Source organism: Dendropsophus ebraccatus, chromosome 3, assembly GCF_027789765.1.
Source record: "Dendropsophus ebraccatus isolate aDenEbr1 chromosome 3, aDenEbr1.pat, whole genome shotgun sequence".
Classification (NCBI taxonomy): Eukaryota; Metazoa; Chordata; class Amphibia; order Anura; family Hylidae; genus Dendropsophus; species Dendropsophus ebraccatus.
Window position 1 is genome coordinate 7,239,891 of NC_091456.1, and position 263,387 is coordinate 7,503,277.

General features: G+C 43.6%; 1 protein-coding gene across 3 annotated transcripts; it reads right to left on the bottom strand.

The window, feature by feature from the left end:
- Positions 1-31,504: 31,504 nt before the first annotated feature.
- RPH3A (rabphilin 3A) lies at positions 31,505-183,414 on the bottom strand. 3 transcript variants are annotated; one of them, XM_069963974.1, is made up of 20 exons: positions 183,385-183,414; positions 124,385-124,474; positions 105,098-105,241; positions 87,392-87,521; positions 85,953-86,036; positions 84,256-84,403; positions 82,033-82,074; positions 73,012-73,182; positions 65,456-65,539; positions 63,278-63,343; positions 62,573-62,803; positions 61,124-61,203; positions 58,488-58,562; positions 57,268-57,377; positions 51,071-51,197; positions 49,359-49,415; positions 39,263-39,414; positions 37,312-37,393; positions 35,551-35,647; positions 31,505-32,592 (listed from the first exon to the last, which is right to left on the bottom strand). In XM_069963974.1, exons 2-20 carry the CDS (start codon positions 124,459-124,461, stop codon positions 32,462-32,464), a joined length of 2,088 nt encoding a protein of 695 aa, XP_069820075.1. In that variant the 5' UTR covers positions 124,462-124,474; positions 183,385-183,414; the 3' UTR covers positions 31,505-32,461. The 3 variants fall into 3 exon arrangements, with proteins under 3 accessions (XP_069820075.1, XP_069820074.1, XP_069820076.1); XM_069963973.1 differs by lacking the exon at positions 183,385-183,414 and adding an exon at positions 175,186-175,267; XM_069963975.1 differs by lacking the exons at positions 105,098-105,241; positions 124,385-124,474; positions 183,385-183,414 and adding an exon at positions 101,630-101,717 and having other exon boundaries at positions 31,508-32,592.
- Between the last annotated feature and the right edge of the window lie 79,973 nt (positions 183,415-263,387).

Genomic DNA, 263,387 nt, shown 5'->3' on the forward strand with positions numbered 1-263,387 from the left:
AGATTAGATAACATCCATCACTATGAGAGTGCCATAGTTCTTGAATCTTTGGCTGTATTCTGTTGAGTTTTTTATTTGCAGAAGGCGGTGTACCGTGAAACTACATGCTCTTAGAATCAAACTCCCCGGTGGTAAGATCCATAGGGGTTAATAGACTAAAGTGTAATTTTCTGTTTCCTTACTTGTTTTTTTCCATAGTCCGTTGAGTCTGATATTCCCATATGACGCCAGTCTCAAGGATATTGGACCGTCTGAAGTTTACCATTCCTTCATCCACTGTGAATATAAACCTATTTTAGCCAAGTAAAGCTATTCTGCCTCCTTTCTCCAATTAGGCCACTTTGTTTCTGTTTTGTAGGTATTTGACAGCGCATCTTGTCGCGGAACATACTGAGGCGTTGTAATTCACTTGAAAGAACACAAAGCAAACTTCACCTGAAGTATTCCACTCTTCTCGGTAATCACAGAAGCAAGAGGCTAATCTGTCTGCACAAGTGGAACATCTAAAGCTGGATTTGGGCTCTGGCTTGAACAATCTTTCCCACATGCTAACTTAAACAAAAATCACCATTGTCTACGGTAGATAAGATTGAAGAAGTTTCCCTTCTCCTGTGAAGGAGTTTATCAGTTTGGAAAATTGGATTCTTTTTTTTTACTTTTATGTTTACACTGTTAAAGGGGTTGTCCAGCGATTGATATTTTTTTTTATATATTGTTGCTGGTGCATATAAAACAATAAACATCCTATACTTACCTGTCCATGCTCCCCTGGTGTTGGTGGTGTCCCCCACTGACTGCAGAGCTTCCACTCCTGAGACAAAGTCGTCTCAGGAGTGACATCCTGCTAAGCCAATGACTGACTGAGACGGGACAGCCCCACGGCGAGTTATTGGGGTGTCACCTCTGAGATGAATTTGTCTCAGGAGTGGAAGCTCTGCAGTCAGCGGGGGACACCATCGACACCAGGGGAGCATGGACAGGTAAGTATAGGATCCTTATTGCTTTATATGAACTGGCAGCAATATATTAAAAAATACCACCAATACCAATACCAATAGTTTTCGTGTGGTACATTCCAGGGAGGGGGGTGTAAAAGCGAGTCTGGCAAGTGTGCTGGGTGCTGCTACAGCACATTTGCATAGCATAACAGGTGTTTTTTCAGGTGATTGTTTCCCTTTAAACTGCATACATTACCTATCCATGGTCCAGTGCTCCTCTTGCGGTCCGTTTCTCTGCGGGTCCCACAAAAGATTAACAGCATTTCGGATTAAAACCTATATAAATGTTTTAAAGGGATGGAGTACCGGATATATCTCGACATTAGCCTATCCGGCCGATTATCTTTCCTTGTAATAAACACAAAGATCAGCCAATGACAACGATCATCGGCTGATGGATGTTTATTGGCCGCTTCAGAGTGGAATTCTTAGCTGACGGGCTGCTAAGCCAATCACTGGCTGCGGTGGTCCCGGCCTGTGATTGGCTGAGCAGCCTGTCAGCTAAGACCCAGGGAGAATCCGAGCACAAGAGGAGCCCTGGACCATGGATAGGTAATGTGTGCACTTTGTAAATCATCAGCCGCCGGCTGCGTACCGCTATTACACCTGGCGATGCGCAGTCGGTGCCCGACAATTATAGGTCCAAACCTATATCTACAATCAGCCGATGATCGTTGTCATCGGCTGATCATTGTGTTTGCTACATGGAACGATAATCGGCTGGATAGGCTAATGTCGAGATATATTCGGTACTCCATTCCCTTAAAACATTTATATAGGTTATAATCTGAAATACTGTTAATCCTCTGCAGCAGAGGTAAGTCCTGGTTTCACTGTCCTTAGGTGGTCTTCATGGGTTCCATCATTAGTGCCACCTCTCTTTGCCTAAAGTTAAAGTATAGAAGTCAATCCAAGCCAGAGGTGATTGTATGGGCGTCAGTGCTGGACTGGTACATGGAAGGCTTCAGAATAGGGCGCCCTCACACATCCTTTTTGTGTGGCGTTTTTCAGGCCTCCCCAGGGGAAAAAAAAAAAAAAACGCTAGAAAAACTGCCAATGCATTTTTTTCCCCATGCATTTACGTTTTTTTTTCTGGTGGTTTTGACTTTTTGTGTGAATTATCTTTTTTTTATGGTTGAGGTGTTTTTGTGTGCTGAGCTGACCTTTTTTTTTTCCTCTGCCTCCAGACGTGTGTGAGTTGAAAAATTTCTCGTACTCAGGTTTAGATAAATCTTGGTTATCTGACTGCCTTCTGCCTTTCAGTTTCAGTGACCGTCCTCATAGATTGTACAAGTCCCAGGCCTCTGTCTCAGGGCCGCTTTAACCAGAGGGCACATGGTGCACGTGCACCGGGCCCACTGGTTAAAGGGGCCCCCCCCAGCAGGCCGGCCGTTGCTATGTGCGACCAGTGCGGTCGCACAGGGCTGCGGCCACCAGCCTGTCAGGGGGGAGCGCCATGGATGGGTAATCTACTTACCCCTCCATGGCGCCCCCTGCAGGCCCCCCCCCGTCCGCCGCTGCTTCAGCGCTTCAGCGCTTCAGCGGCAGCGTTACTGACAGAGAGAGAGCCATTGGCTCCCTCCCTGTCAGTCACTCACTCTTGTGGCTGCACTTCCTGCGGTCACAAGAGGCCGCACTCTCCCTCTAGCGCCCGACGTCACTGGAGCGTCGGCGCGAGGGTAAGGGGAGTGCAGCCTCTTGTGACCGGAGGAAGTGCGGCCACAGGAGGGAAGAGAAGAGGAACGCGTGGACCTAGGTGAGTAACAGTGTTTGTTTTTTCAATGTTATATGGGAGGGGGAGCACATATACTATGGGGGAGCACAGGGGGCTATATACTATGGGGGGCACAGGGGGCTATATACTATGGGGAGCACAGGGGGCTATATACTATGGGGGAGCACAGGGGAGCTATATACTATGGGGGAGCACAGGGGGCTATATACTATGGGGGAGCACAGGGGAGCTATATACTATGGGGGAGCACAGGGGGCTATATACTATGGGGGAGCACAGGGGGCTATATACTATGGGGGAGCACAGGGGAGCTATATACTATGGGGGAGCACAGGGGAGCCTTATACTACTGGGGAGCACAGGGGAGCTATATACTATGGGGGAGCACAGGGGGCTATATTCTACTGGGGAGCACAGGGGGCTATATACTATGGGGGAGCACAGGGGGCTATATACTATGGGGGAGCACAGGGGGCTATATACTATGGGGGAGCACAGGGGAGCTATATACTATGGGGGAGCACAGGGGGCTATATACTATGGGGGAGCACAGGGGGCTATATACTATGGGGAAGCACAGGGAGCTATATACTATGGGGGAGCACAGGGGGCTATATACTATGGGGGAGCACAGGGGAGCTATATACTATGGGGGAGCACAGGGGAGCCTTATACTACTGGGGAGCACAGGGGAGCTATATACTATGGGGGAGCACAGGGGGCTATATACTATGGGGGAGCACAGGGGGCTATATTCTACTGGGGAGCACAGGGGGCTATATACTATGGGGGAGCACAGGGGAGCTATATACTATGGGGGAGCACAGGGGAGCTATATACTATGGGGGAGCACAGGGGGCTATATTCTACTGGGGAGCACAGGGGGCTATATACTATGGGGGAGCTATATACTATGGGGAGCACAGGGGGCTATATACTATGGGGGAGCACAGGGGGCTATATACTATGGGGGAGTACAGGGGGCTATATACTATGGGGGAGCACAGGGGGCTATATACTATGGGGGAGCACAGGGGGCTATATACTATGGGGGAGCACAGGGGGCTATATACTATGTAGGAGCACAGGGGGCTATACACTATGGGGGAGTACAGGGGGCTATATACTATGGGGGAGCACAGGGGGCTATATACTATGGGGGAGCACAGGGGGCTATATACTATGGGGGAGCAGAGGGGGCTATATACTATGGGGGAGCACAGGGGGCTATATACTATTTGGGGGAGAGCACAGGGGGGCTATATAATATTGGGGGGAGAGCACAGGGGGGGCTATATACTATTGTGGGAGAGCACAGGGGGGGCTATATACTATTGTGGGAGAGCACGGGGGGCTATATACTAATGGGAGAGCGCACAGGGGGGCTATATACTATTTGGGAGCACAGGGGTCTATATACTATGGGGGAGAGCACAGGGGGGCTATATATTGGGGAGAGCACAGGGGGGCTATATACTATTGGGGAGAGCACAGGGGGGCTATATACTATTGGGGGGAGAGCACAGGGGGGCTATATACTATTGGGGGAGAGCACAGGGGGCTATATACTATTGGGGGAGAGCACAGGGGGGCTATATACTATTGTGGGAGAGCACAGGGGGGCTATATACTACTGGGGAGAGTGCACAGGGGGGCTATATACTAATGGGGAAGCGCACAGGAGGGCTGTATATAACTGGAGGAGCACATGAGGGTCTATATACTACAGGGACACCTTAAAACTATGGAGGCACAGAGGGGTGTAACTATGTAGGGGTACAGAGGGGTGTAACTACTGTATAGGGGTACAAGGGACCTAACTACTGTATGTGTTGGAGCCTTAAATATTTGTCTGGCAGATTCTGGAGAGAAGATTCACAGCCAGGAGAAGACTTCAAGGTGGCCCAGGCTGGATGGAGAGAAAAAGAAAAGGTGACAGACTCTGATCAGAGAAGACGCCCCCGGTGAGTCACTGGATGTAACTGCACTCTGTTATAGGGTTGTAGTCTTAGGGGTCATGATGTGGCGGTATCATGTAATGGTATCATTGGTGATATCTTTCTGTTTTGTTTAGTGCAGTTTTTATGTAATATGTAATCACTGTATGGTGGAAATAGTGTTATAAGGTAACTACTGTATGTATTGGGGCTCTTGATACAGTGTGGGGGCAAATTCAGTACATTATACAATGTGCCAAAAGGGAAGGGGGGGGGCCCACTCTTGAGGGCTGTGCACTGGGCCCACCAATGTATTAAAACGGCCCTGCTCTGTCTCTAGGTGAAGCTAACTAGTAGAAGTGTTCCCACAAAGTCAAGTGTAATCTGTAGAGAGTGGCTAACTTGTATCTGTGCTCTACTGCGGATCAGTCCTACTGCTTTTCTCTCTAGGGGGTGACTGTCCTAAAGTGAAGATCTACAGTGAAGGCAAGGGGTTACTGCTGTAACTCAGGTTACCCCAGGGGTAAGGTTCAGCAGTGCATCACTGCTGTTATCTCTCTCTTTAGCTAAACCATTATCAAAATCAGCTACACAGGAACTGTCTGTGAGAGAGTGTGTAACAGGCAAAACCTTCCTTCCTAAACTGCAGCTGTGCACAGGGGGACACCTAGTGGCTGGAGTAGGGTACAGCAGCCAACTGCACTAACTGTGGCACCTGACAGAACTGGTTTTACTTGGGTGTGTAAAGATAGAAGTATCGCCTGTAGTGGGATACTACCTATGTCCAGCAGGAAGTGTTATATTCTTTCCAGTCTGACACAGTGCTCTCTGCTGCCACCTCTGTCCATGTCAGGAACTGTCCAGAGCAGGAGAGGATTTCTATTGGGATTTGCTGCTGCTCTGGACAGTTTCTGGCATTGACAGAGATGGCAGCAGAGATCATTGGGTCAGACTGGAAAGAATACACCACTTCCTGCAGGGCATACAGCAGCTGATAAGTACTGAAAGACTGGAGATTTTTAAATAGAATTAAATTAAAAATCTATATAACTTTCTGTCCAATTTCAGCTCTACATGGAGTCCTGTATAATGTCTTTGCTGAAGTCCAGATAGACGATATCCCCGACACCTTCATCCAACACATTTTACGGCTACAGAGGTCAAGGTGCCTGACCTGTAATGTGTAGCCTTCATTTACCACCGTTCTTGTGGATAGGCCGTTGTCCTTTCTATCATCATCAGGATCAGCATTGATTTACAACCCTACAACTACATCTTGTACTGTATGTATGTGCCCATCATGTGTCACTACTGGAACAAAGGTCCCTGAAACCACAATTAGAATTTGTTCCTGAAGAATCATTGTTGTAAATCATATGAAACATAATCATAAGAATAATAAGTCTAAAACAATGTAACTTTAGATCATAATTCTATGAGTAAATGGTTACAAAGCCTCAGAGAAGTCACCCACAAAAGAAAGAAAAAAAAACAGTGAAGAGAAAGAAAAAAATTATATATTCAACTCAAGTTGTGACATGTACATTCAGTACAAGCCGCAGATATCTTGGAAACATCATTCTCTACTGAATATAGAAACCTTCTCAAGGTCATGTACATTATATAATCTACATGTTAAAGGAGAAGTCCGGCAAACATTTTTATTAAAGTATTGTAGTGCCCCCCAAAAGTTATACAAATCCCCAATATACACTTATTACGGAAAGGCTTATAAAGTGCTTTTTTCCCTGCACTTACTACTGCATCAAGGCTTCACTTCCTGGATAACATGGTGATGTCACTTCCTGGATAACATGGTGATGTCACTTCCTGGATAACATGGTGATGTCACTTCTTGGATAACATGGTGATGTCACTTCCTGGATAAAAAGGCCTAAGTTTAAGGGAGGCCTTGATCCTTTTCTTGAACCATATAATATTACAAGTTATGGACATTAGATTTCTTGTGATACGTTGATCCAGGGATTGTTCTGGTTTTCCTAGGATGAACCTGATGGACTCTTGTCTTCTTTCAACCTTATTTACTATGTTACTTCCTGGATAACATGGTGATGTCACTTCCTGGATAACATGATGATGTCACTTCCTAGATAACATGGTGATGTCACTTCCTGGATAACATGGTGATGTCACTTCCTGGATAACATGGTGATGTCTCGGCCCGACTCCCAGAGCTGTGCGGGCTATGGCTGCTGGAGAGGATGATGGCAGGGGGATGCTCAGTGTCCCTCCAGTGAACTGTGTCCCTCAGTGTCCCCCTGCTATCATTCTCTCCAGCAGCCACAGCCCGCACAGCTCTGGGAGTCAGGTCGAGACATCACCATGTTATCAGGGAAGTGACATCACCATGTTATCCAGGAAGTGACATCACCATGTTATCCAGGAAGTGACATCACCATGTTATCCAGGAAGTGACATCACCATGTTATCCAGGAAGTGACATCCCCATGTTATCCAGGAAGTGACATCACCATGTTATCCAGGAAGTGACATCACCATGTTATCCAGGAGGTGAAGCCTTGATGCAGTAGTCAGTGCAGGGAAAAAAGCACTTTATAAGCATTTCCCATAATAAGTGTATATTGGTGATTTGTATAACTTTTGGGGGCCATACAATACTTTAATAAAAACGTTTGCTGGACTTCTCCTTTAAAGGGGTTGTTCATCAAAAAATGTTTGTTTTCAAATCAACTGCAAGAAACTTATACAGTATAGATTTGTAATTTACTTCTATTAAAAAATCTACAGTTTTGCAGTATTTATCAGCTGCTGTATGTCCTGCAGCAAGTTGTGTATTCTCTCCAGTATGACACAGCGCTCTCTGCTGCCACCTCTGTCCATATCAGGAACTGTCCAGAGCAGCAGTAAATCCCCATAGAAAACCTCTCCTGCTCTCTGCACAGTTCTCTGCACATGGACAGAGGTGGCAGCAGAGAGCACTGTGTCAGACTGGAGAGAATACACCACTTCCTGCAGGACATTCAGCAGCTGATAAGTAATGGAAGACTGGAGATTTTCATTATAAGTAAATTACAACTCTCTTGCACTTTCTTGCACCAGTTGATCTGAAAGAAAATACTTTTTGGTGAACAACCCCTTTAAATATAAAATGTAGATGTCCTGATTTGGCATCTTAAGGGAGAGCTCACCAAGGAAGAGAGCGGTGTGATGCAGTCATCCAGGTAGACAGAAGCGCAGTGCATGAGCCCAGGCAGAAAGCAGTACATGGGGTAGGGCAGTACATGCAATACAGCAGACATGACAAACTCAGGCCCGCCACAATATTCCATTCTTATATTATTTCTGTCCCGCCGACATTGCAAATTATAATATGGTAGGTCCGAACGGCCGCTCAGGCCTCCCATACTATAATCTTGTAGGCCGCAGACAGTTTTTAGTTTGCGGCCTAGCAGTATGTAAGGATTGTCCAGGCGCCGGAAACGCCATGACGTCGTTGTGCGACCGGTGGCGGGCACCTCCCACTCCGGATAGGGCTGCAGGAAGGGTGAGTCTATGGGGGAGGGCTGGCTACTATATAAGAGACTATGGGGGGGGGGGGGCTGGCTACTACATAAGAGGCTGTGGGGGAGGGCGGGCTACTATATAACAGGCTATTGGAGAGGGCTGGCCTCTATATAAGACTATTCGGGAGAGCTTGCCTCTATAAAAGACACTATTAGGGAGGGCTGGCTTCTATATAAGAGACTATTGGAGGCTGGCTACTATATAGGGCACTACTGGGAGGGCTGGCTAATATATGGGACATTTGTGGGTGGTGACTATTATATGGGTCACCATTGGGAGTGCTGGCTACTATATGGCTACTATGAGGGGCCCCAATAGTAGGGCTAGCTACTATGTGGGGCAATATTGGGAGGGCTGGTTACTATGTGGGACACTATTGGAGGGGTTGGCTACTGCATAGGGCACAGTTATAAGATTACCTACTGCTTGGTGGAAATAATGGGTAACCTTTGGGGTTGGGGTTTAACCATATGATAGCAATTTATCTTATCATTTATAATAGTGCACATCACTGACAGTGCCAGGAACAGTACACACTAATCTGACAGTGCCAGGAACACTACACACTAATCTGACAGTGCCAGGAACACTACACACTAATCTGTCAGTGCCAGGAGCACTACACACTAATCTGTCAGTGCCAGGAGCACCGCATGCCCTCTTCAATAAATATCAAGGTTGGCCCGCGACTTTGTCTATTTTTTTACTTTTGGCCCACCGTGTATTTGAGTTTGACCCCCTGCAATACAGGGAGATAGTAGCACAAAACATATTATACAGGTAAAGAACAATGTGATGGTTGTAGTAAAGGTTTCATAGTTAGAGATTAGTGAAGTAGATACAGATGCAACGGTACTGGTGGGCACTATGCACGGTCCTTGGTGGGCACTATGCACGGTCCTTGGTGGGCACTATGCACGGTCCTTGGTGGGCACTATGCACGGTCCTTGGTGGGCACTATGCACGGTCCTTGGTGGGCACTATGCACGGTCCTTGGTGGGCACTATGCACGGTCCTTGGTGGGCACTATGCACGGTCCTTGGTGGGCAAGACTGTTGGTGGATTGGTCTACAGAATGTAAAGTGTTGAGCCGCTCTTTACAAAATGCACTTTGCTGCTTTCTACCTGTACTGCCTGCATGGTACTGCTCTCTACTTGTGCTACATTACATTCTACTGCTCTCTACTAGTGCTACATTGTATACTACTGCTCTCTACTAGTGCTACATTGTATACTACTGCTCTCTACTTGTGCTACATTATATTCTACTGCTCTCTACTTGTGCTACATTATATTCTACTTCTCTCTACTTGTGCTACATTGTATACTACTGCTCTCTACTTGTGCTACATTATATTCTACTGCTCTCTACTTGTGCTACATTATATTCTACTTCTCTCTACTTGTGCTACATTATATTCTACTGCTCTCTGTTTGTGCTACATTATATTCTACTGCTCTCTACTTGTGCTACATTATATTCTACTTCTCTCTACTTGTGCTACACTGTATTCTACTGCTCTCTACTTGTGCTACATTATATTCTACTGCTCTCTACTTGTGCTACATTATATTCTACTGCTCTCTACTAGTGCTACATTGTATTCTACTGCTCTCTACTTGTGTTACACTGTATTCTACTGCTCTCTACTTGTGCTACATTGTATTCTACTGCTCTCTACTTGTGCTACATTATATTCTACTGCTCTCTACTAGTGCTACATTGTATACTACTGCTCTCTACTTGTGCTACATTGTATTCTACTGCTCTCTACTTGTGCTACATTATATTCTACTGCTCTCTACTTGTAGACCAAAAACACAAAAATGCCCCAAATATATAGTCCCTTAACGCACAACAAGATACAAATCAAGCAAAAAAGGATCCACAAAGGGATACAAAGGGATACAAAGAATGCAGGACAATCAAAAATAAATATTATTGTAATATTTATTTAAATAATTAATACCTAATAAAATTCATTAAAACAATGAAAAAAGATGAAACAGAACCATACAATAAAGAAATTGGTGAGGGGACATACATATATACTTTATGGAATAATATATTGCACATGCATAGAGAATGCTCATAGAAATAAGTATAGATGTTGTAATGCAGGCAGCCTCCACTAGATGGCGAACAAATACAAATGCAGGAAGAAAGATATAGAATGGCAAGAGAAAAATAGTTTTTTCTTCAAACAGGCAAAAACCTATAAAGTGCCAAGGGTACTGGATAGGTACCACACAACAGGTGAAGTCACCCAATCATGTTACGTGTATACTAACCCAGGAGGATGCGTGTATTCAGCCAAGTCCCTCTCACCCACTCACCCTACGTACGTTTCGCTTAGCTTTATCAAGGGACTTTGGCACTTTATAGGTTTTTGCCTGTTTGAAGAAAAAACTATTTTTCTCTTGCCATTCTATGTCTTTCTTCCTGCATTTGTATTTGTTCGCCATCTAGTGGAGGCTGCCTGCATTACAACATCTATACTTTTTCCTATAAGCATTCTCTATGCATGTGCAATATATTCTTCTATAAAGTATATATGTATGTCCCCTCACCAATTTCTTTATTGTATGGTTCTGTTTCATCTTTTTTCACTGTTTTAATGAATTTTATTAAGTATTAATTATTTAAATAAAGATTACAATAATATTTATTTTTGATTGTCCTGCATTCTTTGTATCCCTTTGTGGATCCTTTTTTGTTTGATTTGCTCACTACTTGTGTTACACTGTATTCTACTGCTCTTTACTTGTGTTACACTGTATTCTACTGCTCTTTTCTTGTGTTACATTGTATTCTACTGCTCTCTACTTGTGTAACATTATATTCTACTGCTCTCTACTTGTGCTATATTGTATTCTTCTGCTCTCTACTTGTGCTACATTGTATACTACTGCTCTCTACTTGTGCTACATTGTATTCTACTGCTCTCTACTTGTGCTACATTGTATTCTACTGCTCTCTACTTGTGTAACATTATATTCTACTGCTCTCTACTTGTGCTATATTGTATTCTTCTGCTCTCTACCTGTACTACATATCCTGTTCTGATCTGTAACATACTGCATCAACTGTATTGCTCTCTACCTGTACAACATTGCTATTTGGCTACATAACGTTCAATTGGTGTCTCCTATCAATGGCTATTTGCTTAGCTCCCTGTCTCACCGCATTTCCCCTTTCATTACAGGAGTCTCCATTGTAAGACCTCAGGAGATCAAGTGTGTGCTTAGCAGCTATAGACATACCCTGCTTTTACAATGTAAACTACTTTACATAAAGATTGTTCCTTAAGACTCCATTCACACGTACAGGATCTGAAGCAGATTTAATGCTCCAAATTTACAGTAATTCTGTCTTACATTTATTCATTTAGCTTCAAATCTGGTGACTGAATGCAGTCCTGTATGTACAGTACCGGTCCCTATATCAGAGCCAGCACCAGCACAGGGCTTACCCGGGCAAGTGCCAGGGACCACAGCCCCTCTAGGGGCCCAGAGAGGGAGAGGGGCCCGGTGCTCTAATGCTCAGCCCAATCACTGTACTGCAGGGTGAGGGGCTGAACATCTGAAGACACAGGAGCAGGACCTGCACAGAGAGAGAAAAGGACCTGATCACATGACCTAAAGGTCCTCAACCTTACAGTGTGGGAAGCAGCTTGACAGAGAGAAAGAGGGAGAAGACTGAGCTGTAAGTGCTGTGTGTCAGTGTCAGTCAGTGTGTGGGTGTGTCAGTGTCAGTCGGTGTTCTTAATATCTATATAGTCTGATGCACAGCTCCCTCGCAGCATTCCTATATGCATGGCCATACATAGTCCGTGCTCCTAGATAACCACATAAAAGCAATGCTTCCCTCCGAAAGAGCAAGATCTGTGACAGCAGAGAACTCCAGTCCTATCCACTAAGCTGAGAGCGCCATCTGCTGTATACAAGAGGGAAGTACAAATGGTGAAGTACAATGTGCGCGGCTTAGCTGGTTACACAGCGTTCAATGTCATTATCAGGTGAGCGCTGTAACTGTAATTCACTCGCTCACTTGTTCTTTTCAGCGGCTTTACAATCCCTTCCTATGAAGTTATTGGACTTTTGAAAATGTAAGAAGTATGAAACAGAGATACTTTCGTGGATTTAGATAGAAGCAGTAATTTCCTAGTACATACTGCCCCCCAGTGGCGGATAGAGAGAACTACTATGCTTAGTGTGGGGTTCCAGGTTCTCTCCTCTTTTATCATAGTCCCTAATGAACAACCTGCAACTTTATGGTTTATTACCATCTGATAGTAATTATATGCGTCTTCCTGCGACATTACTACTTCCCTTCTACAAGACACAGGTGCTGTATGTAACACCATGGGGGACATTTACTACTGAAAAACGTGAGATTTCTCTACAGAGTATTTGTCTGTTTTTTACCCAGCTGGATAGGATTTAACAAGTATTTCATAAATTTGTGAATAGAATATTTTCAGAATATTCGCAAAAAAAAAAAAGTGCAAACAAATCCACCTGGTACTGACCAGACGCATGGCTGCACCAGTTTCTTCGATTTTTTTAATTTGGCACAAATCCCGGATTATGCACGATATTTTTTGGTGATTATACAAAACAGGCAGATTTAAAAAAAAAAAAGTTGCAAACAAAAAATATTCACCCATCGAATACTGGTTCATAGATAGAACTTAGACCAAAAATGGGCAAAAAATCCCATTATTCACCTAAAAATAGGTGCAAAGCCCTTGATAAATGTCCCCCATGTCTTCCTTCTATTTGAAACTCTTTTAGAAACTGAACTTTTTGGGGCATTTTGAGACATTTACCAAGGTCTTTGCGCCTATTTTAGGTGAATAATTGGATTTTTTACCCATTTTTGGTCTAAGTTCTATTTTTTGAACCAGTATTCGACGGGTGAATATTTTTTTGATGCAACTTTTTTTTTATTCTGTCAAACACATGCAGATAGCCATGGGCACTCCCTTCTATGAGCATGGGACATCAGGGTGATCGATATAGCGTCCTTCAGACACAATGGTACCAGTGGTGCTCTCAAAATAAAAGACAGCGTCATCCACACTTTTCCATTCAGAAGATAGATAGCAGAGGCGCTCACTGGTTGTGCTACAATCGATGAGTGCCTCTGCTATCTATGTTCTGAATGGAAAAGTTTTTTTTCTAATCTGCCTGTTTTTAGTATTTACCCAAAAATTCACATAATCTGGGATTTGCACCAAATGTATAATTTGCAACTTTTTTAAAAAAGTTGCACAAACGGCGGCCTACGTCTGGTCAGTACCAGGTGAATTTGTTTGCGGAATTTTTATATTCTGAGGATGTTCTATTTACAAATTTATAAACAATTTGTTACACAAAAAACAGACAAACACTGTAGAAAGATCACACTTTTGCCATAATTTCTGGCCAGGATGTGCATTGTCTTTGGGGTATTGTTAGACTCAGATCTTTCCTTCACTTTCTATATTCAATAATCCATCCTTCTCTTACCCTGGAAATAGCTACAATAACCCGGATACTTTCTAATATTGATTTATAATTACCATATCTCCCAACCATCCCGGATCCGGCAGGACAGTCCCAATTTTGGGGTGATGTCCAGCCATCCTGGGCCGGACCCCATTTGTCCCGCTCCCCCGGCTCCGGGTGCTTCAAGTGGCTTTTTTTTTACTCTGAGCACTTCAGTAAATGCAGCTCTGATATTGACTGATATTGTAATTCCGCTAATTTTGGGGGGCTTCCATGTTTACATAATGCACTTTACGGTAAAACTGAAATTTTTCTTTATCCTATAGGTCGGTCTGAATACAGCCATGTGCAGGTTTACAAGGTTTTCTAACGTTTTACTATTTTTATTAGCTGTAAAACTTTTTTTTTGCAAATAGGTGTATATAAAATGGCCCTATTGTGCCCTATAGCGCTTTTATTTTTTCACGCACGGGGTCGTGTGGTGCATCATTTTTCGCGCCGTGATCTTTAGTTTTTATTAGTTTATTTTTTTCTAGATCAGATGTATTGATCACTTTTTAATTTTTTTTACATAAAATGTTATTTAAAAAAAGCAATCCCTACGATTTTTGACCGCTTTCTGTTCATGCCGTTTACTGTGCAAAAACAATATAGTTTTATTTTAATAGATCGGACGATTACGCACGCTACGGTATATTATATGTTAATTAACTTTATTATTTGTATGTGTTTTATGTATAAAATTGGAAGAAGGGTGATTTTTAACTTTTATTGGGGGGAGCGGCTTTGGGAAAAAAATTTTAACTTTTATTGATTTTTTTTTTACACTTAGGGGACTTTTACATTAATACATTAGATTTCATACACCGATCACTGCTTTGCCATAGCATAGCAGGGATCAGTGTTATCTGTGATCCTCTGATAGAGCCTGCCTGTGGCCTGTGACAGACTCTATCAGAAGATTGCAGACCTGACTCCATGGAGAAAGTCCGACAGTCAGGCCAAGCGATCAGGACCCCCGCAGACACTTTGCAGGGTGTCCCGATTAGTAAGTGACAGAAGATGCTCCTGTCAGTTACACTTAAACACCTCCTGAGCCCGCTCCAAAGCCTGGGAGCCGGGCAGGGCATACCATTACGTCCTCCTGCGCCAAGGCCGAGGCTGGGGGGGGGGGGGGGGGCGCGTAAATGTACGCTCGTGGACGTTAGGGGTTAAACAATAGGGGAGATGCCTACATGGAGGGACAGTTAATAACAGAGAGAATCCTACATAGGGGGGACGGGGTGTAAACAAAAGTTGAGATGCCTACACAAGGGGGCTGAACTACCAGGGGAAATGCCTACAAGCGTAAAGGGGGCTTAGAACCATATGGAGGCTTAACTACTATATGAAGACAGGTAGCTATGAACCATAAAGGGTCACAAAAGGGTCTTTTCTGTTATCTGAAGGCATATATGGGGCCTTTGTACTATGAAATTGCATAAGTACTGTTTGAGGGTCCAAATTAGGCCTAAATACTACATGGAGGCACAAAGTGAGCACTGGAACATTGGAGCAATACAGATGGGTACTTTGTATAGAGATGAGGATGGGGCTGGAGCAAAGAGCCTAAAATGGAGAAGAAGTCTTCCTGATGGCCAAGCCAGATGGAGAAGGAAAGCAAAAGACCCCCCCCCCCTGTGGAAAAGACCCCCCCCACGGGATGTTACTGTACTGTTATCACTTAAATGTTGCGCAGAATCTTTGTACCCTTGGTATCTACTAGAGATGGAAACATGAGCATACTCATCTCTAGTATCGGGACTGGCGCAGGAATTGTGCAGCACTATTGATATCCCCGTGCCAGTGCCGATCTGTTAAGGTAAGAAAATAACAAAGCAATATTACTTAAAGGGGTACTCCGGCCCAGCCGTATTTTTCAGATATGGCCGGGGAGGGGGTGGTTATGGATGGTGGAGGTCACTTACCTCCCCGGTTCCAGCGCCGGTGCCTGGATCGCGGGGCCCCGTACCCCCGTCCCGCGGCCGCTTCCTGGTCTGAGCTGCCGCACGAGGCGTTGCGTCTCAAGGCATCTCAGCCATTCAGCGGCCGAGGCGGGACCCCACTACGGCCGCCGAATGGCTGAGCTGCCTTGAGACGCCACGTCTTGTGCGGCAGCTCAGACCAGGAAGCGGCCGCGCGACGGGGGTACGGGGCGCCGCGATCCGGGCACCGGCGCTGGAACCGGGGAGGTAAGTGACCTCCACCATCCATAACCACCTTCTCCCTGGCCATATCTGAAAAATACGGCCGGGCCGGAGTACCACAAGGTCCATTCGCTTTGATGTCTAAAATTTTACTTGTTACTTGTTCATGTTCCCCGGTTGTTTTTAATTTGGAGTTAAAATTTTCTGTATGTTGTGTAATTTGTGATACTTTTTGATGGATTTCAGCCTCTACTTCATGACATTTGTGACCGACTTTCAGTCTTCAGAAATGATCTGGAAAATATTGTAAGTGATTTGAGCTCATTTAAATTTACAATAAACTTGGATCTACAGAAGCCGAACATCGATAAAACTGATAGGACACACAATAGACGGAGCATCTCTCCTCGATTAGCCGGGATTTCGGCAGATCTGCGCTGTGCGCCCGAGAGCTGTCATAATGAAAATGCAAATCGCTGACTGTTTCTGCATATGGACGTCCTGCCGCTTTAGCTGACATAACAGATGGCGTTTGACGTATTTCAAGCCAAAGGATTGGAGGTGACAGAAGCGGTAACTTTGTGGCAATCATAAACTATCAGATTAATCAAGGACGCCGGCAACTTCACCCCGGTGGGACAGGATCTAATGTCTGGAATTTATTTTTACTGCTTCTCGATGTCAGAGAGTCCCTGCCAGACAGAACATATTATACCGCATATCAAATGTGGATTTAAAGGATATAGGGTTCAAAGAGGACGTGTGCATAATACCGTGTTTTATATTGTCTTATATCAATTTTTTCTTCCAAAGATGCGCTAGATCTTATTCTCAGGGGACTTCTTATTTTTCCATGAAGAAGAATTCACATGTCACATGCACAGTACAGTATGGCAGCTTCCAGCCACCAGGGGGAGCTCACCACAGCACACTTGTACAGCACAGCAGGGACAGCGTACAGTATGACTTCTTCCAGCCACCAGGGGGAGTTCACCACAGCACACTTGTACAGCACAGCAGGGACAGCGTACAGTATGACTTCTTCCAGCCACCAGGGGGAGTTCACCACAGCACACTTGTACAGCAAAGCAGGGACAGCGTACAATATGGCAGTCTTCAGCCCCCAGGGGAAGCTCACCACAGCACACTCATACAGCACAGCAGGAACAGCATACAGTATGGTGGCTTCCACCCACCAGGGGGAGCTCAACACTGCACACTCGTACAGCACAGCAGGGACAGCGTACGGTATGGCAGCAGGCGACGAGATAAGGGCAAACAGTGTGCAGCGCTACATCTGGTGGTAGAGGACAACAGACGGTGAGGCAGTGGCGTAGCTATAGGGGTCGCCGGGGTCGCCATGGCGACCGGGCCCCTACGCTAGGGGGGCCCGCACGGCCCCCCTTGCCACTTGTTTTTGAGCATCCAGAGAAGCTGCGGCCGCGCAGCTTCTCAGGATGCACAGATCGCTTTGATGTTCCGCCCGCACAGTGAGCGGGCGGAACATCAAAGCGATCAGAATACAGGAGCAGGACCTGTCAGCGTCCTCCTCCTGTATTCTCTCCCATAGGCTGCCGGCACTTCATGCCAGCAGCCTATGGGAGGCCGGGCCGTGACCTCTCCGGCAGGCGTGATGATGTGACGTCATCACGTCTGCCGGAAGTCCCGTCCCTGCGGCTCGCAAGATGGAGCCAGAAGAGGAGGAGGAAGAGTTGCTGCCTGCAGCCACAGTGCGGATTAGGTGAGTAGGATGTTTGTTTTTTTTAGGGGCACCTCTGGGGGCATTATTAGTTCTTGGGGGCACCTCTGGGGGCATTATTATTGTATGGGGGCACCTCTGGGGGCATTATTATTGTATGGGGGCACCTCTGGGGGCATAATTAGCTCATGAGGGCACCTCTGGGGGCATTATTAGTTCTTGGAGGCACCTCTGGGGGCATTATTAGTTCTTGGGGGCACCTCTGGGGGCATTATTATTGTATGGGGGCACCTCTGGGGGCATTATTATTGTATGGGGGCACCTCTGGGGGCATTATTATTGTATGGGGGCACCTCTGGGGGCATTATTAGTTCTTGGAGGCACCTCTGGGGGCATTATTAGTTCTTGGGGGCACCTCTGGGGGCATTATTATTGTATGGGGGCACCTCTGGGGCTATTATTAGCTCATGGGGGCACAGCAGGGAATCCTACATACAGGGGGCATCCCACATTCCTACTCACTTTACTGCACATTACACCAAACAGTGCAGTTACTATGGGAGCCTACAAGAGGGAGGAAGGGAAGGAAGTTGTTAGAAATGTGCGGAGCCTAAATTGTTTGTCTCGCAGGTTCTAAGGGGATGAAACATATCTGGAAGGAATCATCATGGAGGTCTGGGCCGGATGGAGAGGAAAAGGTAAAGTGACGCCTCAGATCAAAGAAGACATCACCGGTGAGTCACTGTATGACGGTTTTTTTATTTTGTAGAACATCATTTAGTAGGGGCGCCCCGAGGTGGAAAAGGTTGGGAAGCACTGCGCTAATCTGTCCCGCTGCGCCCGCTGGCACATGCTGTCATCTGATTGGGCCTCTTACCTAATCAGATGACAGCAAGTACCAGCGCCCCCTCCTCCAGACATCTGCCTTGGCGGCCCAAGCTATGTCCTATGGCCGTATCTTTACCGCGTTGAGCTCCAGCTTGTGCTGCATCTACATTATCTGTACTCAGAGATATCACTGTGTTATCTGTGGTGTTACATAGGACTGCAGGGGACATCTACTACATGATCTGTACTCAGAGATATCACTGTGTTATCTGTGGTGTTACATAGGACTGCAGGGGACATCTACTACATTATCTGTACTCAGAGATATCACTGCGTTATCTGTGGTGTTACATAGGACTGCAGATGACTACTACATTATCTGTACTCAGAGGGATATCACTGTTATCTGTGGTGTTACATAGGACTGCAGGTGATATCAGGTGACTTCTGCAGGTTGCAGAAGTTCAAACTTCATCATGCCCTGCTGACAGTTTATAATGGGAGTTGTAGTTTTGCAGCATGTGGCTCTTCAGGTTGCAGCACTACAACCCCCATCGTTTCCAACTGGCAGTTCATGATGAGAGTTGTAGTTTTTCAGCTGTAGAGTCAAAGATTGGAATACAATGATTAGACAATGACACAGTACAGTCCATTAATTATAGGGGGCAGTAGTGCAGTACATGAGGTGGAGGCAGTGACAGGGCATTAGAACATGGTGGCACATTAGAGTAATTGGATATAACGTTAGATAGGACTTTGCCTGATCGGGAGGAGATGGGGGGGCCCAAGCTAAAATTTTGCACCAGGGCCCATCAGCCTTTAGCTACGCCCCTGCGGTGAGGCTAGGGGACAACGATGGCCGGCTAAAAAGAATCCTAGCTGCCTGCCCTATTGTTCTGTTCGGAGGGCATGCTTCCAAACAAAAATTTTGCTAGGTCTTTTGAGGGAAACAGGGTATGTCTATAAGTAGAAATAACCTCATGTAATGGTGGTTTACACCAACAGATTTATCTGACAGATTTTTGAAGCCAAAGCCAGGAACAGACTATAAACAGAGAACAGATCATAAAGGAAAGACTGAGATTTCTCCTCTTTTTAAATCCATTCCTGGCTTTGGCTTAAAAAATCTGTCAGATAAATCTTTCTGTGTAAACGCACCATTAGAGGAGCTAATTTACCGACTTTCAGCATCTCAACCTTTCAGGTGTTTATTGTTTTTCTATTTAGAAGGTTTGACCATTTTTTCATTCAAAATGTTTTTTTTTGTTTAATGTCTTTTTTCCCCATACGTTTTTCAGCCATGTTTTTGACAAATGCGAAAATGCAATGTATAAAGCCGACATTTTTAAGCCATAAACAGCCAAAAAAAAGTTCCAAACACTTAGAGGAACATTTATCATTCTGTCATTATTTGGGCCAATTTGGTGTTTTTGCGCACAGCGTAAATGTTTAGGCCACATTCATGAAGGTGCTATTTTTGTACTTGTACATTACTGGACCTGATATACGGGACGTAATAGAAGGCCATGTTTTTGTTCATATTCGCCAACTCTTGCGAGGTTTTTGTGTCACTTGTTTTTTGTTTGTTTTTTTTTACCAGCTTGCATGCTGGATTGTTTTTTTTTTCTTTCATTCTAAAATTCAACTAAAAAGTAGAAAAAAAAATTGGAAGGCAATCAAATGTGGAAAAGTTTGCATTTTTTGGAGTCCAAAAATATTGGGGGAGATTTATTAAACTGGTTTAAAGTAGAATTGTCTTAGTTGCCCCTAGCAACCAATCAGATTCCACCTTTCATTTTCCAAAGAATATGGGAGAAATGGAAAGTGGAATCTGATTGGTTGCTAGGGGCGACTGAGCCAGCTCTATTTTACACCAGTTGTTAAATCCCCCCCCCCCCCCCAATGTGTGTGAACATAGCCTAAGCGGAGTGTATGTCATGGAGGCAACTCTTTACTTTTTATGAAACTTTCGGTATCATGATTTAATATGATGCCAGGAACTCTGAAACTGTTAAAACTTCATGCTGCTATATAGGCACAGCCATGTCAGTTCTGCGGCAAAGTAGTTTAGCTTTTTCGGAGCTCTCGGCATCATAATAAATCTTGTCACCTTAGGCCTATGTATGTTCACACACAGTATTTTAGGACTGATTTATAAACATAAAATATATATTTTAAAAGAAAAACTGCAGTTTTTTTTTTACATTTGATTGCATTGCAGTTTTCTTTTTTTTTTTTTACTGTTTTGTTGAATTTAGGCATGAAAGAAGAAAAACAATCCAGTATGCAAGCCGGAAAAAAACCTTTGCAAGAGTTGGCAGATATGAACAAGGTCGGTGTGCCTGCCGCCTTAGGCTTCCCTCACCCACACTGTTTTAAATACAGATAGGGGTCAGCAAGTGAATTGCGTCTCTATTCATTCTCTATGGAACTGCTGGAGAGAGCAAAGTACAGCACAGAGGGTAACTGTGAGCTGTGGGTGCGGAGGAACCAGGACAGGTAAGTATTACCATCCCCTGACATCCCTGTTTTTTTTGGACCAAATTTATTGTTTGCCCTCCCTGTTTCTGGGTTTGTCCGAATTACCCCTTTAAAATGATGACCGGTTCCCTTTAGAGGGAGTGCACCACCTTTTTTTCTTAGAAATAAGAATTGAAACCAGATAGTAATAAAAGTTAGGGTTTTTTTTTACTTTCAGATTGTAAAGTTTCTTTATTCCATTTTATGTACATCGCAGTTTTCTTTAAAAATTAGTTTTCACAGTAACTGCCTGGAAAGATTTGTGATTTACTTCTATTTAAAAATCTCCTGTCTTCCAGTACTCATCAGCTGCTGTATGTCCTGAATGAAGTGGGGTTTTTTTATCCAGTTTGACATACTGCTCTCTGCTGCCACCTCTGTCCATGTCAGGAACTGTATAATATGTACTGTGCTACTATCTACCTGTATTGAATTTACTGCCATACCACATGTACTGCTTTCTGCCTGGGCTCATGCACTGCGCTTCTGTCTACCTGGATGACTGCATCACACCGCTCTCTTCCTTGGTGAGCTCTCCCTTTAGATGCCAAATCATGACATCTCCATTTTATATTTAAAGGGGTTGTTAACCAAAAATAGTTTTCTTTCGAATAAACTTGTGCCAGAAATTGCAAGAGAGTTGTAATTGACTTCTATTAAAAAATCTCAAGTCATCAACTACTTATCACCTGCTGTATGTCCTGCAGGAAGTGTTGTATTCTTTCCAGTCTGACACAGTGCTCTCTGCTGCCACCTCTGTCCATGTCAGGAACTGTCCAGAGCAGGAGAGGTTTTCTGTTTCAATATATTTATTGGATTTTTTAACATATTTTTAATGACAGTTGTACACCATTAAGCAGTGCAACATAGATATCCAACAAAGAACAGGAAAATGTTACAATAAACAATAGACACAGTAAAGCAGAGAATATCGCAGGTACACACTACAGAGACATGTTATATGTATATAATTGCAAGGTAGAAATAGCAGGTTTCAGTAGGAATTATGCTATATAGGTAGCTAATAATAAGCAGGTAGGTAACTGACCACCACGGTCAGTCGTTTTAAATGACATAACTAAATTTCGTTGTGCGTGTAACAAGGACACAGATAAGTATAAGATTATAAGTAGAAATGTAAGGTGTGATAATGCAAGCAGACGATCATTAAGGTGTGGTAAGGTGTATAACAAGTGAGAGCTATTACTCCAGTATGATGCTGTTATGGCTGCTTAAGAAATATGGCCTCAAAAAGCTGGGTGTAATTAAACATAGAGCAGACCAAAGAAAAAGCATATGCATGGCTGCTTATATACAACTATAGATATTGTGAGATGATAGCGTTCTGTCTCTTATCACAAAAATAAGCTTCTATATGAGCTATGCAGAAATAGGTAACTACACACACGATTCGAATATATACATAGAAGAAAGAACAGCGTGTTGTACTAACAAATATTAGTCACGCAGAATGGGTGGGGCATATAGTCCGGCCAATGCCAGAGTTCATTAAGGAGGTATAGAACACCAAGGTGTAGAAGGCAACCTCCCGTCCGATAATGCCTAATATTGACCGTTGTTAGATTGCCAGGAGTTCCATAGTTGCATCCCTTCCTCCGGGCTTGAGATCCTGTAGGCAACGTCCCCTTTAAATACGATGAGATGAGTGGGAGATCGCCACTTGTATAAGACATGGTTGTCTCTTAGTATTTTTGTGAGAGCGGAAAAGGACTTGCGCCACTGTAAAGTTCCTGGAGATAAATCTGAGAACACTGATATCCGCTGGTATTCGTCTGGTAAACTCTCTGCCTTTCTAGTAGCGTCCAAGAATGCCGATTTAACATGAAGAAAATGAACGCGTACGATTACGTCTCTTGGAGTGTCCATAGGTAGATGTCTGGGTCTGGGGACCCTTCGGGCCCAATCCACAATCATTTCTTTATTGGCACATTTGGGTAAGACTGTTTTGATAAACTTTTGAATATAGGAAGGTAAGTCCGCTGATGGAATAGACTCCGGAATTCCTCTTATTTTCAAATTGTTGCGTCTAAGCTGGTCCTCCAAGATCATGGTTCTGTTTTTCAACTGGTGCATCTCCTCCTCCAGTCTCCTGCATGTATCTGATAACAAGTTATTCGAAGAGACCAGCTCTCCCATTTTTGTTTCTGTAAGTAGGACTCTGTCCTCCACCGCTCTGATAGATAAGCTGAAAGACTGAAAAATCTGGTCTATGCTGCAAAGGAGAGAGTCTCTGAAGGATAATAGTATGTTCCTGAGTGAGGAGCTGGTCAGTGGTGAATCAGGAGTCTGTAGCATGTCAAACTCCATAGGAACGCACTTAGACATGAACGCTGCTGCTATAGTTGGTAGATTAGGTGCAGGGTTCAAAGATGATGCAGACCAGATATTTTGCCAGGTAGCAGCAGCAGGTGGAAGGTGATCCTGTGTATTAGAATGGGGCAGTGAGCATGGACTGCCAGAGCTGAGCTGTTCAGCATTGCTTATGAACACAGGAGCTGCAGGGGAGAGAGTGGTAGCTTTAGCAATAGTGTCTGGCACTAAGACAGGGGGTCCAGCATTAGCATTTGGATGATAAGCAGAGGCAGGGGGATCTGCAGGAGAGTCCTTTGGTAGTTGAGCAGACTCAGCAGTTTTAGTTGGCTTGTTGCCAGAGATGTCATGAGTCAGTGTAAGGAGAGGGTCCCGTGTGGGCAGGACAGGCTGTGAGGCAGGAGCTGGCTTCATGCCAGAAGTAGGAAGGATACAGTCCGTCCCTGTGTGTGGGGTGCTGCATGAGGGAGCCTCTGTCTCTGATGCCAGGAGTTCAGAGAGAAGTCGTGAGGGCAGGCTCTTACCAGTGTCAGGTAGCGCTCGTTTAGGACGGATATCAGGAAGAACTCTGTCAGTCTCTGCAGGCAGCTTCTTCCTGTCTGGGCCGGCGCCATCTTGTTTCCTCACATGGGGATGCCATATTACTTTCTGTATCCTCTGTGGTTGTGATAATCGGCGATGCATGGTGCCAGGACCTGCTCTAGGTGGTCACCGATGTAAAATGCCCGGAGAGATAAGCCAGAGATATAGAAAGAGGGTCTTAGTTGCTGTTATAAGCAGGGTCAGACAGGAGCTCAAGCAGAATGTGTCTGTCTCCTCTGGCTGCAGGCCACTCCCCGCAGGAGAGGTTTTCTATGGGGATTTGCTGCTGCTCTGGACAGTTCCTGACATGGACAGAGGTGGCAGCAGAGAGCGCTGTGTCAGACTAGAGAGAACACACCACTTCCTGCAGGACACACAGCAGCTGATAAGTACTGGAAGACGGGATTTATAAATAGAAATAAGTTACAAATTTATATAACTTTCTGACACCAGGTGATTTTAAAGAAGAAGAAAAAAGTTCCCCTTTAAAGAATTTATCCAGATTTAGCCTCAGATTCACCAGATTTATTACAAGGTATGGTGGATCTTCCAATACAGGCAGTTAAAAGGATTTAGTTAAAGGGATTATCCAAGCCTAGAAAAACACGACCGCTTTCTTCCAGAAACAGCCCCACTCTTGTCTTCAGGTTAGGTGTGGTATTGAAACTCAGTTCCACCTAAGTGAATGGGATTGAGCTGCACCCAAACTGAGCACAGGGGTGGCACTGTTTTTGAAAGAAAATAACTACTTTTTTCTTATCCTGGATAACCCCTTTAAGACCAGCGTAAAGATACATCCTCCACTGTTTTTGGTTGCTACCAGCAAAGAGAAGCCTTGAAGAGAATAACGAACTACTACAGAAACTTTGGTATATAAGAATCTTCTGAACTTCTGATATTGTTAGCAAAGTTCAGTAATGTTATGGCTTCCTATGTGCACAATATCAGAAGCCAGAGACTCTACAATATACTAGAAATAACAACCACCGCGCATGTTCTTACGTTTTTCTTTATTGGACACATCACATAAGGAAATCAGTATGTTCTATCTGCATGCAAAGGAAGAAAAGTTTATTTCTAAATTCTCGGTAACATAAGGTTAGTTCTGTTACTTTTTCTGGTAAATTCACATCATGCTCTTTGAAATGCAAACATCAGCATATAAGTCTCTGCGCCATTTCAGTCCATATGTGCATGCGTTATTTACAGAGAAGAAAGTAACTTCTGCTCAGCCGATGGGTCGGAAAATGGCGCATCCAATCCGGTGAGGAAATACGGACGTGAATACAGAGAAATTATCCTAAACGTGAATCATCAGAAAACACAAATATTATCCGGTAAATGACTGTGTGAGTAATGCTGATTGTCTGGGGAAAGATGTATGTTCAGTACAGCACTGTGTATGAGATATACATGGTCAGGGGTTAGGTCTGGTTGCAGTATTGTTTACACATGGGATCAACTCTCATACAGTCACAATGTATTAACACTTATAAATCCTGCAGATCAATACATGTAGTATCAAGGCCACAGTTCTCCAAAGCCGTAATGTCACATTATTTGGTGCCATTACTATTACTAGTGCATCGCTTTTTTTTTTTTTTTTCCTTTACATAAATAGATTGGCACCGGTCTATTCGTGTAAAAAATAAACATACAAAAAATAAAAACGATGCACTAGTGGTAAATTTGCTTTAAAAGGGTTGTAAATGGGCAAAAAAACATGGCAGCTTTGTTCCAAAAACAGTGCTACAACTGTCCACATGTTTAGTATTGTATCTCTGTCTTATCCACTTTAAGGCTATGTTCACACTACGTAAGTTACGTAATAATCGCGGCCGTTGTTGCCAATTTGCAACAACGGCAGTGATTACTACGTAGCTTATGTAGTGCTGCCTTCTATGGAATCCGGGCCGCAGTGTATACCCATAATACATATATACATACACATAGTATACACTGTGGCCATGATCCCTAGTGGAGGGGGTGGCTCTGGCCGCACGCTCCATTGTGAGCAGAGGGGAATTTGGATGTGGGCTCACACTGATGCACCTACATCCAAATTCAGCAGCAGTGAAGATCATTTGGCCGGTAGTGCAGTACCGGCTGGGACGATCTTCTCTGACACCAGCCACGGAACAGCTGGTCACGGAACGGCCGATGTCTTCCGCCATGTGAACATGGCCTAAGGCCGTTAATAATTATCATGATTAGAGATGAACGAACCGAGATTGGTGCCAGGTTCAGTACCAAACCAAACTTTTTGCAAAGTTCGGAACAAGTAAGGCGGCAACACATCTAAAAAAGATGGCGGCCGCACATCTTACCGGTCTGCTCTCCCCCAGTGTCCTCCTCCATGTCTCCAGTGTCTTTGGCTGAGGAGGCTGGGTACAGCTAATCACTGACTAAGACAGGACATGGCTGCAGTCAGTGATTGGCTGAGCAGGCTGTCACTAGAGTCTTAGTCAGTGAGAGGCTGAACAGGATTTTGGTGGCTTTACATTAAAGTTTGGCAAACCTGAAGAACTAAACTTTTGAAAAGTTCTAATCTTATTAATAACGGCCGCTGTTTTGAAATTGTGGATGTTATGGGAATATAGCCTGATGTTGGCTTCACATATGCTGTTTCGATGCAGTTTTTTAAACAATGTTTATGAAGTGGGTTTTAAAGAAAAAGGGTGAATGGAAACACCGTGGTGTGCCGCTAAGGTGGCCATGGCTGGCGCGGTCTGTGATGATGTCACCTAATGCAGATAGCATGTCGTAGACTCAGATGTCAGACGTAAATTCCCCCATTGTATGTGATTGTTCTGAATTACATCAATAGTCACTTTACATTGGTTACAATGACTCGGGTTCTATTCCATTATTACACCAGCATCAGATCGGTAAATTCAGTAAATTTTTTATATCAAGTTTTACAAATCCCGACTACTAATTGATTCTAGGAGGGCTACAATGATTCAACTGCTTAGGTACTCTACGAGACGTAGTTACATAGGACAGTCTTAAAAAACGTTGGACCTCATTTACGACAAATTTACATAGCAACCAAAAATGTCCCGTAGCTACCAACCAACCAGTGCTCAATGTTCATGTCTGAATCTAATGTCGTAAAATTAGCTCTGCGACAGACCGGTAGGGCTACAAGGCCATATGGGTTTGGTAAATAAGGCCCAATGAATTCTGTAAAGCTTTGATCTGGGAAACATAAAACATATATATATATATCTCTGGAGAACATTCTTCTTTCTATTATCATTGTGTTTGATTAGAAATATAATATAGTCCCAGAGTTAAGACCAACATGAGCTTTTTGATACTATTAATGGGTACCTATTCCTTAATAGCCGCATGTCAGAAGTTTGTATTGCTGGAGGTCTGGGTTCTGAAATCCCTGCCGATTGCTAGAACGCAGGGGAAGAAGCGCTCAACAGTGCATGATCTTCCTCTCCGTCTCCACTCACTGCTTAGGTAGCAACAGACGGAATTTTAATGGAGCCTATGGAACTTCTGGTAGACCCGATTACCGGACGTTCTATAGGCTTCAATAGGCTCCATTATAATTCCGTCCACTGACAGTTTAGCAGTGAGAGTGGAGATGAAGGGGCAGAGTGCACTCTGCAAAGTGCTTCTGCCTCTTGTTCTAGCAATCGGCGGGGGTCTCAGCACCCGGACCCCCACCAATATAAACTTCTGCCACGTGGCTTTGACATGTCAGAAGTTTGTTTAAAGGAGAATTCCGGTGTATTTTAAAATTTTGTAGCCAGCAGGGGATGGGGGGAAACTGATTACAGGTACTGACTTACCTCTTCCTATGCCTGCGGTGAGCAGCGGGATAGGCCGTGGGACCCGCACCGGATGGCATTTTCCCCGAGTTGTGATGATGTTACGACTCAGGGGGTGGGGGAAAGGCCTGTCCCGGCTGAAGGACTGGCCGCTCAGCCAATCAGTGACTGGAGTGTCGTCCTGCCCCAGTAACTGACTGGCTGAGCGGCCAGTCCATCAGCTGGGGCATGACGGGTCCCGCGGCCGGCCCTGCCGCCTACAGGGGAGAGGTAAGTTAGTACTTGTAATTTCCACTCTGCCGGTTGCAGAATTTTATAATGCGCCGGACTTCTCCTTTAAATGATAGGTACCCTTTAGGTTCCAAAACAATACAAAGATGACACTTTACAGAACAGGACATTAGATATTCATCAGATATACTGGTAAACTTTTACATACCCTGTGAACTCAATAAGAAACATGATATCATATGGAAAAATACTATAATATTTACAGATACATTGATATAGCACGATAAGCATCTAAACCATGCAAATGGCGCCAATGCTTTATCACTGAAGTTCTACGGAGTATAAAGCTTGTGTAACAACTACCAAGCGGAGGGTTCCAGGCTTAATAAGAAAAGCAGAAAACGAGAAACTGGAGCAAGTGTAGAAAAAGTCCTAGAAAGTTCAAGATGTAAGGTCTTCATGCAGAGTGGAGAATCAGAGGCCATGTACAGATCTCTGCGCTATAGCACTCAACGGGTTCCTATCTAGGTGAATAGATTATATTACAGCTTAATCCATTGTCAACGTGTCAATGCTGCAGATACTACGAGTGGGGTTAGAAAGGAACTTAGGAATTTGTTAGGGTCTTCGGGACGTGTCCATTATACAGTACCATGTGAGAGCTACAGTATTCAATGAGGTCTTATGACAGTGTACTTGTTCGTAATGAGACATTGAGGTGTTGATTTACAGACAGTAAACTGAAAAACAAAAATGGCCGGTTTGGATCTCACTATTGAGAATAATAGACTTATAATGGAGCCTTCGGGACAGAGAGGGAATGAAATGCTATTGCGCATGTATCCTGGCCCGTTCTCTTGATGGTGGGGGTGAGGCTCCGACCAGTCTCTATGACACGTCAAACAATATCTATAATAACAGTGCTCATTTAAAGGTGATTAAGGTCAAGGTGACTCCATGGATCAGTCTAGTACCTGTTGCCAGACAAGGACTGACTGACTGACTACTCAAAAGGAGTAAAGAAAAGCTGGAATAGAAAGTGGACCTGATAATTTCATAGTCACAAATATGAGATCCTCAATACTTCCTCTTTCATTATTTCTATCTCTTCTTTACTCGAGCGTCATACATCTTCTAAGTAACTAACGGAGACATCTGTGAAGCCATTTTGATCAAATCTATGGTTTAAACAAAATACAAAACTAAGTGCAACCTCCTTCCGAACACCCAAAACAGCGAACAATGGTCTTCTAGAAGGGCGGAGGAACGCCATAATACAGTACATAGGATATAAGAAAACTGAATCCGTTATAGGTCGACCTTCGAGATTCCACTGTATAAAAAAATCTGACTCACTCTGCGTCTCCATTAAACTAGACTAGTTATTAAGACGGGTTACTAGAATCTACCGTTACAGGAGATACGGGAGATGATTTTCCATATATAAAAATCAGCAGAAAATTCTGCTTTGTCAAAGGATATATAATAGTATCCCACCCATGTGCCGCCACCATGTACAGTGTATCACTACATACTATGTTAATAGACTCTTCTGTACTATGACAAATGATGTGAACTACACATGTGTATGTATATTAGTGCTTTAGGTATCTCCAATAAGAACTAACTCTAATATTCAGTCTTTTGCAAAAATGTAAAAAAGCTGTGCTATTACTGTGATTATTTGCCCAAAAACGTGTGAAGAAATAAAAATACAAAACATGAATTTAAATTAGAGGATTAAAAATAAAAAAAATATATATATATATATATTTTTTTTTTTTTATCCATTTGTAAACCCTGTGAATTTAAAAAAATGTACCACCTTAATTTTTTTATTGTATCAATACTGCTAATTGATATATGGAATGACAGTAGGGGAGGGTTTTTGTTGTGGTTTTGTTTTTTTAGCAGAAATACACTTTTCAGTATGTGCATTCAAAACCCTTTAAGTGGCGTTAGTCTGGAAGTACTGAAATTACTATCCAAAAAAAAGAGCTCTTAAACATTTGCTTAAATACTTAGACCCTTTAATTAAAGGGTCTGTCCCACAATTAAATGCTATATTAATTGTATAGATCATAAAAAATGAACAATGTTTGCCATTTACAAGCAGTAAAAAAATCTAGTAAAGGGTTATGAATTTTAAAGGCGTACTTACATACAGTAGTATGAGGCCATCCAACATCAAAAACATTTAGCTCTCTGCATGTCCACCTAATGAGTCGAGTGACGGTGGACGCACATGCTCAGTAACTCTCCCCACAGCCCGGTTTCTGCAAAGTGATCATAGCCAAGAGAGATAGATTCTGCCCAGTTTGCTAGGGTACCCTCTGCAGTAGCATGGCATATCTGCTGAAGAGGCAACTATAATCATCTACTAGAGGGGAGAGGAGATTGCTTATGTCCTGAGTTTGCCCTCAGCAGCACTAACTAGCAATGAAAGCGGAAAAAAAGATGAAAAACACTATTTTTTTAGACTATTGAATTTTACTGATTTGTTGCAGCAATATATGTGAACTGTCCCATTCATCTAAATGGGTCTTACTAAAATTCATGTGCTTGCCATGAGAAACCACACTATCCTCTTCCTAGTCATAAATGTAGTGTGTGCGAGCCGTGACTACAGGACAACCAAGCAGCATTGGCTACAGTCACCCGGCCATGACCATTGGAAATACTACAACTACAAACTTCCTCAGATAACCTCTGACACGGCGTCATTCAGGTAAGTACAAGTTACACTGTGGCTAAATGTAATAATAGAATTTAAAGTGAAATGTAAAACTGTAAAAAAGTTCAAATGGAACGCTGGACAACTACTTAAAGGAAAAGTCTAGGCACAGACTTATTTTTATTTTTTTCCCACAAAAACTGCCAGGGAGGAGGTGGGTGAACAAAACAACATGCACTTACCCTTTCCTGCTCCTGCGCTGGGGTCTTCTGTCCTCTGCTCCGGCCTATGGTCGCTTCCCAGTCTTGAGAGGGGATTTGGGATGTGACGTTCCAAGCCCACTCAGCCAGTCAGTGTCGGTAGTGGGGTTCCGCCTGGCTGAGCAGTAAAGATGAGCCAACCGTCGGACTTTTGGTCCGATGGCATCTTCACTCAATTGCGATGGCTGCGATCCCGGGTGCATAGTTGCGCTCCCGGGAATCTGCGGGCAGGATCTTCCAGGGAATTCAAGATACATTCCCTGGATTTCCAGGGAATGTATCTTGAATTCCCTGGAAGATCCCGGCCGCAGATTCCCGGGAGCGCAACTATGCACCCAGGATCGCAGCCATCGCACTGGAGTGAGCGGCTTTCGGACCAAAAGTCCAAAAGTTCCGCTCATCCTTACTGAGCAGTCCTAACACATCACAATCCAGATCCCTCTCAGACGTAGAAGTAACCGGGGACCAGAATAGAGGACAGTGGTCCCCAGCGCTGGAGTCGGGGAGGGTAAGTGCATGTTGCTTTGTTCACCTCCTCCCTAGCAGTTTTTTTTTTTTTAAGTCCATGCCCGGACTTCTCCTTTGAAATAAATCTTGGAGAATAGTACTAGCAGCCAAGTGTCAGTATTGTTTTACATATTTACCAATGGGAAACACATATTATATTTAGATTGATTTCAATATGCAAACTTATATATTCCCCTCTGAAAAAAAATAATAAAGCTTGTAGGTTATGTGTTACTTTTCCTCTAGTTGCATTCCAATGGAGCGTTTGAGAAAATACGGTAAAACCCCGGACTTTAGCGGTGTTCAGTAGGGTCTGGCCAATTATCAGGATGAATATGTATCAATGGCCAAGTGCAAAGTGAAGGAGATCTGCCCCCTTACCCATCATGTCAGCTAATAATGCATTGGATATGGGTCTTTAGCATCATCTAATTTTTGTTCCATATTTAGCCCCTCAGCGTAAACCATTCAGTCCTATATTATAGTGTAAAATCAAGAAATCTGAAAATTTTGGAATCACGCTGTGGGAGTGCTAAAAGAGAGAAATGTTATTGGCCCCAAACTATTCTGTGCAAACATTTGGTCAGAGAATATATGATTATATTAGTATCTGTAGAACTTGTATCAGAATATTGCTGTTTTGTGCTCTGAAATATCATCTTGGCATTATGTTACATAGCGGGGGGCACAGGAGCTCTGTACCCTTCAGATAAGCAATCGCCGGTTCTACTACAAGACAGAAAGTGCACTGTTCTATATGTAAGATCCGTTTGTACAAAGACATTGTGCCTTAATAAAGATTTGAATAAAAATAAAGTTCCATTTTATACAGTATAGGTTTCTTTATGGACATAAAGGTGTGGCGTATAGATAATGGAGCACTGGGCGGGACCATGGGCAGAGGTCGGCAAGAGGGAAGGCTTAACAACAAACACGCGTATCATTTCCGTCAGCATTTGTCCCGAGGACGTTACACAAATGCGTATTTTTGTTTTTTTTTAATTGAATAAAGAATATACTAAATAGCAACTATATTATTTCTATCGCTAAAAGCTAAAAGTGTGAATGCTTTGGAAGACAAGACATAAAAAGTTTACAGTGACTTGGTACAGAGCATAAATGCTTGTGAAACACTGCGGCCGCCTCTTAATCGCTCGCTACGTGGTTTTCGTTCTGTAGGACGTGCCAGCGCTCGATCTTCTTGTCTTTGTTCTTCAGGCACTCGTACCAGTGTTTCAAGCGTTCTCCTTTGGCATTGATGCCCAGCTGACAGCCACCTGGAGGGAGACGGTCAAGAACAAAACTTTTTTTTATATTTAATTTTATATTTAGATGTAAGGTTCACATACAAAAGAATGGGTTCCCCCAACTCTTTTAGGGGGCATTTCCTACGATACAGAGGACGTACACTGTAAACTGATAAAGTAGTCGGCCTCATATAGCTCACAACGCAGCCTGGGGGGACAGATATACTTCATTTTACTTTATTTTTGAAAAATGTGAATTGATACTTTTTTTTTTATTCTAAATTTCTTTCCCCTGTCTAACTTCTTTTTCCAATCCTGCACAACATCCTGTTTAACCCATGCTATGCCCAGTGTAGTTTCCTTACAGGAGCCGCCCCTTGGCTGGGTCCTTCCCGGAGGGATATCTGGCTAGTCCTGTGTTTTGAGACTCTTAAATGAGGCTCCACGGGTTCTTCTTTTGCATATTCATGTTTCCCAGGGGGCAATGCACCTAGGACTTCACTGCATTGAGCGCTTTAACCAGCAGCCAGCAGTGTTGTCGTTTGGCTGGTCTCCCTGAGTTCAGCAATCTGTTTCTCTTATGGTTCTACTAGGCATTGCTCCCACCTAGCCAGAATCCTGCTCCACACTGATGAGGGGCAACACCCCGAAACAGCTGTCTGTGCATTGATACCTGGCCTTGGTTTTTCCCTTGTCATTACATTGACTTATAGGGCCACTTAATATGGTGGTTTTGGTGGTTTCCTTACAGGAGCTACCCCTTGGCTGGGCCCTTCCCGGAGGGATATCTGGCTAGTCCTGTGTTTCGAGACTCTTTCATGAGGCTCCACAGGCTCTTCTTTTGCAGTGCCACTCCGGGGGACCCGAGCACATTTCTACACCTGAATTGATTAAATATTAAATTAAGATCAATGTAAATGACACGTTAATTGCAATAGGTCTGTCTACAAATTCAAAGTCCCAATGGGATTTCTCTATTTCTCTATCTGCCCAAATAACCATGCCAAAGCGGATCTGGGGTGGAACATTCTGTGTGTGAATTCCACCATGTGAACAACAGAGCGGAAATCCCATTGAACACAATGGGACATTGCTTGTACATATTTTACGTGCGGAATTTCAAGCGGAATATGAGTAAAATTAAGCACGGATTCAGTTTGAAAGTCTTTGTCTATTTCTCAGTGTGAACATACCCTTACATGAAAAATAATAAAGAGCCTATGCTTACCTCTCCTCCCTCCCCCACTGTCCTGCGGTGGCATCTCCATTGTCCCCCCTGACTGCAGCCCTGTCACTTCCGAGATGAACGCTCAGCAGTGACAACCTGCTCAGCCCATCACCGGTCACGGCGCTGTCCTATCTCTGTCACTGAACAGGTCGTCACTTGGAAGTGGCGAAGCTGCAGTCAGTGGGGACACACAGAGGGACCATGAAAAGATAGACATAGGCTGTTTATTATTTTCTATATAAATGCAGCTATAAAGCAAAACTTTTCTCAGGCCAGACAACCATTTTTATTAGTTAAAGAGACTCTGTCAGCAGGTTTATGGCGTCCTATCTCAGAGTAGCATAAACTAGTGACAGGGAAGCTGAACAGAATGATGTATCACTTACATTGTTCTGTGCAGCTGATCCAGAGATCTCCTCCTGAATAACATGGACAATAAGTAGTCCTCTCCATTATGTGCATGAGCTCAGTAGTCCTGGATATTTATGGGAAGCAGCAAACTCGGCCCACCAGCTGCTGATTGGCAGTTATCTATCCATGCTGTGTATAGGCAGTCACCTGTCAATCAGCAGCTGGAGGGCGGGGTGTGGCAAGAATTCTATTCTCCTGCATATTAGGAGAACGGCTGAACTGAATGATGTAAGTAATACACTGATCTGTTCAGCATTTCTGTCACTAGCAGCTCTCTTTTAAGGCAGAATATACCTAGTGACAGATTCCCTTTAACCAGCACATAATTTAGACCAGAATTTTACAATGTCTTAAAAGATAGAGATTCAATTTAAATACAATATATCTTTAATGGTGCATTCACACAGAGAGATTTATCCGACAGATTTTTGAAGCCAAAGCCAGGAACAGACTATAAACTCAGAGAACAGGTCATAAAGGAAAGACTGAGATTTCTCCTCTTTTCAAATCCACTCCTGGTTTTGGCTTCCAAAATCTGTCAGATAAATCTGTCTGTGTAAACGCACCATTAAAACCTTAGTCTCTAGTAATAAGATGCATCAATAAAGATGATTGTACAATCCGAGCATCACTGGTAACAATCTCCATGAACCTGTTCTCTTCTCCCTCCCCCACACGGAGCAGCTGTAACATCTCCAGCCCCCTCTATCATTAGACAAGGGAAACTTGTTCAACTTAAAAACTTTACCTAACATTTATGTTGCCCTGTAAATTAGTACATGCCCAAAGAGCAAACATCCGAGCCCTTGGTGCTGCGGGATAGCTGGGAGAAGTCCTCTGCAAAAGGTCCTAAAAACTATGACCGGTGTCCTATCATGGAAACCCCAGGTCTAAACCGAATCCACTGGTGATGATTCGATCACTGTGGGTGCAGCCTGAAGAGGAAAGGTGGCCAGATGAAAAAAGTATAACTATTTATGTCAATGTCACAATTGTATTTTTAATGTGCCCCCACTGGGAGGGGGGCAGGTTTATAAACACAAAAAAAAATTGTAAGGCCGAGTTCACACTACGTTTTCTTCATCCATTTTTGCACACAAATACGTCCGTTTTTAAAAATAAAAAAAAAGCAGATGGAAAAACGGATGCAAATAAATAGATGAGAAAACCGTAGTGTGAACCCGAGCCCAATCAAGGCACTAGACACTACAGACCAATAGCTTCCTTCTTTCATCCTGGCCACTGGTAATCTTTCAGTCCCGGTTGGGCATTGTTGGCTTCCATTATTTTATGCTGATAGAGTGGACGGCCACATTCATTTCATAATGATAACTTATCCAACATCTTACCTATATAATCATTGGACTTCCCAATATCATAATCCCAGACTGATACATCTAGTTGTTTCTTGGCCAGGTCACTGTGCTTTATATCAAAGAAGAATTCCTATAGAAAGATTAAAAAAAATAGTTGAATTGCGTAAGAGAAAAATGCAATGACTTAGCTGTCTGTGTGATCAGTATAGTGGACAGGTTTAAAGTGAATGGACCATCGGGTACATTGCTGCTTATTTTTTACCTTAAAAGGAGAAGTTTGGCGAAAATTTTCATTAAAGAATTGTATTGCCACCCAAAAGTTATACAAATCCCCAATATACACTTATTACGGGAAATGCTTATAAAGTGCTTTTTTCCCTGCACTTACTACTGTATCAAGGCTTCACTTCCTGGATAACATGGTGATGTCACTTCCTGGATAACACGGTGATGTCACTTCCTGGATAACATGGTGATGTCACTTCCTGGATAAAATGGTGATGTCATTTCCTGGATAACATGGCCATGTCACTTCCTGGATAAAATGGTGATGTCACTTCCTGGGTAACATGGTGAGGTCACTTCCTGAATAACATGGCGATATCACGACCGGACTCCCAGAGCTGTGCGGGCTGTGGCTGCTGGAGAGGATGCTGGCAGGGGGACACTGAGGGACACAGGATACTGGAGGGACACTGAGCATCCCCCTGCCATCATCCTCTCCAGCAGCCACAGCCCACACAGCTCTGGGAGTCCGGTCGTGATATCGCCATGTTATTCAGGAAGTGACCTCACCATGTTACCCAGGAAGAGACATCGCCATGTTATCCAGGAAGTGACATCACCATGTTATCCAGAAAGTGACATCACCATGTCATCCAGGAAGTGACATCCCCATGTCATCCAGGAAGTGACATCCCCATGTCATCCAGGAAGTGACATCACCATGTTGTCTAGGAAGTGACATCACCATGTCCAGGAAGTGACATCACCATGTTGTCCAGGAAGTGACATCACCATGTTATCCAGGAAGTGACATCCCCATGTTATCCAGGAAGTGACATCACCATGTTATCTAGGAAGTGACATCACCATGTTTATCCAGGAAGTGACATCACCATGTTATCCAGGAAGTGACATCACCATGTTATCCAGGAAGTGAAGCCTTGATGCAGTAGTGAGTGCAGGGAAAAAAAACACTTTATAAGCATTTCCTGTAATAAGTGTATATTGGTGATTTGTATAACTTTTGGGGGGAATACAATACTTTAATAAAAATTTTCACTGGATTTTTCCTTTAATCGATCTGCGCCAGTGCAGGGATGCCATTGGCATTTCCCTTTTTTTAAATGCCTCCCGGCTCCTGCGTTCGGTGCCGGTCTTTTATTGAGCATTGGCCCAGCCCAGAGCACTGGAGACAGGCCCAACACCCCCCAGTGTAGCGATATCCCCTCCCCTCTGTGACGCGGCTCTATTAAATCTGATGGCCCAGTCAAAGTCCAGACCCAAAATTTTGGGTGAACAGCCCCTTTGTGAGTTTAGTGGGAAAAAATGCTCAATTGTTCAAGAAATATAAGTTTTCAAGGCGCTATAAGTGTCTGTGTTTATTCTAGGGTCTGTTCTGGGGTCTGACATCTTTCTTCTGCATTTTCTATATTGCAAATAGTGTTTGTGCTACGGATGAGCCGGCAGATTCCATCACTTATCAGGTTAGGCTCAGAGTTTTTGCAGAGGTTATGTTTTTTTCTTTCCTCCCTTTATAATATGGACACTACTGTATTATTCCTTTCTCACCTCATTGAATTCTGGGTTGAGAGTCTTTTTTTTAATCTGAGTCTTTTGCTTGGCCTTTTTGCCTCCTTCAGGTTTCAGCCAACTACAATACAAAAGCACAAACATATCCGATAAATGCAGAACATGCAAATCTACATAGATAAACATATACATCATCATACACAAAGACACCTGTGTATAGTATTACATCCCCAGGGGTTCATTGTAAAGTTACTCCAATCTGTGACATATAAGGCTCTGTTCACACAATGTCAAAAAAAACAGAAGAGAAAAGGTGTCCGCTTTTATTAGTTATTGTCGCAATTTAATTGACTTCAGTGCAATGCATTGAAATCAATGGAATGACGGACGTCCAATGCACACAGTGTATAAAATAACGGACGTTGTCTGCACAGATGTCAAAATAATGATCATGACAATTATTTTTGGACGTTTTTTGCAAACACCGGACGTTATTTTTTAGTTGGTCACACACAGTCATTCTTTTTTCACTGTCCTTTTTCCTTTTTTTCTATTAAATTCAATGGACTTTTCTATTAAAGATAAAGGGTGATCAGTCCACCTGACCTAGAATAATGGACCAATGGCCGTCACTGCACTGACGGGCGGCCAAACAGCCAAATGACGGACGTTATTTTTTCTTTTCAAAAACAGAGGAAAAAACGTTGTGTAAACATCACCGTACATGTACAGAGGGAAACATCGGTCGAGTTGCACATTATTATTTACAGTATATTATGACATGTAGGAATCTATCACTCACAGAATAATAGCCCAAGCTTACGGCCTTAGCGGATATGTATGGACCTTGGCTTAACACATCTTTTTCATGGAATTATTTTGAATCTGTCCAGATGTTTGGAGTCATGAAACTCTCGAAAAAAGAAACTCTCAATTTAAATCTGCTGCTTATTCAGAATTGATGCCCTTATTGTCCCGCTTCCTGGGTTGTTTACATGATAGGAGAGATGAGAAAACCCCAACTGCAAAGTCTGGATCCATGCCCAAATCCGTGTTTTTATTGCAGGTGTCCGTGTTTGAGTCTGGCATTCGGCTACTAAATAAAGCTTATTGAAAAGCAGCTGAGCCGCCAATCAACAAGCTTTAGGGCTGCAGGCATTTCTGGCTATGAATGTTAAGGCGGGACCCGGGAGACCACTGTGTAAGAGCTGAAGCATCGGTCCTGCCACACTTTTTTACCTTTTTGGGCCCACAAATTCAGGTGCCTATTGACTTTAATAGTGTTCAGGTTAAAAACACGAACACAAAACATTCACAGTCTACTCTTCACTATTCACAAATAATTTGATTTTTACTCTAAATGACTACCTAAGGGTATATTCAGACTGAGGATTCTGAGCGGAGAAGTTATGGTGAATTCCGTCACTTGCCATCGCTCACGGCCACGCGTATCTCGGCCAGTGCCATAGACTCCATTCTATAGTCAGGCAATTTCGCTGTCCGTCCAAACAATGAACCTGTTTGTTCTTTGGACGGACGGTGGAATCCACCCGACCATAGGATGGAGTCTATGACACGGGTGGAGATGCGCAGTGGCCAGAACTTCTTCACGTGGATTCCTCAGTCTGAACATACCCTTATCTTGACATTTTTTTTTTTACTGTGAGTGATGGGTGACGGGATGAACTGTTTAATGAATGGCAAACTTTACGGCTAATTTGGCCAGGTCATGGTGGTATTATTGGACTACTGGACTGCTGTTATGGTATTAGCTATTGGTTGGTGTTAGTTATGAGGAATATTCTGTCCCTGTTTGACAGAATGGGAAATGGAGGGGAAAACATTACACATCGCTATCTCAACCTATATGGTTCTGGTCACAATGATGAGTGTATTACTACTGCTAATAAGTATAATGATTCTGTTATAACAAGTCGGTTTATTACTCGTTATTGAGAACTATTTAATGTTCTTCTATGCGGTTACTTACAGTTTGACAAATGGGTCAGAGTAGCCATTAGCGTCCATCGCTGCCAAGTGCACACAGCGTACGACCCCAACAATCAGTCCTCCTTGCTGAGTACTATACATAAGAGACACCAGAATCTTTCCTCTGTCTTCTACGTCTGCTCCACGATCTGTCTATGAAATCAGACATTGGTGAGATGCTTTTCAAATACACGCCAGGGTAAAAAAGAATTTAAAAAAATAAATACTTTAAGGCTATGTTCACACAACGTATAAATAAAGGGCAAAATACAGGCGTATTTGGATAAATGTGACCTGAAATAAAGATCATGTTATTTATGTCAGGCTGTATTTAACCAAATACGGCTGTATTTTGCCCTTATTTTTACACTGTGTGAACATACCCTAAGGCTGGATTCACACTGTGTTTTTGCAATCCTTTTTTTTTCATCCGTTTATGCCAAAAAAAACTATGAAAAACAGATGACTTCCATTATATAAAAGCGGATCAAAAATGGATCAAAATACGTCCTTTTTTTAAGCACACACAAAAACGTGGTTGACTACATTTTTGTGTACGCTAAAAAAAAGGAGGAGGTGTTTTGATCCAATTTTTGATCCACTTTTATATAGTGGAAGTAAATGGGGGAAAAAAACAGATTAAAATGGATACACACAAATGCATCAGTTTTTTCATCTGTTTTTTTGTCCTTTTTTGCATTAAAAAAACTGATTGCAAAAACACATTGTGAACCCAGCCTTACCTTACAATAGTATAGTTCCTACAAAACTGCGTAAAACTAAAACTGGTGTAAACTACATATAGCAGCCAATGACGGCTCAGCTCTCAGCTCTGGTAAAATGTAAGCTCAGCTGTGATTGGTTGCTGTGGGAAGTTTACACCTCTTTCTATTTTACACAGTTTAATAAATCTGATTATAAAATTAAGATGCGCACACCTCTGAGGTCATGCTTACCACCGTCAGAAGGACGGCAATTTTTATTGGATGGCCATCATTTAATGACAAATAATGACAACCACCCATTAAAAAAATGGCCGTCATTTTGAAGGTGTGTGAACGCAGCCTAAATGTTAAAGGAGGACTCCAGGACCAGCAGAGGTGTGTGGAACATAATAAAAAAAATTATACTCACCCTTCCCTGTGCCCCTGCAGCACAACGTCATCAGCCCACTCTCCTCCACTGGTCTCCTGAAGCTCCCAATCATGCAATGTCACATGCTCAGAAATGCCCTCTTATCAGTCAGTGACTGCAGCGGGACACTGCTGCAGTCACTGACTGGCTGAAGCGCAGACTTCCTGCAGGGATGTGATTATGCAGGAAGCCAGGAGAGCACAGAGATGCGGTGAAGCTGCGATGCGGAGGCACAGAGATAGGTAAGTATAGATTTCTTATTATGTGTGGGCAACAATTTTTGTACAGGTTCATGATATTTTACTTCCTGCTCAGAGGGATCTATGTTTTCCCAGTGAATATACTAACAATAAATGTTCATTTCTGGTGCAATTTTTGGGACAACCTACACAAATAGAAATCAGATCATAAATGACTAAGCGTGAGGCACATGGACAGGGTGAGGGTACAATAAATTCCTCCCAATAAATGATCGGTCTGCAGAATAGATAAAATACAGCAAAGAGCGCTGGTCAGATTGGGAGGATTTCTGAGCAGCTGTGTAGAGGTCATCGGGAAGTAATTCGGGAGCTGTGGCTTTAAGGCACCTGCAGGCAGGGTTATAAGAGGTCAAGCTAACAGGGTCATCAGCTCTCAGTCATGTGATGTGACTGTGACCTTCTTCTAACTTATTTAGAACAGGGACGTCCAATGATCCATGAAACTAATAGACATTGCCCAAAATACACTGAATTGGGCTTGGAAGTGATGGCCCTCCAGACTCTAACACTTCTCATCATTACAGTGTTCCCCATTGATCATCACAGTGACTGCTGGCAGACATGATGAGCAATCACTCCTCTGTGTAGAAAGGAATGTTAAACTGTGGCAATATTTCTGGTTTTCTGTCCTTAAAGGGATACTCCGATAATAAATATATATATATATTTATTTGTACACTACCGTTCAAAAGTTTGGGGTCACCCAAACAATTTTGTGTTTTCCACACTTCTTTACCACCATACGTTGTGAAATGAATAGAAAATAGAGACAAGACATTGACAAGGTTAGAAATAATGATTTGTAGGTGAAATAACATTGTTCTTCCATCACACTTTGCTTCCGTCCCAGAATCCTCCTTTTGCAGCAATTCCAGCATTGCACACCTTTGGCATTCTAGCTATTAATCTGTTGGGGTAAGCTGGAGAAATTGCCCCCCACGCTTCTAGAAGCAGCTCCCACAAGTTGGATTGGTTGGATGGGCACTTCTGGCGTACCATACGGTCCAGCTGCTCCCACAATGGGGTGGTGATCTGGTGACTGCGCTGGCCACTCCATTACCTATGATAGAATACCAGCTGCTGCTTCTGCTGTATATAGTTCTTGCACAATTTGAAGGTGTTTAGGGTCATTGTCCTGTTGTAGGATGAAATTGGCTCCAACCAAGCGCTGCCCACTGGGTATGGCATGGCGGTGCAGAGTGATAGCCTTCCTTATTCACAATCCCTTTTACCCTGTACAAATCTCCCACCTTACCAGCACTAACCCCAGACCATCACATGACCTCCACCATGTATAACAGATGGCGTCAGGCATTCTTCCAGCATCTTCTCATTTCTTCTGCGTCTCACAAACCTTCTTCTTTGTCATCCAAACACCTCAAACTTGGATTCATCCGTCCACAACACTTTTTTCCAGTCTTCCTCTGTCCAATCTCTGTGTTCTTTTGCCCATCTTAATCTTTTTCTTTTATTGGCCAGTCTCAGATATGGCTTTTTCTTTGCCACTCTGCCCTGAAGCCCAAAATCTGGCAGCCGCCTCTTCCCTGTAGATGGTGACCCTGGTGTTTTGCGGGTACTATTTAATGAAGATGCCAGTTGGGGACCTGTGAGGCGTCTGTTTCTCATACTAGAGACTCTAATGTGCTTATCTTCTTGCTTAGTTGTGCAACGCAGCCTCCCACTTCTTTTTCTACTCTGGTTAGAGCCTGTTTGTGCTGTCCTCTGAAGGGAGTAGTACACACCGTTGTAGGAAATCAAATTCAATTTCTTAGCAATTTCTCGCATGGAATAGCCTTCATTTCTAAGAACAAGAATAGACTGTCGAGTTTCAGATGAAAGTTCTCTTTTTCTGGCCATTTTGAGCATTTAATTGACCCCACAAATGTGATGCTCCACAAACACAATCTGCTCAAAGGAAGGTCAGTTTTGTAGCTTTTGTAACGAGCTAGACTGTTTTCAGATGTGTGAACATGATTGCACAAGGGTTTTCTAATCATCAATTAGCCTTCTGAGCCAATGAGCAAACACATTGTACCATTAGAACACTGGAGTGATAGTTGCTGGAAATGGGCCTCTATACACCTATGTAGATATTGCACCAAAAACCAGACATTTGCAGCTAGAATAGTCATTTACCACATTAGCAATTGTGGGGATCTTTAGTAGGGGGTAGCGAGAATAATGCAGTCCTTATGCCAATTTAACATAAAAAGTCCAACTTCGTTTTATTGTGGCATAAAAATATACATAGCAGCACTGTGCAAAAGCAGGATACAAAATAAACACCTGCCCGGCTGGGCTCTAACTAAACAGAGGTCTCACCTGACTCAACCAAACAGGAACAAACAGCAGCAGTATCTGACACAGGACAGTGGCTTCCAGGCTCCCAGCAACATTCAGCCCTCTGAGCTGCCTTTTATGAGCTGGAGCGATTAGCACCTGCTTACACCTGTGTGCAAGGTGTGGACTGGAGTGGGGAGGGAATGGCAGGTCCCACTACCAAACCTACCCGCCATTCCAGTAAAATCCAGGCCCGGAAATAATAAACAACAGTTCAGCAGAATATCTCTGCTGAACCACATCTTTCCCGGAGTTTACCATCTCATCCCAGCAAGCAGTCTGGGTGAGATGTACACCCCCTCCAGTATCTTACCATTCACCCTTCTACATATCCCCCCCCTCTTCTCCAGACCGGAGGGCTGGGCATTTTCAGACCACAGGCAATGAACCCTTGACAGTGCGTCCGCATTTCCCTGTAATTTCCCTGGTCTGTGTTCCACAGAGAAATTAAAATTTTGGAGGGACAGGAACCACCTGGTCACCCTGGCATTTCTCTCCTTGTTTTGCTTCATCCAGGTGAGAGGGGCATGGTCTGTCACTAGCCTAAATTTTCTGCCAAGCAGGTAATATTTTAGGGATTCTAGTGCCCACTTGACTGCTAGACACTCCCGTTCTACAATGGCGTAGTTTTTCTCAGCCGGAGTTAACTTTCTACTCAAATACATGACAGGATGTTCCTCCCCATTTACTATTTGTGACAACACAGCCCCTAACCCTGAATCAGAAGCGTCTGTCTGTACCAGAAACTCTCTTTTAAAATTAGGGGTAACCAATACAGGCTGTTGGCACAGAGCTGACTTAAGGCTTTGGAACGCCTTTTCTGCCTCTGGGGTCCATGTTACCATTACCGACTTCCCCCCTTTTGTTAAGTCGGATAAAGGAGCAGCTATTGAGGCAAAGTTAGGCACAAATCTACGATAGTACCCTGTAATACCAAGAAAGGCTCTTACCTGCTTCTTTGTTAGGGGTCTAGGCCAATTCTGTATTGCCTCAATTTTATTCACTTGAGGCTTGATTAACCCTCTGCCAATTATGTAGCCAAGGTATTTGGCCTCCTCTAACCCCAACGCACATTTCTCTGCGTTTATGGTGAGACCCGCATCACTGATGGCATCCAAGACAGCCTGGACCTTACAGAGGTGACTTTCCCAATCTGCGCTAAAGATGACCACGTCATCAAGGTAGGCGGCTGCGTAGTCACGATGTGGCCGCAGAATTAGGTCCATCAACCTCTGGAAAGTCGCAGGAGCCCCATGCAACCCAAATGGCATGACTACATACTGAAATAACCCCTCTGGGGTTGAGAAGGCAGTTTTCGCTTTGGCTTTCTCAGTTAGTGGTATCTGCCAGTAACCCTTTGTAAGATCAAGGGTAGTTATGTACCGGGCATTACCCAACCTCTCAATTAGTTCGTCTACTCTGGGCATAGGGTACGCATCAAACTTGGAGACCTCATTCAGTTTTCTGAAGTCGTTACAAAATCTCCAAGTACCGTTGGGCTTTGGGATTAGAACTATTGGGCTGGACCACTCACTCTGGGACAATTCAATTACCCCTAGATCGAGCATCCTTTTTACCTCAGCTGACACCGCCTCCCTCCTGGCCTCTGGTATCCTGTATGGCTTGAGGTTTACTTTACTTTTGGGCTCAGTCTCTATGTGGTGTTTGATGAGGTGTGTGCGCCCTGGTAGGTCAGAAAACTTACTTCTGTTTACCTGCAAGAACTCTTTGGCCTCCTGTTTCTGCGACCCTGAAAGAGTTTCCCCTATTTTTACTGGAGGAACTGGTTGAGGAAAATCTTTATTTCTTCTTGTAGATGCTATTAGGGACTCCCTGTCTTTCCAGGGCTTTATCAAATTTATGTGATAAATCTGAAAAGGTTTCCTCCTACCGGGCTGGTGTACCTTATAGTTTACGTCCCCCACTTTTTCCACAATCTCATAAGGGCCCTGCCATTTTGCCAAGAATTTACTCTCTACTGTTGGGACTAAAATAAGGACTCTATCACCTGGGTTGAAATTTCTAACCCTGGCAGAACGATTATAAATTCTACTCTGAGCCTCTTGCGCCCTCTGTAGGTGTTCTTTCACTACAGGCATTACCATGGCTATACGGTCCTGCATTTGCGCCACATGCTCGATCACACTCTTATATGGGGTTGACTCTGTTTCCCATGTTTCCTTGGCAATATCTAATAAGCCCCGAGGGTGGCGGCCATACACCAACTCAAAGGGTGAAAACCCGGTGGAAGCTTGGGGAACCTCCCGAATGGAAAACATAAGGTATGGTAACAAGTGATCCCAATCCCGGCCATCCTTTTCCACTACCTTTTTTAGCATGTGTTTCAGGGTCTTGTTAAATCTTTCCACTAACCCGTCAGTTTGGGGATGGTACACAGATGTACGTATATGGGTGATCTGGAATAGTTTACAGAGCTCTTTCATTACCTTGGACATAAAAGGGGTGCCCTGGTCAGTGAGGATTTCTTTGGGAATTCCCGTCCTGGAGAACATATGAAATAACTCTCTTGCTATGGTTTTGGATGCTGTATTTCTTAGAGGCACAGCCTCAGGGTATCGTGTTGCGTAATCCAAAACCACTAGAATGTACTGATGTCCCCTGGCAGACTTTACAATGGGTCCCACTAAGTCCATGGCAATCCTCTCAAAGGGCACCTCTAAGATGGGAAGTGAGACTAAAGGACTGCGGAAGTGAGACACTGGTGCACTAAGCTGGCATGTGGGGCAGGACTCACAGTAGTTTTTGACCTCCCGATATACCCCTGGCCAGTAAAACCGCTGGAGGATTCTCTCTTGTGTCTTGTTAGTCCCCAAGTGTCCCCCAAGTACATGATTATGTGCCATATCAAGCACCATACGTCTGTACGGCTTAGGAACCAGAAGTTGCTCTACCACTTCACCATTAATTTTAGTGACTCGATAGAAGAGATCACTATGCATTGAAAAATGTGGAAACTGTTTGTCAGCCTCTGGTTTCTGCGGTACACCGTTTAACACAGTAACACTTTCTCTAGCACCTATGAGAGTCTGGTCCTGCAACTGTGCAGTCCCAAAGTTGTCTCGGGACACTGCAAGGTCAGGCACATTATGATCGGCAGAAGACTCCTCCTCCTCTCCAGCCAGGACCTGCAAAGGAAAGTTATCAACACCATGCACATATGTTAACTCATTGTTATTATTCCCAGGGGGTGACTGGTTGTCACCAAAGGGTTCCTCACATGTTTTTGAGGACTTTTGTTTTTCCCACAAGTTCCAAAACAGAGGAAAGTCACGCCCCACAATAACACTGTGCATTAGGTTTTTCACTACACCAACCTCATAGTTCACAGTTCCTAACACAGTCTCAAATTTAACAAGTGCCACTGGGTAGATTTTGGTATCTCCATGGATACACACTACACTCATGTTTTTACCCGGCACAAAGTCCCCACCCACAAGGCTGGCATGCACCAAGGTGACCAGGCTACCCGAGTCCAGCAAGGCCTTGATAGGATAGTCATTTAATTTAAGGCTGCAGACCTGAGGTTCAGTCTCTAGTCCAGGTGCCGCAACACACACAGGTTCTGCAAACAGCGACTGGCGCCGGCTAGCGTCACACTCCATGGGCTCAGAGGTGAGAGGGCAATAGGCAGCCATGTGTCCCAGTTCGTGGCATCTCCAGCACTGGATTGGCCCTGGTCTCCTTGGCAAGGAGTCCTTTTTGGGGCTAGTTAACCACTTGGGACCATCGCCAGTAGGTTGCCTGCCAGAGACCTCAGGAGCCCTTTTCCCTTTTTCTGCACTCCTCCACACTCCCCCAACAGATGGAAGTCTCTTACCAGCTGATGGCGCAGGTCTGGCACTCCGGGGAGGGGAAGACACAGCAGGGACATCATGGAGGTAGCCCTCAGTCGCTTGGAACCTTTCCACGAGGCTGATGAGGTGGTTGGCATCTCTGGGGTCGCCTTGCCCGACCCAGCGCTGCAAGTCTGGAGGAAGAGCCCTGATGTAGCGATCCACAACAACCTTCTCCAGGATCTGAGCAGGAGTAGAGGTGTCTGGCTCCAGCCATTTTCTTGCCAGGTGAATGAGGTCATACATTTGGGACCTGGCTGGCTTGTCCGGACTGTAGCTCCAGTTGTGGACCCTCCGGGCCCTAACAGCAGCTGTGACTCCCAACCGAGCAAGGATCTCCGCTTTCAGCTGTGTATAGTCCCTGACCTCTTGTGCACTGAGGTCATAGTAGGCCTTTTGAGGTTCGCCAGTCAGATACGGAGCAATGACCTCTGCCCACTCAGCAGCTGGTAGCCTCTCTCGCTCAGCCACCCGCTCAAAGACAGTTAGGAATGCCTCCACATCATCATCAGGAGTCATCTTTTGTAAGGTCTCTCTCACTGTCTTCCGCACACTGCCACTGGCAGCTTGGCTTGGCAAGATTACAGTCTCTTTAGCTGTGACAGTCTCTGTCAATGCCGCAATCTGCTTCATAAGGAGTTGATTTGTCTCCTGCTGGGCCTGCATGGCCTCCTGGTGCGCTTTCTGCTGCTGCACAGTAGCTTGCTGTTGCTGCAGGTTTGTTTGAACCAATTGCTTTATCAGCTCCTCCATGCTTGGAGAATCTGCTTGCAACTCTGATGCGGCTTTTACCCAGGACATCAGCAAACCAGTCAACTTTTCTTCCACCGTTGCCCCTAGCAACCACTGTTGCCCGCATCCGAAACACCAATTGTGGGGATCTTTAGTAGGGGGTAGCGAGAATAATGCAGTCCTTATGCCAATTTAACATAAAAAGTCCAACTTTGTTTTATTGTGGCATAAAAATAAACATAGCAGCACTGTGCAAAAGCAGGATACAAAATAAACACCTGCCCGGCTGGGCTCTAACTAAACAGAGGTCTCACCTGACTCAACCAAACAGGAGCAAACAGCAGTAGTATCTGACACAGGTCAGTGGCTTCCAGGCTCCCAGCAACATTCAGCCCTCTGAGCTGCCTTTTATGAGCTGGAGCGATTAGCACCTGCTTACACCTGTGTGCAAGGTGTGGACTGGAGTGGGGAGGGAATGGCAGGTCCCACTACCAAACCTACCCGCCATTCCAGTAAAATCCAGGCCCGGAAATAATAAACAACAGTTCAGCAGAATATCTCTGCTGAACCACATCTTTCCCGGAGTTTACCATCTCATCCCAGCAAGCAGTCTGGGTGAGATGTACACCCCCTCCAGTATCTTACCATTCACCTTTCTACACAATGTAGAACATTTCAATGTGACCCCAAACTTTTGAACAGTAGTGTATATATATTTTTTTTAATCAACTGGTGTCAGTAAGTTATATAGACTTGTAATTCATTTCTATTTCAAAATCTCGAGCCTTCCTGTACTTATCAGCTGATGTATGTCCTGCAGGAAGTGGTGTATTCTCTCCAGTCTGACACAGTGCTCTCTGCTGCCACCTCTATCCATGTCAGGAACTGTCCACAGCAGCAGCAAATCCCGATAGAAAACCTCTCCTGCTCTGGACAGTTCCTGACATGGACAGAGGTGGCAGCAGAGAACAATGTCAGACTGGAAAGAATACAACACTTCCTGCGGGACATACAGCAGCTGATAAGTAGTGGAAGAATGGATATTTTTAAATAGAAATAAAAGTACAAATTTTTATAACTTTCTGAAACAAGTGGATTTGAAAGAATTTTTTTTCTCAGGAGTTCCCCTTTAAGTAATTTCCCACCAGCATATGGACACACTGCATTTATATACTGTATTTTCCGGCATATAAGGTAACTGGGCGTATAAAACGAAACCCAGGGTTTTCGGAAAATGTTAACCCCTGCCTGACCGCAGCCCTGCTTTAGTCAGGCAGGGGTTAACTGCAGCTAAATGTCACACTGCCTGCTCCGGGAACAGGCCCCAGGTGAGTTAACTGTTTTTGTTTTTTTTATAGTGGTCGACCCATACGGTGGGGATGCGGCCATTTTTTAGCTCCCCCCCACTGTATGGGGTGACCATACCCGGCGTATAAAACGACCCCTGACTTCTAAGAAGATTTTTCAGGGTTAAAACGTACGCAGGAAAATACTGTAGGGGCACATGCCTCCACATAAAACCAGGAGTGTGTGAGGCTACCTGTGCATCCTCACCTAAATATATGCCGCCCCCGATCCGTTCAGTGTACGCTTGCTGGCAGACACAAATTGTAGTTTTTGCGTGGGGATGAGGCCATACTGGGCTAGGATATGCATCTCTATGTATCTGAACATGGCATGGAAGCCGGAAGAGGCATGTATATATATATATATATATATATATATATATATATCCTATTCAAAAAGCTTTTAAGGAATCCATCAAGATGGGACTTACCTCATCTTCATAAAGTGCCATGCCTCTAACCGAGCCCGTAGTTCCCGCACGTTTCATCTGTAATAAAAAGCCAAAAGAAAAAGATTTATTAATTAAACACCATAAGAAGTAATCACCAAATGATATTATTCGTAGATCATTATCAGGACCATACTAGAGCAGGTTAGGCTGGGTTCCCACTGGGGTTTTTTTTTTTTTTGCAGTTTTTTTTTCATTTTTTTTTTCAGTATTTTGTGTGTATCCATTTTGATTTGTTTTTCCATTGACTTCAATTATAAAAGAAAAAAGATTAAAAAACAAATGTGGTCCGTTTTTGTGTAGGTAAAAAAAAATGAGGCATTTTGATCCTTTTTTTTTTATAAAAGAAGTCAATGAAAAAACGGATCAAAATACAGGCATCAGTTTTTTGCGAAAGAAAAAGAAAAGGGTAAAAAAAACAGACTGTAAAAAATGCATTAGCAAGAAGAGAAGTCTTCATAGAATTGCAGGCACTGAGTTGTAGGAAGTAACAGCATATTCCATGGTAAGGCACTCAGTGACTACTGACAGCATGATGTATAGAGTCCCATTCTAGGATAGCACAGTAGATTACAGGCCAATAACATCCATTATACAGATTGCTCCAATTGTTTTTCTAGTTTCCCCTGACCGCCATGTGCGGCCCCATAAATCAGACTGTCACCAGAGCGCCTGCTGTATACTCATGGGCGGGTTACATGCACCCACTATCTAAGGCGTTAACACCAAGTGTAAAATATTCTCTTTGGAAAGAAATTTGCAGGTGTTTGTTGCAGATTTCCTAAAATCCCCTGAAGATGTTTTAGCAGTTTTCTATCCAGGTTTCCTAAAGCGAATGAACCATCAGATACATTGGCTTTAACATTAGGGGGTGGCGAGGTCCGTTTTTTGAACCACGGCCCTTTTGCTGTATATGGCCGGGGGTGAAGCACGGGAGGCAGGCCAGCCCGCCCCCAGTAGGAGGAAACCCCTCCCCTCTATGATGCGGCTCTATTGGAATCAATGGGAGAGTCAAGCAATTTACCAGATGCCGCTACTCAAGAGCGTAGAGTGCTGAATAACATAGGGAATTTTAACTCCGGACGACTGACTTTGGTTGCGGATAGGGTTGAATGAACATGCTCTATTGCTGTTCGAATAACTGAAGGCCAAACTGTTGTTTGGCCGTCAGTTATAGCTCTGTAATATGCTTTATGCAAAACACAACATGGAAAACACTTGTAATGGCCGGCACTCCCCCCCTCACTTGTATGTGTTTTGCATTAAGTTATTGAAGGAAGAAAATATACAAAAAAAACAGATTTTTTATTATTATTTTTTTTTAGGAGCTATATCTGACGTCATTTATTTGAGCAGCATCCAAACATTCTTGTTCAACATTATCCACGTCCAAAACCCAAAATACTCTTAATGCACAGTCACACAGCAGGATTTCAGTTACTATTTTATTCTCAGTATTTCTAACCCTGAAGTGGGCGCAAAACAGAAAAGATGGGAAGAGATTTCCATTATATTTTTCTCCATTTACGTCCCTCCCCTAACCAATGGAAAATCCTGACCAAAATACTTCCAAGTAAAATGGACGGATAACATACTGCACAGAGGTAAAAAAATATATATATATATATACATATATACATATATATATATATATATATATATATATATATCAGCAAACAATGAAAGAATTTTACCGGAATAACTCGCTCCAGGCAAACATTGAAATTCTTTTTCTGATTTGGTTTTAGCTTCTTCAAGGAAAATCTTGTCTCGCCAATAAATTCATTGTGACCAAATTTGTCCTCATCACAAACAGAAATTCTGAAAGTAAAGTAGCAATGTGCAAAATATATAAAAATAAATAAATAAATAAACAATAATAATAAATTAAGCATTTAAAAAACTGATAAAAACACAAATTCAGTTGATCTGCTTAAAGAAGTAGTTCACCCCTAAAAAAAATTCTTTCAAATCAACTGGTGCCAGGAAGTGCCAAAGATTTGTAATTTACGTATATTAAAAAAAATCTCAAGTCTTCCAATACTTATCAGCTGCTGAATGTTCTCCAGGAAGTAGTGTATTCTTTCCAATCTGGAGAGCAGGAAAAGTTTTTTATGGGGATTTGCTGCTGCTCTGGACAGTTCCTGACATGGACAGAGGTGGCAGCGGAGAGCATTGTGTCAGACTGGAGAGAATACACCACTTCCTGCAGGACATACAGCAGCTGGTAAGTACTGGAAGACTTGAGATTTTTTTTTTTTTTTTTTAGTAAATTAAAAATGTGATTTGAAAGAATTTTTTTGTGAACTGCCCCCCTAAGAATATAATATGTTACTGTCATCTCCCATGCAGTTATTATACATAAGTTGTAGCCAATAGGCAGTGTAAAGCCTGTAATAACCATTGTATTTGCTGTTACAGCTCCCACAGGCGCAGTCACTAAACTGTTCTGGACACTTTAAGAACCATTGTTCCATTAGGACAATCCTTACACCCTGGCGTGGCCCCTTCTATTAGCCATAGAACCAGTGCAATGAGCTTCTCCTGCTCCGGAGGAGTTAGTGGAACCATATTGTCTCATTGTTATAACTATACTACAGAACTATATACTATATTATTTGCATCTTCTGCTTAGCAATTGTGAAGAACTCTAATAGGGAGGAGAGAGTTGAGGCCCACAGAGCGCTTTATTTTAGAGTTTTCAAGGGCCTCAACTCTCTCCTCCCTTGAAAACTCTAAAATAAAGCGCTCTGTGACCGCGCCATCTAGCCGCCCAGCGTGAGCTACAGGACATTACACATATATGACAGGATCTTCTCTACACTCATCCAGTAGTGATCAATGACGGATCTCCCCATGGGACAAACTCATCAATGACAAATCTCTATTATAGAGCGAGAATGGCAACCGGCCAAACAGCAAAGATCCTTCTTAACAGTTAACTAAAAAAAGCTCAAATTAAAGGGTTACTCCAATCCAAACTAGCATAGTTATACTTCTAAGGCTCATCAAATGAAATACTTTGCAAATTTGTCTCCTTCCCCTGATATGCTGCTCTATTGCTGACAGCTCAGATAGATAATAGATAGATAGATAGATAGATAGATAGATAGATAGATAGATAGAAGATAGATAGATAGATAGATAGATAGATAGATAGATAGGAGATAGATAGATAGATAGATAGGAGATAGATAGATAGATAGATAATAGATAGATAGATAGATAGATAGATAGATAGATAGATAGATAGATAGATAGATAGGAGATAGATAGATAGATAGATAGATAGATAGATAGATAGATAGGAGATAGATAGATAGATAGATAGATAGATAGATAGATAGATAGATAGATAGGAGATAGATAGATAGGAGATAGATAGATAGATAGGAGATAGATAGATAGAAGATAAATAGATAGATAGGAGATAGATAGATAGATAGATAGGAGATAGATAGATAGATAGATAGATAGATAGATAGATAGATAGATAGATAGATAGATAGATAGATAGGAGATAGATAGGAGATAGATAGATAGATAGATAGATAGATAGATAGATAGATGATAGATAGGAGATAGATAGATAGATAGATAGATAGATAGATAGATAGATAGGAGATAGATAGATAGATAGATAGATAGATAGATAGATAGATAGATAGGAGATAGATAGATAGATAGATAGATAGAAGATAGATAGACATATAGATAGATAGATAGATAGATAGATAGATAGATAGATAGGAGATAGATAGATAGATAGATAGATAGATAGATAGGAGATAGATAGATAGGAGATAGATAGATAGGAGATAGATAGATAGAAGATAAATAGATAGATAGGAGATAGATAGATAGATAGATAGATAGATAGATAGATAGATAGATAGATAGATAGATAGATAGGAGATAGATAGATAGATAGATAGATAGGAGATAGATAGGAGATAGATAGATAGATAGATAGATAGATAGATAGATAGGAGATAGATAGATAGATAGGAGATAGATAGATAGATAGATAGATAGATAGGAGATAGATAGATAGATAGATAGATAGATAGGAGATAGATAGATAGATAGATAGATAGATAGGAGATAGATAGATAGATAGATAGATAGATAGATAGATAGATAGATAGGAGATAGATAGATAGATAGATAGGAGATAGATAGATAGATAGATAGATAGGAGATAGATAGGAGATAGATAGATAGATAGATAGATAGATAGATAGATAGATAGATAGATAGATAGATAGATAGGAGATAGATAGGAGATAGATAGATAGATAGATAGATAGATAGGAGATAGATAGATAGATAGATAGATAGATAGATAGATTCACGGTTTTGTCTAGATGCAATGGCCGTATACCTATAGAATACTCATATTAATGATTCAAGGTCCATTGCAATCGGCCGTTCTACCGCCACTACAGCAAACACGGATTATACCAAAAAAGAGAACAAATGCTGAAATTTCGTAGCAAATACCATATATATCTTTATTGAATAAATATAAAAACCACTAACATAAAAAAGAGAGACAGACCAAACATTAAAAAGAACAGTGACTAACCTGGAGGTGTTTCTAAAGTAACCAAATCATATATGCTGGAATCTCTGACCGACAACAAATGTCACAGAACAGGGGGATGTATTCACATATTAGGACATTATAGTACATGTGATAAATAGTAAAGTGCAAGTGCATTCAATTCATGGACTCAGCCCACAGATAATTCATAAATCTCTGATCCACCCTTCATTAAATATTATTTCCCCATCAAATCAAGGGATCCAGACAGTGATATACCTTTTACAATGATGTGCAATGTTTATCCTCCAGGACGTCCAGGCGTCCTGGAGGATAAACATTGCACATCATTGTAAAAGGTATATCACTGTCTGGATCCCTTGATTTGATGGGGAAATAATATTTAATGAAGGGTGGATCAGAGATTTATGAATTATCTGTGGGCTGAGTCCATGAATTGAATGCACTTGCACTTTACTATTTATCACATGTACTATAATGTCCTAATATGTGAATACATCCCCCTGTTCTGTGACATTTGTTGTCGGTCAGAGATTCCAGCATATATGATTTGGTTACTTTAGAAACACCTCCAGGTTAGTCACTGTTCTTTTTAATGTTTGGTCTGTCTCTCTTTTTTATGTTAGTGGTTTTTATATTTATTCAATAAAGATATATATGGTATTTGCTACGAAATTTCAGCATTTGTTCTCTTTTTTAGATAGATAGATAGATAGATAGAAGATAGATAGATAGATAGATAGATAGATAGGAGATAGATAGATAGATAGGAGATAGATAGATAGATAGGAGATAGATAGATAGATAGATAGATAGATAGGAGATAGATAGATAGATAGATAGATAGATAGATAGATAGATAGATAGATAGGAGATAGATAGATAGATAGGAGATAGATAGGAGATAGATAGATAGATAGATAGATAGATAGATAGATAGATAGATAGATAGATAGATAGATAGGAGATAGATAGATAGATAGATAGGAGATAGATAGATAGATAGATAGATAGATAGATAGATAGATAGGAGATAGATAGATAGATAGATAGATAGATAGATAGATAGATAGGAGATAGATAGATAGGAGATAGATAGATAGGAGATAGATAGATAGGAGATAGATAGATAGGAGATAGATAGATAGGAGATAGATAGATAGATAGATAGGAGATAGATAGATAGATAGGAGATAGATAGATAGATAGATAGATAGGAGATAGATAGATAGATAGATAGATAGATAGGAGATAGATAGATAGGAGATAGATAGATAGGAGATAGATAGATAGATAGGAGATAGATAGATAGGAGATAGATAGATAGATAGATAGATAGATAGATAGATAGATAGGAGATAGATAGATAGATAGGAGATAGATAGATAGATAGATAGATAGATAGATATATAGATAGGAGATAGATAGATAGATAGATAGATAGATAGATAGGAGATAGATAGATAGATAGATAGATAGATAGATAGATAATAGATAGGAGATAGATAGATAGATAGATAGATAGATAGATAGATAGATAGATAGGAGATAGGAGATTCGGGTGTCAGCGGTCCTGGATCCTGACCACAGATCGTTCCCAAATAGCAAATAGATAATCCACGGCACTCACGGGGTTAAACGGTGAAAAAAGTAAGTGATTTATTGCAGCATTCCAAAACAAGACACTAGACAGTGTCTTGTTTTGGAATGCTGCAATAAATCACTTACTTTTTTCACCGTTTAACCCTGTGAGTGCCGTGGATTATCTATTTGCTAGATAGATAGATAGATAGATAGATAGATAGATAGATAGATAGATAGTAGATAGATAGATAGATAGGAGATAGATAGATAGGAGATAGATAGATAGATAGATAGATAGATAGATAGATAGATAGATAGATAGGAGATAGATAGATAGATAGGAGATAGATAGATAGGAGATAGATAGATAGATAGATAGATAGATAGATAGATAGATAGATAGATAGATAGATAGGAGATAGATAGATAGATAGGAAATAGATAGATAGATAGATAGATAGATAGATAGATAGACAGATAGATAGGAGATAGATAGATAGGAGATAGATAGATAGATAGATAGATAGATAGATAGATAGATAGATAGACAGATAGATAGGAGATAGATAGACAGATAGGAGATAGATAGATAGATAGATAGATAGATAGATAGATAGATAGATAGGAGATAGATAGATAGATAGATAGATAGATAGGAGATAGATAGATAGATAGATAGATAGATAGATAGATAGATAGGAGATAGATAGATAGACAGATAGAAAACAAGATGATTTCAGCACTTCGGGATGAAGAAAAATGTGAGTTTTATTTGCCCATGAAACACAAGTGCGACGTTTCATCTCTAACAATAAAAGCTTTTCTCAAGCAGTGAACAAAATCAGCCCCAGAGGGTATATGTACAACTGTGTATACAATCATCATCACAAGATCAATCAGTGCAATTAGTGTGAATCATAGTGGAAATCACAACAAACCTGCATCTATATTATCAAAAAATGCATCCTGCATGTATCAAATACATATAAGAAAATTAAACAATTGATTATATTATAATAAAGTGTCCATTGATGTGAAATTAAAATAATCTGAGTTAATCATGCAATTATATGCATCTGGGGCAACGAGTGAGCGCTCACCGTACCGGGTCCTCTGCTGCGCTATGTAAAAACATGTAGGCACTGTGGGGCATGAAGACGCAAAGTCTGAGCGAGGAGTTGAATGGTGGAGCAACCAAGTGCGCATGAGTAGGCGGTGCGTAAGTCAGGTGCGTCACTGGACCAGGAGGTGCTCTCTGTGGATCCGCCAATCACTCTGATCGTGGGCGGTCAACAGGTATCATATTACGTCAGCCAGTGTAGGTTAGAGAACTAGTGAAATAGCTCATCATGATCAGTACTACATCAGTACATCCTCATACACAATACATGTAGTGGCCAATTCCATGTGAAGCCATTTCCCTCTGAATGTGATTGGGGGGGGGATGTACATGTAAGCCTCGTATCTGCCCCGTACCTGCATTTCACCTATTTATAGAAGAATCCAATTGGAACAACTAAGGGAAAAGCATCGGACTTTGTATAGCCATGTCAGTAATGTCAGACTGCTTCGTAAATCTCTAATTATTCACCAAGTCCCTACTAACTAGAATGAAGAGAGTGCTGACCTCTTTACCAATACGATCAATATCCTGCTAGCCTCCTATCTTAATGAGGATTAATGCTGAGCTTAGCAACCTTGCTCTCAATTTACCAGAGAGAACTCCCGGAGAGAACTTGCCTTAGAGTCTTTCTCAGTAATTCTTCGTCAGTGATTCCGTGATACACCAGGGTCTCATTCCACATTGGATTGCGAGTGTTTCTTAGAGTTTTCGTGCGCAGTTTGTTCGCCTGGAAATAGATACATTTTTTTTTTAAATTCACTTTAAGTAGTTTTATTTATCACCTTAAAAAAATAACATTTTATAGCATTTCATAGCTATTATTGAGGTAGACCACGCAACTGCTACGGGGCCCATGAGACGGGGCCAAAACGTGGTCTGTCAACTCCATGGTGTCTATGACTCACAGTACCCACTGGCAGGGCTCCCTGTCCTACCAGTCTCTCCAGCCACAAGATTCCCCCCGATGCACATACTTACATGACCCGATGGCCGGCACGGTCATTCCGTTCTCCCACCACCAGTGACGTCTGCTGGAGGTCTGGGAGAATGGAATACCGCAGGACTGCGTTGGTTACCGGCTCATGTGAGTATGTGGATGGGGAGGATTCATGGGGTCCCGTACAGTTCCTTGTCCCATGAACAACTCTCAAAACAAAACAACTCTCTGTAGAAACATATGGACAATATAGACCTGCAGCCAAACACTGACGGATCTCAGCTGCATGGTGTGTCTATGCCATAAAGCTCCATCAAAGTAAGACTATGAAAAACAAAGAAAACTAGGACTGTCCAGAACAATTCTACAAATGTCCGGTATAGATGGAGATTAGTTACTGTAAACAATACAGGTAGGCCATCACCGCCTGGAGAATAGAGTTAGAGGATTTTTCTCCTTTATTGAAAAAACTTTCAATATCATAGCTTGATATTAGTGGCGCACACCGTAATTTATCTAAACCTTCTCTCTGGCCAAAATCTAAGCACCTACGTGGTGTACTTGTGGGCCACTTTTGCACCAAAAAAAGGAAAATGGAAAATGTTGGGATTCCGATTTTTTATTCATTTATTTTTGCCACAAATTTTGGGGCAAAGTGACTTTCCAAAAAAGTTGGCACGAAACCCCACAAAATTAAGAGAAAATATTAATGTACCGTATTCCCCCCCCCCCCCCCCCTACTGTGTTTCAGTTCCTTACCACTGCAACATCTGCAGAGTAAGATTCAGGCAATTTTATCTAAACAAAATGAATACAATTTTTTTTTTACTTAAATATGTAAACTGAAGAGGTGTTTGCATACTAAAAAACTTGCATTAAAAAAAAACACACTTGCATTACCTTACTGGCCCCAGGAAGAAGATGCAGCTTCACATACGGGTCAGCTAAGCCATTTGAGTCCATTGGTTTTAGTCCCTGGAACAAAAACAAGTTAAACAAGCATTAAAAACAGTAAAGTAATAACTGTATGTAAAGGGGTTGGTGCAATCTTTCTTTCAGGACTGTATCCTTTTGTGAATGTTTGTCACTTTAAATAGACATTTTGATGGGAAATGTAGTTTCCTGCCCACCGCCATTTTGGTTTTAGATCAGGGTTTGGAAAAACTTGTAACTCAGGAATGGCAGCATTTAGAAAGACCGGAGACGGCTTAAAATACACAGGGGGGCTTGGTGAGTAAGAGCAGCTAGCGTTTTATTTTTCAGCCCTTAGGTGGATAACCCCTTTAAGGGATTAAAAGGAAACTAGACGAAAAACTCTACAAAGTAACTATATGGTGAGAGAACAAAGTTTTCTTACTTCTATAGCACTGGCAGTTTACATTTGTTTGCTAGATTATACTATTAAGTGCATTTTCTTGGACTAAAATACTCATGGTCTAGTTATATGAAAAGGTAACCGATAGCAAATCATTAGGGGGGGGTCTGAGATGATCAGCTAGTTAAGGGGCCGTTGTGGTCCCTTTGATTATTTTATCAGGCACAGCATTGTTCTTTTCATAGTAGCTATGAATAGTATTCTACTCAACCCCATTCACTTGAATGGAGCTGAAATGTAAAGTGCAGTAATACCAAAACTGAGCGAGGTAAATAATGAAGAGTAGGTACAGTAACTTTGGTCAGATCTTCCACTTGCCATCTATATGTGAGAACCTAATTATTGTCCCCGTGCCTGTTTAGCACCGGATCTTCATTCCAGGACCCCCGTCAGGCCCCGGGATCCTTCTCAGCCAACGTCACAACCCAGCTGATTGACAGCCCACTCAGCCAGTCAGTGACTGTGGCTGCCCATTATCCGGCTCAGGCATTTTCCCCCAAGTTACCCCAAAAATGCCTTCCGTCGGGAGTCTGGGAGCTGGGGGGAGGCGCTTCATGGGCGAGGGGGGAGGTAAGTAGCGCTTGGTTATTATGTTCCTCCCTGCCGACTGACTTCCCCTTCATACGTTACTTTTGAGAATTCTCCTTAAAGCTAATAGCATCACAGATCACTGAAATGTGACCAAGTTGTTAAATTTGTGATGGAATTAATTGCCACAATTTGCAGGTAACGCTCGAAGATATTTTTGTCGCAGATAACAGTATGGCGATATTGTGTCGATGGTGGGCGGTCAGAGATGGGTGTGTGAAATGGATACCGCGGCTAATTAAGGCGTCTGCTCTACCTCAGTCGTTAAGACTAAAAATACAATGTGAGAAGTAATAAGATTGGTGTTAACCACTTTAGGGGAGGCCGGTAGATGGGTCTTATACTAAATCCATGGAGGGAATCTGCAGTACAAAGAGAGAGTGCATTTCTAGGAAGAATGTCAATGTGGCATACAAGTATTCATGAGAACGGACACTTAGAAGAACTTAATGCTTCTCCTCAATTGTTTGAGCCAGTGATGGAAGGCCTAAGCACCCAGACCCAAACAACAAAACTTTTTGAAATGATTTTATGGCAAGTTTTTTTCAAATGACAATGACACTTTAAAACCTTTGTGCACGAAGGATAACACTAAGTTCACTGGGTTCACACTGCACTTATGCAATCCGTTTTTTCATCCATTTTTTTTCAAAAAAATTAATGCATTTGTGTGCAATACACTTTGATCCGTTTTTTTTTCCGTTGACTTCCATTATTAAAAAAAGAATTTAAAAAAAGTATTAAAATGCATTTTTTTTTAGCGTACCCAAAAAATGTTTTTGACCACATTTTTGGGTACATTAAAAAAATGGATGCGTTTTGATTCGTTTTGTGAACCCTTTTTTTTATAATGGAAGTCAATGGAAAAAGAAACAAATAAAAATGCAAAGTCCGCTTTGATTTTACCGTTAGGTAAAAAAAAAAAGGACATGTCCTTGTGCGGATTGTGATTGCGGTATGGGTCCCCAATAGTACAAACATCCGTGATGTCCCTAAAAAAAATCTAATCTAAACAAACTAGTACTGTTCACATTTTACTGAAATGGAAATGGATGCAAACACAGATAATTTTCCATGGATCATGCAGGCACCACAGACTCTTTTTTGCATACTTGTTCTTCCCAGGGAGCAATGCACCTAGGATTATACTGCATTGAGCGCTTTCACTAGCAGCCAGCAGTGTCATCTTTAGCTGGTCTCCCTGAGATCAACGATCTGTTTCTCTTATGGCTCTACTAGGCATCGCTCCCATCTATCAAGAATCCTGCTCCACACTGATGAGGGGCAACACCCCGAAACAGCTGTATGTGGATGGATACCTGGCCTTGGTTTTTCCCTTGTCATTACATTGACTTATAGTGCCACTTAATGTGGTGGCATTGGGGGAATAGATAAAACCTGGAATAATCTGATGAGGTCTTTTCTCTTTAAACATTTTTAATATCTTCTTTATTAAAAAATTAAAAATGCTGTAAAAGACTGAAACAACGACTTTTATATTAAAACGTTTATCAAAGCGGCCAGATGTATTTTTGTCACTTCTTATGTTTTTACAATAAAGCGGAGTACTTACCTTGGCTTTTATGATGGTGCACTGAAGAGAGTTATTGGCTTGGTCATATAAGAGACTGAATTCCAAAGCTCCCAATGTAGCTTCACAATAGACGAACAGAAAAAACAATGTGTTACTCGGTACATTGAAAAGCACAAAACTAAAAAAAGAAATTGGCTTTTGTTCTCAAATACTATCGAGGCCTTTATGAATGAGTGGAAAATGAGCCAAATTGTTTCTGGCCCATTACCAACCAGTTTGTCATCTCCAGCACCTGTTCTCAGGAAAAGGAACAAAACTAATGAAGCGTCTCATTCTTAAAGTAGCCGAGAAAACACCGGCTACTACTCTGCAAGCGCGGAGGACGCTGCTGTCTGGATTGTGAAACCGATGTTTACCATATGGGTTTCTTCTCTATTTGTCTAACGTGCAATGGAAACAAATGATTAGAAGTTATTGTTCGTCTGTCCAGTAATTTGGTGATCCTCCCATAATGACACAAACTGATCCAAATAAAGCAAATAATGCAAAAAGTACAGAAAAATATTTGTCCACAAATTTCTAAGGAGGGGAAAAAACGGAATCTAAATTTCTTAAAGGGGAACTATCAGCAGGTTAGATGAATCTAACCTGCTGATATGTTGTTATTGTACAGAAAACACTGAGGAGTAGGGTATATCTCTTGCCTTCATCCTCAGCGTTGTTCCTGTGCAGTTAGTTGTTTGCTCCACACTCCGGTGAGACTGTTAGGAGAACTATCTGCCCCCGTACCACTGATCCAGCCCGGCTGGCCCACTCTATTCCTTATCATTAGAAAGGGGTGGGCCAGCAGGGGGCAGGTCAGTGTTATGGGGGGGGCAGTGCTCCTAACGGCCTCACTGGACTGTGGAGCGCACAACCAACTGAACCGACACGTCGCTGAGGGGGAAGGTAAGGGACGATTATCATGCGAAAAATCATTATATCGTTCGAATTTAAACGATTATCATTCTGTGTAATTGCAGGCAATGATCAAAAAATCGTTCGTATGTCGTTGATTTAGATCGGAACCTAAAATTATATTCCACATTCGTTCGCTCAAGTTCCGCATTTTTCACTAATCGTTCAGTGTAATTGCACATTGTCCATTGTTTTGCTGGGATCAGAAGGAATAAACGATCACAGTAACGATCGCAATAACGATTGTAGTAACGATTGTATCTACCGATTATCGTTCTGTCTAATATGGTGAACGATTTCTGGTTAACGATAAACAATCTCGTTTGCGATCGTTTATCGTTAGTCCTTAAAAATCGTTCCATGTAATAGGACCCTAAGACACATCCCTTCCTCCTCGGCGTCTCCTGTACAATAGGGACATATCAGCAGGTTAGATTCGGCTCACCTTCTGATAGTTCCCCTTTAAAGAGTCTGACACCACTTACTCTTATTTTGGCACATGATTGTGAGAGTAATTTCCGCAGTACTCACTAGCTTCATCAGAGTCATAGCTATTGGCTTCCTCCTCCTCTTCCTCCTGCGGTTGTGACTGGCGGGCAGGAGCGGATGTGACTGTTGATGGCACGGCAGCAGAGTAGGATAAGGTCTGGCGCAGAGGTCTGTCCTCTCTAACACCTTGTGCTGTGAAACCACTGGGTTTATCTTCCCTAGATGCTGCAGGTGTGTAAGGTTGTTCAGGCGGCTGAGAAGCTGGGGGACCTCCTATGGAAACACAAGAGGACCTTGATAATCGACTGTTTTTCAGTTGTTGACAAATAAATATCATAAATAAATATCATAAAATACATATAAAAAAAAATCAAATCAACTGGTGCCAGAAATCTGTAGTTTACTTCTATTAAAAAATCTCCAGTCTTCCAGTACTTATCAGCTGCTGTGTGTCTTGCAGGAAGTGGTGTATTCTTTCCAGTCTGACACAGTGCTCTCTGCTGCCACCTCTCTCCATGTTAGGAACTGTCCAGAGCAGTAACAAATCCCCATAGAAAACCTCTGCTCCCAGACTGAAAAGAATACCACTTCTGGTAGGACATACAGCAGCTGATAAGTACTGGCAGAATGGAGATTTTTAATAGAAGTAAATTACAAATCTCTTGCACTTTCTGTCAAGTTGATTTGAAAGAAGAAAAAAAAATTGGTGAACTAGCCCTTTAATATCTAGAAATATAGAACCAATACCTTGCTCTTCTGTAAACCTGCCGGCTGGAGCTGGCCTTGGTGCTGATCTGCCACTAGTCGGAGGAGCTGCGGAGAAAAATACGTAACCGCTATGAGAGTGTTTTCACTGAACTGTCAGTATTGAATTAATAATATTTACTTTGCAAGTAGCCCACAAGGTCATAGAGAAGCCAAGCAAACCACTATCAAATGTTCTTTGTGGGTTATGTTTCCCTTTACAAGTCACCGTACTCACAACTCAATACCAAATACAGTTAAAGGAGAAGTCTGGGGGGGGGGTGGGGGGTAAGGAAGACGCTAAACTTACCTGTCCTTGTGCCCGCGTTGTGCCACATGACCGGGCTCCCATACCCTGCCAGATGTCATCTTCTTCCGGGATCTGGGTATGTAGCCAGGGGGGAGCTCAGAAGACAGCCGGTTGGGGTCCGGGCATAGGACGTGGCACTATGCAGGCCCCGGGACAGGTGAATATGACCTCTATTTTATGTTTCCCCACCCCCAGCCTGAAATATTTTTTTTGCCCCACACAGGACATTTTTTTTAAAGAAATAGTCATAGTCTGAAATCCCATTCAGGTCAAACGAGATTCCTTGAGCACATGTATAGACGGTACACAGACTGTATGACTGTATGCTTCTTCACATAGAGACTATTCAGTTCTTTATCTCAGGGATGTGTGTGTATATATATATATATACACACACACACACAGTGTGTAAGCTGTACAGGTGTCCAATTCTTTTACAGAGACGTTTCTTGTGATGCCAAAAGAGACTGAGTGTATTGTCAGCCTGTTAAGGAGTCAGTTTGGAGATGTGGATAAAGAGTCTATGGAGCACTATTTAAGCGTCTTCAAAACAGGACTATCCAGATATCCCTCCAGGGAAGGACCCAGCCCAGAAGTGGCTCCTGGAAGGAGACCACCAAAACCAACATGGTAAATAGCCCTTTCTGTCAATATCTAGCTTAATTTACAAGTCTAAGGATGATAAGGGAAATACAAAAGCCAGGTATCCACAGACAGCTGTTTCGGGATGTTGCCTCTCATCAGTGTGGATCAGGAATCTGGCCAGGCTGGTGCAATGCCTAGTAGACCACTATGTTAAAGGATCACTGATCTCAGGGAGACCAGCTAAAGAAGACACTGTTCACTGCTAGTAAAGGTGCTCAGCACAGTGAAATCCTAGGCGCATTGCCCCCTGGGAAATATAAATATGCAAAAAGAGTCTGTGAAGCCTCATTTAAGAGTCTCAGAACACAGGACTAGCCAGATATCCCTCCGGGAAGGACCCAGCCAAGGGGCGGCTAGTCGGGCTAAAGACTGGCAAAGATAGGTTGTTGGGAACTAGGTCCAAACCTATTAAAAACAGGTGACTTGATGGGGTATATATTATCCTGAGGCCTGAGTGTACCTGGAAACGTAACCTCTATATGTGTGGATCAAGCAGAACCAGTTCCTGGGGAAGAGGGAATAGAGAAAGGTAGAGCTGTGTGGTAGTGGCCGTCATTCTGTGTGACTAATGTGAATTGCATTGTTTGCTTCAGTTGAATGAGGTTTGAGGTCTTTCTTGCGTTAAACATTTCTACCATGTTAAGGCTATGTTCACACAACATACATTTTATCACAAGATGGGTATTTGTTTTCAGGAAAAACTACGGCCGTTCTTCTCATAGTGAAATGGGTTAATTTGAAGACAATGTATTGAACAACGGTGGTTGTTTGATACGGCCATTGTTTCAGGGAACATAAATCATATTCTCCTGTCCCGGTGCCGACAGAGAGCCGCGTCCTGCTCCGGGACTCCAGGGTTTTCGGATTATTGTTCAGCCAGTCAGTGACTTGGGGCGAGACACCACTGCAATCACTTATTGGTTGAGTGGGCTTAATCCCACCCACTTGTGACATTCAACCTGAGTCGTGACGTACCTGGAAACTAGGAGAAGGGGACACCTGGCGGGGTATGAGAGCCTGGTGATGGGGCACAGCAAGGGCATGGGGACAGGTGAATAGATTGTCTTTTTAAATTTCCCCCCGCCCATGAGGATTTTCTTGGACTAGGACCAGGTGGTCTTTTTACTGACAATTTTGTTATGTTTCTATACAGGGGGAAATCTATATGATTGTTTCCATTTACATTTTACGCTATGTGAGGAATCGATCCCCAAATGTTATGGTACCTTGCTGGGCAGACTGTAGACTGGGAGCTTGGTTTGCAGGAGCACCAGGTCTTGCATTTGGGCCTACATTGCTACGCCGAGCACCTAGGAAAAGAAATACAGACAGAGTAAAAACATGGTTAATGCCTATTTGGTTGTAAACTTGCCCAATTTAAGGGAAACTAACAGGAGGTTATCAGACTCTGACCCACTGGGGAGGAGACACTGAGAATGGGGGTCATTCTTTGACCTTCATCCTCAGCGCCGTTCTTGGAAATTCCTCACTTTAATTAACATTCAAATTAGGTAGTTTGGTGTTCTGGGGGCGGGATTATCAGTGCACCAATCCAGTTCCCCCTTCTCTTGTATTACAGTGAAGTCGCTGCAGAGCACCACCCTAATATCCATGAGGAGGAGTAGGCTGGCATGGGAGATCAGTGAAATGAGGGTGGTAGTCCCACCCCCAGTGCTCTCTAATTTAGAGACTTTTAACTTGCTGTCATTTTCCCTCCAATACTCCAGCGTTTGTTTGTTTAGGGGGGGGGGGGGGGGGGGGTGCCTACAAATCAACAGATTTTAGAAAGTTATATAAATTTGTAATTTTACGTCTATTTAAAAATCTCCAGTCTTCCAGTACTTATCAGCTGCTGTATGTCATGCAGGAAGTGGCGTATTCTCTCCAGTCTGACACAGTGCTCTCTGCTGCCACCTCTGTCCATGTCAGGAACTGTCCAGAGCAGGAAAGGTTTTCTATGGGGATTTGCTGCTGCTCTGGACAGTTCCTGACATGGACAGAGGTGGCAGCAGAGAGCACTGTGTAAGACTGGAGAGAATACATCACTTCCTGTAGCACATACAGTAGCCGATAAGTACTGGAAGACTAGAGATTTTTAAATAGAAGTAAATTACAAAAATCTATATAACTTTCTGACACTAGTTGATTTGAAATAAACATTTTTTTGCCGGCCCACCCCTTTAAAATATATAATGTTCGAGTTATGAATTTAAAATGGAAATACAGAATAATTTTAAGTTCATAGTACAGAAGTAGTAAATAACATCTCCTACTAAAGGGTTAAAAAAAACATAGTTCTATTCAAAGATACAGTGTAATAGGTCAGCATGAATTGTACGTCTGCTGTATGCATGGTTGTAGATTATGATATAGTGTCACCCACTTATATCCAGGTATCTTCCCATGTATCCCTTCCCCCTCTTCCCCAGGGTGAGTGCCGCTCTGTATGATTGATATCATGTATGTACGATGCCATGTGACAGATATTTTCCCCTAGGTGCAATCCAACCAGAGAGAAGATCTCTAAAAAATGATGTCTAGGTACTCCAATGTGATCATCTGCAGAAGACAAGTAGATTCCATAGTGATCCATACACATTGAATGGACGTTGTTACAACATGATTTATCGATGTTAATCCATGGAATAAGTAATCAGGGCAGAGAGTGAGTTCCTAGAGATACCCAAAGAATCCGGACCTTTCCATGACAATGGGGCTTGGTCGGCAAGGTCTTCCAGGACGAGCAGGAAATGGAGGGAGTAAGGCCTAGATGTTCTCTGTTCCTGTGTTCCACAGAATACACCTGTTTTTTTGTATATCAGCTCTCATCTAGATAACGTGCACTCCATATCCCACTTCACCTTATACTTACAGCCTGTAACTCAGAGCTGCATTCACAATTCTGCTGAATGTCAATGGAAATTGCTAGATAGCTTACTGCTGGACACACCCTTAGGCTATGTTCAAACAACGTACGGACAACGGCCATTGTTGCATTAAAAATTGCATTGAAATTAATGCTCAACGGCTGGAAATATTTGACATGTCAATCATTTCAATGGCTGTATCAAACAACGGCCATTGTTCAATACACTGTGTTAACAACAGCCGTTGTTTGCATAACATGTACGTAGTTAACATAACTTCAAACTTATGGCAAAGGAAGAATGATGGCTGACCTCAGGGAGATCAACCAAAACACAGCAGCGTTCTCAACGTCAGTGAATCTAGGAACATTGGCCCCTGGGGAAAACGCATAAGTAACGCTAATTAAACGCTATATGTGAACATAGCCCAAGCATTGCGGGGGTAAGGAATGGTGTCTCACTTCCTCCATTACGCATTCGTTTGGACCTAGAACTTCAGTCATCATATTTTACTTGCACTGGAATATAGAAAATATTCAGATGGAAATATTATCTTAAATTTTTTGATATAATCAGCTTATAAATAGATGACTGCAGAGGTCGGGAATACTGCAATATGTCAATAAACACTTTAAAAGAATTCGGATTGGGATTTACTGTATCCAGTGTCGTGTAAATAAGTAAATCTGATAACCAAAATTATATTTTTATGTTGTTGTTTTTTTTTCCTCTGCCAGACCTTGTTCTGTGTAGTCAGGCTACAGGGAAACGGGGTAATGATCACTTTAATGTTTGCAAGATGTCAGAGACAATAAACAAACAAATCAATTGGAGGAGAATATACAGCAGGTCATTACGCAGCGCTCCCGTAATCAAGGATTCCATTTCTTTATAGAATTTATTTATTTCTTTATAGAAGATGTGATAGGAATATATAGAAAGGTCTATGGTGTCTCTGTTGTATAAATGTTTACTTGAAATGGACACTTGTAATGCCCGGCTTCCCTGAAAATAAGACCTAGTATAGGTTGTGCTGAATTGCTAAATATAAGCATCATACCATTCGCTGTCCCTGCTGTGCTTTATGAGTGTGCTATGGTGAGCTCCTCCTGGTGGCCGAAAGTTGCCATACTGTATTCTGTCCCTGCTGTGCTATACGCATGTGCTGTGGTGAGTTCCCCCTGATGGCCGGAAGCCATCATACCATACGCTGTCCCTGCTGTGCTGTATGAGTGTGCTGTGGTGAGTTCCCCTGGTAGCCAGAAGCCGCCATACTGTACGCTCTCCCCCTTCTGTGCTGTACGAGTGTGCTGTGGTGAGCTCCCCCTGGTGGCCGGAAGCCATCATACCATACGCTGTCCCTGCTGTGCTGTATGAGTGTGCTTTGGTGAGCTCCCTCTGGTGGCTGGAAGCCGCCATACTGTACTCTCTGTTTCGGCTGTTCTGTAAGAGTGTGCTGTGGTGAGCTCCCCCTGGTGGTCGGAAGGCGCCATACTGTACTCTCTGTCCCTGCTGTAAATGTGGAGGGGTAAGAGGGAGAGCGGCTAAAGAGAGACAGAGAAAAGAGAGGAATCAGTGTGTTACTTTACCCCAGGGTTGCTACACTGCTATTACTGTTATACATTGTTCTCCATGCTGCTGCTGCATCTGAGGGTATGCTATAGAGATGTAGGGGAGAAGATCATCTCATCTGTATGTGTGCAGTGTGTGGCAGACATCATGGCAGCTCGTCTCCACCCACTCTGAGAAGGGAGAACTTGTACATGATTCAAGTACTGGCCAAAAATATTGGTTCACACGGACACATATTAGACATATTCTAAGAACCCTGTCAGTGGTTTTATTGCTGCGGCAGATCAGTGGACATGTATGGCACAATAGACTGATCAGGCAGAAGGGTTTGCATGACTTTAGTGGGGTGGCGGGTGGGGTGGCGGGCGGGTGGGTGGCGGGTGGGGGGTAACTTTAATTATAAGGGAGTAAAACTTTCTATATAGAGAAAAAAATAACAGAAACCAAATGATCTCCTTGATGTTTTTCCTTTCCATAACTTCTTCCTTCATCTTGGCTGCCAGTCTAGCAATTAACCCAGACGACCTCCTGCCGGCCGGGCTGTACAGAACGTCACTCATCCGCTCCCATCACAAGAATGGACTGGAGCTTTCAGGGAACGGGGCTGGTTACAAAACAATAAGGAAATGTGGAGGAATCCGTCCCATTTCTTCTTCTTCTTCTTCTTCTTCTTCTTCTTCGGGTATAATACCTCAGGGATGAGCATCCGACTAATGGCATTTCTATACAGATGTCCTTTCCCCTGGACTAAACAGGAAACAAAGACCTGTGCCTGGCGCTACGCATCCATTATAACATATTAAAAAAAAAATTCAAAATCGACTGGAACTAGAAAGTTATATAAATTTGTAAATTAATTCTGTTTAAAAATCTCCAGTACTTATTAGCTGCTGTATGTGCTGAAGGAAGTGGTGTATTCTCTCCTGACACAGTGCTCTCTGCTGCCATCTCTGTCCATGTCAGGAACTGTACAGAGCAGGAGAGGTTTTCTATGGGGATTTGCTGCTGCTCTGGACAGTTCCTGACATGGACAGAGGTGGCAGCAGAGAGCACTGTGTCAGACTGGAAAGAATACACCACTTCCTGCAGGACATACAGCCGCTGATAAGTACTGGAGCATTTCAGATTTTTAAATAGTAATTTACAAATCTATATATCTTTCTGGTACCAGTTTTGAAAAAAAAAAAATATATATTTTTTTTTCATTGAAGCGCCCCTTTAAAAGTGTCTTGTGAACAGATCAGCATGGCGACCAGGCCAATTGTTGTTTTTGCCATTTTGTTTTTTTCATTTATAAGGCCATAGCGCTTAATTTTTCACCTACAGACCCACATGAGCCCTTATTTTTTGGAATAGCAATTGTACTATTGCTTTAAAAAAAAAAAATTCTCCAGTCTTCCCATACTCATCAGTTGCTGTATGTCCTGCAGGAAGTGGTGTATTCTCTCCAGTCTGACACAGTGCTCTCTGCTGCCACCTCTGTCCATGTCAGGAACTGTCCAGAGCAGCAGCAAATCCCCATAGAAAACATCTCCTGTTCTGGACAGTTCCTGACATGGACAGAGGTGGCAGCAGAGAGCACTGTGTCAGACTGGAGAGAATACCCCACTTCCTGCTGGACATGCAGCAGCTGATAAGTACCGGAAGACTGGAGTATTTTAAAAATAAATAAATCAAAAATCTATATAACTTTCTGAAACCGGACAATCTGTAAGATAAAGATTTTCACTGGAGTACCCCTTTAACAAAGTGTCGCTCACATTTACAATGTGTATCTGGACTTCTTCGGTACTGGACATTGTCCGTCTGCCTAGTACAGAAGCTAAACCATTTATACTACAATTAGTGGCAGAGATTTGATGCTAGAATTACTCATAATCATACAGGGAAATCACATTATGGGTTGGGAGAGATCAATTTAAATGCAATTCTAGAGATAGGACTGCAGCATTCATCCTGCTGATGTAGAAACACTGGGCCTGTATATATATATATATACATATACGTATATATCTGAGGACTGAAAACTGGAACATGAAGAAGGAAGCGCAGGGACGTTTATATGACTGATGCCGGAGCAGAACTACAACGTCCTTCCACCATTAGATATAATATAAAGAGGAATGACTTCACGTCGCAGACAAGGTGATGATGTACGGACGCACCTGGGGATCATATACAGCATGGAGATGCCCTCTAACTAGTGCGACAACTCTTCTGCCAAGCAACTTCAATAGGTAAACACTGCAGTGCAGCAACGTTCTGCAAATTATTTATTGACCTGGGTATCCAGAACCGATTCATGTCCTCCACATCGTGTACAAAGGGAACGTGAAAATCTGCTGCACTGCCAAAATATTGGGTGATATGTAAAGAGGATTGCGGACAATCTGACAAAAGTTGACACTATTACTTAGCTTAAAGGGATACACCAGAGAGAAAAAAAACTAAATATATATATTATTATTATTATTATTATTATTTTTATTTTTTAATCAACTGGTTTAAAAAAAGTTATATAGATTTGTCATTTACTTCTATTTAAAAATCTCCAGTCTTCCAGTATTTATCAGCTGCTGTGTGTCCTGCAGGAAGTGATGTATTCTCAGCTGTCTGACACAGTGCTCTCTGCTGCCACCCCTGTCCATGTCAGGAACTGTCCAGAGCAGGAGATTTGCTGCTGCTCTTGGCAGTTCCTGACATGGCCAGAGGTGGCAGCAGAGAGCACTGTGTCAGACTATAAAGAATCCACCACTTTCTGGGGGACTTACAGGAGCTGATACGTACTGGAAGACTGGAGATTTTTAAATAGAAGTAATTTACAAATATGTGTAGTTTTCTGACACCAGTTGATTTTAATAAAACATCTCTGGAGTGCCCCTTTAAGGTGCTGTTATTGCATAACTTTTACACATTTTAAAGTTTCTGTCAATGATAGCCCTCTATAAGAAACATAGATAGGATGAATCTGAGCTGAGCCCCATTTTGCAGACCCATGGCAGTCATAGGGAACGACTGTATTAGAATTACATTCTCACTGGTTGCTCATTGCAGAGGTCACATGATAATATGTAACATGGTTTTAAAACTTTCATATGCAGATCCTGATATACAAATACACAAAAACACACAAAAACACAATGCCCAATTACTATAAATAAATATAGAATGTAATATAGAAATCCAAACTATAATAAAGGTTGCACCAAGTAGACCATGTTCCCCATAGGTGCCTACACTTTAACCCCTTCTTGACCAAAGATCATTAATTCACAGATGTCAAGGTCACGCTGTTCTCCTCCTGACCTTCTAAGGGAGACCCTGTCTGGAGATATAGTTACTGTGGACACACCTGTACAGGAGTACCTGTAAAGTCCAGCCAAAACAATGAATACAGGGGGTGCAGGAACATAATAAAGAATCTATACTTACCTATCTCTGTGCCCCCACAGAGCCACATCACAGCCTCACTGTCTGCTGCCAGGTGCAAGTGTCATCATGACCCAGCAGGAAGGGCCCGCTCAGCCAGTCAGTGACTGCAGCGGTGTCCTGTAACAGTCATTCACTGGCTGAGCGGGCATTTCTGAGCCGGATTATAATATTGCACAACTGGGAGCTGGAAGAGGCCAGCTGGAGTCCGGAAGCAGCACTGCAGGGACAGGTAAGTATTGATTCTTTATCATGTTCCTGCACCCCATACCTACACTGTATTTTTTGTTTTGGATGAACTTCTCCTTTAAAGAGACTCTGTCAGTAGGTTTATGGCGTCCTATCTCAGGGTGGCATAAACCAGTGACAGAGAAGCTGAGCAGGATGATGGATCACTTACATTGTTCTGTGCAGCTGATCCAGAGATCTCCTCCTGAATAACATGGACAATAAGTAGTCCTCACCATTATGTGCGTGTGCTCAGTAGGCCTGGATATTCATGAGAAGCAAAGAACTCCGCCCACCTGCTGCTGATTGACAGTTATCCATGCTGTGTATAGGCAGTCTCCTGTCAATCAGCAGCTGGAGGGCGGGGGGAGGGGCATGGCAAGAATCTTATTCTCCTGCATATTAGGAGAACGGCTGAACAGAATGATGTAAGTAATACACCGATCTGTTCAGCATTGCTGTCACTAGTTTATGCTACCGTCATTTAAGGCAACATAAACCTACTGACAGATTCCCTTTAAGTATTGATTCCATAATAACTAGTAATAATGTTTTTACAAATTTACAATTTTCCACCCTTGTTTGCACTCCAGTTTATTGAACCTAACCCCAGTTAGAGGGTGCAGATATAATACATACAACTAATTCCTTACATTTTGATGGAAAAAATATAGAAAAGTGCAAACCTGCAGGACTTCTGTTGCTTTCATTGTCTGCAGCGCTGTAAGTGTAGTCCTTTCCATCTTGGTCAGTCGCACCATAGTCCCCACCACTGACTGTCATCCGTGACTCAGGCTGCTTACGAGTTGGGGGAGGGCAATTCCCTCTGCCAGATGGAGCAGTAGTTGAATCATTACCTAAAAGTAGACAAGATTATTTGATCAACAATAATAGAAAGGCAATTTTCAAATACTCTATTACAGGCGTATTACACAGCGTGATAATCGGGGTGAGCGATGATCTGATAGATTACAAAGCCTACTAGACGGCTTGATTATCACGCAGCAAGGGCTATATATATATATATATATATATATATATATATATATATGTGCGTGTGTGTATATATCTACCTAAAATGAAGAGAAAAAAGTTTGCGGGCACTCACCATTTAAATGTGCACCGTCTTTATTCCATGTGTAATATACAAAAGGATCAGCAGATAAAATTTATATCGGGCATGGACGCCAAACACTCGTCAGTGATTTGTAAATGTTTGGCGTCCGTGCCCGATATGAATTTTACCTGCTCATCCTTTTGTATACTACACATGGAATAAAGACACATTTAAATGGTGAGTGCCCGCAAACTTTTTTCTCGTCATTTTAAGTATATACTTTACCAAGTGGTTTTCATATGAGGAGCACCTCCATATAGCATGCATCTACACAACCTCACCCTGCATCCGTACAAGAAGACTGAAAATCGGGTAGTGCCGGTGAACTTGCGCTAAACTGTTTTCTGCTTAGTGTTGCAGCCGCAGTTGCATTAAGCCTCAGCCGCAGTTGCATTAAGTGGGAAATCACCCAGACAAGCCAGGAGGACAAAGGGGGAGCGTGGAGATAAGTAAAATGTCTTTGATTTTTCTCTATACCCATCAGTCACTGACCGCGACGGACGCCAGTGTGTTGAAAACCCCTCCCCTCTGTGACATGGCTCCATTGATTCTAATGGAGTCGCGTCACAGAGGGGAGATCGTCACACTGGGGGCCGGCGGCTCTGCCCCCAGTGCTTAATGCTGAGCCAGTGCTCGGGGGAAGACCGGCACCGCATGCGGGAAATGGGTGTCAGTTTAAAAAAAAAAAAGACTGCGGCATCGGCATCCCTGAGCCAACGCCAGTCTGTCCGTGTAAAAAAACGTAAAGCTAAGTACCTGATAGTACATTCGCTTTAACATTCAGCTGGAGGAGTAAACAGATGTCTGATCCTCTGGAGCAAAAAAAAAAAAATCTAAATAATCACCAATTCAGCAACATTTTACACAAGAGACGCAATGTGATATAATTAGTTTGCGAGGCGATCACCAGATTACAGGGCCTTGGCGTATATCAGGGCCCTTCCCCATGCATGAGGTATAACAACCAATGGTTAACATTCAAAGGTCATTCCAAATCCATCAGAAATTGCAGCTCCCCATTTTAGCATTGCGGGGAGGGAACGCTGAGTTTCTGTAGCAGAAGAAGGACATCTATTGTTATCTAACTGATGTGTCTCTGCTGTGAAGGTGTCTCCTTGTCTTCCTTTTGCTTTAATAAGATCTAATTGCTCAGGGGAAGAAGAAGAAGAAGAAGAAGACAGCTTTACAGCCCACGGAATAGGAGCTTGCTGGAGAATTAATTGAACGCTCATTTGTTCTGCGAGGGAACACAGGCATCAGTAATATGATTGCAAAGTTCTGCCAAGGTCCCTATCCAAAATGGATTATGAAGGTGAATTACAGTACTATGAGGGGGTGGAGGAGAGCCCATTAAATGTGCACATTGATATTCACCTAGACATCCTCTAAATGTCCTGCTTATACATTTTTGAAGCTTCAGAGTCACATGCAATTCTTAACTACTCAACCTTAGGCTATGTTCACACTGCGTATGAATCTGTCCGTAGTGCGAACCGCGAATATACACACGTAGTTTTGAGGTTGATGCGTTCGCTTGAAAGTATACGATGTACGCCTGCACAGTGCACACTACGTATGAGCTTACGGCCGGATCGTATACGGCGCCGTGAAAAATGAACAAGACCATTGTTTGAGGACGGAAATGTTGAAACTCACGGCCGTGGATTTCCATGCGGTCCCGTACGGAGAACTTATTTCAGACAAATTGAACTTGATTTTTCGATCCAAAAGGTTCTGTGTGGTTGACGGGGCTGGGCGAAGATTTCCAAGTAAATGACCTGCCTCAGATCGCTTCGAAACAAGCTAGGGAAGCAGAACTGTACTACGGGCGTATGTTCGCGGTTCGTACACATCCGGCCGCATGTCGATTTTTCCCACGCCTGTAGTTTCAGCCGCACATGTACGGCGGCGTACGAACTACAGACGGAATGATACGCAATGTGAACATAGCCTCAAAGTGTCACTGTCGTTTAATATAAATATATATATATATATATATATATATATAGTGGTACCTTGGTTTAAGAGTAACTTGGTTTAAGAGCGTTTTGGTTTAAGAGCTCACAGTTTTTCAAAATTGTGACTTGGTTTAAGAGCATTGCTTTGGTTTAAGAGCTCCCTTTACTGGGTGGGAGCGCGAGTGGAGGATGGGCATGGTCTGCATAGCGGGGTCTACAGCACTGTACTCTGACCCAGGAAGTCTCCCTCACCTTCCAAATCAAAGCTCCTCTTCAGGCTGGGGCTTACATCAGAGGACAGGACTGTGGAGGTAATCTCTCCATAGCTGTAACCCCTCTCTCCCCGTACAGGAGCGCTGCATGTATGTGCCCACATCTGTCCTGCTCATTCCTTCATGCTCCCTGCAGTCTCTGTCAGCCCTTGTGTTTCCCATCCTCTCCATTTCTGTACAGTAACTTATATATCACATATTCTGCTGTTTCTGAATGTTTGTTTCACCTGTTTTACATGTTATTCAGAATAATGAATCATTATTTTTGGGGTGTGGAACCAATTGTCTGCATTTCTATGATTTCTTATGGGAACATGTGCTTTGGTTTAAGAGCGGATTTGGATTACAAGCATGGCCCTGGAACGAATTATGCTCGTAATCCAAGGCACCACTGTATATATATATTTTTTATTTTTTATTTATTTTTATTTTTTTCAGAAATCAACAGTACGGGCAATTTTAAGAAACTTTGTAATTGGGTTTATTAGCCGAAAAATGCATTTTTATCATGAAAAAGCAGTTTGAATCCCCCCCCCGTCTTCATGGTTCTCTATGGAAAGGGGAGGGGTGGAGGGAGATGAGGCACCAAAACAGGACAACAAAGAGTTAATTTACAGCTACATCACCGGCTATCTCCTCTGAAGTCAGCACTGACCTCTCTGACCTCTGAATACTGGCTTTCACACAGGTCCCGCTGTGTAAACCTTTGTTCTCTGCTGGCGACTAATCTCCCCTCTCCATAGGTTACACAGGGCCCAACTGATGTAAACTAGCCCAGATTTCCTGATAATCAGCAGTGAAGAGGAGAGAGGGGGGACCTGGAAAACGTCTTTTTGAATGCAGATAATGGCAGATTTGCCTAATAAACCAAATTACAAAGTTTCCGGACTATTGATTTCTGCAAAAAAAAACAAAAACGAAACAGTGACACTTCAAAATCAAATGGTGCCAAAAAGGGCCAGAAATTAGCAATTTACTTCTGTTTGAAAATCTCTAGTCTTCCAGTACTTATCAGCTGCTATATGCTGCCACCTCTGTTCATGTCAGGAACTGTCCAGAGCAGAAGAGGTTTTCTACAGGGATTTGCTGCTGCTCTGGACAGTTCCTGACATGGACAGAGGAGGCAGCAGAGAGCACTGTGTCAGACTAGAAAGAATACACTACTTCCTGCAGGACATACAGCAGCTGATAAGTACTTGAAGACTGGAGATTTTTAAATAGAAGATTACAAATCTGTATAACTTTCTGAAACCAGTGGATTTGAAAGAAAAAAGTACCTACTGGATCAGCAGTCCTGGATTTCTGACATTGTCCCAGAAAACAACACATCTGATTTACAAGAGAAATTAGTAACTACGCGGTTGTTCTTTGTTCTTCTATAAATTCCTCTCAGATTGGAAGAAAACATTGTGGGATTATGGAGGAAATAAACACTTTTGTAAGGGTCGGGTGTTAAAGGGGTATTCCAGAAAAAAATTACCTTTTCCCCTACCCACAGGATAGGGGAAAAGTAGGAGATCGCAGGGGTCTGACCCATTGACTCGAGATGAGCCAATCACTCGTAAATTCGTTATATTCCTACGAATTTGCGAAAATTCCCAAATTGCATAAAAACGAATTTAATTAAAAATAGTGGTGAGCGAACATGTTTGTAAATGTTCGTATGTTCGTATGAACATACCACTAATTGTCTGTGTTCGCCGATACAAACAATATGTTCAATGATCGGAATGGTTCTATCAACAATTTTCGAACATGCGAACGTCTATCTTGCAATAATATTCGCAATTGCGTAATGCTCGCAACTGCGTAATGTACATAACTGTGTAAGCTAACATGTGCGTTCACTATTGCGGCTGCCATGTTTAGCAAATTTGCAAAGCGAATCTAATGAATTCGCAAATCGCAATATGGCGAATTAAACAATTTGTCAGATTCGCTTCGCTCATCTCTACCCTGAACGCCCTGGCGATCTCCGCATCGGACCCCACTGGCTCTGTTATGAATACAGTCCCAGGTTGGCACCCGGCCTGCAGCTCTATTCATTCCTATGGAGCGTTGGGTGTTAAAGGGGTATTCCAGGAAAAATTAGGGGTATACCTGTGGATAGCGGAAAAGTAAATTTTTCCCAGAATACACCTTAAAGTCAGTTTATTTGTAGCTTTAACTACTCTAGGTTGTAAGGAAGCTTATATCACTGGACCATTATTCTTCTCTATGAATCTGACCACTTCCTGGTTTCCCCTCTGAACTATGACCCTGCGGTTGCCAGGCAACAGTGAAGACACTTTCCCACATGTGAAGTGAAAACCAACTTCCAGATCAGCAGACTGAGATTAAACTGAGCATGAGTGACCAAAGATGGTGGAAGCCTGGAGGGCCGTAACCAAGGGCAACAGGTTGTTATACAAAGCAGCACATGGGGGAATAGTCACTTAGCCTATATCCCTCATACGATACATTATATAAAATGCTTGTAAATCTGAAATATGTTTCATTTACCATAATGCATCAGTATAGACCTAGTTTTCTATGTGACACCGCCCCTTTAAGTAGCGCAGGTTTTGGAGATATAGTAAGAATTGTGAGGCCTATGCTTCTATGTCTCCTAAATAACAATTACCATTGCCATGGCTTATTATCAGGAAACTAGCTAAGCATCCATGACAGAATGTAGGAAAAACGGAACGGAAGAATTCATCTTATGCCGACTCACAAATAAGCGAATAATAAAAGTAATAACAACAATAATAATAATAATAATAATAATAATAATGCCACTATTGATTATAATAATTCTTTATATTGTGTCCCGGCTCATATGGCGCACTTACACATTTGTTTCCACACTGAACATACAAAACGCAGAATAAGATATCAGGCAGCAGAAACAGCCGGGGGGAGAAATGAAGAGAGAAAGTTCACCCCAGTGGAGGTTGTATCAAAGGCGTTGTGATACCATAATACAGATAAGTATAACAAAAGACTTGTTATCAGTCATCTGTGTTACATTGCTTCCTCGGGCGCTGAATATGTCGCCATTAGTAGCGTCTAATGCGTGACTCAAAATAGAATCAATTCATTATCTAATCTGACTAAATACCACACGGAGGGTTAGAAATGGTTCACTTTAGCACTATATAAACATATATCCTATTATATTATATATCCTATTCTATATAAACATATATCCTATCCTACAGTATATCCTATCATATCGCATATACTATCATATCATACTGTATATATCCTATTCTATATAAACATATATCAAATCTAGTGATGAGCGAGTACTAAAATGCTTGGGTGCTCGTTACTCAAGACGAATATCTCCCGATACTCGGGTGCTCATTTCGAGTAACGAACCCCATTGAAGTCAATGGGAAACTCGAGCATTTTTGCAAAGGACCCAAGCTCGGTAGGGGGAAGGTTGTGTGAAAACCTGTCAACCTCAGAAATTGATGGAAACACAACGGAAATGGACAGGAAACAGCAGGGGCAGCATGTATGCATGCCTCTGAAGCTGCCTTATTGCACCACTACACCAAATTCTGGGCAACAGCATGGCAGTGATCACACAGTGAAGGATTAAAACAGAGGTAGGCATATGAACCACCCCAAAATTTAGCCTGACACAGCATGGCAGTGAGAACACAGGGAACCATTAAGAGAGAGGTAGGCATATGATGAACCACCCAAAAACTTAGCCTGACACAGCATGGCAGTGAGAACACAGGGAACCATTAAAACTGAGATAGCAAGTGAGCCTCCCCAAAATTATGCCCTATATGCTGCTATATGGTGTATGCCACCCTCTTACACAGGACAATCAGCAGTGAGCTTGGATATGGCTGCACTAAGAAATGCTGACTGGCTGCAGATAAAAAAGATACTGGTCCCACTAGTTTTTGGAGGTTGTCGTATAGTCTGTGTGTAAGTGGTGCTATAAAGTGTATGCCACCTGTTACACAGGACAATGAGCAGTGAGGTTCTATGCAGCTGTACTACAAATCACAGCAATACAATGTACAACAGGAGCAGCACCAGCCACAAAATAATAAAATAGTACTGAGCACTTCTTAGGGGTGTGTATGCAACACCTAATGTCCCCTTTCTGCCAGCAGCCGATCACCACAGTGTGCTGGTGAAATCGTGGTAGCTGCACTGCAAGTCCCAGCCAGCAGTCTGTAGTAATACAAAAAAAATAAAGATTTTAAGCCCTTAAAGACCTTGTTGGGTCCTGTATATGGTATCCCTGCCTACTGGAACGCTATATCCTACACTGACACTCTCCCTGACCAGCAGCAGCTCTGTCCCTGATCTCTCACAGCATGCGTCTGAAGTGAGCACTGCCTGCACTGAGTTTTATATGGCAGGGTCATCTGATCTGGCCAACCAATCGCTGCTATCGACATGTATGGGTCCCACGTCATCGCAGGATGTACCAAAGAGTCTCCTGCATGTTGATTGGCTGAGAAATAGCGCCCAAACTTACAGGAAACAGATGATGAGATTTTCTCGAGTATCGCGAGATGCTCGTCCGAGTAATGAGTACCATCAAGTACCCTAATACTCGATCGAGTACCAAGCTCCGACGAGCATGCTCGCTCATCACTAATCCTATCATATATATTATATAAACATATCTCCTATCATATCGCATATAATATCATATCATACTGTATATATCCTATTCTATATAAACATATCTCCTATCATATCGCATATAATATCATATATATCATACTGTATATATCCTATTCTATATAAACATATAATCTATCATATCCTAAAATAATGAGAAAGTAATAACTATAAGTGCAGACTAGATGGACCGGGGGGGGGGGGGGGGTTCTGACGACAATTTTTTATGTTTCTCTATTAAATTCAGGGGCAGATGCATCATCGTGTTTGTGCTATTCTTATGGCTAATACTATGTTTTTCCGCGTGGCATACTGTACAACATTGCACTGTATTTATTAAGGCCTTTGTGCTACTTTTGAGCAGTTTGTGGCGCCTGCACCTTTTTTCCTAATTTTTTATACACAGGCCTTGAAAGTTGATAGAAACGCTGCTGCACCGATAACTGCCCCGTGTAAAAGTGACAACGATCAGCCGGGGACGGGGAAAATGCCTGATCCTGGGCTGATTGTGTCATGAGAATATGCTTCAAAATTTATCGCCATCAGCCACACATCTCTCTGTGTGCGGCGGATAGTGATGAAGGCAAACTGATAGCAGGGATATGCATATATTGGAGTCTGGCATATACATACATCCAGGCTGTCAGTTTCCAGATCACACAGCAGTACATGCTTACCTAATGGGCTGCTGCTGTGATCCAGCATCCTGTTCTCCCGCTCTACCATTCAGCCACTGTGTCTACAGACCACCTCTCCAGGATGATTGACAGCTAGAGGAGGTGGAGCCTGAAGACACAGCAGCTGGACGAGACAGCCAGAGAAGAGGATGCCGGATCACAGCAGCAGCGCACAAGGTAAGTATGTACCGCTGTGTGATCTGGAAACTGACAGTTCAGAAATATGTATATCCATGCTGTCTGCACAAATGATACATGTATTGTTTTTATAGCCCGGATGCTTAATTTCTCATGCCATGTAAAAGCATTGCAGACAAGTGCCAATTTTGACCGTTGTTTACCCAAGAAAGAAAAATCCTTCTGTGTAAAAGGACCCTTACACTTACTGACCCCTCACACTTATCAGACACCCACGTCGTCATAACTAAAATGGCATTACCCTTTAAATCATGTTTTTTCCACTCCTATTTTTCATGTAGAGAATAGTTTTTTTTTGTTTGTTTGTTTTTTTACTGATATATTAAGAACTAGGACATGACATGGATGTTCAAAAAAAATATATTAATAAAATGGATCTCCAAACCAAATCTCCTTCCTCTAACAAGTCACAGCCCTCACTTCCTACTTTGCCTTGCAAATGCCGAGATTGATTACTGAATGTGAATGGGGCCTCTGATTGGCATTGAGATTCCACAAGCTCATTTCCTCAATTGTCTCTCATCACGGACAAATTACGCTCATGAAAACCAAATGTCTCACTATGAATAAGTAGTAGGAAGCCTTCCGTCTTTTTTTTTTTTTTTTTTTTTTTTACAGAAAAAAAGTTTTGCAAAGACGGAAGCGGCATCTTCACAAAGACATGAGATTTGAAGAGCTTCATTTCCAAGTAAAAGGCTAATCCCTTGCTAGACCGCTGCATCTAACCTTGGTTACCATAGCAATAATCACAGCTGGAAGATAATACTGAATTAATTATCTGTCATACAGCGGGTGAGGCGCGTTCCCCATCATGTATCCGTCTTCAGAGCGAGTTTCTTACCGTAGGTTTCGTGGTCTGGTTGAGGAGTAATCTCTGCTTGACCTTAAACACAAAGAAAATATCTATTCAGTGTATTAGCTGGATAGACGAACAACAACGCCATACTAAAAACCTGGAAAAACATTTTTTATTTCAATCTATAAGATGCTCCGAGCCAAGTACAGGGTTAGTCTGAAATCTGTGGATATGATTCACTCGATACTTCAGTCCTCATTTATGAAGACTTGGATACTCATACGCCGGTCTTAAAGTAAAGGTACTATCCGGTACATTGCGTTCCTCTTTTTGAGACACCATCCAGTTCCTGTGCACGGTGCCGGTCTTTTTCCAAGCACCATCCCGGCATGGAACACCCTCTGTGAGGTGGCTCCGTTGGAATAAATGGAGCCGCGTCACAGAGGAGATGGTTTCATTACACCGGGGGCTGGCGGGCTTTCCCCCAGAGCTTCATGTCAGGACGGTGCTTGGCAAAAGACCGGCACCGTGCGCAGGAATCGGGCGGTGGTTCAAGAAAAGGACCACGGCACTGGCACTCCCTCTCCGATGCTTATCTATTCATCTAAATACTGTATCTTGAATATGCAAATCAAATCTGGCCGCGTCAGTAAGAGGAGGGGAAATAGTCACACTGGGGGGCGGCAGGACATCGCCAGTGCATAGCGCCAGGTTGGTGTATGGCCAAAGAACGGGCCGAGCACAGGAAACAGGTGTCGTTTCAAGAAAAAGACCACACCACCAAGAGCCATGTGCAGGTGCCGATCTGCTAATGTAGAAAAAAAATTTAAAAATCAATGTACCTAATGGTACATTCGCGCTCTAACCTAGAAAAGCTATCAGGATGTGGGTAAGTAGTCACGGAAATGCAGTGCCATCTCAATAGCCTTGAGTGATGTATTTTTGTAATGTAGTGATGTAATTCTATACATTCCTATGGAAAAATGTGTCACTTAGGGTTGGTGGGGCGAGAAGGCGGTGGGGTGAGGAGAAGCCACCCCTTCAATGATTGGTTACCCTGGTCCTGGCAGCTTTTCTCTGAAACAACATATACAACATAATATTTTGGACCAGTAGGTAAAATAGCCTCCCCTAGAACATATAGAAAGAAGACTACCACAGTTCCATAGTATGTGATGGAAGCCTGTATATGAAATCAATGACTTAAAGGAAAACTATTTGTTAGACAAATCTATATATGCACCTATAGTGCATGGGGCTCTGAGGATGATGGTGATTTTCTTATTTTCTGAGCCATTTCTGTGAAGTTTGTGGACAGTGCACAGTAGGTGCACAGTGGTTAGGTGCACAGTGGTTGGGCGCACTGTGGTTTGGCACACTGTGGTTAGGTGCACTGTGGTTAGGTGCACTGTGGTTAGGTGCACTATGGTTAGGTGCACAGTGGTTAGGTGCACTTTGGTTGGGTGCACTGTGGTTGGGTGCACTGTGGTTTGGCACACTGTGGTTAGGTGCACTGTGGTTAGGTGCACAGTGGTTAGGTGCACTGTGGTTAGGTGCACTGTGGTTAGGTGCACAGTGGTTAGGTGCACAGTGGTTAGGTGCACAGTGGTTAGGTGCACAGTGGTTAGGTGCACAGTGGTTAGGTGCACAGTGGTTAGGTGCACTGTGGTTAGGTGCACTATGGTTAGGTGCACTGTGGTTAGGTGCACTATGGTTAGGTGCACTATGGTTAGGTGCACAGTGGTTAGGTGCACTTTGGTTAGGTGCACTGTGGTTAGGTGCACTGTGGTTAGGTGCACTATGGTTAGGTGCACTATGGTTAGGTGCACTATGGTTTGGCACACTGTGGTTTGATGCACTGTGGTTTGGTGCAATGATCCGCCCCCGGCCAGCCCACCCTTTCTAATTCATATCAGCGGAGTGGCCGGATTGTTGCACCAAACTGCCTTAATAGCCTCAGGTTTAACCTACAAACTGCACGGAAACAGTACTGAGGATGAAGGGAAGAAACTTTCACCCTCATACCTTTATCCTCAGCGTCCAGAGCACAATAGTGACGGCCAAAGAAGTATAATTTGAGCTTAAAAGATTCTGTGCAACTTCGATCCATGGAACAGTCATGTTTCAAGAAGAACTAATGCAAGACACAGTATTTCATGACATAATAACATGATTCCTTCCGATAAGATGAGGTGTAATCATACAAATGTTATTAACTAATTCAGTTTTCGGCTATTTATACACCAGTATCATCCAGTAGTTTGTTACCTCGGCTGCGGGGATAGCGTTTCTGTTCCGGAGCTTCTGATGAGTCATTTTGAGGATTCTGGGTTTTTTGTTTGCTCACTGGCATTGGTTGTGGGAGAACATGTTTTGGAAAGCCCTTGAAGAACCAAGCTCCAGACCTTTTCCACACCTGAAGATATAAAAAAAAGGTAAATGTAAGATTTTCATATCAGAGAGAGAAAAATATAAAAATTTAAAACACTAACTTTGTAATGTTTTCAGTGGGGCCTTAAGGACGGTGCACTGCGATACTATTGTCCAGGATGTTACATTACACCAAAGACAGCTAATGGCTGCTGCCCAAACCAAAAGCACCTCCGGGGTCTCTGGGAGCTACCCTCTGCCCCCGCATGCCCCATCTATGCATTACCCAAAGCATCAGCTACTCTACATTCACCCTGCTCCTCCTTGGGTCATCACAATCACTAGGCTCCTACCTTTCACAGTCTTAGTTCTGTTTCATCCCACTATATAGTTATGTTTAAAGTGTCACTGTCCTTTAAAAAAAATCTTGCAGAAACCAATAGTTCAGGCGATTTTGATAAACTTTGTAATTGGGTTTACTAGCCGAAAAAATGCATTTTTATCATGAAAAAACAGTTTGAAGCTCTCCCCCCTGTCTTTATGGTTCTCTATGGAGAGAAAAGGGGTGGAGGGAGATAAGGCACCAAAACAGGACAGCAAAAAGTTAATTTACAGTTACTTCACCGGGCTATCTCCTCTGAAGTCAGCACTGACCTCTCTGACCTCTGAATATCGGCTTTCATACAGCTCCCACTGTGTAATCCTTTGATCTCCCTCCTCCCCCCTCCATAGATTACACAGGGCCCGACTGATGTAAAAGAGTCAAGATTTCCTGATAATGAGCAGTGAATGAGAGAGAGGAGGGGGGGAGCAGGGGAAAGTCTTTGTGAATGCAGATAATTGCATGTTTACCTAATAAACCCAATTACAAAGTTTCATAAAATCGCCTGGACTATTGATTTCTGCAAAAAAAAAAAAAAACACTGACATTTTAAAGGTGAGAAATGGGCCCCCTGTTCTTGACATAGGTGCAGGTCCTAGATGGTGAGCCCATACCTATCAGACTTTTACAACAGCAGCAGCACTCTACAAGCACTTGGATTTAAGACTTATTAAATACAGCTCTGACAGGAGGAGATATATGATATTAAATGCAGGAATAAGATAATGCTGCCGCTCAATACTGTCATGTAGGATTAGATTAAAACTGGTGTAAGCCCATACAAGTAGCGTAGACTATGAATAATATATAAATATATCAGCGAGTCAGATATATAAAAGGTCGGACCTGTAATGAATAGAGGTATTAGCACTGTAATCAAACTTTATTAAATTGTTTGGAATATTCATCACTTTCCATTTCATTATTCTATGAAGTTCTGAATTAAAATTGTATATTTATTTATTTTCAATAACTTGGGCATACGGCAGTGTTTTCATACCATACTAGCTAAGGGTATAAAAGCAGAAGATGACTCTGGCTCCCTGGCGATCATTCCCTGTATATAACACCTTCCAGGAGATGAGGAGGCCGCTGTACATCCTGCTATTCCCCATAGCTTGTGAGCGTAGAGGAGCATTAAGCCTGAGCCGCCTTCTGCCCCAGACGCCCCCTTTAATCTGGGCTACGATATGAGCGGGGATGCGCCACTTACCTCCCGCTGTTCACTACATATTTTGCAGAGCCAGATGGTGTGAGGGCGACTGTTCGTCTGTACGCCGCACTTTGTGCAAACATTCTGTTGAAATCAAGAACAATAACAATAACCTAAGATTGAGGTAGAAGTAGTGGTAAAATTACTACTAATATATAGAAATAACCAATACACCAGTATTTCTAATATTATTACTCCTGCGGACGCATATCATACTGGACCCTTCAACTGCTGGTCCATGCTCTTATTATCTCCCGCTTGGACTACTGTAACATCCTCCTCTCCGGCCTCCTAACACCCTCGCTCCCCTGCAGTCTGTACTTACCCACCTTTCCTGTCACTCTGCCTCTCCCCTCTGCCAATCCCTTCTAAACTGATAACTATGACATACAAGGCCATCCACACCCTGTCCCCTCCGTACATCTCGGACCTGATATCCCGCGACCGTCCCTCATCCAACCTCCGATCCGCCAATGACCTCCATTTGTGCTCCCCTTGTTGTACCTCCCACGATTTTGCCCGAGCCTCCCCCATACTCTGGAACTCTCTACCCTGACAAACCTGATTCTCATCCACCATTAAAACCTTCACAAGGCAATGTGAAAACCCATCTCTTTAAAGCAAATGCATCATCAGGTGCATCGTTTTACATCAATGGATCGGCGCCAGCACAGACATACTTTTTTGAACCATGCCGGTCTATTCGTGAGCACCAGCCCAGCATGAAGCACTGGGGGAAGGCCCTACGCCCCCAATGTTATGAAACCCCCTCCCCTCTGGGATGTGGCTCTATTGATTCTAATGGAGCTGTGTCACAGAGGGGAGGGGGGCCGGAAATAGACTTGGGCCTTGTATAGGAACTGGGCAGCAGTGCCACCATTGTCCCCGCATCGGCACCGACCCATTCATTTAAAATGTGATTTGATTTGAAAGAAAAAAATTTGTGAACTACCCCTTTAAATATTTGTGAAATCTGTAGCTAAAATATTATACCAAGAAATAGATCTTTGGGGAATACACTTCTATTCAAATGTGAATAAATACAAGTCTAGCCCGTCAGTCACCACTTGGCAATGATGATGATACATTCACTTTAAACTAGGCTAAAACTTTGACAAGCTCCTCCTTTCCTTCTGTCTCCTCCCCATACCTATCTATACCAATATGTACCAGTCTACCATTTACCTTATTCATATCATGTATTTTGGATTTTTGTAATGTTCTGTATGTTACTTGAATAGCGCTCTGGAATCAAGGACGCTTTATACATAAATAATAATCTCTCTAATTTTTATTGGCGCACTGCATACAACAAACAAAAATAGAAAAACATTTCCTATATACTTTATAACATGACAAAATCCTTGTTACGTAGAAGTTTTAATGACAATATATAAAATGACAAAATACAAAGAATCTATTTTCATTTGAGTATTAACCTTTTTGCAGTCTTCACAAACAACGCACTTTGCCCCTGGGAGGCCGAGTTGCTCCCCACAAAGGATGCAGCGATTTACACCGTCACCAGACACCGTCTTCCTCATGTCCTCTAACCGATCCACTAAACGCCTAAGACAAAAGATAGGAAGTCACGTAACTACACTTTTATCTGTACGGAACGTTGCACTCTATTACGTTATTTATGTACTGTTACTTATACCTTTCATTTTAGAGATAAAGGGCCCTATTACACGACCAATTATCTGCGGAGTCAGGAAGAATCGGGCAGATATCGTCACTTTGTAATAAAGACAACGATCAGCTGAGGAGCCGATCATCGACTGATTGTTATCTTTAAGCAGGTTTAAAAATCATCGGCCACTGATCGTGCATCGCTCTGTGTATGGCTGGTGTATAGTCGGCAGCTGTTGAAACAGTATATAGAAAATAATAATTAATACTTACCTCTCCTGCTCCCAGTGTCCTCCTATCCTGCTAACCACAGCTGCAGCTAAAGCTTCTAAGGCTGTCTCCAAAGTGAGAGGCCACTTAGCCAATCAATATCCTCAATGCTGTCCTGTCTTGGACAGTGATTGGCTGAGCGGTCTGTAACTGCAAAAACATGTTAACAGAAGCTGCAGTGAGTGGGGGGAAGCCTGAATGACACTGGGGAACATAGGCAGGTAAGTATAACTTTATCTTATTTTCTATATACGCAGCAAACGCTGCACAGACATTGGACATTGCAATACTTCACTAGTCATGTGGATGTAACTTATATAACAGAGAAGAAATCTGTGGCAGAGATACATATCCTAATAGGAAAGTAGAGATGAGTGAACCGAATCTGGTGAATCAAGATTCCTGTGAAATTTGCAAAAAAAAAAAAAAAAAAAAACCATGGTAGTTGTACATGTTGTCTGGAGCGTCATTAGGCGGGAGAGAGGGATTAACCATAACCCCTAGTGCCCGTCCAATCAGCTGCCGGCCCCTCTGTGATGTCAGCACCTCCCCCTCTATACATGGAGGGAGAGCAGAGAGAGACAGAATGATATAGGAACAGAGAGGAGAGGAATGGCAGAAATTGGATAATTGACTGGCAATTTATTTTTTATTTTTTTTAATTGTGACTTTTCCCATTTTTGACAATTAAAATTCAACAAATTCGCCCTTCTGTTATAGTCCCAGTATTAGAGCTATTATAGATTTGGCTGTTTTATGGAAATTTATTAAGATTCGATTCGTGAATCTTAACGAGTTTGACCGAAAATTTGCGAAGCTCGCGTCGTGAATTTCCGGCTGCTTCGCTCATCTCAAGTCCTAAATAATAGGTCGGCCAAAAGTAAATATCCCAAGGTGTGAATTGGGCAAAGCCACAATGTGAAATAATGATATAAAAATACATCAAGTCTGAAAATGAGCAAATCGTTTTTTATAGCCATGCTACAACTTATACAAATGTGTATTCACTTCCCCCGTTTTCTAGCTGCTTACCTTTACAATGAGTATTCAAAACCATTCTACTACAAAATGAACTAAATTGAGTATCCCTTGGACACGGCCTTGACGTTGAGGCTGAATGCACAAACCACCATCACTATAAATAGAACAACCATGACTAGATAATTTAGTCACTCAGTAGACAAGCCTCAGGAGATGAAATTAGGAATCCCGGAATCATGGATGCTTCATGCGCTCCACTTGTGTGGTGACCTATATCCAACAAAGCAGCGGAGTACACAGAGGGAAGGAACATAGCCGTTCTCTGGGTGCGTCTGTCCTTTGTGTGTAGGGTTATACCATGTGTTTGATGTATGTTTATTTATCGGACAAATTGGATTTTTGGGATAAGAAGAAAACAAGCGGGAATATGCAAACATTGAAGAATAAGACACGTTAAGGCAAACGACTATTATTGAACAGTAACACAACAGTGAGGATTTTATAGCATCGGATGCACTTTAATTATCACCGAAAAAAACTTAAAGGGGTTGTCCAAGGAGTCCAAAGTTATATAGATTTGTAATTTACTTATTTTTTAAAATCTCCAGTCTTCCAGTACTTATCAGCTGCTGTATGTCCTGCAGGAAGTAGTGTATTCTCTCCAGTCTGACAAAGTGCTCTCTGCTGCCACCTCTGTCCATGTCAGGAACTGTCCAGAGCAGCAGCAAAATCCCATAGAAAACCTCTCCTGCTCTGGACAGTTCCTGACATGGACACATGTGGCAGCAGAGAGGACTGTGTCAGACTGGAGAGAATACACCACTTCCTGCAGGACTTATAGCAGCTGGTAAGTACTGGAAGACTATATATTTTTTAAATAGATGTAAATTACAAATCCATATAAAACTTTCTGACACCAGCAGATTTAAAAAGGATTTTTTTTTCTAGAGTGCCCCTTTAAGAAGTTTTTTGTTTTCTATATGTATTTTCTCTGAAATGCATGGGAAAGCAACAGCAAAACGGAGGAGTTTGGGAGTCATGCCTCCATGGCCAACTTTAACAGCAAATAGCTTTGAGACATTCAGTTTTCCATTCCCCCTTTAACCATTCTCCCTAGAGCAGCCACAATGCAGGTACCTCCATGCTCACATGTGCACAACCAGGCATCCATGTTTAGAAAAATGACGTACTAAAAATATCTGCAGCGTGGATATTGTAGACCAAACAATAGATGAAAAGTAGTGAGGTAGTGGGGGGAGTCTGTTCTGCATGGATATATCCTAGGGAAATATTAACTCTCATTATATCAATCCACAGAGGTATTATGAACAAGTGGTGAATGATGGGGCAGACTTGTATTTATTCACATTTGAATAGAATTGTATTCCCCAAAGAGCTATTTCTTGGAATACCATTTTAGCTACAGATTTCACTAAGATTTAAAGGGGTAGTTCACAAAAAAAAAACTTCCAATCAACTGGTGCCAGAAAGTGCCAGAGATTTGTAATTTACTTCCACTTAAAAAATGTTAAGTCTTCCAGTACATTTTAGCTGCTGTATGTCCTGCAGGAAGTGGTGTATCCTTTCCAATCTGACACACAGCGCTCTCTGCTGCCACCTCTGTCCATGTCAGGAACTGTCCAGAGCAGGAGAGGTTTTCTATGGCCTGGTTTACATATATAAGATGCATCCATTTCCGTTTTTTGTAAAAAACTGACTAAAACTGATATCACAACTGATGGCAAAAAGGTCATCAGTTGTCATCAGGTTTTATATCATTTTTAATGAAAAACCATCAGTTGCCATCAGTTTATATCGGTTGCAATCAGTCTATTCCTTTAGTTGTCATCCGTTTTTTTTAAAATCCAGTATATAGGGGGCCATCTATATAGGGGGCAGCACCAGAACAGGAGATAAAATATCGTGGACAACTTTTACATGGGAGTCCTCTAGAGCAACTCCTGTCCTAAATGGTGCTGCACTGTATAGAGAATCTGGGGGGGGGGCCAGGGGTCACAAGAGTTTAATGTCGGGGCAGGGACAGGGACTTCTCTATGGAGCGCCGGAGGCAAAAGCCAGAGGATGCATAATGCATGCGTCTGCCCACGGCATGCCTCCGGCGCCCCATAGACTTTAGTGGATGTGGTACTGGATAGCCTAGCGGACCGTACGTCAGAACGCTGCATGCTGCGTTCTTCCATACGGCCAGTCCGGCGATCCGGATTTATGTAAACTAGGCCTATGGAGATTTGCTGCTGCTCTGGACAGTTCCTGACATGGACAGAGATGGCAGCAGAGAACACTGTGTCAGACTGGAAAGAATACACCACTTCCTGCAGGACATACAGCAGCTGATAAGTACTGGAAGACTTGAGATTTTTTTTTTTTATAGAAATTACAAATATTTTTTTTTTAAAAAAATAAATAAATAAATCTTTTTTGTGAACCACCACTTCAATCAATTTTTACCCAAAAATACAAAACCTTTACAACCAATGCTGCTACCTGAAGCCACAATGGGCACAGTAGGCATTGAAGAAACCACTAACGCCGTTCCTATAATATCCACAGTATGAATTTAAATTAAGAAAATACATTCAGCACCGTCGTTCCCAGTATGTGCCCATCGTTTTCTGGTCTTTTAAAGGAAAAAAAATTACATTTCACTGGGAATTTTCCTATCTCTGACTGTGCCGGCCTCGAAATGAAGAACTTAGTAAAAAAATATATTCCTTGGCACAAAGCAGAGTTGGCTTCTCACCAAATATTTACGGCTCCAGGCCGGCTGATTATCAGTCCTAGTGGCCGTGTCTTGTATCTTCCCCTAAGAAGGTCCCATTACTATGGAAAGAGCTGCTAGAAACATCTGGACCCCGGGAAGAAATCCAGCTAGTCAGGGAGCGCCATGGAGCAGTTTTGCAGGATTATGATATACTGTCTTAGGCTATGTTTACACAACGTAAAAGTACGGCTGTTGTTGCAATCGGCAACAACAGCCGTACTTTTTACGGAAAGCTATGTTGCATAGTTTTGTATGGAATCCCGGCTGGAGTGTATACACATAGTATACGCTCTGGCCTGGATCTCTCGCGGCGCCGCAAACAACTGACATGTCAGTATTTGTCAGTGGGCGGCCCGGCCGCACGTTCCATAGTGTACAGTGAGGAGTTCTGATGTGGGTGCGTGCTGATGCGCCTGCAACAGAACTCTGCGGCAGGAAAGATCACCCGGCCGGCCGAGATGATCTTTACAGAGACTGGCCGCTCCGTGACCCGACCGGGTCTCTTACGCCATGTGAACATGGCCTTACCCACTAGGGAGCAATGCACAAAATGTCTTCATTCCACCATTGCAGATAAGTTTATGTTCAGTCAGTTTCTTACTCTGACTCCATTTTATTACCGCCCTTCCAGGATTTCTATTGGATTTTTGTAAATGAAAACAACTCATTGTGTAATAGAAGGGTGTATGACTTTTTACCATACTGATTCCAAACTGGTTTAACCTCTTGGGCCACTTTCCCGGCCACAATTCTTGTTCATAATTGCCAGTCCACAATAAGGAGTAAACTAAGGTCCCATTGATTTCTATAGGGCTTGTTCACATGTCCATAAGTTTACGGATCTGTGATTTAAGCCGAAAAAATACTGACATTCCCTAGTCCGGGCCGTAATTAACCGATTACACGGCGTAACTCGCAGCCTTTTGGTTTCATTCAACATCACTTTTTGAGAATCCGCAAAACTACGGATGAATACGGGTGCATTGCTGATATAGTTATAGAGCTCACAAAGAATTGTGCGCGAGTCGGAGAGTTCATGACAAAAGCTCATAAGGGTAATGTTAAGCCCTACAAAGGTTGGTTAAAGGGGTACTCCGAGCTGTGGTTATTTTTAGGGTATGGCCAGGGAAGGGGTGGAAATAGAGGCCGCCGGTCACTTACCTCCCCGGTTTCAGGGCCAGGTCTCGGATCGCACCGCCCCGTTCTCTTGTCCGGCTGCCACTTCCTGGTCTAAGTTGCGGCTTGAGACGTGACGTCTCAAGGCAGCTCAGATATTCAGTGGTTGTAGCGAGTTCCCGCCTCGGCCACTGAACAGCTGAGCTGCCTTGAGACGTCACGTCTCAAGCTGCAACTTAGACCAGGAAGCGGCAGCCGGACAAGAGAACGGGGCGGTGCGATCCGAGACCCGGCCCTGAAACCGGGGAGGTAAGTGACCGGCAGCCTCTATTTCCAGCGTCCCAGAACCAATGTGCCGTTCCTCCTGTATGTAATTTTGAGGGATTAGCTCCATCTGGTCGTGCGACCCCGGGGCACATATTAGATCTGGCACTCTGTGTTCTCTCCAGCATTAGATGGAACATTAGAGCCATGACTATAGATTTTTTCCTCTCTATACAAAAAGTCTCGCAACACGAGTCAAAGTTGTAAGAATCCCCTCAGCAGAGTGCAGTACATGACTGGACAGACCCCCTCCCGGTAGTCCCCCCTAGCCTCAACTACAAGCTACACCTACCTAAGTAACTACAGAGACTTCCGCAACCCTAAAGTACTATCTGTGTCACTAACTTCACTAATTTCCGAGACAAGTTTGTCTCAGAAGTCTAGGCAGCTGCGATTAGCGAGGATCACCTTGTGGGAGGACACCGGGGGAGCATGGAGAGGTAAGTATACGCTTATTTTCTGTTTTCTATATAAGGGTATGTTTACACTGAGCAAATGTGTTCGAATTCTGCAGCGGAGCTCTCTGCCACGGAATCCTGCCTGCCGAGGTGTGACTGTTTCTCTATGGGAGGGCTTGCGCACCTTGGTGCTCAGTGTGAACATGCCCTAACAGCAGCAGTACATTAAAAATTGTCTAACATAGGACGACCCCTTTAAGTAGTCTGGAAAGTTCACCGTTTGTCATCATCTCTTTCAGCTCATCATTATAAAGGTATCAGCTCAGTTGTTTTTCTCGATCTTTCACAAAGGCAATTCCTATATACAGGGCTCCAGATGGCGACCAAAATGGTCGCCAATGCGACTGACATCTTGCAAATGGCGCCCAGATTTATTAATCTGGGCGCCATTTGCGACTGGCCCCGGCGGCGCGCTGTCCCTTTAAGGACTTCCGCCTTCCGCACGCTGCGCCGAATCACGTGGCGCCTCTGCGGCCGTCCGTCCAATGAATGACGGACGTGCTGGATGACGTGTGCGGGGACACGCTTCTCCAGTGACGTCATCCAGCACGTCCGTCATTCATTGGACAGACGGCCGCAGAGGCGCCACACTCCTCCAGCGCCTCTCTCCCGCCTCTCCTCACCCGGCGGTTCTTCAAGTGCACCCCAGCGGCACCAAGCTTAGATAGTGGGTGAGTACAACCGGAGGGACGGCAGAGGTGGCGGCCGGCCACTAATCTGTGTGTGGGGGGACCGCGGCCTGGGCGGGGGATTGGTAGTGTCTGTTGTGATGGTGGCCAGGTGCGGTAGTCAGTGCGTGTGGGGTGCGAGGGGGGGGGATGTATAGACTGCACAGTACCACTTCCCTCAGTGTCTGTATATATAGACTGCACAGTACCACTTCCCTCAGTGTCTGTATATATAGACTGCACAGTACCACTTCCCTCAGTGTCTGTATATATAGACTGCACAGTACCACTTCCCTCAGTGTCTGTATATATAGACTGCACAGTACCACTTCCCTCAGTGTCTGTATATATAGACTGCACAGTACCACTTCCCTCAGTGTGTATGTATAGACTGCACAGTACCACTTCCCTCAGTGCACAGTATGTATAGACTGCACAGTACCACTTCCCTCAGTGTCTGTATGTATAGACTGCACAGTACCACTTCCCTCAGTGTCTGTATGTATAGACTGCACAATACCACTTCCCTCAGTGTCTGTATGTATAGACTGCACAGTACCACTTCCCTCAGTGTGTGTGTATGTATACACTGCACAGTACCACTTCCCTCAGTGTCTGTATGTATAGACTGCACAGTACCACTTCCCTCAGTGTCTGTATGTATAGACTGCACAGTACCACTTCCCTCAGTGTCTGTATGTATAGACTGCACAGTACCACTTCCCTCAGTGTCTGTATATATAGACTGCACAGTACCACTTCCCTCAGTGTCTGTATATATAGACTGCACAGTACCACTTCCCTCAGTGTGTATGTATAGACTGCACAGTACCACTTCCCTCAGTGCACAGTATGTATAGACTGCACAGTACCACTTCCCTCAGTGTCTGTATGTATAGACTGCACAGTACCACTTCCCTCAGTGCACAGTATGTATAGACTGCACAGTACCACTTCCCTCAGTGTCTGTATGTATAGACTGCACAGTACCACTTCCCTCAGTGTCTGTATGTATAGACTGCACAGTACCACTTCCCTCAGTGTCTGTATGTATAGACTGCACAGTACCACTTCCCTCAGTGTGTGTGTATGTATAGACTGCACAGTACAACTTCCCTCAGTGTCTGTATGTATAGACTGCACAGTACCACTTCCCTCAGTGTCTGTATGTATAGACTGCACAGTACCACTTCCCTCAGTGTCTGTATGTATAGACTGCACAGTACCACTTCCCTCAGTGTCTGTATGTATATACACTGCACAGTACCACTTCCCTCAGTGTCTGTATGTATATACACTGCACAGTACCAATTCCCTCAGTGTCTGTATGTATATACACTGCACAGTACCACTTCCCTCAGTGTCTGTATGTATATACACTGCACAGTACCACTTCCCTCAGTGTGTGTGTATGTATACACTGCACAGTACCACTTCCCTCAGTGTCTGTATGTATATACACTGCACAGTACCACTTCCCTCAGTGTGTGTGTATGTATACACTGCACAGTACCACTTCCCTCAGTGTCTGTATGTATATACACTGCACAGTACCACTTCCCTCAGTGTGTGTGTATGTATACACTGCACAGTACCACTTCCCATATACATTGCCACAGGGGCTATATGTCATCGGCTGCCGGGGGCTATATATATATATATATATATATAGTAGATCATTGCCGGTAAGATGGCAGCTGGCTGAGGGAACACACCGACAGCAGGGGGGTATATGGTTGTCAAGTTGCAAGTTTCCATGTTGAACGTTTTCAAACTAAGAAAAGAGAGAATCTAAAGGAGGAGGAGGCTGCCGTGGCCTCTGCACACAGTAAGTCCCATTTAACATAACATTAATTTTACATGTTTTAAAATGTTGGCGACCAAATATTCTATTTGGCGCCTAAATTTTTCAGGTTAGGAGCCAATGGCTCCTAGGTAAATTTTTTAGTCTGGAGCCCTGATATAAACTAAACATGTATAAGAAGTATGAGGCTTCCCAACGCACTATAAATCTCTCCATTATGCACTATGGCTCATCAGACTTTGAGACAATCAGCCCTGGGACATCTATTCTATTACTAATTAATAGGATTTTCCTGTTGAACAATTTACTTTCAATTCAATTTACGCCTTGGAAATGTATGGAAATGAATCTCATTTAGGTTTATTGGTGTAATCAAGTCCATCTCTGATGGTAGAACCGACTTTAATCTAATAAGTACATTCCTGATCCCAATATGTCCTCCTATCGTTATCCTAATGGAATAGAGTGTAATGTAAACCGACTGTAATGTAGTCCTTCCTATAGGGTTTCAGAGATGTAGCTGTCAATATGTTTATACTGAGTCCTTACAGAAGTTGTCTAGCTTAAAAAGTACAAGAAAAACATGTCAGATTAACTGCACCCTTTCCAATCAAAAATAATGTACTTTTATTGGAATAAATGTTTAATTTGAGCCAAAGAAATCTACATATACACACACATCATGCAGACAATGGATAAAATATATATATATATATATATATATATATATATATATATATATATATATATATATATACTCCCAAACAGCAAGATCAGACTCAATACAGCGCAGGACAGTATTCACACAAAGTAAAGGAACTGATCCAGATAGAGCAAAGTTGCTAGAAGTCTATGCACTCTATCTCGCAGCGCAGGGGTCATCAGAGAACTCTGACGACTCCACTCATCCCAGGTATCAAGGTCTGGGGCATGTATCACCAGACAGTGGTGGGCAATAGGCAGTGCCAAGACCAAAGAGTCAAAACACAGGTACAAGTATTCTCTCTCTACTTTCAAGTATTCTACCTCTGAAGTTCCGGCAGAGCACAGTACTACTTGGGTTAGGACTCTCTCGACATCCTCCTCTCTACTCTTCTGATCCTTCTCTAATCTCTACCTCTCAGCACGCAACCCAGTCAGCTCGGCTGTGTCACTCTTTCTACTCTCAATACAGATCTGGTTTCTTAAGTGTAAAGTAACTTATCAAGATGAAAGTATACTGTATTTCCCTGTATCAAGTATCTTAACAGTAAACAAGATTCTATTTATCTTAATGGGACTCTGTGGTTCTTCAGCACAGTAATTACACTCTCCATGGGTCATCTCCCCTTTCTGTGGGTGGCAGTGCCAATAGCCTGGGTGGGTCACTACTCCACTCCGGACCACCATGGTAATTGCCCAAGGGACCCCGCAACAACCCGGTCACTGTCCACAGGGGAAAAAGCTGTAACCAGCCCGCTCGAAATGAAAGCAGGTGTGCCACCATACCTGTGTGCCCAATCGGCACTGGCGTCACGACAAAACACTAACAGGCAGGGTTACCACCACCACCCGACCGCAGTCTGCCACAGTGTCACAGAGGCGGGTCTATGACACTTTGAGCCTGCCCCACCACCACTCTGTCTTAAGGCCACTCCCACCTTCCCCCAACAATGACTGACAACCACCTCACATTAAAAATCCAGCACAGCCGAAGATGAGCCGGCTGTCAATCATTTTGGTGGGAGGAGGTGGAGACAACCTGAAGACAGATCGGTTGCTGGCAAAAACAGTGTCATAGACTCAGCCAGCAATACAGAACTTTTTTCCAAAGAGGTGAGATCACACAGCGAAGTGAAAGGTACCGAGGGGATGCCCACTCAGTAGGTAACTGGAAACCGACAGCAAGTATATAAGTATATGCATACCGCCACTTTCCCATAAGTATATCTCCCATACAGTAACATAAATAAATTCTATTTGTATGTATAGAGTAGTTATCTATGGATATTAGTATGAGTGGAATCTCATATAATTAAAGAGTCCTTAAAGGGAGACGGTCTGCACAAAATCATTTCAGTCTCTAAATTCTGAAGTCAGAAATCATACACACATCTATCCTATGGAGTGAAAGCAATTACAAGCATGTGCACTGGAAGAAAGATTTTCATTAAGCATATTATATGCTGCATCAGTCTGCTGTCAGGTAAGATATGAGCAGCACACCAGATTTTCTGTTTAATTATTTATACAGCTTAGAAGCAGAATGCCTGGAATAGCTAATAAGCTGAAAAAGTCTATGCAATGTAACTAGGTTTACAGTACTAGACAAAATTACAGGGCGCACCAGGGCCAGCACTGGGGAAGGGGGTCAGGGCAAACTGGGCAACTGCACTTGGGACCACCCATTTGGACTGGTTTCCTAGATCCCCAAAGGATCCCTAATTTTAACTTTATCCACACCTTCATGGTGCAGATATAATTGACATCTACCAAAGAGCATGGAGCCATAGCTCCCCGGTCCCCACTTTAGCTAGAAAATGAGGACCAAGATATCAGTACGATGATGCCGCTGCTCTTCACTGCCCTCTAGAGCTGCCGACATCACAGGACAGAAAAGCCCTCAGCTGCTCTAATTATGGACAACTATAAAAATAATCGGCACTCACCAGTCAAGTTTGCTAAAATTGTATTGCAAGTCCAACATGAGGCAATACAGGACACGTTTTAACTTAGCGCCTTTTAAAAAAGGTGTTAAGCTGAAACGCGCCCGGTATTGTTTCATGCCGGACCTACAATAAAATTTTAGCAGACTTCACTAGTGAGTGCCGAGACTTCTGTGACTTGCTGTAATTATGGGATCTGGGATACAGTACATCAGTAAAGGTTTTATTATTTTATGGGTTAAAAGGCTGTTACCGCTTAGGGGACATTATTACATATTAGAGGAACTAAGGTGAGGATTTTAGTAACTGGGGGCAGAAGAGAGTTGTTACTGTTTTGGATCAGAAAATTGGTATTTTTTACATTTTTCTTATTACTCATGCTCTAATTCAATTACCCATAATCAGATGTGCCATATAGGAAAGTGAATGGCAGATTATGGTGAACACAAACATCGGGTCGCACTGTATAATTGCAAGAACACAACTAGTACTAGGAAATGGCTGTTTTTTTGTTTGATTTCTTTTCTATTTTTTTTTTTTTTTTTTTGCTTGCTTGTTTTTTAACAAATGTAAAGTAAATCACACGAATTGCCTAGACCTCTGTTTATTACAGCAAACAAAAAATAGATTAAAAAAAAACAATATTGGTGATGAAAAAACACTTAAAGGCAACCTAGTATGCTGGACACAGAGGGAAAGAGCGCCATATCCTGTAATGAAGATTTTCATACTTACCCTCGTTGTTACAATGATCCCATTTTGGAGAAATCGCTGATTCTTCTTTTCCCACTCAATATTCAAATGAGCAGAGATTAATCCAACGTTCATAGTTAATTGGAGACGAGTGCACAGGTAATCTTCCCCAATCTTCTCCAGCACATGTGCGGTACAGTGGAGAGGCTTCACACTTTATTCATGGACAGCACATGCGCTGAAGACCGTGAACAATACATAGCCGCAGGATTTCAAGGATTCCAGGATTTCAAGGATTTTTCTGCAACAGGAGCGGCTTGCAAAACGTCACCAGGACTAAGAGGGTAAGTATGAAAATATTTATTACAGGGTATGGTGCACTTTCCTTCGGTCCCCAGAATGGCAGATTCCCTTTAAAATTTCGGTATTTAAAAGATATTTTTAATATATATTTATTGTTTATAGTTTATAGTTTGTAAATTAGCAATTGCTAACACAAGCTGACCGCCTACAAGAAGCTATCCTGGCACTACACACTAGGGCACTTGTAGTGCGCCTCTACACCTAACAGGTGACAGCAATTAGGACATGCTAATCATCTATGGCTGGGGTCACTTTCACCTTTCGGTGGTGCTCTACATATAACAGTTCACCTGATGCAACAAGCAGAAAAAAGTTTTTGCCTACCTAATAAAATAATGTTAAAAAAAAAAAAAGATGTGGCACTCACCATCTTCACATAAATGCTATTATTCCACAAAGGCGTGAGCAGTGGATAGAGCTAGGGTGACGGTCCGTTTCCCGCACTTCTTGTGGGGGGAGAGGAAGAGCACAAGCAGTGCGGGAAACGGACCGTCACCCGAGCTCTATCCACACCGCACGCCTTTGTGGAATAAAAGCATTTGTATGAAGATGGTGAGTGCCGCAAGTTTATTTTCTTTTTCTGCTGTGTGGATGAATAGAATAAAGGTTTGTTTTCAACCTTAAGTGGTGAGTGCCACAAATTTATGTAGTAGTAATTGCCATAAACTTAAAACAAAGCACCCCATCCAGTATATTATGATACAGTCCACTGGTTACAGGTCTAGCAGTCAGCCATGATGAAGACAGGACCAACAGCCAATATACATTGTCCTGATTCTTACTGTTGAAGTGAAGAAGTAATATGTGGAAAACATTTTGGACTAATTCAATTGCTCCAAGTCAGTAAGTCGACCTGTCATCAATGACTGGAGAGCAGATAATACTGTCAGGAGCGAGCGCTGTGCAGGTTTATAGCAGACTGTTCTCCTCGCTGGTCTGAGATAAGTGACAGTTATAGATGACAGAACAGAAATAGACGGTATTAATGTCGTCTCTGCAGGTGGTGCGCAAGTGTCTCTCAGAGACCAATTTATAACCGGTGCTCTCCTGTTCCTTTTCCCCGGAGAAGAAGGCTTCCTTGTCTGCAGAACGCCAGGGAATACCTAATACAACATGTCCTAGAAATTAGATTGTTCCAGCAACAGGTATAATACATTGTGCTGCAGATAATATATAGACGGTTTCATTTTAAAGGGGCACTCCAGCAAAAATCTATTTCTTACAAATCAACTGGTTTAAGAAAGTTATATAGATTTGTAATTGACTTCTATTTAAAAAATTCCATTCTTCCAGTACTTATCAGCTGCTGTACATCCTGCAGAAGTGGTGTATTCTCTCCAGTCTGACATGCCCCCTCTGTCCATGTCAGGAATTGTGCAGAGCCGCAGCAAATCCCATAGAAAACCTCTCCTGCTCTGGACAGTTCCTGACATGGACAGAGGTGGCAGCAGAGAGCACTGTGTCAGACTGGAGAGAATACATCACTTCCTGCAGGACATACCGCAGCTGATAAGTACTGCAAGACTAGAGATTTTTTTTACAAATCTTTATAACTTTCTGAAACCAGTTCGAAGGAAAAAAGCTTTCCTCCGGAGTCCCACTTTAATATAGACAGGACAGAATCTATTCAATCATAATATCCATCACAGCGCGAGTATTGTGTACATCGTAGGGGAAAAGTGGAAATCCCGGAAGCGATTGTCCGGTCCTCAGGGGGTTTAATATACAGTCATTTATCAAGCTGTTGATGGATTTGCTGGCGGATTTGCACGCTACGCCTGCCCCAGCATGTCAGGACACATTAGCACCTTCCTTCTTAAAAACGTATGGAAATAATACGATCAGCGCTCAGATTATTAGTAATAAAGATGGATGGATCAGTCACATAGTGAGTCAGATGACAAGGTCCCTTATAATAGTACAGATCGGTTTATAAATAACCTGTGTCTAATGCTGCTGTGACTCCCAGGTATAATAGGAATATAGGGGGAGATTTATCAAACATGGTGTACAGTAGACCTGGCTCAGTCGCCCCTAGCAACCAATCAGATTCCACCTTTCATTCCTCACAGACTCTTCAGAAAATGAAAGGTGGAATCTGATTGGTTGCTAGGGGCGACTGAGCCAGTGTCATTTTACACCATGTTTGATAACTCTCCCCCATTATTTCTTTAGCACCATCAGATTCCGCAACACTAATACTAGAAAACCATCATGCACTTTATGTGCTTTAAACTTAAAATGATGTACAAGCATCCAAGGAGTAATAAAAGTAATATGTGATCAAGCAGGGCAATATAAATTCTGAAAAATGTAAAGCTATAGACTCTAAGGTACCAGAATGCATCTTAAAGGGGAACTCCATAGGGAAAATCAACTGCTGTCAGAACGTTATATAGATTTGTATATTACTTCTATTTAAAATATGGAGCCTCATTTAAGAGTCTTGAAACACAGGAGCAGTCAGATATCCCTCCGTCATTACAATGACTTATAGGGCCACGTAATATTGTGGTTTTGGTGGTTTCCTTACAGGAGCCGCCCCTTGGCTGGGTCCTTCCCGGAGGGATACGTGGTTGGGCCTGTGTTTCGAAACTATTAAATGAGGCTCCACAGGCTCTTTTTTTGCATAATCACTGGCCATGACATTGTCCCATCTCGGCCTGTGATTGGCTGAGCTGTCTGTCATTTCAGAGACGGGTTTGGAAATGGTGGAGACAGCTGTGGTGAGTGGGGAACACAGGAACAAGACTGGAGAACACTGGGGGAGCCTGGGCAGGTCATTTTAACACCGAAGCAGGAGCTAACTATATATATATATATATATATATATATATATATATATATATATATATACACACACACAGCCCTCACTGCACAATAATCGAGCCGTGTATGGGCCCAGCAAGATCAGTGCTCGCTTACAGTGCAATATCGGCCCATGTAAAATGGCCCTTACAGCGAAAGAGACACAGAGAGAGAGTAAGAGACGGGCAGGCAGAGAAAGAGAGGGGCAGGCAGAGAAAGAGAGGGGCAGACAGAGAAAGAGAGGGGCAGGCAGAGAGCATTCAAAACATTACCATTACAAGGTATATATGTTTTTCAAGGTATTTATATATATATATATATATATATATATATATATATATATATATATATATATATATATGTTACAATATTGCCTTCACATAAACAGCTGTAAATTATAATCCAATCTCTTATAACTTATGCGAGCAGGAGGTCATCATTCTTCCCATCATTCATTTCGGGAGTCATTATTTGCCTTAATTGTCTTAAAAGATTTAATCTGTCGGTCTGATTGGAACGCAGAAATCGTTCTAGAATTCTAGGGGTTACAATCCGCCTGTCACTAACCCGGCATCCACAGCCGCCAGACAGACACACAGGATCCAGGGGCAAAGGTCACAGCCGCTAGACAGACACACAGGATCTGGGGGCAGAGGTCACAGCTGCCAGACAGACACACAGGATCCGGGGGCAGAGGTCACAGCTGCCAGACAGACACACAGGATCCGGGGGCAGAGGTCACAGCCGCCAGGCAGACACACAGGATCCGGGGGTAGAGGTCACAGCCGCCAGACAGACACACAGGATCTGGGGGCAGAGGTCACAGCCGCCAGACAGACACACAGGATCCGGGGGCAGAGGTCGCAGCTGCCAGACAGACACACAGGATCCGGGAGGGGGGGGGTGTCTGATGTCTGGAAACACTTATCCCCCCATACAGAGGATAAACAACTTATACTCAGAATACCCCTTTAAGTTTACTAGATTTCTAACTAAGCATGTAGTGTGTTATACCTATAGATAGAGGAGATAAGCAAACTTGTCGAAAATTCAGGTTTATAAAAACCTGAACAATCAGCATTTGCGTTCTGCTGCCTGGAGGAGGGGGATGCAGCCATAGGCCATGTTCACACAACGTAAGTTTAGTATTTATCACGGCCGTTGTTGCCAATTTGCAACAACGGCCGTGATGAATACTAAACTTACATTGTGCTGCAAGTAGAGGGAATCCCGACCAGACCATATTCACATAGTATACGCTCCGGCCGGGATTCCATCCGACCACAGAAAAAACTGACATGTCGGTTTTGTGCGGCAGCTATTCATTGAATAGCCGCCACACAGAACATTTCAGTTCACACAATGAACTTTGCTCATCTCTCCCTATAGATAGAAATACATTACCCTGAAGGACATGAATGAGCCTCCGGCCAACAAACTGCACAACAAACTCCCATGGATGGCAATGGCATATCCATACATAGTAACTACCAGAAGCTGCCAGACACATCATGGACTTCAACGTCCAGAAAACTGGCAGTAACAGTAATTGACACCCTGCTTATATAGAGACACCCACCCACAGATAAATGCTGAAATTCTCTTCATCTAGAGACATGCACCACCTGACACCAAAAGACCCTTTTAGATGGGATAAGATAAGAAGTGTAGATCATGGTGATCGGCGCCTTCACACTTCCCGATAAATCACATATTTGGGCCACACGAACAGCCATCTAATCTATCATTGTCAGCCGCATATTCTCAGTTTACACGGGGGGTTGTGCGGCTGATGATTATGTTATTGGCCGCACAAAAGATGTGATCAGTCCACGAGCAAGCGTTTTCTAGTTCGCTATCGATTATCGGAAGCAAGCATTTCTACGACAATTTGACTGCGTGTTCAGCCAGTCGGCCCATGTAAGATGAGCCAGGACTCATGTCTGATTTCGAATTCTGCTCTGGAGTTAATTCAGGTGTTTGGATTGAGAATTAATTTAGGGGTCGGATTTTGGGTATCAATTCTGGGGACCAAATTAATTGAAGGTCGGGGTCTAATGTCGGAAATTATTTGGGTTTGGCTTAATTCACAGTTTTCATATGAATTAACTTGAATTTAAAAAAAAAAATGAAACTATGATTATTGCAATTTTCTTATAGATTTTAACGTGCCTTCAAAGGGGAACTGTCAGCAGATTAGACAAATCAAACCTGCTGATAGCCCCCTATTGTGATATGTCTTTTAACTTCCTCCTTGGCGCTGTTTCCGTGCTGTTATCAGTGTAATCCTTGGTCCGGAGCACCGTTAGGAGCAATGCCCCACCCACTCTATTAATTATCATTAGAAGGAGTGGGCTGGCTTAGCACTATAGGGGCGGGGCAGTGCTCCTAACGGTGCTCTGGGCCCAGGATTACACTGCTAATAGCACCGGAACGGTACAGAGGAGGAAGGTAAGACACGTACCATCATCCTTAACGTCTCCTGGGCAATAGGGACATATCTGCAGGTTACCTTCGATTAACCTGCTGATAGTTCCCCTTTAAACAAAAAAAAATAAGCATCCCACCCATATGACGTGCACAGATAACGGTGTCTCTTACCCAATTCGTTCCTGCTCCATCTCCTCCATTTTGGCAGCTCTTGCTATAACCCGGTTGATAATTTCTTTCTCTTCATCGGTCAGGTCTTCTTTTCTCTGTCGTTCCCCCTGATTTGTTGGGTGTACGGACCAGCCGGCATCGTGTCTACAAAGATGAGCAGAATATTTACCAATCAGTATATGGTAGTGCCAATGATATCTGGCTGCTGCAGGCACTATGACCCAGAATCCCAAAGCCCCCACTATACTCCATCAGATTATAACGCAGGACGTTGTTTGGTTCTTTCTTATTGATGCAAGCGGCAGTATGTTTCTGCATGACAATGGTCGGTTCTAATGACAGGTGTTTTATATAAGTGTATATTATACACATTAGTCATCTATGAGTCATAGTTTACATGTATTTACAGTATGTGGAGGAAAGCCAATCAGCCCCCCAAATAGTATTAGTGGAAAGTACACAGACAAATTTCCACTTAAGTGGATGGAACGTAGCGTAGGGTTCCATATACCCCATCAGGTGTCATTCCATTAACTCTGCACTTTACATGATCACATTTGAGGACTTTTATGAAGATTGGTGTACGAGTATGTCGGTCTTAAATAAAGCCACGCCCCTTTTCCTGGCTGGATTTACTAAGAGGTGTATGTCCCTTAATAAACCCATCCAACCCCGTGCCCGATTCTTCCAGCAGGTGTAGATTTGTATGAAGATAAATCTGAGCCATGCCTCCTCCCAGCCTTGCTGCGCCCCTAATGGGCAGGCGACGCATAGGGCAGGCATACTGTACCTTCTCCCTGGCGTACGCCCCGGCCTCAGCCTACACTTCATTGTCTTTTCACACAGTACTGTTTACCTCTATACTTGCACTAGCACTTTAAGGCCATGTTCATATTTAGTAAAACACAAGCTGTTCTGTGACCTGGCCGGATCACAGAACGGCCGGTGTTACTTATGATCATCCAGGCCAGTACTGCAGTACCGGCCGGATGATCTTCGCTACTAATGATCTGGTATCCAAATTACCCACTGCACACAATGGAGTGTGCGGCCAGAGCCGCACGCTCCATTGTGTGCACTGACGGGTTCTCTGCGGCCGCTATTCAATGAATATTGGCCGCAGAAAACTGACATGTCAGTTATTTGCGTGACTGCTAGCGATCCCGGCCGGAGTGTATACTATGTGTATGTATATATGTACTATGTGTATACACCCTGGCCAGGATTCCCTCAGCCTGCAGCACAATGTAAGTTCAGTATTAATCCCGGCCGTTGTTGAAAATCGGCAACAACGGCCGTGATTAATACTGAACTTGCGTTGTGTTAACATACTGTAGCCTTATAATGATATACAAGATTACAGGGCCAGTCAGAGTGCAATATCTATTGAGAGGGATTTGACCCACTATACCCAGTGAAGATGAGGTTGAGGTGGCTACAATTACCTAGGTACCCCACTATGAGGGCATTTTAAGTGATTTTGTGGGTTAGGGGTTGTGTATTGTGACTTTCTGTGAACTTTTCACTAATAAAGGATTATCTCACTACTATCCGGGGGGCCAGTTGTCTTTTCTACATTTTTCGGTTTAGGTTACAGTTGACTAGTATGTAGATAGCGCCCAGGCTGGCTTTGGCTGGGTTTACACTGCGTTTTTGCAGTCTAGCGTACATGTTTTATGGGGTGGTTGCAAAAATAAATGCAATCCAGTGCAATCCATTTGGATCAGTTTTTCCATTGATTTCCATTATTTAAAAAAAAAAAAAAAAAAAAAAAAAAAAGGATCAAAATAGATGTTTTTTTCCCCTTATTTTTAGTGTACACAAAAAAAAGCGGTTGGCTGTTTGAAAATGGATCGGTTAAACGGACTGCAAAAACGCAGTGCATGGTCTTATGTCTCTAACCTGTCTGAGTACCCGGTAGGCCCTGGCTTTAACCTGTCTGAGTACCCGGTAGGCCCTGGCTTTAACCTGTCTGAGTACCCGGTAGGCCCTGGCTTTAACCTGTCTGAGTACCCGGTAGGCCCTGGCTTTAACCTGTCTGAGTACCCGGTAGGCCCTGGCTTTAACCTGTCTGAGTACCCGGTAGGCCCTGGCTTTAACCTGTCCGAGTACCCGGTAGGCCCTGGCTTTAACCTGTCTGAGTACCCGGTAGGCCCTGGCTTTAACCTGTCTGAGTACCCGGTAGGCCCTGGCTTTAACCTGTCCGAGTACCCGGTAGGCCCTGGCTTTAACCTGTCTGAGAACCCGGTAGGCCCTGGCTTTAACCTGTCTGAGTACCCGGTAGGCCCTGGCTTTAACCTGTCTGAGTACCCGGTAGGCGCTGGCTTTAACCTGTCTGAGTACCCGGTAGGCCCTGGCTCTGATACAGTAATGGGCTACAATCCAACAGATGATAAACCCATTTAGGGCCAACACTGAATTCAGCCACTTATCACTAGGGTCTATTTTTTTTGGATAATACATAAACCTATTAAACTGTATTGTGCACAATGATAACAATGCCCGATCGGCCCTGTGCAAAAGTATTTACAATGTTCAGATCAATATTATCCAAATCTGCAATGAGGTCCACTCCACACTCCACACTCTTCTAATGTACCCTCTACTGAATTAAGCAATAAGGTTAATAAAGGTATAGCAATATTTTTCAGCCAGACATGACACATTAGCTCGCCCTCAGCATCTATTATTTCCACTTCCTAAGTAAGATCTGGAAGCATGAAAATGGTTGTTGACATTTGAAAGGGAAAGAATATGGATGATTATGCAGCGGCCCGTTCCTCCGTCCGGGCCTTATCTGCTTATTTATATTTCATCTCCCCAATTACACAACATTGTGCCCACCCCCCTGACCCTCACCCCCCCCCCCCCCCCCCCCCCCCCCCCCCCCCCCCCCCTTCCCCTGACCTGACTTGGATTTGGCCCAGGCTCGTGTATACAGGTCTATCCATAGACAGTACTAGTGCAAAAGTACAAAGCAATTATAGCAGTGCGGAATAACATTGATCTTATGTGCAAAAGCAGCAGAAAAAACGCAGAGGTCTATGTTTATAGTCAATGCTGCTAGAGTCACCGGGTAGGAATACTCCCTAAATTATGGAGAACAACTACAAAGAAGAATGTAATGGCTTCCAGGTCATGGAGCGGGTCACACAATTCATCTCACTGACCAAACAGGATCAAGGAATAGAAAAATTATTTGTCCAATCTTTATTAGCAAATAGGGTCATCTTCATTTTTGTTCCCATTTGGCAATCTGGGGGTTCACGATTAGAGGGTGCATTTGCACTTACTACTATACTATACAACAACTTCACTAGGTCTATTGTACGGAAATATTTTCTTTTATGAAGCAATCACTAAAGGTCCCATTAGACGTAAAGATTTGTTGGCCACTGGGGCTGCAAACTAGCGCAAGCAAGATCGGCAGCTCATTTGCTGCGCATGTACATAGCACGACAAATCAAGCGGCCAGGCTGCACGAACAATCCAAGGATCGTTCGTGCAGCCCTGGAAACTGACAGCAGATATGTATATAGGACATGTATATATCTGTGCTGTCAGTTTCCAGATCATCATAAGTATAAGAGTATACTTACCATCTGCACTGCTTATAATCCAGCATCCCACTCTACCAACTCTGCCATCTGTATCTTCAGGCCCAGCTTTCTCTGGACTGCAGACCTGGATCACAAGCAACGTTGATGGTAAGTATACACTGCTGCTTGTGTGATCTGGAAACTGACAGCACAGATATACACATATCCCAGACCCCAACAGATACATGCCTGTGCTGTCAGTTTCTCTTTATCATTATCTTTCACACATAACACTGTTTACACAAGAAGATATGTGCCCAATGCTGATAAATTTTAGCAGGTTCAAAAGACACAATAATCCGAGGATTGGGCCCGGTCCTCATCTGATCACTGTCCCTTTTACATGGGCCAATTATATCAGCCGCAGGAGCGTTTCTAGCAATGCTCCTCAACGATCATCGGCCCTTGTAAAAGGCCCTTAAGTCAGAGATATTGGTAGCAGGCAAAAGAACCAAGCTCCTGGGCGTCAATGCAGTTGAGGCTGCTTAGGCCCTAGGACATGGGTAAATAAATCTCTTCATCCTTAGCCCTGTTTTCCTGTAATCGTCCACCCTATTAATGTGTTCATTGGTCTATTTGGTGCACTGGGGGCGGGGCTACAGCCCATGGTGCACCAATCCACCTGCCCCTCTCCATAAAAATAGAGTACAGAATTTTTTGTTAACATTTTTTGTTACATTTTTTATGCGAAAATCAATAGTACAAGCGATTTTAACAAACTCTGTAACAGTTTTAGTAGGCAAAAAGCTGTTTCCTAGCCTCCCCCACGCACACACACTTCTTATCTGTCCATTATCAGGCAAAGCATCTTCACTACTGAGGAGTAAAAGGAAGACGGGTTTGCTGATTCCATTATAACCTATGGAGGGGAGAGGGGTGGAGGGGGATGAGTGAGCAGCAAGAGGAGAGAAGCAGCTCCTCCAGTTTGGATTCACAGGTCAGAAGGGTGCTTATCTGGGAGCTTGGTTTGAGAAGATTGCAGGATGTTGTGCTGTGCAGGGCTCCCTTTTCTCCTCTCCGTGCTTACTCACCCCCTCTGCCCCTCCGCTCTCCATAGGGCATAATGGACACAGAAATCCTGCTTCTTCTGCAGTGAGGGAGGAGGTAGGAAAACAGCTTACTGAGTACAGAAGGAAACACTTTTGCTTAATAAAACCTATTACAGAGTTTCTTACAATTGCTTGTACTATTGATATTTATTGACTTCTGAGATATGACATTTACATGAGATCTACACTTTAATACTCAAAGAGGGGTGGGCAGGAGGGCAGATCAGAGCACCGTGAGCTGTAGTATTGTTCCCAGTGCAGTGAAACGCCTGATTAACATAATAAAATAGAGGACTCTGGTATATGGTCCCATAGATGATGGTAAGGAGATTCCTTTGCTCCTCAGATTCCCCAGCCCTATGGGAAGGTAACAGCTGCTTATAGTCTTCTAACCTGCTGTTAGTTTCCCTTTAAGTTACATACAGCCGTTAGTCCTGATTTTATGTGATTGTGGCAATTTTTCTCACTTATCATTCGTTTCTAGTGAAAAACCTGATTTATGCCATATTTACATATAGCAATAATAACATTAGAAATACCCATTTGTATCCAATGTTTATCTATGAATTGCGCCTTTTGAAGGCGATATTCTTGCCATGCGCCATGTCATTCAGCAATAACATGAATTCTCACTGTAATTATTACAATTATCCTTCCTGTTCATGACACAGATAGAAATGATGTCCCAGAACTTCCCTGTTGCATTAGAAGGCAATTACCAGATCTAGGTTATCATTATTTGCTCTGCCTTATTACTTCCACAAGAAACCATCTGTGTCTCGTCATAAAACCCGCCATTTCACTCTTCCTTCCTATTCCTAGTCACTATGGCCCACTGGTTAAGCAATATCCTTCACATTGCTCTGGGAGATACAAACATGAACAATCTGCAATCCCTGCAAGGCTCCGATGTGACAAGGTTCAAAATGATTTTTAGGCTATGTTCACACTAAGTATTTTTTATGACAAGAACGGTTGTTACTGCCAATTATACAACGTTGAAATCAATGCAAATCAATGCAAGCTACGACCGCTGTTCATACAGTTTCTAAACAGAGGCCAGAAATCATTGAAAGTCCATATACAGTGTGGCTGTCTTGCGGCCGTAGTGTAACTCAGAATCAATGCTTAACCCTTTGACGACCAAGCCCAATTCTTTGAGGACCAAGCCCCCTTTCTAAGAGCTCCAGCACTCTCAGTTTTCTATCTACAGGCCATGTAAGGGCTTGTTGTTTTTTACAGGAATAGTTGTACTGTGTAATGGCGTCTTTCATTCTACCATAACATGTATGATGGAATCCCAAATATATTATTTATGAAGATATAAATTGGTGAAATCGTAAAAAAGAATGCAATATGGTAACGTTTGGGAGGTTCCTGTGTCTACATAATGCACTATATGGTAACAGCGACATGATACTATTATTCTATAGGTCAGTCCGAACACAACCATATGCAGGTTTACACAGATTCTCTAATGTTATATATTTTTTTTTTTATAAAATCCTCTTTTTTAAGCAATTATATATATAGCTCCTTAGAGACCCAGGACATACAGTTACGTCCAGGGTTGTCTGGTGACAGACACCCGTAAAGTAACTGTACGTCCAGGGTCGTCTAGGGGTTAAAGGGAATCTGTCACTAGGTTTACTCTGCCTTAAATAAGAGCAGCATAAACTAGTGACAGAAATACTGAACAGATTGGTGTATTACTTACATCATTCTGTTCATCTGTTCTCCTAATATGCAGGAGAATATGATTCTTGCCACACCCCTCCAGCTACTGATTGACAGGTGACTGCCTATACACAGCATGGATATGTGGTATCCCACCACGGGTGTTTCTTGTCTTTACAACCCTCGCAAAAGTCTGTACAGTACTTCAAAGTAAAAGTGGTAATGAAGTAGTACCTAAGTTTTGCCACTAGATGTCGCTAGTATGTATATTGTGTACCTAAGTATTGCACCGCTGTAGATAACTAAAGGGATATTGTTTATAGGATCTGTGCACCAATGGGAGCTCTTTCTCTTTTCTACCTATCTCTATCCTTCTCTTTCTCTTGCACTCTCTTCTCACTCACTTACAGCATGTTACAGACGCTGTAGGAGGAAGTCACATGGGGAGAGGAAATATAGCCACACCTTTACTCAGTTTTTGGGTCGGTCTCTGTAGTGAACGGACACACATGAGATACCTTAGCACTCTTTTCCACACTATGCAATACGGACAGTATCCTGAAGAAAGAGTAACTGATCCGGATAGAGCAAAGTTGCTAGAAGCCTACGTACTCTATCTCGCAGCACGGGTGTGATAAGAGAACTCTGACCACTCTGCTCATCCCAGGTAAAAAGATCTGGGGCTTGTGTCACCCTCTAGGATGGGTCGCCTGACACTGGTGGGTAGAGATGAGCGAAATGGATAGAGATGGATACAGCCTAAGGAACGCCTGGAAAACTGGGATACAGCCTATGCCATAGGCTGTATCCCAGTTTTCTTGGCGTTCCTTACGCTATATCCACCCGCTGCACAGAGCCAGCAGACAGCGGGAGTCAGATGCCGAGATTTCTGGTTCGTACGAACCAGAAATCCGTCAGGTTCGCTCATCTCTACTTGTGGGCCATAGGTGGTGCAAAGACCAAAGAGTCAAAACACGGGCACAAGTATTCTCTCTACTTTCAAGTATTCTACTTAGTCTCCTTCTAAAGTTCTGGCAGAGCACACTTCTACCCTGGGTTTGGACTCTCACAACATCCTCCTCTCTACCTCTCTGAACCTCTTTTACCTCTCATCACGCAACTCAGTCAGCACGGCTGTACCTCTCCTTGAGCTCTCAGCACAGGTCGGGTCACTATAGATTCAAGTATATTATCAAGTCAAGATCCTACTGTATATCCCTATATTAAGCCTTCATGCAGTAAAGAAGAGTTTATTTATTTTAACTGGACTCAGTGGTTATTTGCTAAGCACCTACACAGCCATTGCATCTTCCTTGGGTCATCTCCCCTTTCTATGGGTGGCGGTACCAATAGTCCGGGTGGGTCATAACTTGACCCAAGGTACCCCCTCGCATGCAGGCAGGTTACAGATCACAGGGAAAGGATATAGCCAGCCTATCTAAAATAAAAGCAGGTGTGCCACCATACTTGTGTGCCCAACCGGCACTGTCGTCACCACAACCTGGCTGAGCTATATTCTAGTTTCCATTAAAAAAAAGTTTATTTATTGCAGAATAAAATATTATATAGAGTATAGTAATACCCTGTGTAATAGTTTGCAAGATCTCTACCGGTAGCTATTCAGTAGGGAAAGGACTTTCATGGGTTAATCTCTAATCTCTAGGGATTAGATTCTGTCCTATATGATCACACAGGTGCAATATATCTCTTATAACTATACAGTAACAATGCCTGCCCCCGTGTGATCATCAAACTGCACAAAGATCCAATGTTATCACTTTAAATGTTGGACCTGGAAAGTAGGTCAGTATGTCAGCGTCTTGCCAGTGCGTAATGACTGTACTGCATATATACTGAAGTCTATAGAGAGTAGGGAAGTGAGGAGGTCAAAAGCAAACAGTAGGTCTCAGAATAGTTTAAAGGGAACCCGTCAGGAGTAAAAATTTTATAAAACCATCAGAATGTGTAAAACCTCTTCTGATACTGAGCCCCATCATGGACCAGAGAGCTCCGGCTGGGGCGAGCAACTCTCCACAATACAATGTCACGGCTATAATCACACGTATTGGGGCCAGAGAGGTCCGTGTCATCCACATATACTCTGGGGATAAGCAGTGGATTACATAGGATGCCTTCCAGCTTGTCTATCACCCCTCAATGGTGACATTACCCCAATGCCTGCCAGTTCAAAAATTTTTCAACATATCAGCATGGGCCTACACCCTCTGGCACACATGGGTCTACACCCTCCAGCACACATTGGCCTACACCCTCCAGCACACATGGGCCTACACCCTCGGGCACACATGGGTCTACACCCTCCAGCAAACATTGGCCTACACCCTCCGGCACACATCGGCCTGCACCCTCCGGCACACATCGGCCTGCACCCTCCGGCACACATGGGCTTGCACCCTCCGGCACACATGGGCTTGCACCCTCCGGCACACATGGGCTTGCACCCTCCGACACACATGGGTCTACACCCTCCAGCAAACATTGGCCTACACCCTCCGGCACACATGGGCCTACACCCTCCGGCACACATCGACCTGCACCCTCCGGCACACATGGGCTTGCACCCTCCGGCACACATGGGCTTGCACCCTCCGGCACACATGGGCTTGCACCCTCCGGCACACATGGGCCTACAAACACCGGTATACATGGGCCTACACCCTCCAACACACATGGGACTACACCCTCCGGCACACATGGGCCTACAACCAACGGTGTACATGGGCCTACACCCTCCAGCACACATGGGACTACACCCTCCGACACACACATGGGCCTACACCCTCCGGCACACATCGGCCTGCACCCTCCGGCACACATCGGCCTGCACCCTCCGGCACACATCGGCCTGCACCCTCCAGCACACATCGGCCTGCACCCTCCGGCACACATCGGCCTGCACCCTCCGGCACACATCGGCCTGCACCCTCCGGCACACATCGGCCTGCACCCTCCGGCACATATGGGCTTGCACCCTCCGGCACACATGGGCCTACACAAACCGGTATACATGGGCCTACACCCTCCAGCACACATGGGACTACACCCTCCGACACACACATGGGCCTGCACCCTACGACACTCATGGGCCTACACCCTCTGGCACACATGGGCCTACACCCTCCGGGACACAAAGTATTACATGTTTCAACCGGTTTTATAATGCTTCTTCTCCTGACAAGTTCCCTTAAGGGTACCTTCACACTATACATTACCTGCTCGGCGGCGCGGCTGCAGTGAGGCTCCCTCAGTCTCACAGCAGCCGCGCCGCCGAGCAGGTACTGTATGCTCGCGGCGGCGGGCTGGAAATGGGCTGATGGGGGGATGTGGCCGGGATGGGGGGGATGCGACGGCGGGGCTGCGGGCACCAGGGAGTTAAAGCACATATTCACAGCGGGATGTCAATACCGCTGCGAATATGTGCTATCATAGGGGTGAATTGATACCGGATCCGCAGCGGTTCTCAATTTGAATCCGTAGAAGTGAGATCCGCTGTGGATCCGGTAGGTGTGAAGGCACCCTAAAGGGAATCTGTCAGCTGTAATTCATGTTCCAAACTGCTGACAATGTTAGATGATGTTAGGACAAGGAGACACCTGGTACCTTCCATATATCTGTCTGTGCTTTTAGGATGTAGAGAAATGCTTTTATTATCTGATACAAGGAATCACAGAGGCTTTCCCAAGCTCCTGATCTGCTACAGTCTTCCACGGGCCCCGTGCCCATTAAGGGCTATCCGCAGGTTAGATTCGTCTAACCTGCTGATGGTTTCCCTTTAAAATAAATTGTTAGCTGATCCTAGACAACACTTTCACACCAATTTACTTGTATTCCAAGGTATCACTGTATTGGCTTTAATGGAGTTTGCACAATTTCTTATTCCCCGACCCTGATCTCTACTACTTTGTTGGCGAGTAGCTTCTTGGTCTTCCTGTTGCTTGCTTGGTCTTGTATCAGACACATCTACGCTCTCATCATGTGATTGTGTGACACTCTGACTACACGCAGGGGGCCACATTCAGCTAATTCCCTTCTTCTAGAGTTAATTGCTTTGACCTTTTTTTTTCTCTGTAACAATTGTGATTATTCTGTCAGCTCCGTTACATCAAATCTACATAAAAATCTATTTCACTTTCAGATTTTAATGAGACAAAGAGGAAAAACACCAGGGGGGGGGGGTGATATTGTATCCAGGCAATCTACTCACTGCAGCTACCTATGAAGATACACTATGGAGGGAAACCTGTCTATAACACTCATCTGCGTCATTACTTGTAACCATCTTTGTGTTCTATGTTTAATCACGGTGTATGACAGTACAATAATTGAAGGATATAGATTACACGTAAGGTACCATCAGTGGTAGATCACAATGTGGGCAATTTGGCCAGCCGCCCGGTGGCCGAGGCTTCTGGGGACTGACAGCCACCAACCCCCCCCCCACACACACACACACACACACGTGATCTTATCCTGCACATCAGTCTGGGGCCTCGCAAGTGAATTGCAGCTGCAGGACTGTCCCGGAGTGCATGCACTATTTAATTGTGTGTGCACCAAACTCTACACTGGACTACACTAGCGGGACTACACTGGGGGCCATCTACCATAGAGAGACTACACTGGGGGCCATCTACCATAGAGAGACTACACTGGGGGCCATCTACTATACAGAGACCACACAGAGGGTCATCTACTATAGGAAGACCACACAGGGGGCCATCTACTATACAGAGACCACACAGAGGGTCATCTACTATAGGAAGACCACACAGGGGGCCATCTACTATACAGAGACCACACAGGGGGCCATCTACTATAGGCAGACCAAACAGGGGGCCATCTTCTATAGGGGAACCTACACAGGGGGCCATCTACTATAGGAAGACCACACAGGGGGCCATCTACTATAGGAAGACCAAACAGGGGGCCATCTTCTATAGGGGAACCTACACAGGGGGCCATCTACTATAGAAAGACCACACAGGGGGCCATCTACTATAGGAAGACCACACAGGGGGCCATCTACTATAGGCAGACCAAACAGGGGGCCATCTTCAATAGGGGAACCTACACAGGGGGCCATCTACTATAGGGAGACTGGGCTGTGATTAGTTATTATCACTTATTGCTATTTTATACACTTTATTAAATTTGTACGAGTTTATGCATTAGAAAAAAGGTTGAATGCCCTGGGTATGCCGCAATGTATGTGGGAATGCCTTTCCTTTTTTACAACCAAATCTTATGTGAATGTGGCATATGGAGTTCCTAACCATTTGCGATTTACTCCCAGTAGCCGATTCATTAGGATCACATTTCTAGTAACAAAAATAAAATCATTCCTTGTTTTTAAAATCTATTTCATACAAAGGATTGAGCGAGGCATGGCATCACATCATGTTAGAGATTCGGGTTAGTGGTGACACAGGATCGTGCCATTGAAGATAATTCACCTCTAACTGTGCCCCATCTCATAGGCAATGCACAGTATACAGTATATACATAACAGTCAATCAGCACAGGGGGATGTGGAGCCATTGCGGCTAATAGGGGATCTATCCCAGGAGTACACTGCTCTGTAATAAGGCTGCAGATTTAGGAGGCAGGTCAGAGAAGCTCATGTAGCATTAAAAGACCTATGTGGGGCAAGGAAATAGCACCAGCACCAATGACCTAAACTGGACTATTAACAGCAGGTTAGATTGAGCCATGAATTTATGTGATTCTGCTAATGTCAACACCATCAGGGTTTTTCCCGTGTTGACTTAAAGGGGTACTCCAGTGGAAAAGAAAAATCTTTCAAATCAACTAGTTTCAGAAAGTTATATAGGATTTGTAATTTCCTTTTATTTAAAAATCTCAAGTCTTCCCATAATTATGAGCTGCTGTATGTCCTGCAGGAAGTGATGTATTCTCTCCAGTCTGACACAGTGCTTTCTGCTGCCACCTCTGTCCATGTCAGGAACTGTCCAGAGCAGCAGCAAATCCCCATAGAAAACCTCTCCTGCTCTGGACAGTTCCTGACATGGACAGAGGTGGCAGCAGAGAGCACTGTGTCAGAGTAGAAAGAATACACAACTTCCTGCAGGATATACAGCAGCTGATGAGTACTGGAACACTGGAGATTTTTTTAATAGAAAATTACAAATCTCTGGCACTTTCTGGCACCAGTTGATTTGAAAGAAATTGTTTTGTGAACTACCCCTTTAAATGCTGCCTGCAACCATATTCTAATATCAAATAAAATAAAGGACTTCATCTGTAGCCATTGAGTATTACAAGAAAGAACATCACAATAATGTTATATTTATGATCCACGTTACGCCTTCATGTGATTGTAGGAGAACATTACGTTATATCTGATTATTACTGTACGGTAATGTCGTATAAGTCATACACAGACGATATAACACTGCATTACATCCAATCACTGGGGAGTGAGGGGATTCTAATCAGGTCGGTACTTGCACTAGTGGTTAGCAATGCAGGAATGGTCTACGGAGGCATATACATATGGGGGATCTATGGATGGGGCGCACAGGTAGAGAAAATGTAGAACAATTCATGTAGCTGATTTATCAATCTGTGCCCCTTGTGTACGCCACAGAAAATGCACAAAATTTACCCTTTTCTGTGGTGTATGCCTGATGGGCATGGCAAGGCAGAGAGGAGGCAGAGAAGGGAGGAGGCATGGCAGGAAGGAGGTATGGAGAGGCAGAGAGGAGGCATAGCAAGGCAGGGAGGAGGCATGGCAGGGAGGAGGCATGGAGAGGCAGAGAGGAGGCATGGCAAGGCAGGGAGGAGGCATGGCAAGGCAGGGAGGAGGCATGGCAAGGCAGGGAGGAGGTATGGCAAGGCAGAGAGGAGGCATGGCAGGGAGGAGGCATGGCAAGGCAGAGAGGAGGCATGGCAGGGAGGAGGTATGGAGAGGCAGAGAGGAGGCATGGCAGGGAGGAGGCATGGCAGAGAGGAGGCATGGCAAGGCAGAGAGGAGGCATGGCAGGGAGGAGGTATGGAGAGGCAGAGAGGAGGCAGAGCAGGGAGGAGGCATGGCAGAGAGGAGGCATGGAAAGGCAGAGAGGAGGCATGGCAAGGCAGAGAGCAGGCAAGGCAGGGAGGAGGCATGGCACGGAGGAGGCAAGGCAGAGAGGAGGCATGGCAGGGAGGAGGCATGGCACGGAGTGGGCAAGGCAGAGAGGAGGCATGGCACGGAGGAAGCAAGGCAGGGAGGAGGCATGGCAAGGCAGAGAGGAGGCATGGCAGGGAGGTGGCAAGGCAGGGAGGAGGCAAGGCAGGGAGGAGGCATGGCAAGGCAGGGAGGAGGCATGGCATGGAGAAGGCATGGCACGGAGGAGGCAAGGCAGAGAGGAGGCATGGCAGAGAGGAGGCATGGCACGGACTGGGCAAGGCAGAGAGGAGGCATGGCACGGAGGAGGCAAGGCAGAAGGGAGGCATGGCAAGGCATAGAGGAGGCATGGCACGGAGGAGGCAAGGCAGGGAGGAGGCATGGCCTCCTCTCGAAACCTAACCTGCTGATATGTTCCTATTACACAGGAGACGCTGTTTCGGTGCAGTTAATAGTTTGCTCCACGGTCCAGTGAGAATATTAGGAACACTGGGGCACCTGTTAGGAGCAATGCTCGCCCCCATGGCGTCAATCCACCCCCGGTCGGCTCGGCAGATCGGTGCTGGGGGGGCAGTGCTCCTAATGGTCTCACCAGACCGCGAAGTACACGACTAACTGCACCGGAAAGAGGAGGACGCTGAGAGACATACTATAAGAGACATAGTATAAGTGACATACTATAAGAGACATACTATAAGTGACATACCTTCCTCCTCAGCGTCTCCTGTGCAATAGGGACATAGATTTCATCTTACCTGCTGATAGTTTCCCTCTCCCAATTTATGTTATGTTCCAAGTGGCAAAAGCCAAAGAAAGTAAGAAGAAAACGTAAGTCACATCTTCCTCTTAGTGTCTCTTCACATTACTAGCAGTCTCTGCTCCATCTGGTCTGTGTTGCTATGTAATGGCAGGAATAGCATCGTCTGCAGCACTATTCTTACTATTTAGGGGGATCTGTCCGATGTCATTGGGATTGGTGGATCTGTCCCATGTCATTGGGATTGGTGGATCTGTCCCATGTCATTGGGATTGGTGGATCTGTCCCATGTCATTGGGATTGGTGGATCTGTCCCATGTCATTGGGATTGGTGGATCTGTCCCATGTCATTGGGATTGGTGGATCTGTCCCATGTCATTGGGATTGGTGGATCTGTCCCATATCATTGGGATTGGTGGATCTGTCCCATGTCATTGGGATTGGTGGATCTGTCCGATGTCATTGGGATTGGTGGATCTGTCCGATGTCATTGGGATTGGTGGATCTGTCCGATGTCATTGGGATTGGTGGATCTGTCCGATGTCATTGGGATTGGTGGATCTGTCCGATGTCATTGGGATTGGTGGATCTGTCCGATGTCACTGGGATTGGTGGATCTGTCCCATGTCATTGGGATTGGTGGATCTGTCCGATGTCATTGGGATTGGTGGATCTGTCCCATGTCATTGGGATTGGTGGATCTGTCCCATGTCATTGGGATTGGTGGATCTGTCCCATGTCATTGGGATTGGTGGATCTGTCCGATGCCATTGGGATTGGTGGATCTGTCCCATGTCATTGGGATTGGTGGATCTGTCCCATGTCATTGGGATTGGTGGATCTGTCCCATGTCATTGGGATTGGTGGATCTGTCCCATGTCATTGGGATTGGTGGATCTGTCCCATGTCATTGGGATTGGTGGATCTGTCCCATGTCATTGGGATTGGTGGATCTGTCCCATGTCATTGGGATTGGTGGATCTGTCCCATGTCATTGGGATTGGTGGATCTGTCCCATGTCATTGGGATTGGTGGATCTGTCCCATGTCATTGGGATTGGTGGATCTGTCCCAGCTGACATGGCCGGGTCCAGAATGAAATTCATGCGGCAAAAGGGAAACCGAGCCTCAGATCTGCCAGATGTATCATATGTATGGGGAGTTATATAATGATACTGTAATCATAAATCCTGTATGCAGCTGTGAATTATTTATTCTGAATGATGTAATATTCAAATTGGCGTCAGATACAATGTAACGGGAGTCGCTGTGTCCCGTGCAGCCAAACACTCGGAGAAACAAGCATCATGGACGACAAAAAGCAGAATACTTACTGTCCTTTATCACTGTGAGCAGAAGAGTAAAAAGGGAAAAAAGAAACATTAGCAAAAACCGCAATTCACATTCCTAGAAAAAACATCATGTATTTCAGTTACAAAAAAGCTATTTACATTTCTAAAAATGTTGGTTGTTGCTTTTCCTGTTTTCTTGAATTTTTTAAAGGGGTTTTTCACAAAACAAAATTCTTTCAAATCAACTGGTGCCAGAAAGTTATACAGATTTGTAATATACTTCTATTTTAAAAAAAATTACAGTACTTATCAGCTGCTGTATGTCCTGCAGGAAGTGGTATTTTTTCCCGTTTGGAGAGCAGGAGAAGTTTTCTGCAGGGATTTCCTACAGCTCTGGACAGTTCCTGACATGGACAGAGGTGGCGGGAGAGAGCACTGTGTCAGACTGGAGAGAATACACCACTTCCTGCAGGACATACAGCAGCTGATAAGTAGTGGAAGACTTGAGATTTTTTTTAAAGAAGTAAATTACAAATCTCTGGTACTTTCTGACACTAGTTGATTTAAAAGGAATTTTTTTTATAACTACCAAAGGGGTGGTGTCACGAAGCCAAGAAGGTAGAATCAGATGTGCACCACATACACACTTATATATAAAGAAGCTAACATTCCTGTACCATCTTTTTTTCCCTATGCATCTGATCACTTCCTGGTTTCCTCTCTGACCTGTGACCCTAATGTTGTCATGTAACAGTGCAGACACTTTCCCACAATGCCCTATGCTTGTGAAAACCAACTGCCAGTACTAATGGGGCAGATCATGTGACTGCGACTGAACTGAGCATGAGTGACCCAACCTAGTGGATGCCTAGTGGTCCATCACTAGGGCCAACAGGTTATCAAGCTAAGCAGCACATGGGGGATTAGTCAGTCTATATCTCTCAAATGATACATTTTAAGAAATACCTCTAAATTTGAAATATGTTACATTTAACATAACGCATCAGTATAGACCTAGTTTTCTTCCTGACATTGCCCCTTTTAGGTGTGAGTGTTTGTGTGTCTGATTCAGATTGTGAAAAGAGATGAGCAAAACTACAGAAAGTTTGGGTTCGCAAACCCCCTGAATGTTTGGCATTTGTCTCCCTGCGGCTGGAGAGGATGGAGGCAGCCCTGAGGTTACCTGGAAAGCATGGAGAAAGCCTATTCCCTGCGGCTGGAGAAGATGGAGGCTGCCCTAGGACAGCCTGGAAAACATGGAGAAAGCCTATGACTCTGCATTTGTCTCCCGATGGCTGGAGAGGATAGAGGCAGCGCTAGGGCTTAAAGTGTCACTGTCGTTTATTTGAATTTTTTTCTGTAGAAATTAATAGTACAGGCGATTTTAAGAAACTTTGTAATTAGGTTTATTAGCCGAAAAAAGCATTTTTATCATGGAAAAGCAGTCTGAAGCTTCCCCCCCCCTTCTGTCTTCATTGTTCTCTATGGAGAGGGGAGGGGTGGAGGGAGATGAGGCACCAAAACAGGACAACAAAGAGTTAATTTACAGCTACATTACTGGGCTCTCTCCTCAGAAGTCAGCACTGACCTCTCGGACCTCTGAATACCGGCTTTCATGCAGGTCCCACTGTGTAATCTCCCTCCTCCCCCCTCCATAGATTACACAGGGCTCGACTGATGTAAAAGAGTCGAGATTTCCTGATAATGAGCAGCGAATGAAAAGGGAGGGGGGGAACATGGGGAAAGGCTTTTTGAATGCAGAAAATGGCATAGTTGCCTAATAAACCCAATTACAAAGTTTCTTAAAATCGCCTGGACTATTTATTTCTGCAAAAAAAAATAAAAAATACGACAGTGACACTTTAATCCATCTTCTCCAGCCACCAGGAGTCAAATGCGAAGCCATAGGCTTAATCCATGTTTCCAGGCTGCATCCATCTTCTCCAGACACTGGGAGTCAAATGTTGGGAGTGAAGTCTGTGATGACAATCTCTGTAAAACCCCATATAATACCTAATATATATATATACACACACATGCAACAGGGCATACAGTATGAAGGCAAATGTCTGCTGCTCAATTTCTATTCCTCTCCGGCTCTCCCTCTAACACAGAGACACTGGACCATATTCCATAGACATGAACATGTGATACAGTTAATCACAAACTACAGAAAGCGAATGATAAACAGCGTCCCCGTAAAAACTGAGAAGCGTCAGAGCAATTATATTAGGTAAATGGGGCATTTTTGCAAACTAATCAAAGATGATGAATGGGAACTACCTGAAACGAGCGCAATTTATTCATTTCTGACAACAGCCAATAAAACACAGCAATTAATTGAATTAAAGACGCTACGAGCACAGGGAAGCGTTCAACGCAAAGCGGAGCGATTTATCAAGTCATAAATATCGGCATAAAACTGATATCTTAATGAAATGCTAATTGCCTGCTGCTAATTAATAATAAGGAATAATGAGCGGAGTCTAACAAGGAACGGTTTTGTTTGATAACATATGCACATTTTTATGAAATTCTTAAAAAAAAAAGTAAATGCGTTTATTCCCAAGAAATGTGTTAAACACTTAATTGGATCAGTCCGTTTTGTAGCCAAAATTCATTAAGACGTCTTACAATTGCGGAGCCAAAAACATCCCTTTCAATTAAAGGGGTAGTTCAGCAAAAAATGTTCTCTTTCAAATCAACTGGTGCCTGAAAGTGACAGAGATTTCTAATTTATTCCTATTAAAAATTCTCGCGTTTTTCAATACTTATTAGCTGTTGTATGTCCTGCAGGAAGTGGTGTATTCTCTCCAGTCTGACACACTGCTCTCTGCTGCCACCTCTGTCCATGTCAGGAACTGTCCAGATCACTAGTAAATCCCCATAGAAAACCTCTCCTGCTCTGGACAGTTCCTGACATGGACAGAGGTGGCAGCAGAGAGCGCTGTGTCAGACTGGAAAGAATACACCACTTCCTGCAGGACAAACAGCAGCTGATGATTTTTATTAGAAGTAAATTACAACTCTCTGACACTTTCTGGCATCAGTTGATTTAAAATATTTTTTTTCTTCTTTTTTTGCTAAACTACCCCTTTAAAGGGACAGAAATGTATTTTTTTGTCTTAAATTTATCATACTTAAAGGGGTTATCCAGTGTTAGAAAACCATGGCCACTCTACTAGAGAGGACACCCTTCTTGACTCCAGGTTTGCAGTTAAGCTCCGTTCACTTCAATGAAATTGAGCTGCAAAACCTGCACCCAAACTGGAGAGGGGCTGTCTTAGAAAGTGCAGAAAGTGGCCATGTTTTTCTATTGCTGGAGAACCCCTTTAACTGACACCAACCCACTTATGAGTCTTATGAGGTTCCGTCAAAAATACATCTGCACTTTTTAATATAATAATACACTCCATTGAAGTCAATAGGGAATTGTCCGGCAGAGCACACACACCGTATAGAGTAACGGCCGTAAATTAATTATGAACCTGTCCATTATTTACCACCTGCTTTTGCCTCTTTTTAATCTGTTTTTACATTGTTTTATATTCACTTTTCTTCTAATAACCACATTTCATATTTGTTTTCTATTGTGTAGTGGCATGCACAATTATTTTAGTTTTTTGTTTTGTTTTCTTTCATATTGACCCCGTATAAAATAGAATTATTGACCCGGGATAAAATAGAACTCTTCTCTTGAATTAATTATTTCTAATTGTTAAATAAATAATTCACAGAATCCAAAGAAAATCAAATAGAAGACTTACTTGGATCGAAGACCCATTTGTCTGTCATTGGGACACATCCAACGGGTAGAAGAGTTTCCAATCACGGTGTCTGTCATTTTTCTTCAGAATCTATGGAAAACAGGTAATGATATGGTCAATGTAATAACTCTCCGTAGGCTTCAAATTAATACAAAAATGGTCACAGTGCAAAGAAACCAGAAATTACTAACAAAGCACAAGTAACAGGAAAGAACTAACCCAAGATTCTACAGTGTAGTATAGAAGGCAAACATAAAAGACAACATCAAATAAACATCCAATAGAAATGCTCAGTAAAAAGGATACAAATAACTAATTTGTCATGTCTGGAACTGTATAAAGTTAAAACATAACATAATGTTTGATTGTTACATTAAAATTTCTCTAACATCAACACAGAATTCTGTCCCCTCCAAAAAATAAATAAATAAATAATAATAATAATAATAATAATGACACCAGCAAAGCTTCTTGTTGTAACATGATACAGGATACAGACTGTTCACGGACAAGAATGGAAAAGAAGAGAAGAGACGGTAGGACGGAGAAGTAGGATGCTCAGTCCTGCCCAGTGCTCCTTCTCTCTTGCTATCCTAATACTAAAGATTCTTTCACTTCTTCATAGTAAAGTTATGACTTTCCCATTGTAGGCATTTCCATTGGTGGACACAGCATGGGCACTAAGGACCCTATTACACAGAGCGATAATCTGCCAAATCGGGCCAATAAAGTAATAAAGACAATAAACAGCCAATGACAACGATCATAGGCGGACCGTGTCTTTTGGTCTGGACTTAAACTCATTGGTCGCCGACCATGTGTCGTTACCTGTAATAGTGATGCGCGGCCGAGGGCTGATGAATCTGTAAAGAAAATAAACTGTATACATTACCTCTCCAGGCTCCTCGGTGTCTTCCTGGCTTCTCCCGCCACCTGCTGGTGCTACTTTAGAGGTAATCTCTGAAGTGACAGGCTGCTCAGCCAATCACTGTCAGGGAAGGAACAACCACGGCCAATGGTTGGCTGAGCAGCCTGTCACTTTAGGGACTTGCTCTGAAGTTGTACCGGCGGCTGCGGGGAGTGGGGAGAAGTCAGAAGGACATCGGGGAGCGTGGAGAGGTAATGCATACAGTTTACTATTGACTATATACAGCAAGGGCTGCACGGACATCACTAACACTATATCATACACATACTCACAAAACCCTTGCTGCACGATAATCAAGCCGTGTAATAGGCTCAGTAGGCAAGCAGAGTAAAAAAAAAAAGCGGACCTAAAAAAAATCACTGAACATGTGAATGAGGCCTAAAGGTGCCTTTATCTCCATCTCCACTATATTTCCGACCCATTGTCAGGTGCAGTTGTCAGGTTCAGTTGTCAGGTGCAGTTGTCACAAGGTAATTAATGTCATTCACTTCACCTTTCAATCGTTTCAATGTTTTGAGCAATAGATAAAGTATAGGCTTGTGTGTGGTGTATGTGTGTGTGTGTGTGTGTGTGTGTTTGTGTGTGTTTGTTGTTATGTGTGTGTGGATGTGTGTATAATATATATATATATATATATATATATATATATATATATATATTTATTTATTATAGTGTGTGTGCGTGATGTACATGTGTGTATGTATTATTTATACGGGTAATATATGTTATAACATGCACAGTATATTCATTATTCATAGGTAGAATGCTTGGCTACAATATTTATATGCACAGCATACGGTACACTGCAAGGTTTTTTGGCGATGCTCTGACCGAGCCATCTATACAATACAATACAATACAATACAATACAATATTTCCTTGTCAAAGTTATTCAGATTACACTTGTCCATTTTTTTCTGATTACAACGCATCAACTTCAAGAACTGACCGTATACTTGCTGTCAGCACCACTGTCCTGATAATCAATGTCATTCACTATACTTATTAGGAGGTTTTATGTATATATATATATATATATATATATATATATATATATATATATACACACACACACACATATATGTACTTAACTGGTGTGATGTCTATGCTCTATAGGTGTGAAGTGTTTATATGTGTCTAAGATGTATATACATATATGTGTGGGTGGAATTTTATGCAATCTGTGTTGGAATTTGTATTTGTGTGTAATGTATAGATGTGCATTTGATGCAGATGTATAGATGTATGTGTGTTATATGTACTTATACTGCATGTGTAATGTGACGCACATCTATTTATACAGGGGGAATCAAGTGTCACAATACACCCTCTTATTTCACAAACAAAAAGAAAAATGTCATAGCCGAATACCCCAGCAAGTAAGAGGGGGGCGCTATCCTTTACGCTATGGCTGGAATATAGCTGCTATCTTAAAAGCTGCCATATTGTATCTAGGGCAAGATTTTTCAACAATAAGGGGGTCATGTAGAGTATCAAACAAGAACCGAACCGCCTCAGAAATCGATTGCAGCGATCAGATTTATAATACCGCTTGTACACTATTCATTGTGGCGCACAGCAATTGGACGTGTGTTGTCCATGGTGCTGAACACAGAGCTAAAGGCGCTGGATCCAATCGTTATGAAGTCGTGTGACAATTTTCTGTATTGGGAGCTTGTGACTCACAAGAGATATTGTACATCCGATTGGGGCGGACGATTTCTGAGACAATTTGATCTGACATGATCACCAAAAAAATTGCCTTTGTTCCAATACAATGTAACCAAGTCAAAAATACTAGAAGCTTCCAATATTCTGTGCTCAGTTTCACATATAGACTATGGAACATAGTGGGAGCCACGGCGGGATCATGCTGCCCTATATCAGGGGAAGGCTGACGTCTATTGATAATGGCTGCCACTAATAATGATCATGATCATTAATTCCCCGATATAGAACAGCACATAATAATAATATGCACCCCTCCTTACTGTACAGCCCCAGAGGGTTAGTAGTGATGCTGCTGCATCACTACTTAAAGGGGTAGTGCGGCGCTAAGCAATTATTCACAAAATTACACACATTACAAAGTTATACAACTTTGTAATGTATGTTATGTAAGTGAATGGCCCCCTTCCCCGTGTTCCCCCCCACCCACGCTAAACCCAGAAGTGTGGTGCATTATACTCACCTGATTCTTGTCGACCCCCGTCCGCTGTCTTGTTACAATGATGTCATCTTCAGGAGACCAGCCGAACCGCTGCAGCCGTTCCTCATGCCGGCCCCCCTCTGCCACGTCATCAGCTGCTCAGCTGCGATTGGCTGAGCATAACTAAGCTCAGCCAATCAAGGCTGAGCAGCTGATGACGCGGCAGAGGGGGGCCGCCATGAGGGACGCGTCATCTGCTGCTCAACCGCGATTGGTTGAGCTTAGTTATACTCAGCCAATCGCGGCTGAGCAGCTGATGGCGCGGCAGAGGGGGGTCATGAAGGAGGGCTGGTGCGGTCCGGCCGGCCTCCCGAAGAAGACGTCATTGTCCCCAAGATGGCGGCCAGGGTCGACACGAATCAGGTAGGTATAGTGCACTACACAAACCAATCCATATGCAGAAACACTGCATATACAGATATACATACAAATCCATATGCACAAACACTGCATATACAGAAATACATACAAATCCATATGCATAAACACTGCATATACAGATATACATACAAATCCATATGCACAAACAATGCATATAAAAGACACACAGACACTGCATTTACACATACATACCCTTTGCTTTCTGAAAAAGCAGTCTTCTAAAGCAGTAGGATAGCAGCCCATGACCAGTTACAAAGGTCACTGGTCATCAGGAAGAGGATGGGGCACAGTACAAGAGAGGACTGCGAGTGGAGTTTCTCCTGCTGAAGCTGTAAACCTTCCCACACCCTCCCTTCTACTATCCAGACTGCAGGACAGTAAGAAACAGTGCAGAGGAAAGCTTCATTCATTGCAGAAGCTGTGTGGCTAGCTGCAGAAAGGATTGTTTAGAGGCCCTAACAGCGCCCCCTGTATTAAGTAGGAAATCAAGGAGATCAAGGAGGCAGAGGACACCAGCCCAAGCAGGATAGCGGCCCATCTGGTATTTGCCCAAAAAGCAGGATGGCCAGTCCAGCCCTGGAATATTTAATATACACCGACTTATTATTAAACCCCGTCCAGGTCATGTTGTGATATCTGACAGATACATTTTGGAATGTTTCCTAGATGTAATCTGCCGAGCAAGGGAACGGGACAGCGCTGCAGACATCACGATGGATCGATGGACTGGAGCAGGACACGGCTCCAGTCTCTGATTGGCTGAGCAGCTGTCCATCAGCAAGGACAGGCATTTCCCCCCAAGTTGTGACATCATCACAGCTCGGGGGAAAATGCCTTCTGGCGGGGGTCCCGGGGCTGGTCAGGTGGCGCATGGCGAGCATGGGGAGAGGTAAGCGATACTTTATTGTTACTCTCTTCCCTGTCGCCTGTTAAAAGTAAGATGAGGCCGGACTTTTCCTTTAAATCCCTTTGGCACAAGCTCTGAGTTTTCTATTTCCAGACATCTAATACAGCATTCTATGCACACCAGCACTGTCATCGATTTGAATGGCCTTTTGATTTGTTATGTCAGATTTCTAGTAACAGAAATCTTTGCACAGAGCCAAAGGGGCTTCTGCACGCTATAGATCAGTGAACCATGATCACAGGCTGCGCTTATATTTATGGATGACATACAAGTGGGTTCATTTCACCAGGTTTCCCTATTAATAAGGTTAATGAACCCTGAAGACTTTGTAGACATTTGTTTTTTCGCTCGGACATCACGTATCTGTATTTTTTTTCTCTGGATCGGGATCATAAAATCCTAATTAAATTCGCTGTGATTGAATGGTGTAATATAACATGGAAACTGTAACAGGAGAATAAGACGCGCACACGAGTGCCATGCAGACTGTATAAAAAGGGAAAGCCAGGGACGGCGGCTATTAGCGGGCGCGGGGCGATCGCCATGCCTGCTAATTAGACAAAACTAACAGCTGCATTTAAATGTCTATAAATCCTCACCTGTGCTGGTATAGTGGATGGATTCTCCCCCCAACCCCACCCCCCGCGCAATGTCATTGCAGAGGGGCGATCCATGCTTCTTTCCCAGCTGGCGGTCAGCGCTGCAATGACACTGATCCAGGTTCAGTGCTCATTTGCAGTGGGTTCTAGAAGGCCATTGTAATCGAGCACTGATCTCATGGATCAATGCAGAATATGTATACTGCATTGATCTCTAAATAAGAAATAAGTATAGTTAACATAGAAAACACAGACCTAGAGAGAAAGGAGTTGCTGCATCTCATACCCATGGCTTGCATTAGTGCCTCTCGGCTATATTTAACAACCAACGCCAGAATGTCGGTATATGATTTCATCAAACCATATTGCCTCATGTATCATGTGCAGTTCTTCTGGCCCACATGAGTCTCTATGCTTAAAGCGACTCTCTACCCACAATCTGACCCCCCCCCCCCTAAACCGCTTGTGGGTGGGAAGGAGGGACGGAGAGGGTGTAGTTAACATAAAAGTCCCCCAGGGGTTCTTCAAATTACTGTGTGTGCAAAAATAAAAAATAAAAAGTTTAATCATTAATTTAAAAAAAATCCTATCCTACAGTAAAGGTTTAAATCACCCCCTTTTAGGACCTTACAGATACAACTAGCATTAGCACATAGAGTCGACCTGGTTCCTATGCCCCCAGCTTACACTGCCTTTATACTGTCCATTTGGTATAACTAGCAAAATGAGATTCCAAACCCCCTACAAACATCTACTGACAGGAAACTAAAACAACAGCATTAATAGCAATAAAAAAAAGCGAGGACAACAGCGTCATATATGACATTGCATACAATGTCGGACTGGGGTATCTGGGTCCCACCAGAGGAAATGATCCTAGGGGCCCACCAATGAAGAACCGGTGAGAAACAACAGGTCAGTCAGTGTTTGTGCAGGTTCTAAAGCTGGGGGCCTCTGGTGGGCCAGTCCGACACTGCTTGCATACTAGTGCTAAATAGCAGAAATCCACCAGTATCTGTAGCCGTTCCAGAATTAGTTACACTCACGTGCCTGGGATCACTCGCGGTATCCAGGTCGGTATGTGGTCTTCATTTTAGTCAATATTTTTGGCCAAAACCAAGAGTGGAGCAAACAAAGGAAAACCATATAGGAATGATATCCACCGTCCTCTGTGTTTTGGACCCATTCCTGATTAGGGAAAAAAATACAGAACAGAATTCTGTGTATGGAGCCCAGCCTAACTATTGGGGGGGGGGGGGGCTGAAGTCCACATCAGAGTGTCTACCACTAAGTCAGAAGTGCACGGTCAGCAGAACGGTCTGGCATCCGCAGAGCATTGAGCATTGACAAAACGCATACAAACTACATCAGCAAAGCAGCCAAGACGACTACTGCATCTCCTTCTGGGTAATTCTACAGTAATAGCCATATGTTGGTGTTGATATGTCTAGCTTCTAACTAGATGCTGTTAAAAAAAAAAACAACAACTCACAGTCTTTAGCCCGTACAAATGAATGGCAGTACAATCACTGTAGAAAAAGAAGCCCATTAAGATTGCATGTCTGGAGGTAACGTTTCCTCTTCTAATAAAATGCTCATGTATGTGATCCTAGGCCGTCATATCTAATCCCATCACTGCATCCCGAGTCTAATGTCCACAGCAGAGATTTAGGGCAGGGGACGGGAACCTTGGCTCTCCAGCTAAAGCTCTGGCCGGCCAGGCATGATGGGAGTTGTAGTTTTGCAACAGCTGGACGGCCGAGGTTCCTACCCCTGATTTAGGGAATAGTTGCGCACAAAAATATATATTATATTTTTTTGTTGTTGTTGTTTTCTGTGACAATCAATTAACCAATCAACTAACTTATTAGCCAACAGTTCTAAAAAACTAAATACATCATATACAGTCGTGTCTTTATTGTATGCAACACATAACAGAAGAGATTTTAGACTCTTTTTGTATATTTTAACCCCTTCAGACTCAAGGACATAACTGTACGTCCTTTTTTGCAGAGCATTGCAGCTCAGGGGCGTACAGATACGTCCTGGGTTTAAACCGGAGCAGAAGCCGGCGCACGCTCCATCCGCGGCACCCAGCTGTCATTGATAGCCAGGGAGCCGCCACATCTGCCGAGATCCAGGCAGTAAACCCTGGAGAATAGAAAAGAATAGAGGGAGAGGCTACAATGTTGCAGATAAAGCCTGCCAGGGACTTGTTTACATCAGCCGTCTCAGAAGGGAGGGGGGAGGAGGGGGAGAGAGGGAAAAGCTCACACACAGATTTTTGTATTTTCAGCAGTAAGCAGCAGCTAAGAACTGGGGGAAGCAGACTGAATAGATAATAACAAGTATGGAAGGAATTGTTAGTCTCATCATGGGCAGCAATATATCAAATGTTATGTTTGAATGGAATACCCCTTTAAGACACTATCTACACCGGTCCTGAAAGGGTTAAATGGGATATGCAGCAGTCAATTATTTTCTATATTATTTCCCTGGAGAAACTGTGATGAACCAGTGTATTATTCCCTTACATGCAGCCATGTGTTCACTGAAATATGTATGTATACATGTAACTGCAGGAGATGACCAGCAAGCAGGCACATAGGGGAAGCGCTCCTTCTGCTCGGCACTCGGTCTAGCACGGTGCATACATTTTGCATACTCTGCGCTATAAAGTGTGCTCCAATGTCCACAAGTGACAAACTGATGTATGTGGAACAGTAAATCTGCAACACTTTCTTGGATCTGACTGAACCAGAGATTATTCTCGCATCACCGACCACGGCAAACATTACGGAGAAGGGAGGCGCATGTCACAAACACTTTCTGATGACATTACACAGTGCGGATGAAAGGATCGTGAAGTTCTCATTTATTCTTACTGTACCCTGAATATGGATAGGAGACACATAGCAATAAATAATGGTGGGCCATAGGTATTATATAGGATACATAGCAATAAATAATGGTGGGCCATAGGTATTATATAGGATACATAGCAATAAATAATGGTGGGCCATAGGTATTATATAGGATACATAGCAATAAATAATGGTGGGCCATAGGTATTATATAGGATACATAGCAATAAATAATGGTGGGCCATAGGTATTATATAGGATACATAGCAATAAACAGCGGGGACATAGGTATTATATATGATATATAGCAATAAACAGCGGGGACATAGGTATTATATAGGATACATAGCAATAAACAGCGGGGACATAGGTATTATATAGGATACATAGCAATAGACAGCGGGGGGCCAAAGGTATTATATAAGACATATAGACAGCGGGGGGCCATAAGTATTATATAGGATACATAGCAATAAACAGCGGGGGACATAGGTATTATATAGGATACATAGCAATAGACAGCGGGGGGCCAAAGGTATTATATAAGACATATAGACAGCGGGGGGCCATAAGTATTATATAGGATACATAGCAATAAACAGCGGGGGACATAGGTATTATATAGGATACATAGCAATAAACAGCGGGGGACATAGGTGTTATATAGGATACATAGCAATAGACAGCGGGGGGGCGATAGGTATTATATAAGACACATAGACAGTGGGGGGCCATAGGTATTATATAAGGGACACACAGCAATAGACAGCGGTGGGCCATAGGTATTATATCGGGGACACATAGCCATAGACAACAGTGGGCCATAGGTGTTATATAGGGGACACATAGCCATAAACAGCGGTGGGCCATAGGTATTATATAGTAGACACATAGCCATAGACAGCTGTGGGCCATAGGTATTATATAGTGGACACATAGCCATAGACAGCGGTGGGCCATAGGTATTATATAGTAGACACATAGCCATAGACAGCTGTGGGCCATAGGTATTATATAGTAGACACATAGCCATAGACAGCGGTGGGCCATAGGTGTTATATAGGACACATAGCCATAGACAGCGGTGGGCCATAGGTATTATATAGTGGACACATAGCCATAGACAGCGGTGGGCCATAGGTATTATATAGTGGACACATAGCCATAGACAGCTGTGGGCCATAGGTATTATATAGTGGACACATAGCCATAGACAGCTGTGGGCCATAGGTATTATATAGTGGACACATAGCCATAGACAGCTGTGGGCCATAGGTATTATATAGTGGACACATAGCCATAGACAGCGGTGGGCCATAGGTATTATATAGTGGACACATAGCCATAGACAGCGGTGGGCCATATGTGTTATATAGGGGACACATAGCACGGCATTCTCACGTTCTTATTAGAAAGCCCAGTTCCACGGGGGACTTGGAAAAGAAGTTAAATATTGAACTAAGTGTCCACGACTACTCACTCCATCCCCCTCCTCTATGGAGCCAGCCGTTCACCAAAATATCATAAGTCTATGAGGCTTCTTCTTCAATGCAAAACGGGCTGACTGTATCTACAGACGCCACAGATATTCCGTACCAATCACGCTGAGGGTTCCACTGGCTAAACCCACCAGTCTACATGGAGGCCCCAGCACCTTCAGGTCAACAGTAAATGGGAATCCTATTCATACAGTAATCACAGTTTTAGCCAAGATAACAATTCATCACAGTCATTCGGCATCCACGTCGGGTCCCAGCAGCATCCATGAACATTTTACATCGGGGGGGGGGGGGGGGGGTCAGGCTCAGGCTCTCCAGCTCTTTTACTACAAATTCCATCAGGCCCGGACCGCCAAAGCTTTAACACAATACTTATCAGTCACATACGAGCAAGACTTTCCTTTTGGGCTCCGTAAGTGCCGTACAAAGCCGAACGATTGGCTTCTGAATCCCACTGTCTTGGATACACCCAAGGACCCCCTTAAAGCCATAGGCTATATCCATGTTTTCCAGACGGTCCTCGGTAGGTATCCACCTTCTCCAGGAAGTGGGTGTATACGGACCCACCCTAAGCCCGCTTTATTCATCTCTATTAACAATGATTCATTATCAATTTTTTCAATTTAAACCCTTTAAAATCCCCATAGTTGAGTTTGTGTTTTACATTATATATCCGAGAGCTTACACAATTTTCCGTCTCTTCACCCGTCACTTTTCAGTCCACATATCACTTTCTCCTTCCTCTCCCAAAACTCTCCACCCATCGTAAACTATATTCATGGTCAGATGGAATAAATGATCACAGTAACCATCATTATAACGACTGTAATTATCGACTACCGTTCTGAATAATATGGTGAACGATTTCAGGTTAACAATAAACAATCTCGATTATGATTGTTTATCGGTAATCGGTAAAAATCGCTTTGTCTAATAGGACCCTAAGGACCCTATTACACGGGACAATTATCGTGCGGAAAATCGTTATATCATTCGAATTTAGACGCTAATCGTTCCGCATAATTGCAGGCAACGATTGAGAAATTGTTGGTGTGTCGTTGATTATTCATGTAGATCTGACCCTAAAATCATTGTTCATCGTTCGCTGTAATTCCACATTCGGTCACTAATCGTTTGCTGTACGTCCAAGCTGTTCCTTCATTTGCTGGGATCAGATGGAGGAAACGATCGTAGTAACAATCATAACTAACCACTATTGTTCTGTGTAAATGAATGATTTCAGGTAAACGATAAACAATCTTGTTTGCGATCGTTTATCGTTAAAAAACGTAAAAGAAGACATCGATCAGCCGGCATGCACGTTGCTAGGCTGAAACGCAAATGATCTGCCTAGCAACAACCTGCTGCCATTGTTCTGTGTAATAGGATCAGCGGCATCAGACCACCGCTATCTCCTATGTTCTATGTAAAGATTGTCTGGGATTGTCTTAGTTGCCCCTAGCAACCAATCCGATTTCACCTCTCATTCCCCGAAGAATCTGTGAGGAATGAAAGGTGGAATCTGATTGGTTGCAATTCAACTTTACACCAGTTTGATAAATCTCCTCCTGTATGTTTGTATTTCCATTACACTGCAACTATATAATAAACTATACTATTATATGTCACAGTAAGAAATGAGTATGGTTGGAGAGGTTAGAAGTGAATGTATGTTTGTAGCTGGGGCTCCCCCATTAACCGCAATGGTCTCACATTGTAATTGGAATGGACTGAAGTGCAAATCAAAGCCCAGGCGGCAGCAGCTTGTCTTACTAATCCCCATCCGTATGACAGAGGAGCCCGGGCCTCGCTCCATGAGGTACAAAGGAATCGCCCAGTGCGCACAGTCCTCAATTAGAAACCAATCCAATACACTTAACACAAAGGCATTTGTTTAAATGTAATATTGCTTAGAACATGAAACACTGGAAATGAGCTAAGCCAAGCCGTCCATTTACATTGTGACATGAAAGGGTTCGTGTCTCCTTACATCTGATGCATGGTGTTCTATGAGAGTACAGAATATTCTCTCTGGCCCTTAAAGGGGCACTCCAGTGCAAATCTTTTTCTTGCAAATCAACTGGTTTCAGAAAGATATCTACATTTGTAATTTACTTTTATTTGAAAAAAAAAAAATCTAATCTTCCAGTAATTCAGCTGCTGTATGTCCTGCAGGAAGTGGTGTTTTCTCCCCAGTCTGACACAGTGCTCTCTGCTGCCACCTCTGTCTATGTCAGGAACTGTCCAGAGGAGTAGAGGTTTTCTATGGGGATTTGCTGCTGCTCTGGACAGTTCCTGACATGGACAGAGGTGGCAGCAGAGAGCACTGTGTCAGACTGGAGAGAATACACCACTTCCTGCTGGACATGCAGCAGCTAATAAGTACTAGAAGGTAGGAGATTTTTAAATAGAATTAAATTAAAAATCTGTATATCTTTCTGCAACCAGTTGATTTTCGCTGGAGTACCCCTTTAATCACAGCTCATGCAGCACCTTTCTCTAATAATATTTAAAACATAAAAGCAATGGAAACAAAGTCCAATACACCAGTTTTTTTCTTAACAAAATACATATTTTATGATGGTGCCTCTTTAAAATCCATATTCATAGTAAAAATCTTTCACATAATGTCAGAAACTCTAGTACTCCTAGTCTTAATAAGGATGTAACATAAATAAGACTGATGCTGCTAACAGCCACTCATATTACATTATATATTTTTTGGAGTAGGTTCACACATACTAAGGCTGTGTTCACACTCACGCAGTAACGCAACAAAAATACAAGGTGAATGCATAATTTAATTGCAGTAATTGATCATTTATCTGCCATCCAGTGCTCCTTCATTGCATTAACATAATGACACATCAGCGTGTGTGAACATCCCCTTAAGATGGGTTCACACCTAGTATTTTCATCAATATTTGCTCCTTATTTTGATCAGTCAAGAGTTGGTCCAAACGCACAGAAAAGGGTACAGATCTTTCTACTATAGTCTCGGCTTTGGCACCTCTCCCACTTTTGGGTTTGAGTAAATCAGGGTTCGAATGAAAGTATAAAATGCAATTTCAGCTGTAAAAAAGCTGGATCTACTGGAGAGAGGTTGGGTCTGCTGGAGAGAGGTTGGGTCTGCTGGAGAGAGGTTGGGTCTACTGGAGAGAGGTTGGGTCTGCTGGAGAGAGGTTGGGTCTGCTGGAGAGAGGTTGGGTCTACTGGAGAGAGGTTGAGTCTACTGGAGAGAGGTTGGGTCTGCTGGAGAGAGGTTGGGTATGCTGGAGAGAGGTTGGGTCTACTGGAGAGAGGTTGGGTCTAATGGAGAGAGGTTGGGTCTACTGGAGAGAGGTTAAGTCTGCTTGAGAGAGGTTGGGTCTACTGGAGAGAGGTTGAGTCTGCTTGAGATAGGTTGGGTCTACTGGAGAGAGGTTGAATCTGCTTGAGAGAGGTTGGGTCTACTGGAGAGAGGTTGGGTGTACTGGAGAGAGGAGGGTGTACTGGAGAGAGGTTGGGTGTACTGGAGAGAGGAGGGTGTACTGGAGAGAGGTTGGGTGTACTGGAGAGAGGAGGGTGTACTGGAGAGAGGTTGGGTGTACTGGAGAGAGGTTGGGTGTACTGGAGAGAGGTTGGGTGTACTAGAGAGAGGTTGGGTCTGCTGGAGAGAGGTTGGGTATGCTGGAGAGAGGTTGGGTCTACTGGAGAGAGGTTGGGTCTACTGGAGAGAGGTTGGGTCTGCTTGAGAGAGGTTGGGTCTACTGGAGAGAGGTTGAGTCTGCTTGAGAGAGGTTGGGTGTACTGGAGAGAGGAGGGTGTACTGGAGAGAGGTTGGGTGTACTAGAGAGAGGAGGGTGTACTGGAGAGAGGTTGGGTGTACTGGAGAGAGGAGGGTGTACTGGAGAGAGGTTGGGTGTACTGGAGAGAGGAGGGTGTACTGGAGAGAGGTTGGGTGTACTAGAGAGAGGTTGGGTCTGCTGGAGAGAGGTTGGGTCTACTGGAGAGAGGTTTTGTCTACTGGAGAGAGGTTGGGTCTGCTTGAGAGAGGTTGGGTCTACTGGAGAGAGGTTGAGTCTGCTTGAGAGAGGTTGGGTGTACTGGAGAGAGGAGGGTGTACTGGAGAGAGGTTGGGTGTACTAGAGAGAGGTTGGGTCTGCTGGACAGAGGTTGGGTCTTCTAGAGAGAGGTTGGGTCTGCTGGAGAGAGGTTGGGTCTACTGGACAGAGGTTGAGTGTACTGGAGAGAGGTTGGGTCTGCTGGAGAGAGGTTGGGTGTACTGGAGAGAGGTTGAGTCTACTGAAGAGAGGTTGGGTCTGCTGGAGAGAGGTTGGCTCTGCTGGAGAAATATTGAGTCTACTGGAGAGAGGTTGAGTGTACTGGAGAGAGGTTGGGTCTGCTGGAGAGAGGTTGGGTGTACTGGAGAGAGGTTGAGTCTACTGGAGAGAGGTTGAGTATACTGGAGAGGTTGAGTCTGCTAGGTTGAGTCTGCTGGAGTGAGGTTAGGTCTGCTGGAGAGAGAGGTTGGGTCTTCAGGAGAGAGGTTGGGTCTACTGGAGAGAGTTTGGGTCTGCTGGAGAGAGGTTGGCTCTGCTGGAGAAAGGTTGAGTCTACTGGAGAGAGGTTAAGTGTACTAGAGAGAGGTTGGGTCTGCTGGAGAGAGGTTGGGTGTACTGGAGAGAGGTTGGGTGTACTGGAGAGAGGTTGGGTGTACTGGAGAGAGGTTGAGTCTACTGGAGAGAGGTTGGGTGTACTGGAGAGAGGTTAAGTCTACTGAAGAGAGGTTGAGTCTACTGGAGAGAGGTGGGGTCTGCTGGAGAGAGGTTGGGTGTACTGGAGAGAGGTTGAGTCTACTGGAGAGAGGTTGGGTCTGCTGGAGAGAGGTTAAATCTATATTTGCTCTTAGTATCTAATCTAAAGCACACTTTACGTTTTCATGCACAAGGCCCAATCTGCTTACCCCACATTAATTTTATTAGGTTTCTCACACTAAGATTCTAATGGCAACTCTGTTAATTTAATAAAGAAAATTAAAATGATATAAGGTAATAATGCTGACTCACAGGTATTTTATCACCACAGACACAACAGGAAGTCTCAGCTTAGTTTTAGCCCCAGTGGTGAGAGTGAGAACTGCAAGATATCAGGATTATTTTATAATATAGAAAGGAAACAGAAATTAGAAAAATAAACAACATAAAAAATTCTATAATTCTCGGTTTATGTCTGGCGTGTGGAGAAGCAATCCTAATAACTCTCCCCTGCGTCTCTCTATTCTCTCATCTCCAAGTAGTTTGCCTTCTTAGCAGTTCTATAAGATACATTAATTATTCTTTCTTTGGTAATCTCAATGTGTATAGGAAAAGTGGATGTAGACGTTGAGTGGAGTTCTATCTCTTCATTAAGATTCATTGGTGATTTCCACCAGTTTTAATGACCGATACAAATTGACTTGATTTGCTCATCAGCCATGGTAATCTATTCCCAGTATATGGATAGTGGCTGCGGCTTGTATCTGCCTCGTACCGGTGACCTCTGGGTATATGCCGCAGCCTGTGTCTGAGATTGCACTGGGGATTCTGTTACATCAACAGGGTAGCTTGAGAAATCTCTGTTATCTTCAGGTCCTAGGGGAAAGGTTATGCTGTTATTTGTGAACATAACATTCCCTCTCTCTCTCGCTCTCCAGAATTTTCATATGATTGCGGTTGAAAGAATATCTTAAGGGTACAGCTGTGAAGGATATTATAGGGAGGGGGGGCCAGAACATATGTATTCTCTATGAGCCAGTTAAGATTTTACTGAAGCATAATGTTAAAGGGGGGGTCAATATAAAAGAGTCACCTACATTTTCTGTTATTGATCAGATTCAGATGCAAAACTTGTTCTTTTATTCTGATCTGTTTATATTTTCTGACTGTAATTCTTTTTATTTCACTATTTGTCCATTGTTATGGGGGTGGCCATATTGCCTGGGCTGATCTTAACAGCATTTAGTGACATGCTTTACAGCAAGCCTCGTGGACATAGATGACAATAGACAGACTCGGTCCCCTTGAGATGAATGTGAGACATGTGCTATTGTCTCCTCTATCTACTGGTGTCACATGACGCTGCAATGCTGTACAGATCACTTTACAGCAGCCTCCTCTTATCACCACAGACACAACAGGAAGTCTCAGCTTAGTTTTATACCTAGTGGTGAGCAGGGAAGCCAGTGCCGCAGTCCTTTTTTTTTAACCGCAGACTGGTTCCCATACAGCGTCATTCTATTCACGGGTACTGCGTTCGAGAACAGAATGGCACCTTACACAGGAATTGGGCCGCGATTAAAAAAAAAGGCTTCTCCGCACCAGTGCCATTCTATCCATGGGTAATACTTAAAGTGAATGTACCTGATGGTACATAGCTGCTTTCCTGTAAAAATAGTACCACACTTGTTCTCAGGCTGTGTATAGTATTACATTCACTGGATTGCAAGTACGCTGCAGTACTTCACATAAGCTGAGCACATGAGTGGCGCTGTTTATTTAATCTTTTAAGAACCCCTTTGAGCTCAATCATCATATGTTTTAATATATTTTTTATATTTACAATACCTTAAATCTATGGTTAAATCTGCCCCCATATGCTGAGAACTTCACAGTGTGGAGGAAGGAGGCCGAATCCCAAACCTTGTCGTTCAGAGTTCGGAAATTCGATGCAGACTATTTGTAGAACAAAAGAATAAACAAATGCCGCTCTCTATGGCAATGGCGCTTGATTAAACCCGGAATCTTGAAGAATAAAATGAGGTTCTCAAGACTGAGGGCTGGAAAATGAGTCTGATAGAGACCTGACCTTGGCCGCACGCTATGGAAGTGACCAGCACAAACCCACTAATATCATCCCACTGTCACATTGTATAACATAAAGCCAATTTATTCCGCCATCGCTTCCTTCCAAAGTCAATAAAACCGTAAACCGCACATCAGTATCACCATGAAAATCTGAGGAGGCACATCCCACCCGAAATCCTCCACATCAATCGGTGTTTGTATTGTTTCTTATCAGTCCTTACAAGTGTCCGCATTTCTATTGCTGTGCATTGTCAGGGTAATAGGAGCAGATCCGGCCTTGTAGTGAGGATGAATGTGACACGAGATACATAAGTAATGCTACAAATAACTGTAAACAACGCTGCAGGAGGTGACACATATATATAGGAGGACAGGGCGACTACGACTTCTCAGATTTCTAATCCTAGAACTGATGATTCCCTGGTAATTAGTTACAGTTCTGGTTCCATTAGTTTAATCAGCGTTATTGTTATTATGTATAAATAGGATTCATTGTAGCAAAAATAACTAAACTAATAAGTAAATAACAGAAACAAATGTATCCAGCGTGAGAAATGATAGTAAGATTTCCTGAGGATTTATAGTCAGGTGCATTGTGTTGAATCATAATATACATTAGAGTCACTTTGGTATATTCATTCTCTGTAGAGCACTGTGGAATATGTTGGTATTAAAGAAAAAGGAAAGGAGGGAAAGCTCTCACACAGTGTATTTAAAGGGATATTCCAGACACTAAAAATGTTTCCTTTATTCAGAAGGATGAGCGTCTGATCACAGTAGATCCAAACTCTGGAAACCCCTGTGATCTAGGAGACAGAAACCAGTTTCCCCCTGCTAAATAAACCAGTGGGTCATCATGCACTCCATCTATTTATTTACTCAAGCATGTACTTGGCTCTCTTTAAGGGAAGGTGTCACCTAAATTTTAGTCAGATACTAAAACGTGTTTTTTTATTCTAATCTGTTTCTATTTTCTGACTGTAATTTTTTTTTGTACATTGTTATGGGGAATTGTTTTTAACAGCACATAGTGACATGCTTTACAGCAGGACTAATGGACATAGACGACAATAGTCAGACTCTGTCCCCTTGAAATGAATGTGGGACATTACTGAGCGCTCTGTGACCTGTGAAGAGGTCATTTCACAGGGAGCTGCTATTGTCTCCGCTATCTACTGGTGTCACATGACGCTGCAATGCTGTACAGATTACTTTACAGCAGCCTCCTCTTATCACTGCAGACACAACAGGAAGTCTCAGCTTAGTTTTAGCCCCAGTGGTGAGAATGAAAACTGGAAGATGTCAGGATTATTATATAATATAGATAGAAAACTGGAAAATTTGAAAAAAAAAATCACTAAAAATTTTTAAAAAATATGTATAACATAAAAACCGTATTTGTACAATAAGTCAATTTCTGGTGACACATTCCCTTTAAAAAAATAAAATAAAATAAATGAATGGAGCACATGACAACTGACCGCTCTATTCAGTGAGGACAGCCAGGTCCCCAATATGAAGATGAGATACGATATCTAAGATTTCAGTGGCCGGAATACGAACCCATTAAAGACTTTAGGCCGCACTAAAGATCCATAGTCACCCACAATTGCATGGGCCCATTCATAGGTATAGGGGATCTGGCCCTTTTTTTATGGATCCCTAAAATAATAGATGTGTAAAAGGGTCCATTGAAATGAATGGGCACTATACTGTCTGCAATTATTAATCCGTAATTGTGGACAGTATAACAGTGATGTGTGAATGGGCCCATTTGCACATTTCCAGGAGGAGCAACAGGGTAATAAAAGAGTGCAGGGATATATTCCCACAACGTCTTTCTTAGGCTATGGTCACACAGTGTAATTTTTAAGACAAGAACTTCCGTTGTTGATGATTGAAACAACGTCCATTCTTGCCTTAAAATAACGTACGGCATTGCATTCTATGGGAACAACGGCTGTTGAACAACTGTACTGAACAACGGCCATTGTTCCCCTACGGGCGCACAATGTATGGCTGTTCTGACGGCCGTACATTGTATAGACTTCAGTGGATAATGGGATTGCAGACCAAATGTGCCTGCATTCACAGTCAAATTTATTTCGTAGTTAAATATTGCCCATTATTTTGAAATAATGGACATTATTTGATCCTGAAATAACGGCCGGCAAAAAAAAAAAAAGCATTATGTGACACGTTCCTTCATATCGATTCTTCAAAAATAACCAATTCTTTATCTCAGAGTTTAGGACTGGCGTACCTAGCATTGATGATTTTGTGCAGCATCCAGACATTATAGGAATTCCCATTTTTGGCGGGTTGGATAATTTCTTTTACACGGCCAGCTTCATCGTTGTGATTTCCTTAACTGGAGAGAACTTTACACTTTTATAAATCGCTTGTAAAAACTGTGAAAAAAAAATTCTAAAAACAGTTTCTTTAGCGAAAACATCTACGCTTGTGGCAAAAACACGTGGGTTTTATCGAGATTCTTTACTGCACTGAGCTCTGCCATAGATGCTGGGAAGACCACCTCAGCCATGTCTTCCATAGCTCCAATGCAGCTGGGACCAAAGGAATACGAATTCTCCATGAGGAGAGAATCCTAAAAAAATGTGGAGACTGAAATGCTCTATTGGGAATTCTGAGCAGAAAGGATACGCAGAGTAACTCTCACCCTGTATTGGGAAGGTGGATTTCCCTTCAAGTCGGTGTTTCCCTCCGACTAAGAGTCTTAGAACATTGATTAGAGTAATGCTGGGTTTACACGGAACGATTATCGTTCGAATTTGCACGATAACGATCGAATTAGAACGATAATCGTACGTGTAAACGCAACTAACGATCGAACGACAAGCGAGAAATCGTTTTTTTTATCTTTTATCTTGTTCTTAAATCGGCGGTGGCGGCGATCGGAGCGGCGTCAGGGCGATCGGAGCGGCGGTGGCGGTGATCGGAGCGGGTGGCGATCGGGGCGGTGCAGGGGGCTGCGGTTGACAGTGGGGCCAGGCTGCGGATGAGCATGGGGTCGGGCTGCGAGCAGGGGGCCGGGCTGCAGGCGCGCGATCGCAAAACTATTGCAATACGATACATTGTACCGTCTCAACGATAATAGTTACTCCGACATCGTTAATCGTACGATCGGGCCAATAATCGTTCCGTGTAAACCCAGCATTAGGGTCCATTTACACTGAAAGATTATCTGCCAAAGATTTGAAGCCAAAGCCAGAAATAGACTATAAACAGAGATCAGGTCATTAAGGAAAGCCTGAGATTTCCCCTCTTTACAAATCCATTCCTGGCTTTGGCTTCAAATATTTGGCAGATTATCTTTTTGTGTAAATGGACTCTTATAGCCAAAAATATCTACAAAAGGAAAGGATACCCATCCACAGAAAGCTGTTTTGGGGGTTATTAACCCTCGCCAGTAAATAGCAGGGTGTTGGCTGGCTACTGAGAGGCCTATTGTCATGGGACCAAAGGAATACTTTCACATCAAGTGGTTTCAGAAAGTTATATAGATTTGTAATTTTCTTCTATTTAAAAATCTCAAGTTTTTCCATACTTATCAGCTGCTGTATATCCTGCAGGAAGTGGTGTATTCTTTCCAGTGCTCTCTGCTGCCACCTCTGTCCATGTCAGGGAAGTGTCCAGAGCAGCAGCAAATCCCCATAGAAAACCTCTCCTGCTCTGGACAGTTCCTGACATCGACAGAGGTGGCAGCAGAGAGCACTGTGTCAGACTGGAGAGAATACATCACTTCCTGCAGGACATGCAGCAGCTGATAAGTACCGGAAGATTGGAGATTTTTTTAAAAGTAGTAAATTACAAATCTCTGCCACTTTCTGGCACCAGTTACTTTGAAAGAATTTTTTTCCCCGCTGGAGTACCGCTTTAATGAATGGCTAAATAGACAGAAATGTTGTTAAAAGACCAACACACTAAGTATGTAAACTACCAGGCTGGGGATGGGACCGGCAATCAGCCTGGGGGGGGCGCCAAAAGAACATTCTGCACAGGGCGCCATCGACGCTAAGGCCGGCCCTGCATGGAGAAGGTGGAGACAGCCCGAGGATCGCCTGGTAAAAATGGCGACTGAGCCTGGATACAGTAAGTATAGCTGTTATATAGCAGCCTTCAGGAGACTGGACCTGGATACAGTAAGTATAGCTGTTATATAGCTGCCTTCAGGAGACTGGACCTGGATACAGTAAGTATAGCTGTTATATAGCTGCCTTCAGGAGACTGGACCTGGATACAGTAAGTATAGCTGTTATATAGCAGCCTTCAGGAGACTGGACCTGGATACAGTAAGTACAGCTGTTATATAGCAGCCTTCAGGAGACTGTACCTGGATACAGTAAGTATAGCTGTTATATAGCGGTCTTCAGGAGACTGGACCTGGATACAGTAAGTATAGCTGTTATATAGCTGCCTTCAGGAGACTGGACCTGGATACAGTAAGTATAGCTGTTATATAGCTGCCTTCAGGAGACTGGACCTAGATACAGTAAGTATAGCTGTTATATAGCTGTCTTCAGGAGACTGGACCTGAATACAAGTAAGTATAGCTAATATACAGCAGTCTTCAGGAGACTGGACCTGGATACAGTAAGTATAGCTGTTATATAGCTGCCTTCAGGAGACTGGACCTGGACACAGTAAGTATATCTGTTATATAGCTGCCTTCAGGAGACTGGACCTGAATACAAGTAAGTATAGCTGTTATATAGCTGCCTTCAGGAGACTGGACCAGGATACAGTAAGTATAGCTGTTATATAGCAGCCTTCAGGAGACTGGACCTGGATACAGTAAGTATAGCTGTTATATAGCTGCCTTCAGGAGACTGGACCTGGATACAGTAAGTATAGCTGTTATATAGCTGCCTTCAAGAGACTGGACCTAGATACAGTAAGTATAGCTGTTATATAGCTGCCTTCAGGAGACTGGACCTGGATACAGTAAGTATAGCTGTTATATGGCTGCCTTCAGGAGATTGGACCTGGATACAGTAAGTATAGCTGTTATATAGCTGCCTTCAGGAGACTGGATCTGGATACAGTAAGTATAGCTGTTATATAGCGGCCTTCAGGAGACTGGACCTGGATACAGTAAGTATAGCTGTTATATAGCTGCCTTCAGGAGACTGGACCTGGATACAGTAGGTATAGCTGTTATATAGCTGCCTTCAGGAGATTGGACCTGGATAAAGTAAGTATAGCTCTTATATAGCTGCCTTCAGGAGAGTGGACCTGGATACAGTAAGTATAGCTGTTATATAGCAGCCTTCGGGAGATTGGACCTGGATACAGTAAGTATAGCTGTTATATAGCTGCCTTCAGGAGACTGGACCTGGATACAGTAAGTATAGCTGTTATATAGCTGCCTTCAGGAGACTGGACCTGGATACAGTAAGTATAGCTGTTATATAGCTGCCTTCAGGAGACTGGACCTGGATACAGTAAGTATAGCTGTTATATAGCAGCCTTCGGGAGATTGGACCTGGATACAGTAAGTATAGCTGTTATATAGCTGCCTTCAGGAGACTGGACCTGGATACAGTAGGTATAGCTGTTATATAGCTGCCTTCAGGAGACTGGACCTGGATACAGTAAGTATAGCTGTTATATAGCTGCCTTCAGGAGACTGGACCTGGATACAGTAAGTATAGCTGTTATATAGCAGCCTTCATGAGACTGGACCTGGATACAGTAAGTATAGCTGTTATATAGCTGCCTTCAGGAGACTGGACCTGGATACAGTAGGTATAGCTGTTATATAGCAGCCTTCAAGAGACTGGACCTGGATACAGTAAGTATAGCTGTTATATAGCTGCCTTCAGGAAACTGGACCTGGATACAGTAAGTATAGCTGTTATATAGCTGCCTTCAGGAGACTGGACCTGGATACAGTAAGTATAGCTGTTATATAGCAGCCTTCATGAGACTGGACCTGGATACAGTAAGTATAGCTGTTATATAGCTGCCTTCAGGAGACTGGACCTGGATACAGTAGGTATAGCTGTTATATAGCAGCCTTCAAGAGACTGGACCTCCATTTCTGGTTTAGCCTTGTTTTACATCATGATAACAACAAAAGAAATAATAAATGTATATTGTAAACTTGCTTTATATCACATCTACTGTTGATTTAGATTTTAAAATTAACGACAATGACACTAAATAAAATGTACTGCCTCCTTGGTAAGCAGGTGGTTGAAAGGATAAGCCTGGAGCACTATCATGGTAGCACTATATGGTAGCCTGCTGCCACCATACATTCAGCAGGTGCACTAAGAAGCAACATTTTGGACAATGTATACTACTATGTTTGAATAGTTTCTGGCTCCTTTAAAACAGGTTTGAGAACATAAATGGAGTTCATTCAAATAAACATCCCCCAGCCTCCAAACAAACAATATCAGATTAATAATCATGGTCTGGAGACAAGCAGCTGGATACTGTAAACATCTGTGCAACACCATTATTGTAATGGCAGGAGTTGGCGGGATGGTGAAAGCCGCACCAAGGAGCAGAGTCTAATGGGCCGCTGGACTTCACCAGAGACCACCGCAAGGTGGGACAGACTTTTTGTGGCAGAAGACGCCCCCAGGTCGCCACCCCTGGCTAGACATGCTAGCGCAGTCAGGCGAGGTGCAGCTGGAAACACATAGGCAGGCAGGATATCAGCAGGACTCACAGAGCAGGAACCACGGGCAGGAAAACTGGGACCACAAATGCGGAGTCAGGACAGGGTCAAGAATTTATAGATAAGTGCTTTAGTACAATTAACCAATTAAGGCCACACTGCCCCTTTAACCCTCAGAGAGCCTGAGCAGAGCCGGAGGAAGCAGGACCGCAGACGGGTAAAGTGCTCCGCGAGGCCGAAGAGGAGGCAGTGCTGGGCCCTGGCATGTGGGCTCCGCCTGGAGAGAGGAGTCAGGGAAGTGGGCCCAGAGCACGGGACGCTGCCGCAGACATGACTATTATGTTCGTACGATCACGAATGCTCGGCCTCTCCTCTGAGGTTTCTAATGGGTTAATCTATTGAAGAGTTTTCTAGGTTTCCAAAGCTCCCATCTCTCTTTTTGAATCAATATTCCTTCCCGTAATCCAGCCCCTGACACTGCACTAAGTCTCCAGACATCCCCAGTCACTGGCTGATGATAGAAGGGGAATATTGCTATTGTTCAGCCTCTTGGCAATTCTTGTCTTGCAGCCTGACAGCGTTCCAAGTGCTGCGGCCGGACTGGCAATTACATTTTCAATTTATTGTCAATTAGGATCCCCGGGATACTTTTTTCTCCTACAATATAAGGTTCACGGAGATCTCCTGCTGCCTTGCTGTAATGCCCATCACTTCACATTACCCAGATGCAATATGTTGGGCATCGCTTTCTTTTTTAGATCAATCTTTTGTGAAATCACATAGAAATGCTCTTGAATGGTAACAACACATATAATACATAAAAGCAATATATTATTTACTGACCTAAAGGATTCATAAAGCTTATTCTCAATGCCACCCAATCAGGGAATTGGATTTTGAAGGGCAGCAGTGTACAAAAGGTGGGGGAGAGGGGGTGCCTTTGTTGAATCTGTTGTATCCCTTGTATCTTTTTGTATCAGATTCAAAATGGATGTTTTTTTCCTTTGCCATTGCTAGGATAGAACCGCACCCTATTGTTGCAACTGGTGAAAAGGTAATTCTTTCCCCAAGATTACCTAGCCTGTTGCCACTTACTTCTTTATAAAGAGCATAATTTATCTGCATTCTGTTCTTAAAGGGAATCTGTCAGCCCCCAGGCCCTACCTAAGGTGCTGACAGTGTGCTGGATTCTGCACAGCTCAATGAAGAGTCAATGTGGAGTTGAGGCTCAGCGTTGGTGCACATCTCACCCCTCCTTCCTCCTCCTTCTTTCTCAGGAATTATCTCTGCTGCCCGGCCTCCTCCTCTTTGCACGTGCATGCTGTGAGCCAGTGACTCTGAGTGTTTGTTTCAGAACATAAACTGCCTGTAGAGGACTGATCTGCAATCACATATAGTTAAAACTGCACTGTGTTGGACCACTAACAGTTTTATTCCTGGGTTCAATTTCCCTGATGGAAATGAAATATAGTTACTTATTACTAACTTATATATTTAAAAAAAAAAATGAATTTTAAAATTAAATTGAATCGGATTGTGAATCCTATGCACTTTTCAAAATTATATAATGAGAAAAAGAAAATAAATAACTGCTGTATTTCATTTCCGTCAGGGGAATCCAACCAAGGAGAAAAAAAAAAACGTAATGGTTTTTAGATGGGTAATTTACCTCTAGACCACAGCTCCAACACAGTTAGTTTTGGAAATTCAACTATATCTGATTGCAGATCAGTCCTCTCTAGGAAGTTCATGTCTGAAACAAACACTAAGATACACTGGCTGACAGCTGAGCGAGCAGGAGGCCGGACAGCATTGATTATTCATGAAGAAGAGGAAAAAGGAGGGGTGAGGTGTGCCAGAGTGCGGCACAAATGCAGAGCGACAACTCCTGTTTGATGCTTCATTACAGTAGGAGACCATGTACATAATCCACTCCACGGACACATTTTTAAAAGGTACCATGCTCACTAGGCTCACACGTTCACCAGCACAGGGGGAGTAGGCGAGTAGTTGTCTTCTGCACTCCTGTCATTTCTGTTGGAGGGCGGCGGGGGTATCTGTGCCGCGATCCGCACTAGGTCATGTCCTATTTTTTCACGGTGCGGATGGTGGCACAGATCGTGTGAATGACTGCATTAATTTGAACGGTCCTTAAAATTGTCCATGGTCACGGATCCGCAACCATGGACAATTCTACAGGCTGTGTGAATGCAGCCTTAGGGACTTTGTATGGCCGCAGTTTATTGAGCCACTATGCACGCGCCAGAGGGTTAATGCTCTCCCAGTTCTCCACTGCATCTGTCAGTGCTGCCACTTTACTCCTCTGACCTGTGTCCCACCTCTGCTCCTGTCAGTGCGGCTGCACAGACCTCCATATACTGCTTAGTATTGGAGCTGAGTTTTAGCAGGTCAGACATAAGCATTCAACCTTAACGTGGTGAGAGGCCTCCATGATATATGGGCCCGGTCACAGCTGCGACCTTTGTGACTACTATAGCTAGGCCACAGGTGACATGTGAAAAGGTTTTATGAAATTGCACTAACACTAAGAGTTCCTTAAAGAACATTTGGTACCTGAATTGTTGTTTTTACAATGTTCTAAATTGTCTTTTAATGAAATGGTAGGAAGACGTGACCCTCGGAGCAGCCAAAGAATTAATAATTTACAAATCCAATGATAGGCGAAAAACCTAAATGGACTAAAGAGATTTTGCTTCTAAAAACCCTTTAAGCTGAGTTTTTATCTTTCGCTTGCAGAAAAGACCTGCAAAGTTGCTCGACCATTTATATATTCACTAGTCTATAAAGTCTACAAAGCTGTGGGACGATTTCTTAAAGGGAATCTGTCACTAGGTATATTCCGCCTTAAATGAGGGCGGCATAAACTAGTGACAGAAATGCAGAACAGATCAGTGTTTTACTTACATTATTCTGTACAACCGTTCTCCTAATATGCAGGAGAATGAGCTTCATGCTGTGCCATTCCCTTCACCCTCCAGCTCTCTGCCTATATACAGTATATGTACACACTGTATAGATAGACAACTGCCAACAGCGAGCCGATGGGCAGAGGGAGCTAGTGCCCATAAATATCAAGGACTACTGAGCACACACACATAATGGAAAGGACTACATGTTATTCAGGAGGAGATCTCTGGATCAGCTGCACAGAACAATGTAAGTGACACATCATTCTGTTTAGTTTCTGTCACTCGTTTATGCCACCCATAAACCTACTAACAGTGTCTCTATAATTCAGATAACATTTGTAGCCTTTTAGTGTATATCCAGAATATCCACGCACCATGTGTTACTCACGCCATATCAGGGATAACAGTCTTATGTAACGGAACAAGCTGGGACATATGTGCATCATATTATATTGAAGGACAAGATTGGAACAAGCCATGATGAAGGAGCGTCCGGTTGGAAACGCGTGGGATTTTTAAAAGCATTAAAATAAAATTGTGAGATTTTTATACATGAAGCCGAAGAGATTTGTGGTGGTTATTCTTTAAACATGTATATAGAGTTGATCTGTCATATCCACCCCATACTGAGTTATAATGTTAGGTTGGCGCCCCCTGGTGTGTGGGGTGGTAGCTCGGAAACCATTGTGTACATTTTGTCACCATTCTTACATTGGTTGATAAAACTGGAAACTATTGCTATGAGCGGCCATCCAGCAGTACAAGGAGAAGCAGTCAGGACGGGCAGTCATTTGGTCCCTAGCACCTGACCAGACGGAATGGCTCAATGCCTCTAGGTGGAGCTGGGGAGTGTTCATGGCCGTGTGACAATGACAATGAGACCAGACAGAGATCTGGGCCTGGACTGAGGAGCACACCAGTTGGCTGTAAAACACACTCACTGCAAGTCTACAGATGTGAGTGATCAAACTATGTGTACGACTGGGCCATTATTCTGGAAATCTTAATGACTAGCGTTGAGCAGACCTGTCCAATTGTTTGGGTTAGGCAACGTTCTCCAAACCCGATTACTTGGCATTTGACTCCCCGCAGCTGCAGTAGTTGGATACAGCCAAAGGTCATAGACTATATCCATGTTTTCCTGGCATCCAACTTCTGCAGCTGCGGGGAGTCAAACGCCAAGTAATCGGGTGCGGAGAACGTTGCTGAACGAGAACAGTTCGACAAGTTCACTCAACACTCGTAGGGACCTAGCCATCACTTTTGGATTGGGGTTCCTACTCCTCCATATACAGAATGATTCCAGAACAAAAACACTTCAATGACCATTGGCTTCACCGGGTCTCATTGATGTCAGAGCTAGTTTGACAGAAACTTTTGAGGCCAGGAAATTCTATATGAGTAGTTATTGCAACCCATGAATGATGCCAGGTGGGTCATGCTATTGGAGACGATGGCCTCCCTTTGACAGGTAATAACACACAATGTTTGGGCAAAAGCAGTTATCCTATGAATCAATCATATACAAGTACTTGTACTGAAAACATAGAAGAATGCCGGCTGAAAAGACCCCCTGGTCCATCTAGTCTGTACTTGTAGTATTTCTTTGAATATGGCTTTACTGCGGGCCGGTCAGCAAAGGGTTTAGCCAGGACAGCGCCAGGGCCCAGGGAGGGAGAGGGGCCCAGAGAGGTCGAAGGGCCCCAGAGAGGGAGAAGGGCCCCAGAGAGGGAGAGGGGCCCCAGACAGTGTGGAGAACAGCCCCACAGAGAGGAAGAGGGAGAGGAATGAGCTATAAGTGCTGTCAGTTTCAGACTCAGTCAGTGTGTGTCAGTCAGTCAGAGTCTGTCAGTATTAGTCAGTCAGTTTCTGTGTCACTAAGGTGTGTTTGTGGTGTCTCAAGTAAGTGTGCATAGTGTGTGGATGAATGAGGGGCCCACTGAGGCGCTGTCACCCGAGGGCCCGCAAACACCTGGATCTGGCTCCCAGCTATCTGTATACATCCCGTATCCCATAGACCGCTCAGAGCTCGGGCATGATGCAGCTGTTTGCAAGATATCTTATAAACGCTTGTATTGTTAAGTGTTAAGCAGGAGACATGGCTCATTATTACGTCTGGCTGTAATATTAGAACAAATAAGTCACAATTATAAGAGCTCATTACTTTTTAAATCAGTCTTGGGGATTGTAAGGTTGAGATTGTTTCCAACTCCAGTTATTGCTGTGGAGAAACTAAGGGCCTAGAGAAGCCAGAGACGGTCTTCCTGGGAGCCATCCCATTCTGTTCAATTCAAAGTCATAAATGGCTTCAGGGATGAAAGGTTTAAAGGAGAACACTTTTTTTGTTTAAAATGAACTGATGTCAGAAAGTAATATAGATTTTTAATTTACTTCTATTTAAGTCTGGTACAGAAAATTGCTGGTATATACTCCAGCCGGGATCCCTCGCGGCGCCGCAAAGAACTGACATGTCACTGAAAACCCTGTCAGTGCACACTATGAAGCGAGCGGCTCCGGCTGCTTGCTTTATTGTGTGCTATGAGGAGTTCTGATGAGGATTGATACATAACAGTGAGCATGGTAATGGTCTCACACCTCAAGCAAGCTTCCATATATAAAGATAAAAAGCTAGCACTGAGTGATTCACTAGGCTCGGCCTTTGGCGCATCATTTAGCTGTATTTAGACTCCGTGTCGCTCCTCCCCAGGTGCCTGGAAAAGTCGGATCCAGTCCTGGAAAAGTGGGAGAAGTTTACCAGGACTGGATCCAGCTTTTCCAGGCACTCAGAGAGGAGTGGCACAGAGTTTAAATACATCCAGGTGATGAGCCAAAGGCCGAGCCAAGCGAAGCACTTTGCCAGTACTGTAAATTCCCTCATCCCTACTTATGACATTGGTTTAAAAGATGATTTGTCATTTTGAGCAATCACAATTGATAGATGATCTCTAACTACTTTCCTGTTACTGTAAGAACAAGAGGAGACAGCGAGAGGTTATTCAGAAGCAACGAGAGAAAATATTACGTTACTGAAAGAGTAGTAGCAGTAGTGCATTATAATAGGGGCGTTTTGGGCGGCAGCCCGGCGCCCTGAGCTCCTGGGGGGCCCATGGCCACCCAAAAAAACTTATACTTTAAGTGGTGTACTGTCTCCTGGCTACAGTTCCGCCATGATTTTCAAAAAAACACTGTTTTTTATGGCAATTTTGCACAAATCAGGACATCATGACATTATCTGTCCTGTACTATGAACGCCAGGCTAGTGCTTCCATAGTTACAGTGGGGTGGGGGGGCCCAGGCTTGGTGAACAGCCCGGGGCCTATGGTAAAGTTAATCCGCCCCTGAGTAGTAGATGCTTGGAACAAACTTCCAGCAGATGTGGTTGGTAAATCTACAACAACAGAATGTAACCTGCCTGGTATATACATATATCTATCCTAAAATAATAAGGATGGGAAAACTAATAGGGTGGACTAGATCGGCCGGGGGGCTCTACCTGACGACAATTCTCTGTTTCCATTTAATAATTTCTCTGATTGTTGTAATTAACAATTGATAAAACACATAATTATGTTCACACCATTTCTAGGAACCAATGGAAGGAACAGAGTAAGCATGGAGCCATAGATAAAGAGGTACTCCTATGTCCCTCAGGTGGGTCTGACCTCTGGGACCCCCAATCATCTGCAGAATGTTTTCCACACTGAGCTCCTGACCACCCAGTGTGTACAGAGCTGCACTACATCCCCATTCATGTCAATAAGGTTTTGCTGCGGCTCCCGGCACAGATGGGAATAACCCATCACCAACCATCTGTCAGGGTTTTATGGTGGCTGTGAAGGGGCTCCATTCCTCATAGTGATAAAAATACTTTTCTCCGGAATATCATCTGCACAGGATATCATGCAGCTGCAGACTGGGTGACACCTGATACAGGTGGGAGATTTTATATATATATATATATATATATATATATATATATATATATATATATATATACATACACAATTCATCCCTTGTCATCCCTATGTTCACAGTGGATTCGCTCAGTAAGTCGGGCAATTTTAGAATTTTAGACCTTTAATAATAAAAGGCCTAACAAACTAATGGAATAAACATCAACCCTCCTCTTCCCCCTGGCACTCTTCCTCTAAGTACACCATGCAATATATTAAAGCGAAAATCTTTTCCTTTCAAATCAACTGATTTCATAAAGTTATATAAAGTTGTAATTTACTTCTATTTAAAAATTTCAAGTTTTTTCCATACTTATCCAGTCTGACACAGTGCTCTCTGCTGCCACCTCTGTCCATGTCAGGAACTGTCCAGAGCAGGAGAGGTTTTCTATGGGGATTTGCTGCTGCTCTGGACAGTTCCTGGCATGGACAGAGGTGGCAGCAGAGAGCACTGTGTCATACTGGAGAGAATACACCACTTCCTGCAGGAAATACAGCAGCTGATAAGTACTGGAAGACTAGAGATTTTTAAATAGAAGTAATTTACAAATCAATATAACTTTCTGAAAGAAAAAATAAAATCGCTGGAGTACCCCTTATGAAAACAATGGCAAACACAAATATGTATTAGGGGTTAAGTGATAAAAAGTATAAAGCTTTCACTATTTTTTCACACACTAAATGCCCAATAAATAGTAAAACAGAAGATCTAAAAATATTTTATTAGGAGTCACATCCCAGTTATATGGGGGCAATAACGTCCCCTTCTCTGTTTAAATAATAGTTTTATGTTAAATATATTTTTAAAGGTTTTTTGGTGACATTTTTTCTAATTTTTCTATCATATATATATATATATATATATATATATATATATATATATATATATATATATATATATATTATAAAATAATCCTGAGATCTTGCAGTTTTCATTTTTACCACTGGGGCTTAAACTAAGCTGAGACTTCCTGTTGTGTCTGTGGTGATAAGAGGAGGCTGCTGTAAAGTGACCTGTACAGCATTGCAGCATCATGTGACACCAGTAGAAAGAGGAGACAATAGCAGCTCCCTGTGGAACGACCTCTTCACAGGTCACAGCGCGCTCAGTAATGTCTCACATTCATCTAAGGCAGTGCTTCTCAATTCCAGTCCTCAGGCCTCACCAACAGGTCATGTTTTGAGGATTTCCTATACAAAGAACAGCTGTGATTATACCTGAGTATAATTATATCCCCTGTGAAATACTAAGGAAATCCTCAAAACATGGCCTGTTGGTGAGGCCTGGGGACTGGAATTGAGAAGCACTGATCTAAGGGGACAGACTCTGTCTATTGTCATCTATGTCCATGAGTCTTGCTGTAAAGCAGGGATGGGGAACCTTCAGCCCTCCAGCTGTTGCAAAACTACAATTCCCATCATGCCTGAACAGCCAAAGCTTTCCAGGCATGATGGGAATTGTAGTTTGCAACAGCTGAAAGGCCGAAGGTTCCCCATCCCTGCTGTAAAGCATGTCACTAAATGCTGTTAAGAACAGCCCAGGCAAGCTGGTCGCCCCCAAAACAATATACAGAAAGTGAAATAAAAAGAATTACAGTCAGAGAATAAAAAAAGATTAGAATAAAAGAACAAGTTTTAGTATCTGACTTTGATCAGTAAGAGAACATTTAGGTGGCACCTTCCCTTTAACCATATTGTCCTTACAGTAACGATTTACAACCTAAAACTACAAAAAGCCATCAATGTTGTATGTGGTGAGGAGATGAAAAGCCAATTGGAGAGGTCCAGTGTGAAAGAAATCCCACCAGGTCATCTCAAGTGCTAAAAGCTTTGTCACCTACACAAGGTTCTTCATCCATGATCAATACATGAGAAGCACATGGAGCACAAAGTGATTGTGTATTGTCAGAATGGGAAATGAGAGTGATCGGGATAAGAAGCCGCAACGACGGACCCGTTTATCCTTTGGGGCATTGGGGGGGGGGGGGGGGTTATGCCGTCCCGGCTCTGATTAATCATCTACTAAATAATAATGATTTTATGTTTAGATTATTTATCTGCTGCTGCGGAGTCAGACTCCCAGGGGTGACCATTATAATACAATCACCGCCCCGGTTTTATTAGGAGATCGCCGGACGGAGCGCCGAAGAGCAAGAGCAAAGGCCATATTATACTATATGGAGGATCGGCTAACACCGGCAGCTCGGATGCGGCAATGTAAGACGGTAATAAGTGAGGTGTGGGACGGCATCAGCGGCGTATAATATAATAACGTTATAATAGTAACCCGTCCTGCAGTAATAACACTGAACGATTTACACCGTACAAACCTCCGACCCTGCCTCTAAGGGGTTTATCCGATTTCTCATATATTATTCTTTATCTATAGATCAGTGCTTCAAGGGACACTACATTATAATGACGCCTTATCTGTATTTTCTGTGCCGTGTTTTATTGTGTAGGATGACCGTCGTATTCTTCAGATATATATGATAAGGAGGAGAATGTGGAAAAGTGAGATGTACAGAAAGGGAAAGGTGACACCAATAGGGGCCTAGTTCAGGAACCGATAATCTTCCCGATTCGGCCGATTATCGCTCGGTGGAATGGAGACAATGATCAGCCGATGATCGTGTCAGCGGCTGATCGTTTATTTAGGTGCAAACCATCATCAGGCACCGACCGCGCATCGCTACGTGGAATAGCGACCAACGATTTCACAACCAGCATACATTACCTAGCCATGGTGCAGGTCTTCTCCTCCGCTCCTTCTCTCCTGGTCTCGCGCGCGCTGCACCAGCTTCGGAGCGGCCTGTCTGAGCTGACAGACCGCTCAGCCAATTACTGTCCGCAGCAGTCCTGGCCAGTGATTGGCTGAGCGGTCTGTCAGCTCAAATAGGCCGCTCCGAAGCTGCTGCTGCGCGCGCGGGACCAGGGGAGAAGGAGCGCAGGAGAAGCCCTGCAGCATGGCTAGGTAATGTATGCTGTTTAAACAAGGACTGCAAGGACATTGGTAATGATGTCCCTGAAGCCCTCACTAAACGATTATCAGGCGGTGAAATAGGTCCAGTAAACAAGCACACATCGACGCTCGTTTACATTATTGATCGGGCCCCCATCGGCCTATGGAATAGGACCCATAGATATAGATCACAGAAGCAGCTTAGCCCCACCCACCACCCCTGTAGAATGACCTTTGTACAGGTCACAGAACATGCTCAGAAACCTGCACAAGAATAGGGTCCGGAGATATTCATCGCGTCTATGTCTATGAGTATTGCTGTAAAGCATGTCACTAAATGTTGTTCAGGCACAATAGCTGCCCCTATAACAATGGACAAAAATAAAATGGCTAGAAGTTACAAAATCCAAGTTCAGTTCCCCTGTTGCTATCCAGTACCATTAAATTTTGGGGCCTCTTATACTATCTGAAGGAACTGGAAGGAAAGCGAAGGCCGCCCTCTGGTGCAATATCTGTAGACTAAATGGGGATAACCACAAAACCACCCGGAGCGCACACACACACACACACTCACACACACACACCTATCAGGGTTGTTCAAACCAATAGGCCCAACTCTATAACCATTGTTCCTGCATTAGCGGACGCAAATAATTGACAAGTCAATTATTTCTGCGGCCGTAGGGGAACAAGGGTCGTTGTTCAATACAATGTGTGAACAATGGCCGTTGTTCCCACAGAGAGCAAAGCAGTGCCTTATTTTAAGGCAAAAATGGCAATTTTTTTAATGGCCAACAATGTCCGTTCTTGTCTTAAAAAACACACTGGGGGAGATCAAACCTGGTGTAAAGTAGAATTGTCTTAGTCGCCCCTAGCAACCAATCAGATTCCACCTTACATTTTTCAAAGAATCTGTGAGGAATGAAAAGTGGAATCTGATTGGTTGCTAGGGGCAACTAAGACAATTCTACTTTACACCAGTTTGATAAATCTCCCCCACTGTGTGAACATAGCCCTAGGCTAGGCCATCGTATCGAAATAATGATCAAGTCAATTATTTCCAGACGTTGTCCATAGACTTCAATGCAATCTGCATTTAAAACAATGGCCGTTGCTATGAGTGCTAAATAACGGACGTTCTTCATACAGCATGTGAACATAGCCTAACTGTGAATCCAGAAGGAAAAGGGTTAAAATGATCCTGACTACTTAATGTTTCTGGAAAAATAAAAAATATCTATCTATCTATATACAGCTGACACAATTTAGCAGCTTTCCGAGTTTTCCGTGAATCCCTCTAAGGAATTGATGTTGGAAAAACTGCTGTTGCGGCAATTCTCGGCTGCTACAAACATGCGTTCACAGAAGTCCATTAATTATAAAGTATCACTTAACAGAAGAGGTTGCACGTCCCTTGTATACACCGGAATACTCCGAAAATAAGCGGAATAACCCCGTCTCCGGTACAATTACTATGTGACCAGGTGTAACTCGCCACGTTTGGGTCTTTGATATTTGATTTCATTATATTGCAGGAATTATAGAGACGAAAAGTCAAAGAAAGTTCTGGGCCCGTCCTCTGACATGCTCCATAGCAGCTTCATTGACGGCCTCTATGGCCAAGTCTACTCGCTCCTTCAATTCACTGGGGCTGAGCTGTGTAACCTGCTGAAGCCTATGTATGGACAGACTGGAACTGAATCTTAAAGGGGTTGTTCACACAAAAAATATTCTTTTAAATCAACTGGTGCCAGAGATTTGTAATTTACTTCTATTGAACAATCTCCAGCCTTCCAGTACTTATCAGCTGCTGTATGTCCTGCAGGAAGTGGTGTATTCTCTCCAGTCTGACACAGTGCTCTCTGCTGCCACCTCTGTCCATGTCAGGAACTGTCCAGAGCAGCAGCAAATCCCCATAGGAAACGTCTCCTGCTCTCCAGACTGGAAATAATAAGCCACTTCCTGCAGGACATACAGCAGTCCTAAAAAAAAAGTAAAAACACACGTATGAGCTACAGAAGCAGGACAGAGCGTGGACAGGTCAAGTACTCACTGGTCAGCAGTGGTATAGGGGGGATGGGGTTTACATACTCGCAGGGGAGTGTGTCTCTTATAGTATGTCTCTTATAGTATGTCTCTTATAATATGTCTCTTATACTATGTCTCTTATACTATGTCTCTTATACTATGTCTCTTATACTATGTCTCTTATACTATGTCTCTTATACTATGTCTCTTATAGTATGTCTCTTATACTATGTCTCTTATACTATGTCTCTTATACTATATCTCTTATACTGTGTCTCTTATAGTGTGTCTCTTATACTGTGTCTCTTATAGTGTGTCTCTTATAGTGTGTCTCTTATAGTGTGTCTCTTATAGTGTGTCTCTTATAGTGTGTCTCTTATAGTGTGTCTCTTATAGTATGTCTCTTATAGTGTGTCTCTTATAGTGTGTCTCTTATAGTATGTCTCTTATAATATGTCTCTTATAGTATGTCTCTTATAGTGTGTATCTTATAGTGTGTCTCTTATAGTATGTCTCTTATAGTGTGTCTCTTATAGTGTGTCTCTTATAGTATGTCTCTTATAGTGTGTCTCTTATAGTATGTGCCTTATAATATGTCTCTTATACTATGTCTCTTATAGTATGTCTCTTATAGTATGTCTCTTACCCTCCTCCTTGGTGCCGTTCAGCTGCAGTTAGCTTCAGGGTCCGGTAAGGCTGTTAGGAGCACTGCCCGCCCCCACAGCCTGCAGCTAATGATCGGTGCTAATGATCTGACCGGACTGTGGAGCACACCGCTAACTGCAACAGAACGGCACTGAGGAGGATGGTAAGACACATATCCTCCTCCTCTACGTCTCCTGTGCAATAGGAACATATCAGCAGGTTAGAGTCGCCTAATCTGCTGATATTTCCCGTTTAATACTTACACTGCAGGCAGGGGTGGGGAGAACATAGTAAAGAACCTATACTTACCTGTCCCCATGCCCTTGCAGCACCACATCATGATGCTCCTAGACCCCACTGGATGTCATCACTCAATTACTTTAGAACATCAGGGTGGGACAAAGCCCGCTCAGCCAGTCAGTGACGTAGCGGGGGAAGGGGGAGATATAGAGAATCCTGGCAGGGGTCCAGGAACGGGCGTAGTGCTGCAAAAGGCACCAGGACTGGTAAGTATAGGTTCTTACCTATGTTCCCCCCAAGCCCTGCCCCCTCCAATTATTTTTTATTTGCCCGGACTTATTGAATCCATTTGAAATCTTACATTTTTGAATGTTTCAAAAAAAAAAATATATATTTTGTTATTTTTTTGCCGTAGCGAAAAGCATCTACAGAAGTGTCCTCTTCGTGGCCATATGTAAAGCATTCCTTTCTGTCTGTTACATTTCAAAAGATATTTCCCCAAAAAGATTCTTCCAAATGTTTCCATCCCGCGCAGTCACGATAGGACGAAAGGCTCCGTGTTATTTGTGCGAATGTCTTAACAATCCAGTCACAGCAGAGACAAAGCTAATTGAAGTATATGATCCTGATTATTAATGCATGGTGCATGTCACATTGATATAAATTCAAGTGTGGAAACATTCTGTGCACCCATCTGTTTTATCATCCCGGCCCTGTACACAAAACAAATATCCAGGGCTGCGTTCCAGCTTTCTCAGAATCGCACCATTCTAATCAGACCAAACACAATCCAGATAGCATCAACCTGACTAAATGATTCTCTCCAGTTTAATTAAACAGCAGAAGCATGAAAAAAGATAAGACGATGAAACGTCATCGAAATAAATCCCGGCTGTTCCATCAGCCTTAGAGGCGCGGCCAGACTCGGAATATCTGACGGACACAAGGCTAAATTATTTACCGGGACAGTATAATTATAATGAACTGAATAATTTATTTAACTTTATTTGAAAGGATTTCAATACAAAATCCTGTAACTGTCGCCCCTGCAAATCCCTGTGAAACTCAAATCTGATGTCAGGGAATCTACGACATGGCGATCCAATCACAAACACTACAAATACTACTACAATTTTTTTTCTTTTAAATCAACTGGGTTCAGAAAGTTTTATAGATTTGTAATTTTAAATACTCCTATTTAAATATCTCAAGTCTTCCAGTACTTACAGCTGCTGTATGTCCTGCAGGAAGTGGTATTTTCTCTCCAGTCTGACACAGTGCTCTCTGCTGCCACCTCTGTCCATGTCAGGAACTGTCCATAGGAGTTGCAAATCCCCATAGAAAACCTCTCCTGCTCTGGGCAGTTCCTGACATGGACAGAGGTGGCAGCAGAGAGCACTGTGTCAGACTGGAAAGAATGCACCACTTCCTGCAGGACATGCAGCAGCTGTTAGTACTGGAAGAATAGAGATTTTTAAATAGGAGTAAATTACAAATCTATATAACTTTCTGAACCCAGTTGATTTGAAAGAGAAATATATTCGCCGGAGAACCCCTTTAAAAGCTACATGACATCATTGCAAGGCTAAATGTTATAGAACACATCCAGCGGAATAAACATACACTACTAAATATCCATGGACGGCTCCGCCAACATTCTCATCTGCATCAGCCATTCTGATATTTTTCCAAGAAGAATAGCGCAGTCTGCAGAACTAATAACGCTGCCAAATCCACCAGAACCCCCACAGACCTGAGGAACGTTAATGGGATCCTTCAGGGTCCAGAATCCATGTCATGGCTGAAACAGACACTACTACTATGATGCTGGGAGGAAATCAGCTTCAGCTGCAAAGCAACATTAAAAAGTTTCGTGTTTTTTTTTTTTTTCCGTTATATCAGACTTTGTTATAATGTTGGTATATAATGCGATAATTGACCAAATTATGCCGATTATTGCTCTGTGTAATAGAAACGACGATCAGCCGATGAAGCAATCGACTGATTGTTTCTTTAGGTTCAGACCTAAAATCATCAGACACCGACCGCGCTACGTGTAATAGCAACGCACGGCTAACGGCTAACGATTAAAAAATACTGCGGTCACGGCCAGTGATTGGCTGAGCGGCCTGTCAGCTCAGAGAAGCTGCTGAAAGGGAACAGAAGGCAGGAGGAGCCCGGGAGCATGGAGACGTAATGTATGAACAGTATAGGGCAAAGGCCTGCATGGACATCGCTAACGATGTCCATGCAGCCCTTGTTAAAAGATAATCAAGCCGTGTAATAGGCTCAGGTAATGAGCGCCGATCTGCTAGATTATATTATTGATGGGGCCAATGTAATATCAGTGTTGAACAATAAGACAGTAAGGAAAGGAAGGGGGGGGGGGTATTATTACGCATGCCAGATGCCACTGCCATAAGTTCTGTGCCACTCACACCATAAGGGGCAGTAAGGGGGCACAGCTGTGCACAGGGGGTACGGCCTGCAGATGCACAACAGTTACAACGTTTCTGGATCAACACAGAAGGGTTTCCTTAGGTTAAACGTGGTGGACTCTTGTCTTCTTTCAACCTTATTAACTATGTTACTATTTGTAGCTAAAATCTACACAAGGTCCAAGCTGGCTTAGATATTAGCAAGGGCAAATGGACGCTAATACTCTTAAAGTATAGTTTAAGGGTCTTTTTACACGTCCCGATCAGTGAGATCAGCGCTCGTCTGCACAGAGATCAGCGCTCGTCTGCACAGAGATCAGCGCTCGTCTGCACAGAGATCAGCGCTCGTCTGCACAGAGATCAGCGCTCGTCTGCACAGAGATCAGCGCTCGTCTGCACAGAGATCAGTGCTCGTCTGCACTGACTTTTTTTTTTTATTTGTAGAAAACAATTCCGTTAATACAATATATGCAGTTAATATAACGGGTCGCCAGGAAGGTGTTTGCTTACTCTGCCTATAGATTTTCCTTTACATAACGTATTACCAGAAATATCGCGATGGTCGATAACGTGCGCATCACCTACATCTTCAATTTAGATCCGTTTGGCATAAGGACAAATCTCGGCTCATCCAGTATTGAGCCGCATTGTAAAATTGTAGATTTAGTATAAATGACTATTGATTAACGTAACGTCCCCATATATCAGAGCAAACAAAACGGGACACTATGGAAATGGGGGCAGAAGACGTGGAGCATACCAAGTGAGAGCAGGAGCCACAGAACCCAATGCTCCATAATATGTTCTAATATCCCTGCGGACTAATAGGGACGTTGTTGCGTTTGAGGCCGCGTTCATACTCTGCCATGATGTAAAGGATCTGGGTAATGGATACATCGCTTGCATTGATGTGACTCCATTGGGGATTCATTTATCAGATGAACAGTGTAGCTTCTCTTCCTGTGAAGAATCCATATGCAAATGTGAATCCAGTCCCAGAACCCTCTATATCTCTATCATCCAACCCTACTATTAGCATCAAGTATATGGAACCAAAGATTGCATTATAGATGTGTATGTATATGAAGAGGACTGCTCCCCTGCCTGGTGTAGAATGAGGACGTCGTCAATGTATCCGGCTCCTCTGGTTTTCCTTCAGGCAGTGGGGGGTCGCTTGCATTTCTTGCTTGTTCAGTACAAACAATAGACATGTACAGCAGTCAGTGCATCCTTATAGTCAGTGCCGGGACTGATGAGCCCGTTCACTCAACAAAAACTAAGAAATTAGAACACATGGAAGCTTCCTATTGGCACAAAATCAGATGGTCAGCACTTGGCCCTATAGAAATGTAACAACAAAGAGGTAATAATAGTCAGAGACTCCTGTCTTCTCCCATTATTCAGCCTATAAACACTACAGCGAGCCGGAATACTTAACCCTGCCATAAAGATCCATTTCTGCATGAGTTAACCCTTGGCTCTCAGCAGTAACACACTTGACTCTCTACTATTAGGTCTACATGACTGGCCGGTTCATGGGGAGATTCATGGGGTAGTAATAAGGATCCTTGTTTGTTAGGATCACTTAGCATAAAGAGCGAATGGTAATTAACACCAATAAGACTTTAATGCTGGCATAGTAAGAGGCAATGGAAGCCAAGATTATTGTGACTGGGTCAGACAAGGTATTGATAGCGAGCGGTAATAAATGCCAAGATGATTTACCATTAATTATTTATTTATGTTTAACGTCTGCGACGGTAAAAGAACGGTGTATCACTAGCATAGAAAGATAGAAGATTGTCAGCAGATGAAGCCCCCCCCCCCCCCCCCCGGTCCATCTAGTCTGTCCTGTTAGTATTTCCCTTCCTATTATCTTAGGATAGATATGTGTATATACCAGGCAGGTTATGTTATTGTAGGTTTACCAACCACATCTGCTGGTAGTTTGTTCCAAGCTTCTACTACTCTTTCACTGTGTCCTCTTCAGTTTCAGTTTTTTCTAATAACACTTCCCTCCTGACCCTTCTTCCTCCTGTAACATATATAAAGGTTTCCATCATGTCCCCCCCTTTCCCTTCTTCCTCCTGTAAAATATATAAAGGTTTCCATCATGTCCTCCCTTTCCCTTCTTCCTCCTGTAACATATGTAAAGTTTCCATCATGTCCCCCCTTTCCCTTCTTCCTCCTGTAACATATATAAAGGTTTCCATCATGTCCTCCCTTTCCCTTCTTCCTCCTGTTACATATATAAAGGTTTCCATCGCGTCCTCCCTTTCCCTTCTTCCTCCTGTAACATATATAAAGGTTTCCATCATGTCCTCCCTTTCCCTTCTTCCTCCTGTAACATATATAAAGGTTTCCATCGTGTCCTCCCTTTCCCTTCTTCCTCCTGTTACATATATAAAGGTTTCCATCATGTCCTCCCTTTCCCTTCTTCCTCCTGTAACATATATAAAGGTTTCCATCATGTCCTCCCTTTCCCTTCTTCCTCCTGTTACATATATAAAGGTTTCCATCATGTCCTCCCTTTCCCTTCTTCCTCCTGTTACATATATAAAGGTTTACATCATGTCCCCCCTTTCCCTCCTTCCTCCTATAACATATATAAAGGTTTCCATCATGTCCCCCCTTTCCCTTCTTCCTCCTGTAACATATATAAAGGTTTCCATCATGTCCTCCCTTTCCCTTCTTCCTCCTGTAACATATATAAAGATTTCCATCATGTCCCTCCTTTCCCTTCTTCCTCCTGTAACATATATAAAGGTTTCCATCATGTCCTCCTTTCCCTTCTTCCTCCTGTAACATATATAAAGGTTTTCATCATGTCCCCCCCCCTTTCCCTTCTTCCTCCTGTAACATATATAAAGGTTTCCATCATATCCTCCTTTCCCTTCTTCCTCCTGTAACATATATAAAGGTTTCCATCATGTCCTCCTGTCCCTTCTTCCTCCTGTAACATATATAAAGGTTTCCATCATGTCCTCCTGTCCCTTCTTCCTCCTGTAACATATATAAAGGTTTCCATCATGTCCTCCCTTTCCCTTCTTCCTCCTGTTACATATATAAAGGTTTCCATCATGTCCTCCCTTTCCCTTCTTCCTCCTGTAACATATATAAAGGTTTCCATCATGTCCTCCCTTTCCCTTCTTCCTCCTGTAACATATATAAAGGTTTCCATCATGTCCTCCTGTCCCTTCTTCCTCCTGTAACATATATAAAGGTTTCCATCATGTCCTCCTTTCCCTTCTTCCTCCTGTAACATATATAAAGGTTTTCATCATGTCCCCCCCCCTTTCCCTTCTTCCTCCTGTAACATATATAAAGGTTTCCATCATGTCCTCCCTTTCCCTTCTTCCTCCTGTAACATATATAAAGGTTTCCATCGTGTCCTCCCTTTCCCTTCTTAAGGGTAGTGATTTCTGACAAACTTAAAGTGACTCTGTACCCACAATCTGACCCCCCCAAACCATTTGTACCTTCGGATAGCTGCTTTTATTCCAAGATCTGTCCTGGGGTCCGTTCGGCAGGTGATGCAGTTATTGTCATAAAAACAACTTTTAATCCTTCAGCGCTGTGTCTAACGGCCGGGGCTTACATTAGTATATGCATTAGGCTGGCACACCCTCTCTGTCCATCCTCTCCACCCTTCTCATTATTAGGAATGATCCAGGAACATTTACTGCTGCTTGAGCTTTGCACAGGTGTATTAATGATCCCGCCCATGTGCCGGGCTGACACAGGTGGGGAATAGGAAGTAATCTGCCTGGAGTATTTCTAATAAGGAGGAGGGTGGGGAGGAGGGACGGAGAGGGTGTGCCAGCCTAATGTAAGCCCCGGCCGTTAGACACAGCGATGCAGGATTTAAAGTTTTTATGATCAATTGTTTTTATGACAATAACTGCATCACCTGCCGACCGGACCCCAGGACGGATCTTGGATTAAAAGCAGCTATCCGAAGGTACAAGAGGTTTGGGGGGGTCAGATTGTGGGTACAGAGTCGCTTTAAGGTTGTCAGAAATCACTACCCTTAAATCCTTCTCTTTTGAAGTCTTTGCTAACACAGAGCTGCTGATATGATACTCAGATAGAGGATTCCTCCTCCCCAAGTGCAATATTTTACATTTCGGAAAACTGAACTGCAGTTTCCATTGTTTGGATGACATATCTAGTAATGCTAAATTCTCTTCCAAATTACTGACACCTCCAGGAATATAAACCCTATTGCACACTTTTGTGTCATCAGCAAACAGACAAACCTTACCTACCAACCCTTCTCCTATATCATTATCCTTACCCACCAACCCTTCTCCTATGTCACTATCCTTACCTACCAACCCTTCTCCTATGTCACTATCCTTACCTACCAAACCTTCTCCTATGTCACTATACTTACCTACCAAACCTTCTCCTATATCACTATCCTTACCCACCAAACCTTCTCCAATGTCACTATACTTACCTACCAACCCTTCGCCTATGTCACTATCCTTACCCACCAACCCTTCTCCTATGTCACTATCTTTACCTACCAAACCTTCTCCTATGTCACTATACTTACCTACCAAACCTTCTCCTGTCACTATCCTTACCTACCAAACCTTCTCCTATGTCACTATCCTTACCTACCAACCCTTCCCCTATGTCACTATCCTTACTATCCTTACCTACCAACCCTTCTCCTATGTCACTATCCTTACCTACCAACCCTTCTCCTATGTCACTATCCTTACCTACCAACCCTTCTCCTATGTCACTATCCTTACCTACCAACCCTTCTCCTATGTCACTATCCTTACCTACCAAACCTTCTCCTATGTTATTATCCTTACCTACCAAACCTTCTCCTATGTCACTATCCTTACCTACCAACCCTTCCCCTATGTCACTATCCTTACCTACCAAACTTTCCCCTATATCACTATCCTTACCTACCAACCCTTCTCCTATGTCACTATCCTTACCTACCAAAGCTTCTTCTATGTCACTATCCTTACCTACCAACCCTTCTCCTATGTCACTATCCTTACCTACCAAACCTTCTCCTATATCACTATCCTTACCTACCAAACCTTCTCCTATGTCACTATCCTTACCTACCAATCCTTCTCCTAAGTCACTATCCTTACCTACCAACCCTTCTCCTATGTCACTATCCTTACCTACCAATCTTTCTCCTAAGTCACTATCCTTACCTACCAACCCTTCTACTATATCACTATCCTTACCTACCAACCCTTCTCCTATGTCACTATCCTTACCTACCAACCCTTCTACTATATCACTATCCTTACCTACCAACCCTTCTCCTATGTCACTATCCTTACCTACCAACCCTTCTCCTATGTCACTATACTTACCTACCAACCCTTCTCCTATATCACTATCCTTACCTACCAAAGCTTCTTCTATGTCACTATCCTTCCCTACCAAACCTTCTATGTCACTATCCTTACCTACCAACCCTTCTCCTATGTCACTATACTTACCTACCAACCCTTTTCCTATGTCACTATCCTTACCTACCAACCCTTCTCCTATGTCACTATCCTTACCTACCAACCCTTCTCCTATATCACTATCCTTACCTACCAACCCTTCCCCTATATCACTATCCTTACCTACCAAACCTTCTCCTATATCACTATACTTACTTACCAACCCTTTTCCTATATCACTATCCTTACCTACCAACCCTTTTCCTATATCACTATCCTTACCTACCAAACCTTCTCCTATATCACTATACTTACTTACCAACCCTTCTCCTATGTCACTGACAAACAATCTGCACAATCTAGGCCTGTGCCTATGGCAGGAGGCTATTTTATTTACATTAATAGTTTACTTGTTTTTTTAGTCTTGATGTCGGATGCGTATCTGCTACAATGTTAAATGTGAAGGTTTGAGGCCGGGACATTGCTGCAAACCCCTTCGGGGGAAGGTCTGTGAAAAATTAGGTCATTGAGGGTCTGTACATGATGATGTGCAGTAGGCAGTGGTGGGCTGATTTCATTCTCACATGAGCAAATGTATGAGTTTCTGACCCTGGAATCCTGGTGCCTAAATATCACTGCAGAGTCCAATAAGTAATCTGGAGCCTGCATATAGTGTCAGGTGAAAAGCAAGTTATGGTTATTATATTACTACATTCATATTAAGAACATTGTCCAAAACTCTTATCTAAGGTAAAGAAGAAAAAAAATGAAATAAAAACTAAAATAAAATATGCTCCATATGATTCAACATCAGTTTTCACATTTATTTTGAAGGGGTAGTTCACCAACCACAAATGTATTTCATATTAACTGGTGTTAGTACTTTTCAGCTGCTGTATGTCCTGCAGGAGGTGGTATATTCTCTCCAGTCTGACACAGTGCTCTCTGCTGCCACCTCTGTCCATGTCAGGAACTGTCCGGAGCAGCAGCAAATCCCTATGGAAAACCTCTCCTGCTCTCCAAACTGAAAAGAATACACCACTTCCTGCAGAACATACAGCAGCTGATAAGTACAGGAAGACTTGATGTTTCTTAATAGAAGTAAAATACAAATCTCTAGCACTTTCTGGCACCAGTTGAAAATATCCCTCTTTGTAAGAACTACTGTAAACCAGACAGGGTATGAAGTGCTCACGTACAGACCTACCACATTATTCCCAACAGCTAACGGCTATATCTCAGGGATCGTCCATGAAAATAGTTTTTCACTCTCGTATATGTCGTCCAAACTTTGGGATTATTTTTCAACAGCAGAGGCTTTCATCCGGCTATCCTATCACACGTCATCCCGCTGTCACTTTAAGAGGTAATACATACATACTCTGCTGAGGCAGAGACTATTCATTGTGTATTGTTATATTTCCGGACGTATTTTATTCTCCCCTTTTGGACTCTCCATTGATTATGGTGAATTCTTTATTCTCATTGTAATGATCAATACCTGATTTCCATCCACCAGGGATGTCTAAGAATAAGGGCAAATTACAGGAGTCGTCTGATTATAATTATTGCCGCTGCGTGTGGTGTAACTGCTTATTAAGTTAAATAGGACAAGTACTTTTCTTGTGTGATATGAGAGCAGGAAAACTTTGCTCATTCTTAGAGATGAGTGAACCTGGAGCATGCTGGAGTCCATCCGGACCCGAACTTTCAGCATGTGATTAGCGGTGGCTGCTGAAGTTGGATAAAGGCCTAAGGCTATGTGGAAAACATGGATATAGTCATTGGCTGTATCCATGTTTTCCAGACAACCTTAGAGCTTTATCCAAGTTCAGCAGCCCCCGCTAATCAAGTGCCGAACATTCGGGTTTGGATCGACTAGAACCCGATCCCGGTTCGCTCATCTCTACTCATTCTGTACATTTAGTTTTTAGTAGGAATATTTTTCCTGTTTTAGGGTGGGTTCATGCTGAGGAATTATCGTGGATAATGTCCGCGGAATTCCGCAGTATGTCCGCACGCGCCTTTCTGCCGGCTCCATAGACACTATTCTATGGACCGGCGTATTCCGCTATGGAGCCTGCGGAAAGGCGCGCTGACATACTGCGGAATTCCGCGGACATTATCCGCGAGAATTCCGTAGTATGAACCCACCCTTACTCAAGTTTTCGGCTACGATCTCACGCAGTCTTCTTTGTGGCCATTTTACGGCAGTCTTTTAGATCATTGAGCGCTTTCACTAGCAGCCAGTAGTGTCATCTTTGGCCGGTCTCCCTGAGTTCAGCAATGTGTTTCTCTTATGGCTCTACTAGACATTGTTTCTACCTAGCCAGAATCCTGCTCCACACTGATGAGGGGCAACACCCCAAAACAGCTGTATGTGGATGGATACCTGGCCTTGGTTTTTCCCTTGTCATTGCATTGACTTATAGGGCCACTTAATATGGTGGTTTTGGTGGTTTCCCTACAGGAGCCGCCCCTTGTCTGGGTCCTTTCCGGAGGGATATCTTGCTAGTCCTGTGTTTTGAGACTCTGATGAGGCTCCACAGGCTTCTCTTTTGCATATTAAGTCTTTTAGATCAATCAGGTATAAACGTCACTCACGGATCTACTGATCGGGGTAAAAACACTGGGGTGAAGCAGCGGGAGAGGTGACAACATCAGATGAGGTGCCACATGGCATAAAACAGCTGTCATCTTACTTGTTGCCTCACCTCAGTGTTTTGACCAGTTTGTCTTGACTTGCCCATGAAGTAAAGAGGAACTTTTTGTATCAGAAGATGAGTGAGTGACGATGATTCTTCTTTTAGATATTAAACTTACATATCAATAAGGATGAGTCTTACGGGGATCTTTGTTGGACTGTTTCCGACTATGATCGGCCTCAGCCAGTGATCAGCATGTCAGTACAGAGAAGAGGAAGCGCTGACATTGGGGCCTGGTGCTAAGGAGGGTTTAGAGGGAGGCGAGTACAACTTTTTGTATGTTACACCGTCACCCTGGGCATTTATGTGATGATCCCACACCTTAGACTTTAGTCCATCAGCCATCAATCTAAGGTGCATGAGGCTGTCCTGACCGTCCACTGATGAAGTCAGACGTGATGGAGAAATCACACCCAATCCCTTAGTTTCAGGAGAGATAAGCCGCAGTCAGAACTCTCTCACTGTGATTTACCCCTCCCCATAGAGAACACAGGAACACTTGGTCGTGCGACATGTTCCTGTGATTGGGGAGGACAGGGGCCGGTCGGGGGGAGATACTGTAAGTGATGACCTGAAATCTGGTTTGTTTTTTTCTTTAACCAGACAACTTACCGCTACAAAGCATTGTTTGATATTAGAATATAACTGAATTGCAACTCAAGTGAATAGAGCAGAGTTGCATTTGCAAACAGATCAGTGCATTGGGAGCAAAGCAGCCATATTTTACTAATCTTAAACGACCCCTTCAAGCCAATGTGCCATAAACCCAAATCAGTTAAAACATGGCCTCTTTCTCCCAGAGACAGCACCGCTCTTGTCTCCAGCTCAGGTGTGGTTTGCAATTAATCTCCATTCACTTCAAAGGAACTGAGTTTCAAAACCAACCCCAACCCAAACTGGAGACAAGAGCAGTGCTGTCTCTGGAAAAAAATGGCCATGTTTTTGTAGTGCTGGATAACCCCTTTAACTAGCCTCAAAAAAGGTAAGTTATTCAGGCATTTTGATATGATATTGGTATGTCTCTAACCTTCCTTCTCGACGCCGTTCAGGTTCAGTTGGTCCGGTGAGACCATTAGGCGCACAGCCCCCCCCCCCCCTATGAATAGAGCCGTCCATCCAGGGGTGGGGGGGCCAGATTGGTGCTATGGGGCGGGCAGTGCTCCTAACCGGTGCTCCGTGGAGCACATAACTAACTGCACGGTAACGGCACAGAGGAGGAAGGTAAGAGACACACCATCATCCTCAGTGTCTTCTGTGTAATAGGAACATATCAGCAGGTTAGATTCGTCCAATCTGCTGATAGTTCCCCTTTAAGACAATTTTTTAGGAAAGGAGAGAGCTATGTACATATTTGTGGACCATATTTCAGCCTTTTTTGTGTTCCTACACCGATTTTTCCGCCACTTTGTATATAAGGTTATGCTCTCACATAGTGTATTTAGCCATATTTTTATTGGCTCAGTGGTTACCACTAATAGCCTTGCAGCGCTGTGTTCAAATCCCACTAAGGGCAAGATCTGCAAAGAGTTTGTATGTTCTCTCCATATCTGCCTGGGTCTCCTCCAAGTAATCCGGTTTCCTCCCATGCCCCATACTGATAGGTGAATTTAGATTGTGAGTCCTAATGGGGACAAGGGCCAAAAATGGACAAATGGAAGCGATTGGCCCTATACAAATAAAAGCATTATTATAAGAGCCATTTGCCGCTCAAAAAATGGCCAGAAATCCAGAGCATGAACAGAAATAGAATAGTACACCAATTACAGCAAATGCTAGTTACTGCTCTAGGCTAGGTTCCCACACAGTATTTTTAGTATTTTGCAACCAAAACCAGGAGTGGATTGAATAAACAGAAAGGCTATGTTCACACACTGCGGAAATATAGTGGATGGCCGTGGTTAAATGGCAAATAACAGCCGATGTTTTAAAATAGCGGCAATTATTTCCCATTGAACCACGGCCATCCACTCTATTTCAGCAGCGTGTGAACATAGCCCTTCTGTCTTTTTTATCCACTCCTGGTTTTGGTTGCAAAATACTGAGCAAAAATACTGTGTGGGAACAAGGCCTTATACTGCAGATTGTGAACTAAACCTTCGCCATAATAACTTGCACTCATTCATTGTCACCAGAGAAGAATCGGCGTCATCACCAACGTTGTTAAGGCAATGACTGGAATCAATAGCTGCGCTGGGTCAAGTTATCTATAATCCCAAACAGCTAATATATCATTATATGCCTCTGACCTCCAGCTAATCGCCATGTATAGAAGCTGTTAGGATACAGATAACACCACTTTCTCTATACAGCAAACTCATATATGTAGCACTATAGCAGTAGCATCTATAGTAGCTTCCCAGTTTAGCGGCACTTTTTCGGTCCACGAAATATTTCCACTGAAAAAAACCTAAACATGTAGTAAAACTGGATTACCTGGGCACTTTTAAAATTAAAGGGGTTGTTCACAAAAAAATTACTACAATTCAACTGGTGCTAGAAAGTGCCAGAGATTTGTAATTTACTTCTATAAAAAAATCTCCAGTCTTCCAGCACTTATCAGCTGCTGTATGTCCTGCAGGAAGTGGTGTATTCTTTCCAGTGTGACACAGTGCTCTCTGCTGCCACCTCTGTCCATATCAGGAACTGTCCAGAGCAGGAGAGGTTTTCTATGGGGATTTGCTGCTGCTCTGGACAGTTCCTGACATAGACAGAGGTGGCAGCAGAGAGCAAAGAATACACCACTTCCTGCAGGACATACAGCAGCTGATAAGTACTGGAAGACTGGAGATTTTTTAATAGAAGTAAATTGCAAATCTCAACCAGTTGATTTGAAAGAAAAAATATTTGGTGAAGAACCCCATGTGAAGAAAACCATCATTTGTTGGCGCAAAATTAGTGCACAAATAAGCACATTGAAACTTTGGGAAGGGAAAAGGTTTACGAGGTGCCAAAGAATGACTGCACCACTATCAGAAATCCAGGCAGATTTGACCAGAATTTCCATTGCTTCCCCCCACGGTGTATGAACAAATTCACATTACACAATGGATAATACACGTCCTCAGCCACCAAAACCCATTATACTCCGCAAATTATAGGAGAGAGAAGGATTGCATTCCCATCCATGACAAGTAGTTTATTAGTGGTTTCTCCTCCATAGATACGAGGAGATTTTCTTTACCACACCCTGCACTTAATTCCAGTGTTGAATGGAAAATCATTAGCCCATGGTAGTGGAATCCATTATCCACATCCATGATGCATTTCATTTTCGGTTCCCCTTCATTGTACAGAATAGGAAGCACACAGGCAGGATGGGATGACACATAGAAATGATCGTTTCTTAGCTACGTCTATAAGCTCTTCTGCCATTTCTACGGTTTATCTCAAATCCCTCCATAAGAATTCTGAATACCATGTGTGCACCGTCTTACATTGCAGTCCCCCCCCCCCCCTCCCTATATGCAGCCAGTCCAATACTGGTGTACTCAGCCGATGCACTACTGGGAATCCGCAATGAGAGAGGCAACTTAAAGGGTTAACTTTAAGGGATGATATTTGCACTTATAAATCCCAGTTAATCCACATTTTAATTGCCGATCGGAAAGCAAAAAGTACCGTATCTCATGGCTGAATATATAGCGACTACCGCAAAAAATGCTCGGCGATGCACCAAGTGCGCCATTTTTTGCCCATGCGGCAATTACCACATTACAACCGCTACCTGTACAGGGACCATTAGCAAGTTAAGGAACTGGTGTTAGAAGATTGAAAAAAAAATCATAAATGACAACATAAACAATATATATGTTAGGATTAAACAATAATATATATACATATATGCATTAATACAAACATGATGGCAAAAAACTATCAATTGCAGAAGGTAACATTTTCTCCTAAAGAGCTTGCAATCTAATGCAGGAATGGAAATACAATCTGCGCACAAGTCTTTACCAATATATTTTAATAAGTTTAGCAATTACCCGGCACGCGAGAGGTTAAACGCATCTGATCGGCTGCGTCGAGCTGCGTTAAACCCCAAGATTGTATTTGAAGCCAAAGGGTTAAACTCCTTCCGTTTCCTAGACAAAAGAAGCGAGCAGAGCCGGGCACAATGCTATGCAGCACACACACATCTGCAAACTTGGTGCCGCATTTAAACAAGAGCCATTCTGCAGCCAAGTACAACTGGTGCAATCTATAAAGAAGCACCCCCACCCCCCCTCCATGCTTCAATGACAGTAAAAGAAATTAGTGGCTTCCTCCCATCAACGACTACAAGGATTCTAGGGATTCCCATTGCAATCAATAGAGACCCAGATAGAACCCCGGCTTAAGTTCACAGAACAGACTGGATCCACAGACACCACATCTCCCAGCAATTACGCTGACATTATGGGATGGTAAATCATACAGCGACCGTACAGCACAGACAAGTTCAGCACCATGGAAGGAATGCGTCCATGGGAAAGGCGCCGAATTGCCGCTGCCTTGTATTGTGGTAGATAGAGAGAGCACAATCTTATTATCTAACACAATACACCAGGCAACGTCAAAACCCCAGGCCAAAAGAGCATCCCCTTCTATTGTATTTACCTCTGTGTGAGGCGGCGGTGGTGGAAATTGGAGACCCCCTCTTGTAATAGAGGCTGGTGGTGGTGGGTGCAATGCTCTGCAGCTGCAGAAGCCTTTGTTGAGTTGCCTGTAAGGTAAAAAGACAAAAGCAAAAAAAGTAGAGAGAGAGAGGTAAAGAAAGTGCTCCACTACATTGCTGCAGCTGACAGGTCTCTGGGAAAGGCAGCAAATGCTCCTGCTGGACGTCTTGCTGAGCAGGCAATGTATGCGCACTCTCCTGGGCTCACAGAGAATCAATACAGCACATCAGCTGCCAGGAGCCGCTGACTGCAGAACACGCCTGCTGATGCTATGAATGAAGCTGCTGCTGCCACGACATGGGACTGGGAGCTCTGCACACACCATTCATGGCTTCCACTCATCCCTCCATATAATAACATGCAGTATAGGGGGGGCAATCCGCCGGAACCTGTGCATCCCCCAGAATGTCATTAATTCCTGATCATAGAGATATAGAAAGAGGGTCCATATCAGTCTACGTGACATTAGCGCTATCATTATTGAGACAATGCTAATGATGATCTACTCCATTATAGCAGCTCATTACCCCCCTCCTACGAAGCCCGGCGCAGTACGCTGGGAACATGGCCACGCTTCACGAGGGACGGTTTCAGATATTTTACAGAACAATGTATGGCGTTTAACATTGCCGTTAATAACCGACTATAGAATTTTCCTCAAAGTCTTATGGTGCGTTTACACAGACAGATTTATCTGACAGATCTTTGAAGCCAAAACCAGGAACAGACTATAAACAGGGATCAGGTCATAAAGGAAAAACTGGGATCTATCCTCTTTTCAAATCCATTCCTGGCTTTGGCTTCCAAAATCTGTCAGATAAATCTTTAAATGGTGTAAACGCACCATTAGGCTGGGTTCACACTACATATATTTGAGGCCTCATAGCAACCAAAACCAGGAGTGGATTGAAAACACAGAAAGGATCTGTTCACACAATGGTGAAATTGAGTGGATGGCCGCCATATAACGGTAAATAACGGCCATTATTTCAATATAACAGCCGTTGTTTTAAAATAACAGCAAATATTTGCCATTAAATGGCGGCCATCCACTCAATTTCTACATTATGTGAACAGAGCCTTTCTGTGTTTTCAATCCACTCCTGGTTTTGGTTGCAATATGAGGATCTGACTTGAGGACCAAATACAGCCTCAAATATACGTAGTGTGAACATAGCTAAGGGTTCATTTACACAGAAAGATTATCTGACAGATTTGAAGCCAAAGCCAGGAATGGATTTGAAAGGAGGAGAAATCTCAGGCTTTCCTTTATCACCTGATCTCTGTTTACAGTCCATTCCTGGCTTTGGCTTCAAATCTTTGGCAGATAATCTGTCAGATAATCTTTCTGTGTAAATGGACCCTTATGCTGGGTTTACACGGAACGATAATTTGCCCAATCGAACGATTAACGATTTTGAAGCAACGATTTGGTTTTTATAACGATCAGCGTTTAGATGGAGAAAAATCGTTAGAAGATTCGTAAGAAAAATCGTTATTGCGATCGTTTTTAAGATCGCTTAAGCCCATCTTTTACATAGGGTGAATGAAGACTGTTTACACGAAGCGATCTGCGAATTTTTAGCGAATGACGAATGACGATTTGAGAACGTTGAAAGATCAAAATGAACGATTTTTCGCTCGTTGCTTGATCGTTTGCTGTGTTTACACAGAACGATTATCGCTCAAATGCGATCGTTATTGCGAAAATTCGAGTGATAATCATTCCGTGTAAACGCAGCATTAGGGCGCCATCACGCACACTTCTTGTCTGACGTTTTTCAGGTAAAAAAAAAAAAAAAAGATCGGAAAAAAATGCCATTTTTTCCCATGATTTTGAGTTTTGTTTGTTTTTTTCGTGCGTTTTTGACCCTATGCGTGAATTATGTGAATAGCCTTTTGATTCTAACATGGACTTAATTGCTGAAGTTCGTGTTTGAGTCCATATGAAGACTGAATGCACCCGCTCCAGAAAGGAAGGGGTTAAGTGACCCCATTCCTTGCTGAACCCGGCACCAGACTCAGCACAGAGAGTTTGCTGTGTATCGGGTAACTGGGGGAAGGGGAGAAGAACAAACAGTTTGGTCCCCAGGGGGTTAACTCAACCCCCTGTGGGCTAGAGTGTGGTCCATAGGAGGGGTGGGAGGGGGTCTAGTGGGTGACAGTCTGGTTAAATTAACTCTCTGGGGACCAGAATGTATCCCTCTGGACCCCCTCCCACCCCCCTACAGACCACAGTCTGGGGATCAGACTTACGTTTTCTTCCCAGAAAAGCACCACTAAAAACACCATACACATCAGCAATGGCGTTTTTTAGTGGAGCAGAAGACTTCTATTGAAGTCAATGGGAGAAAAACACAAAACCCTCAGCATGCTTAATTTTGGAAAAACTGCCTCAAAAACGCCAGAAAGGAAGGAAAAACAGCACCCCAAAAACACCGTGGGGAGATTTATTAAACTGGTGTAAAGTAGAACAGGCCCGGTTGCCCCTAGTAACCAATCAGATTCCACTTTTCATTTCTCACAGATTCATTGGAAAGTTAAAGGTGGAATCTGATTGGTTGCCGGGGGCGACTGGGCCTGTTACACTTTACACCAGGTTTGATAAATGTCTTCCCATGTGTGTAAAGCCGACCATAAAGTTCCATTAGTGATAAATGCCTCCATGCCATAAAAGCTTTGTCCTCCCTCATCTCCATATTGAAGATCATTTTATGGCTGTGTTCACACCTGGTGTTTCCATCAGGATTAGTTCAATTAAAACCGAGAGAGGGTTGAGTTCGCTGAGGTTCACACTATGTAAAAATGATGGCCGTCTTTCATAACAACAAGGGCCGTCGTTGTGCAAATAACATCTAGGAGGTTGGCTTTACACTGCCTTAAAATCTTGGAAAAACAGCAATAAAAACGCTAGCGGCCAGATGTTAGCTGGAGGTCAATGGAAATTTAGGATCGTCCTTGCACACATGGGGGAGATTTATCAAACATGGTGTAAAGTGAAACTGGCTCAGTTGCCCCTAGCAACCAATCAGATTCCACCTTACATTTTACAAAGTGTCTGTGAGGAATGAGAGGTGGAATCTGATTGGTTGCTGGGGCAACTGAGCCAGTTTTACTTTACACCATGTTTGATAAATCTCCCCCTATGTCAGGCATGTCCAAACTTTTTTCGAAGAGTGCCAAATTTGATGAAGTGAACATGTGCGAGGGCCGACCATTTTACATGCTATATATATGTGCGATGCCCTGGCCCCTGGGGGCCACTTCCGCAGTGCTGGTGTTATGAGCGGGCAATGACCGGGGCAGCTGCAGGGGTTATACTTGTCACGGTATAGGCCTGAGGGCAGCACAGCTGTAGGGCCGGTCTGTGGAACCTGCGGGTGATGATGGGCATGCGATTCTTCGCTGCACCTAGTCAGGGCACCAGTTAGTGGACACCAATGCCAGGGTTCAGTAACAGCGGTTTTTATTATAGAAAAGGTAACTAGTAGCAACAGTTCTGTCCGGATGCAACCAGGTATATAGCAGGCTTTGACAAATAAAGCAGGAGTGGTGCTGCATAGGCTGTGAGAATACGTGCCGGATGATGGGAGTAGGAGTATGAGAGAAATAGCGTTGCTGGGTGGATTAGCTTGAGAATAATACTTGCTGTGAATCCTTGCAGCGATGAGGAGCGATAACGGAATGACACCCAGATGAGAGAGAAGACTCCGGTCACTTGAGCAGGCAGATACAGCCGAAGACTGGTATATAGCAGCAGACTTAGTCACTCTTCTGTGGGAGAGGATAGAACCACACAACCTCCTTGCTTGGAAGCAGGGGCTGAACTCACTTGTCAGCAGGAAGTGGGAGGTCACATGGTTGCTCCTGGCCAGAGCTAGTCGGCCATTGGAGGAACCATGGTTACAGGTCACGTGATCAACAGCCTTGCATACCACTGTACACTGTAATACACAGGAACACATGAGAATACACATGAAAATGCACAATACCAGAGAATACTAGGGGAAAACCAGCAGCAGTTGCAGTGCAAACACTTACCAGAACAGGCATTGACACAGAAATAGAAATGGGCATAATAGGAGTAGTAGTCTGCATGTTCTGGGACACTGCATACCTCCCTAGCAAATTTGAGCCGACCTCGGCGAATCTAGAAGGCAGCAAACATGAATAGACTGGACAATCAAACAACAGGAATGAATGATGAGAGTGAGTGTGATGAGGTGTGTGTTTCCCACGCCCAAGGCACAGGTGAGAAGAGAGAGAGGATGAGAAACCCTAGTGGCAGGACTTCACCTAGGGGTGCCTAACGTACTCTGGCGACCAGGTAGCTAGTGCGTGAACCATCTGACATGTAAGCCAGGACAACTTAACTGCTGGCGGGTGACCCTCCATATTCCAGCCAGTTAGACAGTAGGTTTTTCTGTTAAATGTGTTACCCTACTGGAGGAGAACTGTGAAGACCTGTGTACTACCTTGGCGTGTCTGAGTAGTGTCTTGGATACCTGGAAGAGAAAAGAACAAAATAATAAAAGCAAACATACATGGGGAGCTCCCTTTCATACCACTCAATCACACACACAAGCACTCCACAGGCCAAACACACGAAAAGATATCCAAGGTGCAATATGTATGGACCAGTGTGAAGGTTAGGTATGACTATGTGTGATAACTACTGTGTTGGGACAAGACGGAGGTGAACAAATACTGGAAACAAAAGGAAGGGAAACACAAAAGACAACAAATACTGCGAGGTCTTGAGGAGAACTGGCTCACATGAATCTGAATGAAAATCTGAGAAAAAATCTGCATACGAACTGGCTCAACTAAATCTTTCCAGCTATAGATATGATAATAATACACAATAATGAGACTGGATGAGAAAATACACTCCTACATAAACTAGGCTTTCTCTGAGGTATATGTAAACTGACTTCTCTTACTCAGAGGAGGAGCTATCTGTCTTAGACACTGGAAAATATACTGTTTTACAAAAGAGGCACTCTACTCTGAGGCAATCTATGTAACCTTTTGCTTACTCAGAGGAGGAAATACAAAGACTCTGATAACACTAGAATACAATAGTAGAATAAGTGCAATAATGAAATAAGTGCAATAATACCCTGTGTGGAACACACAATCACAGGAAAGTGCATTAGGAAGGAATGGGTTAAGTGTCTCTGTTAGGTAGAGTCTCTTTTAGGCAATTAGACATCGTCCATGTAAAAGGCTCTGGGACAGGCACTAGAGAACCTTTTGTTACTGTAAGTGTCCATCAGCTCATGGCTGGTTAGTACAGGGAACTTGGTCAGGAGGACCAGGCACGAACCTTGAACATTGCAGGAACTGGAACAATTAAACAACACACAAAAGAAAAACAGTTTAAGGGCTCTGGTCTCTGTAACGAAGTGGAGGAATTCCTCTGGTAGAGCGCTCAGACCATCTCAGCGGAGGATCCTGAGTAGGCTTCTTCTTTTTCTTCTTCCACGGATAGCGATAGCGTGAAGGGCCTGGAGCAGAAGCATCACTGGATGCCGTAGTGACTACAATGCTGGGCGTCACCGTGGTGATAGGAGAGATGATGGGGGCCACATGATAGGTGACGGTCGTGGTAGAAGAGGCAGCCTTAGCCACAGCAGTGGGGGCAGTAGAGGGGACTGCGGTAGTAGACGGGCCCGCTGTAGTGGAAGCTGCAGGAGTAGTGCTAGGTATAGCAGTGGCAGCTGTAGTGGCAGGCGACAGGGCAGCGAGGGCCTGCTGAATGTCCTCGATCAGCTGCATAATCTTAGGCCCCGGCCCGAGCATCAATTGCGGCAGGGGCGGCGAATCACGCCCTGGAGGTTGCCACAGACCCGGGGATATGAAGGCCTTAGCAGAGTTCTCCCCTTTAGGGCCAGGGACTGAGGACAACAGAGTCGGTCCACTTACAATCTGTTCGCTGTCCGGTGATGAGGACCCTCCGGTACAAGAAGCGAGGTCAGCGGTGCTGGAGTGACCGGGTCCCGGAGAAATGCTTGTCTCAGGTATGGGCCCCTCGTTCTGATCAGCAGAGGCCGGGATGGAGGCCCGGTGAAGACCTCCGTCGTCCGACGGGGCAGCGGCCCGGCTGGTGTCGCTGTAGGATGGGAGCGGTGCTAGGCAGGCAGGCAGGATCGCTCTCCGGCAGCTGCGGCATCACTGGTGCTGCGGCTGCAGGCAAGTGCTCCTCGTAGGCCGCCATCTTGCTACGCTCTGGCCGGAACTTGTAGCAGGAAGGGGAGGAGCACCAGGCTGGAGAATCAGGTTCCAGAATCTGCCCAGCAACAGTGACGTCATCCGGCCCAGGCGGCCAATCAGGAGCAGCCAATGGAAAGTCTATGGCGCCGGGCGATTCCCGCGCTTTGGCAGCATGGCTGTTAACCCCCTCCTCTCCGGGGTATGGCGCAGCCAGAAATTGAAGAAGACGGCGGCCATCTTGGGTACTGTTTAGGGCCCGAAACACCTCAATCACCCCCATAGTAATCGGCAAAGTCTCTGGGGGGTAACAGTACAGTTCTGGGGGTACTGACAGTTGGCACAACACAGTCTGTATCCTGTTCGTGACGCCAAAAATGCGATGCCCTGGCCCCTGGGGGCCACTTCCGCAGTGCTGGTGTTATGAGCGGGCAATGACCGGGGCAGCTGCAGGGGTTATACTTGTCACGGTATAGGCCTGAGGGCAGCACAGCTGTAGGGCCGGTCTGTGGAACCTGCGGGTGATGATGGGCATGCGATTCTTCGCTGCACCTAGTCAGGGCACCAGTTAGTGGACACCAATGCCAGGGTTCAGTAACAGCGGTTTTATTATAGAAAAGGTAACTAGTAGCAACAGTTCTGTCCGGATGCAACCAGGTATATAGCAGGCTTTGACAAATAAAGCAGGAGTGGTGCTGCATAGGCTGTGAGAATACGTGCCGGATGATGGGAGTAGGAGTATGAGAGAAATAGCGTTGCTGGGTGGATTAGCTTGAGAATAATACTTGCTGTGAATCCTTGCAGCGATGAGGAGCGATAACGGAATGACACCCAGATGAGAGAGAAGACTCCGGTCACTTGAGCAGGCAGATACAGCCGAAGACTGGTATATAGCAGCAGACTTAGTCACTCTTCTGTGGGAGAGGATAGAACCACACAACCTCCTTGCTTGGAAGCAGGGGCTGAACTCACTTGTCAGCAGGAAGTGGGAGGTCACATGGTTGCTCCTGGCCAGAGCTAGTCGGCCATTGGAGGAACCATGGTTACAGGTCACGTGATCAACAGCCTTGCATACCACTGTACACTGTAATACACAGGAACACATGAGAATACACATGAAAATGCACAATACCAGAGAATACTAGGGGAAAACCAGCAGCAGTTGCAGTGCAAACACTTACCAGAACAGGCATTGACACAGAAATAGAAATGGGCATAATAGGAGTAGTAGTCTGCATGTTCTGGGACACTGCATATGCTTTATAACACAGGCAGATAATAGCAAGCTGGATACCTGGGGGGCCGTAAAAGTTCGGAACGCGGGCCGCAAATGGCCCTCCGGACGGACTTTGGACATGCCTGCCCTATGTGATCATCCAGCCTATAGCTACTGCCAATATGGTGCCGTTTTTCATCAACCTCCATCAGACACAAGCGACATAAAATCGACTTTATTAGCCGGAAGAAATCAGAATGAATTTATTAGTTACCATAAAAGTCCTATAGGGTGATACCGAGTTATAGTTTACATAGTGGGCCCTCTCATTGTACTGCGCTTACATGTCTGTGGGTGTCATTAGCATAGAAAGGGACTGGTGGGATTTTGGCTTTAACATGGTTTAGTTTGTTGTGGGTCTCTGGAACGTCACATGACGTCTTCCATAGTGTTGAGCGGATCTGTCAAAATCTTCGGGTTTGTCAACGTTAACCGAATCTGAACGATCAGCATTTGATTCCCCTGCGGCTGTGGAAGTTGGATGCCGCCCTAGAAAAATAAATACAACCATAGGCCATAGCTGTATCTATGTGTTCCCAGACTCCCTTGGGTTGCATCCAACTTCTTCAGCCACCGGTAATCAAATGCCGAATGATCAGATTTAAGAACACTCAATTCTAGTTATGAATCACAAGCAGAGATCATATTCACCTGTCCGGACACCCACGCAGCACCGCGTCCCACTCCTGGACTCCAGCCAGCTGTCTTTTTTTTTTTTTCCAATATAATTTATTGAATTTTTTAGTCCAGCTGTCTTTTTAGCTCCCCTCCGGCTACGCCACGACCCAGCTAACAGATGCCCCGCTCAGCCAGTCAGTGACTGGAGCGGGACACCGCAGCACTCACTAATTGGCTGAGCTGGCTAAATCCCTCCCACTGACTTACCTGGAACACAGGGGAAGATGACACCCGATGACACAAGGTGGGCATGGGACAGGTAAGCTTAGTATATTTTTTATTTTACCACTTAAACCAAATTAACCAAATTTACCACTTAAAGCAAATGGTGCATGGGCACTGGGCCCACTGGTAAAAGGGGCCCACCCTGAGCAGGGCCGTCCTTTGCCCTGGGTAAGTTACCCATCCATGGCGCCCCCTGCAGGCACCCCACCCCCACCCCCCGCCTGCTGCTGCGCTCTGCTCCAGATACCGGAGGGAGGATTCACAGCCGGGGGAAGACTTAAAGGTGGCCCACGCTGGATGGAGTGAAAGAAAAGGTGACAGACTCTGATCAGAGAAGACGCCCCCTGTGAGTAAATGGATGTACCTGCACTCTGCTATAGGGTCTGTAGTGATAGTGGTCATGGTGTGGCGGTATTATGTAATGGTATCATTGGTGATATCTTTATAAAGTTATAAGGTAACTACCGTTTGTATTGGGGCTTTTAATGCAGTGTGGGGCACTTTCAGGGCAATATACTGTGTGTGGAGCTCTGATTCTGATAACGATGGGTTGGGGGGGGGGGTTGCCAAAAAGGGAAGGGGGCCACTCTTGAGGGCTGTGCACTGATTGGCTGAGCAGACAATCGATCACCCGGGTATGTGACGTTGCAGCTGGAAGACCTGTAGGAGGCTGGCAGGTGTCCACTATGGGGGCACGGAGGTCTGTAAGTATACTTTGCTTATCATGTTACCACATCCCACCGCCTTCCAGAATTTTTTTTTAGATTTTATGGGACTTCTCCTTAAACTTTTTTTAACCTTTTTTTTCTATTGGCATTGAAGAATGGCAGGTAAAACACAACATGGCACTAATAAAAATGGCATCAGCACAAAAAACACCATGAAATATTAAGCTACAGTTCTGAAAAGAACACTGTGTGAAAGGAAACACAAATTATTTATGGCGTTTTCTTGGCCTAAAAGAAACACAAAAATACCCCCCAAAAAAGCTGCCAGCAGTATTTACTGTGTTTTGACTTTTTTTCTGCCATTATTTCAATTTACTGTATATTAAAGGGGTAATTAAAGGGATACTCCAGTGACAATCTGTTTATTTAAAATCAGCTGCTTTCAGAACATTATATAGAGATTTGTAATTTACTTCTATTTAAAAATCTCCAGTCTTCCCTTACTTATCAGCTGCTGTATGTCCTGCAGGAAGTGGTGTATTCTCTCCAGTCTGACACATTGCGCTTTGCTGCCACCTCTGTCCATGCCAGGAAGTGTCCAGAGCAGGAGAGGTTTTCTATGCGGATTTGCTGCTTGTCTGGACAGTTCCTAACGTGGACAGAGGGGGCAGCAGAGAGCACTGTGTAAGATTAGAAAGAATACACCACTTACTGCAGGACATACAGCAGCTGATAATTACTGGAAGACTGGAGATTTTTAATAGAAGTAAATATCAAATCTCTAGCACTTTCTGGCACCAGTTGATTTGAAAGAAAAAAAAATTAGTAAACAAATCCCTTTAAATGATGAATTACTGCAATAAAGTGAGGCAGTTATGTGATGAAATGATGCAGCACTACAATGACTTGATTAATTGCTGCAATTAAATGATGCATTCTCATTGCGTTACTGCGTGTGTGTGTGTGTGAACACGGCCTTACTGCAGAAAGTGCTTCACAGAATAGAGCTGATATTCAGTAGCAGGAATGACCTCATCTTATCCACCTATTAGCCGAGGATGAATGCAGCCGCATACAATACATGGAGCTGAGCCGGCAGAGCGACATTTCAGAGTTTGCAGGTTCCCCACCGATTAGCTCTCAGGAACTTTCTTGCCATATTATTAATCCTGCTGCCTGGCCGACCTGTACTGGTTCTTTCCATTCTTCTATGATGTCAGTGACATCAGTCGCGGACAGTACAAGTTCTTGCTTCAGTTCACGCTGAGGTTTTGTACACTGACGGCTTTTCTCAACCTTAAGCTGCAATTACGTCTGACAATTGAAGTCGCATTTAAATAAGGCCGAGCTGCACGGGTCTCAGTATCCTGCTGTCTCCATTACTGTATGAGAACCCGGTGTAGGAAAATCAGGAAAGGCCAGGAGTACGAGCAAGTTTAATCTCTGTCTTTCATGCAGTGTCCTTTATAGCCGGGCCACCACACTAGGGGGCAGCACTTCAGACTCCCCTCCTCCTGTAATACTTACTGGTGTGCAGGCATGGCAGGAGCTGCAAACAGAGAGGGAGAGTGATTGAGGACCTGAGTCACATGACCTGCAGGTGCTTAAACTTACCATGTGGGCATCAGCCTGACGACAGAGAGGAAGACAGAGCTCTGTGTGTGTATTAGTGTCAGTGTTTAAGTGATTGACAAGTTTGTTACAAAAGATGTTCTGCAGCAGCTGCTGTGTATGTTGAACTCTTATTTTTACTGTAAGACCCCCTACCCCATTACACATGGAAGATCCCCCACATATATGTGCCCTATTCACTTCAGTATTGCTTATCAGGTGATTGGCAGGTGATTTTGCTTATAAAGATGTTCTGCAGCAGCTGCTAGTAATGCTAGGCTTTCATCTTTGATTAAATACTTGTATAGACTATAATTCCTAAGTGTGTATACAGAGACCAGTGCACTATGAAAACAATTTGAAAAATACAAAGAAAGATGGATGACCAGTGCCTCCCGGATCGTCGTGCGCCCCCTGCCCCGGTGCAGGTATCGCCATCTACCTTTATCAAGGGGTTAACAAAGGCAGATTCCGGGACACATGTAGGGGCAGGGGCGCATGACGATCGCACTGATCATCTTACTGCTTAGATCCAATGCCATCCAAAATACAGGCGGGGGAGAGCACAGCAGCAAGCGTCTCTTTTCCATCTGTCAATCAAATCCCACTTTCTCACTTCATTACAGTCTGGAAAGAAAGAGTTGGACGTTACGCCCGGGGAGGCGTTCAGACGTCCCTGCTTTCATGGATGTGCTGCCCTGACAGTACCAAGCTAGACTGGACTTCTGAAATCGGTAAAATCGACTCTATAATTTTGAAATAGTTTATGGTGTACTCTGGTTAAAAACGTTTTCTTCACAATTAACTGCTTTCAGAAAGTTATATAGATTTGTAATTTACATCTATTTAAAAATCTCCAGTCTTCCAGTACTTACCAGCTGCTGTATGTCCTGCAGGAAGTGGTGTATTCTTTCCAGTCTGACACAGTGCTCTCTGCTGCCACCTCTGTCCATGTCAACGTTTTTAGGTCCAAACCAATGATTTTTGTCATCGGCTGATCATTGTCTCTTTTACACAGAACGATAATTGGGCTGAAGCGCCCCCAATCTGGCCGATTATCGCTCAGTAATAGGGCCCTTACTGTATTAGACAGCAGAATGGGGGTAGATGCATCCACCATGGTCGTTCTAGCTATTGTTGTCTATAGCAAACAATGGAGCAACCTTGCACACATGCGTAATCCATTCTTCTCTGTGGAATCGCTCTGGGCGGGGGCACAAGCAATGTGAATAAAGTATTTGTGCAGAATGTAAATTGCTGCTCACTGTACAACCGGAGAAAAGAGACACAAATCCAAAGGCAATCATGGGAGATGGAGACCAACCCGGCCATGCTAAGGTATAAATTTGTAGCCAATGCAGCATAATTTTAATGGCAGTCTTAATGTGCAGGACTATACGTGAAGTCATCCAATCTGACATTTATGATATATGGCTCTATGCCATTATTTAACTAAGCAGCTTATGTAAGAGCCACCGAGTACAGCGTGCATCAGCGGAAAAAAGTGCAAGGTGTAGTGTGCATATCCCAGAGATTCTGATAACTACTGTAGCGGAAATAATAATAAAGAATACAATGTGGTCAATAATTTATGCATTCAAGAAAGTTATTGGGATCATACAACAGATACAACTGTGGGACTCAAAAAGAAAATGAATAGCCAGCACTCCGCAAACACTTGTTCACACTATGCTGCCGCGGAGACAGAAAGAGAAAAATGCTGCAGCAACCTGCAAGTGTCAGGACTCACCGCATATACTTCTTCCAGTGTACAAACGATAAAAACCTAGTCTAATGTTTTTTTTTTGTTTTTTTTTAAATGAGGTTCTTAGAAAACCATTTGATCAAACAGAATGTACCAACTCACCACGTTAAGGTGACCCCAGAGAGATGGTCCCTATACTAGCAATGGCCTATAATCTGAGAGAGGCTCGTACTATAGGGACCAACTCTCTGGGGTCACCTTAACATGCTGAGCTGCACATTCTCATTTTTTATTAAAAGGAAAAACACAGGTTAGAACAGGTTTTTATCTGCAGTTTCTATGCACGGTCTTCATCTATTGTGTCTGGTGTAGGGGGACGCGCACATGTCAATTGTATATATTATATTTCATCTCCAGGTTATCACAATATCCCTGATAATGACTGAAGAATCAACACCGTTACTCGTCTAGCAGCAAACGCGTCCCAATATAATATGTCGCAGAATGTTAGTACATAAACGCAGGACCGGCTCTAGGTTTTTGTGGCCCCTGGGCGACAGAGCCTCAGCGGGCCTATCTGTGGAGCAAATCGTGTGGCAACAGTAAAACCAACACCTATGCAATAGAAAGTATAAAGGTTGCACTCACCCAAGGTGTCTTCACATACTTTAATTTCTTCACATCAAGAAGTAAAAAATGGACATAGCGCACACTGTGGACAATGGCAGACGCTAACCAAACAAGGCGTCGACAGACTGTTTCGCGCGTTGGTGCGCTTCTACAGACCTCCCCTCGTAGGAGGTTCGTAGAAGTGCGCTTGCGCGAAACAGTCTGTCACCACCTTGTTTGGTTAGTGTCCGCCGTTGTCCACAGTGTGCGCTATGTCCATTTTTTACTTCTTGATGTGAAGAAATAAAAATACGTGAAGACACCTTGGGTGAGTGCAACCTTTATTTCTTCTATTGCATACGTGTTCACGTTGGTCTTCATATTTGGGTTAGCACCACCTGTAGTCTCTACTCGACAGCAACTGGCTATTGATTGCTGTGATTTAAAGACATCTGTAGTGCCACTACCTTCTACTACTCGAGTAAAACCAACATCCACTGTACAAATATCAGTATTTCTCAATACACTATTTAGAGGTAGACAGCAATGGTACCACAAGCTCTACACATCATATAAGTGATTACAGTGCAGTTACACTCAGTGACTCACAGGGGGAGTAATTGATCGGAGTTGCTCTCTTTTCCTTTTCTTTTCCACTGGTTCAGGCCATCATGAAGACGTTTTCTTGCCACAACTCGCAGAATCTACCAGACAAACATTTTAGGCTTCTTTCTCATACAGTAGAGGCATCCTCTTTGCCCCCATATAGTGGTACGGTGCAGCTGCAGTCAGATCAGATGTGGGGCGTTCGGACAGCCGCCCAAACCGCCCACATTATAATCCCTAGAGACATTGTGGGCCCCAGTATTTGCCCTGCCGTGCATGAATACATATCTTTAATCATATAACCGGACACAAATCTCTGTGTTTTGAACAATTTACCATCGCACTTAATCAATATATGTAAGAAGTGAAAAATGTCACCTTCATAAGGTGGAAGACATCTCTGTTCTTCTCCCACCAGATCTTTTCTGCTTGCTACATAAATTCACAAGGTAGAACTGTCATCTGAATGCCGCACACTGTATTGTTTAAATCCACCGATATCTATAGAAACGACTATGATGAATCTTATACTTAAAATGCTTTTGGCAACGTTCAGCCACATCAGTCACTGACAATGCACAAAGATCCGAGGATTAGCGAAAATCTTGAGGAAATGACGTCCAAGCTATTCACCTATTTTTGTGCTATTACGACTTCTCGGACAATTTTTAAAAAACTGGTTCAGTAATAAGTAACAATAATAGATTCTTACGAAGTACAAGTAATATCTCACCAGAGCAATACTACTTGTGGAATCTTAAAGGGAACCTGTCAACCCCCGTGCCGGGGTGACAGGCTCCCGACCTCACGCTAGAGCCCCCTATACTTATTTGATCATGCGGGTCCTGCTTCTTGATCCGGTCCGGTGACAGAGATTTCAGCGCCCGAAGCCCGGCGCACGCGCTCCTGAGATGAGTCCGACGCTCATAGAGAATAAATGAAGCGTCGGACTCACCATTCATTCTCTATGGGCATCGGACTCATCTCAGGAGCGCGTGCGCCGGGCTTCGGGCGCTGAAATCTCCATCGGATCAAGAAGCTGGAGCCGGCACGATCAGGTAAGTATAGGGGGCTCTAGCCGGGGGTCGGGAGGTCCTCTTTAAAGGGGTATTCCAGTCAAACATAACTTTAAATATTCGACACATAACTTTTAGGCTATGTTCACACTACGTAAAATAACGTCCGTTGTCTGCGCCGCAAAACTACGGCCATTGTTTTGAGGTTCCCTATAATGACTGCAATGCAATGTAACTACGGCCGTTGAATTCACACGACGTATCAGATAATGGCCGTTGTTTATACGGCCCCGTGAAAAATGAACATGTCAATTATTTCCGTCCGGTAATACTGCAACAACAGCCATGGATTTCAATGCGGCCCCGAACGTAAAACTTATATCTTCCGAATTAAACTTGATTTTGATGTACAAAATTTTCTGAGTGGTTTCTCGGGCTGGACGCAGTATTTAAAGTAAATGACCTGTTTCATCCCGTTTATAATCATGATAGGAATCAAAATTAAAAAAGCGGCTGTAGTTTCACGACTAACCCATACGATAGTAATTCTACGGCCATTGTATTGGCCTCAAAATAACGGCCGTTATTTTATGCAGTGTGAACATAGCCTTAATATGTTGCTGCCCATGGTGAGAGTAACAATTCCTTCCATACTTATTATTATCTATTCAGTCTCCTTCCCCCAGTTCTCAGCTGCTGCTTTCTGCTGAAGAGACAAAGATCTGTGTGTGAGCTTTTCTCTCTGTCTCCCCCTCCTCCACCCTCCCTTCTGAGACAGCTGATGTAAACAAGTCCCTGGCTGGATTTATCTGCAACATTTTAGATTCTTTGTAATGCTGAGTGAGTTCCTCAGCAACCTGCTCTCAGATTAATCCTCACAGCATTACAAAGAAGCTACAATGCTACAGATACAGCCTGCCAGGGACTTGTTTACATCAGCCGTCTCAGAAGGAAAGGGGGAGGGGGGTTTGACAGAGAGAAAAGCTCACACACAGATTTTTGTGTTTTTAGCAGAAAACAGCAGCTGAGAACTAGGGGAAGGAGACTGAATAGATAATAACAAGTATGGATGGAATTCCATACTCAAGCCACAGAACACAATGTCACTACACCAGCTTCTCAGGTTGTTAGGTTGGGAATTTATGGCTGTGACTAGGTTGCACATGATTGATAAATTTTACATTTTTGCCCAATTGTTTGTGCACCTCTTGTCTGTTTATTTTATTGTGATCAGCCGGTAGATGTTATTAGTATCATCTCTGTCTTGTGGTTAAATTATACAGCGGCTAATAGCGCAGCTGGTGAGTCTCCCTCGAGACTCATTTTAATGCCTGGAATAGCCACCGATAACAAAACATCCAACTATGAGAGACTGTCAGGTGCAATAATCTGCCACAAACTCCAGTTTTCAGCTTGTGCCAAAGGAGAAACTTTGTTGTCAATAAATGAAAAAAAAATTGGGCCTCGAACCACTAAATTATTACAATCTTATTTCTGAAATCCAAAAAATTACTTTGCAATTGGAAACAATGAAATTCTTAGTATTTAAAGGGAAAGTGTCATCAGAAAATGACTTATTATATAAATAATGTTTTTACGTAAAACAAGAATTTTTGTTGACATTTTTTCTTATTTTCCATTTTCCTATTTTATTAAATAATCCTGAGATCTTGCAGTTTTTGTTTTAACTACTGGGGCTAAAACTAAGCTGAGACTTCCTGTTGTGTCTGTGGTGATAAGAGGAGGCTGCTGTAAAGTGATCTGTACAGCATTGCAGCATCATGTGACACCAATAGATAGAGGAGACAATAGCAGCTCCTTGTGGAATGACCTCTTCACAGGTCACAGAGCGCGCTCAGTAATGTCTCACATTCATCTCAGGGGACAGAGTCTGTTTATTGTCATCTATGTCCAGGAGTCTTGCTGTAAAGCATGTCACTAAATGCTGTTAAGAACAGCTCCTGAAATCCCTAACAATCAGCTTATACCTAGGAGGAGGGGTAATCCAGTCACACAATGAATGGGCAACCTCCTGGCCAGGTCGCATCCATCACAGCTTACAATGTATTTGCAAAGTCTTCAGAATCTTTTATTTATTTTATTTTTTTATATTGTTATGTTATTATGTTACATTGGCAGGGAGGCTTTTTTTTAGTTTATCTTGATGCATTTTAGGTCTTTCCTCTTTAGCAACTCTTTCTATGACCTAGTCCCTGGTCCCTACAGATAGGGACTGCGTTAATGAACATAAAAGAACCTTATAGTTCTAGCGATGTAAAACACAACAACGTTTAATGTTATCAAATATAAATCAGTTTTACACACAGTGAAATAGTAAAAAATAAAATAAAATTTATGGTATATACGTAGGTATAGGTCAGGCAATCTCTGTATATTTAAAGGGGTAGTGCGGCGGTAAAGAATTATTGACAGAATAACACACATTACAAAGTTATACAACTTTGTAATGTATGTTATGTCTGTGAATGGCCCCCTTCCCCGTGTCCCACCACCCCCACCCGTGTACCCGGAAGTGTGGTGCGCTACATACCTGTCACGTGCCGCCCTCTGCCGCGTCATCGGCTGCTCAGCCGCGATTGGCTAAGCATAACTGTGCTCAGCCAATCGCGGCTGAGCATCTGATGACGCTGAAGAGGGCGGCCGGCACTCAGGACGCTCGGAGGGATTCGGCCCGGCCGTCCGAAGACGACATAGCAGACTGAAGATTGGAGACGAGTCGGCACGTGACAGGTATGTATAGCGCACCACACCTCCAGGTACACGGGTGGGGGTGGTGGGACACGGGGAAGGGGGCTATTCACAGACATAACATACATTACAAAGTTGTATAACTTTGTAATGTGTGTTATTCTGTCAATAATTCTTTACCGCCGCACTACCCCTTTAAGTATAGCTTGTGGGTTAGGTTAAAGTGAAGTTGGACTTGTGAGAAGGCTAGGGGGCTTTCGAGGGTCTTGATAGAAGAAATTTATAGTCACGGTTTAAAAGAGATTCACGGAGATCACAATGTGCCAGTACTGGTAGCACGAGCCCTGGGCATAGCTAGTCACTCAAGCTTCCCCGAGATGGCCGAGTGAAGGCCAACAGAGTACTTCGGCTTTATCTGCACTTTGCTCTGCTGCAGATAAACCTCTGTGGCTTGGAACATCCTGACTTGGAAAGTAAAGTCTCCCTCAGATGTAGGCAAGGTGTGTCCTGGATGGTAGTTACCCCACCTTTTAGCACTGCGTAGTACTTTGGAAGGAATACTTGGGGGAAAAAAGCTGTGGCATAGAGTCCCTGTCAGAAGACCAGACCTCCAGGCCAGGCCCTGGAGACAACTTCAGCAGGAACAGCAATCTGTATACTCTCTCTCTATATACTGAATAAATTAGGAGACAAACTCCACCCAGGAACTAACAGGAAGTTTTATAGTAGTAGATGGAACTTGCCTCCCATTGGTGGGGAACCTTGTGGAAAGGCCTGAACCTGAATGTGTGATAGATTAGTGTGGTGTGTGGTCTGTGGTGAAGGATTGGTAGAACAGTGAACAGAATAAGTGGACATTTAACCCTTCGCAAACATTCAGCTGTGCAAATAACAGAAAAGGGAGACACCTAGTGGCAAAAAAGTAGAAGGCATTGACCAGCCCAGAGAATAGGAACATAGACAAGAATACCTGACGACAGACTGGGCTAGGAAGTAGTGGCTGAGAAAAAAATAAAAAAATTAAAAAAAAACACTACTTTGAAGACCACCCCTGATTTGGACAACAATGTTTTGTGATAGATTCTCAGTTTTGGGAGGTCGTCCCAAGGAGGTTTACCTTCCATATCCACAGTAATGAATCAGTTCATGTAACTAGAGATATTATGTAACAATGTATACAAGCTGTAAGAGTATCTGCTGGGATTTAGGCCTTCCTTCATCTTCTCTGTAATCTCAGATACTACCTGTGCACAGATTTCTCATTCACAGCTCTGTCAGAATGATGAATGTAAGGGGAGTAGATGAGGAGGGGTCAGACCGCAGTCTCATTACCTCTGTGTCCCATGTAGTTACAGAACATAAAATACTTTCATTTCATATATTAAAGACAATTTTAAATTGTAATTTATGGCTGAAGTATCGATTTTTAAATTAGTCATTGCCGACCGGAGAACGTGTAATAAAAATCTGATGTGTTTATATGGGAATCTTTGAAAATAAAAAAAAAATCTTCTCACTATCAAATGCTGTAAGTGCCGTCAACCACAAAATGCTACGTTTATAAAATATCGTAGTCTGTCATGTGATCCTAAAATTGTGCCTACGGTATTTAGTTCGCCATATTAGGTTAGGTTCACACTACATTTTTTTCATCCGTTTTTACAAAAAACATATGGAAAAACTGATGCATTTGTATGGCTACGTTTTTTTTAGCTCCGTTTAAAATGACGTCTGTTATTTTGAGTCTAAAATAATGGACGTTATTTAGCTGTCCCTGACAGCTGCTGGTACATTACTCTAGTTTGGGATTACTATTTGGACTTTGGGTGCGGCTTAATGAAAAGTCCATTGAATTTAATAGTAAACATGGAGAAAGAACGGTGGAAAAAGAAAAAATGGCATGTTAACAACTAATAAAAAACGTCCGCTGTTTACAAAAGACGTCCGAAAATAATGATCATGTTCATTATTTTGACGTCCGTGCATTGTGTGCATTGGACGTCCGTCTTCCCAATGACTTCAATGCATTGCCATTGCAGTCAGTTAAATCGCGGCAAAAACGGACGTTATTTTAAATATCAAAATCGGCCTTTTCTTTATTTTTGACGTTGTTTGAACATGGCCTAAGCGTGCTTTTTAATCCATTTTTCCATTGACTTCTATTATAAAAAAATTCATCCCTTTTTTAACGTGCACAAAAGTAAGGTCAGCCAAGTTTTTGTGTACGTTAAAAAAACAGATGTGTTTTCATCCATTTTTTTATATTGAAAGTCAATGGAAAAACGGATCAAAACGGATGCACACAACTGCATCCGTTTTTTCCATCCGTTTTTTTGCAAAAACAGATGAGAAAAACGGATTGCAAAAACGTAGTGTGGACCCAGCCTAAGAGAAGTCAATGGAAAAATGGATCAAAATGGATGAAATCTTATAAAATTATTTTGTAAAAACGTATGGAAAAAAACACAGTGTGAAACCAGCCTTAAATTACTGGTAACAATCCAAAAGAATGTTACCATATAAGTAGAGATGAGCCAATCGAATCCGGCAAAAAACAAATTTTTGCTAAATTCATTAACAAATTTCATAAAAACAAAAAGGGTTTGCTCACCTGTCCGCGCTCCCCCGGTGTCTTCGGCTGCCTCTAGAAAGTGACAACCTGTTCAGCCAATCACTTGCCATGGTGCTGTCCCTCAGTCAGTGATCGCCTGAGCGGGCTGAAGGCGCCTGAAGACATGGAAGACCACACTGGGGGAGCGCGGACAGGTAAGTATAAATTCATTAAGGTTCGGTTCACAAATTTTGCAAGTTGCTGTAAAAATTCATGAAAATTGCAAAATTCGAAATTCGCTCATCTCTAATGTATATATACAAGTTTATACCCATATTATCCAATCATATCCACCCCTATTCGATCCATTATACAACATGGTCAAGGGGCGCCAGTCAGGGCCGTTTTAATACATTGGTGGGCCCAGTGCACAGCCCTCAAGAGTGGGCCCCCCCTTACCTTTCTGCACATTGTATAATGTACTGAATTTGCCCCCACACTGTATCAAGAGCCCCAGTACATACAGTAGTTACCTTATAACACTATTTCCACCATTCAGTGATTACATATTACATAAAAACTGCACTAAACAAAACAGAAAGATATCACCATTGATACCATTACATAATACCGCCACACCGTGACCCCTATCAGTACAAGCCTATAACAGAGTGAAGTTACATCCAGTGACTCACCGGAGGCGTCTTCTCCGATCAGAGTCTGTCACCTTTTCTTTTTCTCTCCATCCAGCCTGGGCCACCTTGAAGTCTTCTCCTGGCTGTGAATCTTCTCTCCAGAATCTGCCAGACAAATATTTTAGGCTCCAACACATACAGTAGTTAGGTCCCTTGTACCCCTATACAGTAGTAACACCCCTCTGTACCCCTACATAGTTACACCCCTCTGTGCCTCCATAGTTTTAAAGGTGTCCCTGTAGTATATAGACCCTCATGTGCTCCTCCAGTTATATACAGCCCTCCTGTGCGCTCCCCCATTAGTATATAGCCCCCCTGTGCACTCTCCCCAGTAGTATATAGCCCCCTGTGCTCACCCACAATAGTATATAGCCCCCCTGTGCTCTCCCCCAATAGTATATAGCCCCCCTATGCTCTCCCACAATAGTATATAGCCCCCCTGTGCTCTCCCACAATAGTATATAGCCCCCCTGTGCTCTCCCACAATAGTATATAGCCCCCTGTGCTCTCCCCCAATAGTATATAGCCCCCCTGTGCTCTCCCACAATAGTATATAGCCCCCCTGTGCTCTCCCCCAATAGTATATAGCCCCCCTGTGCTCCCCCTCAATAGTATATAGCCCCCCTGTGCTCTCCATAATATATAGCCCCCTGTGCTCTCCCCCATAGTATATAGACCCCTGTGCTCCCCAATAGTATATAGCTCCCCTGTGCTCCCCAATAGTATATAGCCCCTGTGCTCCCCAATAGTATATAGCTAACCTGTGCTCCCCAATAGTATATAACCCCCTGTGCTCCCCCATAGTATATAGCCCCCTGTGCTCCCCCATAGTATATAGCCCCCTGTGCTCCCCAGTAGTATATAGCCCCCTGTGCTCCCCAGTAGTATATAGCCCCCTGTGCTCCCCATAGTATATAGCTCCCCTGTGCTCCCCCATAGTATATAGCTCCCCTGTGCTCCCCCATAGTATATAGTTCCCCTGTGCTCCCCAATAGTATATAGCCCCCTGTGCTTCCCAATAGTATATAGCTCCCCTGTGCTCCCCAATAGTATATAGCTCCCCTGTGCTCCCCCATAGTGTATAGCCCCCTGTGCTCCCCCATAGTATATAGCTCCCCTGTGCTCCCCCATAGTATATAGCCCCCTGTGCTCCCCCATAGTATATAGCTCCCCTGTGCTCCCCCATAGTATAAAGCCCCCTGTGCTCCCCCATAGTATATAGCCCCCTGTGCTCCCCCATAGTATATAGCCCCCTGTGCTCCCCCAAAGTATATAGCTCCCCTGTGCTCCCCCATAGTATATAGCTCCCCTGTGCTCCCCAATAGTATATAGCCCCCTGTGCTTCCCAATAGTATATAGCTCCCCTGTGCTCCCCAATAGTATATAGCTCCCCTGTGCTCCCCCATAGTGTATAGCCCCCTGTGCTCCCCCATAGTATATAGCTCCCCTGTGCTCCCCCATAGTATATAGCCCCCTGTGCTCCCCCATTGTATATAGCCCCCTGTGCTCCCCCATAGTATATAGCCCCCTGTGCTCCCCCATAGTATATAGCCCCCTGTGCTCCCCCATAGTATATAGCCCCCGTTCTCCCCCATAGTATATAGCCCCCTGTGCTCCCCAATAGTATATAGCCCCCGTTCTCCCCCATAGTATATAGCTCCCCTGTGCTCCCCAATAGTATATAGCTCCCCTGTGCTCCCCAATAGTATATAGCTCCCCCTGCTATATAACATTGAAAAAAACAAACACTGTTACTCACCTGGGTCCTCGCGTTCCTCTTCTCTTCCCTCTTGTGGCCGCACTTCCTCCGGTCACAAGAGGCTGCACTCCCCTTACCCTCGCGCCGACGCTCCAGTGACGTCGGGCGCTAGAGGGAGAGCGCGGCCTCTTGTGACCGGAGGAAGTGCGGCCACAAGAGTGACTGACAGGGAGGGAGCCAATGGCTCTCTCTCTGTCAGTGTCGCTGCTGCTGCAGCGCTGAAGCGCCGCAGCAGCAGCGGACGGGGGCAGCGGCGGACGGGGGGGGGGCCCTGCAGGGGGCGCCATGGAGGGGTAAGTAGATTACCCATCCATGGCGCTCCCCCATGACAGGCTGGTGGCCGGAGCCCTGTGCGACCGCATTGGTCGCACATAGCAACGGCCGGCCTGCTCGGGGGGGGCCCCTTTAACCAGTGGGCCCGGTGCACGTGCACCATGTGCCCTCTGGTTAAAGCGGCCCTGGCGCCAGTATTTGCTAAAGAGAAAACATCTAAGAGAAGAGTCGAGAGTTCTAAGCGTGACTCCATTCTCCTGTGTTCATAGCGGATGAGGACGAGCTGCTCTTTCCATCCCTCTCCATCCTATTACCAGTGCCGCTCACTCATCACAATCCCATGGCTCTAGGGACTCAGCATTGACAGCTCTCCATGTAATTATTACTTCATACAACCTCCAGCAGACATGGATATGCTGATTCATAGGAGAAGCTATTGGGCGGATAGCAAAGCGTGTGTCCTGGATGATGACTACTGGGTTGGGGTCACCGACTAGTCACTCTGCCTTGGCCCGAGGCATTCAGACGCAGGATGGAGGCTGTAAACTGAATCTTATCTGAAACTGGAAAACAAAGCTTTGATAAGATTGTGTTTAATTTCATACCAACATTACAAGTGTTGTGACTGACATCAGGCAGATACATTTCTATTTATCAACAACTATATACAGTGATGCCTTGGTTTAAGAGTAACTTGGTTTAAGAGCGTTTTGCAAGAAGAGCTCAAAGTTTTTCAAAATTGTGACTTGGTTTAAGAGCATTGCTTTGGTGTAAGAGCTCCTGGTATTGGGTGGGAGCGTGAGTGGAGGAGGGGCATGGCCTGCATAGCGGGGTCTGCAGCACAGTACTCTGACCCAGGAAGTCTCTCTCACCTTCCAATTTATTGCAGATCCACTTCAGGCTGGGGCTTGCATCAGGGGACAGGACTGTGGGGGTAATCTCTTTATAGCTTTAACCCCTCTCTCCCCGGACAGAGAGTGCTGCTATACTGTGTCCACATCTGCCCTGCTCATTCCTTCATGCTCCCTGCAGTCTCTATCAGTCCTTGTGTTTCCCATCCTCTCCATTCCTGCTATAATGTGCTTGCACTCACACTCAGCTATACACACTGCTGCTATAATGTGCTTGCACTCACACTCAGCTATACACACTGCTGCTATAATGATTATAAAATGATTTTTGGGGTGTGGAACCAATTGTCTACATTTCAATGATTTCTTATGGGAAAATTTGCTTTGGTATAAGAGTGTATTTGGATTACAAGCACGGTCCCGGAACGAATTATGCTCGTAATCCAAGGCATCACTGTATATGTATATATATATATATATATATATATATATATATATATATATATATATATATATAGTGATTTATTTCAAGTTCGACACAGTGCTCTCTGCCGCCACCTCTGTCCATGTCAGGAACTGTCCAGAGCAGCAGCAAATCCCCATAGAAAACCTCTCCTGCTCTGGACAGTTCCTGACATGGACAGAGGTGGCAGCAGAGAGCACTGTGTCAGACTGGAGAAAATACACCACTTCCTGCTGGACATACAGCAGCTGATAAGTACTGGATGACTTGAGATTTTTTACTAGAAGTAAATTACAAATCTATGGCACTTTCTGGGACTAGAAATTTTTTTTGTTGAACAACCCCTTTAACAATTAGAGTCCTACAGATTGCATTTATAACTATTGACACAGTGATTTAAAGGAACTGTCTAGGATTAGAAAGAAAAGGGAAAAAAAACACATTTCACTTATCTCTCCCTTTGATGTTTTTCTCATTTAATTTTCCCTTTAAGCAGACTGCGTGTAATTTTTTTTTAGAGGATTTAATTTAAATGTATAGCGGAGGATTGTGGTGGCGGTGTGTGTGTGTGTGTGTGTGTGTGTAATTCCATTCACCTTCTTCCAGGCAGGAACACATGACTCATTTCAATGAAAATGTTATCTCTCTTGAAAATGTAATTTTACCAGACTTGTTGGAAAAGCAAAAGAAGGAAATTGCCTATTTGTGATAAAGAGAGATATCGGCGTATTCTGCACCGGATTCTCAAACAAAAGTTCCTCTTTAGAGTTTATAACACAGAACGTATCGCAATCTCGTTCTTCTTACAAACTCTGCTGGGAATTGTTGGAGTCTTCAAATAAATGACAAAGCTTTGGCGCGGGCCTGGTGCTGGATATTAGACGACGCATTCATTTAATCTATTACTGAGTGGAGTTTTTGTCTGGAAAATGAATTACAGTCGTGGAGTTTTTTGTTTTGCAGAAAAGTTCTGTAATCGTAAACAAACTTTCGGTTTTGATAGGGAAGTAATTGTTTTTTTTTTAATTGCTGACAATTGCTGACGTCATTGCATAGGCCCATATGGGACCATGTAAAAGAACCCGGAGTCATCAGCCAGGCCACTGCTGATAACATAGAGGTGGGCGGGAACCTAAACAAGGTGTGAAATACGAAACACCCGTGGTGGGACACCACATATTCAGTCTCCTTCCCCCAGTTCTCAGCTGATGCTTTCTGCTAAGGACACAAAAATCTGTGTGTGTTAGGACAGGGGAAGTAGGGATCAGACATGACGGTGAGCCCTAATGCTGAACCCACCGACTGTCCCTACCCACTTGCCTCAAACGGCCCTAGGTAGCCACGGACAACCACAAAGGCGGTCCCTGCTCTAGAATAGGAGTAACACAGAAAAAGAGAGACAAACAAACACAAAGGAAAGTCGACAAGCCAAAGTCCAAAACCAAAGGGGCAACGCGGTACACAAACAGCAAACAATCGGATAGTCAGAGGTCAGATAACAGGTCAAACAAGCAGAGGGCTTAGGAACGGGGATCGCAGGAATAGACAGGGGGAGCTGAGATTAGGGTGTGAACCTTAATAGCCAGCGATGAGAGACTGGCTCAGCTTTCTTTTATGAGGATCAAGAACCTGGTCCGGATCCCCATTGGACCGGCACTCTGATCCTCAAGGTTCCGGACAGGCAGAGGAATAAGTCAGTCAAAAGACTTGCTCAGCTGCAGCAATCAAGTCTTGCAGAGCTCTGAGTAACTTCTGCATTGCCACATGCTGAGAGGCAATCGGGTGTGTCACACAAAAGCAAAAACCAGGACCAGGTCACACCAGGCTACTGCACATTCCTGACAGTGTGTGAGCTTTTCTCTCCGTCTACTCCTCCTCCCCCCCCCCTCCCTTCTGATACGGCTGATGTAAACAAGACCCTGACTGGCTGTATCTGCAACATTGTAGCTCCTTTGTAATGCTGGAAGGGTTATTCTGAGGTTAAGTTGCTAATGAACTCACTGTTATTAACCCTCCCAGCATTACAATGAAGCTATAATGTTGCAGAGACAGCCTGCCAGGGACTTTTTTACATTGGCTGTCTCAGATGGGAGGGGGGCAGCTTTGGCTGTCCAGGCACAATGGGAGTTGTAGTTTTGCAACAGCTGGAGAGCTGTGGTTCCCTACCCCGTTATTATGGGGTCACTAAGAGTTTGTGGGTTCAGTGTTTGTTTCAGTGATTAGCGGGGGTCAGTCTCAGTATCCAGAGCGCAGCCACACATGACTACTTACATCTTTCTATGAGGTGTCAGTAACTTTTTAACCCCTTATGTCCCCTTTAATGCTCTAGATCCACAGTACTTTGCCTTTTAGCGCGGCTGTCTGGGTGCTGACTACATGGGTAAGAGCCCAGCTATTCATCCATCAGTCATTATCACTAACACAATCAGTGATTACAGTCTTTATTCCTTTTGCTTTGATGCTTCACACATCTGTAAAGACTCCGGTGACTTATAATACGGCTAAACAGGGAATTATGCTGGAAATCGCAGGATTTATAAATGATAAAATGTGCAATCACATCAAGGGAAGATTCGGACTTTCCAAGATTTTTTTTTGTAGGTCACATGAGAAAGAACAATTGGAAGCCGTTATAACCTTACTTCTTCATTTATTAAAGATAAAACATTTGTTCATTTTAAAGCGACTCTGTACCCACAATCTGTCCCCCCAAACCACTTCGGATAGCTGCTTTTAATCCAAAATCTGACATGATGGAAACCTTTATATATGTTACAGGAGGAAGAAGGGAAAGGGAGGACATGATGGAAACCTTTATATATGTTACAGGAGGAAGAAGGGAAAGGAGGACATGATGGAAACCTTTATATATGTTACAGGAGGAAGAAGGGAAAGGGAAGACATGATGGAAACCTTTATATATGTTACAGGAGGAAGAAGGGAAAGGAGGACATGATGGAAACCTTTATATATGTTACAGGAGGAAGAAGGGAAAGGAGGACATGATGGAACCTTTATATATGTTACAGGAGGAAGAAGGGAAAGGGGGACATGATGAAAACCTTTATATATGTTACAGGAGGAAGAAGGGAAAGGAGGACATGATGGAAACCTTCATATATGTTACAGGAGGAAGAAGGGAAAGGAGGACATGATGGAAACCTTTATATATGTTACAGGAGGAAGAAGGGAAAGGGGGGACATGATGAAAACCTTTATATATGTTACAGGAGGGAAGAAGGGAAAGGAGGACATGATGGAAACCTTTATATATGTTACAGGAGGGAAGAAGGGAAAGGCGGGAGATGATGGAAACCTTTATATATGTTACAGGAGGAAGAAGGGAAAGGGGGACATGATGGAAACCTTTATATATGTTACAAGAGGAAGAAGGGAAAGGGAGGACATGATGGAAACCTTTATATATGTTACAGGAGGAATAAGGGAAAGGGAGGACATGATGGAAACCTTTATATATGTTACAGGAGGAAGAAGGGAAAGGAGGAACATCATGGAAACCTTTATATATGTTACAGGAGGAAGAAGGGAAAGGGAGGACATGATGAAAACCTTTATATATGTTACAGGAGGAAGAAGGGAAAGGGAGGACATGATGGAAACCTTTATATATGTTACAGGAGGAAGAAGGGAAAGGGAGGACATGATGGAAACCTTTATATATGTTACAGGAGGAAGAAGGGAAAGGAGGACATGATGAAAACCTTTATATATGTTACAGGAGGAAGAAGGGAAAGGAGGACATGATGAAAACCTTTATATATGTTACAGGAGGAAGAAGGGAAAGGAGGACATGATGGAAACCTTTATATATGTTACAGGAGGAAGAAGGGAAAGGAGGAACATCATGGAAACCTTTATATATGTTACAGGAGGAAGAAGGGAAAGGGGGACATGATGGAAACCTTTATATATGTTACAGGAGGAAGAAGGGAAAGGAGGAACATCATGGAAACCTTTATATATGTTACAGGAGGAAGAAGGGAAAGGGAGGACATGATGAAAACCTTTATATATGTTACAGGAGGAAGAAGGGAAAGGGAGGACATGATGAAAACCTTTATATATGTTACAGGGGAAAGAAGGGAAAGGAGGACATGATGGAAACCTTTATATATGTTACAGGAGGGAAGAAGGGAAAGGGAGGACATGATGGAAACCTCTATATATGTTACAGGAGGAAGAAGGGAAAGGGAGGACATGATGGAAACCTTTATATATGTTACAGGGGAAAGAAGGGAAAGGAGGACATGATGGAAACCTTTATATATGTTACAGGAGGGAAGAAGGGAAAGGGAGGACATGGTGGAAACCTTTATATATGTTACAGGAGGAAGAAGGGAAAGGAGGGACATGATGAAAACCTTTATATATGTTACAGGAGGAAGAAGGGAAAGGGGGGACATGATGGAAACCTTTATATATGTTACAGGAGGAAGAAGGGAAAGGAGGGACATGATGGAAACCTTTATATATGTTACAGGAGGAAAAAGGGAAAGGAGGACATGATGAAAACCTTTATATATGTTACAGGAGGAAGAAGGGAAAGGGAGGACATGATGGAAACCTTTATATATGTTACAGGAGGGAAGAAGGGAAAGGGAGGACATGGTGGAAACCTTTATATATGTTACAGGAGGAAGAAGGGAAAGGAGGGACATGATGAAAACCTTTATATATGTTACAGGAGGAAGAAGGGAAAGGGGGGACATGATGGAAACCTTTATATATGTTACAGGAGGAAGAAGGGAAAGGAGGGACATGATGGAAACCTTTATATATGTTACAGGAGGAAGAAGGGAAAGGGAGAACATGATGGAAACCTTTATATATGTTACAGGAGGAAGAAGGGACAGGAGGACATGATGGAAACCTTTATATATGTTACAGGAGGAAGAAGGGAAAGGGGGGACATGATGAAAACCTTTATATATGTTTCAGGAGGAAGAAGGGAAAGGAGGAACATGATGGAAACCTTTATATATGTTACAGGAGGAAGAAGGGAAAGGGAGGACGTGATGGAAACCTTTATATATGTTTCAGGAGGAAGAAGGGAAAGGAGGAACATCATGGAAACCTTTATATATGTTACAGGAGGAAGAAGGGAAAGGGAGGACATGATGAAAACCTTTATATATGTTACAGGAGGAAGAAGGGAAAGGAGGACATGATGAAAACCTTTATATATGTTACAGGGGAAAGAAGGGAAAGGAGGACATGATGGAAACCTTTATATATGTTACAGGAGGGAAGAAGGGAAAGGGAGGACATGATGGAAACCTTTATATATGTTACAGGAGGAAGAAGGGAAAGGAGGACATGATGAAAACCTTTATATATGTTACAGGGGAAAGAAGGGAAAGGAGGACATGATGGAAACCTTTATATATGTTACAGGAGGGAAGAAGGGAAAGGGAGGACATGGTGGAAACCTTTATATATGTTACAGGAGGAAGAAGGGAAAGGAGGGACATGATGAAAACCTTTATATATGTTACAGGAGGAAGAAGGGAAAGGGGGGACATGATGGAAACCTTTATATATGTTACAGGAGGAAGAAGGGAAAGGAGGGACATGATGGAAACCTTTATATATGTTACAGGAGGAAGAAGGGAAAGGGAGAACATGATGGAAACCTTTATATATGTTACAGGAGGAAGAAGGGACAGGAGGACATGATGGAAACCTTTATATATGTTACAGGAGGAAGAAGGGAAAGGGGGGACATGATGAAAACCTTTATATATGTTTCAGGAGGAAGAAGGGAAAGGAGGAACATGATGGAAACCTTTATATATGTTACAGGAGGAAGAAGGGAAAGGGAGGACGTGATGGAAACCTTTATATATGTTACAGGAGGAAGAAGGGAAAGGAGAGAAGTGTTAATAATAATAATAATAATAATAATAATAATAATAATAATAAATCCTAGCCCATACCAACAATCAGGTTACTGTTGTAAATTTTTGTGAGAACTTCTGTGGAGTTTGTGTGTCGGTTCTGTCTCGCTCTGGATTTGCCCATTCAGTAGGTGTCAGTGCGGCAGGAAGAAAGTCTTCTGATTGCTTTTCCTTCCCCGATCCCTTTTATAACTAGTTCTTACTAGAGTAATATCTACATAGAGATGCGGTTTGCCGTGATAGAGGCATCTGGGGCCCTGGAAGTGGCACTTTGTTTGGTCCCGGTATATTTTACTATGTGCTTTTGAAGTAAGATGCCTTCCTTGTAGGATTGCGGGCAGCTTGCCCAGAGATACATTTGTCATTAGTCCTTGCGGTTACTCTCAGGAGAGGCCGATAAAGTCACAAGTACGGCTGGAAAATGTGACGGTTGTCAGCGCAAAAAGGACAAAGTTTGAAGGTTTTATAGACTTCTGTGACTGTCAGCCACCCAGTAAATCTCCAAGGCCCATTCTGCACATGTTGTGAGGCTGTGCACTGCATTCTGGGAGTTCTTGTAGAGTTCTATCTAATTTTTATTTAATTTTTTAAAAAAGCACAAAAGGTTCATCTAATAAGACAGTGAACGTCCGATGCTCAGAAACTTTTGGCATTTAGTTACATTTACCTTCCATGGTCGCTTATGTTTATGGATAAAAGTTGGAGGAATTGGGGGAGTTTCAGGCCAGATAGAAAACTTGAAAACAAAAAGTTGTTGCATTACCCATAATTATCATAAACTGTTCCTGCTCCTGGCCTCAAAGTCCAAGAAGAAGATTTATCATAAACCACAGAAGCTCATTTATTATTCATCAGAAACCATTTGTTCTTAGTCAAAAAAAAGCAGATCAGTAAATACATTCTCTCTATTTCAAAATGGTCCCAATGAAAACGACACCTATCCCAAAAAATAGACCTCATATGGCTTTTTTGGGGGGTCTCGAAATGCGGTCAAATAAAAACATTTTTTAATAAAACTTTTTATTGTGCAAAAGTACTAAAATGTAAAAATAAAATATTCTGAGCCATGGTACGTAAATAGCAAAAAAGGGAATTTTCAGGGTTTGTTTCATTGTCCCCCATAAAAAACAAAACAAAAAAAAAACTACTCAATATTTATTTATAAGAGTGATCCTGGAAACTATAGGCCTGTAAGTCTAACATCTATAGTGGGTAATGGAAGAGACATATGTAAGAGATGGTATACTGGAGTATAATATATAAGAGATGGTATACTGGAGTATAATATATAAGAGATGCTATACTGGGATATAATATATAAGAGATGTATACTGGAGTATAATATATAAGAGATGCTATACTGGAGTATAATATATAAGAGATGGTATACTGGAGTATAATATATAAGAGATGTATACTGGAGTATAATATATAAGAGATGTATACTATAGTATAATATATAAGAGATGCTATACTGGAGTATAATATATAAGAGATGCTATACTGGGATATAATATATAAGAGATGTATACTGGAGTATAATATATAAGAGATGCTATACTGGGATATAATATATAAGAGATGTATACTGTAGTATAGTATATAAGAGATGCTATACTGGAGTATAATATATAAGAGATGCTATACTGGAGTATAATATATAAGAGATGCTATACTGGAGTATAATATATAAGAGATGCTATACTGGGGTATAATATATAAGAGATGCTATACTGGGGTATAATATATAAGAGATGTATACTGGAGTATAATATATAAGAGATGTATACTGGGGTATAATATATAAGAGATGCTATACTGGAGTATAATATATAAGAGATGTATACTGGAGTATAATATATAAGAGATGGTATACTGGAGTATAATATATAAGAGATGTATACTGGGGTATAATATATAAGAGATGTATACTGGGGTATAATATATAAGAGATGCTATACTGGAGTATAATATATAAGAGATGTATACTGGAGTATAATATATAAGAGATGTATACTGGGGTATAATATATAAGAGATGCTATACTGGGGTATAATATAGAAGAGATGTATACTGGGGTATAATATATATGAGATGCTATACTGGAGTATAATATATAAGAGATGCTATACTGGAGTATAATATATAAGAGATGGTATACTGGGGTATAATACATAAGAGATGTATACTGGAGTATAATATTATATACGAGATGGTATACTGGAGTATATTATATAAGAGATGGTATACTGGAGTATAATATATAAGAGATGGTATACTGGAGTATAATATATAAGAGATGGTATACTGGAGTATAATATATAAGAGATGCTATACTGGAGTATAATATATAAGAGATGTATACTGGAGTATAATATATAAGAGATGCTATACTGGAGTATAATATATAAGAGATGTATACTGGAGTATAATATATAAGAGATGCTATACTGGAGTATAATATATAAGAGATGTATACTGGAGTATAATATATAAGAGATGCTATACTGGAGTATAATATATAAGAGATGGTATACTGGAGTATAATATATAAGAGATGCTATACTGGAGTATAATATATAAGAGATGGTATACTGGAGTATAATATATAAGAGATGGTATACTGGAGTATAATATATAAGAGATGGTATACTGGAGTATAATATATAAGAGATGCTATACTGGAGTATCTTAATGAAAATAATCTTATAACGCAGCACCAGCATGGATTTAGGAGATTGTAAGCCCTCGGGGGCAGGGTCCTCTTCCCCCATGTACCAGCCTGTCTTTTGCCTTCATGTAATGTGTCCTGATCTTGTACTGTTCCTGCTCGTTACCCCTATCTATTGTATAGCGCTCTGGAATTAAGGGCGCTTTATAAATAAATAATAATAATCGGTCCTGTCAGACTAATCTCATGGGCTTCTATGAGGAGGTCAGTTATAGGCTGGACCTGGGGGAGGCTGCCTCGTTGGTCTATAAAATGAGGATGCTGGGACTTGGGGAAAACGTATGCAAATGGGTAAGTAACTGGTTGTGTGATAGGAAACAGAGGGTGGTCATTGATGGAACATATTCCGATTGGGTTTTAGTTACTAGTGGGTTACCACAGGGGTCAGTGTTGGGTCCGCTTCTTTTTAATATTTTTATTAATGATCTTGTAGAGGGGCTACAGAGTAGAATCTCCATTTTTGCAGATCATACTAAAATGGGTAAAGTAATCAGTACAGAGGAGGATAATATCATATTACAGAGGGATTTGGAGAAGCTAGAGGCTTGGGCAGAGAAAGTTTAATGTGGATAAATGTAAAAAGTTATGCATTTGGGCCGTAGAAATAATAAGTACAGTTATGTGCTAAATAATAAAACTCTGGATAAAACAGCTTCCGAAAAGGACCTGGGGGTATTGGTGGACAGTAAATTCATCTATAGTGATCAGTGCCAGGCAGCAGCTGCCAAGGCTAATAAAACTACGTCTAGAGGAAAGAAGATTTCACCCCCAGCACAGACGTGGATTCTTTACTGTAAGAGCAGTTAGACTGTGGAACTCTCTGCTACATGATGCTGTCAAGGCCGATTCATTATATAAGTACAGGGGAGGCCTGGATGCTTCTCTAGAAATATAATATTACAAGTTATGGGTGTTAGATTTCTGGTGACACGCTGATCCAGGGATTATTCTGACCGCCATTGAAGTCGGGAAGGAATTATCATCTGCCTCGTGGGTTTTTTTTTCCTCCTCTGGATCAGTAGGGTTTCTCTAGGTTGAACCTGATGAAATCTTGTCTTCTTTCAACCTTATTAACTATGTTACTATTTTGGTCTACAACTCTGGGGTCATTCACACACTCTGCAATCCACAGACCCTAAGGAGCATGAAGCTGCACAATAGATTTGCGGACTTCCCGGCATCATATTGATACATGATGCTGGGAGGTCTGCAATACAGCTGTGTCAGTACAGTCCCGTAAAGATTTAAACACCTTCGGCTCTCCCGGCATCATATGGTTACATGAGTTCTGTGAGTCCATTGTGCAGCTTCGTGCTCCATAGGGTCCATGGATTACAAGTGCACCATTTTCCCATTATAGTCAATATAATTTAACGGGAAACCCCATCCCCAAGATGATTGTTGCTTAGTTATAGGAAGTGTATGCTGGCTGTCCTATCAGTTCATGTTGTTGATCTTGTACCATGAAGTATTTGCAGTCTAAACCATAGTGTACTGTGAGGAGAGCGAGATGCAGTAGCTATCTATTTATAGAGAGCATTTTAAATGCAAGTCAACCCATTGTGCTCCTTTACTGTATACTAAATAACTTCAAGCCAATACATCGGAACAGCAACTCATCTCTGTGCGCAGCAATGACAAACAATAGGAGAGCCATTGAAATGGCCTTTGTTTTCTAAGGGAGAAGTCCCATTCTAAGGCTGGAAACACACGCAGCTTTTTTATTTTTATTTTTTTTTTTTGGGGGGGGGGGGAACTTCCTCTGTTTGTTTTTTGTTTTGTTTTTTTGTGCCAAAATCAGAAGTGTATCCAAGAGGAAAGAGAAGTCCAAGTCCTCCCTTTAAATTTTTCATACCATTTTAATCCACTTCTGGTTTTGGCACAAAAACTGTCATATGTGTTTCCAAACGGTGCCAGAAAGTGCCAGAGAATTGTAATTTACCTCTATTTAAAAAAATAAATAAATAAAAATCTCCAGTCTTCCAGTACTTATCAGCTGCTGTATGCCCTGCAGGAAGTGTTGTATTCTTTCCAGTCTGACACAGTGCTCTCTGTTGCCACCTCTGTCCATGTCAGGAACTGTCCAGAGAAGCAGCAAATCCCCATAGAAAACCTCTCCTGCTCTGGACAGTTTGGCAGCTGGTAGGGGCAGCGGGGAAATTCATTACAAGTAACAACTTACCTCTCCCTGTGCCCACGGTGAGCGGTGCAACACAAAAAAGGGGTGTACACCAAAAAAATGCATTTTAAACCTTTTTTTTTTTAATAACGGAATGAAAGTAAATGGAAAAACAAATCAAAATGGATGCACACAAATCACCAAAAGAGTGTGAACCCAGCCTTACATGAGTTTACAGATAGATAGATAGATAGATAGATAGGAGATAGATAGATAGATAGATAGATAGATAGATAGATAGATAGATAGGAGATAGATAGATAGGAGATAGATAGATAGATAGATAGATAGATGATAGATAGATAGAAGATAGATAGATAGATAGATAGATAGATAGATAGATAGATAGATAGATAGATAGATGATAGATAGGAGATAGATAGATAGGAGATAGATAGATAGATAGATAGATAGATAGATAGATAGATAGATAGATAGATAGATATAGATAGATAGATAGGAGATAGATAGATAGATAGATAGATAGATAAATAGATAGATAGATAGATAGGAGATATATAGATAGATAGATAGGAGATAGATAGATAGATAGATAGATAGATAATAGATAGATGATAGATAGATAAGATAGATAGATAGATAGATAGAAGATAGATAGATAGATAGATAGATAGATAGATAGATAGATAGGAGATAGATAGATAGATAGATAGATAGATAGATAGATAGATGATAGATAGATAGATAGATAGATAGATAGATAGATAGATAGATAGATAGGAGATAGATAGAAGATAGATAGATAGATAGATAGATAGATAGATAGGAGATAGATAGATAGATAGATAGATAGATAGATAGATAGATAGATAGATAGGAGATAGATAGGAGATAGATAGATAGGAGATAGATAGATAGATAGATAGATAGATAGATAGATAGATAGATAGATAGATAGGAGATAGATAGATAGATAGATAGATAGATAGATAGATAGATTGTGTGAATGAGATCTTTATAGGGGAAATACAGAGGCCATGTTGTTGTTCTAATATAGGATTTTATTTTTTTGAACATTGGGGAGATTTATCAGACTGGTGTAAAGTGAAACTGGCCCAGTTGCCCCTAGCGACCAATCAGATTCCACCTCTCATTCCTCACAGACTCTTTGGAAAATGAAAAGTGGAATCTGATTGGTTGCTAGGGGCGACTGAGCACCATGTTTGATAAATCTCCCCCATTACAGGATTTATCTGAGATGTGTGTAAGGGGACAAATATAATAAATAGTTCCACATTCTCTCCACAAATGCGGACATTATAAGTGTATGTGTGAAAGGCGCCTAATTCCAGTATCTGTTCGGTTTTGGTTGTGCGGTTTCTTTGGTATTTTGTTTCTTGTCTGTATAATTGTGATCCGCGCTTCTCTAATATTCTCCACCTGATATGTACAACCGAAGGCGAACGGCAATGTGGAGAACGACTGAATCCTCTCCTTATCGCTGATAGATCTCGGTGATCTCACGTGTCTGTAAGTAAATTACTGGATATAAAAAAACCTTCTATACAAATAAATTGTTTTTGCTGCAACAACAAAGAAAGCGTCTCATGTCTCCTCTATGGCCTCGTATTGTACAGAATTATCCATCCCAAAGCTTTCTCTTTCTCTTTCATTTTCTGCAGCCGGTGATGAATGGATTCATTGATGTTTAATGTTGCTTTCTGGCATGATGTAATTGACTAATTCAGCGCTTACCGTTCTATGATCAGCCGGAGGTATTACAGCAATGGGGTCCGTCCCTGGGGTCCGAACCAACCTCCATCCCCCTCATCCAGCTCCGCTCTACAATCCACATGCCAATAAATACAGAAGCGAGTGAAATTAAGAGATTGCTTCACAATTTTGCTTATTTCCATGTTCCATCAGTGGACGCGCCAAAGTGATTTATAACATAATTATATAACGGCCGCAGCATTAAACCACCCAATCTCATTATATAGAGGGGTCACGCTGTATGACCTCTTATATTTACATGTAAAGAGGCTCCTAGAACATGACCTAAAGACGTTGCTAGGCTTATCACATAGCGTTATATACAAAGCACACCGAGATTATTATGTTTTTCCATTTTTAGAAACTAACATATTCAGGTTACCAGATAAACGATCACCTTGGATTCCCATTATATTCCTGGCTAACCATTTGACCTTTTGATACATAAAGTCACTAAACATCCAGGGGTGGACATCCCCTTCAGGACTGGACCAATATACTGCAAAACTGAAAAAGAGGCGGGAACAAAACAGCAATTATTATTAAATTTTTTTGTGGGGGAGTTAATAGTTTGCACAATTCCACGTAGTGCAATACAAAATATGTTTTTTTCTTGTTTGTTTCCATTACGTTTGGGGTGATTTAAATTTTTGTCATGAGTTAGAGTTTTATTTTTAAAAACATTTCCAACCTTTTTTTTACACTTTTTTTTACTCACTCTAGTGGACTTGTATGAGAAATTTATTGATTGCTCATACAGATCAATGCAGTACATTGGCATTGTACTGATCCATTACATTGGCGCTATGTTGGTACAGCCTGCAACAGGCAAGCTCTATCAGCAGCCTAGAAGGCCTAGCAAAGGCCTTGGGCTTCTATGACAATACATCGGCTCTCACAAGACAATCAAACCATTGAAAATTGTTCTATATGTTTCCTTAAAGTGTACCTGTCCCAAAAAATAAAAATAATAAGAAATCAGCAGGGGTTTTGATCCCAAGCAGTTTTGTTACATACTCACTTTATTTTATTTTTTAAAGTTTTCTATGTTTAAATCAACATTATCCATACGGCCAAACTGTGCTCCATGCTTCCTCCGTGCTTTGTTTTTTTTTTCTGTTCAAATAAAGAGTCCTGTCTGTGCGGTCACACAAGGAGAGACGCCTGTTCATCATGCTGGTTGGACAATTACTTAGCCTAATGCTGCGTTTACACGGAGCGATAATTTGCCCGATCGTACGATTAACAATTTCGAAGTAATGATTTTTTTTTTTATAACTATCAGCGTTTAGATGGAACGATATATCGTACGGAAAATTTGTTGTGCAATCGCTTAAGCCTATCTCGCACATAGGTAAAATCGGTGAACGACTGTTTACATGGAACGATCTGCGATTTTTTTGTGAACCACGAACAACAATTTAAGAGAATTTTCAAGGATCAAAATGAACGATTTCTCGCTCGTCGTTTGATCGTTCGCTGCGTTTACACGTACGATTATCGTTCCAATTCGATCGTTATTGTGCAAATTCGAACGATAATCACTTCGTGTAAATGCAGCATAATTCTGTATTGTCACAGAGGGAGCATAGACCACAGTTTGACAGGATGGATGACACCTAGTGGGCCTTTGTATAATTTCGAGTTACTGCAAATCTGTATTGGCATGTAGCTGCCCCCAAACTGCCAATACTACGTTGTAGAGGTCTTTACCTGTCAGTTTTTTCTGGCGCCGCATGGGATCCCGGCCGGAGCGTATACAATGTGTGTACGCTCCGGCCGGGATCCCATTGCACATAAGGCTATGGCACACCGCAAAACTACGGCCATAGTTCTGCGGCGAGAACTACGGCCGTAGTTTTACGTAGTGTGAACATAGCCTAAAGATATATATATATATATATATATATATATATATATATAGCTGCAGATAAAATAATAAACAGCCTGTTCTTAACTACCATGGTCCTTCGGGGTTCTCCTGTCACATCTTCAGGTCCCTCCATGAATGCTGAGGCCTCTACTTCTAAGACCGACTTATCTCGGCAGTGACAGCCTGCTCAGCCAATCACTGACTGAAGTGAGACAGCACCGTGGCCAGTGATTGGCTGAGCAGAATATAACTGCAGAGACAAATCGGTCTTAGAAGTATCAGCCATAGCATTCAGCAGGGGACCTGAAGACGTGACAGGAGGACCCCCGAAGGACCATGGTAGGTAAGAACAGGCTGACCTTTCCTCCTCTGTTCACCTTCTCCCCCAGCTGGGCTGGGAATATGGAAAGAGATTACAGATAATTAGTCCAGGATCTCACCCTATTCACCAAGTCAGGCTGGAGATACAGGAGCAGTGATTCATGGTTAGAGGATACAGGTGACAGCGAGTAAATCTTACACAGCTCAGCGACTCCGGCCTCATAAACATCTTATCTGTATCAGCCAGCGGAAAGAGACGGAATAATAATCAAAACCCGAGAAACGGGAAGCGCTTTGCAATGTCGGAAAGGGAGTTTTCTCTCGTTTTAAACACATATTTTAATCTCTCGTGATGCAGAGAATGGATGTGCCAAAGAGCTAAGCCCTAAGTCTGGGCCGGGATTACCCGAAGAATTCTCATCATAAACATAATAGCTTTAAGCACATGGCCGTCTTACAGCTCCGTGTATGAGCCAAATATTAAGCGGCAAGGACACATAGATCTCATCCACTGAGACCAGCATGGCTGTTCCCAACGTTTCACAATCTCTACCTGGCTATACCCTTACTAAATGCATTCTGGGGACATATATAAGGTTGTACTCCTTCCTTCTCCCCCTCCTATGTTCTTTTCATGATCCTTGAGTTCATCCCCAATTTTTTTGTTGCTGAAAATTAAAAGGGTTATCCAGGATTAGAAACAAAAAAAAAACTATTTTCTCGTAAAACAGCGCCACCTCTGCCCTCAGGTTGTGTGTGGTATTACAATTCAGCTCCATTTTCTTCAATGGAACTAAGCTGCAAAACCCCCACACCCAAACTGAGGACAGGAGAAGTGCTGTTTCTGAGGGAAAGCAGACATATTTTTTAAGCTTGGATATCCAGGCTTTAAAGGGGAACTCCAGAGAAAATCTTTTTCTTTCAAATCAACTGGTTTCAGAAAGTTTAATAGATTTGTAATTTGTCTATTTAAAAATCTCCAGTGACAGATACCCAAAAACCCTGACACAGATACCCCCCAAAAAATCCATCCAATCGTATTCATCCGTCAATCTTTATTCACAATTCTTTAGTAAATATACAATCAAATTACAGGAGTGTGACCCAATGAATGACCAAACAGACCCACAGAATACATATGTACACCAGTCATGCAGTCATATGGAAATGTCCATGATACAGAAGGGATTTGCAATTTTTTTGTTCTAATTTTCTATCTTTTGTTCCTTATGGGAAAATTTTAACAAAATATACAAAAATACGAAAAAATTGAATGGCTTTCTGCGAAATATGTTGCAAATGCATATATATATGTTCGGGGAGAACAGTCTGGAATCTGTCAGAACCAATCACCTCCTTGGGGGACTTGGTTGGTACTTCTTGCCCTTAAGGGGTGCTTGGCTTGAAAAAGTTGCTGGGCATGGAAGGGTTAATTTGTTATGCTATTGTCTGGTCGGATGGTTCTCGATGTCTTTGTTTCTCTCTTCCAGTGTCGATCACATTTTTACTTGTCTAGACATCTGTTCTCGAGGAGCGGACACTATAAACCGCTGACTCGGCCGCCATTGATCGATCCCTCGATGAACATGGAAGGTTTTATATGGATATAAAGGAAATATTTGCAGTACGGCGATTCTGCTGAATAATGTTTTGTTCTCGAGGAAAGGAAATCCGGCTCTGACATGTGCGGTTATTGATTGAATAAGTTGTTAACGCTCCTGAAGAAGAATATCTGGATTATGAATCACAACCACAAAAACCAACCTGACCAAAAACCAACTATGACTCCTCGCCCCGCACCAACACATTGAATCAAAAGGACAGCAAAAACGCAGTGTGAACCCACCGAAAAATAGGGGCAGATCCCTCCATAAACGTCCCCAAAGTCCTCATAACTGCACAAGAACTAAAAAAAAGTGGAGCGTCACCACACAGTGAAGTCATTTATTATCCGGACGTTCTTCTTCAGGAGCGGTAACTCGTTCAATCAATAACCGCACATGTCAGAGCCGGATTTCCTTTCCTCAAGAATACAACATTATTCAGCAGAATCACCGTACTGCAAATATTTCCTTTAAATCCATATAAAGTTAGACAAACGTTCCATGTTCATCGAGGGTTTCGATCAATGACGGCCGAGTCAGCGGTTTATAGTATCCGCTCCTCGGGAAAACGACTCTCAGAAGTGACGGATTTATCGCTCCCTGATGTGTTTATGGGAAATTAATAGAAAATGAATAAATAACAGGAACGTTTCAGATGTCTCCATAGAATTTCATAATAACCAGATTTCCTGATTCCCATAACATATGTTATCCTGTATATTTATAATATAAATATTTATAATTGCTCACCTTACATAACAACGGCCGTCATTGTGCAAATAACGTCCCTTATTTCAAAAATAACATATTATTTGTACAATCACAACTAGAGAATAACAAATTTGCATTAAAATCTAAGCGAATCACTTTGTTCGCTCGGCACTCGCCTTATACACCGGCTGCCTTTTATCTCTGTGCCGCTCCACCCCAAGTAGAGAACTTCTCCAAGTTTTCCCAGGAGTGGATCCAGCTTCTCCAGGCACCCGGGTTGGAGCGGCACAGAGCTCAAAGACAGCGGGTGTATAAGCCGAGTGCCGAGAAAACAAAGTGATTAGCTTCAACTGTAATGTAAAGTTGCTCATCTCTAATGACGGCCGTTGTTATGTAGAATGGTCGTCATTTTTACATAGAGGGAACCTAGCCAGAACCCGAGGCTATAAAATGATATAAACAGCTAATGTTTGAGGGCTTAAAGGGGTACTCCAGCGAAACGCTTTTTCCCAGTAATTGAAACACATTACAGAGTTATATAACTGTAATAAGCTTCATTCACCTATCTGCCCCCCCTCCCTATCTTTTCCCCCCACCAGGAAGTGAAGTAAACTCATTCTTACCTAATGACTGTTGACTCCAGACTGCTCTGTGGCAGCCATTTTGTGACAATGACATCATCGAAAGGGAGGCGGGTCTAAGCCCTGTTAAGCCAGCCTTCCTTTGTCAGGTGACTCAGGTTGCTCAGCTCCGATTGGCTGAACAAGATGTAAGCCATCTAACAGTTTTACAGAGTCAGTTAGACATCACAGGAGACAAAGTGCATTATGGGAAAACCCAAACCAGGAAGTGAAGAAAAATGAAGACACCAACTGGAGCTTCCGGGACCTGCAAACAGCGAGCAACTTAAATGGAGACAGACTCTGGAGGGATGGTAAGTGGGAAAACTATGTTTATGATTGATTGTTTCCTTTATCAGTCCCGGAGTACCCCTTTAACACGTGTCCTCCCCACCAGCTCCTGAGAGTTGTGTAAATAATAATAACAATAGAATATATTGTAATAGAATAAAGGATATTCATCTGAAGAGGTGGATCTGCTTTTGCTGCAGGTCCAGGACAAGCCAGGGAATGGGTCTGAGCGCTGGAAAACTGCAATGCAGCATTATGCTGGTGGAAGAAGATTGAAAGTGACATCGTTCAGGGACTTCTCCCGCTCCTGCTTCACTTGCGTAGGTTTCCCTCCATCAATCGTGTCTCTCAGCAGCTTTAACCAGTGAGCCACTAAAATGCTGCTGAGTAACAGTGAGGTCCGGCTGAGCCGATAGATGATGAATTGGTATTCAGTGCCTGGCATGGCCTAGTTTGCTTTCCTTCTGTGGATTATCATATTAAACATTGGTTGAATTCGTTGACGGTCGGGCCGTAGCGCTGCTCTCCGACACCGCGCATGCTGCGTTATTTAACCGCCTTATGCAATGATGCTGTTCCCCACGGAACTGGACAATTGACAACACCCAGAAATTATGTTTATTAAAACTCATCCCAAAATATATATTGACATCTAAAGGAAATAAAACTGCACTTGGACAACATCAGCAGGAGGGGGTGTTTCATTTTCGGGTCATTTAAAGGGGTACTCCAGAGAAATGTTCTTTTTTTTTTAATCAACTGGTGTCAAAAAGTTAAATAGATTTCTAATTTACTTCTATGTGAAAATCTCCAGTCTTCCAGTACTTATCAGCTGCTTTATGTCCTGCAGGAAGTGGTGTATTCTCTCCATTCTGACACAGTGCTCTCTGCTGCCACCTCTGTCCATGTCAGGAACTGTCCAGAGCAGGAGAGGTTTTCTATTTCAATAAATTTTTATTGAGATCTTTCAAACAAAAACTTTACACATCATAACAGGGAAGAGACGAACGTGTGCCCCGGGTGGATTAATTCCACACACCTATTGATGCACCTCGGAGATACCAAACACATTGTTGCCAGCCCAGGAGAGGGTCTACAGCTACTGGATGCAGGAGACGTTTTCTATGAGGATTTGCTGCTGCTCTGGACAGTTCCTGACATGGACAGAGGTGGCAGCAGAGAGCACTGTGTCAGACTAGAGAGAATACACCACTTCCTGCAGGACATACAGTGGGTGATAAGTACTGGAAGACTGGAGATTTTTAAATAGAAGTCATTTACAAATCTATATAAGTTCTTGCCCCAGACACAACACCAAGGTGACTAGTGGCCCCACATTTACATGTAGTGCAGGACTTTTTCAAAGTAAGTTGGGGCGCAGGGCATTGGTATATGTTTAGGAAGTGTGCTCAGTGATGTTCCGGGACGTTTACTTAGCGCTATATCGAGTGATTGGTTCCCTTTAAGAGACATATTATAAATGATATTGTTATAAGGTCGTGTTTGGGATTTGGTGTTCTTGTTACAGTCATGAAAAAAACATAATTTCCATAGAAAATGTAACTTTAGTTCATGGACAGAATATAGAAGGTGTTTACCCCACTATAGTCCTCCTGCTCCCGCTATAGTCCTCCTGCTCCCACTATAGTCCTCCTGCTCCCACTATAGTCTTCCTGCTCCCACTATAGTCCTCCTGCTCCCGCTATAGTCCTCCTGCTCCCGCTATAGTCCTCCTGCTCCCGCTATAGTCCTCCTGCTCCCGCTATAGTCCTCCTGCTCCCGCTATAGTCCTCCTGCTCCCACTATAGTCCTCCTGCCCCCACTATAGTCCTCCTGCTCCCGCTATAGTCCTCCTGCTCCCGCTATAGTCCTCCTGCCCCCAGTATAGTCCTCCTGCTCCCGCTATAGTCCTCCTGCTCCCGCTATAGTCCTCCTGCTCCCGCTATAGTCCTCCTGCTCCCGCTATAGTCCTCCTGCTCCCGCTATAGTCCTCCTGCTCCCGCTATAGTCTGCCTGCTCCCGCTATAGTCCTCCTGCTCCCGCTATAGTCCTCCTGCTCCCGCTATAGTCCTCCTGCTCCCGCTATAGTCCTCCTGCTCCCGCTATAGTCCTCCTGCTCCCGCTATAGTCCTCCTGCTCCCGCTATAGTCCTCCTGCTCCCGCTATAGTCCTCCTGCTCCCGCTATAGTCCTCCTGCTCCCACTATAGTCCTCCTGCTCCCACTATAGTCCTCCTGCTCCCACTATAGTCCTCCTGCTCCCACTATAGTCCTCCTGCTCCCAGTATAGTCCTCCTGCTCCCGCTATAGTCCTCCTGCTCCCGCTATAGTCCTCCTGCCCCCGCTATAGTCCTCCTGCCCCCGCTATAGTCCTCCTGCTCCCGCTATAGTCCTCCTGCTCCCGCTATAGTCCTCCTGCTCCCGCTATAGTCCTCCTGCTCCCGCTATAGTCCTCCTGCTCCCGCTATAGTCCTCCTGCTCCCGCTATAGTCCTCCTGCTCCCGTTATAGTCCTCCTGCTCCCGCTATAGTCCTCCTGCTCCCGCTATAGTCCTCCTGCCCCCAGTATAGTCCTCCTGCTCCCACTATAGTCCTCCTGCTCCCACTATAGTCCTCCTGCTCCCACTATAGTCCTCCTGCTCCCACTATAGTCCTCCTGCTCCCACTATAGTCCTCCTGCTCCCACTATAGTCCTCCTGCTCCCGCTATAGTCCTCCTGCCCCCACTATAGTCCTGCTCCCACTATAGTCCTCCTGCCCCCACTATAGTCCTCATGCTCCCACTATAGTCCTCCTGCTCCCGCTATAGTCCTCCTTCTCCCACTATAGTCCTCCTGCTCCCGCTATAGTCCTCCTGCTCCCGCTATAGTCCTCCTGCTCCCACTATAGTCCTCCTTCTCCCACTATAGTCCTCCTGCTCCCACTATAGTCCTCCTGCTCCCACTATAGTCCTCCTGCCCCCAGTATAGTCCTCCTGCTCCCGCTATAGTCCTGCTCCCACTATAGTCCTCCTGCCCCCACTATAGTCCTCCTGCCCCCAGTATAGTCCTCCTGCTCCCGCTATAGTCCTGCTCCCACTCCCACTATAGTCCTCCTGCTCCCACTATAGTCCTCCTGCCCCCACTATAGTCCTCCTGCTCCCGCTATAGTCCTGCCCCCACTATAGTCCTCCTGCCCCCACTATAGTCCTGCTCCCGCTATAGTCCTCCTGCCCCCACTATAGTCCTCCTGCTCCCACTATAGTCCTCCTGCCCCCACTATAGTCCTCCTGCCCCCACTATAGTCCTCATGCTCCCACTATAGTCCTCCTGCTCCCGCTATAGTCCTCCTTCTCCCGCTATAGTCCTCCTGCTCCCACTATAGTCCTCCTTCTCCCACTATAGTCCTCCTGCCCCCACTATAGTCCTCCTGCTCCCGCTATAGTCCTGCTCCCACTATAGTCCTCCTGCTCCCACTATAGTCCTCCTGCCCCCACTATAGTCCTCCTGCTCCCGCTATAGTCCTGCCCCCACTATAGTCCTCCTGCCCCCACTATAGTCCTGCTCCCGCTATAGTCCTCCTGCCCCCACTATAGTCCTCCTGCTCCCACTATAGTCCTCCTGCCCCCACTATAGTCCTCCTGCTCCCGCTATAGTCCTCCTGCCCCCACTATAGTCCTCCTGCCCCCACTATAGTCCTCCTGCTCCCACTATAGTCCTGCTCCCACTATAGTCCTCCTGCTCCCACTATAGTCCTGCTCCCACTATAGTCCTCCTGCTCCCACTATAGTCCTCCTTCTCCCACTATAGTCCTCCTCCCACTATAGTCCTCCTGCTCCCACTATAGTCCTCCTGCCCCCACTATAGTCCTGCTCCCACTATAGTCCTCCTGCTCCCACTATAGTCCTCCTGCTCCCACTATAGTCCTCCTGCTCCCACTATAGTCCTCCTGCTCCCACTATAGTCCTCCTGCCCCCAGTATAGTCCTCCTTCTCCCACTATAGTCCTCCTGCTCCCACTATAGTCCTCCTGCTCCCACTATAGTCCTCCTGCTCCCACTATAGTCCTCCTGCTCCCACTATAGTCCTGCTCCCGCTATAGTCCTCCTGCCCCCACTATAGTCCTCCTGCTCCCACTATAGTCCTCCTGCTCCCGCTATAGTCCTCCTGCTCCCACTATAGTCCTCCTGCCCCCACTATAGTCCTCCTGCTCCCACTATAGTCCTCCTGCTCCCACTATAGTCCTCCTGCCCCCAGTATAGTCCTCCTTCTCCCACTATAGTCCTCCTGCTCCCACTATAGTCCTCCTGCTCCCACTATAGTCCTCCTGCCCCCAGTATAGTCCTCCTGCTCCCGCTATAGTCCTGCTCCCACTATAGTCCTCCTGCCCCCACTATAGTCCTCCTGCCCCCACTATAGTCCTCCTGCTCCCGCTATAGTCCTGCTCCCACTCCCACTATAGTCCTCCTGCTCCCACTATAGTCCTCCTGCTCCCACTATAGTCCTCCTTCTCCCACTATAGTCCTGCCCCCACTATAGTCCTCCTGCTCCCACTATAGTCCTCATGCTCCCACTATAGTCCTCCTGCTCCCACTATAGTCCTCCTGCTCCCACTATAGTCCTCCTGCTCCCGCTATAGTCCTCCTTCTCCCACTATAGTCCTCCTGCTCCCACTATAGTCCTCCTGCTCCCGCTATAGTCCTCCTGCTCCCGCTATAGTCCTCCTGCTCCCGCTATAGTCCTCCTGCTCCCGCTATAGTCCTCCTGCTCCCCCTATAGTCCTCCTGCTCCCGCTATAGTCCTCCTGCTCCCGCTATAGTCCTCCTGCTCCCGCTATAGTCCTCCTTCTCCCACTATAGTCCTCCTGCTCCCGCTATAGTCCTCCGGCTCCCGCTAAGCTGCGGATTCTCTTCCTGCTGCTACTTATCAATAAATCCTCCTAATGTAAGTGAATGCCGTTCTCTACAATTTATTGTCTCATCAGGTTAAGAGGAAGCAAAATTATTGCTCAACTTTCAAAACGTGAATTTCTATAAAGTGATTTCAGGGACGGTGCATTTCCCTTACGGTAATATATCACATCTGCTTCATGCTGTAGAAGTGCTGGTGGCTGGGGAGCCCACAGGTTTCAGGGGAGCCAATAGGTTTTAGGGGAGCCCACAGGTTTCAGGGGAGCCCACAGGTTTCAGGGGTGCCCACAGGTTTCAGGGGAGCCCACAGGTTTCAGGGGTGCCCAAAGGTTTCAGGGGAGCCCACAGGTTTCAGGGGTGCCCACAGGTTTCAGGGGTGCCCACAGGTTTCAGGGGTGCCCATCTGGTACCGCAGGGTCCAGACAATGCCCGCTGATCCGATCTGCCCCTGTGCCCCATGTGGAGCCTCTGTTATTCCTCCTGGAGACGTAGGAACATATTCCCATCTGGGTGATACTCTAACATGGTCCATTCATTGCTGACAATACCAGCCGTGTAGGCACAGACCTTTATGATGTCATCCTTCTTCTGTGACATCACTGTGTGCTATTACTGTTGCCATGAAGGCATGTACCTGGCGTACAACGTTGTTAAGATAGGCGGTATACATCAAAGTTAAAGGGAACCGATACACTGTTATAACACCTATAAAGCTGTTAGCGGCTCCTAATACAGCGGCCATAACGTTCTCTTACCATACTCGGTGTGCCGGGGTATATAGCAGGAAACATTTTATTCTGCTGCCCGCTGCAGGGAGAGGGGCGGGGACTAGTCATCTGGGCGGAGCTGGGCCGTAACTAGTCACATATCTCTGCCTGTCAGTGCGCTCTGCAGGGAGAATTGACAGGCAAAGAGGGTTCTAACAGGCAGAGAGGTGTGACTAGTTATGGGCCGACTCCGCCCAAATGACTGGTTCCCGCCTCTCTCCTATAAACCCCCTAAGAGGACATTTTCTGTACGTTAAAAAGAAAAAAACAGATACAGTGAAACGGATGCAAAAAAAATGCAGCATAAACCCAGTGGAATGAAGTAGAAACATCTGGAGGTCCATAATGTAAAAGAGGCGATTTTTGCTCTATGGCCCAAGTGTATTGTCACTCCCATTCTACCTATCGTATCTGCACCGGCACGGCATGTCTGGCAGTCATCTTCCCATCACAACTTGGCCCTTGCAAAACTCCCTCCCTTCTACTCTTTCCCATTTCAATCCATATTGTGATATATGATTATTTATTTATTCAACAAACAAACATTTTTTATAAACTCCAGCAAAAATGTGAACCGACGGTATAACTATATCAGCTTTATGCTGCGAGTTACTAAATGGAGCGCTTGGCCGCGCCGTGTCTGTCTGGATCGGAATCTTTAGACAAATATTTTCATTTGCATTACATCTTAAGTGCATCATATTGGAATCCTTCATAGCAGAAGAAGCGGATACGATTTTTTCCTGATCGTAGTTACTAAGTGTTATGACTGCACTTACTAATGAGAATGCACAGAATAAGCATAAGTGGCCATAGCTTTTGCCTCGCTCACGTCACAAGTCAAATAAATCAATTACGCGCAGTCAGAACATCCTTCTTTTTTTATTAAATGGAAATAAATTCCCCCTAGAAAACCCTATGTAGGTATGCTGTATACTGTATGCTGCAGATCTGCTGGGGGGGGGAGGGGTTGTTTTTATGCCATTTGTCATACCTGATAAATGATATTTTTACTTTATTTGATGGGTCATGTTTATGCCAATTTTTACTTTTATGTAAAGTTTTATGTATACTTCACTATCTTTGAACAATAAAAAATATTTTTATAGAGAAAAAAATTTTTTGTGTTCCTAGCACTATAACTATATTTTATTTTTTTAGCTTTTTGTGTGCTTTATTATTTATTTTAAAAAGAAAAACCATGCCCAGGCATATGTTAAAAAAAAACTGCCTTGCCCGGAGTACTGTTTTAATAGACTGATGGTTAATCTGTATCTGTATCCATGTACTTTTTGTGCCATCTGCGCAACTTACATGATATCACTCTGGGTGGAATAAAATGACAAAAATAGTTCTACTGTATCTGTATCATTATAACGTGGTCATCCTATCAGGAGGGCAAGGATAGCAAGGCAGAAAATACAGTTTTCCCAAAAAATAAAACATCCCTGAAAATAAGACCTAGTAGAGGTTTCGCTGAATTGCTAAATATTTGCGTAACTTTTTGCGTCCGTCACTTGTAAATGTGCAGAAAAGGCATCAAGAGGACCGTTGCCTGCTGCCATCCACAGTCTGATGTTATTCTGTTGCATGTCCCCATACCATACGCTGTCCCTGCTGTGCTGTACAAGTGTGCTGTGGTGAGCTCTCCCTGGTGTCCAGAAGCCATTGTACCATACACTGTCCCTGCTGTGCTGTACAATTGTGCTATGTTGAGCTCCCCCTGGTGGCTGGAAGCTGCTATACCATACGCTGTCCCTGCTGTGCTGTAAGAGTTTGATGTGGTGAGCTCCACCTGGTGGGCGGAAGCCGCCATACCATACGCTGTCCCTGCTGTGCTGTACAAGTGTGCTGTGGTGAGCTCCCCCTGGTGGCCAGAAGCCATTGTACCATACGCTGTCCCTGCTGTGCTGTACAATTGTGCTGTGGCAAGCTCCCGCTGGTGGCCAGAAGCTATTGTACCATACGCTGTCCCTGCTGTGCTGTAAGAGTTTGCTGTGGTGAGCTCCTCCTGGTGGACGGAAGCCGCCATACCCTACACTCTGTGCATGTGACATGTGAATTCTTCTTCATGGAAAAATAAGACATCCCCTAAAAATAAAAATTAATATAAGACACTGGGGGAGATTTAGGTGTAAAGTAGAATTGTCTTAGTTGCCCCTGGCAACCAATCAGATTCCGTCTTTCATTTCCCAAAGAATTTGTGAGGAATGAAAGGTGGAAGCTGATTGGTTGCTAGGGGCAACTGAGCTAGTTCTACTTTACACCAGTTTGATAAATCGCCCCCACTGTCCTAATTTCGGGGAAACACGGTAGCTATTCAGCCCTAACATGGCCCTAAAGTGACTGTCCTGATAGACGGCCACTGTAACAGAATACGGACATTACTTGGGACAGCGACACATCAGTTCTTTACCAAATAACGTTACTCGGGCCTAAGTCGTCTTTTCTATTCCAGCAGCTGCTGGAGCCGCAGTTATCGGAGCTGACAGCTCAAATATTATAAGTCAATAAGCGTTCTGCGAGCCAACTGTTGGCAATGGAAAGGACGACTTCTTCCTGCTGTCTAAAGCAATTTTTGTGTAAATGCAGATTTTACCTTCAGCAATATCACTAAGCTTATTTCTTACAAGCAATTACTGTGTTTGCAGAATGACAGTCTACATATAGGCACTGGACGCAGTGCAGGTACTTCAAGGATTAGACTGGAGACGGGAACAGAACGCAGCGCTCAAATCTTCTTCAGCGTTGTCATCTGCAAAAAGAAGTGCTGCAAAGTAAGAATGCTTTCTACTGCAAAATGCAAGTTTTTTACTCCAGGATACCCCTTTAGGCCATGTTCACACAATGTACTATTTTATTAAAAGAACAGCTGCTGTTTTCAATGTTTTCAATTAAAACGGTGACCCTTATTTTCAGCCTGGGAGGGAGGCACTGCATTGAAATCAAGCAATGGCTGTTGTTATACAGGGTCTGAACATAGCCTTAAAGGGGGTTATCCACCTAGGAGCTAAAATAAAATGAACAGCTCCCAAACCTAGCAGGTCCCCCTGAGTATTTTGAGCCGTCTCCTATCTTTCTAGATGCAGCCGTTCCTGAGTTACAAGTTTTTCAAAAAACGATCTATATCCAAGATGGTGGCGGCCAGGAAACTACATTTCCCATCATGCATCTCCCTGATTGGTCTGTTTGCGTACTCGCCCCCTTAGCTTTCTATCCTGCCCACTGCTTTTGCATCACATTACCTCAGTATGTATTCCATACTTGCTGATAATGTAGCAGAGCTGACGTGCGCATGGTGTAGCTATGTGCTGCATAATGGGCATCTGTTTACTGGGGGTTGGGGGTGTAGTGTAGGTTTAGATCTCTGCTTGCTGACTGTGAATGAAACATTCTAGTTCCATTCAGACTCTAAGAACATCTATAACACTTACAATATACAGAGCTGTGACACAAAGACAGATACATGTGCCTGTATTCACTGACAGCAAGCAGAGATAGAACTATAACGTTTCATATTACAGAGACCTAGTCTCAGGGACACATGCAAGTGTATGGAAGCAGCACAGGTGCATGGAGATAATGTCTCCAGGGGGGGGGGGGGGGGGTTACAAAGCCAATAGACAACAAACCTGGCCCCCAGAGAGGAGATCACATGTCCTGTGACTACAAAGGGAGGAGGGAGCTGAGTGTGGTCAGAAAGGACACAGAGAGGATGATTTTAGACATCCAGAGCAGGTAAATATGAGGGGAAAAAAACAGGGAAAGGGTGCAAGATAGGTTATACATGTATATTAGACATAGGGTGGTATTGGGAAGGGGGATCATTTAGAATATTGTTTTTGTTACTTGGATAACCCCTTTAAGGCTGTGTTCACACTACGTATATTTCAGTCAGTATATGTATATTTCAGTCAGTATATTTCAGTCAGTATTGCAACCAAAACCAGGAGTGGATTAAAAACACAGAAAGGATCTGTTCACACAATGTTGAAATTGAGTGGATGGCCGCCATATAACGGTAAATAACGGCCATTATTTCAATATAACAGCCGTTGTTCTAAAATAACAGCAAATATTTACCATTAAATGGCGGCCATCCACTCAATTTCATCATTGTGTGAACAGAGCCTTTCTGTGTTTTTAATCCACTCCTGGTTTTGGTTGCAATACTGACTGAAATATACGTAGTGTGAACCCATCCTAAAGAGGTATTTCAAGAAAATCAACTAGTAGGAGAAAAAGTTAAAGATTAGGGGGGGAGGGGGGTACAGAGGTTGGAGCCCCCCCCCCCCCCCCCCCCCCCCTTCCCCAAGAAAAGTTGATTTTCTTGGAATATCCCTTTAAGCTGTCACAAGTCAGGAATGATTTTACTGGCATTTTCCTTACGTTACCGTTACCCAATTAAATATACACAATATGGAATTCTATCAAGGAATTGATATTGAAGGAACATTAAGAAGATTGCTATGGGGTAATCACCCTAAAATCTATCTTTGAGACGCTACAATAGCTACTTGGGGAGTATTTTTTATTTTGAGATATTAAATGCAATGAATATATTTGCTGATCTCATCCAGAGCTGGTGAGTGCCGGAAGTACATTAGCCTTACAGCAATCAAAGGGTTAAAGACGGTGGAAATTCCCTGGGTGCGTAATGATGAACTTGGAGATTGCTCATTTTTTTATCTGAAATGCTCCCAGTGGGGAATGACCCTGGTGGTGGTGATAATTGTAGTTTGTGCGCTGACACTGACAGCCCGGTGGCGGTGGCTCTGTCTGCCCTCTCTTTCATGCGTGAGTGTTTGCGTGGGTTCCAGGGCGCCCGAGCAGCAGGGGGGAAGGCAAATGCCGAGCGCATGAATAAAGAGATCAGGACACCTGATGATGTGACGGCCCACGGACTAGGAAAGGGCAGAGGGTTGGGGGCGATGTGGAGGAGGACAGATGATTTCCACCACTGTTCTTCTCAGCTTTGGATACAGATCAAAAAGTCATCGACAGAAAAGTAACGTTTAATAGAATACAAATCTTCTAAACCGTGCGGAGGGGTCGGCCCACCCTATACATATATACAGATTAACAGTCCAATGCTATCATAGCAGCGCTCACTTACTCTCCTCCGAGTAAGGCTATGCTCACACACTGTTGAAATTTAAAGGGGTACTCCGGCCAAAATCTTTTTCTTTCAAATCATCTGGTTTCAGAAAGTTCTATAGATTTGTAATTTACTTCTATAAAAAAAAAATCTCAAGTTTTCCCATACTTATCAGCTGCTGTATGTCCTGCAGGATGTGGCGTATTCTCTCCAGTGTGACACAGTGCTCTCTGCTGCCACCTCTGTCCATGTCAGGAACCGTCCAGAGCAGTAGAGGTTTTCTATGGGGATTTGCTGCTGATCTGAACAGTTCCTGACATGGACAGAGGTGGCAGCAGAGAGCACCGTGTCAGACTGGAGAGAATACACCACTTCCTGCAGGACATACAGCAGATGATAAGGACTGAAAGACTGGAGATTTTTAAATAGAAGTAAATTACAAATCTATATAACTTTTTAAAAACAGTTGATTTAAAAGTAAAAGAATTTTGCTAGAGTACCCCTTTAATGACAAATAATTACTGTTATTTTAAAACAATGACATTAAATGACGGTCATCCACTAAATTTCAACAGTGTGTGAACATTCTGTGTTTTCAATCCACTCTGGTTTTGGTTGCAATATATTGAGCAAAAATACTATGTGTGAACATAGCTTAACACCCTCCTGCCGCCACACTGTTAATTAACGTCACTGCAGCCTATACCTGATGTTGCAGCGACGTTAATTAACGATCCAGAATGACACAGGCGCAAGAGCTGCGACTGTGTCATTTGCGGTGGGTCCCAACTCTCAGCACCGGAGTTAAAGGGGTATTCCCCCCAAAATTATTTTTGCATTAATACGCTGCCCACCCGTAGCTTTCCATCTTTCCAATATAAAGTTATTATGGATTCTGCACAGTTTTGCTGTTATCCAGCTGCATTCACCCCCACGGATTGCAGAGAATCATCAGACCTCAGTCCACTCGGACACGCTCCCTGCTCCTGGCCCGCACCCTCCGTGTCGGCATCACGTGTCCTCAGTCCCAGCACAGTGAAGTGACTGAGAACACTGATGGGGCGGCTGCTGTTACAGAGGGAGACAGTGATCAGCTCAGCTGTGACAGCATCCCTCTCTAACAGCAGCCGCCCGGTCACCCCCAGCCCAGAGCTCACCCCCTGTGTCCAGAGCCTCCCGGCACCATCCAGCACTCACCCGCAGCACACAGCCCCCCGCCCCACAACCAAACGCCCCCCCATCACCCGTGGCATCCCTCACTCACCCGCAGCATAGCCTCCGCACTCACCCGCGGCCCCCCCCGCAGCAAGCTCCGCCCCCACAATCGCCCACGGCAAGCTCCGCCCCCCGCAATCGCCCACGGCAAGCTCCGCCCCCGCAATCGCCCACGGCAAGCTCCACCCCCCCAACCCCCCCCCCCCCCGGCAATCGCCCACGGCAAGCTCCGCCCCCGCAATCGCCCACGGCAAGCTCCACCACCCCCAACCCCCCCCCCCCCGGCAATCGCCCACGGCAAGCTCCGCCCCCCGCAATCGCCCACGGCAAGCCCCGCCCCCGCAATCGCCCGCGGCAAGCTCGCCCCCCCCCCGCGATCACCCGCGACAAGCTCCGCCCCTCGCAATCGCCGGCGTCCCCGCCAACTCAGCTCTGCTACACCGGCATCACCGCCAACTCAGCTCCGCTACACCGGCGTCCCCGCCAACTCAGCTCTCCTACAGCGGCGTCACCGCCAACTCAGCTCTGCTACACCGGCATCACCGCCAACTCAGCTCCGCTACACCGGCGTCCCCGCCAACTCAGCTCTCCTACAGCGGCGTCACCGCCAACTCAGCTCTGCTACACCGGCGTCACCGCCAACTCAGCTTTGCTACAGCGGCGTCACCGCCAACTCAGCTCTGCTACAGCGGCGTCACCGCCAACTCAGCTCTGCTACACCGGCGTCACCGCCAACTCAGCTTTGCTACACCGTCACTTCCAACTCAGCTTTGCTACACTGACACAGCCATCTCAGCTCTGCTACACTGTCATCATCTCCTTCATTGTCTCAGCTCTGCTACTTCACCATCATTAGGCAGAAGCATTGCATGATGGGAAATGTAGTTTCCTATCTTGGATATAGACCATGTTTTAGAAAAGGTTGTAACTCAGGAACGGCAGCAGCTAGAAAGATGGGAGACGTCTCAAAATACTCAGGGGGACTTGGTGAGGAAGACCAGCTAGGTTTGGGAGCATTTAATTTTTTTAGCTCTTGGGGGGAATACCCCTTTAACCCTATAGATACTGCGTTTAGCATGACCACAGCATCTATAGGGCTTCTGACAAAGAATTCTCCCTCTACAGAGGGAGAATTCTCTCTGTGGTGTCCATCGGGGCTTTGCGAAGTGATCGCAGAGCCACGATGGTAGCCATGGAAACCAGAAGCCTCAGGCTTCTGGTTTCCTTGCTACGGACGCGGACGGTGGTCGGGAGGGAAGGCTGGTCGCGCACGTGAGCTCTGCCCCCTCCCCTGCCGCTGTCACAAGACAGTAACAGGGGCAGAGGACAGCGGAGAGGGGACAGCGGAAGAGGACAGCGGAGAGCCTGAGGCTTCCGGTTTCCTGGCTGCGCAAGCCGGGCGGAGGTCGGGAGGGAAGGCTGGGCGCGCCCATGAGCTGTGCCCCTCCCCTGCCGCTGTCACAAGATTGTAACATCGGCAGGGGACAGAGGAAAGAGGACAGAGATACGGACATCAGCTTATGGGATCATTATGATGTCCAAACACGACCTGGGCACTGAGGAATTAATCACCCCATGTTGTGAAAGGGTTTAATATCTTCAGTTTGTAAGGCTGGGTCCACACTAGTTTTTGCAGTCCGTTTAACATATACATTTTATAGGGAAAAAACGGATGCAATTGTTTGCAATCCATTTTGATCTGTTTCTCCATTGACTTCCTTAACTTCCTTGGTTTTTTTTGTTAGCGTACACAAAAAATGTGGTTGACTACATTTTTGTGTACGTTAAGAGTAACCATTTTAAAACAGATACGGCAAAAACGCAGTGTGAACCCGGCCAAAGTCTTATTTTGTTGCAGGAGTTCAGAAGCTTTTTACAAGCAGCTCATATAATAGACAATATAGTAATGTAATATTTTTGTTGTTGCTGTAGTGGCAGCTTGTTTTACATTGTTGTTGATATGCCAATAGCTGCTGCTGGAAACCCAGGAGGAAGGGGGGCGACAAGGACAGCGAGCCCTAATGCTTGGCCCACCTACCTGCCAGCCTCAGCTACCCTAAATAGTAGAGGAAAACTTGGCAACGGAGCGAACCTGGAGCATGCTGGAGTCGATCCGAACCCGAGCGTTCGGCATTTGATTAGTGGTGGCTGCTGAACTTGGATAAAGCCCTAGGGCTATGTGGAAATCATGGATATAGTCATTGGCTGTATCCATGTTTTCCAGACAACCTTAGAGCTTTATCCAAGTTCAGCAGCCCCCGCTAATCAAATGCCGAACGCTTGGGTTCGGATCGACTCGAACCCGAACCCGATTCGCTCATCTCTAGTCAGAACCAATCAGGCAGCGAAGTACAAAGTCACAACCAGGAGAACAGTCAGATAGTAATAGCTATAAACAGAGGGTCAGGAGAAGCAAGATAAGAGACAGGAGATACGCTAGCATGCTCAAACAGAGACTAATAGCAAGCAATGGAGTCTGGGCTAGAGAACTGTTTATAGGATGCCAGGAACCTGCCCCAGGCATGATTGGACCAGTCCCTAACATCCTAGCCACACACAGAAAGGAGCAGGAAAACCGAGAGAGGCAAGGAAGAATGTCTATCACAGTGCAAAACCAAGGTTAACTGTTTGAGAACCAGAGGAAACTCAGCAGGGAAAGAGATGGGTGTGGTGGAGAATCAATTACCAGGCAGGGGGATAGAGCAGTGTTCAGACAGTGTACAATAAGAAACCAAAAAAGCACAAGATTATAGGCAGACACACTTGCTGCACTGTTTCTTCTGGCTGGAAGATGGCAAAGAAGTCTGGAGAGGTCCGGATGTTACAGCTGGGTAGTTATCTGGTGCTGTTTGGGAGGAATTGTGCACAGTAATGGTTTGGTGCCTCAGGGGAGTTATTGTTTGTTACTCTATTGGAAAAACATCCATTTTAATGCCTTTTTTTTTTATAATGGAAGTCAACGGTAAAACAGATTGCACACAATTGCATCCATTTTTTCATAAAATGCATATGTTAAACGGACTGCAAAAACGCAGTGTGAACCCATCCCTATAGAGGCTTATTGCTGCTCTTGGTGTGTAGTACAGGTTTTTTTTTTTAAGCCAAATTAGGAATAAATTCAAAAGAAACGTTAAATATAATAGAAGGACTTACTCTTCTCCTTTCTGCTGGATCCACTTCTGGCACTGGCTCATAGAACCGCATAGGCGCATCCACCCCTAATCTGTCTGTGGTTGTAGCAGCATGCTAAGGGACAGGTGCACATTAAGTAAAAAAAAAAAATAGCCTGCACCTGACTTATGATGGGCAATGTAATGAATGGTTTGACGGCGGGGTGACATATGCTGCCGGCGGGGTGACATATGCCGCCGCCGCTCAGGTGCTAATGACAGTAATGATGAATACTCATTTACTTTGGTAAATGTCTGTTTACCTGTCAAATGCCGAAGCTTCTTTCAATCCATCACTGACAGACACTGAAAAGAACACATTTCCCTGTATAAAGGGAAGCGGTGACTATGAAAATGCTATCTATGCTATCCCCATCATGTTATAGAGCAGGAAGAGCTGAGCGGATTGATGTATATCTTTATGGGGAAAAATTCTGTATAACTTGTATTTTTTTTTATTGAAATGTTTGAACTTTCTATTCTTAGGAGTCCAGTGGGGGGTGTCACAGTGATAGGACCGCCCACTAGACTCCTAAGCATAGGAAAATAAGAGATTTCAATCAATAAATGACAAGTTATACTGAATCCTTTCCCACAATGATCTATATAATTCTGCTCAGCTCTTTCTGCTGTGTAATATTATATCACTACGTTAGACAGCATTTTCATGGTGACAGGATCCCTTTAAGTCACTGTACCAAATAGAAAGTAATGAAGATGGAATTATTTCCTCCCACCAATGAAATGATGAAATCATGGACTGTTACGTTATTTTTCTTTATCATCTGAAACCTGGTTAGGGGTAACATGGAGTGGATCGAAGATATTTTTCCCCCCTTTTTCTTCTCATTATTGTATCATTTTTAAGGTTGTGTTCACACACAGTATTTTTGCTCAGTATTTTGCAACCAAAACCAGGAGTGGATAGAATACACAGAAAGGCTATGTTCCCACGCGGCTGAAATCTAGTAGATGGCCGTCGTTTAATGGCAAATAATTACCGTTATTTTAAAACAACCATCGTTGTTTTGAAATAATGACCGTTATTTGCCATAAAAGGACGGCCATCTACTAGATTTCAGCAGTACTGTGTGGGAACATAGCCTAATAGATTAAATATACTTCAAAATAACTTCAGACCTGAGAGAATACCCCAAAACAAAATTAAGCGGCGTTTTACACAGGACGATTATCGTTCGAAAAATTGTTAGATCGTTCAGATTTAAACGATAATCGTTTTGTGTAATAGCAGACAACGATTAAACGACCAACGAGAAATCGTTAGTCGTTTGATAGAATTCGGACCTATTTTTATCGTTTGATCGTTCGCAAAACGGTCACACATCGTTCGGTGTAATAAGAAGTCATAGCTGAAACGTACGCTATAGCGACAAAAAAACGACCGCAAGAACGATCATAAGTAACGATCATAGCTCCGTGTAATTAGGCGAACGATTTCGGATCGTTTGCCATATCGGTCGTTTGAGATCATTTAGCGTTAATCGTTAGTCGTCAAAAAAATCGCTTGGTGTTATAGTACCCTAATGCTGCGTTTACACAGAACAATTACCATTCGAATTTTCGCAATAAAGATCACATTTGAGCGATAATCGGCTCGTGTAAACACAGCGAACGATCAAGCGCCGAGTGAAAAATCGTTCACTTTGATGTTCTCAAATCGCCGTTGGTCGTTCGCTAAAAATTCGCAGATCGCTTCGTCTTTCAGTCTTCAGTCTTTCAAAGATTCACCCTGTGTGTGAGATGAGCTTTAGCGATCTAAAAACGATTGGAATAACGATTTTTTTTGTCTAAATGCTGATCGTTATAAAAACCTAATTGTTGCTTCAAAATCGTTAAGCGATCGATTGGGCGAATTATCGCTTTGTGTAAACGGACCATCAGACCTCAGAGCAGCCGTAAGTATTGGATTAGTGGGGGTCTGGTATCCGGCTCCCCTGACAATCAGCTGTCCAAAGGGGCCGCACTGCAGAGTTTATACTAATCCCTGCCGTCTCTGTTCTTTCTATGAGACCAGTGTAAAACATTGCAGCATATCCCGGCTCACTCCGCTAGGCCAGCACTGCAGCACCTCCTAGGGATTGTCTGCTACTATCTATCAGGACCCTTTATACTCTATTTATCTAGATATTGGACAATGCCAGTATAGAAAAATTGTGCTTTCTTTACCTGATGCTATACGTCACAGACAGTATATTATATCACAGACAGTATATAACATTACAGACGGTATATTATATTACAGACAGTATATAACATTACAGACGGTATATTATATTACAGACGGTATATTATATTACAGACAGTATATAACATTACAGACAGTATATTATATTACAGACGGTATATTATATCACAGACAGTATATAACATCACAGACAGTATATTATATTACAGACAGTATATAACATTACAGACAGCATATTACATCACAGACGGTATATTACATCACAGACAGTATATTATATTAGACAATATATAATATTACAGACGGTATATTATATTACAGACAGTATATTACATCACAAACAGTATATAACATTACAGACGGTATATTATATCACAGACAGTATATAACATCACAGACAGTATATTATATTACAGACAGTATATAACATTACAGACAGCATATTACATCACAGACGGTATATTACATCACAAACAGTATATTATATTAGACAATATATAACATTACAGACGGTATATTATATTACAGATAGTATATTACATCACAGACAGTAACATTACAGACGGTATATTACATCACAGACAGTATATTATATCACAGACAGTATATTATATTACAGACAGCAGGGGCGTAGCTAGGGGTTCAGCCTAGGGGGGGCGAGCAAGTCTGAGTGGGCCCCCAACCGATTATGTTACCCAAAGGGAACCTCGCTTGACAACAATGCTTTCTAAATAATAAAGGGTATATTCTGCTCCATTACTCATAGTGAATTAAGAGCAGTGTTAGAGGCTTCTACATTTACATATATAGACACATAAAATGAAACAGTGACTTACAGGGGGTGTCTTCTCATCGGAGTCGCTCACTATCCCAATGTCATGGATGTATGGGCAGTATAACAGGTTCACCTGAGATCTGTAGTTAAAACCGTAAAAAAAGTTAAATCCATTAAGCAAAGACTATTATTTTCCCTATACACTGACTGACCCATATACCATAGAGGTAGATAATTTGCATTCTGCCTAAGACAGGTGCATCACTCACAGGGAGGTACCGCAGGCTCAATCACTAGCTAACTCGGGCAGCCACTACAGGCTGCTGCACCCTGCTCTCTGTGATCCGAATCACAGCTTTCTGATTTAAACATACTTGTCCCTTATCCTGTAAGAGACTGGGGTGGAGGGGTCGGACCTCTGCCCCCATTCCCCCAGGATCTCCAGATCAGCCCCCAGCTCCTCTATGAAGCTGCCAGAGAGAACTGGGCCACATAGGGTTAAATCAGAAAACCACTGTTTTCCACATGTCCAGCTCCCCCTGGTTTCCACATGTCCAGCTCCCCCTGGTTTCCACATGTCCAGCTCCCCCTGGTTTCCACATGTCCAGCTCCCCCTGGTTTCCACATGTCCAGCTCCCCCTGGTTTCCACATGTCCAGCTCCCCCTGGTTTCCACATGTCCAGCTCCCCCTGGTTTCCACATGTCCAGCTCCCCCTGTTTACCAGCTCCCCCTGTTTCCACATTTCCAGCTCCCCCTGTTTCCACATTTCCAGCTCCCCCTGTTTCCACATGTCCAGCTCCCCCTGTTTCCACATGTCCAGCTCCCCCTGTTTCCACATGTCCAGCTCCCCCTGTTTCTACATGTCCAGCTCCCCCTGTGTCCACATGTCCAGCTCCCCCTGTTTCCACATGTCCAGCTCCCTCTGTTTCCACATGTCCAGCTCCCCCTCTTTACCAGCTCCCCCTGTGTCCACATGTCCAGCTCCCCCTGTTTCTACATGTCCAGCTCCCCCTGTGTCCACATGTCCAGCTCCCCCTGTTTCCACATGTCCAGCTCCCCCTGGTTTCCACATGTCCAGCTCCCCCTGTTTCCACATGTCCAGCTCCCCCTGTGTCCACATGTCCAGCTCCCCCTGGTTTCCACATGTCCAGCTCCCCCTGTGTCCACATGTCCAGCTCCCCCTGTGTCCATATGTCCAGCTCCCCCTGTGTCCACATGTCCAGCTCCCCCTGTTTACCAGCTCCCCCTGTGTCCACATGTCCAGCTCCCTCTGTTTCCACATGTCCAGCTCCCCCTGCGTCCACATGTCCAGCTCCCCCTGCGTCCACACGTCCAGCTCCCCCTGCGTCCACACGTCCAGCTCCCCCTGCGTCCACACGTCCAGCTCCCCCTGCGTCCACACGTCCAGCTCCCCCTGCGTCCACACGTCCAGCTCCCCCTGCGTCCACACGTCCAGCTCCCCCTGCGTCCACACGTCCAGCTCCCCCTGCGTCCACACGTCCAGCTCCCCCCTGTCCAGGTCGGCCTGTTTACCAGCTGGGTTGTCTGTGTGCGGCCGTCCGGCACTGACCTGGTGCGAGCGCGGGAGACGGAACAGCGCGGCGCCAGAGGTGATTGGCAGGTGGGCGGGCCAGGGCGGCGCACGCACCAGCAGCGGTGCGCTGAGGCGGCCGTACGCATCAGATTAAGATGGCGGCGGCCGGGGGAGCTGTGGCAGCAGTGCAGCACTTAAGATGGCGGGCGGCTGAAAAAAATTCAATAGCGATCTGAGTGGGCCCCTGCCAGAGTGGGCCCGGGGGCAGCCGCCCCCCCTGCCCCCCATCAAATTTCGCTACTGACAGACAGTATATAACATTACAGACAGTATATAACATCACAGACAGTATATTATATTACAGACAGTATATAACATTACAGACAGCATATTACATCACAGACGGTATATTACATCACAGACAGTATATTATATTAGACAATATATAACATTACAGACGGTATATTATATTACAGACAGTATATAACATTACAGACAGTATATTACATCACAGACAGTATATTATATTACAGACAGTATATAACATTACAGACAGTATATTATATTAGACAATATATAACATTACAGACAGTATATTATATTACAAACAGTATATTATATTAGACAATATATAACATTACAGACAGTATATAACATTACAGACAGTATATTATATTAGACAATATATAACATTACAGACGGTATATTATATTACAGACAGTATATTATATTAGACAATATATAACATTACAGACGGTATATTATATTACAGACAGTATATTATATTAGACAATATATAACATTACAGACGGTATATTACAGGGGGCCCATTATAACTGCATGAAACCTGATGAAGAACTAGAACATGAAGTTGTCTCTTCTTCGCCTGCCAGGGACGCATTGCTCTTCTCCCTTGTTAATCTGCACTAACTGCGCTTATCGCATCCATGTTGTTGGGATAATTATGTGCAGCTTTGTGCAGGAGGCGCAGCAGACCCGTCTATTAGAATTCATCAGGGAGCCCATCAGATAATAAGCACATAAATAAAAATGACACTCCACCATTATTAATAGATCAGGCATCAGCCACCGTACTCAAAGGACCTGGCAGGGTTAGGACCACCCCAATGAGAGAACCAAGCACCGATCAACCCTCTTTATTTAAAGGGACAGTGTCATCAGAAAAGAAGTTATTGTTTAAATAATGTTTTTATGATTTTTTTTTTTCTAATTTTTCATCTATCTATAGTATAAAATAATCCTCATTTCTTGCAGTTCTCATTCTCACCACTGGGGCTAAAACTAAGCTGAGACTTCCCATTGTGTCTGTGGTGATAAGAGGAGGCTGCTGTAAAGTGATCTGTACAGCATTGCAGCATCATGTGACACCAGTAGATAGAGGAGACGATAGCAGCTCCCAGTGGAATGACCTCTTCACAGGTCACAGAGCGCGCTCAGTAATGTCTCACATTCATCTCAAGGGGACAGAGTCTGTCTATTGTCGTCTATGTCCATGAGGCTTGCTGTAAAGCATGTCACTAAATGCTGTTATAACAGCCCAGGCAATATGGCCGCCTCCATAACAATGTACAAAAAGTGAAATAGAAAAAAAATTACAGTCAGAAAAAAGAAACAAATTAGAATAAAAGAACAAGTTTTAGTATCTGACTGTAATCAGTAAAAGAAAATGTAGATGACACATTCCCTTTAAAGGGGTTGTCCGGCGATAAAAAATTATTCACAGAATAACACACATTACAAAGTTATACAACTTTGTAATGTATGTTATGTCTGTGAATGGCCCCCTTCCCCGTGTCCCACCACCCCCACCCGTGTACCCGGAAGTGTGGTGCGCTATACATTACCTGTCGCGTGCCGACCACGGTCTCCGATCGTCAGCAGTGACGTCTTCTTCGGGAGCTTGGCGGATCTTCCCGAGTGCCGGCCGCCCTCTGCAGCGTCATCCGAAGCTCAGCCGCGATTGGCTGAGCATAACTGTGCTCAGCCAATCGCGGCTGAGCAGCTGATGACGTGGCCGCGTCATCAGCCGCTCAGCCGCGATTGGCTGAGCACAGTTATGCTCAGCCAATCGCGGATGAGCTTCGGATGACGCTGCAGAGGGTGGCCGGCACTCGGGAAGATCCGCCAAGCTCCCGAAGAAGACGTCACTGCTGACGATCGGAGACCGTGGACGACACGACATGCGGTGAGTATAATGCACCACACTTCCGGGTCTAGCGTGGGTGGGGGGAAACACGGGGAAGGGGGCCATTCACAGACATAACATACATTACAAAGTTGTATAACTTTGTAATGTGTGTTATTCTGTGAATAATTTTTTATCGCCGGACAACCCCTTTAAGGACTGTTCTTCCAGAATCCTCTGCTGCAGAATCCTGAAGCCGGTTTTGTTTGTTTGCCTGTGCTTAGTTACTATTGTAAATGTTTGATCCTTTCACACATCTACATGCACATTATATGCAAATGTGATTACAGCCTGTTTCCTGAGCAGTAATACCCCGGCCGCACACAATTGCCATAATCAGGAGCAAATGTTGGGTTGCGGTTTTGGATAAGTGCTACCCCGACATTCCAAATATTTTCACGAAATTTTAAAGCCCCTCATCCCGTTATTTGTGCATATTAATGGCGATCAAGTGTCACCGACAACAATGCGAAAATGTTATCTCCAGTCTAGCGGCGTTTTGGTGGAATGTTTATTTTACATCCAAGTAACAAATCTTCTACTTTTGTACGTTGTTTCCTTTTATCTGTATATTTGCAGCCCACACATGGTTGACGCATGCACCTTCCCACGTTAGCCCAGGAGCGGGTGACAACTTTCACAACTGCCTCCGGCTTCCTGGGTGAAGCCTCCATTGGTCTTTCCCGAACACCCACTCTAATTGGATTATATCCATGTGACCACAGCTGTCAGGTTTGTTGCTGTATTAGACCCTGCAATTAAGGTAAAAAGACACACAGGAAAGTAACTACAGTCATGTAATTTTAGCAGTTTTATTTAAAAAAAAAAAAAAAAAAAAGATGAAAAAACATGCATTAGTGTGCATCCATTTTGATCTGTTTTTTCCATTGACTTCCATTATAAAAAAAAAAAAAAAAACGGATGACACTGCTTGACCACATTAGAACATTGCCTTATACAGGGCTCTGTGGTAGGTACACAATATTTTGGGGCAGATTTATAATTTGCATATTTTTTCCGTATTATCTGTATTATTAGCACGGGCCTTGATGAATCTTGCACATTTTTTGTGAGCTTGTGCAATTTTTTGACTAACAAAACTTGGCTAAGAATGGAATACTGCAGCGTAATTTTATCGTTTATCGTTATGTTAAAAAAAAACACAATGTGCATCCGGTTTTCCATTTGTGTCTATTATAAAAAACGGATCGAAACACATCCTTTTTTTTGTCGTACACAAAAATGTGGTTGGCCATTTTGATCCTTCTTTTAGAATGGAAGTCAATGGGACAAATGGATGAACACGTAAACACACAAATGCATCTGTTTTTTCATCCGTTTTTTGCAAAAAATGGATCACAAAAATGTAGTGTGAACGCGGCTTTAGCCAAAATTATGGCGCAAAGAGAATGATAAACGTGCCCCTCTGACTCTATTCTACTTTGCATTCTTGGAGGCTTGAGAGGTTCGGAGTGGACACAGACGTGCACGGACATCTCTCCAGGTAGTGTGAGCTTTCAATATTAGTTCAGTCTCTAATAAACAATCTAACATTATGGTAACTTTTTAACCATGTCCCTGTGCAACGGCACAAATTGTACACTGCCGTATACCTGGAATTGTGGATTGGCATAATAGGGTATTTAAATGGTAATGTTACATTTTAAAGGGAACCTGTCACCGGGGATGGAGGCACAGAGCCCGTCCGACCCCCCGGTGCAGCCCCCGGATACTTACCCTTTCTGGCGAGTCCCGCTCCTGGACCCGGTCGGAAGATATCAGCGCCCGAAGCCATGCTCGCACTGTAGAGATGAGTTCGATGCCCACAGAGAATGACTGCTCCATTCATTCTCTATGGGCATCGGACTTATCTCTGCAGTGCGCGCGCACGGCTTTGGGCGCTGATATCTATGCCCCGGGACCGGCTCCAGGAGCGGGACTCGCCGGAAAGGGTAAGTATCCGGGGGCTGCACCGGGGGGGTCGGGCCGGCTCTGTGCCCGCGTCCCTGGTGACAGGTTCCCTTTAAGGCTATGTTCACACAATGAACAGACAACTAAAAAACAAAGTCTGTTGCTGAACAGCTGAAAATATTTGACGTGTTAACTATTTCAACGGCCATGTCAAACAACAGCCATCGTTCAATACGTTGTATAAACAATGGTCATTATTTGCATTGACATCAGTGCAACACATTTAATTATAAAAAGAACGTCCGTTTTCATACGTTGTGTGAACATAGCCTAAGAAATAATCCACCCAGTGTTGAGAAGTAAGCAGCTGTGCATGTGTAGCTCCGTGTAGTTCTGTCTGGTGTCACTATTCCAGGAGAGCGGTAGATTTCTCAGCGGCGTCCGTCTTATTTCCAGCCTGAAGCTCCTCCCACCCGAGCTCCGTGGCATCGCTGCCTCTTACATTCTTCCATGTCAATTTGGTGCAATAACCAATGTGTCAGTTCACAACAATGCTGCCATAGCAACAGAGGATTTCAGGGACCAGTATCCATGGAGATTTGGTTTTAAAATCCTACGGAATCTCTAAAGCGTTCCGACATAATTATTCAGCCTCCGATTACAACTTCAGGAAACTGAATAAATATTGACGGTGATGTAAGCGACGCCGCGACGTCATTATCGCATATCACAGCGGTATAATACAATGATACTGAGTCACACTGCGCACACATCGGGAGACCTCCATACGGATTGTCGTGGTCAGGTGACTTTACGCTGGTCTGCTGTAACTTACCCCAGAAGTCCCATTAATAGTCAATGAGGTGTAAGGAAAGACGAGGATTCTACGTATAAAAGTCATTCGGGTAGAAAACTCATTTTAAGGAAGCGAATCCCAATATCCTAAGTCATTAGATGAAGAGTGAAGTGTTTTACAACCCAACGTAAAGGTCGTCGTATAATGTCATGGAAATCTTTACTAAAAAATCCATTCCTGGCTTTGGCTTCAAAAATCATCTGTGTAAACGCACCATTAAAGTTAAAAGGGGCACTCCAGCGAAAATCTTTTTCGTTCAAATCAACTGATATCAGAAAGTTATACAGATTTGTAATTGACTTCTATTAAAAAAGTCTTCCCATACTTATTAGCTGCTGTATGTCCTGCAGGAAATGTTCTTTTATTTTTAGTCTGACACAGTGCTCTCTGCTGACAGAAACTCTTGTCTCGGTTTTCTATGAATCCCCATAGAAAACCTCTCCTGCTCTGGACAGTTCCTGACATGGACAGAGGTGGCAGCAGAGAGCACTGTGTCAGACTGGAGAGAATACACCACTTCCTGCAGGACATACAGCAGCTGATAAGTATGGGAAGAATTGAGATTTATAGTAGAAGTAAATTACAAATCTATATAACTTTTTGACACCAGTTGATTTGAAAGAAAAATATTTTCGATAGAGTGCCCCTTTAACCATCGTCTGACTGGTTTGGTAATCAGAAAGAGGCTTTAAAAGTTGTTTACAGAAGTGAATCCAGCAGGAAGGAGAAATTAAAGGGACACTTTTTATGAGCTAGGAACAACACGACCTGACTTAAAAAACTACACCAGGGTAGTGGCGTAATGAAATTTTTTGCGTAAAAAACAAAAAACGCACATTATAAATCTGGCTGATAAAGTAACATGAAACCACGCCCCCTTGGAGAAAAAAAAAAGAATAAAAAAAGGCGCATCTGGAGTAAACTGCTAAAAAATGCGGAAACACCTTCTTTTCTTCTTTTATATTTTCCATAACCGTTGAATCCACTTCTTACCTTGGCCACATGCGTTTCCAGCATTAGGGTGGCAGTAGGCCCCTCACCCAATGCTTCCCTGCACGGCTTGTGAGGAGTCATTCAGTTCTCATTCACACCACAGGGGCTAAAACTAAGCTGAGACTTCCTGTTTTGTCTGTGGTGATAAGAGGAGGCTGCTGTAAAGTGACCTGTACAGCATTGCAGCGTCATGTGACACCAGTAGATAGCGGAGACAATAGCAGCTCCCTGTGGAATGACCTCTTCACAGGTCACAGAGCGCTCAGTAACATCTCACATTCATCTAAGGGGACAGAGTCTGTCTATTGTCATTTATGTCCATAAGGCTTGCTGTAAAGCATGTCACTAAATGCTGTTAAAAACAGCTGAAGCAAGATGGCCTCCCCCATAACAATGTTCGAAAAGTAAAATTTTTAAAAAAATTAGTCAGAAAAAAAAATTTGAATAAACAAACAAGTTTTTGTATTTGACTCTAATCCATAAAATAAAATTTAGTTGATGCACTTCCTTTAACCCCTTGCCTCTAAAGCCTGTTTTGGCCTTAATGACCAGGCAAAATTTTTAAAATCTGACCTGTCTCACTTTATGCGCTTATAGCTCAGTGATGCTTTAACGTATGCTAGCAATTCTGAGATTGTTTTTTCGTGACATATGGCACTTTATGTTAGTGGCAAAATTTGGTCACTACTTTGTGTGTTTTTTGTGAAAAACATCAAAATATCATGAAAAATGTGAAAAATTTGCATTTTATAAACTTTGAAATTCTCTGCTTCTTAAAAAAGGAAGTCATAGCACATAAATTAGTTACTAAATCACATTATCAATATGTCCTCTTTATTCTGGCATAATTTGGTAAACATATTTTACTTTTTTAAGGTGTTACGGGGGCTTAGAAATTTATTAGCAATATATAAAATTTTCATGAAATTTCCAAAATAGATTTTTTTAGGGACCAGTTCTTTTTTTAAATGGATTTAGGAGGCTTGTATACTGGAAACCCCCATAAGTGACCCCATTTTGGAAACTAGACACCTTAAAGAATTAATCTAGGGGTATAATGAGCATTTTAACCCTACAGGGGCTGGAGGAAAGTATTCACCATTAGGCCGTAAAAAAATGGAAAATTGAAATTTTCCAATAATATATACGTTTAGATTAAAGTTTCTAATTTTCAAAAGGAACATGAGAAAAAAAGCATGCTAAAATTTGTAACACAGGTTCTCTTGAGTACAACGGTACCCCATATGTGGGCGTAAACCACTGCATGGGCACACAGCCGGGCTCAGAAGGAAGGGAGCGCCAATTAGCTTTTTTAATGCACATTTTGCTGAAGAAGTTTCTGAGCGCCAGGTGCGTTTGCAGTGCCCCTGTAGTGTCAGCAGAGAGAAACCCCCCCATAAGTCACCCCATTTTCGAAAGTACACCCCTCGAAGAATACATCTTGGTGTGTGGTGACCATTTTGACCCCACAGGTATTAGAGGAAAGTATTCAGAATTAGACAGTTAATATGAAAAATCTGAATTTTTCCAATAATATGTTAGTTTAGTTTGAAATTTCTCAATTTCACAAGGAACAGGAGAAAAAAAAAAACCAAAATCTGTAACGTATGTTCTCCTGAGTAGAACGGTACCCCATATGTGGGCATAAACCTCTGTATGGGCACACAGCCGGGCTCAGAAGGGAAGGAGCGCCAATTAGCATTTTCAGTCCAGATTTTGCTGAAGAAGTTTCTGAGCGTCTATAATGCCAGCGGCGTAAAATCTCACCATAAGTCACTCCATTTTGGAAAGTGCACCCCTCAAAGAATTCATTTTGGGGTGTGGTGAGCATTTTGACCCCACAGGTATTAGAGGAAAGTATTCAAAATTGGCCATTAAAAATGAAAAACTCGAATTTTTCCAATAATATGTTGGTTTAGTTTAAAATTTCTAAATTTCACGAGTAATGGGAGAAAAAATTACCCCAAAATCTGTAACGCAGGTTCTCCTGAGTAGAACAGTACCCCATATGTGGGCATAAACCACTGTATGGGCACACAGCAGGGCTCAGAAGGAAGGGAGCGCCAATTTGCTGGAGCAAAACCGCAGCTAGTAATGGTTATTAGAACAGCGCAGTTACTAAAATACAATAAAAAAATGAGATTACAGGTAATGCGGGGTAGTTTACGGGCAACCTGGGGTGGTCACGGGCAACCTGGGGTGGTTATGGGCAACCTGCTGTGGTTACGGCCAATGTGAGGTGGTTACGGACAATCTGGGTTGGTTATGGATAAACTAAAGTGCTTATATGTAATTTGGGTTGGTTACGGCAATCTGGTGTGGTTACGGGCAATCTGGAGGGATTCATTGGCAATTTGGGGTGGTTAGAGGCAACGTGCGGTGGTTACGGGCAACGTGCGGTGGTTACAGGCAATGTGCGGTGGTCAGAGGCAACGTGCGGTGGTCAGAGGCGACGTGCGGTGGTCAGAGGCGACGTGCGGTGGTTAGAGGCGACGTGCGGTGGTCAGAGGCGACGTGCGGTGGTCAGAGGCGACGTGCGGTGGTCAGAGGCGACGTGCGGTGGTCAGAGGCGACGTGCGGTGGTTAGAGGCGACGTGCGGTGGTTAGAGGCGACGTGCGGTGGTCAGAGGCAACGTGCGGTGGTCAGAGGCAACCTGAGGTGGTTAGAGGCGACGTGCGGTGGTCAGAGGCAACGTGCGGTGGTCAGAGGCAACATGCGGTGGTCAGAGGCAACCTGAGGTGGTTAGAGGCAACGTGCTGTCGTCAGAGGCGATGTGCGGTGGTTAGAGGCAGTGTGTGGTGGTTAGAGGCGACGTGCGGTGGTTAGAGGCAGTGTGCGGTGGTTACGGTCAGCGTGTGGTGGTTACGGGCAACGTGCGGTGGTTGCGTGCAATCTGGGGCGGTTACGTGCAATCTGGCGTGATTACGGACAACCTGGGGCGGTTACAGGCAACCTGGGGCGGTTATGGGTAATCTGGGGGGTTAGGGGTAATCTGGGAGTAAACTGCAGTTATTACTATAATAAAAAAAAAGTGTGTGTTTTATTTTTTTGTGTGTTTGTCACTTTTTGTACTTTTACACATTTGTTTCAATGTATTACTATGATTACTGTGATATTTTCTATCACAGTAATCATAGTTCAGTGACAGAGACCAAATTGGTCTCTGTCACTTTAAATTTTTAGAGTTGGCTGGTTGTGAAGCGCATGCGCACTTCATAACCAGCCAGGACGTCGAGGAGGAAGGAGCTCCAGGATCAGGTAATGTATAAAGGGTAGGGGGGGTGACTGGGGGACGGGGGTGACAGGGGGGGTGGGGGGCGACAGGGCAGTTTCTAGGTAATTTTGACTACAGGGCGAATCTCGATAAAAGCGGGTAAAATTTGGGTTGTTGCTAAAAAGAAGCAGTGTGTGTGTATTATGGCATAGTTTCAACCTTTCAAAAGTCATTCAGTGACTCACCAGTGGCATCTTCTTTGATCTGAGGATTCTCCATCCGGCCCAGATCTCCATGATGATTTCTTGTTGCAGCTGCAATTCATCTCTTCCGAACCTACCAAACATGCAGCCCCCCTCCACACGCTATCCCCCCTGCAGCCCCCCTCCACACGCTATCCCCCTACAGCCCCCCTCCACACACTATCCCCCCTGCAGCCCCCCTCCACACACTATCCCCCCTGCAGCCCCCCTCCACACACTCTGTCCCCCTGCAGCCCCCCTCCACACACTCTGTCCCCCTGCAGCCCCCCTCCACACACTATTCCCCCTTCAGCCCCCCTCCACACACTCTGTCCCCCTTCAGCCCCCCTCCACACACTCTGTCCCCCTTCAGCCCCCCTCCACACACTCTGTCCCCCTTCAGCCCTTCTCCACAAACATACACACTACCCCACCTGATCTGATGAGTGCTGCCGCAGTTGTAGAGGCAGCCTCACCTGCTGCCCGCCCGCGCTCTTCCAATGCAATCAGCGCAGAGCGGGAGCGTGGAGCCGCTGCGGCCCGCCGTTGTGCACGCAATCAACGAACGCCTGCGCTACGTCCGGCCGCAGCTGCCCCACGCTCCCGCTCTGCGCTGATTGCATTGGAAGAGCGCGGGCAGGCAGCAGGTGAGGCTGAGGGGCGGCAGGGGCAAGTGTTGGGTGCTCAGATGAGCGCAGACCGGGGGCGGACCGAGCGGGTGACAGTCTGTGTGTGGGAGCGTGGTGCGCTATCCAACCCAGGCTGTGTGAGGTCCCGGGGGTGCCACCAGCGCCCCCTAACTGTCGGCGCCCCGTGCCATTGCCCGGCCCGCCCGGTGCAAGAAACGGCCCTGGGGGGCGACACTGTAACACATTTTATCCCCTGTCACCAATGATTTATGGTGACGGGATAAAAAGTGCCAGCAGCACTGGGAACAGGCGATCGGCGGTATATAGTATATACCGCCGATCGCCTGCTCCGGGACCACACGGGGGGGTCCCCGATCACTGCCCCATGCTCTCCGCTACCTCCGGTGGCGGAGAGCATGGGGCTTTGATCATTATTTTATTTCCATCCCTGCGAACAAACATCGTTTGTTCGCAGGGATGGGGGCGGCCATCTTGGATCTGATGGCCGCCTGGGTACGGTGATCTGGGGTCTGATCGGGGGGCTGATCTGGGGCCTGAGGGGACATTTTTCATTTGAATCCACGGTGGGGGGAGATGAAAGCTCTCGGCGGCGCCGGTAATTTCCGGTACCGGAGATCACCGCTATAACGGTAATAGCGGTGATCTCCGGTATTGGAGGACGAGGGGAGGCGGGCCGGGGGACATACAAGTTGTGGCGGTGGGGGGAGGCAACGTGCTGCAGCCTCCCCCCGCCGCCCGATCGCCGGATTTTTACAAATCTTCCCATAGACGCTGCGGTCGCATTGACCGCGGCGTTTATGGGGTTAACTGCCCGGGGGGAGCGCGGCTCCCCTCCGGGCAGAGGCAGCAGGAGGATGCTGTGTGACACAGCCTCCTCCTGCTGCCCGATCGCATCTAGGGACAGAGGGGGGAGGCAGGGAAGCCATGACGTTCCTGGAACGTCATGTTGCGGGAACTACCTGCTTTACATGACGTTCCAGGAACGTCATTTTGCGGCAAGGGGTTAAAGGTTAAGTCTGGCGAAAATTTTTACTAAAGTATTGTATTGCCTCCCAAAAGTTATACAAATCACCAATATACACTTATTACGGGAAAAGCTTATAAAGTGCTTTTTTCCCTGCACTTACTACTGCATCAAGGCTTCACTTCCTGGATAACATGGTGATGTCACTTCCTGGATAACATGGCGATGTCACTTATCCAGGAAGTCACATCCCCATGTTATCCAGGAAGTCACATCACCATGTTATCCAGGAAGTGACATCACCATGATATCCAGAAAGTGACATCACCATGTTATCCAGGAAGTGACATCACCATGTTATCCAGGAAGTGACATCCATGTTATCCAGGAAGTGACATCCGTATGTTATCCAGAAAGTGACATCCGTATGTTATCCAGAAAGTGACATCACCATGTTATCCAGGAAGTGACATCACCGTGTTATCCAGGAAGTGATATCACCGTGTTATCCAGGAAGTGACATCACCATGTTATCCAGGAAGTGACATCACCATGTTATCCAGGAAGTGACATCACCATGTTATCCAGGAAGTGAAGCCTTGATGCAGTAGTAAGTGCAAGGGGAAAAAAAGCACTTTATAAGCATTTCCCGTAATAAGTGTATATTGGGGATTTGTATAACTTTTGGGGGCCATACAATACTTTAATAAAAATTCCTTTAAGCCTATGATTCTTATTTAACCTTTTTCTTGCTACCCAATCTCTGAACAATGAACCAACAGACAGAAAACATGAAGGCATCATGACCACCAAACTAGTAGCCTTGATCACCCTAAGGTGCGACGATGTCATGGTGGTTGAGGTATAGGAAACTATGTTACACATACATTATTTCTCAGTCAAACTAATGGCTCCTGCTAGAAGTTTTAATTTACTAATATTTTCCTTTTATTTGGGTGAAAGTGCAAAAACATGTACTCGTTGCGATCACAACGTCAAATATGTCCCAAAACTGTAGTTCTCTGATTAATGAGTTCCATAGAAAAAATGTTGGTAATTCCATTTGTCTCAGTCTTGAAAAATGCTGGTTTGCAAATTGCATAATAGTATTTGCTTAATTTAAAAAGAAAAAAAAAAAATCTGAAAAGAACAAACCAAGCAGCTGTTTTTTTTTAGGTTGAAAATACAGACCAAAAAACAGTGTGCACACGGCCTGACGCCATTTTATTAGTCTTTTATGTTGCTCTTGAGGTATTGCCATTTAAATAATTACTGATCTGTAATTGTAATGCTGGGAGGATTAATCACAGTGAGTTCAGCAGCAACTTGACCTCAGAGTAACCCTCCCAGCATTACAAAGAAGCTACAATGTTGCAGATCCTGTCAAGGACTTGTTTACATCAGCAGTCTCAGAAGGGAGGGGGAGGAGGGGGAGACAGAGAGAAAAGCTCACACACAGATTTTTGTCTCTTCAGCAGAAAGCAGCAGCTAAGAACTGGGGGAAGGAGACAGAATAGATAATAACAAGTATGGAAGGAATTGTTAGTCTCACTATGAGCAGCAACATATCAAAGATTATGTTTGAGTGGAGTACCCCTTTAAACATAACCTGTTGAAACTACTTGAGAACAATTTTTGAGTAACACTGCACTAAATTCAATGGTTTTAAAGTTCTGTTCACATTATTGTCATGCTTTCTGTTTTTGTGCTCCATTTTTAAATGATAAAAAACTGAATCAGTAAAACGACAGACACCAATGGCCCCCAAAGAACCCCTTTATAATGATACCCACCAGCTTCCGCTACAGTACTCGTCCTTAATGACAGGTAAAGAAGTGCTGCATGCTGTGCTGTTCTTCCCATGCTGTATAATAAAGTCTTCTATTGGGGGGGAACGGACCCTTACAAAGTTTATTCCTATACTGACAACAATGAAAAATGTTACAAAGTAATATACAGTACATGAAAGGTGATCGCAGGCCTTGGAGCTACTCTCTACCGGCTGGTACCCACCACCAAACCACTGCTACCATTTTGTACACTACATCACGTCATGTTGGGTCCAGGGATCGGCCTGGGGCTGGAATTTCGGCAAGAAAACAAGTTTTATTCCGGTGACACAGCAAATCAATGATTGGTGGTTGGTGGTCCAGAAAGACCACATTACATAGCTATTTCAGTATTATTGACGGGCGCCATTTTCTTGGAGCTACAATATATATATTATTTAGTATGCCGTTCTATGCAACTCTGTATCTAGTGCAATTCAGTGTACCGTTCAGTGTCACAGCCGTTGTATAACAGCTCTGTAGCAAGCTCTGTATGATTGTTACACACGGCGACCATGTTTCTGTGGCCTATGTCTTGGATACATACGGAAGCTACTTCTCCATAACTCTATAATGTGAACTTTGCCCTGTAGCTAGCAGGTTTGTGAGTCAGTATTCAGGTTGTCCACTCCATCTATTCCCTTTATATAGTGGGCGCCATCTTTTTGTAGACTCTTATCTTTGGTCTCTAGTGTTTGAGACTCTGGACCATGTGCCCTATACATAAGATGGCGCCGGTGTTTAGTCCAACACACAGTGTTCCCCTGCACATGGTATGTAATTATATTATGATGGTTTCTGGGGGTTGTCTTTGTAATTGGGGCTTATATGTGTGTGTGCTGTTATACTACTGCTACTCACATCCCTGAGGAAGTCGGGTACGGCGGAACGCATTGGCGCATACTGCTGATCATCCTTCCTGTCTGCTTTTTACATAACCAATGAAGGGACAGTCGCCCAGTCGGGTCTGCCATCTAGGACAGTATGTCTAAATAGGTAGGGACAGTCGGTAGAGTCAAGTCTCACGGTTCCCCTATGGACATGATACAAAGACCACAGACTCCAATATTTCTATATGTAAACTATTCTTTAATGTCACATTGTCTGACAATTGTACATGGATTACATAATTTCCATTAGATGCGGTCAAAAAGGCAATAAATTTTAATCTGTTTCCTGTTTTAACAGTAAATGTAATAAACACGGCGCTTGTCATTATTAACATTTACACAATTCACATCAGATTGATGACATCTCAAAACGTATTCCTTTTAAAAGGATAGCAATAAAATATTACAATTCAACTAATACTCTGGTACAATACTTCATAAGTCATAAAAAAAAGTCGGTGTCTATAGATTTTTTCATCCGCCATCCATAGAGACGGACCAGTTTTCTCAGTTTTTGTTTCTGAACGGGTAAAACGGTTTTGGTACGGCTATTTTCTATGACTGAATGAACCATCTGGGCAAATCCTGAACGCGCCCCCCAGTATGTAACATTTCAGTTTGACACATATTAAAAAAAAAAGCATTATTAAGTAACACTAGTAAAAACAAAAATCATTCTTTCGAGCCAAACCATCCGCTAAACAAGGTTTGTATACTTTACATTAAGAAAAATCATAGCACATAAGAAAAGGCTACAAAGAAAGAATATGCCGCTATTATACTGCAATGTCCACCTGAGGTTTGAGAGACGTAGAAACTGGAAAAAAGGATATACAATGGTGGCACAAAAACGTATAGATGATTACTCTTAGTTACCTATGGAAAGGGCACAGATCCTATCTGGATAGTTTCAAGTAAAGATCAGTTTCTGGAAGGAATCCTGCCTATTTATAAGCGCATATGAATGCTATATACTGTATATACACAGAGATGCTGGAGGCACAAATGGCCTACACAAGTATGCTCACAATGTTTAGTACTAGACCTACGGGGGCGCTCATCTGCTATTCAGCAACGGGAAATAAGAGATCATAAAATTCTTGTTAAGGCTATGTTCACACATAGTATTTTTCCTCAGTATTTTTCAACTGAAACCAGGAGTGGATGGAAAACACAGAAAGGCTATGTTTACACACTGTAGAAGTTTAGTAGATGGCCGTCATTTATTGGCAAATAATGGCTGTTGTTTTAAAACAAAATACTGTGTGTGATCAACATAGGGTACGTTCACGCAATGTTTTGTTATTATTTCCTAAAAATGATGTCCATCCAGACACATGGCTATAAAAGAAATTATAAGAACATAGCCTTAAAGGAGATATCCCAAGAAAAAAAAATTACAGGCAAGAAGGGGGGGTGAGAGAACATAACAAAATAAAGTATACTTACCCATCCCTCATAGCGCTGCCTTAACGTCAGCTGACAGCCAGCAGCCTCAGCTGTAACGTCTCGTACCCAGTTGATGGAATGCTCACTCAGCCAATGGGAAAGGACATCGCTGCTGTTACTGACTGGCTGAGCAACGTTGTGACGTTTCAGCAGCAGGATCTGAAAATGACTTCCGGTAGCTGCACGGAAGAGGTGGCAGTGGTGTGACAGAGGCACGGGGACAGGTAAGTATACTTTAATTTGCTCATCTACCCCCCTGCCTACAGCGTATTTCTTATTTTTATGGGACTTCCTCTTTAAGGCAATATCCAGTCAATAAGATTTTCCGAGTCGATCATGTTACGTTACAGCGTTGTCTCATACAGAAGTGTTCCATCAGAATACCAATTGTGACCAGTTTTCCCATTCAAATCCAGTTTGAAATGAAAGCTGCTCATCAGGATCTATGAAAGCACTGGGCATTTTCCCAGGACATAATCCGCCACATTTCCACGCCAAAATCAGCACCATGGTGTAGAGATTTGTGTGAGGATTTTCTGCTGCAGATTTGTGTGTGGGTTTTGTCAATCACAGCTCAGCTGATGGAAATAAAGCTAAGCTGTGATTGGTTGCTGTGGGGCGTTAACACCAGTTTCTGTTTTTCACACTTTGAGGACCTTGCTTTCCCCCAAGAAGTTCTGTGCAGAAAATCCACAGCAAACATTTCACAAATGAGCCTTAAAGGGAATGTGTCATAGAAATTTGACTTCTTGTTTAAATAGGGTTTTTATGTTAAACATACTTAAAAAAAAAATTCAATTTTTCTATCTATATTATAAAATAATCCTGAGATCTTGCAGTTCTCATTCTCACCGCTGGGGCTTAAACTAAGCTGAGACTTCCTGTTTTGTCTGCGGTGATAAGAGGAGGCTGCTGTAAAATGATCTGTACAACATTGCAGCATCATGTGACACCAGTAGATAGAGGAGACAATAGCAGCTCTCTGTGGAATGACCTCTTCACAGGTCACAGAGCGCTCAGTAATGTCTCACATTCATCTCAAGGGGACAGAGTCTGTCTATTGTCATCTACGTCCATGAGTCTTGCTGTAAAGCATGTCACTATAAGCTGTTAAGAACAGCCCAGGCAAGATGGCTGCCCCCATCACAATATACAAAAACTGAAATAAAAAATTAGTCAGAGAACAGAAACAGATTAGAATAAAAGAAAAAAAAATTGTATCTGACTCTAACCAGCAAAAGAAAAAACTTTAGATGATACATTCCCTCTAGATAAGACCTACAATCACACTAGATTTCATACACCACTTAGTCATCTCAATGTGTAAATAGTCAGCAAACCACGTTAGAGGTCACAAGTCTTCAGCTATGCTACAACGTTCGCTCGGTCACTCACAATGATCTAGCACTGAAGCCGCTCCTCAGGACGTTTGGCCCGGCCGCGGTGCTACGCGACTACAACTGATATCCAAATACACACTCAGGTTATCCAGATCCGTAGCAAAGAGTCAATTCAACACTTTAAATGTAAGCACGTTTAAGTACCAATAGAGAATAATAACACAGCCCGACTTGTGGTCCTAATGGGAGTCATCCAAGAAATCTCTGTAACCTTTCAGCAGATGCCTGGGGGGCAATGTCATTCAGAAAGTCACCGAAAAAGTATACAAAAAGTTCAATCAAGAGTCGTATAAAACAAACAAATACAGATACAACAGTTTTAGTTCAATGGGGAAGTCAGGTGTCAGACTTTTTCTCCCAAAGAGTTCGCTGTCCCCCAGCCACTTCCTGGTCTGAGCGGAGTCCCGCTATGGCTGCGGACTGGCGGAGGGTCCTGCCAGTCACGTCACGACCTGGGTCTCCGCTCAGACCAGGAAGCGGCCAAGGGACCGGGAAACGGAGCGGGGAGGTAGGTGCATGTTATGTTCAGCCACCTCCTGCCCAAATCTTTTGAAAAAATGTCCGACAGACTACTTCTTTAAGACGTCATTCATACACAAGTGCAAACATGTTATGTCCCAGATTCTGCCTAACAAACCATCATCATGGAGATCACCATGAGCGGTCAGTAAAGCCGCCCATTAATCGTGTTTAGAGATGGGCAAATTGCTGTTTGATCGGCAAGTGGCCTATCAGCCGGCTGCCTTCTAACTCTGTTCTGTTCTCTGCTGCTCCACCCAGAGTGTCAGGAAAAGCTGGATCCAGTCCTGGGAAACTGGGAGAAGTTCCCCAGCACCCGGGGTGGAGCGGAAGGGGGCGGAACAGAGTGGAAACAAAGGGATTCACTTCATTTAGACCTGAGAGCGATTTCATGGCCAGACAAATGCGGCTTATCCTGGGAAAGGAGTACAGGCCTGGCCCAGTACATTGCCAATCGTAATGGCGGAGATTACACGTCTGTGTTATGAAATCTCCCTGCACCTCACGGCAGACTATATTGCCACGTCAGCACCATTTCCAGCTGTTTATGATCGGACACAGATCCGGTAGTCCCAGTCTATAAATGCATTGGATAATCACTAATTGTAGGTGTATTGTGGTCGGTCATACATAGGGAATGTGGACAGAATGTGTATCGACTTTCTGACTTTATGTTATGATAGAATCAAAATATTAAAGAAGTCCTGTGAAAAGGGAGAAAGGCCGGGAGGGTGCGGGAAAATAGTAAAGCATTCTTACCCATCCCTGTGCCCCGTAACGCCATTGACAGCCGCCGGCCACCACCAGCAACGTAATGTACCTGGGTGATAGATTGGCCGTTCAGCCAATCACTGACTAGGGCGGAACACTTAGCCAGGCCATGATTTTGCAGCTATAAGAGCAGGGTACATGACATACCCAGATTCCAGCCAAAAGTAATATTCGGCGGCTGTCAGGGAGACCTTTCTGCAAAGCGCAGAGAGACACACTTGACAATTCCCTTCAGGAGACACTCGGCAATCTCCTGACATGAGCCCATGCACCCCCAAAGGGAACTAACAGCAGCCAACAGCAGCCAAGCAAGCAACATCACCGACAGGGGCCAAGCTGGGGGTGGGCTTACCAGGGGGGGGGGGGGGGGTTGACGCTCGGCCAGCCCCCACCTCGTCATCAGATGACTCAATGACACAAATAGGCTGCCGGGACATGTGTCGATGCAATGATGAAAATTTATAAACGACTGTACATGTTGTTCTTAGTCTTTTCATAATTAACAGTAATGATGATGCCTGCACTTCTTGAAAGGAATAATTTTTTTTTTTATTTCTAATCAACTAGGGTCTGAAGTAATTTACAAATCTGTATAAACTTTCTATTTAAAAATGTCGTCTTCCAGTACTTATCAGCTGCTGTATGTGCTGCAGGAAGTGTTGTATTCTCTCCAGTCTGACACAGTGCTCTCTGCTGCCACCTCTGTCCATGTCAGGAACTGTCCAGAGCAGGAGAGGTTTTCTATGGGGATTTGCTGCTGTTCTGGACAGTTCCTGACATGGACAGAGGTGGCAGCAGAGAGCACTTCCGGCAGGACATACAGCAGCTGATAAGTACTGGAAGACTTGAGATGTTTAGATAGGAGTACCGCTTTAAGGCATTTTGTCTATGACTACTTTGAGGTCCATTGGTGAATATACAATAGCCCAATGGTAAATGCTTATGCAGAAGGGATATACAAGGACATGGTCTAGCAATATCTCCCTTACACAAAAATGACGCGTTCAAAAGCACTAAATGGTCTTCTTCTCCGAACGCCATTAAAAACAAAAGCCGATGCTGAACCCTGAAAGTGCTCCTTATTAAAGTTACCCGAATAAATCCATAATACTGCCTGGAATTCCATTTAGTATGTGCCGGTTATCTACCAGACGAGGCGACCCTTACGTAAGACAAAGGACACCCTCTCATACTGCCCTACAGTCTCCCATACTGCTCTACAGCCTCTCATACCGCACTACACATTCTCTCATACCGTCCTATAGCCTCTCATACCATACTACATTCTCTCATACCGTCCTATAGCCTCTCATACCATACTACATTCTCTCATACCGTCCTATAGCCTCTCATACCATACTACATTCTCTCATACCGTCCTATAGCCTCTCATACCATACTACAGCCTTTAATACCGCACTACACATTCTCTCATACCGTCCTATAGCCTCTCATACCATACTACAGCCTCCCATACCGCCCTACATTCTCTCATACTGTCCTATAGCCTCCCATACCACCCTACAGTCTCCCATACCTTACTACACATTCCCTCATACCGCCCTACATTCTCTCATACCGTCCTATAGCCTCTCATACCATACTACAGCCTCCCATACCACCCTACAGTCTCCCATACCTTACTACACATTCCCTCATACCGTCCTACAGCCTCTCATACCGCACTAAGTCTCCCATACCACCCTAGTCTCCCATACTGCCCTACAGCCTCTCATACCTTACTACACATTCCCTCATACACTACATTCTCATCTGTATTACAGCCTCTCATACCGCACTAGTCTCATCTGTATTACAGCCTCTCATACCGTTTTTCAGTCTCCCATACCGCAATACAGACTCCTATAACGCACTACACAGCCTCTCATACCGTCCTACAGCCTCCCATACCGTCCTACAGCCTCCCATACCGCCCTACAGCCTCCCATACCGTCCTACAGCCTCCCATACCGCACTACACAGCCTCCCATACCGTCCTACAGCCTCCCATACCGCCCTACACAGCCACTCATACCGCCCTACAGCCTCCCATACCGCCCTACAGCCTCCCATACCGCCCTACAGCCTCCCATACCGTCCTACAGCTGGCATATTTAAAGTTTTAGTTCACATATTGTACAAGAGAAAAACAGATGGAGGGGAAAAAAACAATCCACCCCCCCCCCCCCCCCAAGTACCAGTATAGTTAATCTGCTGTGAAGAACAGAGGGGACTGCAAGTTGCAGAGGAGTTCGTATAAAGCAAAATATACCCAATTCAGACAACAAATATCTGATCAATTACCAAAAAAAAAAAAAGGTAAAAAATAAACAAATCCCCCCTATACATTCACTGCTGGGCTGGAGGAGAGAGGTGAACATCAGTGCAAACAATCCGGAACATTCTCAAGTGTCGACTTCTTCTTCTTGTATCAATCAGACTATGAGAGTAATTGTATTGGTTGGTCTGGGAATATTAAGGCCTATGTTAACCCTTTCCTATCTATACACCCGCATAACTTATGAGCAACTCTGTAAATGCATAGTGTTATATATCTGGTATAATCCTGAGTATTACGCCTGCACACACACAAGTGACCCGACCCCTGAGGATTGGGAACACCTGATGCCTGGCTTTTCCCGTAGAGATAAAACGCTGCCACCAGAGGTGTTTGGCAGGGGCGCTCTCCCCTCCCCAATCGGGAATAGCTGTCAGCTGAGCGAGCATATGGCTGGAAGCTATTAAAGGTACACGGGCACCGGGAGAGCCGACCATAATCTACAGAGAAATTCACAATTCTGCTTCTTCTGCCAGAAAACTAGTGAAATACTATATACCCCACAGATTTAGGCTGTGTTCACATTGCGTTTTTGCAATCCATAATTAAAAAAAAAAAAAAAAAAAAAAAAAAAAAAAAAAAAATTTGAAAAATAATAGATGCATTTGTGTGCATCGGTTTTTCCATAGACTTTCATTATATATATATATAGATAGATAGATAGATAGATATATATATAGATATATATATAGATATATAAAAAATAAAAAAAAAACGTGGTCGAATTGATGCACAATGTACAATACTGCTCACGCATTTCAGGCCATAGGTGTTTAAACTCGTGGTATAAAGATACATGTGAACAGTTCTGGATGAAGGTGCCGGGGAGATCACCTATCTGGACTGCAGCAAAGCCTCTGTACAGGTCCCCATAAGGAGCGGATATAGAAGTTACTGAGAATTGGACTTAATCCCTGGATGGTTCAGTGGATTTGTGGTTGGTAATTTATGTTGGTAATTGTGTATATTCCAAGCAGAGACGGGTTACTGGGAGAGACCACAAGTTCTGGGTCCTTTTCTTTTTATACATTTGTAAGTGACATAGAAGAAGGTTTGGTGGGTAAGGAGAGTGATATAGGAGAAGGTTTGGTGGGTAAGTATAGTGACATAGGAGAAGGGTTGGTAGGTAAGGATAGTGGTATAGGAGAAGGTTTGGTGGGTAAGGATAGTGATAGGAGAAGGTTTGGTAGGTAAGGATAGTGATAGGAGAAGGTTTGGTAGGTAAGTGACATAGGAGAAGGTTTGGTAGGTAAGGATAGTGACAGGAGAAGGTTTGGTAGGTAAGGATAGTGACATAGGAGAAGGGTTGGTAGGTAGGGATAGTGATATAGGAGATGGTTTGGTAGGTAAGGATAGTGATATAGGAGAAGGTTTGGTGGGTAAGGATAGTGATAGGAGAAGGTTTGGTAGGTAAGGATAGTGATAGGAGAAGGTTTGGTAGGTAAGGATAGTGACATAGGAGAAGGTTTGGTAGGTAAGGATAGTGATATAGGAGAAGGGTTGGTAGGTAAGGATAGTGACATAAGAGAAGGAGAGAGAGAGAGAACGGTATGCTGGGCTATATATCTATCTATATATAATGGTATGCTTTATATATATATATATATATACATATATATATATATATATTGTAGCAGGTTGAATGGGTTAATCTGGCAAGGCAGGTATATTCCTCACCGGCTACTAAGAGGTTAACCTGGAGGCTGATCTCCACACAGGTGCAGGAGGATTAAAACCCTAGCTAGTCTGATGGGAGTTGGACTTGGAAGCAGCTTGGTGTGGACCCTGCTCTGCTGCTAATACTGGAGCTGTATACCAGGAGAGACTGCTGAGAGATAACCCTGTATCTGCTGTGACTGTGCTCCAGGATACTGTACAGGACTATATTATTTCTGTGGATTTTCATTTATGCCGTTTGAAAGACTTATTTCTGCTGAAGAAAGCTGTATTTTGTTTGTGGAGCTCCTATGCTTGGAAATAAAGCGGCTGACACGTCTGGGTGACAAGAAACCTGCGTTTAGTGTGTCTCTTTACCTGAGCTCACACCCCAAACTGTTACAATAATATATATATATATATATATATATATATATATATATATATAATATAATGGTATGCTGGGCTGTATAGCTAGAGGTATAACCAGTAGGAAGAGGGAGATTGTGATCCGGCTGTATACAGCTCTAGTGACATCACATCTGGATACTGTGTCCAGTTTTGGAGGCCTCACCTACAGGAAGATACTGATAACATAGAACGGGTCCAAAGACGGCTACAATAATGGTGGAGGGTGACGGGCACAAAGACAAACTAAATCTGTATAGTCTGTAAGAAAAAAAGGGAAAGGGGGGACATGATCACATGGAGCAGGGGGTTTGTTTCTGCCGACCACCTTTTTCTCTTTCTATGCATTTACAAGGTTGCTCAACACTTTATGTAGATTATATGACAACTATAAGTGGTAATGGAGGGTTATCGTAGCCTTCAGTTTTTGGCATGTGCTGTTACCAATATTCTAATGCCACTTGTGAGAACGTGTACATTCACCGTGAGTGTAAGAAGAAAGGGAGTACATGTGTCCATCTGGATTGCACTGATCTATGTGACGTACTGCCATGAATGCACTCCAGAAAAGACTGGAGTGACATAGTTATTCTCACGCTGCGAGTAGAAGAAAACATGGTACTATTACAATGACGGGCCGGATTCTTAGCTTTGGGTAATCCTCTGCTTGTCAGAAAGCTCCTTTGCCTATAATTGAACCAGTGCGGAGCCTGCCAGTGATCAGCTGTAATCTGCGGGGAGACCTGGCAGTAAGGGTTCCATGTCTCTCTAGCGCCACCACAGGGGAAATGAAGCATTACACCAGAGGTGTCAAACTTGGGCCCTCCAGCTGTTCCAAAACTACAATTCCCATCAGCCAAAGCTAAAGCTTGATGGGAATCATAGTCTTGAAACAGCCGGAGGGCCTCAGGTTGACCTCTACCGCAAAAGACAATACAGTTTGACCACAGGAAAAGGATTCTGAATAGAGGGGCCACTCCTTTCTAAATAAAAAAAAAAAAAAAAAAAATCATACACAGTGGGGGACATTTACTATTGAGTCTATCAAGTGCGATGAGTATTTGTCTGTTTTTTTTTTCCCAATGATAAATTGGGCACAAATCCCGAATTCTGTGAATTTTTGAGTAAATACAGATTTTTAAAAAGTCGCATCTAAAAATCTAAAAAAAAATTCCGCTCCTCAAGTACTGTTTTATAAATAGTACTTAGACCAAAAATGGGCGAAAAATCCAATTCACCTAAAAATAGGCGCAAAGCCCCCAAATTTCCCCCATTTTGTATACTGTTCACCATCTCAAGCAGTTTTTTTTCTAAGGTTTTGGTCATAAAATCTGAGCATTAATGCAGTACCTAATAAAAAAAAATAATAATAAAAAAATAGAATAATAAATACACAAACAAAATCCGACCAGACAACTCGCTAAACAAGCCTTCTACTCTTTGCTCCATTTCCCTCCACTGTCTACATGTAATATCCCTCCAGCCCCCTCCCCAGACTCCGCTCAGTACATACCTACATATACCCAACCACTCCGCACGGCTGACAATCATCCCATGAGCCGAAAACTCCATTATTTAGTTTACAAAAAAAAAAAAAAAAAAACACACACACAACGGCCAACTTGTCGATTTCTACCACTACTGTCCAAGTTGCTGCATGACGTCATTGAAAAGCGTTTATCACCCAATCTACATCCTGTATTACAGCTATTCACAGCCAGCAAAACCTTTCCTTGACAAATCATTCCGCCGCACGTAACGCAACGGAATTCATTTTTGGCAAAACCCAACATAAAAGCGATCTGCCAGCCGTCTGGGATGTTCGAGACAACAACATTGGAAAAGCTTCTGTAAAATAGGAGAAGCCTACCCACACATTTGTTTTTTTTTTATGAACATGCAAATATTATTAAACCGTAATATTAAAATATAGTGATTTTTAATACATTGTTTATTTGCAGTTTTAGCGATTTAAAAAAACAAAACAAAAAAAAAAATTTGGCATTTCAAGATGACACGATTTCAGACTTGTTTGGAGATGGTAAAAGTCAATTCAATGTTCCGATATAAAATCGGTGTTGTCCTGTAGTAATGATATATATAAAATCAGATTAATAATTTAAAGGAGAAGTCCGGCCTCTGCGTTTGTTTTTGTTTTTTTACCTTAGAGGCAGGGGCATGGGGGGAAAATAAAGGGTATTAAAGGGGTTATCAAGCGCTACAAAAACATGGCCACTTTTCCCCTACTGTTGTCTCCAGGTCAGGTGCGGTTTGCAATTAAGCTCCATTTACTTCAATGGAACTGAGTTCCAAACCCCACCCAAACTGGAGACAAGAGAGGGGGAAAGTGGCCATGTTTTTGTAGCGCCGGATAATCCCTTTAACTCACCTCTCCTTGTGCCTCCTCAGGGCGGGATCATCATTTCGGGACCCCTTCTGCTGCAGACATCACTACCTAGCCCCTCAGCCAGTTAGGGACTAGGGCGGGACACCACTTCAGTCACTGATTGGCTGAGTGGGCGGTCCATCAGCCAGGACAGGCATTTTCCAACCACGTCATCACAACTTGGGGGGAGGGAAATGCATTGTGACGGAGGTCCCGGGACCAGTCAGAAGATGCATCTGGGCACAGGGAGAAGTAAGCAATACTTCATTGTCCCTCTCTCCCCTGCCTCCTCTGAGAAGTTAGCAGAAGACGGACTATTCCTTTAATAACTATGGCAAAAAGGTATAAAGTACGCCCACTCTTGGTTAGTTGTGGGAATGCTTTCCCTAAGATCTACAGTTCGGTACCCATCGTCTACTCCAGAGGAAGCAATCAATGAAAGCAATTACTAATATCATAAAAGAACTAGAAATAGTCCATCAATTTAATAAAAAAAAAAAAAACAATGGAACCACATGGGCATGCAGTACTCTGAAGCTAAAAGCAATAAATTTTACTAATTTAGAAAAAAATAAGAGGTTTAACATCCAGGTTCCTGCGTCGTACGATGGTTAGCGCTTCTTAGGTAACAGGGACAATTCAAACATTCAGTATAATGCTTATGGCTTATAGTCTGGTGAATATATAGTATATATGTAACCTGCTACGTTATGAAGGAGATTGCATAATTGTGTACAATAGAGAATATTAGTATAGACTTCATAGGAATCATTCTCCAGGATGAACCATATGCACAGTCAGCACTGACACCTTCACATTGGACTAAACTAGTGACGCCGAGCACAGATGGTCGATATTTCCAGTCCAAGTAAAACTCTTTGCTTGGCATTGGCAAAACTGTTACGGGGCAGGAGCGGCAGGGATACTAGGCTCGGGTCCAGTATGTAGCCTGCGAGCATCACCAGAGGGGGAAAAAAAAAGGCAAAAATGGCAACAAAAGCAGCGATGGCTGAAAGAAAAGAGACTTGGTGAGTTACAAGAAGAGGTTCTTCTATTTAGAGGGGTTTGCCAAAAGTGACCGATACCGTACAATCTGTGATGTCACGCAGTATAAAGGTCCTAAGCTAAAGCAGGCGCCTTTGGCAAACGCCTAATAAAGTTAGAGTACAATGAAGCACCTGTAGAATTTTTTTTTTTTTTTAAAGAGAGTGCAATATCCATCAGGTGGGGCCGCAGTACGGAGGGAAGAGCTCCGGCCTCACTTACGTACTTTCTGACTGAAGGTAGACTGTGACGGTAAAGGCACTTTAAGGAAATGGTTAATGAAGGACCCGCTGTATAACAGGTGCTTTATATGAGAGCGGCCCTTACTGCCAAAAACATTGTTGTGCACTATGAGCCATTTTACATAAAAAAAATGCTGATTTAAGTAACGGGTGAGGTAAGGCCTTCTCCCCCACTGGTCAATCGGATGTGAGATAAACAGGCATGACCTCCACGCCAGTCCCCAAAATGCAAAACAGGTTCATACATTTAACCATTTGTAAAGTGCATGTCAAGGTTTTCATTGTGTCTCTGCACCCGGCATAACCTGCGCTACGATCAAGACGTAAGATCAGAATACAGAAGATCAGCATCGGTTACATTCTAAGGACTATGTTACAATTGGCACTAAGCAGTAAACATTCCGTCCGTACGATACTCCCCCATCTTCTAAGAAAGTCGGAACAGAAAAAGGAGAAGCACCATCATACTGTGAGACCGCTAAGGATGCCGATACTCACGTGGGATGGATATCTGCATATCAGGATGTATGGGAAGGAATACACAGTAATGGAAACAGCAGAATGAGTAAATGAGGGATGACCACGGTCACGGTAGATATTGTTCCCATTCTAATGTTCGCCTTATGACGTCACGT

Bases quoted from the DNA above. Each gene is read 5' to 3' on its own strand.
- RPH3A (XM_069963974.1), bottom strand. From the start codon at position 124,461: ATGACAGACACCGTGATTGGAAACTCTTCTACCCGTTGGATGTGTCCC. The intron at 82,075-84,255 runs GTAACAAACTAC...TTTGTGTTTAAG, and splicing joins ACGCTATCCCCGCAGCCGAG to GTCAAGCAGAGATTACTCCT. The intron at 49,416-51,070 runs GTAAAATTCTTT...TTTTTATTACAG, and splicing joins GCCTGGAGCGAGTTATTCCG to ATGAAACGTGCGGGAACTAC.